Source organism: Strongylocentrotus purpuratus, unplaced genomic scaffold (assembly GCF_000002235.5).
Source record: "Strongylocentrotus purpuratus isolate Spur 01 unplaced genomic scaffold, Spur_5.0 spur5_scaffold_12, whole genome shotgun sequence".
Lineage (NCBI taxonomy): Eukaryota > Metazoa > Echinodermata > Echinoidea > Camarodonta > Strongylocentrotidae > Strongylocentrotus > Strongylocentrotus purpuratus.
Window position 1 is genome coordinate 14,045,512 of NW_022145597.1, and position 288,358 is coordinate 14,333,869.

General features: G+C 39.1%; 6 protein-coding genes across 19 annotated transcripts in view; 2 read left to right on the forward strand and 4 right to left on the reverse strand.

Moving 5' to 3' along the window:
- Window positions 1-608: 608 nt before the first annotated feature.
- LOC582903 (fibronectin type-III domain-containing protein 3A) lies at window positions 609-100,229 on the forward strand. Of its 2 annotated transcripts, none has more exons than XM_030981866.1 (21): window positions 609-872; window positions 14,931-15,622; window positions 21,070-21,567; window positions 27,324-27,587; window positions 43,662-43,893; window positions 65,447-65,503; window positions 72,599-72,791; window positions 76,945-77,069; window positions 78,543-78,705; window positions 79,416-79,502; window positions 79,811-79,949; window positions 80,702-80,767; window positions 81,245-81,363; window positions 81,864-81,969; window positions 85,798-85,976; window positions 88,325-88,513; window positions 88,865-89,199; window positions 89,852-90,064; window positions 90,673-90,839; window positions 91,483-91,610; window positions 92,248-100,229. In XM_030981866.1, exons 2-21 carry the CDS (start codon window positions 15,022-15,024, stop codon window positions 92,566-92,568), a joined length of 4,182 nt encoding a protein of 1,393 aa, XP_030837726.1. In that variant the 5' UTR covers window positions 609-872; window positions 14,931-15,021; the 3' UTR covers window positions 92,569-100,229. The 2 variants fall into 2 exon arrangements, with proteins under 2 accessions (XP_030837726.1, XP_030837725.1); XM_030981865.1 differs by lacking the exon at window positions 609-872 and adding an exon at window positions 11,214-11,552.
- Window positions 100,230-104,995: 4,766 nt separating this feature from the next.
- On the reverse strand, window positions 104,996-109,319 carry LOC754910 (ran-specific GTPase-activating protein). 2 transcript variants are annotated; one of them, XM_030981867.1, is made up of 4 exons: window positions 108,945-109,318; window positions 107,547-107,797; window positions 106,080-106,414; window positions 104,996-105,041 (listed from the first exon to the last, which is right to left on the reverse strand). In XM_030981867.1, exons 1-3 carry the CDS (start codon window positions 109,231-109,233, stop codon window positions 106,085-106,087), a joined length of 870 nt encoding a protein of 289 aa, XP_030837727.1. In that variant the 5' UTR covers window positions 109,234-109,318; the 3' UTR covers window positions 104,996-105,041; window positions 106,080-106,084. The 2 variants fall into 2 exon arrangements, with proteins under 2 accessions (XP_030837727.1, XP_030837728.1); XM_030981868.1 differs by lacking the exon at window positions 104,996-105,041 and having other exon boundaries at window positions 105,823-106,414; window positions 108,945-109,319.
- Window positions 109,320-109,848: 529 nt separating this feature from the next.
- On the reverse strand, window positions 109,849-135,736 carry LOC105441756 (mucin-5AC-like). The gene is made up of 18 exons (XM_030981379.1): window positions 135,482-135,736; window positions 132,696-132,953; window positions 131,745-131,912; window positions 130,340-130,571; window positions 127,486-127,892; window positions 126,334-126,832; window positions 125,803-126,119; window positions 125,014-125,512; window positions 124,484-124,800; window positions 123,651-123,896; window positions 121,947-122,996; window positions 120,649-120,859; window positions 119,540-119,694; window positions 118,597-118,807; window positions 113,011-113,165; window positions 111,637-111,877; window positions 111,002-111,118; window positions 109,849-110,219 (listed from the first exon to the last, which is right to left on the reverse strand). The coding sequence occupies exons 1-18, from the start codon at window positions 135,482-135,484 to the stop codon at window positions 109,849-109,851; spliced, it is 5,457 nt and encodes a 1,818-aa protein (XP_030837239.1). The 5' UTR covers window positions 135,485-135,736.
- A 13,956-nt stretch (window positions 135,737-149,692) lies between these two features.
- On the reverse strand, window positions 149,693-225,215 carry LOC576318 (E3 SUMO-protein ligase RanBP2). 8 transcript variants are annotated; one of them, XM_030981870.1, is made up of 29 exons: window positions 225,109-225,215; window positions 219,328-219,388; window positions 210,576-210,713; window positions 208,790-208,939; window positions 208,237-208,494; window positions 207,247-207,414; window positions 206,539-206,782; window positions 203,813-204,150; window positions 202,445-202,549; window positions 201,148-201,252; window positions 199,852-199,956; window positions 198,556-198,660; window positions 197,260-197,364; window positions 195,965-196,069; window positions 195,195-195,440; window positions 194,106-194,610; window positions 191,723-191,932; window positions 190,414-190,626; window positions 189,449-189,550; window positions 188,636-188,961; window positions 187,110-187,355; window positions 186,268-186,360; window positions 184,381-185,466; window positions 182,989-183,313; window positions 177,336-177,490; window positions 175,765-176,784; window positions 173,837-174,077; window positions 169,722-169,838; window positions 149,693-151,413 (listed from the first exon to the last, which is right to left on the reverse strand). In XM_030981870.1, the coding sequence occupies exons 2-29, from the start codon at window positions 219,355-219,357 to the stop codon at window positions 151,214-151,216; spliced, it is 7,041 nt and encodes a 2,346-aa protein (XP_030837730.1). In that variant the 5' UTR covers window positions 219,358-219,388; window positions 225,109-225,215; the 3' UTR covers window positions 149,693-151,213. The 8 variants fall into 8 exon arrangements, with proteins under 8 accessions (XP_030837730.1, XP_030837729.1, XP_030837731.1 ...); XM_030981869.1 differs by lacking the exon at window positions 225,109-225,215 and adding an exon at window positions 221,358-221,617; XM_030981871.1 differs by lacking the exon at window positions 225,109-225,215 and adding an exon at window positions 221,354-221,617.
- Window positions 225,216-232,042: 6,827 nt separating this feature from the next.
- Window positions 232,043-275,988, reverse strand: LOC593568 (RANBP2-like and GRIP domain-containing protein 5/6). Of its 5 annotated transcripts, none has more exons than XM_030981879.1 (39): window positions 275,786-275,988; window positions 271,482-271,707; window positions 270,583-270,689; window positions 269,989-270,051; window positions 268,857-269,018; window positions 268,005-268,150; window positions 267,162-267,309; window positions 266,270-266,438; window positions 265,281-265,360; window positions 264,145-264,289; window positions 263,376-263,563; window positions 262,642-262,808; window positions 261,451-261,574; window positions 260,835-260,956; window positions 260,009-260,069; window positions 259,254-259,391; window positions 258,243-258,392; window positions 257,284-257,541; window positions 256,546-256,704; window positions 255,824-256,058; window positions 254,533-254,924; window positions 253,702-253,912; window positions 252,817-253,220; window positions 251,713-252,190; window positions 250,487-250,675; window positions 249,976-250,032; window positions 248,840-248,941; window positions 247,320-247,651; window positions 245,378-245,506; window positions 244,903-245,025; window positions 243,764-243,856; window positions 241,964-242,707; window positions 240,251-240,575; window positions 239,796-239,950; window positions 238,814-239,054; window positions 238,239-238,355; window positions 237,209-237,459; window positions 236,347-236,647; window positions 232,043-234,032 (listed from the first exon to the last, which is right to left on the reverse strand). In XM_030981879.1, exons 1-39 carry the CDS (start codon window positions 275,864-275,866, stop codon window positions 233,830-233,832), a joined length of 7,776 nt encoding a protein of 2,591 aa, XP_030837739.1. In that variant the 5' UTR covers window positions 275,867-275,988; the 3' UTR covers window positions 232,043-233,829. The 5 variants fall into 5 exon arrangements, with proteins under 5 accessions (XP_030837739.1, XP_030837738.1, XP_030837737.1 ...); XM_030981878.1 differs by having other exon boundaries at window positions 253,702-253,915; XM_030981877.1 differs by having other exon boundaries at window positions 253,702-253,918.
- A 2,660-nt stretch (window positions 275,989-278,648) lies between these two features.
- Window positions 278,649-288,358, forward strand: part of LOC100891422 (ubiquitin-associated domain-containing protein 2) — a 9,849-nt gene continuing 139 nt past the window's right edge. The window contains exons 1-9 of the mRNA XM_030981882.1: window positions 278,649-278,803; window positions 279,631-279,758; window positions 280,673-280,792; window positions 282,644-282,750; window positions 284,055-284,178; window positions 284,768-285,082; window positions 286,037-286,115; window positions 286,846-287,006; window positions 287,998-288,358. The exon at window positions 287,998-288,358 is cut by the window's right edge and continues 139 nt beyond it. Of these exons, the coding sequence (XP_030837742.1) occupies window positions 278,773-278,803; window positions 279,631-279,758; window positions 280,673-280,792; window positions 282,644-282,750; window positions 284,055-284,178; window positions 284,768-285,082; window positions 286,037-286,115; window positions 286,846-287,006; window positions 287,998-288,105 (1,173 nt within the window). The 5' untranslated portion in view covers window positions 278,649-278,772 and the 3' untranslated portion in view covers window positions 288,106-288,358. The remainder of the gene's footprint in view (window positions 278,804-279,630; window positions 279,759-280,672; window positions 280,793-282,643; window positions 282,751-284,054; window positions 284,179-284,767; window positions 285,083-286,036; window positions 286,116-286,845; window positions 287,007-287,997) is intronic.

Sequence of the window (288,358 nt, forward strand, 5' to 3'; positions counted from 1 at the left end):
AGATAGTTGTGCATCATGTGTGCAAGCTCAAAGTCATTCTAATGTCAGGCTCTGCTAGAAGTTATTTCTAGATGAATGCCCTTGCCAGGATATCCTTGTTTTAGAGAAGGTGCATTTTAGAATATTAGGCCTGCACAAGCTAACTTGAACATAAATGTTGTAGTACTGTATACTGTGTAGAACTTTTAGAGATACCTATTGAAGTAGACATACATCAGAAATTGTCTATGTAGCTGTTCCCTGCATGCAGTAGGGCCTACATGTACATATACACATGTAGGTGTATTTCACCAATGGCAATGCAAGTGTAACACCGTTGTGTAGTGGGACACTTTTTTTGACGATGCTAGGAAATGCTGACCCACTCCTGCAAATGGCATGGTCAGCAGTGTTTTAGGCCATGGGAAAACCTACTTCATGCTGCGCTCAGCTAAGGGATGCCAGGCTGCCTCATAGTCTAGTCACCTGCAGACCCTTTATCGGTTCTCATCGATTTTATCAACATGCAACGCTTCATTGTGAATCATGTTTCAGGGGGAATTAAAAGGAAATTGCAGTTTTAAACAGTGATCTTGCTATGTATCATAGAGGAAGAATAGTTTTAAAATATGAGAGTCTTTCTGTATTACTTGGAGGTCGTTTTCACTCGGATTTGATTTGAGAAAAGTCATAGAAGACTTGAAGTAAGACTGGGTGCTGTTTATGTCCAGTAACAGTATCAAAGTGCTTACAGAATTCACAGAAACTTCTCCGAACAGGTTGTCAAAAGTTTTCACTCCCAGTCTCCCTCCTGAACAGTGGATCTATTGGAACTTTACCACGAAGCTGGGAGGTTATCATGGAATTTTGTGGAGGAATGTAATATGCAATGGGTACAGTATAGAAGTTCATAACCATTGTACATGTATGGCAAAAAACTTGGGGGTTTAGACTTTAGAATGTTCAGCTACGAGATGGTATGTGCATTGCATTGTTCTCATTGTGGATTTCATTGTTGGCATTGTAGATGTCTTGGCCTCTGCTTAAGTGGATTACACACAAATATTTTCTGCTTCCCTGAGAAAGGAATGCATTGTCAAAAAGTATTTATGTTTTGAAAAGAAATTTTCTGATATTTACATTGATTGTCAGCTGATATTGTGTTTGGAGAATTTGATGCCTGTATAAGTTGAGATTCCTGAATTTTACCAATCTGGATTTAGGATACATATTTTTGTTTTGGTGATCAGAATTTAGTATAAATTTCTCATTCTTCTATTGACAAGTACATTTGTACAATGTATATTGTATACATATTGTTGTAGGCTGGTATTGTGCTGAGAATTGGATGCCTGTATTTATTCCTGAATTTACTTGAACTTTCTCATTCTTCCATCAGCAGATCTATTCAGAAAAGACACTTTCACCAGTCTTTCTTTTAAAGTACAGGTAGTTATCTATTAAGGTTGGATATTCCTTCAGTGTGAAAGTGGTTTTGGAACTGGGAACCTGTGGTGAAATAGGAAAAAATATAGGAAAACTGTACAGGAAATTCCAAAATGAGGAAGTCAGGTGGTGTGTGCGCTATCCAACCTGGTACTGGAAGGAAGTTCTCCAACAGTACATTTCCGTAGAGGAACATTTACCTGTGCATATCAGATTTATAAAGTCCAAAAGGTGATATTCAATATAGGCCTCAATAGTACTGAGGGGTTGAATACACTGAAGTCTAACTACCGGTACATGTACTGTACAGTACATGTGTGTAGCACCCTAGATTGAGAAAAAGTGGCCAAATCATGACCTGTTGATCAGGATGGGCTGTCTTTATGCACACAGTTGGCTCACACGTCAGGTCGTAGGTCGGGATGTAATGTAGGCCCTTCATGTAAATCTGTACTGCAGCACAGTGCAGTCCTATTCTCAGTATTAAATAGGGACTTTTAGATTTGCACGAAGACAATGTGGATTGCTACAATCGACGTCCTTTTAATGCACTGCCTTGAATGGACGTCACACGTATCGGTCCACGCAAATCTAAAAGTCCCTAATGTCATTGTCTTACTTTTAAGAATCATGGATATATAAACTAGCGCAAATCCATGATTTAAAGTAGATTGTATTCTGTAGATTTCTGAGACTGTGAAATGAACTATTTTGAACTTTGTACCCTCTAATCTATACAGGGGCCACCATTTACACAGACCCTAAAATATTTCATTCTTACAGTTCATTTACCCATGTGCATTAGTGTGGACCATGCCTAATGTATTCTGGGCAATGCTCCACAGAAAGTTAAAGATATCATGTAAACTGGCTTCAAATGTGTACATTTGATTGAATTGTTATGGATTATGACGAAAAACAAAACATGACATGGAGCTCGAAGGCTGATACTCTTGTTTGTGTTCACAGAACTAACAAATGCCTCAGGCCATTTAAACATGAAATTAATGTTTAACATCCCCGCCCACTTCCTTTTTTTGAGGCCGTTTGCTTTTTTCCCCAATATTTTTGTTTTCCTATTTTTTTTAAAGGAAAAACTTAACTGATAAAATATTTTGTTCTGATTAATAAACAGCACAAAACAAATGCTGGAGGTGGGGGGGGGGGGGTGTGGGGGCATCGTGAAAAATAGCACGACTGGCTGGACGTCAGGGAAAATGTACTGAGCAGCCATTTTGAAGAAGAAAAAAAAAAGCCCTCCCCCTTCCTATTTTTCAAATGCTAAACATGTTTTTTTTTTAATTGTAAATGTCCTAATATGATACACATCAACATTTCATATAAAACATTGGCATGGAATTCAAAATCACAAAGATACACAAAACAAATTGGCTCAAGCGACCTGTAGAATGCACATCAACTTGTAGATGTGTACATTGCCACATACGTGTACATGTACTTGTGCATATTGTACTTGCTCTTCAACACCAATAAATGCTGGGATCGAAGTTTGACATTTCCCATTGTCACCTAGCCTTTGTTTTGAAATGACAGCTGGCAGTGTTTTGTAAACAAACAATGCCTGTCAGTGCTGGGAGTGTCAAACTGGCTGGCAGTGATATCTCCCATCGATGTACATGTACACTGTGGGGGGAATTCCAGGAATTTGATATAGACATGATCTTGAATGGATCATAATGACGTATTTCCTTTGTAGTTTGTACAGCGCACTTGCTTGAGAAAGACAAATAAAGGACATTTATTGAGGTCAAAAGTATCATGTATATTTTGATAGAGGATGCTTGGAAATGCTAGAAGTTGAAGTAGACAGTTTATTTACTTTTAAGTAAATATTTTCACCCGTAGAGATATGTTTCGGTTGAAGGACAAACTCGCCAGTTGTTGAATTCGTGTAAAGCCATAGTCACTACCAATTACATGATTTTCAATTTTACATGTATTTCCGTTGATCATGAACTCATTTATACTGAGTACATGATGTAAGAATTATTTCTGGAGAATAAGTGAAAATAATCTATTGAAGTGCCCCATTGCAATCAGTGTGGCCTCAAACTTCTTTTCTTTATTCATGGATCACCCCAATGTTTACTCTCATTAATGCGACACATACTTCTGTGCCACATACTGATGTGCCACATGCTGATGTACTGTACTTCCACATGGAAAAAACATGACCAGCTAAATTTGTTTTTGTACAAACGTTGTACATGTGCTGTTTGTTATGTCTCTGTTTTAAAGAAGAGGACACATTTTCCACTGCTCAAACGACTGTAAACAATTTGAGGACTCTGGATGATATGCAACAAAGGGACATGTTTTTATCAAGCCAATATCCTCTCTTACATTCAAGGTCGAATATGGGTAGTGCAAAGGATGATGTACATGTATGTATTTACTTACACAAGCCATGATCAAAATTCCTGTGGTTTTCCTGTAAGGTTGACATAAGCCTTGTATTTCACAAAAACCTCATGGTACAGAGAAGCCAAATAAGGTTCACAATTTCTATTATTATGATTTTTGTCCATTTTTTTTTTATAGAGGATTGTTTCTTTTGTGGTATCTCCTTGGGAACTTTGTGGTCTATTCTGGGGTTTACTTGTGGTTTATTTGGTAGTTGGTTTAACAATAGGCTTCCCAGACCATAATTATATGATCTTTCATAATAAGTCTATGTTTGTTTTAAGAAAAGCAGATTCAACAGGTCTTTTTCAGAGCTGGACCTGCGGTGTGTAATGATATTCCTATTTTCTCCGGAGTGAAAACAAAGCTCATCTCATTTATTTGTGAATAAAAACAAAGTAATATATTATATTGCATCATATCCGTCTGTTTCTAACCCAAAAAACAAAATAAAAAAAGAAAGAAAGAAAAGAAAGTGTGGGGCAGCAAGCTTGACCAAACTTTGAAACTGGCAAAATATTTGTAACCTGCATACAACAATTTCTTTACAAAAATAAAATAAACCATACTGAAATTAAAAATAAAACCAAAATGTTTTGTACAATAAAGACAAGGAAACCTACGTTGTATTTGAACATGGATTCGTTTTTGTTAATAATACATGTACACTTGTGGAATTATTCAAATTGTTCAGTATGTGACACATATACTGTACATTGACCACAGGAGCAAAAGAAAAGCTAAAAATTGGTTGGAATTTTGAAGAAAAATAAAGACATATTGGTGTAATATTCAAATATGGTGCACTATTGATTTCCGCTTGTAACAGGTAGACCAACTAAACACACATTACACAAACTACCTGCAATGCTGTATAGACGAGGACTAAAGATCCTGCAGGCCTGCTACATGCATGTAGGCTTACAGTTACAGTGTACAAGTCCTATTGCAGATCATATTATGTGTATAGTTCAGTACAAGGTCTCATCAAGATGTTTCCTTTTCTGTACTGAAACATGTACATGTATATTTATAGTCGTACACATCTCATACATGCAGCAGCAGCAGCTTGTGTTCGTGACTGATCACCTCCCAACATCTGGCGTTGCCAGAGCTCTTCCGAAGATAGGCTGACAAACTTTCCTGTTCAGACAAGCAAATTTCATTGTATATGATGTCGTATAGCTATATGACAAGTACATGTTATCATTTTTTTCTCGACTGAACATCATTTAATGAAACGTTGAATGGAACGTCCCATAATGAAATAGGCATTGTTTTAAAGGTAAAGACCAGTATTGGAAACGCCCTAATTTAAAAAAATGAAATGGAAGCTCTCATTACCAATCATGTGAAAGAATATGTTTTGACTAATACATGATGATAAAAAATTTGCTGGGAAACCGCCTAATAATTCATATATTTGGTAAATTTGTTTCTCTCATGGTCTGTGAGAGATATAGGGTAGTCCCATATACATCTTTCTGTGTAGAGTGCTTGTAACTTTACGAAGAATGGGCCAAATTTCTTATCATTTTGATGATTCCAGAACCTTGCAGATGCTAGATGATCAACCTTTTCTGATCGATTCCACAACGTTTCTTTCACAATGCAATCGCATGACCATAACTGGTCTTTACCTTTAAATGAAACATTGATAAAGAACCAAGGTCAGGTTCTAGTCTGAACGTATCATATACATGTATGAAGAAAAAAAGAAACATATGTGGGCGGGGCTTATCGTGAGTGCTCACTGATAATTGGCCAGCTGTCGTGTCACCTGACCTCTTCAAAATTATACATAATAATTTGTTTTTATTTCTAATTTCAGTATAGTATCATTTAAAACAGAAAGAAACCAGTTCCAGTCTTTCAGCCCCTTTAGCTATCAATATGGTGGTTCTTTAACAATGTTTTTGTAAATATGAGTTATATGTGTATATTTCCTCAGTCTAAACTGGCCAGAAGACGAGGACTATCTCTGTGCCTTCCTCCCCGAGTTTTCTAGCAGACAGCTGTGAGGGTCAGACATTCCAGTTTGACATTGGACCCAGACAGGAAGTAGGGCTACATTTGTGCCTCCCCCCAATCTCCCTAGAGACCCGCCAATGGCCTTATCACTGGGTAGTGTTTCGACCTGCCTAGTCTGCCCTCTCGCAGACCCTGATAATATGCTCTTGAGAGGTCTATCGAAGGCATTGAGAATGTAGTCCTTGCTTGAGGTATAGCCTGGACCAGCAAAAGTTGTTTTTAACCCTATAGAGTTCTTCTCTTCTTGTGTCAGAGCAGGATTGTGATAAACTTTAAAGTTGTTAAAGTTTCCTACTAGGAAACAACCTGACAGTGTTTTTTCACTTGCCTTGCCTCAAAAGATGCAAGAGTAATGTTTTTTTGGTCTTGAAGGAATTCTATACATTTAAAGAAGACATTCATAAATGCATGATACACCCAATAAAACTAAAACAACAACAAGTAGGCTCTATACTTCGTAATTTTCTTCATTTATGATTGCAGCTCTCAGAAATGTGTTAAGCTTGTTCATGTATGTGTGAAATCATGCAATGACTTCACACATACATGACCAAAATAAAGGAAATATTCATATTCATGCATGAATTATCTGCTGAAGGCTAAATACAATTTTGTCTGCAGATTTGTGTTGCAAAATTGCTTTTAAGAATCTATCAATCAAGAAATTCATATCTTGGTTGTCTTGCTGTCAATGGCTTAAATAGTCTGTCAGAGAAACCTTTTCCTGTATCATGCCATTACTTGACAGAAATCATTAATCATCCCATCTTTAAAACATGTGCTCCACATACTTAACATTTCACGTCCATGGAATGTTTGCAGATTTGGTGAGTGTTTCACATTTGCAAAAGTGTGATGCTGCGAAAGAATTAAATCATGATCGACATGACATTCAGTTTTTGCTGTTGGTGTAAATTTCTTGATATGCTAAAGATTTATGCCGAGAAGTATCTGGTTTTACAATACTTCAGAAAGGTCAATCATGCCATATTTAGGGTAGTCCGGAAAACTGGCTTATTTTGATTATAACGATCTCAACCAATGCAATTTCCCCCTGTATTTGCGGCAAACCAAAGATGGCGTGATCCCGAAATATAATGGGCGTATGAATTAGTGGACGACGCCATCTTCGACTTGCAGCAGGTAGGGGAGAGGTTTCAAAATTAAATATAACTGACCAGATTCTGGACTTAAAGATAAAGTTGAGTTCTGGTCATGTGATTGCGATGTGAAAGAAACATTGTGGAATCGAACAGAAAAGGTTGATCATCTGTTTACTGCAAGGTTCTGGAATCATCAAAATGATAAGAAGTTTGGCCTAGTCTTGGTAAAGTTACAAGCTCTGTACACAGAAAGATGTATATGGGACTACACAAACATGTGGCATAAAAAATGTGTCCTGATTTTTATGATGTTACATGCCATATTTAGAATATTAAGGCATTTGATGCTTTTCAGGGAACATTTTTATCTGATGATCTTCCACACTTGCATAATACAATGATAATGCTCACAAATTATATTTTTCACCTCTTCCCAGAACTCAAACCTTCTCTTAATCAATGTTATGCATTCAAAATGGAACGGAAGGGAGGTTTGAAGAGGCAGACTAATGTTATTGCAATTTGAATGTGTCAATCAGTCCATGTCTGGCAGAATTTACTTGCCGTTCTCTAGCAATCCTACACCATAGACCATCAAGACTGATGGATAGACTGAGCTGGCTTTTCTTGCTGTTTGTCTGCGTTCTAGCTGTCAAGGGACTGTATCTTATAGCCCTTTTAGACTAGAGAAAGCATCGTATAGACGGACATTGTAGAAATACTTGTTGTGTGAGACGTGTGCAGTTGTGTACAATCCCTCTTGATACCGCTATGTGTCATTCACTTGACAGGTGCGCTTTGATTCTTTATAGAGTTCTCATTCAAAGAGATGCCCAAACTGCTGTTTTGCTAAATGACATTTTGTGATACATTCTATATTAATGCAAGAAAAATATACTTACGTTTAGGGATAAACTGTAGAGTTTCCATAGGAAACGTCCTATTTCTGCTTTTCTGAATGGGGGAAGGGTAAAGATGAATAACAGGATACACAGATGGGGAGAAGGAAATGGTGAAGTAAAGATAGAGGGAGAGAGACAAAGAGAGAGAGAGGGAGAGAGAGAGAGAGAGAGAGATACAGAAAGAGAGATTGAGAGAAGAAAAGAGAAGAAGAAAGTTAGACAACAACAAGAAGAGAGAGAGAGAGAGAGAGAGACAAAGAGAATAGGAGATACACATATGAAGGAAGAAAGAGACATAACCTTTCAGAAGGTGAAGAATGCAAAATTTGCAAGGGAAGAAAGTGAAAAATAAATGAGCTTGAACAGATAGATTACTTTGTATCAAAACACTTGTCTGGAATGGGAGTATCTGAATACAATTTTAATTCATCTTGGGTGCTATAAGCATGCTATGAGGCACATTTATTAGTAGCATAAAAGCATATACTTCGCATAGGCCTATTTTTTTCGGTGAGAAAGTATCAGAAAGTGAACTGAACTATTAAGTAAGCTATTTTGTCTTATGGTATTCTGATTTTGACCCCGGAAATCCTTCAGAAAAATGAAGAAAGATTGTCAGCAAAGCTATAAATAGCTCTGCCCATCGAAACAGGTGTTTTTATTATTGTTACAGCTTCCGTCTTTCTTTGCTGAAAATGTCCTCCTCAAGATATCTATTAGGGAAATATTATGATTGAATTTTATTTTAAATGCATGTACTTTTAATAGTATCTGAACGTCATCCTTTCCCTTTGTACTTTACCGATCGATCGGAAGTATTTTGTATCAAAATGTACAATTTTAAGACATCTAAAGGAAATAATATCCCAGGATATAAGTCTAAGTGTCCTTTATCTCTGAAGTTTCATCATATTCCTCTGGGTAATTACCTGACACTTTTGTGAATGGAACGTCTTGTTGACTTTCTCGTCATGAATCGAAAGTTTCCAAACTAAATTGCCAGACAGTTTTGTCAGACATTTTTTTCTCTGTGGGCTATTTCTACATGTAGTAGGTCCTGTTTCACGGATGTCTAGTCTCATATTATTCAAATGTTTTAGAGGGATTTTTGTTAATTTCTTTCTTTCTTTCTGATATTTAGACAAGGTGACTCATTATCACCAATAATGATGGTCTTCCATGAGGCCCTGTTAAACATAATGAGGAACGATAATTTAAAAATAATATAATAATAATCATAACAATAATAATGCTGGGTATGATCTAAAAAATACTAAAATTCCAATCAAGAATTTATTTATATGCAGGGCTCTACACTATTGGAAGGGGTTCCGGATTAAACTTTTTACATGTATGTACGAGTCCTAATTAAAAAGTTTAAATTTGTTGGGGTCTGGACTTAAATTTCGGGTGCCCATAAATTTCGGGTGCCCATACATGTATATCCTGGGCCATGTATTATAAAGCGTTCTGATTGATCGTAAGGTTTAATGTTGAGCGTGAGGCTATGACTCATCGTGTATTGATCAAACTTAAGATCAATCATAACTCTTTATAATACAGGGCCCTGGGCGCCTATTAGTGTTGAGCTCCGTTTTATGGGATGTTGTTTTTGTTTTTTTCTTTCCTGGGCGGTGGATGTTCACTCATGTACTGCCACGTCATGAATTGAACCGTTTGGTACTGTACTTGTAGACTTGTAAGTACCGCTACTTGTAAATACTTTTCGTGCACTTTACCATTTGGTTCAGTTCCTGTGATAATTGATTCTGCCTTTTTGTGATTTTGAGGGGAATTACCATTTTGTTATACTTCCTGTTACTCTGTATGTTGTGTGACTTTTTTTATTTGGGTTCAATTATAACTGCTTTTAAAAGTTACCAAATTCAACTGCGAGTGGTCACTTGGATTGCAGCAAAAACAAACAATAATTCAATGATTTGATAATTTGTATTTTGCAAACTTGCCACAGTGTCCATATGACCACACTGGCAGGCGTTTTAGGTTGTCTAACAGGATTTTGATGATCAATGTCTCATTGGCAACCGACTCTTTAAACTTCTCATCAATTACAAGTGCTAAAATTCTATGATGAATTTACTTTCAGCCAGTCAGATGCAATGATTTCAGTAGCTTATAATAGTTATTAAAACTTGTTATTGATAACAAGTTTTATGAAACAAGCCCGGTCCCTGTTTCACGAAACCGTACGATAATAATAATGATAATAATAATACTCAGTTCTTTTATATAGCGCATAACACATTACAGGATAGCATGTCCCTATGCGCTTCAAATAGAAAGGAAAAAATTACAAGAAAAAGTCATACAAATTAGAAAATCCACTTAAAAGCAAAGAAGTACATGTTACAATGAGTATGATATAAGCTAATGAAATCATTGAATATGATTGTGGCATGTGTGTTGATAAAAATGATTTTTAACAAGGTTTTTTAAAACAGAGCCCTGGGATGGCTACATGTATCATCAATACTAAAAAAAAAAAAGTGCTCATGCAGCGAAGAGTTGCATGCACTGCAAATTCATGTGAATGAAGTAGAAGCGATTGATACAGTTCCGTTTCTATTTCTGCAAGACAAGAATCTGCAGAATGTGCAGTATGTGGGAAGGCCATTGGGTTCAGGGACACATTTTCTGCAGGACTGTTGGGAAACCTTGTAACCCCTTGCTCAAAATGGCTGCTGCTGCTCTGTCATTTCATTTCTTGAGGATTGTCTTCATCAGCTGGTAATTGCAAAATATCCCGCTATTTTGACTTTCCCGGTTGCAAATATCCAGCTAATTTGTGTCTTCATCAGCCCGCAGTCGCAATTAGCAGGATATTTGGTCGAGATAATCATCCCAAGATATCTTGGGATAGTTTGCAAAATATCCCACTATTTGGCAAAATATCCAGCTATTTGTCCGGTGCAAAATATTTCGAGCTAATTTCTCAAGGTCAAATCTTATGAATACGCGATTTGTAACTTTGGATTATTTCCTAAATCAGAAATAGTGGGCTATTTGGCAATCTCGAGATGATGAAGACGCGCCTACTGACCCCCATATTTCCACCCCAGACCCCCCCCCCCCCAACCCCCCCAACCCCCCCCCCTCCCCAAAGCGTCTTTGTAATTAATTTCTTTTTTATTCATCATCATTGACTTAGAATTTTGAATAAATGTACGTAGTTTCAGTAGTATACGAAAATCAGGCTTTAAATTTTTTTTTTTTTTAAATTTGTATTTTCCATTAAAAAATGTCCTTATTGTGAAAAAGCATTGCAACCAAATGACCCTTTTAACCGTGTGATGAGATGGGTGTGTGCCCAGCCGAGTCCTAGATTTGTTCACCTGTGTTTACATAGCAGATAATTGGTGAGGCAATCCAGGTGAAGCGAAGTGTGGCGAGGAGAGAATCATTGACCTGATTTTACCTGGTACTCCTCAGTACGGTGACTCAATGGGAACAAAAGTCATTGTTTACTCTCACACGGTGGGAGACCACTGTTACAAGTTGTTGGAGAGAGGGGTGTTCACGCGAAGTTGTGTGCAGTCTGGACGCAATTTACTTTGGGGTCATGCCAGCTACATGTAGTTAGTTGCCTGGCTTGTAGTTTTTAACTTGGAATACTGGATGTATCGGTCCCGCTTGAACCCTGATCATTGTGAGTGGATTATAATTTAAAACTACGACTGTTCCATGTGAACATAACTTGTGAGAGATGAAAAGAGAGAGAGAGAGAGAGAGAGAGAGAGAGAGAGGGAGAGAGAGAGGGAGAGAGATAAAGAATAGAATCGGATCAATTGATGAAATTTGGTGCATCTTCACACCTTGCAGACAAAAAGCCCTAAAGGAATTTTGTGAGTGTTCATGGAGTGCAACACTTGTGGTCCTTTCTTTTTTTTTCTCTCAGGGTACTCTTTTTAAAACTTGCGACCAACCTGATAATCGTAAAGAAATAAAACTCTGGAGCTACAGGAAAGCTTACAGGGATTTTCCAGTTAAACCTTTGCCTACCGGAACCGAATGGTTCCTGTGTCTAGCGTAGGGAATCAGAAATTTTGATGGTCAGTGGGTTAACTTATGGATGGAGCAGCATTGCCATGAGCGCCCCCATTTCTATGTACTGTGGAGAGAAAGGGAATTACTGTGTCTTCACAGCTTCAAAAAGTGGGCTATAATTGGGCGAGAATGGATTGTAAAATTATTGGTTCAGAATTGTCAAAATGTTATCAGTACAGTCAAACCTGTCTACAGCGACCGCCCAAGGGAAACACAAATAGCGGTCTTTGTAGACAGGTTCCTTTAGTACACGTTTCAATGAGAAAACATTTTCACGGGAAACTAAAAATGTGCTCGGTGTAGACAGGTGGTCACTAAAGCAGGTTAGACTGTATTTATGTCTCTAGTGCATTAATAACATTTCAAAAAACCTAAAAAACCAGACTACAACGCGTGAACCAACCTACATCCATGTAGACTTGACATGTGTGCATCTAACTGGACTGAATGAATTATGGACATTTTTATACTTCATCGCTTGAAAATGATGAAAGGAGGGAGTTACAATACAAAAGATTGAGGGAAAATTGTATGCTGTGTGTTCACGAGCTAGCAAAAGCTAAAGGTGGTGGTTGAGAGTCGAGGTTATATATAAACAGTTTGATGTTCCTGGAAGTTCTTACAACGTTAGATGATGTCTACATACATTGTACCTGTTTCTGTATTACAAAGATCAGCACGACTCGGATCTTCTTGTTTAATCAAAGACTAGGCTGTCAAGCTGCAAGCATTCCACATTTCATGGTTTTGTTCTGTAACTTTTAATTGAAAGCCCTTCAAATATACCAGGTGCATGAAAAGATCAGGCAAAAATTTCTGCAAACATTGTTTCTGTTGGTTTTGCATGACCACATCGTGCTTGACGCCAGGAATTTTATAAAGGAAAGTAAGATTTAAAATCTGTAAATTGGCAAAACATTGAAGAGGTAAAAAATCACTGTCTTTTAAAAAAGTTGTTAAACTCTTTAAAATAGCTTTTAAACATGCATATTGTTTCCAGAGACATTACATTTCAATTGAATAATGTTGCAATAAAAGAACAATATAATTATTGCCAATTTGAAGAAAAAAAGTGATCAATTTAGTCCTTAAAAAGTTTTCTGTCCCAAAGTTGTTTAACCACAAGTTCAAGATTATTATTGCCAATTTGTAGGGAAAAAAGGTTGATCAAGAGAACTCTTTAGAAATCCTGTCCTGTAAAATGGAGCTTGCAATGTCTGCCAATCGTTTATCACTCTCTTCCTCCTGGTATTCCCCATGTGTTTAATCAGTTTATATTTGGCCCAACATTTACTTAAAGATGGCCTCACCTATTCCACCGCAAGATCAAAACAGGATCTAAGAATGAAATAAGTAATGAAAAAGTAGCGTAATCTAATAATGATATTAAATAATAGGGGGTTTGAACTTTGAAGGAAGGAGTTCTGAAGAAATCCCTGAGGGATGCATGAGATTCCTGTGTTTTGACATTTCTAACATGGGTTTGCGTTGGAAGAGAAAACATGATTACATGGAGTTAGGCCTTCGACTTTCTGAGAAGTCGGCCAGGTTGACTGTACTAGTCTATATGCATAGCTGCCAACTATTCATACTTTGGAAGACTGATTTCTGTTTTCTGCCTTGAACTGGTGTTAGGAAACCTATATTCCTCTCACTTTCCTCAAGAAAAATAGACATCTAGATATTCCTTGCTTTAATAGGCTTTGATGCACAGCTGCCAACTATACCCGTTTAGAAGGACTGAATTCTATTTTTTGTCTTGAACTGGTGTTAAGAACCTCATAGTCCTCTTATTTTCTTCAAGAAAAATAGACATTTAGATATTCCTTTATAAGGCTTTGGAGATTCCTAATTTTGAGTGTGTACCTGTATATAATTTGTGATGATGATGTACTGCTTGTGATAACGTGATTTGTTGCATTTTGGACCGGTACTTTGGTAAGTGAGATACATGTAGATAAAAAAACAAAACTAGATTGGTTCTTGTTTCATGAAAGTTACAATCATATACCAAGTTTTGATTTCACCATGCCTTCCTGAAGTTCATACTCTTTCTTGTGAAAAAGAGAATTTGAATGCTTCTGTAAATAAATACTGGATATCCTTTCAAAATTTTTGATACAGAAAGTACCTATAACTTCTTTTTCTTTAGACATAATTAATTAAGACATAAAGATTTTAGGCTCTTATTGGAACCAATAGTTGCCTTTAATATTTATCTTGAGGGATATGCTTTGCTTAGGGGTACATGGAACCTTTTCTTACAATGATCCCATTGTTGCTATCGAGTTGTCTGGCATGTGCCTCGATCTGCTGTATTTGGGTGCATGCTGCGAGAAAAGTTTACATAAAGTTTGAATGTGCCGTTCTATTTCGGAAGACAGTTTTTAACCTTTGCCAGCACTCTATATTTCCCTGTAATAATTATGGAACCATCCTGTTTTGCCAGACGATTACATGTGCATGTACGAAGAGTTTAATGTTTGCAGTTACTGGGGTGCAGTTAATAAAAAATGAAACTAAAGAAAAAAAAAAAGCATGCATAGCCCATCTTTGTATGTCCTTGCAAATACAAGATGCATTGAAATCTATAACAAGCTGTCCACCATGAAATCCCTTAGTAGTCATGAAGCCAAGCAAGAAAGACGGCAATTAATTATGAATTTTTTGTGAACTTGATTAATTGTCCTTTTTTCACTCTGATGAGCTCCTTCTGGATATATATCAAGGCTTTTTGTGTACGTCTAAATAGGCCTTGAGATAGATGTTGTCATGCTGATATGCATACCCCTTGACATCTACATGGAAATGTAAATGTACATGTACATTCATTGTTGTGTTTGTTTAAAAACTAGAATGATTTAATGCATTAGCTACATGAGAAGGTGTCACAAGGAGTCCATATTATGACCATATGAAAGTGTTGAATCTGAATGGATTTGATTGACTGTTAATATCTCTCTTGTTTTTTTATGTGCAGAATAAGATACTGAAGCCTGCTACACTAAAAAGCCCTGTGGATGCTGTACTCTTAATATCTGCGAGACGCTTCATTCTCAGCGGGGAACATCATGTCCGTAACTGAACCAATGCTGAACATATACCCGTCCACGAACCACCATGCGCAGATGCACCACGACGGACCGCTGGCCAATGGCGAGACCAGCTCGACGACCAGCAGCGAATCGGACGTCCAGCTTAAGGGCCAGAACGGCTCGCTCTCCCCAATGGACAACGGCCCCGACATGTACACGTCGGACGGCTCCATCGACAGTCAGGGCCAGGTGCAGCAATATGTAAACGGGCCCATCGCCAACTCGTGCCCAGCGAACTACATCCAGGAATACGACGGCAGCATGGACGGGACCAACGCCAACTACGTGCCCATCCCGGGCCAGGAATATGACGGGCATTTGGATTATCCCTCGCCCAACCAGGAGTATGTGAACCAGGAAATCTACCAGGGTCAAAGCCCGGAATATGTGGATTATAACCAGGGGCAGGGGACGACGCCCATGCCGGTGGAAGAGGGTGTGCCCCAGGGACAGGTGCAAGAGGAAGGGGTACAGGGACAAACCCAGGGACAAAAGCAGAAATATGTGTTTTATCTGCAGATCAAACCTGGTGAAGCATTTCCGGTGGAAAATGGGGATCAAGTACAATATATACACGGTAAGTAATAAGCGTTTGGCGTTGGCAGTGTCAATATTATCCAAGAGGAATCGGGTCAGTTCTTTACAAATTGTACATTGTTGTAGTCTTGTAGATGATGTTTATGCTAGCATATATTATTCATAACCAACCAATCACAAGGAATTTGTTGTTTTTGTTGTAAGAGGCAGGAACTACATTTAAATTGTACAACAATGTTTATGTACTACCAAACTTTAAAAAAACACATCTTACATGTATGCGAAGTTGCCAGTCTTCAGCTGTTCCTGAGTTTTGCAATTTTTTTGATAGTACTGAATTGTGTATGGGACCAAGAGCTTCAAGGAACATCCAGAGACGTTTCCCTCAATGTTATCATCGGGATGTCCTGCAGTACCCGAAATTTGACAGAAGATTACCCCTCCGCATCCGATTGGGAATATCTGCTGGATCAGAAGCGCAGAACAGTGCAGAACTGGTGCCGTACGTGATGTTTGTCAACACAGAATGGAATATTTGTACTAATAATGTATGTGCTGTATTTTCAGAAGTCCCCTGCTGAAGTATTGTTATTTTGTAAAGATCTGCATGTACATCTAAAGATAAAGATTAATGTCTGGGTTGAAGAAATTGCTTTCTGCACATCCTTGTAGCGACTTTTGTTGCATTATCAAGAAAAAAAGTTACTTTTTGGTGTCTAAGAACAGTTGATAATGCAACAAAAGCTACAAGGGAATTGCAGAAAGCACTATTCTTAAACACTTCCATTATTACAGGACTACATGAAGGAAACGAGTCAATCTGTACATGTAGTAAATCTTTGTGCACAGTTCAGTGTCGAAACACTGAAACGTGCCTCCGAGATGATGCCGAGATAGAGCAAAGATTGAAAAGGAGGTTGCGTCTGTTCCACAAGTGCAACGTCCTCGGTTGGCCTTGAGAGAGAGACATTATGAGTAACATTGCTCCATGTACAAAGCCCCTTTTATGTCTCTGTGGTGGGGCGGAAAAAGGATCAAAACTAAAACATGTGTAGCAAAGGATCTTTGCTGGAAATCAGGCTTGTCATTTTTTTTTTTTTACTTGTTATCGAAGACGTCGTTTCACTTTGATATTGATTTTACGGTGTTTGCTGTTTGATTTTTCGAAAAAGGTTAAGAAGTGTTGTAACATGCAAACTTGCAAAGCAGTGTCGTTGAAGCTTTCTGTTCATAGAGTGAGTTTGAATGCATGAAGAAATATCTTACATTTAACAACTGAATTGTTCATACATGTACCCCTTGTAAATTTTAATGTTTATTGTGTTTTTCTTAACTCGAGAATGAAAGGTGGAACTGTCGAAATAGGGCCTTTGTTGAATAGTTTTTAGATGTATGCTTTAATATGTCACATTCTCAAGAAACATAAATGGGGACAAATCAATGTTTTCACATACTTTACTTTTCTCTGAAAATTACAAAACTTGGTGAGGGTATGGAATTATATGAATAATTTAGCTAACTACCGGCATATGTATAGTTAATTTCTGTAGATTTTAAGTACAGATTCTTGTATGGAAAGGTTGAGAAATGTGTGTACAGTGTAGGCTACTTTGTGTATAACCTGGATTAGTTCACACAAAATGTCATTAAAGAAAGAAATTTTGATTCTCCATTTTTAATGGTAGATTCACTCATGGTACAATTTTTTTTTATTGAAAAGGAAAAAAAAGGGGGGGGGGAAGGCCTCCAGACTTGACCTACAGGTACATGAATGTCATAACCTGAACTAGAGATTAGGCTATTTGAACATGTAGCCTTAGGAGTTTGACAAACTGTTTTCCTCTTCATTCCTTACTCTCAAGTTTGCCCTCAAGACTTGTTTGTGTAAGGTCAAGAGTTCTTTAAATGTCAGATTGCCTGGTCAGTTGGGAAATGGCCTTTGTAAAAAGAGGGCACACAATTTTGATTTATATTACATCCTGGGGTACTACATGTACAGTAGTACAGCCAACTGCAATAGGGCTACTCAGTACGAACTTGCAGGTTGTACGATACACGATACAGACTTCCAGGTTGTAGCGTTGGGGTCTACCACCTACATTTTTCAAGGAAAGCAGTAACTGCAGGGCTATGAAGCGAAAGGTGTTCTGGGGCACGATTGTGATCTACATGAATTACTGTGACATGAAGAAAGTCTTACCTTGATTTAATTGTCAAAAGTGAAACCTTTTCTTTTCTCAATAGGCCTACAGTATTCTCTAGAATCATCTGAAGAAAATACCCTAGTGATGAATTATGACCTTGTTTTTTCGCAAGGTTTGTTGTGAGTGCCGATTGAAACAAGAAAAGATGAATAGAGAGACTCAAGTAGTGAGAACACTGTTTCAGTGCATGAATGTACTGTAAATGCACCTGAGGTTGATACAGGTTTAAGGTTATGGAAGGTCAGGGGAATTGTCCTTTAGCAAAGTTGGTCACGAGTGTCGTTTAAAAAAAATCAGATGAAAAAACTCCTTAGAGAACACACTTTCAATGCATTAGTGTAAACACACACCTTGGGTTGATACAGGTTAGGTCATGGAAGGTCAGGGGAACTGTCCTTTAGCAAGGTCAAGCGTAGTCCAGTAATGGGAAACACAGCTGAGTATGATGTATGGGCTGTAATGGTTCGTGTGGACAGTGTTGGCTGAATTCCAAGAGCAGTTCAAACTTTTTTATTCCAGCATTATTTTATCTGTACCAGTATGATGGTATAGACCTTATTACGTAGCACATACAGTGTACATGTACTGTACACGTTTGTCCATGGTTGGTCTACATTATGCCATTTTCGTAAAGTAACCAAATTTATGCATTTAATGCCTTTTTGAAGCACCGCAGTACAAATTTCATTCACCTGTTTAAAATATGTATCTAAAAAATTCTCAATAGTGTGAAATGCATACATTAGTTGTTGCTAGGTAGGACAAACATTATGGCTTGCTATACCCAGCAACACATAACATATGCAGTTTGCAATCTAAATATTGAAATACAATTTTTCTTAACGGTTGAATGAAGTAATTAGTATTCAGGCACTTCACAAAGGCTGTATGCATTAAATTCTGTTACATTACAAAAATACTAAAATAGTCAAGTATTGATGATGGAGCTCTCTGATATATTTGTAACCTCATATTGAACCTGTACCAGTATGACTTTATAGACCTTATTACATATGTTTGTTCATGGTTAGCCTATAATTTACACTTGCATATTTATTTAAAATCAACCGATCATCCATCTATCGACACAATGATATAACCACAATGTTGAGCTCTGTGATATATACATGTACAATGTAAACTGACATTAGTATGTTTTATAGTGACATTCCATTCTTGGGTAACACACATTGTAAATCACAACACAATGGTAAATCACAACACAATGGTAAATCACAACACAATGGTAAATCTTCAGGGTAATCCCCCCTTTTGAGTGCAGTATGTGAAGCAAGTGGGTACAGTTAATACCCTGGGATATCTAGTCTTAATACACAGACTGTAATCTGAAAGTCTTGAGGTGAGCCTAGCCTAGCTCTGTCTAGCCTAGCCTAGCTCTGTCACTCTCTAAGCAGATAAAAATACAAAGCCTGTGGTGTATGTAGTAGACCATGCAGTATGTGTAGTCTCACCATTGAGACAAAGTGTAATATGCAATAATGACTGACAAGGGTTCATGCACTGAGACTAGACCAAGACTATGGAATACCTTCCAGGCTAGCCCTATTGTGTGAAGGGCTTTGGTTATTCCTTCCTTTGTGTCTCCCAAACTGTGCTAATTATAGGGTATAAAACCTTTTTGTGAAGACAGAATTTTTTGAAAAGGGTATAATGGGTACAGTGTATTACAATGTACAATGTACACCCTGTATGTACATTGTAGTGTACATGTTGATCAGTGTGTATGAATGTAGATGGTACAGCATACTGAAATATTCAAATTTTATGCATAATTTTAAATAAAGGTTGATCTTGAAAAACTGAAAGCTTGCCTGAGGCTTGTCCAACAAAGCAACAAATACAGTATGCAGACTGGATTCCAAATATTGTTGTTCATTCATCAATACCAGGTGTATGGAATAACTTGCAACTACATGTACTTGCAACTACTGTACATGTACTGTACATGTACTTGAACGTTTAAACACTTTTTCATTTTAAGTTTTACCTTAAGATTATTATTTTTTCTTTTTAAGGCCGCAATCTGAAAGCTTCACTTATGATTGCGGTCTCGTGCACTTTTTCAACTGATAGTTTGGATAATACTTTAAATTCCATAATATGTTATAGAAATATTAAGTGTTGTTATTATATGTACATATATATATATATGTTTATATGTTCTTTGTTTTTTTGTTGTTATAATTGGAAAAATGCAGAAATAAAATAAAATCAAAATCAAATAAAACTACGTACATGTAGGCCCCAGAAAAGAAACATCCATAAACTTGAATATATATAATTAAACAGGTCTATGGTATCATTTGATAAATACCTGAAAGCTTTACAAATTCTGTAAAGACATTTGTGTTGTGCTCTGAAATCCAGAAAATCTTGTGAAATGTACTATGATATGTACATTGCGCAATTCACCTGTATACTGTGTACAGATCAAAGTTCTGTTATCCAACAGTGGGGAAGTTTTCTGTGTATCAGTGCATAATACTATGTCAACAATATACACACGCAATGAATAGAACAAGGTCCATTTATAGATCGAGGCATTGGTGTATATTAGTACCAGTACATGTATTACTAGACAATAATATCTGGCTACGTGTCACATGTGTGAAACGCCATACTGTTTACGTATACTTCAATGCAAGTTGTGTACAGATGATTACCTCTTCACGTATTTGTAATATCAAGCCCCACCTTTGTTTTGATGTTAATTGTGGATACAAAGACCAGGTGTGTATTTTTAAACAAGACAAATGAACATGCAGTATTGAATGTAGATGTAATGTTATTGTTAAATGCTTTTCATGTAATTATAATGGTGTACTCGTCCATATTGGAAGATGGCGAATGTGAATGTGAATGTTAGGCCAAGTACATGTATATATGTACATGTACAGTATGTTACATGATTTGTGTTGTACCTGTATACATAATGTACACTGTGCTATATATGCCTGCCACCTATTCAATTGATAAAAAATCTGCTTATTCTTTTTGCTTTAATATAACTATTTGGAATGTATCTAATTTTTAATGTTTTATGCAATATAAAAACTGATAATTTTAAGTGCACTTACAACAATTTTATATGTTGAGAATCACAATGTATAAAAGTATAATGCTCTGCTGGCTGGCTGAGCAGATTTTATATAAATAGATAGACATGATCCATTTTATGTGTTTTTTCTCTTTCAGTATTTTGTCAATAGAAATTGTTTGTATTTAACTTTGTTAATGATGAATGCTGTTGTCTTTTCTTCAGGTCCAACGCTAGTTCAACTCCTTTCCAATTCCCCCACCCCTCCGCAAATTCACATGGTGAAAACCGGGCACGGATGCGTCCAAACCATGGCCAACAACCTACCCCTCCAGCCTCCGGCGCCAATGCAGTCCATGCCCATGCAGCTACCCGTACCGCAGGACGGCCGCGACGCCATCAACCAGGCACCCGTCTACCCCAATCACAACCAGGCACCGGCCGCGGCGCCGGTACAGCAGCAAATGTACCAGCAGCAGCCACCGATGTTCCAGCAGCCCCCTCCCGGTAACCAGCAGGTGTACCCCCCTCATATGCTGGGGGGTTACCCTAATACGGCGGGTATCCCGCCACAAATGCACACCCATGTACCAACGGTGTTCATGGGTACCGGTGTCCACCCCACCCCAATGCATATTCAGAGGTTTCCTCCCGCTCCATGTACCTCAAACCATCCTCATCCTCAGCATCAAGGTTCGAATGGGGATCTTTCACCTCGCCAAGGTGGGTTCAATGAACTTTGCTCTTCTACCATTGTTTCATAGCTGGTGAAATTTTGCCTCCCCTCCTTTAACCCATACCCAGCGGAACCGGTTGGCCTATGTATTAAGCCTATGGAAATGAGAGGGTTCAGGAATGAAAGGGTTAAATAAGAGAAGGTTTGAGTTCTGGTAAAAGTGACCAATATTTAGTCTGCTTTTTATTTATTTCATATTGGTATGGAAAATTATAAGAATTTGTTTGTGTTCCCTCAAAAGGATTGCTCTCCAAATGCCCCTAGGTTCAAAATATGAACAGAATATCTGGAATGTTTGGAACAAACTTCTATGCCAGATGTCTGTGTAGTCCCATATACATATTTCTATTGCATGTTACTTGCAACAAGACTGGGCCAATATCTTCCAAAACATCGGTGTTGAACAATTTTTGCATACATTGTATGTGCTAACACAATCAACCTTTTCCTGTTGCATTCATTCAGTTTCTTTTGCAATGTAACACATGAACAGAATTCATTCTACTTTATGTCATTCACTTTCTTTCTCAAAGAACCAAGAAAGTATTGATTCAAAGAGTAATATTTCTCTTGAAAGCCCAACAATAGGTGTGGAACAAAAATGCAGATATGGATCCCTTAAAAAATAGGTACAAAGTCGACTTAGAGCAAAGGAAATATTTGTTATGAAGGAAGCTGTATTTTGTCCTGAAACAATGTAATAAAAATAACAAAACACCATGAAACAATGTAAAAATCAGTGACAAATAGTTTTTGTAAAAAAAGAAAGAAATTTATGGGAACTGAAAGAAGCTCATTTGTAAAACTGATCTCAATTCTTAACTAATTATGAGTCAGCCCCCGGGCGATGATTCACCGCGGGTTTTATTTAAGGAAGGAAATGTATATTTCCAAGGTTCTAATTCGAATGACGATATTGTCACGAGATACATCTTTTTGAAGTTAGACTTCCTTCAAAAATATTTGAGCAGACACTTTCATTGTCTCGATACTTCATTTTCATACTTTTTTTTGGTTATAGCGAAAGAGTTTTGATTCCTGAAACAATTTGACAAACATTGATTATTAAGAAGCTATATTTAGCAAAAGTTCATTTTTGTATTTATTGGGAGGGAAGTATGTTAATTTCATGGAAGCAGTTTTTAAGTACCGGTATTCTTTATTCATTGCTAACTTCAAACTTAATAAGAGGAAAAAACTCACCAGCTATGAAACATTGCTCTTATTCATATTTTGCATGCTATCATTCATTCATGTTTATTCCAATTTATTTGTTTGCATTTTGATTTAGTATGCGCTTTAATAAATTTCAAAGTCACTTAAATTATCGTCTCGATGCCGTTTCGACGCGGGAAATTTGAAATTTCAAACATATCCAAAATTTTCTTGGGGCCTTTGCTTTTTTGATCCATTTTCCTTAAAATGCATGGGAAGCGTAGCTATATCGATGCCCCTTAGAATCTAATTCAAATTGTGCATGCCCAGATCAGTGTCAGGTCATTTCTTTGGTTTTCACGTCGAAATGGAAACGTATGGGCTCGACACATTGGTGTGTGACCTCGGCATTAGGGGGTAAAAGAACTTTCCAGTCATATCCTCCATACCTTGTCTTTCTTTCTCTCATGTCCCTCTCTGGTTCTTATATGTATATCCTGTCTGCATCATGTTTCATGTTGTTCATCTCCTGAATGCTACGCAGGAACTCTTTGAGGCTGTTCACACCGGCAGAGATAGCGCGCGCTAGACCGCGCTATCTCTGCGGTGTGGAAGGTTCAACGTCGTTTCGGTCCGCCCAACAGCGAGCCACGGCGAGCCCAAACGGCGTGCCACTGGAGCACCTCTTGGGGGCGGTCCACGAGAGAGAGAGCGCGGTCTAGCGCGCGCTAGAAAAAAGGGGGTGCTACGATAGACCGCGCTATCTCATTGCGGTGTGAACAGCCTCAAAGTTGTCATCAAGCAATGGGCCACTTTCGTATGTAACCAAATTTAATGTGTTCAGCTTTGTGACGCACCTTGAAACAAATTATTTCATTTACCTGTTATAAGTAATTGTATCTCATTATTCAGAATGTGAATTGCATACAGTATTTGTTGCTAGGTAGGACAAACATTATGGTTTGCCCACCAAACAAAACATGCTATATGCAGCTTGCATTCTCAGTTTCTGACTATTGACATACAATTATTCTTAACAGGTGAAGTAAATAATGTTTATTGAGGTACTTCACACAAAGACGTATGCATTAGATTTGGTTACATTACTGATATTTGTCAGAAGGACGTTAAATCATATAATAACACAGAGTTAATGCCCTTCTGGCTCCAAACAGAAGATTGATAGCTTTTGCCACCAAAGGTAGTGCCAAAGGCATTATTGTCAATTAAAATGACTACATGTACATTGTATAGAGGATAATTACCCTCGTAAGATCACAACCTATTCACCCAACCCGATAAACTAGGATTTTGTGATGCCAGTTTTTTAATAAAAATGCAGATAAAACAGTTGAGATTATCCCATGAATTGTGTAATTTTCAAAATTGTACCGTTTATTGAGCCATCTGGTCAGGTGCTACAAGAACACTAGTGACAAATGGAGATTATGTACACCTCTAAAACAAATGTGGTTTAATTGAAAGAAGGTAATAGCAGAGACTACTTCTAGATTCAAATTGTCATCATGTCCATATTGAACTTTTAAAATCAGTAGGCCCTAATCATTTTTTTTATTCAAGGAAATATATATTAAAAGTTGAGAAAAGCAAACAAAACACAAATGTACATGTATGGGACCTGTAACTGGCTTTGTGTGGCATTCAAAGCTCCCTGCCAATTATAGACTGAAAGTAGCCGTAGAAATGTCTGTGTAAAGGTACCTCTATGGTGGAAGTCAGCTTTCCAGTGAATAGACATGACATTTCAGCTTGTCCTACTTATTCTCTCTCTCTTCCCCTCACTCTCCTTCATTCTCTCTCTCTTTCTCTTGCTCACTCTCCTTCATTCTCTCTCTTCCTCTCACTCTCCTTCATTCTCTCTCTCTCTTTCTCTCACTCTCCTTCATTCTCTCTCTCTCTCTCTTTCTCTTGCTCACTCTCCTTCATTCTCTTTGCGCCCACAAATAGGGTCGATGACATTTTCACACCCTATAACTGGCAGGTTTAGCATGCAATATGACTTACCGGGCCGGGGTGGGCAGGAGAAATTCATTTGCGCTCTTGCGGCTCTGTCATTTCCACATTGAGAGCCATGGTGATTGAATCATAAGTCAATGAAATCAATTTCTTTTCTGAAGTCGTTTTAATGTCATGGTCTATCGTTTGTTTTCTTTATTCTCAGTTATAAAGACAACTGTGAGTGCTTTACGTGCCAATGCTCTCTCATTCTTTCTCCCTATCTGTTGATTATCAACAATTTCTCCAGTTCTCTTTTGCTTTTTCTCCTTCTACTTTCGCCCTTCTTTTTCTTCTTCCTTTTGCACGCTCTCTCTCTCTCTTTCTCTCTCTTTTCTTTTCTTTCCTATTTAAAAAAAATCTCCCCCCCCTTTTTCTCTTTCTATCTTTTTCATTTCCTTCTCTTATCCTTGTTTTCTTGGATTTTTTTCCTTGTTCTTATTTTTTTCCTTTTCTCCTTTTACCCTGTTTTCTCCTTCTTCCTTTCTTGTCCTTAATTGTCCTTATTTCACTCCCCTTGTCAATTTTCTCCCCTTCCCTTTTTCTGCCGGACCTCTCGATTTCCCATTTCTCATCTGCACTTTCTCTACCCCTTCACCCTCATTTTCTCCCCCTTCCCTCTTCCCTCCTCTCTTCTCTCCTCTCTCTCTCTCTCTCTCTCTCTCCTCTCTCCTCTCTCCTCTCTCTTCTCTCTTCTCTCTCTTTTCCCTTCTCTCTTCTCTCTTCTCTCTCTTCTCTCTTCTCTCTACTCTCTTCTCTCTCTTCTTTCCTCTCTCCCCTCTCTTCTCTCTCTCTCTCTCTCTTTCTCTTTCTCTTCTCTCCTCTCCTCTCTTCTCTCCTCTCTCTTCTCTCTCTTCACTCTCTTCTCTCTCTTCTCCTCTCTCATCTCTTCTCTCTCCTCTCTCTCCTCTCTCTTATCTCCTCTCTGACCCCTGAGCAAGCCGCTAAGATTATAAGAAAAAGGGTGGGATTGATTTTGGAAGGATTTGCCCTTTAAAACCCAAACTTTCAATTGTGACTCTTGCTTGCTATTATTATACATGACCTTTAAACATAAATCTCCCCCAAATCTGTTTAATATGGATACAGTTGTGCCTTTCACATTTAGTACACAGCATATGACGTAATTACAAATTGTTATATATCACAAATATTTGTTACATATTTTATAGATTGTTTTGGGAGGTTTTGTCTTATTTTGCGTATATTTTTACAAATCCTCTGCAGCCCGGAAGATGGCCATTACTGTCATAGGCAATACATAGCTCTTACGACCTTTTGAAATTATAATTGATTCAAATGATTTGATTCAAATTAATAGAAAAAAGAAAGAAAATCATATTGATTTAAATGATTCAAGTAATCGACGAAAACAAAAATTTGACTCTAGTTGACCTTTAAATATGAAATGGAAGTGAAAAGCTGATATTTGAGTATTTTTTTCTGTATGGGCCATATGGTAATACTCTATTCAATATATGAGCCTCAAATATTACTCCTGAAAAAAAGATTTTGCAAGTTTAGATACGCTCTCAATGCACAATTAAATTTGTGCACTTAAAAGTGACTTTTTAGTAGACTTCTCGATGCAACTGTAGGCGATCACATAAAATATGACCTGAGTCATGGGTTCTTTATTTTCTTTATCCATTAATTAGCCCATAGAATGTGGGGTGAAGTTTTTTGAGGTTGATTTGATACATTCTTGCTGTATACTTATTTTGTTCTTCAAAGGTGATTGTACCCATTAACATAATCACTTTTGTAGCGGTCTTTTCCATGATGGTACTCGGGGGAAATGTATTTAGAATATCACCAAGTCAAATCGTGGCAATGAACTTGCCTTCACCCATCCGTTAGAGCTATGAATAGATAGTCCCTTGACTGTGCCTAGACCTGTCTCCAATGGTCACTTACTCAAAGCATATGAAGCAATCTTTAACGTACAGACAGTCTTGGTAAGGCGATGTCAAAGTGATTTAGTTGCTTCAGCTAATAATCTAGTCACCCCGACAAGACCAACATAAGACCGTGCGAAGTACTCATTAGTCAGCGGGTTAACATTTAGAATGTAATCTAGATACACTTAAAACTAAGTCTTTCTTTATTCATGCACATATTGTGCACCATCTCCATTTCATAATGTGCACCATCTCCATTTCGTAATGTGCACCATCTCCACTTCATAATGTGCACCATCTCCATTTCATAATGTGCACCATCTCCATTTCATAATGTGCACCATCTCTATTTCATAATGCGCACCATCTCCATTTCATAATATGCACCATCTCCATTTCATAATGTGCACCATCTCCATTTCATAATGTGCACCATCTCTGTTTCATAATGCGCACCATCTCCATTTCATAATGTGCACCATCTCCATTTCATAATGTGCACCATCTCCATTTCATAATGTACACCATCTCCCATTTCATTATGTGCACAATCTCCATTTCATAATGTGCACCATCTCCCATTTCCTGGGAGCATTCATTTCATGGGATCAGTACCATGTCATTATTGAATGTTTCTCTAAGTTCATTTTTTCTTCTTCTTTTACAAACAGAAAATCCTCACAGGCCTGTTCTTCCAAGACCTAGGCCCCGAGACGACCGAGCCGACAAGCAACGGGAGAAACTTCAGAAAAAGCTGCGCGAGCGGGAACGGCAAAAAGAAAACACGGGCCACAGCAGCCATTCCAGTAGTCCCCAGTCCTCCCCCAGGGGCATGAACTCACATAGTAGCGGTGTGCTACGGCCTACGGAGAATGGCACCAACTCCAGAGGGAGTAAGAAGAAAAGACAGAACAGCCTCAAAGATGAAAGTGAAGGTAGGCACGGTCACCATTATTGTACTTGAAAAATTCATAATTCCAAATAAATTGTCATCAATTTATAATTGAGAATTTATTCTTAACCGCATATGTGAAAATATGCTTCCCACAAGCAATAACAGGTAATTAAGGAAATTTGTTTTGTAAATGAAAGCATCAAAGCAATATGCTGTCAGCACACTTGTCTAGGCAATTGTTATTCTGATGCTTCATGTAAGGCTAGTAGACATTTGTAGCATCACATATATACATGTACAACGAGCAATAACACAATTCATATCACTCATTGCCTTTACATCTTTTTCTTTAATTTTCCTTTATTTCTGACCTATGATCTTTTCTATTCATTGTGTTACCTAAAAAGGGCAACTTTTTCTAAATACTTGAAACTCAGAATAATATATCAAAGTGTTTTCATACAAAAATTTTCTTGGTAAGGTTGTAACAATTGTTAGATACATTTGAGGCACAAAGCTGCTTAACATTTAAAGACGTCATTACCAACAATATAGCGTTTGCATGATTGTGAGCTATCGCTTCCTGTGCTGTTAATATCTTTAGAAAGATATTGTATAATGCTCAAATTTTCTGACAGCAGCCTTGACTAAAATGTACTTTTATGGTCAAACGGCCTCCCATTTATTATCTTAGAGATGTAGTTGATTGAGGAGTAAAAAGGGATATTAGATTGAAAAAGAGGATAAAAAATGAATCTTGTGTGCTGTCTCCGCCACTAAGGCCATCTCATCCCGAATCAATTCATGCTCCAATTTAAATCAGCTTCTGTATAATATATGAAATGCCATATGAATTTTTCCGTCTCCCCCGCCGTGCGCTCCATATGGTCGCTTCCGGTAGGATGCCATCATAAACACTAACTCAATGCCTAGTGAGTGGTGAATCGAGTCCAGTATGCGCGGCGTGTATGGCTAGATGAATGGGATCTGAGACGACCGTTGTCATTTGCCCATTTGTGTGCATGACTTTATTGTGGCTATCACATAAGTGGGGAGAGATGGATGAATGAATGGGGAGAGAAATTTAATACAGACAAGGCTCTTTAAAATTGGCAAGATTTCATTGATGCTAAAATGTATCTTATTGTCAGTATGAGCCACTAAGCATCATGTTCTTTCCCAGTAATTACCCCCTTTTTCAAGTCATCCTTTCAACCCCTGCTTCCGTCGCTATTATTAGAATCAGATTGGTTTCCTATTATCAGGCCTTTCTTTGCTGTAATTGCGGTTGGATAATAATGAACAGATGCCTCTTGTCGAGTGTCTTACATCATCGATTTCTATTTTTTCACCCCAAAGCCAGGGGTATAATGGTTATTTTTACTCCGAGGGAGCAGTCTCCGCACCTTGACTCCTCCCGCCCGCACGTTTCATCTTCTTCCGCCCCCGTGCTGATTTGATTTGATGTGGGAATATTTACGCATGGACAGCCAGCTTTGTGTGACTGCCGTCGTTCGTTTATACAAGCCTCCCCCTCACCCTCTACCTCCACGGCATCCACCGAGCGATGCACACAACGCTCTCCTTCTTTGCCGTCACTCCCGGTATTAGCGTGTCAACAGTGATGCGGCCAGCTTGTCAATCGGAAAGACGCCTACCCTGCCGTGATGTCATCATTTCGTCACGGCAACGAGTCAATTGTTGCGTTCTAGCCTCAATCACGTCATCATCCTCTTAGCAAAGATGGCAGGGTCAACATCAATCTTTGTCCTGCTAGACGGCAAAATATATGCGTAAGCCTCGTCTCAAAATATACCGTACCCCCTTGGATAATGATACTCCGCCGACATCCGATCGGTTGAGTGCGCAGTGCAGATTTGCATCTGTCGTTATGCACGTATGTGTGTCTCCCTCTTGGTGCGCATGCCTCTCCCCTCTCGTTGCGATGGCTGAACCCACACCTCCCCACCACCTTGGGCAGTTGTATTATTGTCTGGCGGACGGGACTAGAATTAGATGCGGCCGTGTCTCTGACGACGGGGGAAGGCTGCTGAGAAACATCTTGTACTTGGGAGGCTAGAGTTACAAATAGCCGCCAATAGCCGTCCCCATTTATTGGCGAGGTGGTTTTATCACTAATGGGCCGGAAGCGGGATGACAGATTCTAGTGGCATTCAGAATGAGAGAAATTGAATGACCACCATTGTGGTGAATTCTCAATAAACTAGGTTATCTTTATTATATTCTTGAAGAGATTGAAGTCTTTTTTAGTAATTGAAATTGATTAAAAGCAGATGGGACTCCCTTTAGATAAATTTTGAAGTGTTCTGATAAATTCATGATTCAAATTTATAAATGTTTGGTATTCATTTGAGGAATCAATGATTTATGATAACTTGCTTTATATATTCCAAATAGTCTTCTTTGATGCAAACAATATTTTAGCTCCTTCTCATTTTTCATCTGATAAAATATAATCTTTAATTTACAGTAAAAAAAGAGTTGAGGCAACATAAATTTTTGTAAAAGGCTGAAATTGTAGAATATATCATACACTAAACTTTGTTGTGTGAGCTCTCTCCTGTGGCTTACAATGTCCACTTAAATTTCTCTGTTTAATTTCATCATGCAAATGATTGTCCATTTACATTAGGATACCATTAGCTTGTGAAAATATTTGTATACCTTTCATATTACATTTGAAGCTCTTGGTGTCGATTTACCAGATGTTCGTTTCTCACCCCCATTCTTACTGAGAAATATCTATTTTTTGTCATGGCAGTTCAATATGGACTATGTACATATGAAAATCATACTGAAAAATATTGAAAAATATAACAAAATATAATTATGTAATTCCCACCCCCAATAGAATGTTTTTTAAACACCAAACAACATTACAAAATAACAGATATTACAGATTTTCGAAGTATTAAATCTCACTTTGATAGTGAATTGCTAAGGTCCATAGTCCATGGTCCATGGTCTAATGGAGTACATGTACATGGGAAAGAAAAAATAGAGAAGAATTATTATTAGAAATTTGTGCATAGATATTTTTGTTTGCAATGAGAAGAGGATGGGTGTGGGAGGTTTGTGGTCGTGCAGAGATCATTGCTTTGTGGGTAGAAACTTGCTTATTTTGAGAGCCCTGCCTTCCATCAAGAAACACCCAATCTTGGTAAAACCCTTTCAAAAAATATATTTATAAGCTACAATAAACAAACTTAAAATGTGCTGTAAAGGAATACATGTTTTTACAAAATCTATTTTCAGGATTATTTAGGAAAATCACATTTACAAATTGCTACTAAAGTGTCAACAAAATATCTTGGTTTGATTACTGATATAACAAAACTCAGGAAAACTTTCTTAAGAATTTTTTTGCATCTAGATGTATGTTTGCGATGAGAAGAGGATGGGAGTTGGGTGTTCGTAGCCATGCCCAGCTCATTGCTATGCGGACAGAATCTTGCTGATTATGAGAGCACTGCCTTGTAATGAGAAACTAAAAATATTGTTGGTTAATTACTGATATAAGAAAACTCAGGACAATTTTCATAGGTTTTTTTTGCCAACATATATTTTTGCGATGAGCCTAGCTCATTGGTATGTGGGCAGAATCTTGCTTTAAGAAGCACTAGCTGCCTTGTAATGAGATACACCCAATCTTTAATTTCAGTCACATTGAGCCTGTAAAGGTTAAGGATGTCATATTAATCCGTGCTACAGACCTTCCAGGGAGGGGGTAGAGGGGGAGGGGGGAGAGAAGGGGAGAGAGGGGTGGGGGGAGAGGGAGACGGAGGGGGAGAGGGAGACGGAGGGGGAGAGGGAGATGGAGGGGGAGAGGGAGACGGAGGGGGAGAGGAAGATGGAGGGGGAGAGGAAGAGGGAAGGGGGAGGCAGGAGAGGGAGGGGAGGGGATGGATACAGCAAAGGATTTGAATTTCAAGTACAAGGATGGATTATGGGATTTCACCAGAACAAATGTCCAGATTAGCAAGTAACCATTAATCACTGCTTAGCGTATGTGTACTGTGTAGAGAACGTTAGGCATCTTAATGAATAATGAACCGAAATATCAGTGCCCTGATTTCATAGTCAATACGAAGCATGAAATTCTCATCATTTGTATCGTTCATCTGTAAATGCAGTCATCCAAATGACGGATTGATAGAAATTATAATTTTCAATTTTACATATTCTTTTAGAAAATCAAAGTTTCTTAAAAAAAAAAAAAAAAAAAACCTTCTGTTAAAAGATGATAAGTAATGAAAGAGCAAACAGTATTCTGTGAGAGAAGGCAAGCGAGATAGACGGAGAGAGAGACTGATTGATTGAAAGATAACAACATAGAAGGGAAAAGAAAGACAAAAATTGGAAGAGGAGAGGGAGAAAAATCAATTGCTCTGTATTGATTTCTTTTGGTATTACTCTGTTTGTTTTTAAAATTTTATTTGAGAATGAAATAAAGACTGAGGTAGAAAAAAAATTAAACACTGAGGTAGAAAAATAATTAAACAATACAGTTTCATTCATGTAAAGACTTTTTCCATTTCATCTTGCTTTAAATCTCAATTTCCACAAAACAAAAGCATTTGCAAGGCCCCACATTCTGATTGTTTCTTACTGCAGGATTTTCATTCCATTACGCTAGGCATTGCAACAAAGAGATATGGATAAAATGGACTTTAGTAAAATAATGATAATAATGTCTTTGTTGAATCAAGAACTTTTCATTCGAGACCTGAAATTGATTTATTTGTTATGAGAGCACGGACTAGTAATGAGATACACTAAATCTTTGATTTCAGAGTCACATTGAGCCTGTAAAGTTTATAGATTTCAAATTAATCCTTGCTTCTTTTAAAAATCATTTTTCTATCAGCAATTTTAAACCCAAGCTGTTGCTTCAGCCTGTACTTATTATTTGCATTTGTTCAAGATTTTACTGGTCACTGACTTCTTTGGGTTGTATTTGCATTTGCACACCAACCAATTCATGTAAAAGTACATGTATTCTAATAAGTATTTGATTAATTGAGCCTGTAAAGGTTACAGATTTCAAATAAATCCTTGCTTCATTTGAAAATCATTTTCTATCAGCAATTTTAAATCCAAGCTGTTGCTTGTACTTCATTTGCATTTGTTCAAGATTTTACAGGTCACTGACTTTTATACATGTAGGTTGCATTTGCATTAACCAACGCACCAACCTACCAATTAATGTACAAGCATTCCAATAAGTTGGATATCAACAAAGGCATGACAGTTGAGACAAGTAGCACTTTGAATTATAATCCATCTTTTCTTAGAACCTGTAGGTAAATACACAATCATACTTCGATATGTTAATAATTGGTTTGCGAGTCCTTTGGACTGGACAAGCTTGTTAATTGCTTGAAGGGTTTCTGTTAATCAGAAAAATGCTGTCAGCCTGAGGGTGTTTTCTCTTCATGAATTCCCAGGACTATCTGAAACGATAAGATGGTCGTTTCTGTCCCGCCTTCTGGCTTGGTCTGTTTGCCATCATAACCTATGTTCACACGAACCTGTCATAGTTTAATATAACTTTAAGCTTGCGAAACCTCTAAGTTATAGACAATGATCCACTATAACAATGACGAGTGTTCACACTGGACCAAAACACTGAGTATTTAAAGTTAACTACATGCCAGGGAAAGCATTCATTTCAACTACAGGCTTGTGTAACCTCAAATTAAATTGCTTCTGCATGGCACGTACTTTGGACTGAGGACCCCTCTTTACTTGGACTTACATGTAGGACCCCTCTTTACTTGGACTTATTGCACTAACCTTAGGATTAGGGCCCTGTTGCACAAAACTAAGTTAACTTATAGGTTACGTAATCGAGAGTGCATCCGTAGGGTCCCTAACTACAACACAACTTTGAAGCTAACTTTGCGCTAACTTTGCGCTAACCTTAGGATTAGGGCCCTGTTGCACAAAACTAAGTTAACTTATAGGTTACATAATCAAGAGTGCATCCGTAGGGTCCCTAACTGCAACACAACTTTGAAGTTTAAAACCACTACCTAAACTTAAATTCCACGGACTACCGTGTGAACCTCACTGTGGTCTGTGAAGAGGGTCCGAAAGAGGGCCGGGGGCTGTCTCCCTCCTCCCCTGATGAGGAAACTCGCTCCTGAGTCACAGTGACCGAAAATACAACTGACCCGACTCTCAACTCCCACTGCTCTGACTAGTCTCTGTCCCAGACACACCTCGTCGTTGGTGGAACCCAAATGATTGGCAGACAGGGACAAATAGGCAGCTAGCCCTTCGGAAAATTTATAACGGAGGAAGAACAGAATCGAAACATAATGAGGCTGTGACAAAACAATCAACATATTTCTCTAGAGATAGTGCTCTCTTATAAACCTTTAAGAGGTCCTATGCCCCTTAATCGTTATCTAAGCATTTTAGGGAATGAGCATTGTTATGAAACTGTTATGACTGTTGTAAAGACTACTCTGAGACATATCAAGTTTAAATGCATATACATGTATATATTATAGACCTACAGTGCACATGAGATAGCTTTCAGTTTCATTCGGGTTAAAAGCAATGTTATTTTGAAATTAATATATTTCTTTGCAGTGATGACTTAATGTGAGTTCTATTTACTAAGTTGAAAGTTTTGACCTGTGGTTGACCTATCCATGGATTCTTATTTGTGCCTGCATACTAAACTCTTGATTGCATATATATATGTACATGTATATAGTGCTCAAAGAGCAATTTTTCATAACAAAGTCATTTGTATTGCTTTCAGTCATTTCCCTCGGGCCCAAATCTTACATAATCATTGACTTGTCGGATGTGGATGAAGAGAGATAATTAATCCACCTGAGGATATACTAATCATGATAGTTGGTAAATGATCTGTTGATTGCTAGCTGTGAATGATTCAGTATTAAACCCCGTTCTCACTCACTTTGAAAGTGGTCTTAGTTAGACCGCTCCAGAGGAACGGTTCTTGAGGAACGGTTTGCGAGCGTTCACATTCCGAGCAGTTTTTATGGCTCAAACCGCTCCACGAGTCAAAGTGGTCTTGTTGCTATGGCAGCTCAGGTCAGCGGGTCAAATTTTTCGCGCGCGGAATACAAACCGTATGTACCGTACTACATGTTTCGCACTGAAGGTCACTAGCTCACTTCCGTTCAAAGCACGCTTCCGTTCACATTGCACGTTAGAGCGCTCCAAACCGCTCTTAATATGACCCGCTCCTCAAGACCACCTCGGAAGGTGGTCTTCTGGAGCAGTCCAGAAGTCCACTTCCTGGACCACTTTGACCGTTCTCACTCACCTAAGAACCGCTCCTGAGGAACGGGTCTTAGAGCGCTCCAGAGCGCTCCAACGAAGTGAGTGAGAACGGGGTCTTAAAGGTAAAGACCAGTTTTGGAAACGCCCCCCCCCCTCTCAAAAAATGAAATGGAAGCTCTTATTACCAATCATGTGGAAGAGTTTTGACTACATTATGATGATACAAATTTTGCCGGGAAACCGCCTACTAATTGATATATCCTGTAAATGATTATATCTATTTGGACCACATAGATATAGCGCACGTGTCACAAAATCCCATATACATCTTTCTGTGTACAGTGCTTGTAACTTTACCAAGAATGGGCCAAATTTCTTATCATTTTGATGATTCCAGAACCTTGCAGTACACACAAAACTTATATGCTAGATGATTAACCTTTTCTGATCGATTCCACAACTTTTCTTTCTTTAAAGGGAAGTGGGAAATTTGAAAGTTATCTTTGTAGGTATTTTGATGTTAGAAAGCACTGTTGGCCATAAGTTATCAGGATTGTTTTATATTCTGTTCAAAGGCTATGCGTGGGATTTTTTCAAGCCCCATGTGGCCCAGTTCAATGGAATAGTCATTACCCACCCAATATATAGAATATTAATGAACAGTTTAGCGCTTTGCGAAGGGCACCTGTATTCTAATCAACTTGTCACATCTGGAAGTTAATGAGGCTAAAAACGGAATGCCTCGCAGCAAAGTCAAGATATAGTAAGCACGATGGTAGTAACAGAACAAGGTGATTATCACCCCAGTACACCCACAAATGTTCCGCTCTTTTGCACTTAACACCCCAGTTACACCGACAATGAGACTGACGACAGAGAGACATGAGATCGAACTGACCATTGGGTTTACTCCATTTTCCAAGATACGATTTGGTAATACTCTAACATCTGTAAAGCGCTTAGAGATGGTATTTTGTATTAAGCGCTTTATAAATCCAGATTTTATTATCATTATTTGGTGTCTTGTTTGGAGTCAGTATGGGAGTGTGACTATCATATCATTCCTGTCTTCAGATATGGAAAACTGAACATTTTTTCATTTGTAACCCTCCAGGTATACCATAAGTAAAAAATATAGTAGCAATTTGTTGTGGAACAAATGTTGCTAGTAAAATGTAAGCACATTTACCACACGAGAATTCAGAGTCGGCCTTCACCTGCTATTAAAGCAAATGTTTCATGATATGAGAATTTTGATGAGAGAAATGAAACAAGTTCCTTTGCATATCATTTCTGACATTTTATATTGTATCCTGTCTTGTGGCATCCCATACTATCGGCTGACAGTATATGGTCATTTTAGATGTTTCCTAACTGTTCACATACTGTACAACACTTCTCTCTAGGCCTGCTTTCATCAGCTCAAGATTGCCAAGTAGCCCGCTATTTCTGATTTGGGAAATAATCCTGAAGTTACCAATCGCATCTTCATCAGCTCGAGACTTGACCTCAAAACTTGAAACTCAGGCTGGAGATATATTGCTCAGCGTTCGCGCGTAGTGCGAGTCTTCGGGCTGGTGAAGACGCACCGAACAAATAGTGGGATATTTTGCAAACTAGCCCAAGATATCTTGGGATGATTATCTCGACCAAATATCCAGCCAATTGCAACTTTGGGCTAATGAATCATGAAGACGCAAATTAACTGGATAATTTGAGATCGGGGTAGTTCAAATAGCGGGATATTTGGCAATCTCGAACTGATGAGGACAGGCCTTCTGTGAATTTTCGTTGCAATGTGAAAAGGCTCTCTGTGGGATACACTTCATACAGATGCTCTTGTACTAATGAAGAGACTTTTGATGTCATGGCATTGATAAATGATCCACAGTCTTACTAAAGATAGCATGGGCGATACTTCCTCCAGGGCTTCACTGTACTTAAAATAGTTACGGACACCACATAATTCTTCCCCGTTTCTCTGAAAAATCTGCCGAAATGGTAAACAAATTTTGTGATTTCGATGACCGAAGCTTCATGGAGATTATTCCGATCAGATTTCTGAAAGGAAATAGTAAGAGGTGTGTATCTCGATGATTCTCTTTTCGGAGATGCACGCAAATGGGAATATTCTCATTTTGGGAAAACAAGTATTGTCGACACCCACGTGTATGAGTTGCCTTGGCTCAGAACCATTTCAGCCGTTTTAGCCATTGTGTAAAAGATATACCGGTATGTTTATCCCTAAGGCCTTTTGTAAATGCAAATATTTTCAATGATGAAAGGAGTTATTTTGGGAACCAGCCGCTGGGTGCTGATGTTTAATTCACACGTACATGTATGGGCAGTTGAACTTGTTTTTGTTCACCTTTCAAATGTGTTATTAAAACACAAAGAACTCCTACTTTGTAAATATTTATCAATTTTCAGAATTTGTTTTTTCAAACTGTGACACAAGTACATTAGGCCTGTCCTCATCAGCTCGAGATTGCCAAATAACCAGCTATTTTAACTATCCCGATCGCAAATTTTCCAGCTAATCTGTTTCTTCATCAGCCCTCAGTTGCAATTAGCAGGATATTTTAATAGTCGAGATAATCATCCCAAGATATCTTGGGATAGTATGCAAAATACCCCGGTATTTGTCTGGTGCGTCTTCAACAGCCCGAAGACTCGCACAATGCGCGAACGCTGAGCAAAATATCACGAGCGAACTTTTTGATTTCCGAGGTTGAGTCTCGAGCTGATGAGGACAGGCCTATTGATACATGTGAATGCAGTCTTACTTTAAAGAAAGGCACAATTCATGTCAGATGACATCTAAAGGGCTATATTTAGGCAAGAGAGGAAGAAAGAAAAAGAAGGAAAGAGGGAGAGAAAGAAGGAGAGAAAGAAGGAAACAAAGAATAAAGAGAGACAAGAAGGAATGATCTGTACCGAACTTCATTTATAAAAATAGGGAGTGCAATTAAGATATTGAGAGGGAGGGAGGGAGTGTATATTGTAATTAGTATAAGAAAGATAGTTAAAAAGAAGGAGGCAAATTGTGAAAAGAGAGGAGGGTGGGGGGGGGGGGGGGAGAGGGAAATTTACAACAATCCACTCTGAAAATCGAAGTGTGACTTTAAAAGTTGTTGACTTCTCCCAGCCTGAACCCCCCAGGGCTGACCACATCCGTCATTAAAATTCCTTTGATGTTGAACTTGAAAGGGTCAAAGGTCAGACTATTGACATTGACTGTTACTGATGTGACATGTGTTTTTACACATTGAACAGTAGCATTAAGTGTTCCTTTTTTTCTGTCCGTCTTGAGGCCATGAAAATTGTTAAAAGGTCACAAATATTTACGGGAATAGGTTGTTGGGCCCCAAAGCGTTCAATTTTTCATTTCAAGGTTATATTTATTGTGTTTACTACCACCGAATAAAGATTTGGCAGAAGAGAAAAATGTATGAGCCAATATGAGGCAAGCAGAGGAAAAAAGACCTGTTTTCCACCGTTTTCTCATTTAAAATGTGTTTGCCTGAGGTTTACGTGACATGTCACTGTTAAAGGTATTACAAAGTTTTGGTATGGGGTCATGAATTTGGTTCAAATTAACATTGGAAGCATATGCGTTCCTACAATACTCATTGATCGTTGTCCCGGTTGAGATCGAGTCTAAAGTTATGAAATTATAAATAATAAACTCTGTATGTTGTATAGCTCCCTCTCAAGGTCAAGATATTAAATTAGCTATGAAACAATGTTTTTTGACTAAAATCGACCGATTAGCTATTCCCGTTTGGAAATTATATATCACAACTACATATTCTGAGATTTTCATGGTCGCAGCTACCATCGTACGGCCGTAGGCGCTATTTGAAATTTATCAAAATTTACCGGGAGCACCGGTATTCAATTTTTCTCGAAAACAGAAGTGTTTTAGGGGTTAATTTTTTCAGTGATTACATGTATAATACATCCACATGGGCATCCAAATATATCAAAATTGTAAAGATTCACTATCCACCCAATTTTCAAAATTTCCCAAAACTTTGTATTACCTTTAATAGTGCAAAGGTGATTCTGTCTACACAAGTACGATACACCTGTTGTAGCGACCAACTGTCTATAAATAATTTTGTTGGTTCCCTTGAAAATTATATTTCTCGTCTTTTTCGAAATCACTAGTGTACACTGTATGTCCATTCAGGTTCCATTTTGGGTTAGTTTTCAGGCCTCTCTTTTGGCCTACCTATCTCTACTATTCTAGATGCTACAAATATGATTGCACTTCTAGTCACCATTTGCTTCAACAACTTTTCTATTTTTGTTGGCAGTACTTTGATGAATTTTAGGTGTCTCCCTGTTCAACAAACAACGAAAATAAACAATTGATTTCAGGGGTTTACCAAGACCTTTTGGTTGTTGTATGATTTCTTAGAAATATCAAAACAGAGTCACAATATTTACAAATAATTGGAGAGTCATTACAAATCATGAGTAACACAATACATGAAATTAGACAAATTTAGATATTAAACAGAACGTCAATATGAACGAGATGGGCTCAAAGTTGAATATGACATCATTTTATTTAAAAAAATATAAAATAAGCAAAAGAAGCAAATTCTAGAAGTTTTGTATGGAATTCCCCACAGGAACTGTACAAGGATATTAGCAATTAAAAACACATTAGACTTGAAAATATCAAATTTCCTACCAACTTCCTCATTCGTAATTTGATGATGATTAAAATGTGAAACATTCAATGATACTATCATTTTGTTTTTTGATGTTAGGAAATGTCCCCCAGATGCTTCCAGTAACGGATTCATAATTTGCTAATTTCTATGATACTGGATGCATTATGGTCTTCAAAGAACTGTCGAAACGATTTAAACAGTTGATACATTGATTTTTGAAAACAAACATTTTTTAATCTAATCTCGTTTAAAGGTACAAAGAAAATCAAACTTTCGGTGAAATATTCCACACTCAAAACTTGTATGTAAATGTAACATGGTCTTTTTTTTTATCCATTTAGAAAGCACAAAAGTTACAAAAACTTAAACAAATGTTTTTATTGTTGCATGAACTATTAAATGTGTTTTTAAAGAATCAGCTTAATGAAGATACATACATATCGTCGCTGTTTTCACGAAGTGACGGTAGTGAAAAAAAATTGCATTCACTTTGCGTTACGATTTTCTTCACTACCGTCACTTCATGAAAACAAGGACGATATATCCTTAATGAAAATTCACTAGAGAAGAGAGATTTGAAACACAATTATTCCCCTGTTACATGTATGTTTTTCACCAAATGCCAGACGTGATGTTTTTATATCTCAGCCATGATTTTCCCTTGTTGAAAAGAAAACGTTTTATTATTGAATTCAAAAGTTTTTCAAACTAGGATGGTGCATGATACATGTACAAGTCCTCCTCGAATGTCACATCAAGAAAATTGCTCCGCCCATGTCATGCCAACATATTTACATCATGCCAAAATATCTTCAATTATATGATTATCTCTTGCATGTTTTTGTAAGTGATATGGTACATCAACAGACAGGAATAAATCCCATCCTTCAGCATACCTACACATATTCTTTGGAATTAGTTTTCCCTTCAGTTTTCTATGTCTCTGAATCTGCTCTAAAAAAAGAACAGAGAAAGGAAAAAACATGATAATAATATTGCTTGAGTGCCGAAATAACAAAAACATTGCGAAAGTAGGCCTAAGATTTACTGGGTTCAAACTCCAAAACTGCCAACCATTCTTATTTCGGAGGAACGTTTCCCATTTTTTTAGCCATCAAACTAATGTTATGAACCCTATTTGCTCTTTTGTATCTGGTATCTTCTGTGTAGAAGCATATAAAATACACTGGATTCCCATTTTCATCTTCAGAGATCTCAAATTTTTGCTGTAGAAGATCGGCAGGTATGACTTTCCCTTGGGAAGGGGTTTAAAGTGTCAATAACACAGACTACCACCATGAGGTAAACTGTAGTTTACAGTATGTCAAATGATTTTTTCCAAAAAAACAAGTGCGCATTTAAAGCTTCATTTGAATGATATTACTTTACCAGCCGGGAAAAACAAGGAAATTGTCTGGACTGTATTGCAGGAAATTTGAGGATGCCCCTAAAAATAACAGGAGAAGAGCAGGAAAAGAAATATTCACAATTCTACAAACTTTGCACGTCAGGTGTAATTTTTTAGTAATGGATTCATGAAAAGTTTAACTTTAAAATTAGAGAATTTTAAGGTCTGTTTTACGAGTACCGTAGATTTATTCATGATTTTCAGTTACAGGTAACAGGTTAACTTTTAAAATCATATTAAGGATTATTTAATGAACATTTTTTATCGTAATCACACATTAAAACTTGAAGAAATCAAATTTTCAAAATCAGTTCTATTTGTATGAAATTTTTGACATATTTATGTCATGTCATGTACCTGCAACTTCTCCTGTTGACAAAGAAAAAAAAAAAACCCATTTCAACCACATGGTATCTTTACATCAATCGACATGATATTATCACTAACCACAACACCTATCAGAAGTCCTGATGACAATATGATAACCAGTGCCCCGATATTCATCTCCACAGCTGATTCCCTCTCAGTAGAATTAAAGACAGAAGTAGCACCTTTACCCCATTCAGACTATCATAATTCATTGTATACAAGAATATTATAGCTGTACGATATTAGAAATTACCTGTTGTTCTAGTCTTAATGTTCTGTAAAGAAACATCATTCAACGAAACGTGTTATAATGAAACTTTGTACAGCGAAAAGCATGTTTGGGCATCATTTTGAACGAAAACTTGATAAAATATCAGGGTCGTGTTCTAGTCTGAACTTCTTATCGCACAAAATATGTATAATTGGACAATGCTGATTGGGAGCGTGCACTGATGTTTGGCCAGTTGTCATGCCAACTGATCTCTTAAAAACTACTTTCTGTATGCGATGTTGTTATCTAGTGTGTGAACCCGCTTTGTTATATGACGATTCTTTATACCAGTTTCATATGAGTTTCCTCTCATCTGAACAGGCCATATGACGATTCTTTATATGTTTCTTTATACCAGTTTCATATGAGTTTCCTCTCATTTGAACAGGCCATATGACTATTCTTTATATGTTTCTTTATACCAGTTTCATATGAGTTTCCTCTCATCTGAACAGGCCATATGACTATTCTTTATATGTTTCTTTATACCAGTTTCATATGAGTTTCCGCTCATCTGAACAGGCCATATGACGATTCTTTATATGTTTCTTTATACCAGTTTCATATGAGTTTCCTCTCATCTGAACAGGCTATAAGAGTTGTCATGGATAGAAAAAAAGCTTGCTTTCCCAGCCCTAATCTGTTTTTTCCATCTCAAGTACTTAAACACACACATGGCTGTCAAAAGATTACCACAAGATACAACACATCATTAACGTAATTATGACAAGGGTTGTGCTAAAGCAAAATGAGATGGAATGAATATGGCAACCCCTAACTGCATTGACACTTGGACCCCGTTCTCATTGCAAGGGTGGATCGTGGGTCGCGGTATCGTAGCACGAACCCGTCGTTAGCCAAGGAGTTTCACTGGCACTCGATGCGTTTACATGTGCAGTCATTTGGGGTGATCTAAAGGAGGACCTCTTCTGAGAGTTCTTGTTGCCGTGACAAACTAAACACCATAGTACCATTTCCTTGTGGTATTACAAAGCCCCCTTCTTGATTTTTTTACTTTGAAAAATAACCAGGGTGAAATTGTCTCAGGGGTACTACTAAAATTTGTTCGAATTGATCATTCTCATTATAAGAGATAGCTTGATCTAGCATGCCTTGCTCAAGCTATCCCTCATTTAACACCCCTGGCAGGTGCTCCAGAGTTCTCCCGTTTAGGATCACTTTGGTCCTCCCTTGGGTGGACCAAAGTGGTGTTACCCTGTTCCAATCTCAGGGAATAGCACGATCTAGCACACACAGGATCGCGCTATCTTTCGTAATGTGAACGGGATCTATGTCGTTGTCTCTTTACCTTGGTTACTGAAGCTACGTGTATCCATGGACTTCGTGATGTATCTATGATATGACTCTAATTATCTAATTGATGATTTGGCTGGAGGTTATCCCTCTATTTATGAACCTGCAAATGGATGTACATGTATGATTAACTTTGGGAAACTAAACAACACAATGTTTACATGGGTTGTGCCAGTGCAAGGTTAAGACAAGGTCCTTTTTATTAAGTATGCACAATTGTTATGTCCTCTTTGATAAGAGGACTGAATTGATTTGTGTTTTATCGACTCCATCTTCCTTTTTAAATGAATATACATGTTGTATTGATGTATTGAAGTTCATGTTCATTACAAAAGTGATGTTTATGTTGTATGTCAAAGTTATAACTTTGTGAATGCCAGAATTGGTAGCCATTGGAAACGTTTGTTTAAAAAAAGTGTTAAAAACTTTATTGTAAAGAAATAAAGAGCTGCAATGGTGGATTAAATATAGAGATTTAGTTTTGATAGTCACTAGAATTGATGAGTGTCAAATATTATCATCATTATTCATTTCCATCTTTCAATACCTTCCAACGTTTTTAAGTGTATCAATCAGATTTGATTAATTATGTCTTGGGACTAAAACTTTTAACCTCACCATCCAAAAGACGTTTTGATTTTTGTCCATCAGAGTCAGTTTGTAGTCTAAGGCAGAGACAGAAGATAATATTCATGTATATTATTTATGAGTCTAAAAAGATTCAAAAAAATGTTTTTATTCATCAATTTTGTGTCATTTTGATTTGATCTGTTACAGAAAACCCTCAAGTCAAGAGACTCAAGGATCTATTGTCCAGTATCCAGGTGCCAGAGGTGGAGCAGATCACAGCCCGGTCAGCAACGGTCAGGTGGTCAATACCAGAACCCTACCACTCGGGCCAAGGTGACGAAGACCTCTACGAAGACCACGGGATAGATCCTACGGCCATCAGCTACGAACTCAAAGTTCTGGACAAAGCCAAGAATTGTAGTCCTGGAACCATTTACAGGTAAGTCTAGTGACTTGTCGAAGGTCCTGGTCTAGAGAATGTTGTATAGGTTGGAGGAAGTTACCCAACTGAAGGCACCCTGGCTGACTATTTGGAGAGTGTTATGGCAGAAAGAAAAGTTGTCCTTGTAACAGTTTCTAAGACTAGCTGACTGTATAAAGATGTTTGAGGATCTAGAATAGTAGTCTGTAATGGTTTTCAGGTCAGCCACATTGAAGATCAAGAGAAGATGTTGCATCGTTTAGAGACAGTTACCTAATTGAAAAGTATCGGAGACTCTAGCTGACTGTATAAAGATCTTTTAAGGATTACAAAATTTTAGTTCGCAATGGTTTTGAGGCAGATTCATCAAAGGTCAAGGGATGTTGCTTAATTTTGAAGCAATTGCCCAATTAAAGGCATTTCGGCTGACTTTGGAAGAGCTTCATAGAGTCAAAGAGGTTGAGAAACAGTGCGCAGGTTTGCCATGTTGCAGGCCAAGGAAAGATGTTAAGCAAGGTGTGGAGACTCATCTACAGGCACTAAAAAGAGATGCCAGTCTTCAGGCCCCAACAATTTCCCATTTCAGGCTTTTTCAGCTTTATATTGTACAGCACATATGGAGCTTTAACGTGTTCTGGCTTCTTTTCAGGCCCGGTGAGTAAAACTGACTGGCATCCCTGACTAAAGCCACTCTAAGAGGATCTGTTCAAGCTTTTGAAGAGATATCAGGCTTTTCTGCAAAGCTTTTTGACCATTTTATTGTGTGGGGATACTCTGGAGGATGTTGATGCTTGATGCTTGAGCAGCCAAGCCAAATGGGATGGTTGACTGTTAAGTATGCAAGCAGGAAGATCTCTCTTTCATTCCCATCTCTGCTTGTTACGAAGGGAATTAATTAGTAGTTGCTCACAAAATAGAATGACTTTAGTTAAAGATGTAAGATATAGCCAGGTCAGATCAATGATACTTGCAAAGTCCCCTGTTTAGAAACCTCAGTTTTCTATTATACCAATGAGCTTTCATTATATCAACATTCCATGATGCCCTTTTACAGTAGAAGGGATGATTTGGAAAAGAAGTAAAGCAAAGCGGACAAAACTGGCAATGATCCGGAGCAAATAATGTTTAGTGTACCCATCAGATTGGCCTCTTGTCTTTCGTCTGTGCTCCGTGTGTGGGCTTAGGTTGTTATAGTTAGAAAGACAGCGTGAGACGTGTCTTGTGTTATTGATATGTCGTCAAATGTTGGGATTAACTCCGATGTAAGGCTTTGGGGGCGAGCCAAGGGGGCGACCTTGGGGGCCCTTGGCGCATCATCCCATGTGAAAATTGTTGTTACCCGATTGAAGGAATCTATCACGCACCATCATGATTGTGAATCCCATTGCAATCATCAATTTGTTTGTATATATGTAACATTTGTGTTTGAAACCAAGTACTGTCAAACGTGAAACTTTGTAAGAAACTTTAATGAATATTGCAAGTTTTCCAGACTTTCAAAAATACCATGCTATGTTAGGTTTGAATCACAACGCTAAGGTCCGCTACTTCAGTTATTCCACAACCTTGAGTCTTAAGACTCAAGGTGCTGTTGATAAGGTGAATAAAGGGTAGAAGCTGAGGAGGGGGGCAATTAGCGTAGTTGATACTATGACGTCTGTACTCACTGGTGGCAAATTGTTGAGCTAGTCTCTGAAGATGAACCGCTTCTGAAGATAACTTGGTTTAAAGACTGAATCGTTAGTTATCAAAAATCAAAGCTTCAGGTAGACCACAGGATTGATCAAGATCTAGCATCAGTACGTCAGCTTGTCCCCAAATGGTAATAAAATGTATTGACTATACTCCAACAGTTGACATATATTTTAAAATTGGCCATAGGAGTATGACAGTGCACTGTCATTCTTCAATTCAACGTCCAAATGCGGCAGCCGGTGGTGAGCTGTTGGCAGCCACTGGTCAAAAGTGGCGTAATGACCAAGCACTTGTTGCATTGGACGAATTTTTGTTAATGATCTGTGACAGTTTTATTAAATTTGGCAACTGGGTATCTGTTTCTTTGAAACTCCTTTGTTGATTAGAAGGTTGGGTCCAAATTCCGTGATTCATGTTATTCAGAGAATGATGGACGCAAGGGTAAAGTGGCATTACCTTTTCTGTGATTGGTGATTGTCTGGATGTTCCGATTATTAGGAAATATGAGGGACTGTCGAACTGAATTTAAGTAAATTTTTTGAAAATATATTTTTTTGGGGGAGAGGGTAGGGGTGGGGGGAGGAGGTCATAATGTTATATAATGAATATGAACTTGCAAGTAATGATGAGAATACGTGGCAAAGGATAGTGAAAGGAAAATGGGAAAGGAGGATAAGGGTTAAGAGTAGTTAAGAGAGGCAAAGATGAAGGCATATGACCAAGGGAAGTGGGCACGTAAGAGACCAAGGGGAACAAGCAGCTACATATCGAGGGGTCAGTGACACAAAGACGTAACTCCATTTTGGCCATTTTGAGAAAAAGTGGTTTATGTGTCACTGAGCACTTGGGCCTTTTTTTATCCACATTACAAGATAACGATGTATAATTCTAGCTAGGAGTTGGCTTTTAACATTGTTGAAAACCAAATTGAAAGAGAATTAGGAAGATGAAATGCTAGACTTTTTCCAAGAAAAATGTCTGTGAATGTGTTCAGGAAAAAACCCAAAGAGGGGAGGATGTATGAGGATGTGGTAGACTAGATGGAGATTGATTGGCAGATTAAGAGGAAGACAGATGGACAAACATATACAGACAGACAGATGGACGGACGGACAAATGGGTATCATTTGGTTGAGAGAGTAATTGATGGAAAGAGGTAAACAGTTACACAGACAGACAGACTGACTAAAGACAGATACAAGGTAGACTGGCAGACAGACAGACAGACAGACAGAAATCTGGTCCCAGAAGCAGACCTACATGTAGTCAAAAGGAAGAGGTCTAGATGTAGATGCATTGTGGCGTTGTGACAGATGGACAGACAGATAAACAGTTACACAGACAGACAGACAGACTGAGAAATCTGGTTGCAGGAGCAGGCCTGCACGAAGTTACAAGGAAGAGGTCTAGATGCATTGTGGCGTGGAACTGTGAGCCCCCATACCAACCATGACATGATTTGGATGTATGGAATAGTTAGGGTGCTGGAATGTTTTCATGTGTACATAGCCTGCGTGCCAGAATGCCCTCCAACATAATGCAGAGTCTTTCATACCCGTAGTCTCCGTCTCAAGACCCTGAACTTGACTGGCATCATTCAAATAGATGATCAAGAGTCTAGTCTAAGGAGAGAACGTAGTTTAAGCATGTCCCACCAAAAATATGATAAAGAAGAAACAAATTAAAGGGGGAAAAACAATAAGAAGGAAAAATTTGCTATCATTCTACAGAAAGCTATCCAGGGTGATACAATTATTATGAAAACAGCAAATTTGTTTGGAGAATCTTTTATTTTTATAAGTGAAAAGCACCTTGAGCAAAGTCTACATCACCTTCAGCCATGATGAAGAATGCAGAACTTTCAAAGTTTATGAAGTTTTAGCGTGGTCTTGAAGTCAAGACCTGCTTATGGACTTGCTAGGCAATGTGGATGCCAAGTGACCAGCAACTGCTAGTCGATTAGTGGTCCAACAAATATGTTTTATCTTTTTACTTTTAATTATTTATTATTTGTGCATACATTGTGTGCGGGCAAGCCTGAATCTGATGACTAGGGTAATAATATTTATATCTGTAAAGTGCTAAGACACATCGTTGATGTATTAAGCGCTATATAAAAGCGGAATGTAATTATTATTTAGTACAGTGTATCAAGGTGCCACTTCTCTGCACTATTAACTTTACATTCTATCTGTGCGACTTGTACAGCAGCCCGTAACAATATACAGGTGATTCAGAGATCGCTGTCTTCCGAAGGCATAGGAGTTCATGCTATTCTAAGTTTCTAACACACTAACAATTCTATGTACCGGCAAAGGATTGAGTCATTGCTTTGTGCTTTCGTGGGCACTTAGCCAGCTTTGTTAATCCATGTGCCCATTACCTAGAAATAGAAATGTGCTACGAGAAAAGACCATGAAGCAATAGAAGAACTCACCGCAAATCCCTGCATGGATGTTTAGCAAGAAGTAGGTCTTCGAGGTGGCTGTTGAATGATAGGTATTGGTTATCGAAGGGGGTACTAAGGGGGTAGGGATCGACCCCCTATACAGACTTTAAACAAAAATCAATTCATCTGTGTCTATCGATTTGGAACCCCCCCCCCCCACACTTTACAAGGCAGTCTTAAGACCTATGATTGTTATGTTTTCAGTTATGATATTTTTAGATATTCAACCCCCTCAGCCTCCCCCTCCCATTTATGTTTTTCACCCGGCGGCCGTTGCCACCGCGTCTTTATGGTACATTTCTCGGAAAGACGAATCTCATTTATTTTCCAAAGCTTGTTAGTATCGTACACGATGATGGGAATAAACCAGGCAGGGTCTGCTGGATAATGGGTATGAAAATAGATTTATCATCTTCATTCCATCTCTCTTTATTGTCTGTTCTAGATTGGTGATGTATTACATAGACGTCTGTTCTCATTTTCAGTTTAGATTGTCTGGATCCTACTTTGACTGTCTGCTCATGCTACCCTGTTCACACAAGGGACTGTCACTGTGTACAAATTGTCGTTTCAAGAACGTCGTTTAGACATCAATAGTCATCGTTTAGTGGTAGATGAAGTATATGAACATAGTTACACAGTAACAGAGTAGGCCTACATTAGTAGTAAATTATTTTGGGGAGGGCAGCTGATACCATTATTATTTATTGGGATACATGACTGGTGTCTGGTAATATAGGTAATATACATACTGTATATAGGAGGTATTAGCCTGCACTCAAGATAAGCCCCGCCCAGTTATATGGGTTTTTGTACGATAGCTCGTTCATACTGGCATGTTCTTTGATATTTGTTGCGCTTTTCTTCAGAAGGATGCTCAAACCTCTGTTTGAATTCGCTTCATGTTTTGTTATCATTGTTTTGAGTTTAAAAAAAAGACCATAGAATAACATCATCTGGATTTATATAGCGCTTAATTTGAGATTCCGTCTCTAAGCGTTGTACAGATATTAATACCCTGGTCATCGGATTCATTCATGCACAATGTGCACCATCTCCACTCCCTGGGTAGTATTCCTACCATTTAGTCACCTTGAGGGCATATGACAATTCATAACACACAGCTTTCGACATCCTACCAGGTCCCCATTTCTCTCCCGGGTATGGAGTGGCAAATGTAGATTAATGCCTCGTCATATACAATAAATTCTGCTAGTCTGCATGGGGCTAGGTCTGAAACAAAATGGGATGGGGGGGGGGTGGGTAAGATGATTGATTGGTCTTGCATCTTTCAAAAGCAAGTATATCTTGTCATGATGATGTAGTTTCCATTGTGTATATAGATCTGTCTGCTTGTCTTCCTCCGTTGCAGACGTATCCTACTAGGGTTTAATATACTAATGCAATTATGAACATCTAATCATCCATCTGACATGCCCCTCCTATATCTCAATTCATCCTTCCCTCATGCCATCCCTCCTGTTGCATGAGGAAAGCAACAACTTTTTTTTTGCATCGAATTTTAGAAAAATAAACCTTTGTTTATCGTGAATTTTAGGTTAGGTGCACCTACAGTAGTAGCTCTACACCTTTCTTATACTGGCCTACCATTTTGAGCTAGATTTGTGCTTTCCTGTATTGTAAATTAATTTTTGAATTAATTTGTACAAGGATGGTTGTCTTATCTTTTTGAACATCCAGGGCTAAGTCTATGCAATTGCACGCACAGGAAATTAAGGAAGTTGTAATTAAGATAACTTGTTGTACAGCCTAGTATTGCTAGGCCTACCTGTAGCCTATTTAGGCTAGTACATCTGATATTTATTTTCAGTAAAAAGACATCTATATTGCAAAATAATTTTATTCTCAATTTCTTATTTTATCATAAATCATTAGATTTTATACTTTTTTGTCTAAACAATTTTTTCTTAGCCGCTATCTCCCATTTCTCTCTCACCCTCTCCCTCTTCCCACTCTACCACTGTCTCTATAAGAATATTGTTTATCCTTGAAGCGAGATAATCTACCAACTTCATCTCTATCAAGTATACTTCAAATTTTGGGTCTGAATATATAGGCTGCAGCACAGACTCGTGAAGGGAGTTGGATGTCCTTCCAATGATCATTGGAGGTCATCGGGTTAAAGGTCAATAGTTCCGAACTACTTGCTGAGGCAAGCAGGTTTGATACAAATTCTACCGAAAAGAACCAAAATGCCAGAAATCAACAGTTCTGGATGTTTCTTGTTGCATCTTAAGCTGTAGTTGTGTGTGCAATGATAGACGTATAGAAGTGAATAAGACTGAGCCTTCACCAATTGATACATGTACCTTCAATATGAAACTATCTTATCTATTTTGGTAATATTTGTCTTAAATGTCTTGAATATTTCACACTTTATCATAAATTGTAAATATGTTACATGCATGTTCAAATTGTTAAGTTGTTTTTAGTTTCAAATTTTGCATCAATATTTTTCTATCCGTATATCATTGTTCGGTGTCTTTTTCTGACTTTGTTTAATACCCAGATCATATCAATAATTTTGTAGAAAAATTGTCTTGGAAAGCACAACAACAGCAACAACAATAATAACACATACAACAAGCAGGTTGATCGTTGAATAATATATTGTTCAGTAATGTAGGCACTAGGCAGGCAGTATATCTGGATAGAATTTTCCAGAGAGATATATTTCTATGTACATGTAAGCACCTGCAAGTTTTTATTGATGAATAATCAAAGATAAGCGAATCACGGCAAATCTATTTCTAATTTTGTGATAAATAGTCATTAGCGAAATTCATTAGTTAATTTATTGATGACTTTATATCAGACTTGTGATAAATACCGGTAGTCATTAGCAAAATTCATTTGTTAATTTATCGATGACTCATGCAGTCGTTTATTCATGCATCCATTTTGAAAGTGGAAGAGGAAGGACGAGTTGGATTGTAAAATGATATTTGATTTAAAGTGGCACAACACCCACTGCATATGTAGCTGCAGTTTAAATGTTTTTCTGGGTTTCATGTACATGTAGCCATCCTTCGATTTCCTATAGACTACTGTAAGTGAGATTTCATTGCAATGACTTTTGCGAATTGTTTCTTTAAACTGGGCCCCGTCTTACAAAGAGTTGATATCAATCGCAAGTTATTTGCGAAACTATGTACATAAAAGATAGGAGACTGCAAATTTGGGATCGATCCAAATCAATCGCAAGTCTTTGTAAGATGGGGCCCAGAGCTTTTTTTCAATTTTCTAGAGCTACAAAAGTTACATGTACATGTATATCACTCAGTATTTCTGATTTTTTTTCTTCTTCACCGGATGAGTGTGGGCTGTATTATTAATGCCTCTTACAAATACAGATACATTATTCATAGTTCCATTTATCTCATTATTTATTCATGCTCATTCATGATGCATGCAGTAATCAACGGGATTAATTTTGGGATGTACAGCAAACTCTTAAATTTAATGAAAAAAATATTTTAGGATTTAATTATTAAATTACTGATATAGGATGAATGGGACGTTGCACTAGATCTCTTTTTTCATATTGCCACTTTTAATTATTCAAACTCCTTTCGTTTTTATGGCAATGGAAGGTCGATTTTTAAAAATATCACCACCGCTTTGCTTCATATCCTTCCAACTTATCGAGTTGGTTTGAAAAGGGAGAGTATGGGAGTGATTAAAAAAAAAATCTAAATCTAAATTTGATTGAATCTTGGGATGGCATGAAAAAATTAAAAAAGTATCCAAGCATAACATAAATTTACAAATTTAAAGCATAACACAAAGAACAAAGATTGTGTATGTGTCACAGTTTTGAAGTAGTGAATTACAGAGGATGAAATGTACAATATGGCATTTCTTTGAATAGCCAACAAATATTACTTTTTAAAATAAGGGGATAAAGAAGAAAAGTTGAAGTACATGTAAGAGAAAACATTTTCTCCTTCACTTCAAGTGAATGAGCACAGATTCTTCAGATTTGTGTCTCTGTAATTCAACGAGACACATGTTGAGCTGTGCGAGTTCAAGGGTCATATCAGTTCACGACCGAGAAGACCTTCTGATCTACCGAAGACAGTGTAGATAAAAACCCACTGGGGGTTGCACAGGCTGTTCTCATATAAATGTAGGAAATGAATGGTTATGTTATTTGTAGAAAATGTGATTTTCTTTAACTGAGGAGAAATACATGTATTCCCTTCTTACGTTCATGAATTTTTTATAGTCAAGTCATACCAATTCCAACCTTTCCTTTTCTGTTGATGCCCCTCTCCTCTTATCTTAAAATGTAATGCAAAAATGGATGCTTGTCACATTCTTTATAGAATAGACGATTTTTTGTTTGGATAAGATGAGGAGAAAGATATTCTGAACTTCATTTTTGGTCCATAGATATGTTTAATCAAACCAAACCAATCTTCCTTTTCTTTTGTTGCCACAGTTCTTTACTCCATATATCCATAATAAATTTAGTTGTAGAAAATTAAATCTGTTTATCAATTCCAGTGATCCACATATTTAAGAATGTTAAATTCTTTTCTATCGCATAAATGGTAGGTTTACAGGACAGTCTGTAAATTTTCAGTTAATGTCATGGCTTTTAACTTCAAAGTTTTCTTTTAGTTAATGAACATGCAGACGAACTTGTGGTTATGAAACTTTTAAGTTTACTTTAAAGTTATATACCACAAGCAATCTTCAGGTTTGCACGATAACTACCAGCAGCGGGGGATCCTCGAAGTTATGTGCCGTGCGTGTGCGGGCGCAATGAACGTAAAGAGCTTTTCATCACCTTTCGAGGAAGGATTAGAATTTGTTTGAAGGTTGTCCATGCTGATTTTGAATGGTAGTTTGATTCCTACGCTCATTACTGAGGAAGGGGGATGAGGGTTAAAGGTAAAGACCAGTATTGGCAACGCCCCAATTTCAAAAAATGAAATGGAAGCTCTCACCACCAATCATGTGAAAGAATATGTTTTGACTAATACATGATGATACAAAATTTGCCGGGAAACCGCCTACTTATTCATATATTTGGAAAATTTATCTCTCTCATGGTCTGGTGAGAGAGATAGGGTAGTCCCATATACATCTTTCTGTGTATAGTGCTTGTAACTTTACGAAGAATGGGCCAAATTTCTTATCATTTTGATGATTCCAGAACCTTGCAGATGCTAGATGCTAGATGATCAACCTTTTCTGATCGATTCCACAACGTTTCTTTCACAATGCAATCGCATGACCATTACTGGTCTTTACCTTTAATTGCTTGTTCTTGATACAGGTGCTCAGAGCCGTCAGTTTACTAATGTTCTAGCGATGAAAGATATCCATGTACTGTCCATGAACTCTCGCAATCTGTGTTTCCATTTAGCCTTCTATGTTCAGTGCTTGAAGTTCAAGAGGTTCAATATGTAAGTATAGTCTGCTGGATTCGTGAATATGACGTTATCTCAAAAGATAATCCTGAAAGTATGCAAGATGTTTTGGGATGGGCATTTTGTTGTTGTTGTTGTGGGTGTTATCCATCTCCAACAAAGTTGTGTTTTAGACTTTCCTTGCCAAACTGAAAACTTTTGCACGCACGAAACGTTTGAATTTTTGAGGTGGGTCAATTTGTGACCGTTTCATGCCGCTATAAATTGGCACCGCACTGAATTTGGTGGATTCCCAAAAGTTTCTTGCTGTGAAATTGTCGTTGTTGTTTCTTTTCAAGTCATGAAAGTTTCTGGTTTATATACAGTATTTAGTGACCAACTATTGAATGAATTTCTCCTGGTCGGATTTTGAAATTTTGACTTGACAGTTGGGTCAGTCTCAGAGCGGAATGGAAGAAAGTGATATCAAGTTTCTTTTTTTTCTTCATGTGTGGAAATATGTAAGAAGGGAAAATAAAATGCAGAACCATCACATTGAGTGGCTATGGGTTAAGGGCTAGTCAGATTCCATTGATAACCATAAAACATATGCATATATAATATACTGATAATGATATTAATGAAAGGGTTCAGACCTTTTTGCCATGATAAAATCTTTGGTTCTGTCAATCAAACATTATCCCTTCTGCTATTACATTAAAGAAGGTCTCATAAGGCCCGTCTGCTGTGTTTTATTGAAGTAGTTGCTTATTAAGGTTAGATTTTCCTTTTTATTATATACGGTAATTTCACTCCCACATTTGTTTGAAGTCCATTAGCAATATTGGAGAGAAGGGACCTTCAATACAGATAACCCACGCCCTGACTGCAATGAGGTGATTTACGAACATTATTTATAGGTGAGGTTTATTGTTACTTATTATCATAAAGGTAGGACTTGGCCTTTTAACATTGTGCAGTGTGGGATGAAAACAAAGCCGATACATACATGGGACTATTTATAGAACACATGGGAATGAGCCTTGCTCTTGACCCGATGTGATGGGGTTGATTTGTAGCACAGGGAGGTAAAACTATATCCGTGGGACTGTTTACATTTGGTACTCTGATGGGACGATGTTCTTGACCCAGTGTGAATGGGGTCAATGTCTAGCTAATGAACGCCCCTGCTATAACCTGGGACTGTTTACATCTGGTGATCTGGTGGAATGTTTCTCTTGACCTGATGTGATAGGGGTCAGTTTCTACCATAAGGAAGACATGCAATACCTGTGGGACTATCCACATTGGGTAATGAAAACGCTAATCGTGACCTGATGTGAATGGGGTCAATATCTAGCACATGGAAGTCATACTATAACCGTTGGACTATTTACATTTGGGCCTTCCATGGGAATGCATTTCATGACCCCGTGTGAAAGGGGTCAATGAAATCTTGCACATGGAAGTCATGCGATGGCAGTGTGTTTCCCATTGGCAGGGTTTTCTGGGACAGGGACATTCTGTTCTCAATTTTCCCTTTGTGCTTCCGCCATGTGGCGGTCTCACCCTTTCACTTGGAATGTGTCACATTAGCAGAAACCCACCGTTAATGTCATGTTAATGTCATGTTACTGCACGTTTTCGATCCCCGCCCTTGATCCAAGCCCTCCCTCGCTTGCCCCTATCTTCATTCTGTACGTGATTATTATGTGCAGGGGGATGTTAAAGGCTTTGTTTGCTCTCGAGATGAGAGAATACTAATAATAATAATAAATTGTTTCTTTTTGTAGCGCTATATCCAATTTAAAACTGATCAAAGCACTTAACAAAACATAAATTAATGAAAATATAGAGTAAAAAAATAAGAAATAAGATAACAAACTATTAAAAGTTATAAAATAGAATAAAGTAAAACAAGATCGACCTTATTATAATTAAAAAGAAACAAAATAGATGGGGGCTGGGGAGATTTGCTAATTTAATCTGTTACATTTACTACTTTAAATGAAGTGTCCCTTATGTAATAATGGGCCACACTAGGTAAAATATAAGATCAAAGATAAATCATAAGCTTTAATCTATTATGACCTTGCTAAGAACTAGCAATTATTATTATTATCAATCTTACTTGAAATGAGCTGCCACTAAAAAAGAGAGCAAAACTCAGCAACTTCTTTAAAATGTAGGTATTTTTCTTCATCAGTAATCCAACAAGTTTTGAAAATTGCGGTTATAAATACAGAATCATGTACATGGGCTTTAATGTTTTAAGCATTAGCATGTACATGAACCTGAACTCACCGATGAACTTGCCGATGCCCTTCTACGTGATGATTATTGATGTTGAGTGATGTGTCTTTGGAGGGTTCGAGATGGGGTGGTTGTTGGGCGGTACAGGCATAAAAGATGTTTCTGTGGTGCAGCGTTGTGGTTGTTGAGAGGTACTGGCATAAATAGCGTTTCTGTGTTGCGGATTGCGGATGAAACAGGGTACTTCAAAGACTCTAAGACAGGCTTTTCTCGCAAAAGTTCTCATCGTCATTCTCGTCTCTTGGAAGTTCAGTCTGAAGATATGAATGAAAAGAATAAATAAACGAAGAAAGAAATATTGTGGCGCTTTGATGCCTGTTCTGGAGAAGATGATTTGAGTGTGCTTGCCATCCTCATTAACAGAAGATACATGTAGGTGCATTTATGATCCGGTAAGGGTCAAAAGGATGTCAACTTTTTAAAGCCCCACTGCACTACTTGTAGCTACTTGCTCCCTCTATATAGAAAACAATGCCAAAGCAGTGCCTGTTGGTCCCCCATGATCCCCCATGATCCTCTTTTTCTTATGTTAATTGAGAGCAGAGTTGATGAGATAGCCACCTGTCAGTGACCTTGCTGGGTGGTCTAATCCCTCCCGGCCAAACTAGTACAGACAGGCTTTAAAGGTCTATCTTCCATCTTTAGGTCACCATCTTTATCTCACCCAATGACATTTCGATTGAGGGAAAAAAGTGGTCATACTTATCTACAAGCTTGAGGAAGAAATATAAAATACAACCTGTAACACTTGACAAACAAAGGCAACTCCCCTCCCCCTCCCAAAATATATGACGTTGTAATAACATATAACATACATCATGAATGGAGTTGAGTCTCTGTTGGCCTCTCAGCAAAAGATATCATGGATTGTTTGGTATAAAGGGTTGGTATGCACAACAGTGGCCAGTGTCAACAAGAAGTTGTTTTGGCATCCTCCACTGTGCGTGGTAGGGGTGTGCCATTAATGGGTAGGGGTAGAGATGTAGGAATGTTGTGGCAGGGGTAAAGAGTTGAGCCAAGGTTTGTTGTGGCAACCCAGGAAACCTAGCCTTTAGACACAGACTCTAGTTTGACTTTTGAACAGTAACCCATAAAGCCTCGAGTTGAGCCTAACTCTGTCAGCCTCTGGTTGTGCCAGGAGCAGCTGTAGTACAGGTCGTAAGGAGTGCAGTTGACCATACGGTCTGCATAGTCTCATGGTTCAGACACTATGTGGTGTGCCGTGACCGACAAGGGTTTGGGTCTGTAGACTACGAGTACCATGAACCTTTGCTGAGGCAGATGATAACTGCACAGACAGACAGCTGATTGTCTCCAACAGCTGACTGGGGCTAGTCTATCAGATCAGACTCATTGTTGTTAATCATGCCCTTGCATTGACACTGTAGCAAACTGCATCATTTTATGCTACCAAGATATGTCTGGCAAGTCACAGGAGATGTAGTCATCTGTTTCAAGCTCAGTTATGATTACAATATGTTGGATGTGAATGCCATGGCTCAGTGGTCGGGCATTGGTCACAAATGTGAGGTCCCGGATTCAAACAGAAATGCGGTGGTGCCCTTTGATAAGACAGTTATCCTCATTACCAAGTCCCTTGGAGAGGACTTAGAGCTGCATTCTCTTAGTTGTTTACTGATGTAAGCATAAACAAAATAGCAGTCAGGTAAAACAAATCAACATACCTAACATTTGGAGTAACATGTAAGCTTTGGTAGCATTGAGGCCATATTTTCCAGAGCCTCTGTCAGAGGAACATTAGATGCTATCAATTTGACAATCTAAACATTGAGGGTAGTAGTAAAAGAGTTTTATGAGATGTCTAGACTGGTATGGCACAATGTACTCCAGTTACCTATGTGGAGGAACATTGCTCCAGTGTACAACTGCCTTTTATTACTCTATATTTTTTATTTAAAAGGAGGAATTTTATGCAGGACTTAAAAAAGAAAAACAAAAAGGTTGTTTATCCTTTTATTGTTGATCCTTTTATTGTTGATCTTACTATCTGATGATCCACTAATTCCCCACCCCCTCCTCAGGAATGATGTTTTCCACTTTGAGCCCCTGTGAGACCGATTCCCCCTCCAGTATTTCATATTCTGCATTTATCTGTCACTATCTCTTCCATCACTCTCCCTTTTTGAAGTTTCCCTTCGAATTGAATTTCCTTTCTCGCTGTCTCTTTCTCTTTGGCTTTGACTCTGCATTTCTCTCCATCTCAGTCTGTCTCTCTGTCTGTCCCTCTGTCAATCTCTCTGTCTCTTGATCACTATCGCTATCTCCTTTCTCTCGATCTCTTTTTGTTTCTTTCCCTGTCTCCCTTCTCCCTCTGTCTGTCTTCTGTCTGTCTGTCTGTCTCTGTCTGTCTGTCTGTCTGTCACTGTCTGTCTATCCATCTTTCTTTCTCATCTGTCTCTATCTCTACCCTTCAGTATCCCTCAATCTACAGAACATGTATTTCATTCACACACCCTCATGTTATCCAGTTTAGCAGGCGAAGGCCCGGTATTCTCATCCCAACCACCCTCATCCTCATAATGAGATGCCTCTAACCCTGCATTCAGACTTACATAATTCATTGTTTTTCCTACTCTGAACAATCGTATAAAGAAACGTTGTTTAATGAAATATCAAATAACGAAACGCATGTTTGAGCATCAATTCAAACAAAAACTTGACAAAGAATCGGGGTCCCGCTTTAGTCTGAACGTCGCATCTTACGAAAATCGTATATTATATATACAGGGTGGGGCTTATCGTGAGCACGCACTAATGATTGGCTGGCATGACTTCGTCAAATAAGTCGCTTTGTACAATGTTTGTTTTCTGGTCCGAATGCTCCTTTCACTTTATAGGATGAGTCTTTATAATACAACGTTTCTTCATACAAGTTTAGTTTAACTTTCCTACAGTCTGAACGGGCGATTAGTCACAACACCCCATATGGCTGCCAACGAAAGTGATTATTATTCCATCACGACCCTCCGCCTTTTACACCTTACCTGTCTGCTATCCCTTTGGGGTGTGTCTGTGACACCTCCACACCAGATTTCACCCACCCCCCCTCCCCCTCACTCCCTCTTCCCCTTTCCCCTTTATTTTGGATTAATGAGGGGTTAGGCGATCAAATTTGCATGGCCTCCGAGCAGATCATGACAAAAAATGGGGCAATTACATTTTGAGCATACTAATAATTCTGCCCAGCGTGGGGGTAAATGTCATGCAACATACTGCACTAGAAAAATAACCTAAATAATTTTCCCCCAATGCCAGAGGTTGCTAAATTTAGGATTTAATAATGTACTTTTCAATTATCTCGTAATCTAATCGGGCGTCATGCTGTTTTTCTATGGAATAGATGGGATAAACATTAAGTGAATAAAACCGAATCATGAGGTAACTAATTTTAAGATTTAATAACATACTTTTGAATGATCTCATACGTGAGTTTGTTTTGATGCTATTTTTCATGGAGTTAGAAAGGCCAATATTTGGAATAGTATTTCTACCCATGTATTTTGAATTAGCCTTTTCTTTTTTTAGGGAAGGAAGGCTAGGGTAGAATACCGGTAGAATATCAACCTACATGTGTTTGATATATTGATAAAGTAAAAGATATAGAGCTGCATGAACAAGTAGGCATGCCACAAATAAACTTATTGCGAATTGAAATTACATAAAATGTTTCAATGGTCGAACAGATTTCTGTGAAGAAATCTTTGATAGTTGACTGTTGGCGCAAGTGGAGTTGCAGCAACATAACTGCACCACAATTGCAACATGACGTAGTCATTGATAAAGTCTTTTGTGGTACAACATTTGTTTGGAGCCAAAGGGCATTAATTCATATCCTTAAATACAGAGTTAGCGCCCTTTTGGCTTTGAATACATGATATGGGTGATGGTCTACCCAAAGCAACATGAACCCCAACAAATCCTTCAAGTTCCTGCATTTCAGGCTCCCGGTTTGAGCTTGTCCCTTCTATCACTGTATTTTCTGCTAGAGAGACTTTGTCTGAGCTATGCTCTGCACTGCACCATCAATCCCTCGACCGGGGCAAGAATGACCAGGACAATGTGTGAATGCGGTATCATCGCGAGGTTGTGACGCTCGTCACGTCTCAACGTCCCTCTGAGATGTGCATGATATCATCACCGTGTATTAAGCCGAAGCTGTGTGCGGTCCCATTCTGAGGTCATTTTCCAGGAACTCAAATCTCCTGTAGCCCCATTCTCTTGGTTCCTGCTTGCCATACGCTGCTGCAGACGTCTCTACAGAATGCATTGGAAAAGTTCAGAGGAGGTTACGTCAAGGCTATTCTTGTTTGAAGATGGCCTATTTATAACGTTACTTTCATTGTGAATCTATTCTGGGCAGTCAAGTCGTTGAATTATACAGAGATCGTCCGCTCATGGAGTCTCCGTCGGTTCGAGGGGTGCTTCCTATATAAAGAGCTCACATGCAGTTACTTCATTGCAATCCTCATTGATCTATTTCTAGCATATCATCCATTTAGTAAAAGCCATATGGATGTTAGCTCATATACTTTGAGTTGAGATAATGCCCTTGTGGCTTAAAGCAGTGGAAACAATGTCTTTGATTTGAAAGAAACATCATAAAAAATTGGTAGATTGTTTCCCAGACTTTTTCTGGCACTAATGTCCTTTGGCAAGGCATTTTAAGCTACATTTGCCACTCAATACCCAAGAGAGAAATGGGGACCCGGTATGATGACAAACGCATTTGTGTTTTTATGCGCTCACGGTGACCATATGGTAGGAATACTCCCCAGGGAGTGGAGATGGTGCACATTGTGCGTAAATGAATACGATGACTGGGGTAATAATATCTGTAAAAGCGCTTAGAGATGGTATTCTGTATAAAGGGCTATATAAATCCAGATTATATTATTACATTTTTATGTGTGGATGCGTAATTCTTTATTCTTCAAGTTTCATATAAATTTTCTACAGTCTGAACAGGTCGTGCACCCCCCCCCCCCCCCCCTCTCCCTAGACACACAGTGTAACTAGAGCTGCCCCATTCATTAAAGGCTTGGTCCCTCCGGTGTAATGTAGGTCACATATTTCACACCCTTTAACCCAATGAATTTGACCTCCTCTCTTTGGGATGGGTCCTCTTCCCACTGGTAGGCAAATAGAAACTGAACTATGAATGAATGAAAGGTCCCCCTGCTGACAGGGAGGGAACTCCTGCCCCAAATATGCTTTGCAGAAGAGCATGGGAAACATATACACAATTCGTCCTTGTTTTCACGAAGTGACGGTAGTGAGGAAAATCGTAACGCAAAGTGAATGCAATTTTTTTTCACAACCGTCACTTTGTGAAAACAGCGACGAATTGTACAACATTGAATATGGAATCTTGTATTACAGTGGAACCTTGATGGTGAAAATATACAGTTTTTAGAATTGTACAACATTGAATATGGAATCTTGTATTACTTTCTTTTTCATAATGGCAGATACAGCACCAATCCATACCATGGCAAAGCTAAACAAAAAAAAATTAATTCCAATTCATGTAGAATTGTCTGCCTTGTATGCTTGGCATGGATAGCACATTATTTTTTTCTTTTGTTGATCATGAGCAATTTCTGAAAACAAACAACATTAATATGCTTTTCGTGGTATATTTAAATGTGGGTTGTATCAAAACAAGTCATTTATTAACGTAACTTGTAAAGGTTGAAAAACCACACACGTTAATTATGTCAAATAAGATTGATTGAAAAACACTAATGGGCCGTTTCAACAAATATTTAAAATATATATATATATATATATATATATATTTCAAGCTTTATTCAATTAAAAAAGCTATTGTGTCTTCAAGGAATTCATCGTTTATTGATTTCAGTATATTTTGTGGGATAAATTGGGAGAAAACATGAAAAAGATACAAATTTCTGCAAGGCAAATTCTTCAGTAATGTTTGTTTGTCTAAATGATATTAATTGAATTTTGTAAGGGCAAGGATATATTTTTTCAACTTGGCATATTTTGCCCAAGGTAAGAAAGAGGATTTCTCATCGTGGTTAATACCCTCGTGGGAAAAGTACCGCCCACAGGTCTGTAACAAAGCTTCTGTCTCTAAACATTTCTGAAATTGAAATACTGAGATGCATTTCAAGGAGCTTTCATACTTTTGATTTAAATCTGGCCATCATCGAGCTTGGTTTATAACCCTACATGTATAATATCTAAAATTTTAACATGCTTTGGAATAATTGAAGTTCTGAAATGTGGTTCTGAGCAGAGTTGGACTTATTAATTATGGAAAGCCGTTAGCATCTATTAAAATATTTTGTACAAGTTATTTTAAAAGGCATAAAATGTTGATTCAAATCGTTCATATTTTCTATTATCAAGGAGATTTCATGTCCTTGATGTGGAATAAATAACAAATCTAAAATACTTGAATTTTCGCTTTTGAATATATATTTTGTTAAGGCTTCAGATGGCTTTCCATGATTTTTAAGTCGAACTTAGAGATAAGTTCGACTTACAATCTTTGTGAAACACCCCCCTGGAATTTTCTCTATTGATTTATTGTTATTAGTTCTACGTTTCTGTTATGTTTTAACTTACATTTAACTTTCCAATCAATATAAAATCACAAACAATTTTCGATTTAAATAAATCAATGCAATTTAAAGTGTACTGCTGAGTTTAAAATGTAGGCCTACTTCTACATGTAGATATGCATATGGATAGATTTCTGTGTGTCCTGTTTAAGCTCAGCACCACAAAAAAAAAAGAAGAAAAAAAAGAAAGCCCCAAATAAACAAAGACAAATTTGTAAGGTGAAGGACTGCTCTTGAAGCAGAATATTAAAGTGAAGTGTGGACAGCCCCTATTCCTCCTACACAAAATCATTATCACCCCCATGTTTTGAATGTAGCCGTATGGATTATAATCGCCTTGTGTTTGCATAAGGAATTCACCCACGTACCTGAGAGTGTTCGAAACGTTGAAATTTTACCGTAAAAGGTGTCAACTTGTGAAGATATCGAATGAAAACAGAATGACGGGTCCAGCATTCATTAACCTATATTTTAGGCATACCTGTCAGAGATATGCTAATAGAAATTAGAAATTATTTAAGATGGTGGCTTAGGCGTCCCATTGGGTACTGAATCATAGGGTGCCTGCAGTGGACCTGTGGTGTCATGTTCCCCATCTTTCCATTCTCCCCATTTTTTTTCTTTTTCTATATAAATCAAGATCAAATTTAAGTTCTTAAAGATATTTACAGGTAGTGCATAGACAGATATCTCGGATCTCCCTGTTGAATATCTTGCCGAATGAAAACGTTTTGGATGCTAATTCGTAAATGCGGGTTTTTGCAAGGATATTGAATATTTATTAGTTTGTGATATTTCAGCTTGAATCTACTTTCGATCTAAGCCTCCTATGAGGGCAGCACATAAGAAGAGATGAACAATTTTCCTCTTTTCAGTTTTGAGAACATTTAATTAATGTGAACAGTTATCTTCAACGGTTTTTACCTCAGGGGGAAAGTACGTTTGGAAAAATATAAAACTGAAAATGTGAACAGTGCTTTTGAAAGTGCTACTTTTTGTCATGAGGAGAACAATCGTTTTCTGTTTTCGAAATTGAAGACCCATGGGAGTTTTTTCCCCCTCAGAAATATGAGATTCATGTCAGATTGATGAAGGCGTGCGTGATCATGAGATCGGTGTCTGCAACACCTACAATAGGTGAAGATAATTTTCCCATGCGAATAGATTCTTTCAATAAACTTGTGCCATATCATGCTTCCTCTGCAGATGTGCTTAATTTTGAAGTTAACATAATCGGGTTAGGGTTAAGGGTTAGATATAGTGTCTACGTTTGAATTTCTCAGCTTTGTTAGTGATTAAAATTAACAGCAGAGCAGTTATCATACGATGTGTCATGTAACCCCTTATACAAGTGACTGTTCTTTCATGCAATATACTTGAGGGCAAGGCACTTGAAAGTTCACTTTGGAAGGAAGGAATTTGGAAGTGTCAAGTGTCTTGTAATAACTTGTGAAGTTATGAATGAAACTATTGACTTCCAAAGAGAAAAGCCATTTTTGTTGGAATGTATTTCTCAGCTTGACATGTGTGGACACAGCTAGCATAAGTTTTTTTTCTGTAATTTTGATCTGTATAATATTGTGTATGTGGATGAGGGGGGATGGGAGTTGGTATTAAAGCAAGTAACTTTCTTGTGAAAAGTTTACCAACTTATTAGCCTTTCTTGGATCTTAGATTCGATTCCTCCTGAATACTCAAAAAAAGAGTTTTGACTGGATTTTTTTCCCCTCATTTTCTTCTCTGTCCTTCACTTTATTGCTCTCCCATATGTTACATGTATTAGCCCTTTCCAGTTTACTCTCACTGCTACTTTCAATTAGTTTTCCTGGATTCTCAGTTAATCTATTTTTTTTAATTTCTCAGCGATATGTCCCATCTAATTGAGATGTGGACATAGCACTTGACCTGGCTGAGTTCCGACATCCGTACGAATGTTTGCATGACCACCGTGTGATTTCAGAAGGCACTTAATTATGCTGGCGCCATTCTGAATGGGAACAATACTATGTGTTTACATTCTGGAATCTCAAGAAGTATTTACTGTTGTACTCAAATGTTATTAGGATGGAGTAGGTCTAATTAAAAAGGTTGTCTTTTGTAGTTTATTTATAAATTGCCTGTGTAATTATAATATTTATAAAGCCCTGTAGCTATTGTATTCATTGCCTTTTCTCATTGTCATCTTCATCATCGTCGTCGTCGTCATCAACATCTTCATAATCATCATCACCATCATATCATTAACGTCATCATCATTAACATCATCATCGTCATTGTCATTATCAATTCAACACAAAATTGTTGGATCTTTTTCAACCTCAGATTAGCATTCTTTGATAAAAGAACCCAAGAAGGTCTCCCAACAATTGTTTCCAACAAACAGAATCAATAAAGTTTCCATATTTGAAGAGTAGCATTGACTTCATGTATGTACAGATGTCAACTTTCTGGTTTTCATAAGTACATTAATAACAAAATTAATTATCACTTGAACTAGTCTGGTTGGAATCGATCCGACAGAGAAGTTGTTTATTGGAAGCCCAGTGTGTAAGAGAGTCACCACTTATGAAAAACAGCAACCCGATTCCCCCTTTGTATATTAAGAGTAGGGGAAAACCCCAGCGTAGTGTTACACCTGCACATCCCACGCGAGGGTATTGTGATTACATGTACGGTTCGCTTCCCCCCTTCTAGGCAGAGATGATGATGCTGAAAGAATTAATAACAATCATAATGTTACCTATTAAATAGTCATGTACACGGGATGCCCAAGTTCTGCAGTAGGCAGTGGTGTGAACAGTATGATTGTGGTGCTCTCACCATGCTATAGAGGTGGTGCACTTACCCCTAGAAAGGGAGGGGTGATATTGGAACACCCCCTCCCTCACAAGAAATTAAAAATTAAAATTGAATAAAAAATGTCCCTACCTGAATGTTTGTTGTCATGTCACTGCATTCATACTGATGAAGCTTTGAGTCAGGCGTACTTTATTACCTGTATTTGAAGTTCATTTTTTTAATATAGTATATTGATGTGGATTTCTAGTGTATTAAACTAGTATTAAAAATGAATTATACCATCCTACAATAATTTTTCTCTTTTGTCTGTTTATTTTTTACAGTAATAGTCTTCATCAGACACTGACAGACCTGAAGCCTGCTACTGAGTACCAACTAAGGTAAGAATAGTTTGAAATATAATTATCAAACTTGATTAGAACAATGATATACCCCTATCCATCCAACCATACACACCCACCCTGAAAATGAAATTATCTTTGGTGAAATAGAATACTGTAAAAAACAGAAAATTCTGTGATTGGTATTAGAAGAACATTGCTATTTAAGGCAAGAAAGAGAGAAACTTTTGCAAATTTCAAAAATTCATTGTTGCATCGCTAGTGTTTCAGTTATTTTACAGCATGAAGTATTTTGTGACATATATTTGGAGAATCTTAACCATCTGTGAAAGTTGCGCACATTTCATACCAGTGAACATTTCTGATAAGCAAAAGTTTCTTGTTTTTCAGCATTACTAGCCTATAGGTGCGTGCGAACATTACAGAGTGAATACAATATACATTGCATATTGCTGCCAGGGGGGGGGGGGGCAGACCATTATGGATTGTTTATTATCATTGCGTAAAAGTTTTCATGTCTGGGTCGCGGGGGAGATACAGGAAACAATGGTTGAGGGCAGGAAAGACACTTTACAAATATCTTCCTGTTTCTCTCGATATTGTCCTTGATGCCGTTCGACCCGTCAAAGCTGTCCAATCATCCCCCTAGCCCTAGTGCCGAGTAAACTCTTGTCCTTTTTAATTAGTAATTAGCCTGTCAAAGTTTGACTGGATGGCCTATTTGCCCATGTCATGTGATGAAGTATTTATGGAGTATTTTGTGATGTTTTTGAGTATGAAAAGATTTTACGATGAACTCTTTAAAGGTACTATTAAAAATGTTGACACGGTTGTAAAAAATAGTAGAAAAACAATATCATGAAAGTTTTGAGAAAAAAAAGGCAATGCCTAATAAGACAAAGGAATTTTGTTTTCAGTATTAAAGATAAAAAAATAGTAGTGGTAGATTCTATTGTATAAACTTGTTTATAAGTCTAATCTGCCACAAGGTTCATGGTATGATAATAAAAGTTCTGTTTATCCTGTGGTACGAATAATGTTAAAGCAATATAGCCATGAAGAGAAATCAAATTCAAAGACATTTCATACCATTGTTACAACCCATCTTGATAATCTGCCATTTCTTGAAATTGATGGATTCATTTTGTTTGCAGTCATTGTGCTCTTAGATTAAACGGACATGCAAGATTTTGCTTCGGATTCTTGAATAATAATTTTGTTTAAAGCCCTGTTTGAATGTGATGATCCAACACATGCTTCAATGGCGACATTCACCCCAAATGTGATTTTTACTAAGACATGGGTTTGGGTTGCATCTCGTCTCCTGATTTCATTAGGGTTAGGGTTAGGGTTAGGGTTAGGGTTTTATGGCTTTTTAGGTATAGTGTTGAATTGAGGTGAGAGATAATTGACAGAAGCGCAGTTGTTTGCAATTAATCGCAACTTATTTGTGATAGATATCAATCAAAATATGAGCATAAGAGATAGGATTAGAGAACTTGCAGTTGATTTGGATCAATCGCAACTCTTTCTAAGATGGGCCCCAGAGCATACATTCATGTATGATGTGCCTGAATGTATGTGAAAGGGCAAAGAAGAAGCTCTATCTAGCGGCAGAAAGATCCACTGAAATAGAGACTAATGTTGCAAGGAAGCGTGAGATTACTTGTGTTTATATGGTTGTGATTTATGAGGACATTGTGTACCGGAGCTGTCACAAGCGGGTACATATCTGGATGCATAATCGGTAAAAGGATGCGGGTGTATGTTAAAATATATGGGAACATTTAATGTTTCCCTCTATCCAGTCGTGAATTTAATCATCTATCTTACAAAAGAAGAAAATCAAAGTTGGCTTGTTTTAATCACTGGACTAGCGAGCGTTGGTAATTTGATACAGAGATAAGTGAGGGTGTTTTAAACAAATCCTGGTAGGTGATAGTGATTGAATTGAAATTTGAGTCAATATTTCCTTCTTTGAGTTCATAAAGGCACTTGTATATATACTTCGAATCCGGAAAATTTTCTCAAATTTCTGATCAGTGCTTGTAACCCAGTAAGGAAATACCAGGTAGTTTGGTGTGAAGAGAATTTATGGGATAAATCCCTATCAAAGTTTTTTTTTTTTTTTTTTTTTTACAAGTTTGGTTACATTTTACAAGTTCAGGGAGTACAATGGGGATTGGTGATGTGAAAACAAATTGCAAAAGACTTGCACTTTGCTATTGGTATTATGACAAATGAAATGTGGCTGTCTAGTAATTATGTCCATAGATCATTTGAAAAGCAAAACCAAGTCATCATTTTTGTTTATACCAGCATGTAATTTAATGTAAGTGTTAAGAGTGATGTAGTAAACACCATCTGGTGAATGAAATATGAGTTGAGATATCCGTCCTTGTATAGGGTGGAAAAGTTGATTTAAGTTCAAGTACTTTCTCCCATATTTGGAAGAAAAAAGAAAAAAAAAAGGAGATTTGTATGCCGATACCATACCTCTGTTTCATAAAACCTGTTATCAATAAAACACGATAGTCATTGATATAAGCTACTGAAATTGTGGCATTTGATTGGTAGTGAGTGGACTTGTTGAAGAAATGTTTTTGGTAGTTGTGATTAGTAAGAATTCTTTTCAAACAGGGTCCTTGATTGCCTGAAGTTGATAGACCCACTTTAATTTTGTTAAGACCAAAAAATGAAAACATTATTTTTCCAAATTTTAGTTAGTAAATATTCCCATGATACATACAGGACACAGAATGACCGAATACATGTGATTTTTCCTTTTTGCTCAGGTTAATTTTGCACTTTGAAAAGTTTAGAGCTATCTTGAAAATGAGTTTAGAGCTACTAATGATAAAAGCAGTGTGATCTTTTTATGTTATGGTAAAAAATCCTATAAGACTGGCCCAGAGGTTAAGATTAAATTGGTATTTTTAACATTCTGCACTGCTTGGGTGTAATAGAAATGCAGTTGGATGTTAAAGCTACAGGTATCGAAATGTACATCTATAGGATGTAGAGGTTGAGATGAGAAACTTACAATGAGACAGAGGGAGAGATTGGACTCAAGTTTTCAAGGCCCTTTGGGATGAGAGAGGAAACTTTTAATCAATGAGATGTGGTAAATAGTCATCCTGAGAAAATAATCTGCATCACAGTGGAAAAGTTGTTATCGGTGGAAGGAAATGTAGAGGATCTAGTGTATAAGATGACAGACACTTTAAAGCCCCACTGTACTACTTGTAGCTACAGTTCTTGCTCCCTCTATATAGAAAACAATGCCTAAGCGGTGACCGTTGGTCCCCCATGTTCCTCTTTTTCTTATTTTAATTGAGAGCTGAGTTGATGAGATAGCCACCTGTAAGTGACCATGCTGGGTAGTCTAATCCCTCCTGGCTAAACTAGTACAGACTGGCTTTAATACATTGTTGAGATATGATGCAGCAAAACCACGGCGACCCTGCACATAAGGCCCGAAATTTAAAGTCTGGACAACCTCGAGCTGTTACTACTTACTTGTCATATTTCAAATATGAGGGCATTTGAAGAGCTATCCTGTTTTAGGGGATAATTTTTTAAAATTATACTCTTCCACACTATCATAAAAGACTGCAAAAGCTCACAAATTTTGTTCACCTTTCTCAGAAATCAGCCTTCTCTTTAAAGCCTGTCTGCACCAGTTTGGCCAGGAGGGATTAGACCTCCCTGCATGGTCACTGACGGGTGGTTAATTCATCAAACCAACTCTCAATTAACATAAGAAAAAGAGGATCATGGGGGACCAACAGGTACCGCTTAGGCATTGTTGGCTATATAGAGGGCGCAAGTAGTGCAATCCCGCTTTAAATGCTTCTACTCTGATTGTTCATTGAATTCTTGAGAAGTAGCTAGCTCTGCAAGTACATTGATCCTACTAAGTTGGGAAAATGTGATATTGCCTGTGTTTGCAGAGGCCCCATGTAAATCATGTGCCTCCCACGTCAAAGCAAGCAGATTGAGTCAGATTGTCTGGGATAGACGCGGAGAGAGTCGAGGTGCCGGTCTCCAGAATAACGAGAGTCTTCAAGCCTTTGTGCTCATTAATGGCATCTCCCGAGACGATACAAAATCCCAAAATACTTTTGTATTTGTCTAGATCTGGCAATCCAATTTGCCTCCGACTATAAATACAACAGAAGTTAATCATTTGGTGTACTTTAAGCTAAATATATATAACATTTATTGATTCTAAGCTTAATAAGAAGCTATGATCTATTTCTGTCCCTTTTATGTATGTATGCATATCCATCAAAAGGGGGATTTATGTTTTCATACCCAAAAGGTTTATGTGTGGTTAATAGACAGCCCACATAATTATTTTTGAACAAGTGACAGAATCACCATTCCCTTTATGTATTAACACATCAATGGCTGAGTTCTCTCCTTCCCATATGCTTTAGTACAGGCACCACCCATTTCAAGTGGGTAATATGTTAAAGGGATGTTAAAGGGATGTTGAATAGATCTACGATTTCACAATGAATAGATCGATGAAACAAATTGATAAATCAGTTAATTAAATAATCAACAAGAGGAAACTTACTTCTGAGATGTTAATGACATAGAAATTTCTTTATTTGAATTGTACCACATTATTCTTAGATCATGCTTTATAAAGTGCAAACCAGTTAGGTCAATATTCTTTTCTTTTTTGCACAAGAATGTTTTTTCAGCAGGAGGCATCATCTATTTTAAGCCAGAAGGGTATTAAATCTATACCTGGTTAAAGCCCACCAGGCTCCAAACCGACGATATGTAGACCTAGATAAATATATGCTAGAAAAATAGAAAAATTGTGTGGTTTCTAAGCTTGGTATTTATTAAATCGAGGGGTCAGTGACACAAAGACGTTACTCCATTTTGAGAAAAAAATGGTTTATGTGTCACTGAGCACTTGGGCCTTAAGGAGTTAAGTCTATGTTTCACTAGCCATTGACTTCAATGGGGTGTTGGGTGGAGTTAAGTCTTTGTGTTTCCGGACAGCCCACATTTTTCTGAACATTTTGATATCAAATACTCATTTTGGCAATATATGCGGTTATGTCTTTGTGTCACTGAACCCTCAAAATATATTCCTTATAATCTAATAAAATCCTCCCTTTTTACTCATGAAAATCTCATGTGGGAAGTCATCAAAATGGTAATAAGTTCTCTCCCACATTTATGATGTAAGTTGTCTGGTTTTATTTATATAATATAAGTCCACGCAACTTCCGTAAACAACTTAAAATAATAATCTTGTACGCAAATTTATAAAGTTACAATAAAACAGAGGATTTAGCTACTGATATGATGCCCTTCTTTGCATTAATTGATTAATTTTTCTGTTATTTATTTTAGTCAATGATGTTTCTTTTTTGTGGTGAAGCTTAAAGAAAAATAGCAACAAGATTAGGTTTTGGTTATGAAAGCAATGTGTTGTTAGCAGAGAAAAGCAACAAAACAGACTTTGGGAATGAGTGGAAAATCTTAATAATAATACTGACCTATGTACTGAGTTGTTTGGACCTAATACCCTTTTCTAACTGCACTGATTTTCATCAGATGCATCCGGACGCATCCGATGAAACGGCCAGTTAGAAAGCAACAGAGGAGAAAAAGGCGATTAAATAGCTGATGTAAAGAAGAGAAATAGGCGATTAAATTCTCCTGCTCAAGGGCAGGAGAAATTCTCATTCTATCGGTGTGACACCGATGAAACTGCCAGTTAGAAATCGTTCGGGAGAAAAAGGCAATTAAAACAGCGATTAAAATGGTCGAAGGTCGCAGTATATGCACGCTTTATCGTAACCAGCTGTGTTTGTTGACTTATGGTTGAACATTCTGCATGCTAGCTAGATGGAGCGCGGGCTTAATAATTACGCAATAATTCTTCACTTCCGGCAAGGGCTGGCCACAGCGAGTGAATTTCACCGGCAGTTAGAAAACGACAGGGGGAAAACTGCGGTTTTACCTTTGTTTACATAAGGAAAATTCAATCAGTATTTTCATCGGTGTGACTCCGATAGAAGCCAGTTAGAAAGCAGTATAAGATATACATGTAGTGCTCTGATTTGTGCTCCATAAACATTTTCTCCTGGTGTTTTTCTTCAAAGCTTTAGGGTTTGGGTTAGGGTTATGAAAATGTTATAGGGTTGGCTCAGGGTTTGGGTTAGGGTTAGGTGTCTGGTAGAGCCAAGGATTGGAATTGTGACTGTGTTTAGGGTCAAGATATTTGACGATGGAGAAATATTCTGGGAGCATATGCTGTACAACTGTTGGTTTACAACCACACACATCTGAATCATGGGCTATAAAATTATAATTATTATTATTCTACGACATGTGCTCACACTTCTCTGAATTAATTTGATAAGCCTGCTGTAATGCATTGAGAGATTTCCTAGTTTGCAAAGTGACAAACTGTTACATTCACCTGTTACGACTTATGACTGATGGAATTCGAATAGTCAGAAAGAAAACTGGTATACATCTTTTTTCTTTTAAAGGCCCACTGCACTACTTGAAGCTACTTGCGCCCTCTATATAACAAACAATGCCTAATCGGTGACCATTGGTCCCCCATGATCCTCTTTTTCTTATGTTAACTGAGAGCTGAGTTGATGAGATAACCATCTGTCCAGTGACCTTGCAGGGCAGTCTAATCCCTCCTGTAAACTACGGCAGATAAGCTTTAAAGACAGTTTATACCCTGTCTTGCTAACGAGAATTTTGAATGATTTTCTTATTCTCCCTCCCCATCCCTTTTCACTTGACTTGTAGTTTTAGTTCTGAATTGGCCTTTTTTTTGGTTTATAATCAAGTTATCATTCCTTGTCCTTTTGTCTGCTGTTCTCTCACCCATTGAAATTGAAATTTAATTCGACGTATTATTTTTGGTTTTATTATGCTTCAAGACTGTTGTGCAATGTGAATCAATCATCAGGTTTAACTTATATAACTCCTTCTCTTTTTTATCCTCTCTTTTATCCTATCTTTTATCCTCTCTCTTCGTGTTAGAGCAATATTTGACTATTATGTAGCATGGGCTGATTATTAATAATCTCTATAATAAACCTCCTTTCCCTTTTCTCTTCCTCTTGTCTCATACAGTGTGAGTGCAATATTGGACGGCGTACGCGGTGGTCCCTCACGGCCGGTTATCTTCGAGACCCATGGCTGCCCGCCTGATGTGCCCTTGATGCCCCGGCTCACGGGCAGGACCAAGAACTTCCTGGTCCTGTCATGGAAGGCGTCAAACTCCAATGGGTCCAAGATCCACAGTTATCTGCTGCAATGTGATAAGGTATGGCATGCTTTAAAGTACTTTCTTTTCTCTAGTCCTGCTTTAGAAAAAATCTGTCAGGCCCTAAGTATTAAAATGGTCCCATTTGTCTTATAACACTATCTATAGTGGTGTTTATTTTACCTGACTGCAAGGAAAGCATTAATGCTTGTAAGTTAGCAACCAGAGGACCAACGACTTTAGGTCCTCTCCGAGGGACCTGGTAATGAGGATTAATGCCTTACCAAAGGGCACCAGCGCATCGGCTTGGTTTCGAACCTGGGTCACCGGATTACAAGACCACTGCTCTACCAACTGAGCTATCACACCTCCTGTATGTATACCTGTGAAGATACAAGATACACTTTAGCATTATCAACATTTTGTATTCCAAACTAGAGGGGCAAATGATCATTCTCATAAAATGTATTTTGAATAATGAGACATTGCAAGACAATCGCAAGAGATTTTGTTAGCTGAGCTGAGCTTTAGTGTGATTGAATTCTGCATTGTCATAGGGCTCCTTAAGACAACATTAATAGGAGGAAGAGGTTGTATTAGAGGGGAGGAGCAGGACATTGGTGCTTGAAGGTGACACGGTGATGTGCACCAGGTTCATCTTATTGTTTCCTGCCCCGAGTAGATACCAGAGAGGTTCCAGGGATAGGGCATTGTTCTGTCACTGTTCAATGTTTGACGTCCTTGGGAGTGATGTCATTCAGTGTTCCGGATGGCTGTCACGTGTGTATGTGTCACACAGGCAGTGTTCAGGTGTGGACAAACGTATGCTTTAAGGGATGCCCTGTCCTGTCGGTGCCAGTGGGGATGCTTCGTTTACATTTGGATGAATGAATGTTTTAAGGGATGCCCTTCTCTCTTGGCTTGTTATTATCTGTAGAGGCGCCGTATGAACATGAGGCCCAAAGTATCTTTTTGAGATTCTCTGCCATACTATTGCTGATTGTGATATGCCTTTGCTTGAAAAATAAGAATCTATATTCATATTGGGGTCGAAAGTACCTTTTTGGGTTCTCCTTTTCATTGGTTGATTCGTGGTGTTATTTCAGTGAAGCTGCATTCATTCATATGTAGCCGAATGGACCTTCTGGCGAAGTCCTGGCTCCTGCTGCATAATTATGTGGTATTCTTAATAGCCATTGTTCCTATCAGGTGCTGCATTTATATTCAGCTGAAATTAGGTTTCGTTGAATATTTTCACAGTAAGGTAGATGCTTTTACGCGGTTACTGTACGTCTGATCACTACTCACCTTGGGCTGATTGAGTATTGATGTGTTGTGTTTATCAAGATTATTGTAAATTGCATCTGTCAGGTGTTTATGATGGCACATGAGGAATGTTTTGAGAATGAATTTGGGATAATCGGGATTGATGACACATTTCCCTGTGACTATTGATCTGTAGTCAACTTCCGACACTAACAGAGCTCCTAACTCCAAGCCTGCACCTAACACAATACCCAACACTTACCCTGACATTAAACCAAGCCCCAAAACCAGTCACGACCTCAACCACAACCACAAAGGCTAATAGCTATTATCTTTCCCAACATTCAGTTAGGAGCGAATGTAGGCAAATCTCTGTTATAATCGAAGTACTTGTAGCTGAATGCTACTTTTGAAAGGATTCTCTAATAACAATTCACTGTTGACTCCATTTCATTTAGTTTCATTCAATTTCATTCACTTCAAGCCCTTAAACTTAAACTATAAACTCATGAGAAAATGGTTTTGTGAAAGTGAGCCCTAGTGAACTTCCCTCTCAGGATCTGGACATCTGTCAGAGGTTGACCTGAGGTCTCTCAAGGTCAAGGTGGGGTCATGTGAGGTCATGTGAGGTCACCAGCTGAAAGTAGGACACATCCTGGGGAAACTAGCAATGTTGAGATTTGTGAAGTAGTTGAACTACAGCGTCCGTCTGTATGATTGATGGATTGTTTTGGAAAGTTTCATTCATATTTATGGCAGAAGTCCACACCGTTGGTTGCGGGGACAGGCAGGCAGGAAGCCACAAAGGACGATGAATTTATAATCCCTGATTGGGCAAATAGACCGTGTTTGAACGGCTTGAACCAGATGCCGGTGAGCTAACAAGCTTAGGACGCAACGTCCCTCCAGCAGTCGAACCGGCTGTCAAGATGCGAAACTGTCTGGATGGGGGCTAAGCCCGGGTGGGATTAAGAAATGTAGGTCACATATTGAAAGTAAACAGGGATCTGCGTGTCTGCCATCTTCCTCTGTTTCTCCGCATTCCCTCTCTTTCTGTCTGTCTTTCTTCATCTTCTTTCTCTGCTTCCATCTCTGGTTAGATGATTCACCGTCCCATCAAAATTCTTCTGTTGCCTCTAGGCTCTACCCTTTTTTTGTGCTTTTCTTTTTTAAGTATCCTTCCCTCCCTCTCCTTCCTCCCTCTTCCCTCCCTCTTCTCTTCTTTTCTTTTTCCCTCTACTCTTTTGTTTTACCCCTCCCCTTTCTTTTTCCATGTAAAACTTCATTTTTGTTCTTTTATCTCTTCATTCCTTGCTTCGCACACCCTCATTAACGTTCCCTGTCAGCTAGTCTGACCGTATTATACAAGGCTCCAACCCAACCCCTTCTTATGAGGTAAATTCCTTTTTTCGTCTTCCTTTCTTTATCCTTCACACCAGTTCTTGATCCTTCCCCTTCTTATCCCTTGTTCATTTCCATTCTCCACCCCTTCCTTTCTTTCTTCTTTCTCAACCCTTCATGAATTTTACTGAAGCTCCTATTCTGCTGGTCTCTCCCTGTCTATAAAAAAACTCTCATGCCTTGCTCTATCCTCTGCTCCTCTATTCATGCAAATCTGTTGCTTTCTCCTTCACTCCAGTTCTTACACCTTTCCCTTCTATCCTCTAGTTCGTCTCCATTTCTCACTCCTTTCTTTCTTTCTATCTTTTTTCTTTCTCAAGCCTCTGTCATTAACGGTGCTCCCATTCGGCTGGTCTCTCTCCCTGTCTGACCTCTCATACTCTGTTCTATCCTATCCTATCCTATTCATGCAAATACTCCAGTTCTTACAATGTTCCCCTTCTATTCTCTATTTCATCTCCATACCTTATTCCTTCCTTTCTCTCTTTCTATTTTTCTTCTTCTTTCTCAACCCTTCGTCATTACCGGTGCTCCTACTCTGATGGTCTCTCTCTGTCTGAGCCTCTGATAGTCAGCTCTTTCCTTGGCCCCTCTATTAATGCAAATGTGTTGCTTTCTCCTTTTCTTCATTTATCTCACTTTTCCTCTTCTATCCTCTAGTTCATCTCCATTTCTTACTCCTTTCGTTCTTTCTTCTTTCTTTCGTTCTTTCTTCTTTCTCAACCCTCCATCGATATTACCGGTGCTCCTATTTTGCTAATCTCTCCCAGTCTGAACCTCTCAGCTCCAGCTCCAGCCCCTCCTTCAAACTAATGTTTACGTTGCCTCAAGTGTCTGTCAAATTGCTGTACCTTGACATGCCCTCACACCTGACCTCACACCTGACCTCTGACCCGCTTTATCTTAAGAGGTCACAAGTTCACACATGTTTGACCTACTTATCATAGATCTCAAAACAAGAGAGACCATGTTTTAATATTTAAGATTGTACTTTGCTGGGAAAGTTTTGAAAAAGAGAAGACAAACCCTCTTGATAGAAGGTATACAGAACATCAGATTCAGATTATTGTTTTAAAAATGAATAAATGTAGCTCTTTAACCACTCTTTAACCATTTCCATGTTCAAATTAGAAAAAAGGCTCATATAGTCTACAAAGGCATATATCCAATTGTGTGGACCTTATGAATCAGGTTTATGATGGAAAATTATTATCTTGCTTCATGAAAACAGTATCATTTGAGATCTCATTGTTCATTGGTCGTCGTTGACTTAATGATTATTACAACTGATTTTGTTTTCCTCAGCATTAATGATGTTTTGTTTCTTTTTCTTTTATCTTGCTCCCTCTCACTGTCTGCCTGTCTCTCCCCCTCTCTTCTGTCCCTCTCCTCTCCTCTCTCTCTCTCTCTCCCCCTCCATCTCTCTCCCGCTCTCCCTCTCCCCCCTCTCTCTCCCCCTCTCTCTCTCTCTTTCTCTCTCTCTCTCTCCCTCTCCTCTTTCTTTCTCCCTCCTCTCTCTCGTTTCATTTATTTTGCGTTTGCACAGGGTAATGGTTCAAGCGGCTACGTAGCAATATACGAAGGAGCAGACAAACAGTACAAAATCACCAAGCTTCAGCCCTCCACACTGTACAGGTTTAGATTACAAGCCATCAACAGCCATGGATCAAGGTAAGAACTGTGTTCTCATTCCAATCGTACGAAACCCATTTCTAAACGTTTAAGGCCATTAAATTGTTTTTACATGTTTAGCGTCCCAGCCCGCTTCCTTTTTGGGGACCGCCTCCTATTTTTTTTCTTCAATGAATTAAAACATGAAAAACAAACTGCTAAAATTTTCTATTTCTGATTAAAAAAAAAGAAAAAAAATACTGGCGGCCATCTTGAAAAATAGCCAGACTTTCAGGAAAAAACATGTTCCGAGTGGCCATTTTGAAAAAGAAAAAAAAAAAAAGGGCCTCCTCCTTCCTATTTTTCAAAAAGGCAGGACGCTAAACATGTTTTATGTTTTTTGTTGGCCGAAACGTGTTCAGAGATAAAGGAGATTACTTTAGAAGGTGATGCATATTACCACAGAAGTGATAATGACCTTCAAAAGGAACTACGTAATTAAGTTGTGCATGGACTTCTTATGTATGTGTAGTATTTGTATTCATTATTGGGTTTTTACAGATGTGAATCAATCAGATCTGATTATTCCTCATCCATCAATTTTGATTTGATTGCATCCTTAATTACCAAAATTGATGAGAGCGATTAATAGCCGTATTGGTTGTCCATTGTCTCTGTGGTATTATTAATGGGCCCTAATGATGGCGGTACTGTGGATCAATATGATAATGAGAAACAAATAATTTGCTCAATATGAAAATGTCTATCTTATGAATACACTGTCCAGGGACAGGTTTGTATGTGAGTTTCATAAAACATCTTTGTAGAAAATAGTAATTGTGGGACCTAAACACTTTGAGCAACTGTTTGAAACACCGCGATTTCCAACAACTTTCACTTTTGGTTTTGTAAATGGCATTACCCTATGGATACCTAAGAATGGTAGTCCCTGTTCCCCGGTGAGATAAAACGTTCTCATAAAGTGTTTGGAGGGATGACCTGTTTCCAAAGTACAAGTACTTGGCATTCACAGGATTCCTATAAATGGTCTCTGTTTTCCAAACGGACGTATTAATCAATGTTAATGAGAAGATGTGCTTATACTAACATTTTTAGAGTCTGAAGAATGATTTGATCATCCTAAAAAAATTGTATCATTAGAAGGAAAAAAGGTCATATACCTTGATTTGCTTCATTTGAACCTTTTAGAATAATAATAACAAACAAAAAAATTATCTAGGAATTGATTTAATAAAACCAAAACTTAAGCATTAAAAAAAAAAATCACCCTCTCTTTGTGTATGTAAGTTACAACATCCTTTCCCCTCTGACTTTCTATAGGTTCAATGAGGAAGATAATTTTTTACATTGGGCAGCATGCCCCCTGTGCTAAAAATATTAAGCTTTTGAGAGTGAAAAGGTTAACATTTTGTGAAGGAATTGATTTTACAACACGAGTATGTGAGCATTAAACATTCACCCTCTCACTGTCTGTACCTTACAAAACCATTCTCCATCTTTCTTTGTCCGCAGTGGGTTCAGCGAGGAAGCCAAGTTCTATACATCGGGCAGCGTGCCCCCTGTGCCCAGTCCGCCAACCCTAATAGAAGCACTTGCCAGGAGTCTAAAGCTGCAATGGCAGAGGGGCTCTGGAGACATCCATGGGTACTGTTTAGAAATGGATGACGAATCTAAGGTAAGCACCTGAGTGAAATGGCGAGAGATACTTTCTTTGTTTAACTCCCCCCCCCCCCCCCTTCCCCAGAAATGTATGCAGTATAACACATGGGCTCATTTTTCATTTACAATTGGTGGTCTCTTTTTCAAAAGTGTAGGAGTCCAATTGCCTTCAACCCCAACTGTATTTTTCACTGGTTACAGTGCTTTGCTCGCCTTGAATCTCCATGATTAAACAGAAAAAGGGGCATTTGGATGTTTTCGGATGGGGGATGTAGAAGGGGGGAAGGAGTGGGGGACAGAATATCCAGGGGTGTTCTCTAGAAATGGATGATGAATGTAAAATAAGAATATGGTAAAGATTGTCAACTTTTGTGGAAGGGGGAGGGATCCATGGTTCCTTCTTGTTAGAAGAAAGGGGCATCATGTTTTTTTTTTTGGGGGGGGGGGGAGGGGGAGTGGCAAGCAAACATCTTTACTGTCTTTGAAATTGGTGGTGAATCTTGGGTATTTGGTAAAAAAAAATGCCACCTCTTTGTTGAGGTCTGGGGGGGGGGGGGCATCATGTGTTATGCTTTCATTCTTACTAGGGGTTAGGGTGCTTGGAAGATGGGGGAGGGGAGGGTCGGAGAAGGATAACGGGACAGCCATCGCTTTCAATTTTGCTGAGAAGTGGTCCATAGGGTCACACCCTGTTAATATTAATGTTTTCACTCTTTTCTATTCCAGCGCTATGGCTTCCAAGTGGTGTACAGAGGGGAGGAAACGAGTCACTGTTGTAAAAATCTTGCCAGAAATTCAGATTACAAGTTTAGGGTGAGTACCTAATCAGTAGTAGGTTATATCTCCAATTTCAGAGCAAGATAACGTGATAAGGATATAACAGCAACTTGCCTTTTGTGTGTGTCAGTTATTTATTTATTTAGCGCTTATATTATGCTATAATTTGAAGAAATGCATTGATTGTTTAGAATGCTAAGTGCATTCAGAAAGGGTTGTTAGTTCCATCTGTTAACAAAAAATTATTACCAAGACTTGATTTTGTTATTTACAAATATTGTCTCATCCTCTGACCAGTAACATCTAACTCTTGACCAGTAACATAAACTCTTGACCCCTTGCAGTTATGTGCCTTCAATGAAGAGGGAAACAGTCGGTGGAGTAGCATAGTGGCCTTTCGCACGATGCCTGACGCACCGCGAGCGCCTTCCAAGCCAAGCCTCAAGGGAAAACCCCATTCCACCAGCTTCAAGATCATGTGGGGTAAGTTCATGCTAATTTTGAGTTTGTGTGGTAGAATAGCATTTGGATTTTTAGAGAAACCAGTTTAAATTTTTGAAGACCATCAGAGCACACTGATTGAAACATCAAGAACCAGAACCTCTTAGCTGAGTTTGGTTTAGCTTGGTTTTATTTCCCGTTTAAAAAAAACATATATATATATATGAATTCGAAAAATAATGATAATCACTTATAAACTAAATGGATCGATTACTCTTATTTCTTTAAAAGATTTGCATGGGGTAAATCTGAAAACTTTGCCTACTATTCATTTACAAGTAATTTTGAATTACTTATCATGAAAAAAGAGGGGTTGTTTGGATCTGTTAAACAGCATAATTCAAAACAACCTGCTGGAAAAATGCATTTACTGAAAAGCACATCTCACTTTTGATAAATGAAAATGGGCCCCTAAAACAGTGCAAGGACTTATAGCTTTAATTCAATAAATTTTTCTTGGAGTTACTTGTAAATCATTAATTTTCTACCAAAATAATGAGGATAAGACTTACATTATTTTGAATTTCTTTATTGTTTATTGATACAGAGAGGAACAGGTTTACATTCTTGCAAAATCATGGATGATAGTAAGACCATAAACCAAAAAGTTTTAATTTGAAGTACGCTTTTGTATTTATCAGCTCGGTAATAAGAAAGCTTTTTTGTGTGTTTGATTTTGTTTTTGTTTTTATTTTGAATGTGAAATAATTTTGCAATATAATTTTGTACGCCAGATCCACCAAGGGATTGCGGAGGCTCTGAAATAACTTCCTATCAACTAGAAAAAGCTGAAGTTAGAAGTAAGTATTCATCATTTCTGGAATCAAGTAGATGTTATTTGTTTGTTAAAAGGTAAAATGGGATGCATGGACTAACATATCAACAAGAAAAATTCAAAGATAGAAAACTTGATTATTCAATAATGCCTGTCTTTCCCCAAAATACATGGAATAAAACACTGAATTATTGATAGATCGGTATGTTTAGCCGAGCAAATTAAATGCTGATTTTTTTTTATAAGAATGATAAGATGTACTTACTCAGCTAAGTTTCTAGCATCAGAGATAAAGGCATAACTAGAAGAGGACTTTCAAGAGGAACTCTATACCTTGTGATGGATCGTATATTTTAATGACAAAAGAAGTTATAGGAGATTTTAAATTTTTAAATTAAATTAAATTATTTATCGTTGTCACCACCTATATACATGGTAATTTCTTTTCCCTCAAAAGTTGATGACAACCTTCAACGAATGTCTTTTATCTCTTTCTTGTTAGATGGTCCCTTCTCGCCAGCGTACAGGGGTATGGAACGGGAGCATCAGTTTGACAATCTTAAGCCCGGATGTACTTACTACCTTAGAGTCTCGTGTACGAGTAAAGGAGGAGCGAGTCCAGTAAGTGCCCCCTCCCCTTTACCCCCTTATCCCCCCTTCACCCCAACCCCCCCTTATCCCAACCACCCCTTATCCCAACTCCCCTTTATCCCAACCCTCTCTTATCCCAACCCTACCCCTCTTATCCCAACCCTCAATAATTACCAGAAATACCAGTGTACAGGCCACAGCCCAATTTCACATCGTGAGCCCTTCCCATTTTAGGCTTTTTCAGACTTCACTTTGTACGGCACATATTACAATTATAGCTATATGACCTTGTATATTGCGCACCTATCTGTTCCAGGGGATGCTCAAGGCGCCTACAAAGACTTAATAGTACCCTGGCTGAATTGAAATCATTCTTAAATGGGTTTTTACTTTTGAAAGCACTACATTATCAAGCAGTTTTCAATGAAAGCTGACTCAAAATTTGACTGTCATGTCTTTCAGAATTCAACTCAAGCCAATTTGAAGGATATGATTTCATTATTTTTGATTGTCTCTTTTCATGTATGCAGTGTTCGGAGGTGTTCAGTATAACAACGCTACCCATAGTACCAGGCCAAAGTCATACACCCAGAGTACATGGAAAACCCAAGGCTACTTCGGTCAACTTGAGATGGGGTAAGTTCTAATCTCCTTCAAACATGTTTCCACAAAAATCATTAGAAGATATTGCTCTTTTATATCGTCTTCAATTCTTTTGTTATTCAACTGATTCTATATGCTATTGATCGCAACACTATGCCAGCACATTGTCTGTAGCATATGATACAGATAAACCTGTCTACTAAGGCCACCAAAGGGAAACACAAAAAGTGGCCACTGTAGACAGGTGGCCTGTCTAGGCAGGTTCTTACACACATGTTTCCTCTAAGAGGGAAGCAATATAGCTGACCGCTATAGACAGGTGGCCTTTAAGACAGGTTTGACTGTACCTATAATTTGTACATGTGACAAAAGTTTACTGTGACAGTCCGATACTTGTTCCATTTATCTGCAAATGAAGTTGATACATGTCATCACAAAATGTTGATATACACTGACAGCAAGGTGCTCTCTAGATTCCTCCCTTTCATTTTTTAAACCAACCTTCACGACTTTCCAAAAAATGTTTGGCAGCTTTCGAAAATTGTTGTCAACAAAAAAAGGAAACAGGCCCCTTCTAATTAGCTCACTCCCATATCTGCGGATGTGCGTATGCATATGGTTAAAAGGAAGAAACGTCACATTCAGAAACCACGAATGTTTTCAACACATTTTTGATAGATTCATCAGATGGAGGGAAACCAAGTCCTACTTTCATTTTAGATATTGATAGTGTGGGAAAAGAGTTTCTTTCATTGTCCTTGGGTGATGATTGTATCGTACAGTTTCACTTCTATCTTTTTAAAGAGAAGGTTGAGTTCTGGGAGAGGTGAAAAATAATTTGTGAGTGTTATCATTGTTATTATGCAAGTATGGAAGAACATCTGAGAAAAAATGTTCCCTGAAAAGCATGGCTCTTCAAATGCTTTCATATGCTAAATATGACGAGTAACAGCTTCAAAATGAGGCCTGATTTTTATGCCACATGTTTATGTAGTCCCATATATATATCTTTCTGTGTACAGTGCTTGTTACTTTCCCAAGACTGGGCCAAATTTCTTATCATGTTGATGACTCCAGAACCTTGCAGTACACACCAATACTTATATGCTAGATGATCAACCTTTTCTGATCAATTCCACAACGTTTCTTTCACAATGCAATCGCATAACCTGAACCCAACTTTTTATCCTTAAACTTCACTGTATGTTGAACATCAAAAGAAATTTTCAAAATCCCAGTGCAGTATTACATTCATGTTCCGTGCAGCAATTTAACAACTTGTTGTTGTTTAATAGCAGAAGGGGGAAATGGAGACACAAGGATATTGAAAAACAAAAATTACCTTTTCCTGTGCAGTGAGTAAAATAAAAAGGGGTTTGTTAGAAAATGATGGCAATGCATGATTTTGAAATTCATGGAAAGCAAGAGGAGGATTTGATTTGATTCACTTAGGAAACATGTGGGTTGTCCGTTGACATTTCTTTGTGTGAGTCACCGTCAGGCCTGTCATCATCAGCTCGATTTTGCCAAATAACCTGCTATTTGAACTATCCCGATCGCAAATTAGCTAGTTAATTTGCGTCTTCATCAGCCCGCAGTTGCAATTAGCGGGATATTTGGTCGAGAAAATATCTCTAGAAATCTTGGTCTTGTTTCCAAAATATCCGCTATTTGGGAAATAGCGGGCTAATTTGCGCCCGTTCGAGCTAGTTTGTGATGAGCGTATCGGTCTGGTGAAGACGCAATTTCGGGCTTTGGGATAATATCCCGAGTCTGAAAATAGCGGGTTATTCGGCAAACTCGAGCTGATGAAGACAGGCCTGTCGAGATTGTTTTGCTGTTACTTTGGAGAATACCTTTTAACTAACAAAGGGAGACAAACGGATATGGGAGGGGGGTATTCCTCCAGAGAAGGCTTAAAATCTGTCATTGTAGATGGGGTATAGTAGCTTGATTAAAATGGCACCAAATTTGTCTGTTTTGAGGTTTTATTTTTATACATGTATGTTGGATAATAGTAAAGTAAAGAATAAGAAATGGAGGTGCCAAAGTAATTGTCTATGCCTTGAGGCGTTATTGGTGTTGCTATTGGTTATAATGGAAGGAAAGGGAGAAGAAGAAAAAATGGAGAAAAAAGAGAAAGAAACGAGGAAGGGATGATTGATACAGACTCCAATATTCTGCTGATTGTATAGCACTGTTAGAGCCACAAGATTAAAACCAGTTAGTAATTATTAGTAAGTTGCTGGTTTAAAGGCATCGTTTAACAATGTTAAATCAGAGATGCATGGCCTTACGTGTCTGTCATATGGTGGAATATTGAAGCCCTAAAAAAATTGTGCTTCAAAATGATCATGAAGTGCCTCAAAAATCTTTGAGTGACCGGTTTCACCATACTCATTTTCCCCAATAGACTATTGTGTTATAAAAACCGTTAGGAAAACAGAAAATTTAATTTCGATTTCCAATCTTAAATATCTTGATAATCAGACAGGCGGTCGGCTTGTAAAAGTCATGGGGTTCCTGACTGACCTGAAGGTTTATAATGTTTGCAGCATGAGCTAAATCCAGGATTTTGTTGGCAATGAATGCCACAGAGTCACTTTAAGTTGTCATTGGTATATATATATATTGTATAGTGTGGTGTGGGAGGATAGTGGGAGGGGGCGGGCTTACATGAGGAGAAATGATTTGATACTTATTTTGTAAGATTATTATTAAATATTAATGAATAATTAGTGATTTGAAATGGAAAAAGGATTACAAATGAACGGAGGGTTGAAATTGCCAGAAGCTCTAATACCACTATCGATCAGCGGAATGAAGGCAATACAACTTGGGAAACCTGTGCTATTTATAAACCTGACTCATATAATTGTTAATGAGTAAATGATTAATCTACTTCACAATATTTATGATGGATGTTTTATTGCTAAGCCAAATTTAATTTGAGTTTCATGGAAATGGAAAAATGATAGTGAAATTGAAAGCTAGATTTAAAAGATGCATCATTGTGGCATGACTTTGTAAAAAGTGGTGCATTTGATATCAATATATGTTTCATTATAATTCATTGGATTCAAGTTTCATATAACATTTATGATACTTATGTTTCAGTCACATGTTAACAAGTAATTAATATATATTTCTTTTGGTGAGATTCGTCACCTACAACGTTACAATATGATTGAACAAAGTCAAGGCATCTATGAGTTCAAAAACTCTGATTCAGAATTTGAAATTTTTTCTTTTTCAATTTACATGCTAATAGAAATCAGCTAGGAAACCTTTGATGAACTTATTCCTTTTCAGTAATAATCCTTTAAAACAGAAGGGTCGTGTTATGCTTGATATCAGACATCCAAAATTAACTGTATCCTGCCGAGGAATCTGTGGCTTATGAGTTTGGGCTTTTGGTATTTATTGGATAATTTGAAGATCAACAATATTCAAATGGCATAATGAAATACCGGTACCCAAATGTTGATTTTATTTATTTACTTATTTATTTCTTGGGGGTGAGGGCCTCTTCCCCTTTCCCCCCCTCTCATCTTTTAATTGAAGTTAGAATACAGTTGAAGGCATTTGTTGTATAGTTTCAACATTTATTATTCAGATTGCACTGAGCACTTCCTAATTTTGAAGGGGAGGGGTTGTTGGGAGGGGGTTGGGTTTTTGGGAGGGGGTTGGGGGCTTTACAATTTCCCCTTGCATCTTGTGATTGGAGTCAGAATGTGATAGTTGTGGATGATTTTTTTTTAAATAGAAAAAAAAAAAAAAAAAAAAAAAAAAAAAAAGACTAATAAAAAGAAAATGTATGGGTTGGCCGATGGTTAACACTTCATCTTCTCCTCCTTATAGGTATGCCTGACTACAACGGAGGGGCTCCAATCACCGAGTTCTCCGTAGAAATGACAGCAGCTGATAATGTTACTAGCGAAGTCCACCGGGCAACTGCAGACATCACCGAGTGTACAGTGAACAGCCTGCTCCCCGGAAGGACGTACGACTTCAGGCTGAGGTCTTGTAATAAGATAGGGGTAAGTCATGATGGAAGGGAGGGGCAAATGAGCCGGCTTAGGGTCACCCCCTCCCCCCCCCCCCCCCCCAATTAAACGAAAAAGGCAGTCGGTAGTTCATAGATGCCAGTTTTCAGGCCTTGGTCACCTCTAAATAACAGACTTGGACTTCGGGCTTAGGTCTTGTAATAAGATAGGGGTAAGTCATGATGGAAGGGAGGGGCAAATGAGCCGGCTTAGGGTCACCCCCTTCCCCCCCCCCCCCCAATTAAACGAAAAAGGCAGTCGGTAGTTCATAGATGCCAGTTTTCAGGCCTTGGTCACCTCTAAATAACAGACTTGGACTTCGGGCTTAGGTCTTGTAATAAGATGGGGGTAAATCATGACGGAAGGGAGGGGCAAATGGGCGGGTTTTAGGGGAATCCCCCTCCCCTCCCCCCACGCACAAAAAAGAAGGGCCTCTGTAGTTCAGGGATGCCAGTTTTCAGGCCTTTGTCACCTCTCAATAACAGACTTTTTCCAGCATTTATGGGGCTCCAACCAACATGTCATGTTCTCCTTTAAAGTCTGATTGGAAGCAACTGGTATTCCTGAGTAGTTGCAAGCACAAACACCTAGCAGTTGGGAGGGGGTGGGTAGGTGGGTGTTGAGGGGGATCACCCCTAGCATGAATGCATTTTCCTGCTTATTTCCTATTCTTTTTTCTGCTCATGCAATCTGGTTTGTTTTAGGGGCTATGAATCAAAGGTGAGAGCTTAACCACAAAATATAGACAACCATTCTGAAAGGGGGAACCAGGTTTCTTGCTATCGTGCAGCCAGAAAATCATAAATAGATTATCTAGGCTAGTGGCACTATGAAAGAAAAAGAAAATCATGAAAATCAACCCCAAATGCAACAAGAATGATTAATCTGGCAGTTTCCAAGGCACCTAACCAAAGTTGTCCCAGGGGTGCGCATTAGTCTGGTCTATTTCCATTGCATTAAGGGTGAAGATAAGAATGACAGTCTATCAAGCATGTTTTGTGTCAATAGAATGTCGTCTGTGTTTCCTAAAGCTTATCAAAAAATTGCTTTGAAATGCTGTTTGTGTTACCTGAAACTATTTAAAAGTTGCTCTGACATATCGTCCTTGTTTTCACGAAGTGACGGTAGTGAGGAAAATCGTAACGCAAAGTGAATGCAATTTTTTTTCACTACCGTCACTTCGTGAAAACAGCGACGATATGTAGGCTTGGGCGATAATTACTCTAGGTTTTATTTGATCAATGATGTAGGGTTAGAGTTAAGATTGCAATTGGCAAATAGGTTGGGTTTAGGGTTAGGGTGAGGGTTAAGGTTAGGAATTGGTTTAGGATTAGGATTAGGATTAGATGCAGTGTTAAGTGGAGGGTTAATGTAGGATATAGAGCGAATTTCACTGGAGTATGTGTTGTACATTATTTGTATAATTTATATATGTAAATTATTTATATAATTTATATATTTATACATTGATATAATATATTCCTAATTGAGATTTAGCAAATGCAGTGCAGTTAGAACCTTTCCTTTACATGCCTCTATGGACTTTCATCTTGCTCTTTATCTAAGAGACCATAGCATGCATTCTGTTTACCATCATCCAAGTCTGGAGGTCATGTCAATTTCCTGGCTCTTCAAGGGGAATTTCCCCTTAATCCCCAGGGGACTTTCCCCCTTTCACATCAGGGACAAGCCTGCATTTAGACCTTGGATTAAGGCAGGTCTCTGTAACAGGAACAGCTTGATGTGGTTCGGGTTAAAAACAGACGAGCCAGTCATGTGATAGATCGTTGAAACCTGATAAAAATATTATTACAGATGCATACCTCGTCCAAAAGTGGGCCCAAATGATTTACCATGATGTCATTTTGCTGTCTGAGGAGACATAATTAGATTTCCTTCCCCGCAAGCACTGAAGAGCCTTCAACGAACATTAATGTTGGGATATGTGCATGTCTACTGCATCTTGTTTTTTTGAAACATACACTATTGTGTACTTACATATCATTACAGCGTTCTTGTACAAAAAGTCTAGAATATGATCTTTTAAAAATGTAATGAAAATAGCCTTATGCTTGAGATGGAAATGATTAACAAAATCATATTCATGATTAAGGTTTGTCGGAATCCCTTAAATGTAATTTATTTCTCATGAATTATCTCCTGCATTCATATTTTCACTAACTCTTTATTATTTAGGTATTTCAATTTCAGTCTTACTTGAATATTACCATCTAAATGATGAGTTTCCTTTTCAAACTGTCTGTCAAAATTAATGTGTTGGGAGCTAATCATGAGACCAACTCTCATCTTAACTTCTCTTTTTCCTCTCCTCTTCATTTCAGTACGGGCCCTACTCGGAACCTCTTCGGGTCAGCACGGGGGCGGGGCCACCCGACGCCCCCACCGAGCTGACGGCGTCCTGCGTCACCACCTCTGTTGTCCTTCTCAGCTGGCAGAAACCCTGCTTCAACGGAGCGGACATCACGGAATACAGAGTGGAGAAGGCCTCTGAGAATGGCACATTCTCATTAGTAAGTGCATGTACAGTACTACGTTACGGCGTAAATCGCTTTCTGTGAAACCGGGAACTTTTACGTACTTGAAATGTTTGCAAGTTTCTCATTTTTTCGAAATTTTCATCCTGCCACAAAATACAAAAGTTTCATGTTGTCATACATGTAGTTTGTAGCTTTACACTACACAGAAATTTTTAGCAAAACTTTAGATGCTGATACTTATCAGTCCTAAGTCACCTTAATGTTTATCATGTTGATATCAGACATGAGTTGAGTTGCAGCGGAGTCAGTTGCAGGCTCTGGAACTCTTTCTTTTACTGTTACACTAAGAAGTCCAAGCTAACCATTTCCTTGTCACTCCCACAGGCATACAGTGGCTCGGCCACCACCTGCGAAATCCGGGGCCTCCAACCTGCTACCTACTACTACATGAGGGTCCAGGCCCTCAACGCGGCCGGCCACGGGCCCTTCAGCTCGGTGGCCACCTGCCAGACCCTCCCCTCGTCCCCGGAGGCCGTCCCCTCTCTAAGGGTGGTCTCCTCCACCTCGGACTCGCTGCTCATCCAATGGACGGAGCCCAGCGATTGCGGGTCGGAGATCATCGCCTATAACCTGGACATCGGCGAGGGCCAGCCCATCTTCGTGGAGGGCAACGTAACCCAGTACTGTGTAGACCAGTTAGAACCAGATACCAAATATAGGTGGGTGGTTTGTGAGTGGCTAGTCTCTCTAAGTGCCATATCGATTGACTTTGGCGATCATGCTGTTCCACAGCCCTTGGTTCCTATCCTTCTGTATTAGCACCATTCCCAGTTCTTTCACTCCTCTCTCTACCAACAATTCTGCAGATTGTCCATCCAAAGTATCCTCCTTCTTCTCCTTCCCCTCCTTCCCAGGAGTGGCTAGTATGGTATGAAAAATGTTTAAGTTTGGAAACGGGATTGATAGCTGTATTTGTATATCCAATTCATGAGCATTTATGATAAAAATTTGCTAATAAATATTGATATTACACAATCTTAACAATATTAGTCTATCTTTTCTTTGGCTATCACATTACTGACCAAAAGAAGGAAAAATCTAGCATTTGTAGAGCTACATGTACATATCTTGCCATCAATTTTTTCCTTTGAATTTGGAAGTAAAAAACAAATATCAGAAAAAATAAGTATTGGTTCACCTGTTTTCACTTGCCTTTTGTTCCAAAGAACGCACTGAATGAAACGGTTTCAACAAAATGACGGATGTTTTATGTTTATGCCGGCATTAAAAAATATATGCATAATTTTTCCACTCATTCATATGATGATATTGAGTAGTACCTTTGACAAAATATGATCATTCTCTTCTTAGGATACGAGTGCAAGCCCTGAACAGCATCGGTGAGGGTCCCTACAGCGCCGTCCTGAAGGCCATCACCAGAGCCCTACCCCCGATCCCACCCAGGCTAGAGTGCGTCTATTACAGCCATCAGTCGCTCAAGCTCAAATGGGGCGATCAGAACCGGATCGCCGGAGACTCCAAGTCTGTCAACTTCACCTTGGAGATGGAAGACAAGAGGGGAAGGTAAGAGATGGACAGTTTCTCTGAAATATTCTTAAATGTCTCTATAATTTTGTAACAGAATGACGAACTTTTTCTTCTACTAGTGACTAATTTTACATGTATATCCATTTTTGATGGTTACACAACAATTTTCATTAATTCTATCAATCATTTGGCTCGATATTTGAATCCTAATTTCCTGTAAGATATTAGAAAACCATTTTCAATTTTCAGCCATTCCAAGAATTTCTTTGTGAAGTTGCAAAAATTCTATTTACTTGCAGCTGTGATTCGTCGAAAAAACTTTCTTGAATCCTTGCCACTTATGAAGTTTGCAACGCATGCATGAAAGTTTCTGATGTCAAAGTATTGTACATAAGTCCCATGAATACTCTCCATACAAACTCTGCAATTTAGCCTGTGGAGTGCACTACACCCTTTATCAATTCTCTGAAGACGTATCTCTTCACCACTTCATAAATAGTCAGAATCATGAAGCAAGTGCATTGTTCTGTCTTTTTCTTAAAGTGCTAGAGACATGCAATTTGCCTATGTGTTAATGCAATATATAAAAATGTTTAATTGTTATTATTATCATTAAACCATTTACGATTTGCATTCCTTTACAGATTTGTAGTCGTCTACTCTGGTATCAATCTCAATCAGAAGGTCACCAGGTTGAGCGAGAGCACCAGCTACAAGTTTAGGATTCTCGCCAGCAACGAGGCAGGAACGGGACCCTACTCGGAAGACTTCGTCTTTGCCACGACAAAGGCTCCACCCGTGACGCTTAAAGGTAGGTTCAAGAATAGTGCTTAAGAGGTGATCTGGGACCTGTTTTACAAAGCCTTTTTTCAATGACAAATCTGCTGATAGCCAATCAGAAGCAAGGATTTCAGTAGCTTATAACAAAAGCTGTCATTTATCACTGATGACAAATTTTGTGAAACACCCCCCAGACGTTTGCTCTCCAGCATCATTTGCGCTGATGGCATTCAGTTGCTCAAGGCTTTATTTTGTCAAAGATACAGGGCTTGGGTTACCACTTGGTTTCAGTTTAGGCTTAGGGTTAGGTACAGTGTTGGGTCCAGCGCTGAGGTTAAAGGATTTGAATAGTGTAGGAGAAGTGTCGACAGACTGCTGCCCATTCTTACTTATTTTGTTGCATTTCTGACATACAATTTACAACTAAATTATTCCTACCCCTTGTAAATTCAATGTTTTTTTGTTTTTTTTTGTAACTCAAGAATGAAAGATGGACTGATAGAATTAGGGCCTTTGATGAATACATTGAGGTCTTGTAAAAAAAAAAGTAGGTTTGTTTTTCACCCACAGCATTACTAATCGTTTTTTTCTGTTTCCCAGAGTTGTTTTGAGAGCTCTTGTGGGGTACATGCTTCATTTTTCTCACTTTTTCATCTTGTCTTCAAATCTTCCAGCTCCCACGATGGAAGTTGATCAAGATTCTTGCCAGATCTCCTGGGCCGAAGCTATCCTCCATCAGCAGGAGGATCTCATGCACTACCAATGTCAGTACCAGAGGACCAGGGAAGGCGACGCAAGGGTGGTAAGTGTACCCCTCTTAATCTTTGCTTAATCCCCTCTTAATCTTCACTGGAAAAGGTGAGGCTAGGGTAGTAAGTGTACCCCTCTTAACCCTCAATTAATCCTTAGTTAATAATCACTACCCATGTCAATTCCAGAGAACCAGGGAAGGGAAGGGGAGGGAGGGTGGCTAGTGTACCCCTCCTTAATCTTCACTTAATCCCCTCTTAATCTTCACTGGGAAGGTGAGACTAGGGTAGTACATGTAAGTATACCCTTCTTAACCCTCAATTAATCGTCACTTAATCGTCACTAGTTAATAGTTACTAGCAATGTCAATTTCAGAGAACTAGGGAAGGAAAGGGAGGGTGTTGTGTTTAGTGTACTCCTCTTAATCCTCAATTAATCCTCACTTAATCTTCATTAATGCAATAATCACTGCCAATGTCAGTACTAGAGGACCAGGGAAGGGGGAAGGTACATGTACATATAGGGTGAGTGTACCCCTTTTATATCTGAGTCATGTGTTTTACTCCGGTGAGTAAGAAATGATGGGAAAAAATGAAAGAATTGCTTTCCTTGATATGAGGTAATCCTCATGGTTCAGGATAATCATTCTACATCTAATGAAATGATTCTGTGTCTGCTTATATATGTAGATCTACCGTGGTCCGGAGAAGAGCTTCAAGCTAGAGCACCTTGAACTGAACGTGGAGCATCGGGTACGAGTGTGTGCCATCAGGGTACCAGGCGATGGTTCCTCTGAGCTGACAGGGATCTACAGTCCCTGGGCTCCGTTCACCATCACCCCACCGGCAGCCAAGGAGGAGGCACTCATGGCAGATGGGGATGGCGATGGACTGACGGACCTGGACTCAAAGCCGATGGGGGACAGTCAGCTGGCTATGATCATCGTGGCGTGCTTCTGCGTGATAGCCATCCTAATTGCCGTCTTTCTGCAGTGGTATCTAGGCTCGTAACGGACGTGGCAGCTGGAGTGCTGGACCAAGGTGGCGGGCGCCCTCTTTGGCTGACGGAGGGCAGGGAAGTTCCCTCTCCCCCCCCTCTTTTTTTCTTCTTCAAGGCTTCGCTGACTAGAATCTCTGATATTGACCCGTAGGACTCCATCTGGCCAATCTCGCACGGCCTTCACAGAGGATAGTTACCAATTAGCCTCGGAATGCGCATCGAGTCGTATTCGGCCATCCCTTCTTCTGCAATCTTAGAACGTGGGAATCTGAACTAATTGTCAGCTGCTGGTTAGTTTCAGCCCTGTGACAAAAATCAGATCACGCCAAATAGCTCTCTGACTTTGCTGGATTTAGATATTTCTTTTCATACCTTTTGGTTTCAAACTTATCTGCTGTTTCATACACACACCAAACCCTTGCCCATTTGGATCGTTAACGGTCATTCAGGTAGTATGAAGCATAGGCTTCATGCACAAAAAAATTCACGGGTTAAACAATTGCTTCATCACAAAGGACTGACTAACATTATCAGGTCAAACTTTCTCTAGATTCAAAATAGAAATTGAAAGAACTTGGGTTTAAATTAGCATTGATGATGAATTGAACAAATTATATTCCAATGATCACTGCCTAGACAGCATTTACCAAGCATTCATGGACCATTTCAAACATCATTGTTGAGATTCAAAGTCCTTGATTTACTTCCACAACTGTAGCATGTAAGTAGAACGTATTACCTCTTAAAAAACTTGACGTGTATGTTTTAACTGTCTTACATGTAATGATTCGTTTGTGTACTTGTGCACTGCATACACATAGCATCGTAACTTACATTTTTTTGAGTGGCGAATTCCATCGGCATGAAGTGACATCCTTCTTTAATTTTTTTTTGTTGCCTCTTCACTGCCCTCTCTTGAGGAGGTAGGACGATAAGCCATATTAAGGATTACGCAGATGTTGATGTCGGTGTGTTTTACTCGAATGACTAACAGTTGTTTTGTACAACAAAGTAAATACATGTCATGTATTCTCTCTGAGGCAAAAGACATTCAAACTTCTCCAAGAAACACGGAATCAGCTCGGAATGTCGTGCTTTAGGGAAAGGTTGACTGGCTGCATGAAAGTGGGAGGAGTACTAAATGGGCAATGTGACTAATTTTTGTATTCGTACAAACCGGTGTAGGGCTTACATCTTGTTGTTTTCCCGCATCTTACAAATTGAGGCCAGCAAACTTCTGGCAGGTTGCAGTTTATGTCAAGGAAAATCTGACCATAGATCATTTTCCCCAAAAAATCCTTTTTGTTTTGTTTAATAACTGAGGGTTTGAAAAAAACATTGTGCACAATATGTGCAGTATAGATTTTGAAGGAATTCTTGATGCTTTTCGTGACAGAGAGTCTATTGCAGACATATTCCAGAAAAAAAGAAGAAAAGAAAGGTAGAATTCTGAAAAGGGAGCAGTCACCATTCATGTATTGTTTTAGAACGGTCTCAGTATTAGGGAGGGAGGTGTTGATTTGAATTTCTTTTAACAGATTTAAAAAAACAAAGTGTTCGTCATTTATGTGAATTCATGAAATGTATAGACAAAATGAAATTATTTGTGAATTTGCAGGATTCACATGGATTTTGGGGCTCGCTTTATACCTGTTAAACCACTAGTTCAGGAAACTAAAATAGTTGTTTTTAGGGTCCATGCCTAAGATTTGAGAATATAAATAGGATTTGGGATGGATCGAGAGTAAGGTAAAAGGACAGGAACGGAAAGGATTGAGCGGTTCTTATTTTCTGAGGCTGAAGTTATTAAGATTAAGAGATAGATAAAGTTAGAAAGATTAAGAAAGAGAGATAAAGTTATTAAGATTAAGAGAGAGATAAAGTTATTAAGATTAAGAGACAGAGATACAGTTATTAAGAGTTATAAGATTCAGAAAGTAGTAGAGGCAGGAAGGGGATCAAGCCGAGTAATGGGTATCAAGCTCATGTAATTTTGATAGAATGAAACCAAGTTCTGTAGAAAATTCATGTCAGCCTCTTCACAATACTCTGATTTTCTCTCTACGTTTCCTTCTTGTTTAAAACAAAATTCACTCGGGGCATTGCCAAATTATATAGAAATGAACTATGAGCAAGACAGAGAAACCAAAGTGCATATACAATGAATTCTAAGAGTAAAGTTTTATTTTAATACGATATTTGCGTAGAATAACTCAACTGCAAGAAACTCTATTTGTCAGATAATTAGATGTTATATTATAGTATTTCAACTCATTCATTGAATAGATTTATCAGGAACACGTATGTATTTATTTTATGTGTCAGTTAGCTGTTTGTTCAAATGCGTACAGAATTTCTTTTACCGGTAGTTTGGCAAACCAAACAAACAATATACAATTTGAAATGGAATGTCTGAAATTGAATAATACTAAAATGAATTGTTAACGAGTAATTATAAACCGTAGGCCAATAAATTGATGTGAGCAAATCTCTCACAGATTGCAACATGAACTGACAATGTAAATGAAATGGAATAATCTAAATTTGCAATTCTCATTGAATGTTGGAAACATAATTGTGTTACAAGTGCTTTAAAAAAAATGAATAGGCATTAGTTTGTATCGCCTATTCCCATTTATTAAAGGGCTGTATGTGCTCTATGGAGCTATTTAAAGAACTATCATTTTATATCATAGGCTAGTGATTAAGAAAGGGAAGGCATGAACCAATTCCAGCGCAAAAAAGATAAATAGTGCCAGGTTTACATCATGCATCAATGTCTTATATGCAGTTGGTGAGGTTCATACCCTAAACCCGATCTGAAGTTGCTAGCTGACAATATAATCAATTTTGGGAGTTGGGCATTAATGATGTATTAGCTGCAATGGTGTGTGGTGTTTAACAAGCACTACCGTTATTCCAGAGAAGTATCTTCTAGAGGTTAGTTTCTTGTTTTTACAAAGCTGCTGCATGGTTAGATGCTAGACCACATATTTTTGTGTGTTCAAAGATTTGTGTGCAGTAGTGAAATTATGACATGACTAGGCCACAATGATGCTATATGACAAGGACTGTAGAGTTTCATCGGCTAGTATAGTATTGATACAGGTCATTTTATAGGAACACACAGCTGTAATGTTCTCCAATATTCTTGGTAAGGGGTAGGAGCAGATGGGGGGGGGGGGGGGGGGGTGTTACAATTTAGTTTTAACTATACCCTATGATACTGGTCGTGACAGAAGGGAACATGTTGATACTCTTTAATTGCACTAAAATCGAGCAAAAATAACTTAATACTCAGCGAAATTACAATCAATTTAGTATTTACCTCCTTTCTGAATTTTAAGCTTAAAGCTTTGGGAAAGAATGATATTGCAGGATAGGTTTTTCTTACTTAGTAGCAAGAGTTCAATTGCATCTATTAGATTGGAGAATGAATTGGTATTCACTGCAGCAGTTTAATAGAATGTTATCCTGTAGTGGATATTGAACATGCAGTTGCCCTTAGCTGCACCTATGCTGGTCATATAATTTATTGAGAAAGAGGGGGTAAAAATGAAGAATAAAAAAAACAAAGATATAATGGTTTGCCATTCAAGCCACTCTACATGAAAGGATTAAGAAAGAGTTCAAGAGAGAAAGAGAGAGAAAGAGAAAGGGAGTGAGAGAGAGAGAGAGAGAGAGAGAGAGATGAGTGAAGGAGCGAAAAAAGTTATGTCATGTACAAATGAAAAGCTTGCCAGAAAGGCTGTAAAACATGTATAAAATGCTATGTATTTGATGGATGTCGCCTGTTTGTTTGAATACATGTATCGGTTGTAATTTATTAAGTTTGTTCTCCAACTCTCTTTGTTTTGTAGTGAAGTTTTCTTTATCCTCGTTGCTACAGTATGACTTAGATGTAGCGATGTACCTTTGGAAATCTTGGAGATACCGTAAGGCCTGTATAAAGGGAAATGATGAAGCTAACATTTCCGAACTAAAATTGTTTGGGGACATTCGTTTGTCGTCATATAGTGTAAGTAAAAAAAATAGAAAGTACAACATAAAGATCTATTTTTTGAAATGTGGTATATATACATTGTATGAAATTGTATGGCATTTCTCCTATCTGTTTTTGTGCTGTATTATGTACATGTGTATGACTAAGAAAAAAATAATGCTAACAGCATAAGATGATCAAGTGCTCTGTACAATGTTATGCTCGACTGTATATTGCATTAAAAAATGAAGAAAACAAAAAATCAGATTTAAAAGTATTAAACTAACAAAAAAGTATATATATAAATATATATCTATAATATATATACATATCATTGTGTATAGTACTGTTATCTAAATTGAACAAAGTCTACACTATGAATGACGTGCTTTGTTAGCGTAAGTTTATTCAGCATTCAAGTTGGTGTTAGAGATGAATGGAGATGGCTTTGTTTGTTTGATAAACTACATGTACTGAATTCTGCGTGTGTAATCATCATTGACAGGCCACCGGGCTCTATGCTTCTGCTTTCGTCTATCTACACTGGATCTCACTTTCCACTTTGGTTCTACAATCAAGATTTGGTTCTCAAATCAGTATTAGGCTGTTATCAGGTTAAAATGACAAAAAACGATCTGATGTAGTGCGGCATGTGGGCTACCACACTCGTGTTTCACATTATGAGTTGAAGGCGACATCAATTTTGTCGATTAAAGGCCGAAAGAACGTGAATTCAAGAGAAGTGCTCTCTTTACGAGGCTTGAATGACAAAATGATAACTCGGTTTTGTGTGTAAATATATATATCAACAGACTGAGAGAATAATGTGAAGTACACACGAAGAAACATAATGACATCGCTATGATGAAACAGAAAAGAGAACAAGCGATGAAAAACTACAGTAACATTCCGAGCTATTTTTTACCACCAGAACGTAGGGTTTACAGTTTTTGGCATTTATGCATTCACTTAAGGATGGGATTCTGCGAGAACTTGATTTCTTTGGTTGTTTTTCAATGTTAGTTTCAAGTGTAAATCATTCTATTATTGCCATGGCTCAACATTTTTGTTTTCTTTCTTGTGTAGAATATGTAGAGATCTATTTTTATCTGTGTGACATAATCTTAGGACCAATAATATTGTTTCCTTTTTAACTTGTATTTGCATTCATTTATGTATATGTATATTCACAATTCATTGGCGCATTGTACTATTTCAATTTTTGATGTAGAGTTATAATTTGATACTTATATTTTGATTTGAGGCGAAAGGTATGATCTGAAGTATTTTACTGAAACGGTCAGAACTTAATGAATGTGTACAGGCATAACAGTTCATCGTTATTTTTATTGTTATTATCAACTATCATTATTTTCATTATATGAGATATATTTTTCTGAATTATAAGTACAATGTACATGTATCTGCATAAGTATGCTAAGGCCGTTGGTAGAACATACCAGGCCTTTCCCGCCATTTTGTTGTTGAAAATACTCCAAACACATTTTAATGCAGGAAAAAATGTAGACTACTACACCACACTTTCCTTTTCTAAATTTTGTTCATATCCTTGATATTTTTGCATCTCGTTTCATTGTCATTTTGGAGTGAACTTGAAAGATTAATTTTCATTCAAGAATCTAGTCTTCACTGTTACTTATAGGTTTTCAAATTTGCCATGAAAATTTCACATTCCCATATTTTGAGCATTTCTACAGCTTTTTCCACTGCCAGCCCTAGAGATCTTCTTTTGAGTCCACGCAATGATTAAGAACAAACATGAATTGCATGAAAGTCGGAACTTTTAGATTTATTTCAGTATTATCAATAGACTTACCCATCGTAAGGTTTTGAATTTGTCCCAATTCTTTTGATATTTAAACTTGTTCAAAAGTTTTTAATAATGTAAACGTGTAAAGTATTTATTATTTTGGGAGTGTGCCACATCATATTCATTGTTTCATTTATTACAAAGTTCTGAGTCATTATTTATTTCTCTTCTTTTTTCCATTTACAAATTTTTAAAAATAGTTGGAACGCGTAAAAGTTTATTCAGAGTTTCATATTTAAAGGATTTCAGGGTCGTTCTTCTTTAAAAGAATAAAACAAAAAATTGAAATCTATGAAAGGGTTTCCTAGCAACTTGTAGGGACTATTTGACGTAATAATGCTTAGGAACATGGCGTAAAATGACAAATTTTGAAAGAACTTCTACAAAAAGATTGTAAGATAAATAAAGATGGGGGAAATGTGCTATGGAGAAGCATTATTCACTTTCCCAAGGATGAATGCTTAAATCCATGCGCAGATTGTTTCAAGGTCGATAAGGCTTTTTTTGTTAGGATCATAAACCAAGCAATGCATTCACCAGAAGGCATTTACATGTCTTGGCATATCTGTCACTGCCTCGTTATTTAAACTCACGTGGAGAAATCAATGTTCTGATTTTCATACAGGTCTTTTAATTATGAAAGAGCACAACTTTAACATGTATCAGAGTAAGCACAAATTACAAGATAGCAAGTGTTTTTGTGAAATGGAAATAGGTTCACTTGTGTTTGGTTGATGGCACATTGAGTAGAAGTTTTCAGAATTTGTTGTAAATTTTCTTAAATTAATCATTGCTTCCTGGCATTATGTCTCCTGCTTCCTATGAAACGTAATGCAAATCAGATTATATCTTATTTTTTTTGGTAAACTGAGCAGATTATTTGCAGAAAAGGTTATTTTTTTGTATTAGATGATTTTTGCTTTTATAGTTCAAGTATACCTTATGAATTTTCCCCAACTCCTTTTCAAGTAATGTATGTCTTTTTTCTTCTAGAGAATGTGAAGGTTATTTTCACTTGTTTGGAGAGTCTCAATTGTTTAAAATATCAATTTTGTTTTCTTGGTAGAACCGAATTTGTTATTGAATTTTTTGCGATTCATTCTTCAAGTAATTTTATTGAAATGAGTTGTAAGGAAAAAAATGATCAAAATGGATGGAAGGAATCTAAACTAGCAAACCAGAACGAAAGGTTTTTCGCCTCTCCCTTTCTGTAAATTTGAAATCCAACTCAAGCTTGCATTGAGAAAATGCGAAATTATTGAAGTAAAAAAATGGAGTGTATAGCAAGATGGGAACCAGTATGAACGCCTTGAAAACACCTTGTAGAACGAGTCTTATATTGTGCTATTGTTGAGCGTATGAGGAATTTGGATTAAAAAATGCCTTACTGTCCTTGCAGAGTTATCTATTTAATCACAACAAAACAAATATATAAATATATATATATAAATGTTGCTTATTTCGTGGATGTTCTTCTTTGATTTCTCAACTGCGCGATAAAACCTGTATGCCAATCTTTGGTACGTAGAAAAGTCTTAGTCGATTGACTGTATTGTGTATCTTATATATTAGCTGAACAAATAAACAGAAAAATGAAGAAAAAATTAACAGTGCGTGTCTGTGGAACTTGCGAAAAATGTGTTTTGAGCAGATCACAAAAAAGCTAAACTATGAAGAAAAAAAAGTGGTTAAAATGCATTCTTTGTGATTGAAATTGACATGAATAAATGTGCTCATTTCTTTTCCGTGCCAAACCGTAAGAAAAAATGAAAACAAATATACCAATATATCTTACAGTCTATAGTATGATATTGAAAAATAAAACATCGTCTAATGGCGCTTACATAGCCAGAAATGTATGAATGTGTTGTTTTTATTCTTTCAAGAAATCTTGTCAAGTGTTTGATGGTTATGATGATGGTGGTGGTGTTGATGAAGTCTATATCAATGGTAGTAATGGTAATAATTATGACACTGATGATGATGATGATGATGATGGTGATGTACAAGTTGCAATTAAATGATGCAAAAACAGAGGCATTGCTACTTGTTTCACCCAAAAACACTAACTCTTTAACCCTTCTTTAGAAAAATTCCAAAAAATGAGATTGATTATATTGGTATTTTCTACACGATGAGAAGCATGACCTTTAAAGATAAACTTGAGTTCTGGTAAAAAAAGAAAATAAATTGTTACAGAATAAAACGAAACTTACACTGAATGTTCAAGATTACAAATAAATGTCATTTGCCAAACAATTTTGGTAGAAAATGTATAATGGCTGAGTAATGAGCATATAGAAAGATAAGGAAAGTTGTCGGGCCCAGACACCATTTGTGTAGTCATACATCTTTCCGTGTACAGTGCTTGTTACAAAACTAATACCAAGACTTGGCCAAATTTATTACGATTTTGATGACTCCAGAACCTTGCAGTACACACCAATACTTACATGCTACATGATCATTTTTTTTCTGATCCATTCCACACCTTTTCTTTTACAATGCAATCGCATGACCAGAACTCAACTTTATCTTTAAATAATGCAAAAACAGAGGCATTGCTACATGTTTCGCCCAAACTTAATCATCATTTTTGTCTCGCCTGCATAGCAAAAAAGCGAAACATAGGCGCCGCTTTTCCGGTGACAGCGGCGGCGTCAACATCAAAAACTTAAACCAAGGTTAAGTTTTTGAATTTTTGATATAATTTTAGAAGTATAAGTTCTTAGTCAATGAAACTTGGATTATAGGGTTATCAAGTATCCCCAATCATGTGAGTAGAATTTCAGGTCACAAAGTCAAGGTCAAAGGTCATTTCAGGTCAACAGACTTGGACCATGTTGTGGCATCATCATTCAAAACTTAACCTACATGTAAGGTTAAGTTTTTGAATTATTGATATAATTTTGAAAGTTTAAGTTCTTAGTCAATGAAACTTGGACTATAGGGTTATCAAGTATCCACAAACATGTGAGTAGTATTTCAGGTCACTAAGTTAAGGTCAAAGGTTTATTATTTATATTAATGATTTTTATAGATCATCAGATATGGCGTCTTTTATATCATTTGCTGATGATACAAATTTGTTCTTTTCACATACAAATCCAAATACTCTTGTTGAAATTGTAAATTTTGAATTAGAAAAAATTATTCAATGGATCCGAGCTAATAGGCTGTCTTTAAATTTACAAAAGACTAAATATATTCTTTTTAGTAATTCAATAGATTCTTTGCCAACTGATTTAGTTTTTGATGACACTCATTTGGAAAAGGTTACACATTCTAAATTTCTAGGTGTAATAATTGATAATAAGCTTTCATGGAAAGTTCATGTCGATAACATTTCTAAAAAAATTTCGAGAAATATTGGTATATTAAATAGACTTAAAACACAACTCCCATCTTCAGCATTATTAACATTATATTCATCCTTAACATTACCTTATCTGAATTATGGCTTACTCGCATGGGGTAACGCTCATCAGAACATTTTAGACAAACTTTTATTGTTACAGAAGAGAGCAGTTAGAATTATTTCCCAGGCAGATTTTCGTGCACACACTAATCCGTTGTTTTATGATAATAATATTTTGAAAGTAAAAGATTTGTATTTGCTTCAATTAGGTCAATTTATGTATAAAAATACTAATGATTTGCTGCCAAAAAATTTTAAGACTATGTTTTTAAAAAATTGCTCTTTTCATCAACATTCAACTAGACAATCGGAAGAGTACCATTTGCCATTACTTCGAACTTCCTTCGCTAAAAACACTTTTATCTATGATGGCCCAAATTTGTGGAATTCCTTTACTGATTCATTGAAAAATGCCCCTTCATTATATACATTTAAGAAAAGATTAAAAATATTTTTGATCTTAAAATATAAAGTAAATTAGTTTGATTTACCCCCCCCCCCTGACACCCACACACACACACTAATACTTACACATTATACACGATGCATCATTGTCTTGGTCATTTTGAGGAGAATACGCGCATACTTTCCCCTTATTTTCTCTTTAATAATTATATGCGCAGTTATCGATTTATACGGTCTTACTTTTTACTGATAATCTGATTTGTATTGACAATAGTATACGGAATGTAGAATAACTGATTTGTTGTTTTGGAAATGTTACGTCCACGTCTGTGCTGTATATTCGTTTTTTTGTTTTTTTTTGTTATTGAATGTCTTTCTCTGTCTTACATTGTCTCTACTTGTTACTGTTCTGTCTTCGCGGGCTTGTCATTGTCTTTACTTTATTTTTTTTTATTTTTTTATTTTTAAAACAAAGAGCAAACTTTTATATTAATATATTTGTGTTTTTTGTTCTGTATAAGCTAATTTGTGTAATGCTACTTTGTTATTTTGAGGGACCCATAATCTACAAGTATCCACTTTTTAATGGGTCCCTCCATTTCCATAGAAAATATCAAAAATTTTTGTATTATGTTATTCAAATTTTGATTATATGCAGTTTAAGTATTTGTAAATGATATTATTCACATGTTATCTTGTTCAATTTTTTGTTTTGTTTTAATGAAATATTGTTCTGATTTCTGTGGAAATGAAAAATAAACTTGAATTGAATTGAATTGAAAGGTCATTTTAGGTCAACAAACTTAGACTTTTTTGTGGCATCAACATCAAGATTTTGAATTGTTAGCATATTTTCAAAATTGATAGTTCAAATTCCATGAAACTTGTACCCAAGGGTTATCAAGTATCACAAATCATATGACACAAAAGGTCAAAGGTAATTTTAGGTCAGTAGACTTGATTTATGTTTTCACAACTTAATATGAGAATTAACTCATTTTTTAAAAATTAATTTGTTCATATTTCATTCAAGTTATCGATCCTGGTACAATTAATAGTAAATATTCTTCTGATGATTTTTGGTCAATATTTTGCTTCAAAATGCTGATTATATTCAGAGGATTTCAATTTTTGGGGCCTGCTAATGGGCCACCCTGCCAATAAACAATGTTTCAACCTCAATTTTTCATCATATCGAATTGTGTAATGCAGGCGAGATCGCCGAGAGCGTTTCCCTTGTTTAAACTCTATATTACAAAAGGGACACCACAAAGTAGATCTCGAGAGAGAAAGAATGTACAAGCATCAACTCAATATTTTATTATACGCTAAAATGAATCAACAATAAGGCATGTTCTTACTCTAAAAATTACATCTGGATAGGCGTACTAGGCTTTCTTTACAACATGAACACAGGACACGAAATGATTTGACGAGGACATCAAAAAATAAAACAATATGGAAAGCACTATACTATTAAAAAAAAAAGGCTAATCGAAACAAAAACTATCATCATTTCATGTTTCCATGGGAGAAAGATTGTTCATAGCAAAGATCGTCATGGTATTTATTAAACATTTGCCTCTTTTGTAAGTCCTTAAACCTCTTATCCGGAGGAAACACCATCGTCTGTAGCCATTTACTTTCCATGCAACAAAATTACAAATGCATGGGACTTCAGGATAAATAGCCAAGTCATATTGGTACCAGAACTTACTCAGCGACGGGGTGTCCTATTGGATGAAAGAAATTGGGACATACACTGTCAGTATGCAATCCACATGATTTGTATACAAGACGAAAAAGGGACAATAATGGTTGAAATTAAGTTGGAAAATAAAGGATCTTAGATTATCCTTGACTGTTATTAATCATTGAATTCAAAGAATAATATTTGAATTATTTTCATTATCTACATGTATGCTCCTGAAGAGGTAGGAAAGTGACAAAGAAATCAAAGGACTCCAACGTGCCTAAAATCCAATAAACTCAGTATTTTGAGACACACTTATAAACAAAATTCAAATTACTTTCAGTATCGATATCGTCTGTCCAGAGCCAGAAGGGCTTGAACTCCATGCCATGTATATATACCATGTTATGCAAGAAGAAGGTTTAATGATCTTCATCCGGAGGGCGCAACTACACGTTTACATTGTTACTTTCTGATGGAAAGGTCGAGGTTACTTCTGAATATTCTTCACTTACAATCTCTATAATCTCTTTTAATTACCATTTTGATTGTTTCAGAATTCATAAAAAGTGCCTGTATCTCCCATTCACTTTCAATCATAATTTGGAATTTCCTCTAAATACTAAATTTTCATGTCGATTCAACAACACATGCTATACAAAAAAGATTAATCATTCCATGAAACTTTCCACTTGGGGTAGATCCATTAAAAAAAAACCCTTAGGAATGAAATACAATATAGGGTATAGAAAACATAAACATCTATGAATGCATATTGTTTGTTGACTACGCATCTTTCACTAAATGCCTCTAATTCAATCTTCTCTGGCATTATTGGTGGACGATGTCGAGGTCGATGAGGGTGAAGATGTCCGTGGTCCATCCACGTTATCGCTGCTCTGGAGTTTGTCTCATAGCAAGCAAACAAAGACACTCACTGGGTTTCCGATTTGCTTTCATCGTTGTCATTATCATCCTCACCATACTCGTAAACCTCATCCTCGTCTTCCTCCTCCTCCTCCTCCTCCTCACTTTCATCTTCATAATCGCCCTCTTCATCATCATATTCCTCCTCATCTTCTTCTTCCTCTTCCTCTTCTTCTTCTTCTTCTTCTTCTTCTTCTTCTTCATTTTCCTTCTTTAGTTTTAGTTGATCTATATGTAAGGAAAGAAATGAGTGTGGTGGTTATTTTACCTGACTGCTAAGAAAGCATAAATGCTTGTTAGTAAGCAACCAGAGGATCGACTGCTTTAGGTCCTCTCCGAGGGACCTGGTAATGAGGATTAATGCCTTACCAAAGGGCACTAGCCACTGCTTTGGTTTGGAACCCGGGTCACCAAACTGCTCTACCAACCGGGCTATCGCGCCTCCGTTGGCCCAAGGTAAGTTAGAAAGTGTTGATAAATATGTGTACATATATTCAGGCAACAAGACAAACATTCAGGGCTAGGTAAGGTAATGCCATTACTTAATGGACCCATTTCATATCGGGTAGGTCAAAGGGCAAAGGTCAAAACAAGTCGATGTATATTAGAAACCAAAATTTCCACTCTTGTTATTGCAACATTAAAAAAATTCAAAATGAATGATCTTAGAATTCAGTTTCACTTGGCATTGCATGTAAAGAGACAAACAGATCTATAACAAATAAAGATAGAAGACTCCGTCAGAGTATAGGGTCTTTAAAGGCAAAATGCAGCTTGCATATACTTGTATAGAAGGTTGATCAAACCAAATACAAGCAAATGAGGTTTATCTAAGGCAAGTACTGTACAGTGGGCTCTACAACGAATGCTCTGGTGATAATGACTCCGCAATGATACGTTGTTATTTCTGTGTGTTACAAGTGCAGGGGTGATAGTGAGCACTAAAAAAAAAAAAGTAAAAAAAATGGCATCTAACAAATTTGGGAAAATGTACATGTAATTGTAAATTGGAACTTGGAAAAAATAATAATGCAACAATTTGATTTTGGTGAATACCGTAGTGTTATTTTCACATTCTAGTCCATGATATTGACTTACAAAGCGTGGCAGAGAACTTTGACAAGAGTTAGGAACCCAAAATGCAGGTGGGATGCAAGAATATGATAATGCATGGATGAGTGGTACGTGACAATGCGTAAGATGCCATTCTATAAAATACATGAAAATGAGAGTGCACAATCAGTTTCCTCTCAGACTTAGCCTCACGTTAGCTAGTCACCTTTGCTAGAGGGGGTTGCCTTGGCAACACCGTCTTCCGCACGACTGGTAGAAGATGATGATGATGCGGTAGCTCCTCCCTCCTCCGGGGTCCCTGTCTGTCCACCATCATCAGCGGCTTCTTGGAGTCTGATCTTGGTCTGGGCTTCCTCAAACATCTCCTTGAAGGACGCAGCAATGGATGGATCCTTTAACTTGATGGCTAGCTGCTCTGAGGTCGGTTCTCCGTCAGCTGCGTCCATTGCATGCCACACCCAGGCGCGATCCGAGCCAGCCATCGGGTGGAGAGCCATGGAACTTGTGATGTAGTGGTTGGCGCACACCTGTATTGTAGATAATATTTCACAATATTCTGGTTAGCAAAGGTCTAAAACCGCATCCATGGACGCCACACCCAGGCGCAGTCCAAACCAGCCATCGGGTGCAGAGCCATGAAACTGGTGATATAGTGGTTGGCGCACACCTGTAAATAATAGATCACAATATTCTTGTTAGCAAAGGTCTAAACCGCATCCATGGAACGCCACACCCAGGCGCGGTCTGAACAGGACATCGGGTGCAGGGCTGTGGACGTGGTGATGTAGGGGTTGGCGCTACTGGAGTCACCAAAAGAAAGCATGGTATATTTATTTTATATCCTGCAACAAAAAAAAATACAATTTTTTGAAAAATGTTATTGAAATTTTAATAATTAAACTTTTTATTAAAAAGGAATTAAAAATAAAAAACATTTATTAAATTAAGACATGAAAAAATATTACAAATATTTATTTTAAATCTTTAAAAAAAATTCGACTCCCAAATAGTACTTTTTCAGAGCAACCTTAAAATATTTGAAATATTTTTGGTCAGGTGACAAGCTCTCAACCAATCAAAAATCAATAAATTTTTGATTCAGGATATAATTCAAAATATTCTGTAGATCTTTCTATTCGTGTAGATCATAATTTAAAAAAAAATTGTGAGTACTGTTTAATGCCAGAATTAATTAATCACCAAGTGGGGCAATATTAAAGAGAAGTTGAGTTCTGGTGATGGTTTTTGCACAAGTTCTTTTACTGTCAGTGTGGAAAAATATTGTACATCTCTTGAAAAGGATTGGCCTTATGTTTGGAATATTACGAGAAGTAGCAGAAAAGTTTGGACCAAATTTTCATGCCATATGTAGGTGTAGTCTGATGTATGTCCCAATTGCTTCCAGAGAGTGTGTTTGTAAGCTTTAAAGCCCCTCTGCACTAGTTTGGCCAGGAGGGATAAGACACCCCCCCCCCTGCATGGTCACTGACAGGTGGTTATCTCATCAATCAGCTCTCAATAAACATAAGAAAAAGGGAACCATGGGGGACCGATGGTCACCGATTACGCATTGTTTGCTGTATAGAGGGCGCAAGTAGCTATAAGTAGTGCAGTGGGGCTTTAAAATTCTATGAATATCAGGAATATTACAATGAATACCTTATGTATCTGATCTCTTCTCATCACGATACGATAAACATCCGTCTCCTCCTCCTTCATGATCTTCATATCACCGACGCCCCTCTCCTTCCACTGCCGCACCCCTCCATCAAACCGGTAGAGTTTGCCACGCCCAAGGAACACTGCCACCTCCTGCTCCTCCCCTGTGATGATGTCCACGTTGTCTGGGAGCTTGACGATCGGATGGAAGTGGAATTCTCGCTCTTCCTCGGGGTTCACTTCGCCACCGACTTCAAAAGAATATGAATTGTGTTTCCATGAAGAGATTAATTTTGTCTTTACTCTGTGATATATAGTCGTTACAATGTTTGATGTATTCTTTCATAATTATATAAAATCTTGTGCTACAACATTAAAGTTAGAGCCAGGTTTTGAGATACACAGGTCATTGACTATCATAGTAATCACCTCCCTCAGCGAGGGATATTGGTGAAGGCTCTTAACTACTAAAAAGAAGGTTCTCGGTTCAAACCTTGCTTGGTGCTTAATACATTCTTGGGCAAGGTGTTTTACTCATATTTAGAGCTATTGTTGCTGGAGCATGTGATGTGTGAAACTAGGTTCTAGGACAACTACCCTCTGGACAACTACCCCCTACGGCAACCACCCTCTAGGACAACTACCCCCCGGACAACTACCCCCTACCGCAACCACCCTCTAGGACAACTACCCCCATCGACAACCACCCTCTAGGAAAACTACCTCCCGGACAACTTTCCCCTACGGCAACCACCCTCTAGGACAACTACCCCCTGGACAACTACCCCCTACGGCAACCACTTCTCTTTTTCAAAATGGCCGCCATAAAACAGATACCGGTATTTTCCTATATCTGCGCTTCTAAATAACATAGAGATTTGATTTTAAGTGCTAAACATATATTTTCTAGGGCCAGGAATCCAATGAAATACATTTCAATAAGCTAAACCTGACTAAAAAGCCCAAATGGTTGTTTTCCATGATTTCTATGGCCATGCACAGACTGTCGATCCTGAAACAGAAAAGATGAGAATAATCAAAACTGCAGCTAAACTGCGCTATGATCAGAGATGACATAAAGAGTGTCATGACCAGCATCACATGAGCTGTACCCTGACATGCTGTCGGAGGAGGAAAACATCAATTTCCTGCCAGAAAGCCTAAGGTTACTGCTGGGAGGATTGTTTGTCGTCAAGAATGTGCTCATGAAGACGTCCTCAATTGGGCAAGCAGCCCGACCTCAAGTTCTGCGGGCTCCACTGCAGATTGGACTGGTAGATTATGATAATGCATGGAGGAGTGGTATGACAATGCGTGAGATGCCATGCTATAAAATACACAAAAATGAGAGTGCACGATGAGTTTCCTCTCAGACTTAGCCTCACATTAGCTAGTCACCTTTGCTAGAGGGGGTTGCTTTGGCAACACCGTCTCCCGCATGACTGATAGAAGATGATGATGCGGTAGCTCCTCCCTCCTCCTGGCTACCGATCTGTCCACCATCATCAGCGGCTTCTTGGAGTCTGATCTTGGTCTGGGCTCCCTCAAACATCTCCTTGAAGGATGCAGCAATGGTTAGATCCTTGAACTTGATGGCTAGCAGCTCCAAAGTCGGTTCTCCGTCGGCTGCGTCCATGGCATGCCACACCCAGGCACGGTCTGACCCGGCCATCAGGTGCAGAGCCATGGAACTGGTGATGAAGTGGTCGGCGCACACCTGTAAATAATAGTTCACAATATTCTGGTTAGCAAGATTTTAGCCTCTATTTTGCCACTCCGTATCCAGGAGAATAATAGGACCAAGTAGAAGGATGAAAGCCATTGTTTGTACCTTCAGGTGACCTGATCGAAATACTACAATGGGAGTGGAGGTGGTGTAAACTTGATTATGGGTTATTATTAATAGGTGCACAAGAGACATTTAACCCCTTGACTCCTGGATTCTCTCATACTCATGGGGTATAAAGATAAAGTTGAGTTCTGGTCATGCAATTGCATTGTGAAAGAAACGTTGGGGAATTGATCAGAAAAGGTTGATCATACAATGCATACAAGTATTGGTGTGTACTGCAAGGTTCTGGAATAATCAAAATGATAAGAATTTTGGACCAGTTTTGGCACAGTAACAAGCGCCTGTACACAGAAAGAGGTTAAAGGAACTACTCAAACATGTGGCATAAAAATCGATTTTATGATGTTACATGCCATATTTAGAATATTAAGGCATTTGAAGAGCCATGCTTTTCAGGGAACATTTTTTATCTGATGTTCTTCCACACTTGCATTAATACAATGATAACGCTCACAAATCATTTTTCACCTCCTCCCAGAACACAACTTTCTCTCTAATAAAGGGATCACCCGGTTCCCGTACGCAATGAGTAAAAATGCTTTTAAAAATCAGGAATATTACAATGAATACCTTATGTTTCTGATCTCTTCTCATGAGGATTCGATAAACATCCGTCTCCTCCTCCTTCATGATCTTCATATCACCGACGCCCCTCTCCTTCCACTGCCGCACCCCTCCATCAAACCGGTAGAGTTTGCCACGCCCCACGAACATGGCCACCTCCTGCTCCTCCCCTGTGACGATGTACTCGTTGTCTGGGAGCTTGACGATTGGCTGGAAGTGGATGTCTCGCTCTTCCTCGGGGTTCACTTCGCCACCGACTTCAAAAAAATAATGAGATTTTATTAATTTGTATAAATTGTGATTAATAATAATAATAATAATAATATTCCGCTTTTATATAGCACCAATACATCGATACAACAAAGTGTCTAAGCGCTTTGCAGATATATTATTACCCTGGTCATCTGATTCAGGCTTACCTGCACACAATGTATGAACATTCTCCACTCCCTGGGGAGCATTCCGGCAATGAAGAGATCAAATTTATGTTTACTATGTGATATAGTCATTACACTGTTCGATGCATTCTTTCATAATTATATAAACCCTTGTGCTACAACATTGAAGTTAGAGCAGGGTTGTGTGATACACAGGCCATATTATAGTATTCACATGGGGTTCAGCAAGGCATTGGTAAAGACTCTTAACTACTAAAAAAAAAGGTTCTGGGTGTAAACTTTGCTTGGTGCTTAATACATTCTTGGGCAAAGCGTTTTACCCATATTCAGAGTAATTGTTGCTGGAGCATGTGATGTGAGAAACCATTATTGTGGCTATCATTATCATCCTTCGCTCTTGTCACCAGTTATCCACTTTCAGAACTCAACTAAAGACATACCAATTTTAGATTTCAGTTAGAATCATGGACATACATTTTTGGTAGTTTTTCAGTTTCATCAGCGCCTTTGATTAGGCAACTAGATATTGGCGCTTTATAAATTCCTGGATTGGATTGGATTGGATCATTATGATCAAAAGGTTTTAAATTTGTTTGAACCCAGTAAAACAATTCATGTATTTCTGCGGATGACTGACTCACTTGATTGAATGGTTGAGGTTGCAGCGTTGGGTTCCGACGATGCCTTGATAGCTTCAGCTAGAACAGACGAGAGGTTAGGATCACATGACCTGACTACTGGCTCCGCACTTTTAGAGTCTGGTCAGAAGAAAAAAAAGGGAAAATATACAAATAAAAAATTGGTAGATCAGCGGTCTTGTAACTGGAAGGTAGAGGTTTGAAAAAAAGTCAACGTGCTAGGGCTCTTCGGTAAAGAAAGATTTAATATTTTAATTTTTCATAGATGACTTGAAAATGAGTAGAACATTAGTACCTATGCATTGTCACACAGGATTACATCTACTATAAAGTAATCATAAATCAATAAATCAAATCAAATCAAATCATGTGGAATATAATGATTTTATGTTATATCTGATTTAACAAACAACGTATAGCTATAAAACATCTACATGTATCACCAAATTGAGTCAAATGATAGAGGAAGAGCCAAGTTGTTGTTTTATGCAGGAATGATAAAAAGAAACAAAATCATATGTTTGACAAAAATAAAGCACATAGCAGATGTCACTGGGGCCTATGTCTGCTGTCAAGAAACAAATTGTGTTTCTTGAAGACATTTGGTGACTTCATCAAAATAGGAGATAGATATGTACCTGCACCATCAGCCTTCTTTTCCTTTCCTCCATTCTTCTCCAAATCTTCTTTGGCCCTGTCAACAGCCTCCTTGAACTCTTTGGCCGTGTCTGCCGTCTTGAAGCGGACGGCTAGCTGTTCATTCTGGACCGTTCCTTCTGAAGCGTCCATTGCTGACCACACCCATGAACGGTCAGAACCAGAGTTAGGACAAAGCTCTATGTGGGAGGTGATGAAGTGGTTTGCACAGACTTTGAACACCTGATGGAGAGAATACAACAATATTTATCTGTGCACTGGACATTATAGAGTGATTATACAGATTTTCAATACTTTGTGGATAGAATACAACCATATATGTTTTCATGAAATGGACAAAGTGTTTGTGTGTGTGGGGGGGGGGGGTGGGGGGGGGGTATACATTTCCAATACTCTGTGGATAGTAATAATAGTAATAATAGTTGATTTCCCACTTAAATCAGACCATTCTTAGTTGAGATCAGAGAGGGAGGGGGGGGGGGGGTACATAGGCCACCTTCGCCTTCCTCCACCCTATCTGCTGTCTGACTCATTTAAAGAAAAGTGAGAATAATATGTGTGATGTTAAATTAAACCTTTATTGTATTCTTGCCAATTAATCTACAAGATTCTCTACAGAAGTGTATGAGAGTGGTATAAGGCAAGAATAATGTACAGTTTCTCAGCACGACATGGGCATCACCATTTTCTTGATAAAGTGACGTATATTTAAGTCGTTTATCAAGTAAATCTATTGAAATTTATGGATGGTTGCTTCCCATGTGTGTGTGTGGTGATGAAGTATTTCATTCACATGCTATCATCCTTTGTATTACAATTGTCAGAACGCAAATTGCATAAGTAAGTGCATGCGTGATGGTCTCGCCGAAATGAAATAGATATGTCAACTGCTATATTTAGTATTTCAAAATAAATGAATTATAATTGCTCCACTGTTATATATTATGCAGCAAATATAATGTTTATTTTTTCAGCTATGATTTTCCCTCATTGAAAAGTAAAAGTTTTGTTATTGAATTAAAAAATCTTTCTGAACTAAAGCTTGGTGCATGATACATGTACAATTTCGCCTGGTATGTCACACACCAAGAAAATGGCTACGCCCATGTCATGCTAAATGGCATTACATCATGCCAATAATATTTTCATTTATATATTTCTTGTACACTTTGGTAATTAGGAATAGTGTACAGTAAAGGGCAGGAATAAATCTCATTTCCCACAAAAACTACACTTATTCTATGGGGTGAGATTTCCTTTAGGACATGCAGACCACACAAAAATGTGTGTTATAAAAAGTTGAATGGCTAAGGTTACTTATTTTTTGATGAGGTCAATGTTTTTGTTCGACGGACCTGTTCTCTCCTCATAATGATCCTATAGGCAAGATCTTGAGCATTGTAGAGAACCTTGATATCTCCTACACCTCTCTCCTTCCATGCCTTCGCTTCACCATCGTAACGGTACAACTTGGCTCGGTGACTGAACTTCACTTCTTCTCCTTCCTCTCCTACAGATTAAGAATTGTTTTGTTTTAAATATGAAAAGAAAAACATACTTAAATTATAATAATTACAGATGCACTGATATAGCACAGACAATAAACAAGTTCGTGTATAATCTACTTTGCCAAAAAAACATAGTTACATTATTACCCTGGCTTTAGCCAAGCTACAGTGGTATAATTAAGGCACTCGATCTGGCATTAAAGGAATTTCTTCCTATCAGGTACCTTAATTACCTATGCCGAAAGTGACAATGTTAAGTATGTTGACAGGGATATGGGCCAAGTATACACTAAACCATGTGATCCTGGTCCATTGACTTATCCACCACAACACATAATTATCTACTTAATATTGTAAAGTGTATATATAGTCATGGTATTCTTGCCATTGCATGCACTTGCTAAAATGATCATCAATTGCCTAGTAAGTAAGTTTGGTTCTAACTAATAGGTATGTATAGTAAGCAAGTGTAACAACTCAGCATAACAACAGCTCTGAATAATTCAGATACATTCTACACAAAATAAATTCATGAAGATTTCACTATAACTTATACACTTTTGATCCATTCTCTAAATTCTGCCTTCCTGGTTTCATATCCCCCTTTCTCATAGCAAAAAAAAGAGGGAGGTATTTCTCTCGCACTTCGCAAATCCATTACACGCTTGGAGATGTGTCGGAAGGAGAAAACCCCCAAATTAGTTAAATCAGAACTGATTTTATTATTTACCATATAAATCTATGTATCTACCTATTATTGCTTAGTCCTCCAGACAAAGCAGTTATCAAAATAAAAAAGTCACAGTTGTGCATACCCCACCCCAAGACCCTGCTATACCACCTGTCACGTGCGCACCAGGCCCGCATGCAACTTCCTCTCTTAAAGCAGTCCCAGATACAACAAGGATAGGGGACGGAGGGAGGGACATAGGTAGATACATAGATTTATATAGTAAATAATAAAATCAGTTCTGATTTAACTAATTTACCACAATAAATCATATGTATCTAACCATTATTGCTTAGACCAACACAGATGAAAGCGGCGGGCATGTCCCAAACAAAAGGTTAGCAAGGGACCAGGCAAAAAGATGCCGACCCAAAAGACGCTGTAGCAAAACACTCCTCACTTGCAGGAATGTCCTTAAGATAACATGAAACGAAGGTGCTAGGCGAAAACCAGAAAGCTAATGACATGAAGCGCTACCCCACTGAAAAACCCAGGAGGTACCAAAAACCCTGGTATCTGCACGAGGACGCACACCCTCCGAGAGAGCTTCGGGACCCGCAGTTTGAACCGCCTCAACAATCCATCCAGAGATAGATCCCTTCGAGGCAGGTGAGACCTCTCCCGCGTGATAAGAAACAGCTGAACGCTATCAAGGAAAAACCAAAAACCCCATGCAGAGGGGAAAGGAGAAAACCAATCCACCTACCGACTTAAACCCAAACAAGGGCAGACAGCACATGGCGGCAAGCCAACAGCAGCACCAGGCAATCCGGGCCTAAAAGGTCTAATCGATGCCGGAGAAGCAACACCCGAGACTCAAAAATCGAACCCGAAACTGAGTCAGGCGTAACCGGGGCCGGCTCAAATGCCGGCCGAAGGAAAGGAGTAAACCTCTGTTATCACTGTTTTCTCTAGCGAGATGCCTGTAATCGCTGCCGTGAAATGTAAGGTTTTCGGACTCGCTTTGGCTTCTTGTGAAGCGTTGTAAGCGAGTCGGTGCCGGTCTCACCAGCCTTACAGCTGAAGCAGAAGCTTTAGTACGGCCGCGAAGTTCGCTTCGTCCCCCGTTTTTAGGGGTGAGAGCGGTGGAGTTCGTGGCTCTGGTTACATAGCTGGGACGGCTGGGTTTCGGCTGGGACAGGAGCTAAGAAGGCGAAAAAGAAATCTTCGCCAATGTCGGCCTTTTCCGCCACCACTCAGGCAGAGCTTCAGGGCGTTTTCACAAACGGCTACTGTTCCGCCGGGTCCAGTCCGTGTCGGGCTGCGTCCATCCACCATGCGTGGTTTTCAGTTTATTAAGGGCTGTCGCCGTGAATACAAAGACCAGACAAGCCATACTGTCTTGTCCGGAACGGCCAGCTTTGTAGGAGGCGCGGGCCTCGCAGACTAGCTGTGCGTAGTTGTTTTGCAACAATCTGTGCCGTCAGGAAATGACGCTCTAGGAGGTTTTTCTGTTCATTGAAGCCAAAGAGGCTGGCAAACGGTCAGCATCCTCACTCCTGGATTCACACTCGACAGATGCCGCTAGCAGCACATACAAGAAAACCCAAGCAAGGAGTCTTCAAGGAGAGACAAGAACTATGTTCTTACTATGGCAAAAGAGGACATGGAAGGAGTGCCCCAGCCGGCAGGTGCAATGCTCAGCTTATGACCAAAGATGCGGAAAGCGTATTTGGAAAGCGTTTGCCGCAGCAAGGACAAACCACGACATGTAAAACCTACTGCTCCCGTTGACCACAAAGGTGCTGTCTTTGATGCTTTATGTGCCATCCACACTTTGAAGCGGACATGGCCACGGGTGGACTGACCATTCCCCTTGACCACCATACAATCTCTCTGCCACATGGAAGGCCTCAGGAACCGCCACATGAGAGGTGCAGAAGGCTGGTCTGAATACACTAAACGGCTTCTGCTACTTGTCGTAGGCGATCATGTCCGTATCCAGAACCAGACGGGGCTGCATCCCTTGAAATGGGATAAGACTGGTGTTGTAGTGAAAGTCCGGCAATTTGACCAATACATCGTGCGAGTTGATGGCTCCGGGCGTTTCACCCTTCGTAATAGGAAGTTCCTGAGCAAGTAAATTCCTTTACACCTCCAAGCACCAAGGTTGACCATCGATGACGACATTGGTTTGCATCGTAACTCACTTCATCCGCCCGTTCCGCGCTCATATTCTGGGTCCACTGCACGTCCCCTCGGTCACAGCGAGGTCCCTGGACTTCCTCCGCTGACCGCGGCACCGCCCCATCCTTCAACGACCTCCGCTGGCCCCGTCACCGGCCTGTAGCATCCCTCATTGCCTACTGCACATGAGGATCCTCCTGCCCCTCCCCATCAGCATGGTCCATGACACTCCACGTTGTCGCCGTCCATTGTCTGTTGGTGCATCACCCCTTACTCCGGACGATCCATCTCCGGCCAGTAAGCCTGTCGCCGCGGTGCCCGCGATGTAGCCTTCCCAGGTTGATGGCCCCGGCCCTGCTATCCCGCTACCTGTGGCCACCTCTTCTGCCTCTCCCAGACGATCTGCTCGTTGTTCCGGCAGGCCTGCCTGGCACGCTGATTATAATATGTGACGTTTGCCCTTTGGACACCTTCACTCTTGCGTTCCTCGTTTTGCCTTTTGGCCAACTTTAACTCTTGCGTTCCTCGTTTTTGGTGTTACTTCAGTTACTTCATTTGGACCGTTGGTGTCGCGTTTGGTTTTTAATTTTCAGTCTTTGTCACCAAAGCTTCTGTGTTTCAACTTTGTGCCAAAGACTTGGGGGGAGATGGGGAAAATGGATATTGGACTAATCCATGGATTCATGTGTTATCCCTTACTTTGCAGACCGTGGACATTGTGATATCCAGCTAGTCAACCAAATGTCAGCTGGTGTAAGCAAATAGATAGGTACTTATTTACACACTATTGTCCCCACAAAGGAACAGATCAGCCGTGGCAATCCCCTCACAATTAAAGAGACGGGATGTCACGCAAAAAGTCCGCCGTGCACGTGAAAATAGTCCACATGACGCCCAAGAGCGAGCAACAGAAATAAATTCTCCAAACAAGGCAAAAACCTCCAGCTCGTCATCCCTGGAAGAGGAGAGGAAGACAACTCTGTCTAAATTCCTGAGTAGAGGCAGAGTATCAGGTAAAGAACGCTGTAGACAGCGAAGAAGGAACACTACCACCGGAGCTGGGCCAAGAAAAAAATATCAGGAAGATTCTTTCCTAAGAAAACCTCGCGTTGGAAACCAGACCCGGGGCTGAGGACAACTCGCGGCCCAAACCTCCGAGACATGGGAGACAGAGTCCTAGTCACACTGACAACTCAAAGCTGAGGTAAGACCACCACTGAGTCAAATAACTCCTCTCCCGGAAAAGCACCGAGAAAAGCGGGCGCCGTAGACACAAAGCCTAACGGAGAGCCGACTGCATGGGGTGACAATTACGCCACAGGAGCGACATCCAAGAATTCAGAAAAATAATCTGACTCTGAGGAAAAAGAGCCCAGCTCTGAGACAAAACAAGCCGGAGCATGGGTTACGTCAGGCACCGAACCACTAACGTGCCGGGTGACAAATTTGCACCGAAATTTGTGCACCTGCCAAGACAATAGCCCACGACCCGGCCGAAGCTTGGGTGCTCGAACCATTCCGCCTCTTATCACCCGCCGCAACGGGGGATGAAGGAGGCTTCTTGGCCTTGCTAGCTTTCTCAAGATTGGCACTATGGTCAGATTGACCTGGGCCGTCCCGCTTCACTGCTTCTATAGAAACTTGGGCCAAAACCCCTACGGTCAGTGTAACTGGGGCCCGCACGCTGCAATGTTTCGAGAGAAGCTTCAGCGAAACCCTTTGGTCGGTGTGACTGGGGCCTGATCGAGTGAATGCTTCGTGAGAAGCTTCAGTGAGCTTGTGACCCTGGTGTTCCACTGGGGTGAACTTAACGCACAGCGAGCTCAAACAAAAGAGCCGCACCGTTAACACACACTTTAACAACACACGAGGTATGCGCAAAGAATACCCGTAACATTCAAATAAACACACACAGTGCAAAAGCCCCGGTACACAAAAAACTGTGCCCAGGACTGAACTCAAAAAAGGAAGTTCGCTTGGCAAAAGTGAACACTAATTACGGCCAAACTAAAGTGAATGAGGGTGAAAAAACCGAACCAAAACAGGAAATGAACTGGAAATGACAGAAAGAAAGGCACCCCAAAACGCTGCTAGCTAGAGTCAAAAATTCAAAAGTTTGCGCGAGTGACTTATATGTAGTCCTTATCGATTGACTGCGAAAAAAAGAGAGGAAGTTGCATGCGGGTCGCACGTGACAGGTGGTATAGGGGGTGGGGTATGCACAACTGTGACTTTTTTATTTTGATGACTGCTTTGTCTAGAGGACTAAGCAATAATAGGTAGATACATATAAATTATTGTGGTAAATAAAATCTTCCACTCCTGGATAATCTAAATTCCTATGACTAATAATCCAACCCTGCCTCACCCCTTGCTTCAATTACAGTTACAGTTCAAAACAAAGTTGTACCAGCAAGACAAACATCTGAAAACCCAGAAAAGACAAAAAAAATATTACATTGTCCTGAATGGCTCAAAATCAGTTATTTGGAGTTAGTTTGGTGGTGTGCCTGCGGTTTCACTAACCCTGCAAAAATGTGTTTAGATACTTTTTGTTAAAAACATGGTGCACTCACCCGTCCTGACTTCATAATCTTTTGGCATCTGGAAGATGGGCTTAACGTAAACATCTTCCACATGCTCCACCTCCTTATCGAGGTCCATGCAGAAGGTGAAAGACGAACCCTGAGACTTGGCTATGTTGGTGAGGGTCAGAGCAGGTTTGCTGTTTGGTGTAGAGGATGCTGATGAGGCGTCTGCTTTTGATTCGGAATCAGAGATCGAGGACTTTGATTTGACAAGAATAAAAGAGAAGAAAAATGGTACAAAATCAGCATCAAGAAGATTACTAACTTATTAGTCATAAGAGTTTCATCTACATTGAATCTAAAACCATGACCTTTTGACCCAGAGTTATTTGGCAGGAATCAAAGAAAAGAATACTGGCATACAAATGATAGAAAAAAGATTAGTATTCAGACTGAAAGGTCCCTATATTCTACTCCTTCAGTCAAACCAGGCCCTAGCTTTATAGTCATGATTAATAAAATGAAAAAGTAGATCTCAGAAGAATTTCGTTTGTTAACTCATAGCATGCAAAGAGGCTGTATGCACGCTACCGTTATAGTGCTTTGTGCATGCGAGCTAACCATTGATTCACTGCTATGTGCGTGCAAGCACGCATTCGTAATAGCAGTTATTGTTCATGCTTAATGGACTGTGCTGTGTGTTTTGCACGCGCTCATTCATAGAATCATCACGAAAATGGCTGCGCCCATGTCATGCTAAAAGGCATTACATCATGCTAAGAATATCTTCATTTATATATCTCTTTTACACTTTGGTAAGTAATAGTTTCCAATAAAGGGCAGGAATACATCTCATTTCCCACAAAACCTACACTTATTCTATGGGGTGAGGTTTCCTTTAGGATATGCAGACCACACAGAAATGTGTGTTATAAAATGTTGAATGGCTAACATTACTTCTTTTTGATGAAGTCAATGTTTTTGTTCTAACCTGTTCTCTCCTCATGATGATCCTATAGGCACAATCTTGAGAGTTGTAGAGAACCTTGATATCATGCACACCTCTCTCCTTCCATGCCTTTGCATCACTATCGTAACGGTACAGCTTGGCTCGGTGACTGAACTTCACTTCTTCTCCTTCCTCTCCTACAGATTAAGAATTTTTTGTTTTAAATACGAAAAGAAAAACATACTTAAATTATAATAATTATAGATGCACTGATATAGCACAGCCAATGAACAAGTACATGTATAATCTACTTTGCTTAAAAAAACAAAGTTACATTATTACCCTGGCTTTAGCCAAGCTACCGTAGCAATTAAGGCACTCGATCTGGCATTAAAGGAATGTCTTCCTATCAGGTACCTTAATTACCTATGCCAAAAAACAATGTTAAGTATGTTGACAGGGATATGGGTCAAGTAAACACTAAACCATGTGATCCTGGTCCATTGACTTATATCCACCACAACACATAATTATCTACTCAATATTGTAAAGTGTATAGTCATGGTATTCTTGCCATTGCACTTGCTAAAATGATGCAATTGCCTAGTACGTTACTTTAGTTATAACTATATGTAGGGCCTATAGTAAGCAAGTACAACAACTTAGCATAACAAGAGCTCTGAATAATTCAGATACATTCTACACAAAATAAATTCATGAAGATTTCACTATAACTGATACACTTTTGATCCATTCTCTAAATTCTGCCTTCCTGGTTTCATAACCCTCTTCTTCAGAGCAAAAAAAAGGGAGGTATCACTCTCGCACTTCGCAAATCCATTACACGCTTGGAGATGTGTCTGAAGGAGAAAACTCAAAGATAAAATCTTCCACTCTTGGATAATCTAAATTCCTATGACTAATAATCGAACCCCCACCTCACCCATTGCTTCAATTACAGTGAAAGTTCAAAACAAAGTTGTACCAGCAAGACAAACATCTGAAAACCCAGAAAAGACCAAAAAAATATTACATTGTCCTGAATGGCTCAAAATCAGTTATTTGGAGTTGGTTTGGTGGTGTGCCTGTGGTTTCACTAACCCTGCAAAAATGTGTTTAGATACTTTTTGTTAAAAACATGGTGCACTCACCCGTCCTGATGACTTCATAATCTTCTGGCATCTGGAAGATGGGCTTAAAGTTAACATCTTCCACTTGCTCCACCTTCTCATCGAGGTCCATGCAGAAGGTGAAAGATAAACCCTGAGACTTGGCTATGTCGGTGATGGTCAGAGCAGGTTTGCTTGGTGTAGAGGATGCTAATGAGGCGTCTGCTTTGGACTCAGAATCAGAGATCGAGGACTTTGATTTGACAAGAATAAAAGAGAAGAAAAATGGTACAAAATCAGCATCAAGAAGATTACTAACTTATTAGTCAAAAGAGGTTTATCTACATTGAATCTAAAGCCTTTAGAGTGACCAAGAGTTATTTGGCAGGAATCAAAGAAAAAATTACTGGCATACAAATGATAGAAAAAAGATTAGTATTCAGACCGAAAGGTCCCTATATTCTACTCGTTCAGTCAAACCAGGCCCTAGCTTTATAGTCATGATTAATAAAATGAAAAAGTAGATCTCAGAATAATTTCGTTTGTTAACTCATAGCATGCCATGAGGCTGCATGCACGTTACCGTTACAGTGTTTTGTGCATGCGAGCTATATGATTCACTGCCATGTGCGTGCAAGCACGCATTCGTAATAGCAGTTATTGTTCATGCTTATTGGACTGTGCTGTGTGTTTCGCACACGCTATATATTCATAGAACCATCGCGTGAATCAGATTATCTCAGATTATTAGGCCGGGGCTTGGCACAATGGGGATTAATTAGGCCTGTGGCATGATAAGATTTCAAACAAAGTCTATCGTAAGCCTAGCGCAAGTTTAAATTTTAGTTGAATACGAGCTCAAGAATTTTAACATCACTGAAACTGAGCCCAAGGCCCTAAAGTGACTGGGGCAAGTTTGGCAAGAATCAATGAAAAGAAATTCGGAAAATAATTGGTAGATAGCAAATTCAACTCAAATTTCAACAAATTTTTTGAAATACATGTAAATTAGCTGTATAGAATTCAATCTGCAAGAATTCATACCGCTTTAAAAAAACTAAAAAAAACTTGTGGGTTAAGTTATACTTATCTTCTTTCTACCTGTTATAAAAGTGTATTGTCATTGTGTATTTGGCAAATTTGCCTATTAAAAACAAAACAATTAGCCACATGCAGTGTTAAGCATTCATCAGACCAATGACTCATATGTAAATATTCAAGTCTGATATAGTAAAAACAATCTTACAATCTTACAATCTTACAATCTTACTTCATATACTATCATTTGATGATGTACACTTATGGGCACCTGTATGTTATGGTTGTGATAATACACTCACGTTGAGGGCACTCGAGAATGGGTACCCTTCCTTGGTTTCACCTGCATCTGGTTTAGCTGAAGGAAAAATGATGGAGAATCCTGAATCAGCCTTGGATTTGTCCTTGCCACCAAAGGAGAACTGAGGTTTGTGTTTACCAAAGGTGAACCATGGGTTCCCTTCCTTGGTTTCCCCCGCATCTGGTTGACCGAAGGCGAACCCTGCATCAGACTTGGATTTGTCGTTGCTACCAAAGAAGAACGTAGGCACGTATTTACCAAAGGTGAACTTGTCCGTGACCAAGGTACCACCTAGAGCGGTTGCACCGGTAGAAGTTGATGGTGCTGCCTCATTGCTATCGGCTGCACAAAACGTGAAGCCTGTTGAAAGTGCCTTGATGGCACTATCATTCTCCTTAGGCTTATGGGTGTCATCTTTTTTGGCGTCAAAGACTAATCCTGTGAAAGGTGTCGACTGAGATGAGAGGCTGGATCCTGCAGGAACCTTGAATGCTACACTTGAGGATGCAGCACCGTCAGTTGTTGTTAAGTCCAGGGTGGAACTTTTCGAGGCAGAAGAGTTTCCAGACAAGCTAAACCCAGCAGGTACCTTGAAGGCGACACCACTACCAGTGGTACTTCCAGCGGTCGGAGAACTTTCAAAGCCAAGTCCAGTACGTGCACCGCTTGGCTTGGATCCTAAGGTTAACCCCAATGGAGAAGCAAAAGCACCACCGACGGCGCCTGTACTGGTACTAGCGCCGGTAGGTTGTTTGGGATCCGTACCTGGCTTTGGAGCAGTACATGCAGTGCAGGCAGAAGACTTAGCTACATTGTTAGTGTAACAGGCGTCGCAGTCCCATGACTCAGGCTTATCGGCAAACTTTGCTGCAAGTGCAGAACTTGTGCTAGGAGCACCGGCATCGGCACCCTTAGCACCAGAGGTAGGCACTGCCTTGGGTGCAGTACAGACAACGCAGGCAGGAGACTCAGCTGCATTGTTAGAGTAACAGGCATCACAGTCCCATGAACCATATTCATTGGTAAGCTTTGCTTTCAGGCTGGCTGATGACTGTGAAAAAAAGAAAAACAATCAACAACAAACAAATTTAGTGGTAGTAACACCTACATGTACATCATATATATCATGCACATATCCTAGGGGATTGCCAAGTTGCAAAAAAGATCTGCAGCAGATCTGCCACAGATCTGCTGCAGGAGTATGCGGCAGGCACATTTCTTTGCTATCCATTGACAGGTTCTCAGAATATAAATTGTGATCACAAGCTATTTTTGCATACATAATGAGCCCTGTGAACTTTTACCTTTTGACCCCAAGATCTTAAATCAGTTCAATGCCTCTGCAAGATACATACATGACCCAAGTTTGGCGGGAATCCATCAATTGGTTCAAGCACAAAGTGGTGCCTTCAACTGCACCTCTGCGTTGGTTTTTGAAGACAGACCTGGCGTGCTGCCTGCGATAAAGGATTCCATTGTATTTCTTGTCTTTCTAAATATGGCCATGGTCTTCAATGTTCACCCTGCAATGATACTTTTCAAGTGGACATTTATGCTGCTGTGAAAGGAGTGAGATAATCGCTTTATAGTATGTTTTCATATTCATTAGAATGAATGCAATGTTTACTTCTATAAATCAATACTCTGTGATTCAAACTTTATGATTCTGAACAGATTCATAGTTTTTTAGCTATTAAGGTCTTACCTGTATCTTTGGCTGAGCTGCTGCAGGGTGGAGAGTGGCCTTTGAAGATGCTGCAGGCTTGAAGACACCTGCTGTTGAAGGAGCAGATGTGGAGAAGCCATTGAATGGGGATGCATCAGAACGAGTGGTGGCTGGCTTGGCTGAAGAGGGCAGCGGTTTGACAGTGCTTGGTGAGAAGGAGAAACTGCCGAAGGCTGGACTTGGTTTGGAGGTGGCAGAAGCAGGGCATGGAGTAAATCCTGTGAACTTTTGTAGAGAATAGAGGAACGAAAGCATACATCATAATAGGAGGAAGTACAACTCCCATTGCTATTTCAGTCATGAGGATGACATCACACAAATATCTAGAAATTCACAAATTCTTATGCTCTGGCAAAAAAAAAGAAGAGAGTTTTGTGCATATGTAATGACATTTTGTAAAGGAAAAAGTAAGTTTAAACTAGTGGGGCTGGAGCAATCAAAACCTTTTATCAGCAAAATAACTTTAGATGGTAAACAGCAACTTGCTAAAAAATGTCTGGGTACATGGATGCCAGAAAAAAATGGGTTTTGAGAACCGGTCCATAGTAAAATCATGAATTATGACAGATTGGTACCAAGAAATAGAAGGGTTCTATTCTGTTTCTTGTCTTTCAAAATATGGCCTGAGTCTTCACTTTTCACCTGCAATAATACATATCAAGTTGCCATTGATGTTGTTGCAAAACTGTTGAGATAATCACTTTGTTTTCATATTCATTAGAATGAAGGCAATTTTTATTTCTATAAATCAATACTCCACGATTCAAACTTTATGATTCTAACCAGAATCATAGTATTGAGAAAGGTCTTACCCGTATCTTTGGCCGAGCTGCTGCAGAAGTAGGAAGGAGTGAAGCAGGGGAACCCCCTCCATTAACAGCAGTAGCTGCCATTTTAGCCAGCCTCTGTCTGTCAGTAGTTTTCTGTGGCTGGAGACTCACTTTGCTTGGTTCTCCTGCTGCACCTAGGGGTTTGGTTGGTGTCCCTGCAAAGGAGCTCAGGCCCGGTGTGGTCACGGGCAGAGTCACATTCTTGACGCCCCTCTCAGGGGTGCTGACGAAGCCCCTTTTGGGTACCTGGGCGGGGGCTGCAGGGGTAGGTCTGGCTGCGGCAGAGGGGGATGGGGAGCCTGGTAAGAAAATGGCCGGGGGACAACACCATGAGACTTGGATGGCATTCCACTGGCTACAGCCAGGGTTATATGTGTAAAGCGCTATGAGCGTAAGAGCCTGGCGGATACCGGCACTGTATAAATATTATTATTACAATTACATTATTTCTGTACACACATCCTGGGATTCCTTTATAACAAGAAAACAAATTTTGATCAAATTTCACAAACCTTCACCCTCTGACTTTAAGGATACAGACTTGGGTGTGTCTGCTTCTTTGGGCGATGCAGCCTCCTTGGCCAGAGGACTCTGTCCCGGCTTCCTGGAGGACAGTACCGTCTGATCAGCCTGTGGAGAGCCGGCAAACCCTTTCGGAGAGGCAAAGAACCCTGGATACACCAGTGATGCGGACCTTGCTTCTTGGCTAGGGTTAGGTTTGCCGAAGACCACTGGCGATCTTGCTGCTGCAACTGCAGGCTGGAGAGTGGCCTTTGAAGGTCCTACAGGCTTGAAGACACCCGCTGTTGATAAGGTGGACGTTAACGGAGCAGACGTGGTGGTAGACATGCCGAAGGAGAAGCTAGTGAATAAGGATGCAGAGGAGGAAGTGGTGGCTGGCTGGGCTATAGAGGGCGCTGGTTTGACAGTGCTTGGCGAGAAGGAGCAACTGCCGAAGGCTGGACTTGGTTTGGAGGTGGAAGAAGCAGGGCATGGAGTAAATCCTGTGAGCTTTTGTAGAGAATAGAGGAACGAAAGCATACATCATAATAGGAGGAAGTACAACTCCCATTGCTATTTCATTCATTGTTTCTTGTCTTTCAAAATATGGCCTGAGTCTTCACTTTTCACCTGCAATAATACATATCACGTTGACATTGATGTTGTTGCAAAACTGGTGAGATAATCACTTTGTTTTCATATTCATTAGAATGAAGGCAATTTTTATTTCTATAAATCAATACTCCACGACTCAAACTTTATGATTCTAACCAGAATCATAGTTTTGAGAAAGGTCTTACCCGTATCTTTGGCCGAGCTGCTGCAGAAGTAGGAAGGAGTGAAGCAGGGGAACCCCCTCCATTAACAGCAGTAGCTGCCATTTTAGCCAGCCTCTGTCTGTCAGTAGTTTTCTGTGGCTGGAGACTCACTTTGCTTGGTTCTCCTGCTGCACCCAGGGGTTTGGTTGGTGTCCCTGCAAAGGAGCTCAGGCCCGGTGTGGTCACGGGCGGAGTCACATTCTTGACACCCCTCTCAGGGGTGCTGACGATGCCCCTTTTGGGTACCTGGGCGGGGGCTGCAGGGGTAGGTCTGGCTGCGGCAGAGGGGGATGGGGAGCCTGGTGAGAAAATGGCCGGGGAGACAACACCATGAGACTTGGATGGCATTCCACTGGCTACAGCCAGGGTTATATGTGTAAAGCGCTATGAGCGTAAGAGCCTGGCGGATACCGGCACTGTATAAATATTATTATTACAATTACATTATTTCTGTACACACATCCTGGGATTCCTTTATAACAAGAAAACAAATTTTGATCAAATTTCACAAACCTTCACCCTCTGACTTTAAGGATACAGACTTGGGTGTGTCTGCCTCTTTGGGCGATGCAGCCTCCTTGGCCAGAGGACTCTGTCCCGGCTTCCTGGAGGACAGTACCGTCTGATCAGCCTGTGGAGAGCCGGCAAACCCTTTCGGAGAGGCAAAGAACCCTGGATACACCAGTGATGCGGACCTTGCTTCTTGGCTAGGGTTAGGCTTGCCGAAGACCACTGACGATCTTGCTGCTGCAGCTGCAGGCTGGAGAGTGGCCTTTGAAGGTCCTACAGGCTTGAAGACACCCGCTGATGATAAGGTGGACGTTAACGGAGCAGACGTGGTGGTAGACATGCCGAAGGAGAAGCTAGTGAATGAGGATGCAGAGGAGGGAGTGGTGGCTGGCTGGGCTATAGAGGGCGCTGGTTTGACAGTGCTTGGCGAGAATGAGAAGCTGCCGAAGGTTGGACTTGGTTTTGAGGTGGCAGAAGCGGGGCTGGGAGCAAATCCTGTGAACTATTGTTGAGAGTGGAGAAAAGAACGCAGGGAATCAAAATCAATACAGCATAAAGGGGGAAATTACAACTCCCTGCTGCTATTTCAGTCATTAGGAAGATACATACAGATCTAGAAATTGAAAAATTTCTATCCTCTGGCAAATTTTTGCTTGTTTATAGTTTTGCTTCACTGAAAACATATGTCCTATTCCTTGGTAAGAAGTGAAAAAGGCCTGTTTCAAGGCACATGAGTACATGTGTACACATCTGATAAGTTTTGTGCACACGTAATGAATATCAAAGCAATAAGTTAGTAAATAGGAACTTGTCTGGAAAAATTGTCTGGGTACATGGATGCCCCCCCCCCCCCCAAAAAAAAAGGGCTTCGAAAACCGACCCAAAGTGAAATTATGAACCATGACAGACTGGTACCAAGAATAAAGAAATAGAAGGGTTCTATTCTATTTCTTGTATTTAAAAAAATGACCAGGGTCTTCAATGTTCGCACTGTAATGATACTTATCAAGCTGACATTGATGTTGTTGTGAAAGGAGTGAGATAATCATTCTGTTTTCATATATTTATTGGAATGAAAGTAATATTTACTTCTATAAATCTATGATTAAAACTGTATGATTCAGAACAGATTCCTAGTTATGAGCAAGGTCTTACCTGTGTCTTTGGCTGAGGTTGTGCAGAAGTATGAAGTGAAGCAGGGGAAGGGGAACCCCCTCCCGTAGCAGCAGCAACTGCCATTATAGTCAGCCTCTGTCTGTCAGTCATATTCTGATTAGCAATCCCCAGTGGCTGGAGGCTCGCTTTGCTTGGTTCTCCTCCTGTGCCCAGTGGTTTGGTTGGTGTCCCTGCAAAGGGGCTCAGGCCCGGTGAGGCCACCACGGGTGGAGTCACGTTTTCGATGCCCCTTTCAGGGGTGCTGACGAAACCCCTGTTGGGTACCTGGGCGGGGGCTGCAGGGGTAGGTCTGGCTGCAGCCGAGGGGGATGGAGAGCCTGGTGAGAACATGGCCGGGGGGACAACACCATGAGACTTGGATGGCATTCCACTGGTGATTGAACCACCTGATAATAAGAAGAATGGACCCAGGTTCAAGACGTTTCTCAAAAAAATGTGTTTCAGGTCTACATTCTACGAGAATATGTTAGTCCACATGGCATTACATCTTCAAAATTGTATTCCTGAGGTTGACCAAACTTAATCACTGCAAAGGACATCATTAATAAATTTGTCACTTGAAACAGACAAAAAAGTCTTTTAAGTTTCACGTTATTAGCGTAAGCGTAGCATCCTCTCGCAGGGTACAAATGGCCTATATACGTCAGAACAAGTTACCTCCATTGGACTATACTATCATATTACTAGGCAAGGAAATTAACCACATTTATATATAATTAGTGTTTTTGCATATTTATTGAGCTATGACCTTTCACCTTTGACCTACATACTCACAAATCGAACTTAGGCTGTACATGTATTTTTTATACCATGTACCTCCATATTAAATTTCATAGAAATTCGTGAAACATTACTCAAGTTATCGAATGGAAACCAGATTCGCATATTTAATGAGCTATGAACTTTGACCTAGATACTCCGAAATCAAACTTAGGCTGTGTTTTGATACCATGAACCTTCCCCAATAAACAAAATCACATGAAAATCACGTCAATATCAACTTATAACTTATTTTTCACACCTAAATATCGCAGATTCACAGCTTAGATTAGTAATCAGTTTTAGCCACGTGATCATCACCAAGAAAGTTATGGTAACTTTGAAACCATTTAAAAAGGTGTTTTTAGACACCTAATAATGACTAATTTTTCACCCCTAAAAATCACAGATGCCCAGCTTAGATTAATAATCCATTTGAGTCACAAGATCATTACCGCGGAACTTATGGCAACCTTGGCTACCATTTAAAAAGGTGTTTTAAGGCAACTCATAATTACTTATTTTTCACACCTAAATATCACGTATTCACAGCTTAGATTAGTAATCAGCTTGAGCCACGTGATCATCACCAAGAAAGTTATGGTACTTTCAAACCATTCAAAAGAGGTGTGTAAGACACCTCAAAATTACTAATTTAATACAACTAGAGATTCACGGATAGAACAATAAGACGATTAGCCGGTGTAAGTAACATGATTATTACCATCAACCTTGGATAACCTGTGAAACCAATTGATAAGGGTGCTTAAAAGACCAAATAATTACTTATTTATCACCACCATCGGTTAACGGATAAAAAACTTGTTGCTTGGTCAAGTGGTTATTTGGTCATAAACACTTGATTTACAGAGGTAAGTGGAATCACGTTACTCCAGTCGCATGATAAATTGGTTGTTTTTAGGTTAGATGAAAACGTAAACAGGAGTACTTTTTTTGTTTAAATGAAGGCACGTGTTGATAATGTTTAAATCTAGTTAAAAAGGCACCATACTTTAAAATCACTTAAAATACACTCCCAAAAGAGGTTATTTTTTAGTGTTCTGTTTATTAGGTCATATCAAATTTCATTAAAATCCGTCAAACAATACTAAAGTTATGGATCAGAAACCAGATTTGCATATTTAATGAGTTATGACCTTTGACCTACATACTCGGAAATTGAACTTAGGCTGTGTTTTGATACCGTGTACATTCATATCAAATTTCATTAAAATCCGTCAAAGAATACTAAAGTTATCGATTGGAAACCAGATTCAAATATGGTATTTAATGAGCTATCACCTTTGACCTGCGTACTCCAAAATTGAACTTAGCCTGTGTTTTGATAACATGTACCTTCATATCAAATTTCATTTAAATCCGTCAAACATTACTAAAGTTATTGATTGAAAACCAGATATGTATTTTCTCGCATATTTAATGAGCTATGACCTTTGACCTTTGACCTACTTACTCCAAAATCAAACTTAACCTGTGTTTTGATAACATGAACCTTCATAACAAATTTCATTAAAATCCGTCAAACATTACTAAAGTTATCGATCGGAAACCAGATGTGTATTTTTTCGCATATTTAATGAGCTATGACCTTCGACCTTTGAACTTCGTTCTCCGAAATCGAACTCAGTCTGCATCTTTGATATCATGTACCTTCATTTCAAATTTCATTGAAATCTGATCGATCGGAAACCAATTTAGTTGAATATAAAGACCACTCAAGGGTGCACAAGAAAATTGGTCTCTATAAGCAGGTGGTCTTTATGTACAAGTTCCTCTAGTACGTCAGGTTTCTATCAGAAAAGATTGTCAATTACATACAGGTGGGTCACTAAAGCAGGTTTCACTGTATATATATATATACCCATTTTGTGGGCCCACAAAAAAAATCCCACAAAATCCCACAAAAAAATCTCACAAAATCCCACAAAAAATCCAAAATCCCACAAAATCCCACAAAATCTCACAAAATCCCACAAAAATCTCGCTGCAGAATATAACTAGGAGGAATTTTTGCAAACAGAAACAGGGAGAAAAAACACCAGCAGGAACTTACTTTGTCTGGAAGCCAGCGGATGTTGAGGCTGCTGAGGAGGTTGCTGGGGTGCTTGCTGGGGAGCTTGCTGGGGCAGCTGAGGGGATGAAGTGGCTTGGGGGGCTGGCGATGGGGTCCAACCAGTCACACCCTGGTTGGCTGGTGTGGTACGAGCTGGTATGGAAGGGGCTGGTGCAGTGGGGGCCTGGTTGTGAGCTTCGGCTTGTTGAAGTTTGATCTCTTGAAGGTCCTTCTGTGGATTTGAAATCATATGGTATGGTGAAAAGGGGTCGTTTAGCGTGGCACAAGCAGATGTGGCGTGAGTTGGTGCAGCGGAGCCTGGTGCAGAGGGGGCTGTTAAAGAAGGGGCTGGTGCCATGGCCGGGGGCCTGGTGGTGAGCCTTAATTGGCTTGTTGAAGCTTGATCTCTTCAAGGCCTTTCTATGGATTTGAAATCATATGGAAGGGTGGTTTTGTGGTCAAGTGGATAAGTAATATTTCGACTTTAGATAGGTAGGTATAGGTCAAAGTGTAAAACGTACTTCTCTGTTTACTTCCTGTTTACTTTCTGTCCCGTTTGCAGGCCCCCAAAAATGAAAAGGTTAAATTCCAACGGCATTTGAAAGACAACACTAATTTAGAACTTCCATTAAAACGAAAAGGGCTTGAAAATGGCTTTAAGTGGGAAAATAACAACCATTAGTTGTTGAATCGACATAAGTGATTGCTTCTTCTTCTTCTTGATTTTATTTTATTTGGCAATCAGTCTCAGCTAATTATTTTAGCCACACACTATTTTATGAATTATTTACCTAAGCAATAGTCTGATTTTCAGACCCTTTTGCCGAATGATCGTTCCTTTTGTGCTGCACAAAGATTCAATCAGTTTAATTTTGGCCATTACAAGTAGTGGGCTATTGATGCAGACCAATGCTCATGTACCCTTTACAGCTCATTTCGTCGCTGTTTTCACAAAGTGACGGTAGTGAAAAAAAATTGCATTCACTTTGCGTTACGATTTTCCTCACTACCGTCACTTCGTGAAAACAAGGACGATTTTATGTAATTATTACCAAAGAAAAAAAAAGGTCAGTGAGTCACTCAATAGTGTCTGACATTGAAGTCTAGAATGTAAACGGGTTTCCTTGCATTATTTGAATACTAAATTTCCATAATTCCTGCAAAGTTCTACAGAATATTCGGCTGCAAAAGGGATATAGTATCTTTAAGATTGGTGTTGTTTAAGTGCCATTTATTTGTGCGTATGTGCGTTATTGAATAAACTTTTTATCAAATGTTTAGCGATGTGGTGATTCTTGCAGTCAGGAGAAAGGTGACTTCAAAAGCTGGTCCACAAATATTAACAATTACGAGCATTGTTTAATAAACCAGGTATCAAATGCTAAAGCAACATGGTGAAACTTACGGTGAGTTGAAGGACTTGTTCCGTGAGCTCAGCGTAAGATCTCTTGAGTTCAGCGTTTGATTCAATGATCTTATCTTCTCTCTTTATCAATCTTTGATTCTGCTCAAGTAGATGTGAGTGAGACAGTTTCAGGGCTGCCAGATAACAACGGCTCGGGACAGGACACAGCTAGGATGTGGAAGAAGTAAGGAATATTGATTTTTTAAATAAAAATTGGTTCTTTTCCACTGGAATATTTGTAGGGACATGTGATATAGATACAGGTAACATCACAAAGCTTTCTGCTAGAATTACCGGCTTGTATGACATAACATGAACAGAACTGTTACAGAATAATCATAGAATTTTCATCTGTTTTACATTTAAGTCCTGTATTTCAACTCCAGCACCGACTTGCATGTTTGGGGTTAAATGCTCCATCAATACCTTAAATTGCAATCCGTTTAATAAGCCCTCAAAATCACTAACTTTAAGCCTTTGTTTCAATTTATCTTCTTCCAACGTATGCACCTGATAACTCTCCTCAGAATTAGATCAAAACTTCAACACTTATTATCAAAACAAGTGTAGAACAAATATTTTGGTTAAACTCATACTGCCATATGTTTAAACATGGAGATCTTACATAAACATAAGCATACATGTAACATCTATCCTATGTTAAAAATTAGAGGAGACATAGTTAAGATTAACCATAAGAATAAGCTCTGCATGAATAAGAAAGTCTAGTCGTTATCTCACATTAATAGATTGTAAGAATGCATGCACTATTGGGAATTACTTCAGTGCTTTTTTTTAACTGTTCAGCATACTGAGACTAAGATATAGTTCTCTCTTTATGAACTCCCTGTGTGGGGAGTATCCTCACGTGAGATTGTCCCGAGGTGAAACTGAGTGTGCTTTGAGTCATGAAGATATCATGATACATAGAATTCTTGTTTTTCATCTTACTTGTTCAGGGTGCTGAGACTGTGGCAGGGTCCTGTTCTCTCTCTGCATCACATCCGTGAATAGCCATTTGTAGCCATGTAAGGGCCTCTTACGGCGGGAGCTTCTGGTGGTCTCTACAATGAAGGAGCTGTGTCTGATGGAAGAAAGGTTGGAGATGTCTGGATTGTTGTTGGCCTCCAGGGTGGATATCTGCCCCATGATGGAGGCCTGCTCCGCCTCGATTTCCTCCAGGAGAGTCAGGACTATCTCATGGAGCGGCTGGAGATGGAGAAAAGGAGATGAACAAGGATACAAGAATGAGAAGAGAGAAGAAAGGAGTAAAACAGAAGTAAAAACTAGATGGAATTTTGACTGCGCGCAGTCGAAAATGATGCCTCCGCCATAGAGCAATTTAAATAATAGTGAGGTCTCTTGCTTTGCGCAATTTCTCAAGACGCGTGCCAAATTTCGAGGCAATCGGCCCCTCCCCCCCCCCCCCCCCCAGTCAGGGAGGTGCTCAAAATAGCCCAGTTAAGTACGGGTTAAGTAACGGAACATATTTCAAGTGGTTCTTGACATATCATGACAAGTCCTATACATGTAGTCTGAAATTTTCAAGTTGACCTCTATGACCTTTGACATACATGTACTCCAAAATCTAATCTGATCGTTTTCCTATGGTGATATATATACTATCCTTAAGTTTGAAGTTTAAATCTCCAGTGGTTCTTGAGATATTATGATAACAATCTCAATGTATGGAATTTCATAAGTTGACCTCTGTGACCCTTGACCTTTGACCTACGTGCTCCAAAATCTAATCAGATCGTCTTCCTATGGTGATACATACTATCCTTAAGTTTGAAGTTTAAATCTCAAATGGTTCTTGAGATATCATGATAACAATCTCAATGTATGGAATTTCATAAGTTGACCTCTGTGACCCTTGACCTTTGACCTACGTGCTCCAAAATCTAATCAGATTGTTTTCCTATAGTGATACACACTATCACTAAGTTTGAAGTTTAAATCTCCAGTGGTTCTTGAGATATCATGATAACAATCTCAATGTATGGAATTTCATAAGTTGACCTCTGTGACCCTTGACCTTTGACATACGTGCTCCAAAATCTAATCAGATTGTTTTCCTATAGTGATACACACTATCACTAAGTTTGAAGTTTAAATCTCCAGTGGTTCTTGAGATATCATGATAACAATCTCAATGTATGGAATTTCATAAGTTGACCTCTGTGACCCTTGACCTTTGACATACGTGCTCCAAAATCTAATCAGATCGTCTTCCTATGGTGATACATACTATCCTTAAGTTTGAAGTTTAAATCTCAAATGGTTCTTGAGATATCGCGCTAACAAACTCAATACAAGGAATTTCATAAGTTGACCTCTGTGACCTGTGACCTTTGACCTACGTACTCCAAAATCTAATCAGATCGTCTTCCTATGGTGATAAATACTATTCCCGAGTCTTAAGTTTAAATCTTAAATGGTTCTTGAGATATTGTGATAACGGTCAAACGGGACGGACGTACGGACGGACGGACGGACGTACGGATGGACGGACGTACGGACGGACGGACGTACGGACGGACAACCCGAAAACATGATGCCTCCGGCACCACCTTCGGTGGCGGAGGCATAAAAAGGAGTAAAAAAAAAAAGGAGTAAAAAAGGAGTGAAAAAGGAGAAAAGAAGGAGGAATGGTGAATGTGACTTCTGCTCTCTATAAATATATTATTGTTGATGTTGTTGTTTTGGGTGTTTTTGTTGTTGATGTTATTATTATGGTAATGATTAAGATGATGAAGATTATGATTATGCTGATGATAATGATTATCATAATTATTATCATTATAATAATATGAGCATTTTGACACTCACATTCGTTTGTTCCATAGCTATGCTCTCCATTGTAAGGAAGAGAGTGTGTTTGGACTGGTCCAAGAAATCTCCTTGCTTCTCCAGTGTGTCTACTGTGATCTCATCAAGTGGTTTACCCTCTGTCTCCATAGATGCCAACACATGGAGCATCTACATCAAATCCAAAGCAAAGACAAAAATTTGCATTTTGATAAGTTTGAAGAGTTTGAGTTTGAGTTTGAAGTTTATTATTATCCAAACAAAAAGTACATTAATATTACAATCAAATGTGAATGGCTATTAAACGTTGAAAGGATAAATTTTATTGCATTGACGACTTTTGTCAATGTCTTGTTCTGAATTCTTCTTATTCTTCTTCTTCTTCCCCAAAATCCCATTCGTTTTGCATGTAGCGCTTGTGATCCCTATCTAGGTCCCTTCCTTTATCCCGATTCCTTTCAAATTTCACAGTCATAGTCTCTAGCATCCTATCCTATCAAGGTCCAAAAACACTCTTGCGTGACTGTCCAAGTGCCGTTTTGTCTTTTCAGGCCGATTTTGAAGCCTTTCTTTAATTCTGCCTACCGTACCTATCTACACTCTTCTAGATGCTACATACTTCTAATTAATTGATTTGGATAGTCCCGAGAGAAGCTCTTTCTTCTGTTAAGTGAAAACATTGGTGTCAATGCATATGCACATTGTTCTAATGCGATTGCAGTTCTAGTTATTATACTGGTGCCATATTTGTATGATTTCCAAAAATAATTGTTTTGAAATATGAATGGTAAGAAACATGCAAAGGGGATAGGGCCAAACACTCAGTTTTCATCTGTTGACATATGTTTCAATTCCTTTTAAAATACAAACTTGGTCAACATTTTTTAAATTGAATAATGTTAAAAATGATGAAAATGCAAACATACCATTGCTTTCGCAAAGAGAGCGTTTGGTGTTTTTGCCCTGGCCAAGTATGATAGCGCCACAAGGTGTTGACCTTTCTCGAAGAGGGATTGCGCGATCACTACAGCGCCCTCCTCCAGCAACTCAGCAACGTTACTATCCTGCAGAAAAAAAATGGGTAATTATGAAATCATAGTACATCTAGGGAATCACTGGACACCGAATGAAGTTTAGTGGTAAAGGTTTGGAATAGACCTTAGTTATATTGCACCTGGTATTTCAAATCCAAAGAAATTGACATGTACAAATATTCCAACTACACACTGTTTAATTTCTTATTAAAAGTGTTAGAATATTGATTACAAAGCAGGTTTTGTTACTCAAATCATGAAATTCCCATAAGGAGGCGCGATAGCTCAGTCGGTAGAGCAGTGGTTTCGTATTCCTGCAACCCAGGTTCGAAACCAAGTCGATGCGCTAGTATACCCTTTGGTAAGGCATTAATCCTCATCACCAGGTCCCTCGGAGAGGACCTAAAGCAGTCGGTCCTCTGGTTGCTTGCTAACAAGCACTTAGCAAGATATAGCAACCACACACTCTAATACATAAACATGAGAAGACTTTTCTATTGTTCCCAGGTAAATCTATTGTACAGCACTGTACGCTCCACCGATGACCTGGTAAGGCAGTATCAGAGACGCCAAGTTCAAAGATCAGCTATGCATGACACTTTCATGACTCGGTGCACGAGTGCGCAGGCAAGGGTATAACGGATATAGGCCATTGGAGTTGGCCCATATGGGTCCCACTACAAATCTTGGGTGCAAAATCTTATGGAGCCCATAAGGGTATGCCCATGTGGGACCCATATAGAAAGAAACCCATAGATAATGTCCATATGGGATAGCCCATATTTTGCCCAATTATTACTAACAAGGTTTCTCCATATAGGGCCCAGGGTGAGATGGCCCATATGGATTCCATACAAAGTTTGGGTGCAAAATATTATTGGACTGATGTGGGACACATGTCTTACTTACACAAGTGGGGCCCAGGTTACACCCATATAGACCATCTGGGTTGGCTTATATTGCTTGCATACAAATCTTGGGTGCAAAATCTACAAGGATAGTTTTGAGCCAATTTCGCCCAGGCACCGAGTGGCGGCCGCCTGGGCACCGCTTGTTTTGTAGGGCATCGCTCGGTCTCTACTGAAGTTTTAGTGCAGAGTTAAAATTCGGGCGGCGCCTGCTCACTTTCACTCGCCGCCTAAAGTACGCTCGGCGCCTGGGCAGTCGCCGTCCGGGCACCGACCTAACCGTGCGTTCGCCGTCGATCGATTAAGGTAAAAAATCGAAGCCGCTAGGTCAAAGGCTGCTGAGCGTTCGCCGCCCGGTCGCCGCTTGGAGATCAGTCGGTCACTGGGTGGCGAGTTCAAAATCGGTCAGCAACCTTTGACCTAGCGGCTTTGAATTTTGACCTAAATCGCTCCACGACGAACGGTCGATTAGGTCGGTGTCCGGGCAGCGAACGCCCGGGCACCGAGCGTATTTTGGCGGCCCGCCGATCATCGGTCGGCGGTCGGGCAATTTCCTTAAAATTAGCCGGTGGCCGGTGGGAGACGACTCGGGTATCAGTGGGTCATCGGTCGGTCACTGCCGGGACGCCGCCCGGAGAAGGTCTCCGATTTTGCCCAGTTTTGACCTAAAATCAACCGACGACTGAAGGGAAATCGACAGGGCACCGCCCAGGCATCGCTGGGCCTCTACAGCCTGCTCGACTTCTCCAAAAAATCGTTGGGCGATGCCTAAATTCCAGCGGCGACCGAGCAGGCTACTAATCGGTCGGTCGCTGCTCTGATTTGTGACCATAGCTTAACATGAACAAAATCACTGAATCATGACATGAAGCCTCCTCCTGAATAGAATGAACGCCTAAAAAAATATATATATAATTTTTGAAAACTAGCATATACGTGCACCAACTTCAAATTTGACTGAGTGATTGTACTGCAAAGAAGGCAATTGTTGTGCTACAATAAGTCAGAGTAGACAGAGAGAGAGAGAGAGAGAAGAGAAAACTGTGGAAAATAAATGAGCTAGAGCTTACCTCCATTGGCTTGTGCACATTTGAAAACATCGGCTCATTGGGGATGTAGATCTGCTTGATAACTGGTAAGAGACAAAAAAAAAGTCATTTGTAATATAACAGTAGAAAACTCTGACCTCCAACAGTTGGACTGAAGCTGAATTCAAATTTTGAAAAGGATATGTTCCCAATATCAGGATTAAAATAATACAAATCATGGGCCCTGAAACCATCATTAATCAGAATAAATAAAATATTCTTCTTTATAAACTGTCTCACAAATTAGCAATTCCACAACTTATGTGATAAAAATGTATGAATGCTATTCATTAACTCGTGAACTTCTTGTACAGTGTATATTTCATATGAATTTTAAAGGAGTATATGTATTTGAGAACTGGTAATAAAAACACATTAACAAAACAAAACTGGTAATATCATTGCCCTCTCATCTAGAAGATTTACAATTAAAACAAATCTATATCTTTGTCTCAATAAACATTATGATCCAACACATGTGTAATAGTTGTTTGGTTCGTTTCTGATTATTTTATTTGTGGGTTCTAATTAAGTGAAGGATTGTGACTTAACAGATTTATGGCAGGATTTTAACAGGTTAACAGGTTAAACGTTTAATCATCGTATGGGAGTGTAATGTAGAAAACTCGGGGGAGGGGGGGGGGGGCATGCGGCATGCTTTGAATAACATATTCATATATAAAATTACTTTTTCTTTTTAATTAAGTTTCCTATTGTGAATACAAATCTATATCTTTGTCTCCATTAACATTATGATCCAACACATGTGTAATAGTTGTTTAGTTAGTTTCTGATTATTTTATTTGTGGGTTCTAAGTGAAGATTGTGACTTGACAAATTTCTGGCAGGAATTTAACAGGTTAACAGGTTAAACGTTTAATCATCGTATGGGAGTGTAATGTAGAAAACTCGGGGGAGGGGGGGGGGGGAGCATGTGGCATGCTTTGAATAACATATTCATATAAAATTACTTTAAAAAAAAATTAAGTTTCCTATTGTGAATACAGAGTCCAGTCTTTGTGACTTAAAGTTCTGAATATTCATATAACATCATCTTGTAGTCATTTGAAGTCATCAGGATATCAAAATATTGTCAAAAATTTTGAGATTTTTCTGCTTTCTTTTAGAGTAGTTGTCTATTTGGGTTAGATTTCCCTTTAAGCATCATACTTTGCATTTGGGGTATGTATGGTGGTCTTAATATTAATTTGCAAGCGAAACAAGCACGTAAATATTTCAAGATATGTGAGATCGCAGTGCGAGAAAAAATAATCATATAAAAGGGAAAAAAAAAACAAATCCTGATGTTTTTAAGCACAAGCAAATTGTGAAAGATCATAAGATGGAAAAGACTTTTTATAAGTAACATGATTATATTAAAGCAATCAAGCTTTGGAAGAAATTAAAGAAACAAGTAACTCCCAAGAGTCGTTTTAAATATAAGGAGTGCATGCTATGAAGAAAGGTGGGGGGGGGGGGAGTGGCACTTATCAGAGGGGAAAGGGGCCCTTATAGATATAGGAATGGAAAGTGGGAACATGTAAAAAAAAAAAAAAAAAAAAAAAAAAAAAAAAAGTGCGCTTATTAGAAGGGGCACTTCTTACAAAGGAAAAAAGGCACTTGTCAAAGTAAAAGGGGCACCTTTCCCATGTAAAAATTGGTGAACACTTTCACTTTTGGGGTACCCAAAAAAGTGTTGGGGGGGGGGGGGCAGTGTACCCCCTGCACCCCCCCCCCCGAAATATTGGCTGGCGCGATTTTTTTTTTCGGTAAAAAAAAAAAAAAATTGTGCTCAATTCCCCTTACCCCCTCCCCGGAGTGCCGCCTCTGTAATGTCCCTAATGTAAGGACTTTTCTGTTTTTCTGATCATAAAGTACTCACAGACTGGAGACCAGAAACGGCAGCGTCATCTCCCGGGAGCTTCGTGCGGCCGGGCATGCAGCTCAAACCGTTTAACCGCTGACATTTCTTGGTTGAAATCTTCGTCAAATTAGAGCATTCTTTCATGCAGTCACTGATAGTGATACTCATCGCCATTGTAGTTGTTGTTTGGTTTGCTTCTGATTGTTGGTGGGTTCTATAAAGTGACGCGATTGTGACTTTCCCCCGGACTTTCCAAGTTACGAATTTAGGCAGGAATTAATAACGTGTAGTACAATCGACGTTCAATCACGTATCTGAATACAGTGTAATGTCTTGGACTTCGGGGCCGTGGAGGGGGGGGGGGGGGGGGGGGGGTCTAATTGTAGCATGCGATACACATGCCTTGTGAAAGGATTATCTGTACAAAATTTGGAAACTAATTATTGTTGTTAATGTGTTTATGTCTAGCGCTACACAAATCAATTTGCAAATCTATGATTTCCCTTTCGCGCAACTATAACCTGTTTTTGTTTCAGATAAAACTAGGCCTTCATTTTGCTTTTTAATTTTTCCATACATTTATAACCTCTGCCTAAAATTGGCCAGAGATACATTTTCATAAGATCGAAATAGATTAAATAAAAACAAAAAGGTTTTGCGCAAATGTAGTTTGTAAACGGGGATCTGAAAATCCTTCTTTTTTTTGGCAGGGTATGCCATATCGAACTTCATTCTTTGTAATATAGAATCAGGCAACATGAAAATACCCAGATTATAGAGAAATATATCCGACACATATAGGCTGAAAGGTTATTATTGAAAAATGGTATATTTTTATATGACCGAAAAACCAATATTGTGAATTATTATCAAAGCTCTTTTTTAAATGACCAATATGACAGTAATTCATAGTTTACAACGTCAGCAATAATATTTGGATTTGGATCGATGAGTAAATAAATATTGGAATCATCGGCAAACATCATGAATGGCAAAATGGTGGAGGAATTAGTGTGGAAATAATTGATGTTGTAGAAACAAGAGCAGTCAAAGGAGTGATCCTTCCGGATTGTTGTGTGCGTGTTGGGGGTATACCACTGACCTCTAGTGGTAGAGGTCAGTGGTATATACTAATGTCAAAATAATTGTATATTTTCGATTTGAGATTTCCCTTTTTACGTGCCCTTCTTTTTTGAGAAAGTGCTTTTTTGGTGAACCCCGGCCCCCACCATCTTTGGAAGTCACTCCGCCCCTGATCGTGCTTTATTATTATTAATATTATTAGGTCAGTGAGTGTCAAGAGGATAATAAGAATTGAACAATGGAAATTGATTTGCAAATTTAAAACTCATGAGCACAAGCCCAACTAGATAAGCTCCAGTTGCGCCCTCTATAGCAAACGATGCCTAATCTTTTTCTTAAATAATTGAGAGCTGATTTGATGAGGTGCAGGGAGCCGTATAATCCCCCTGGCCAAACCAGTGCAGATAGTCTTTAAAATGGATGAAATGAGGTACCGGCCTATGATCAAGGGCGTCGATCCCGGGGGATGGGGGATAGGGGATATATACACCCCCACACCGGTTCCAGAGATGTATATATATATATGCAGGCGCTTACGCAGGGGGGGGGGGGGGGGGGGGGGTTCACCCCCTCATTTTTGGGGAAAAAATGAATACTCTTCACCCCCCCCCCCCCCACTGAGCGTTTATCGGTTGGCGCGATTTTCAAATTTCGGGGGGGGGGGGCAAAACAAAAATCATAAAATTATTGTTGCTCACTCACCCCCCCCCCCCCCCGCCCCACTGAGCGAAAGATCGATCGGTGCGATTTCCAAATTTTCAAACACCGTCCTTGAAAAAATCCTGAATCCCCCCCCCCCCCCGGTCCCGAACAGAAGAAAAACCTTTTGTGTGCCCATGCCTTGGCCGTACAGAGGATTTTTTATGTTGGGGACCGGGGTAAAATGCAATGAATTATCGATAAATTATTATTGCCTTTTCATTGTTTTTTTATTTGTAGGAGCTGCCCCCTACCCTAGCCCCCGCTGCGTACAGTCATGGTTCAGTGGCAAAGTAATGGCCTCGTAACTGTAAGGCCCCAGGATCAAAGCCGTGTCGATGTGCTATAATTATTAGTGCCCTTTTGTTGGGCATTAATCCTCATTACTGTCATTTATGACTTAAGGGCGTAGGTCCCCTAGTTGATAAGCATATTAGCATACACATGCTTTAGCAGTCACGCAAAACAAATAGTGGCAAAATATTATTCAATAAAATCTGAGAATGTATACTATTATCTAAATCTATTAGGAATAAATCATTGTCAAAATAATTCCATAAATTAGGGTAAACAAAAATATTCCAACTTTATGAGCAACAGTGTATATGGCTAACAAAGGTGGAACTTTTCATCATAATTGGTTCACTAATTGATAATTAAAGAGGACCGAATTCACGGCGAGTTGTAATGTTGTACATATCAGGCGCGGATCCACAGGGGGGGGGGGGGTGGGCGATGGACAACAAAAGTATTTTTAAAAAAACGGGACCCCACCCCTGGCAAAAAAAAAAAAAAAAAAAAAAATTAAGTGCTCTTCTTTTCTCCCCTCCTCCCCCCGCTTATTATTCTCTCATGAAAAATAGTGCTCTTTACCCCCCCCCCCCCCCGTCCCTCCCTCCACTCACGCTTATTCAACGGTCGGCTGATCGGCTGATTCGCTGCTAAATATTTTCTAACGAATCGAGCACCATGCAAAAAAAAAAAAAAAAAAAAAACTCGGACATTGCCGATGTAATAAGCGCTAAATAAGCAGAAATATTATTATTATTATAATGCCAATGTTTTTGAACACTTTACTTTTAAGTTAGTGAATATGGTTTTTCCAAGACAACGAACTATTTAAATGAACGTCAAGAAATTAAACCCTCGGCAATGTGACATTATCAAGAACAATATCGAAATCATTGAAACCTGCATTTTTTCCATTCTAAAAAAATATAATATGATTACATTTCTTTACATTTACAGATAATTTAGATTTGAACCATTCACATACTATGTAAGACCTGTATTTACAGTATTCATAAGAGGCTTCAAGTTTGAATCGCTGTGAAATATGTTTGTGTCGTCTGCATACAGTATATCATTCACATTTCCTATAAATAACAATGGCCCAAGAAGGCTACCCTGTGGAAATCCGCATGTTACTGTCGGTGAACCATTTATGAGCTACACCACGTATTCCATAAAGATGTAGTTTAGGTAATAAGATATCGTGATCAATTGTGTCAAAGGCCTTTGACAGATACTCAAATTGCAAATTCATTTTCTTCAAAGGCGTCTATGACTTTATTAGAAAGACTATAAGATCCATACATGTTGAATAATCCCTACGAAAACCACAACGATGTTTATTGAGAATAGAATGTTTGTCGAGATATTCAATAGTTCTTTTATGAAAAATAATTGCTCGAATAAATTAAAGAAGACTAACATTACAAAAATGGGACGATAGCTGTAAATTCACGCTTGTCACCAGAATTAAAGATTGGTGTTACTTTAGCTTTGTTTAGCTCATCTGGAAAAACTCCTTTTTATATAATGAAAGGTTGAATATATGGCAAAGTAGACCTTCTACAATGTACATAATGACCTGTTTAATGACTCTTAGACTGTATTCGTCCAAACCTGCAGCTTTATAGTTTCTAAAAGTACTAACAATGTTGCAAATTTCGTTTATAATATAATCTCGATATCTTTACCACATTCGTATTCTTTTAACAATGTGAAAAATCGGTATCGATAAATGTGGAGGAAATTCACTCAACAAAAGACCACGAAGGAGTGGCCTTTTACAACTTAAGTGAGAATATTCATTTCCATTATACAATAATCGAAAATATTATAAATAGAGGATCAAGAAAACCTACACACTAAAGTAAGCAGTTTTGGCAGGTACTCAAAAAAAAATCTCAGAATAACATAATGGAGATACTCTTCTCATCTCTATGCCTATATATACTAAACTGATCATATTGAACATTAATTACGTAAAGAAAAAGAATAACCGAGGGTCTTTTTAAAAACAGAATTATCGATACTAATGATTATAATGATGATGATAAGACTATGATGGTGATAATGATGATGATGATGATTATTATAATGGTGATGATGATGATGATGATGATAGTGATAATGATGATGATAATAATGATAGTGCTGACTATGATGGAGATGATGACTATGATGGTGATGACGATGGTGATGAGTGATGATTATTATAATGGTTTTAATGATGATGTTCACAAAGATGATTATGATAATGCTGCTGCTGCTGATGATGATGGTAATGATGATGATAATGATGGTGATAATATGTGGTGATGGTGATGATGGAGATAATGCTGATACTATAGTGATGGTGATGCTGCTTGATGATGATAATGATTGATGGTGTTAATAACATGACGGTGATAAAGATAATAATGATGGCCGTCGGTCCCCTTAATCCTGATTGCTTACTAACAAGCATAAACATGCTTACAGGTAAAACAAAGAACACAATTTAAGAAATACATACTACATAGCTAATGTAACAAGAGTAAGAGGAGAAGAAGATTAAGACGAATACAAATAAAAAATATCAATACATAATCACTCTCTACTTACCAGACTGGATATCTGTTCCTTGTTCAGTGTATTTGATAAACAGTATATGTCGCAGTGGGTCTAGAAAGTGATATTGTTTTTTTGTTTTGGACCATAGTTTGAAGTGATGTAGGTACGTGTGATAGTTGTGATACCCCGCTAAACAGCGTTCTGAGAAAGACACACCACTCAACTCGCTTTGTACGCGAGTCGATGTAGTACTTATTCGATCGGCTGCGTGTGATATTGTGCATTCATTGGGATGGGTGGAAGATCCGGGGGACATCTCCCTGATCTATGCTACTTTGTGCCTTCGGGTTGGAGAAGCAATGAAATAAGAATCAGACGAGCAAAATATAGGTGACAGATTCATGTTCTAAAACCTTTATGTTACGACAGACACACCTCTTTCTATACAAAACATATGCTCAATATCTAAAGCTGTATTGGCATATAGACATTGTTGATGCCTGGGAGGCGTTACACGGTTGTGAATGAAGTAGCCTATCTTTATGTAGAACGTCTTTAACGCGTTTGACAGCTGAAAGTATTCCCATGGTATTCCCCATGAGCTGGTTGTGAAAAGCTGTTCCCATTCTCACCCCTCCTCTCTGTCTCCTACTCTCTCTCCCTTTCTGCCCCTCTCCCGTCTCTCGATCTCCTTGCTTCTACAAAAAGTGCCGTGTTTTGTTTAACAGCAATAAAGCCAACTAATGTAGGTCTTATTAATTAACCAAAAATATGCACCATCAATACAAGGCTATGATTTCTAACGTAAGTCTAAAACACATAAGAAATACTGCATGTTAAATTCACAGCACCCTTTTAAGAAATAAAAAGCTTTGCGTCACTCCGATCCCAACTTCTCTCACAGAAAAATGCACGTTGCATCACTCTGACACGTACTCGGCATGTGTTATGCACACACGTAAGGGCATATTTTTAATTCTAAATTTTCCAAGAGAGCGAAACGAGCGGGCCATAAAATGACATTCTTGATATGGTAAACAAACGGACACAAACACATATCCCCCCCCTCTCTCTCTCTCTCTCATCCTCTTTTCCCGTATGCTTTCTATAGTTTCTTCTCTGCTGTATACTATATCAAGGACACAGATAAAATCACCCCTAAACATTTTTCGATGAACGACAAAAAATAGGTATTACCAGGGAGATGTGATTTCTTACTTACAGCTAACATCTACAGCTGTACCTATGAATACCTTGTCAACTATTTATGTTAGTAGTGATCGCGTGGGATCTACATGTAGCTATTCTGCCTTGAATCAACTTTACCAACTGTTACATAAACATGTCCTTATTGAATATACTGGATTTGAACTTTATGTCAACCCCATGAACGCAGTCTGTTGTTTTAATTTATTAACAGAAATGCTTATCAAGGTGTCTGTAGCATATAATATATATACAATTGTCGAATATATATATTATATTACGCCCCTCCAAAATAACTAGGGCATGAACCGAGAGGTCGATCTATTTTCGTATATATCGAGATAAATGTATATATATTCAGTATATATGATTTCAACCTTGAAACATCTACTATATGCGCCAGGAGTGTCAAGTCTGACGGACATGAGCGCTACACAAGAACCCATTATTATTATTATTATTATTATTATTATTATTATTATTATTATTATGCTATATTATATCTACAGGCAAAACCAAAATGCAATATGGTCAGTACTGCTTGCTAGATAACCAACATAGACCTCTCGTATTTGCAAAATACCACTAATGATAATATCAAGAAACATTGTGTTACGGATGTTACTTCATCAATCCAAAAGTTATCATCACTGTTACAATTACTATTACTATTTCTTTTACTATTACTATTATCATCATCACTGTCATTTTTGCCTTATCAATTTGTGAGAGCGTATATATAAGCCCGAATATGTCATGGAGTGGTCTTTTACGACTTAAATGAGAATATTCATTCCATAATACAATAATCAGTTTTGGCAGGTGGTTTGCATTTTACCCTTTAAAAAAAGGAGTAAATCTCAGAGTACCACATAATGACGGAGGTCATACCTTTTCATCTTTATGCCTTTTATACTGATTCTATTCAAAATTAATTACTCAAGAAAAATGATAATCAAGTGTCTTTTGTTCCACCATTTTCGATACTGATGTTTTAACTTGCTAAAAGAATATTAGTATCCCGGCCCCCCCACTCAGAGGTCGGAATGACCGCATGCGTGTTGCCAAAATGTCCGGTAAAGGGGTACTTTTCGTGCGACAAAGTCCGGCCCGAGAATTGTAAAAAAAGGGGTGTATTTGACTTTACACCCGGAGATTTCTTTAAAAAGGGGGTGTTTTCTTCTTTTTCTCTCATCTCTTTGGACTTCTGAGAAATTATTCCGAATTTAGGGGGGTACATTGAGCATTTTTCCTGATTTAGGGGGGTCTCCAAGGCAGGAAAAGCCCGCGAAAAGCCCGCGAAAGGGGGGTTCAGAAATGTTGGCAGTCCTCAGATAGGGGGTGCTTTCAAAAAGAGGGTACGAGCATATGCGTACCCTAAATAACACTGAGTGGGGGGGGGGGGGGGGGGGCCGGGATTAGTATAGTAAAGATAACAAGATTATATTGCCATTGTAGCAGGGATACTTGCGAACAATAAACATTAAGGTTTGTCGACAAACCGAGGTTTATGTACGTCATATGACGCGTTTTGAAGCGTTTTTTGTACAAACCTGGTTTGTAAAAACGAGTCGAAACGCGTCATATGACGCACGAATTCCTAAGAGCCTAAGAGTCAGTTTATAATTACAGTTAAATACACAATATCGTGATTTTTATTTATCATAATCTGTTACATTGACATAATAATATAATCGTTGAAGAGCATTTTCGAGCAAAATATCTCCTTATACTATCTCGCGTTCTTCTTTCCTTTTCCTTCATCTTTCCCCTCCCTCTCATCTTCATTGACATTCGATTATAATTGGTGGGGGGGGGGGGGCATGTGCAAGCCCCTCCCCCGTTACACCCGTAGCTACACCACCTCCTGTAGATATATAACTGGGAAAATAGCGTCGAGTATTGTGTAAATAACAAAAGTTTCAAGGTTGAAATCACAAACACTGAATATATACATTTTCTCACAGCGTGTGGCCTATTCTAAATCAATACGTACGGAAATGTGTCGACCTCTATACAATCATGCTCTACTTCTGTTGGAGGGACGCCATATATATATATATATATATATATATATATATATTCGACTATTGCATAAATATGGAAATATAATGTAAACTCTTAGATAGGCATTTCTGTTAATAGTTTCAAACAGCAGACTGCGTATATACGGGGTTGACATACAGCTGACATCCAGTTTATTCAGTGAGGACATATTTATGTAACAGTTGGTAAAGTTTTGTCAAGGCACAATAGGGCCTACCCGATCACTATACTTACATTAATAGTTGACAAGAATTTTATCAGTCCAGTAATAACAGGTAGATGTTAGCTGTCAAATCTCCCTGGTAATACCTATTTTTAGGGTGAAATTATCGATAAATACTTTGAAGCTAGTGATCATTGCGTTTAATTCAATTGAAATAATTTTTAATTCGATACCAGTGATTTACAAATGTTGCTGAAATTACATGATCTACCGGGTTCTTTCTCACTTTTGCCAATTATGCACGAGGAGACACTCCCGGTGGGGGGGGGGGGGGGAAGCATTGTGCCCCTACTTTTTCAGGTACCCCCAAGGTGCCCCTTTCTTTTCTAATAACTGTCCTTGTCCTTTCTTTTCATCTCTGGTGAGTACTTCTTTTCAGGTGCGAGAAATTCCCCTTTTCACCTCTTATATTTTTGACCTTTTTAAAACTTCGAATCGTGCCCCTTTTCCTTTTTAGTTAGTGCATTTTTCCCTTCGTAATAAGAACCCCCTTCCTTTTTACTTAAATGTCCCTTTTAACATCTGATAGGTGCCCTTTTCCTTCAAAAAGTTCCCCATTTTCTTCATTCTCACGAGTGCCTTTTCATCTCTGACAATTGCCCTTTTTACTTTGACACGAGCACCTATCTTTTCTAATAACTGTCCATATTCTTTCTGACAAGGCCTACTTTGCCTCCTTTCTCCGTAACATGCACCCCTAATTAAAGGGGACTTATAGTGCCCCTTTTTCTTTAACTTTCTCTAAAGGTCGCTCGCTACGCTCGCTCGTATTTATAGATGTTATAATTATGTTACTTATCAAAGAACTTTTCAGTCTTTCTTCCTTAGATTGTGCTTAATACTCATCAGGGTTAGTTTTTTGTCTTCTTTATAAGATGTAATTTTTCGCACTGCGACCTCACAAATCTTAAAATTTGTGCTCGCTCGCTTCGCTCCCCCAACATTTATATTCAGACCATCACACCCAACTGCAAGGTATGTTGCTTAAGCACTAGGATATAGCACAATCTTATCTGTTGGACAAACAAGGAAAATACAAAACATCGGTGCCTGACTACCTCCATGTATTGGCAATGAGATGCCCGAAAATCCGAAATCGCAGTTTACCACGCTCATTCGCTTCACTCGCTTGCAACATTTTGGGCAATCGCCGAATATCCTGTGTATATATGATATGTATAATCTTTGGGCATCGAGGTGACCGAATGTATGAGTTTTTGTATCCGTGTGTATTCATTACTCTGTGAGGTGCCCGCATATATTATCGTATGCCTTATTTAATGCGCTGAAAAAACTGAGAATTTCATGAAAGGTCGACCATTTTCAAGGAAAGAATCTATCACGAAGTCCACAATTTATGGCTATGTCAATTTGATTAAATTATTTCACAAAACGGCATAAATCTCATGTGATTCTGAACCACTATCATGCACCAGAAATTTCCTGTTCATAAAGAGGACATGCAAGTGTTATACTCAGCAGCTTGTGCATTATTTTTAAAATTTCTATTTACGTAATGTTTCTTTTAATTGTACCTGGACCCCCAGGAAGAACAGTGTCATATATTTTTATAACACTGAACGGGCAATCCAGCCAATCATTTTTAAGCAATCTATATACACATGTAATTTTTTTTTAAAAATTCTATTATGTTTCATTTCGTTTTATGTCATATGTTATTTGTCTTTTTAATATGATTGGAAAATAAATACAATACAATACAATAGTACGGTACCTCACTTTCTTTGAATTTCTTTGGTCATTACTTTGCTAGTATACACTTTCGTCTTTTATATTGTTGTTTGAATTTGTCAATTTTGTTTTCCCTACCTGTTTTATTACCAATACTTTAATCCCCTCTAAACCTTACAAAAGGGACACCACAAAGTAGATTGAGAGAGAGAAAGAAATGTACAAGCATCAACTCAATATTTTATTATACGCTAAAATGAATCAACAATAAGGCGTGTTCTCTTTTTAAAAATTACATCCAAATATCTGATAATGGAAGGCTTACTAGGCTTTCTTTACAACATTAACACAGGACACAAAATTCTTTGACGAGGACATATACACCAAAAATAAAACAATATGGAAAGCACTATACCATAAAAAAAAGGTTAATCGAAACAAAAACTATAATCATTTCATGTTTTCATGGGAGAACGATTGTTCATAGCAAAGATCATCTAGTTTATATTAAACACTGGCCTCTTTTGTAAGTCCTTAAACCTCTTATCGATCTTAGTAGGAAACACCATTATCTGAAGCCATTTACTTTCAATGCAGCATAATTATAAATGTATGGGACTACCGGATAAATAGCTGAGGCATATTTGTACTACAACTTCTCAGTAATAGGATTTCCACTTTGATGATAGGAATTAAGACATACACTGTCAGTATGCAATCCACATGATTTGTATACAAGACGAAAAGGGATAATAATGGTTAAAATTCAAAGCATAAAATAATAATTTTCTTTCTTTTCTATGCTCCTGAAGAGGAAGTAAAGTGACAAAGAAATCAAAGGCCTCTAACGTGCCTAAAATCCAATAGACTCTGCATTTTGAGACAACCTTGTGAACAAAATTCAAATTATCTTCAGTAATGGCATCCTCTGTTCAGAGCCAGAAGGGCTTGAACTCCGTGTCAAAGTGCAGGAGTTACCGCCCCTTTGGCTCCAAACTGATGATATGCAGGAAAGAACTCAACTCTCTTCAACTGCATAACCAACTTTCCACTAATTTAGTATATAATTGTCAATCCACTGTACCTATAAGCATTGTCCTATGTAGTAAAAGTAGTTATTTGTGTTGCAGGCCACACCATACATCGGTTGCCAGTGATCCTTTCTTATAGGAAGGTACATGTATATGTGTATAGTGTTCGTTACATTTCTTCGGCCATGATTCTACACAACATTGTAAACTGCCAACCCACTCCTCAACAAGAAATGACATAACAAAATTTAATGGCACAAGAGTAGTGCTCTTCACATTTCTTTATCCCATAAATTCCCTGAATTGCTAAAGCGCGTGCAGCAAGATTTTTTGTTCTCTGCTACTTGCCACTTGTTTGCACATGTTTCAAGTTTCGTACAGCACTTTTTATATTCAAACAGTTTACCATGTTATGTGAGAAGAAGGCTTAATGATCTTTACCGGTATCTGAAGGGCGCGACTAGACTTTTACATTGTTACTTTACAATCTCTATAGCATCCTTTAATAACCGTTTCAACGGTATGAGAATTCAAACAAAGTACCTGTATCTCCCATTCACTTTCAATCATAACTTGGAACATTACACCAGTGAGCTCCACGTCAGCCATAATTGCTAGAATTTCCTCTAAATACTAAATTTTCATGTCGATTCAACAACACATGCTATACAAAAGAGATTAATCATTCCATGAAACTTTCCACTGGGGGTAGATTCATAATGAAAAACCTCAGGAATGAAATACAAAATAGGGTATAGGAAACATAAACATCTAAGGATGCATATTGTTTGTTGACTACGCATCTTTCACTAAATGCCTCTAATTCTATCTTCTCTGGCATTATTGGTGGACGATGTCGAGGTCGATGAGGGTGATGATGTCCGGGGTCCATCAGAGTTATCGCTGCTGTTGAGTTTTTCTCGTACCAAGCCTACAAAGAAGCTCACTGGGTTTCCGATTTGCTTTCATCGTTGTCATTATCATCCTCACCGTACTCGTAAACCTCATCCTCGTCTTCCTCCTCCTCCTCACTTTCATCTTCATAATCGCCCTCTTCATCATCATATTCCTCCTCATCTTCTTCTTCCTCTTCCTCCTCTTCTTCTTCTTCTTCCTCATTTTCCTTCTTCAGTTCCAGTTGATCTATATGTAAGGAAAGAAATGAGTGTGGTGGTTATTTTACCTGACTGCTAAGAAAGCATAAATGCTTGTAAGTAAGCAACCAGACGGCCGACGGCTTTGGTCATCTCTGAGGGACCTGGTAATGAGGATTAATGCCTTACCAAAGGGCACTAGCCATCGCTTTGGTTTGGAATCCGGGTCACCAGATAACGAGACCACTGCTCTACCAACCGAGCTATCGTGCCTTCGTTGGCCCAAGGTAAGTTAAAAAGTGTTGATAAATATGTGTACATACATTCAGGCAACAAGACAAACATTTGGGGTTAGGTAGGGTCATGCTATTATTTAATGGACCCATTTCATATCAGGTAGATCAAAGGGCAAGGGTCAAAACAAGTCAATGTATATTAGAAACCCAAATTTCCACCCTTGTTATTGCAACATTAAAACAAAAAAAAGAATGAATTATCTTAAAATTCAGTTTCAATAGGCATTGCATGTAATGAGACGTACAGATCTAAAACAAACTAGACTTTAATTCGTCACTTAGACGAATTAGGTGATACGTATGAAAATGGTCTACATAACGAATAATGCATTACACGATATATTATTTTGTAAAATGCTTCTCCCATTCATATGCTTCTCCCATTATGATCTATTCATATGTCAAGATTAAATTGTGTCTCCTTGATCATCATGGATCTAGGGAAGATAGATTGAAACAATATATGACCTTTGACCCTGTGCAGTAACCAGTTACACATTTGACTCTAATTTACATCATGAAGAACACCTTTTGACGATTTTTATCTTATTCAAAGAAATGAAAATGTAATTGATAAATGATTATCATCATGATAATGATGATCATGATGATCATGATCATGATCATGAGCGCGATCATGACATCTTATTGAAAAAATGAGGGTTGATTTAGATAGCATATAGTCTCAGCTACAACATACTCAAAAATCAACAAAATCCAAGCCAAAATAAAGGCGATATTGCTCGCAAAAGACAGGAATGTAGACTCCAGATTTGAGAAAAAGTCATCTCCCATAGGGATTACACGCAAAAAGTAATGGATTAAGTGAAAATAGGGTAATAATAAAGTAAAAAGGGTTATTTATGACATTATTTGCGAATCTACATGTTTAAATAATCAAAGGAGATGGTACAATGAAGGTCAAAAGGAAAAAAAAGTGGAAAAAAAAAGTGTTGGAGACACCCGGACTCGAACCAGGGATCTCGAGGTTGGAAGTCAAGTGCGTTACCGATATACCAAAACATCTCCCATAGCGATTACACGTAAACGGGAAATGGAATTCAGAAATCCTACTTTGCAAGTGAAATTTGAGCATGATCCCGGCATCAAATCGAAAAATAAAGTACACACTTTTGATAGCTCATTGTCTCAGCTACAACATATTCGAAGCTCAGCGAAAACAAAGCTAAAACAATGGAGATTTTGCTCGCGAAAGACAGGAGTGTAGAATCGAGTTTTGAGAAAAAGTCATGTCCCATAGAGAATACACGCAAAATGCGAAAAATTGACATGCCTCCTTTAATCTCAAAAATACACCATGATACTTTTGTTAAAAATAAAAATTGTGAATACTACATTTGTAGAAAATTGTCTTAGCTAGAACATATCAAAATTAAAAAGAAAATTGATCAATATTTTTAGAGATACAATCATTTTTCCAAAAATATGCTGACGTCATAATATGCAAATTAAAATTTTGAGTTTGGAGGCCATTATGATGACGTCATGAGTTAATTGAGGATAAAATGAGACATGAAATCATATTTCCGACTCATAATCTATCATAATATGAAAAAATATTAGGAGTTTCTATCTGTTCTAAAGAGTTACAATGAATTTTATATAGGCATGTTTTTGCCCATGTATTGTGGATAAAGATAACGCAAATCCGCGCGTGCTGTCAACTTTGACGGACGCTCATTGCGTTAATAAAAGGTGAACAAATTATCAAAATGCTTGGAAAAATGTACCAAATATGATGACAGAAAAAAATCGGCGATTCTATGTTGCAAAATCCCAGTACGCGCGAAAACGCGCGCGCATGCGCGTGCGCGTAATTTTTTTATCAAATGCTCCATATGGCCTGAAACGTATGCAAAAAAAAATTGGGATGATTTAGAGCATTTTAATTTTTTGCGCGCGCGCGTAAACGCACTTACGAGCGCGCACGCGCGCATTTACGAACGTTTATTGACCTAAAATTGATCGGACGGATATTGATCTTAATTATCATAAATATGAATGAAAAATTACTATTTGTTATGAAGATAGGATCATTAGTTGATTTTCACAAAATGGCGCCTGGATGACGTCACGATGACTTTGAGTCTTTCAAAATTCACGCAGTTCTAAGTTAGACTAAGATCTATCATCATTAAAAGATTTTTAACAATGGCTTTATTCAGTCTTGAGATATCCTGCGAACAAATTCGAGGAAGAATAATAATAATAAATAACTAGACTTTAATTCGTCACTTAGACGAATTAGGTGATACGTATGATAATGGTTTACATAACGAATAATGCATTACACGATATATTATTTTGCTTCTCCCATTCATATGCTTCTCCCATTATGATCTATTCATATGTCAAGATTAAATTGTGTCTCCTTGATCATCATGGATCTAGGGAAGATAGATTGAAACAATATATGACCTTTGACCCTGTGCAGTAACCAGTTACACATTTGACTCTAATTTACATCATGAAGAACACCTTTTGACGATTTTATCTTATTCAAAGAAATGAAAATTGAATTGATAAATGATTAGCATCATTATGATAATGATGATCGTGATGATCATGATCATGATCATGAGCGCGATCATGACATCTTATTGAAAAAAATGAGGGTTGATTTAGATAGCATATAATCTCAGCTACAACATACTAAAAAATCAACAAAATCCAAGCCGAAATAACGGCGATATTGCTCGCAAAAGACAGGAATGTAGACTCCATATTTGAGAAAAAGTCATTTCCCATAGGGATTACACGCAAAAAGTAATGGATTAAGTGAAAATAGGGTAATAATAAAGTAAAAAGGGTTATTTATGACATTATTTGCGAATCTACGTGTTTAAATAATCAAAGGAGATGGTACAGTGAAGGTCAAAAGGAAAAAAAAGTGGAAAAAAAAGTGTTGGAGACACCCGGACTCGAACCAGGGATCTCGAGGTTGGAAGTCAAGTGCGTTACCGATATACCAAAACATCTCCCATAGCGATTACACGTAAACAGGAAATGGAATTCAGAAATCCTACTTTGCAAGTGAAATATGAGCATGATCCCGGCATCTGATCGAGAAATAAAGGGCACACTTGTGATAGCTCATTGTCTCAGCTACAACATATCCGAAGCTCAGCGAAAACGAAGCTAAAACAACGGAGATTTTGCTCGCGAAAGACAGGAGTGTAGAATCCAGTTTTGAGAAAAAGTCATGTCCCATAGAGAATACACGCAAAATGCGAAAAATTGACATGCCTCCTTTAATCGCAAAAATACACCATGATACTTTTGTCAAAAATAAAAATTGTGAACATTACATTTGTAGAAAATTGTCTCAGCTAGAACATATCAAAATTAAAAAGAAAATTGATCCATATTTACAGAGATACAATCAATTTTCCAAAAATATGCTGACGTCATAATATGCAAATTAAAATTTTGAGTTTGGAGGCCATTATGATGACGTCATGAGTTAATTGAGGATCAAATGAGACATGAAATCATATCTCCGACTCATAATCTATCCAAATATGACAAAATATTAGGAGTTTCTATCTATTCTAAAGAGTTACAATGAATTTTATATAGGCATGTTTTTGCCCATGTATTGTGGATAAAGATAACGCAAATCCGCGCGTGCTGTCAACTTTGACGGACGCTCATTGCGTTAAAAAAAGGTGAACAAATTGTCAAAATGCTTGGAAAAATGTACCGAATATGATGACAGAAAAAAATCGGCGATTCTATGTTGCAAAATGCCAGTACGCGCGAAAACGCGCGCGCATGCGCGTGTGCGTAATTTTTTTATCAAATGCTCCATATGGCCTGAAACGTATGCAAAAAAAATTTGGGATGATTTAGAGCATTTTTAATTTTTGCGCGCGCGTAAACGCGCGGACGAGCGCGCACGCGCGCATTTACGCACGTTTATTGACCTCAACTTGACCGGACGGATATTGATCTTAATCATGATAAATATGAATGAAAAATTATTATTCGTTATAAAGATATGATCATTAGTTGATTTTCACAAAATGGCGCCTGGATGACGTCACGATGACTTTGAGTCTTTGAAAAGTCACGCAGTTCTAAGTTAGACTAAGATCTATCATCATTGAAAGATTCATAACAATGGCTTCGTTCAGTCTTGAGATATCCTGCGAACAAATTCGAGGAAGAATAATAATAAATAAATAAATAATAAAAATCTTTACGAAATCAAAAGGTGATACGTCTACGTACGTATCACCTAATAAAGAAAATCTTGACGAAATCAAAAGGTGATACGTAGACTTCGTTACGTATCACCTAATGATTCCGTCAAAATTTGCAATTTCAACTTTCGATTGAAAATTCCGACATGATCCCAACATCTGATGAAAAAACAAAGTACACCGTTTTTATAGCCCATGGTCTCAGCTATAACATACCCCAATTTGGGAGAAAACAGAGCACACATAAGATAGATAGTGCTCATAGATGAATGCCATGTAGATTCATGATGTGAACGAAATTCACCTTCCATAGACATAACACGCAAATGACGAAAATTCTGACATGTGGCCTTTAATTGAATTTTGTACTATGATGACCTCATTAAAATGAAACTTAGTGAAAAGTGATCTTGTAGAGAATTGCCTTATCTACAACATATCGACATTTCAAAGAGAATCGATGAATATTGAGAGAAATACACTACATTTTCCATAAATACAATGACGTCATAATATGCAATTTTGTATTTTTGACTTCCAAGGCCATTATGATGACGTTAAGATGTACTTAATGGCCAAATGAGATATGAAATCATACCTCCGACTCATACTCTATCTAAATATGAAAAAAAAATTGGCAATCCCTATTCATCCCAATGGACTTTTTATAGGCATGTTTTTGCCCATATATGCAATGTATTACAAAAATCGCGCGTACGGACGGTTATCTTGAACGGACGCTCATTCCGTTTTTAATAGTGATAAAGAGCTAAACATGGTATCAAATTTTCCGGAAAAATATGAGGAATATTCGGTCAAAAGCTTTTGCGGAGAAATTATTTTTCGTTCGGCCGTGACGAACGAAAACGTGCAAAAATGCGTGTTTTGCGTGATTTTTTATGAAATGCTTATAATGGCCTGAAACGTATGCAAAAAAAATTTAAGACGATTTTGAGCAATTTAAAAATTTACGCGCGCATTAACGCGCGCGCCTACGCGTACGCGCATTTTTGCGCGCATTTATTGACCTCAAATTGACCCGACGGATATTGATCTTATTCATGATAAATATGAATGAAAAATAACTTTCCGTTATGAAGATATGATCACTAGTTGATTTTCACAAAATGGCGCCTGGATGACGTCACGATAACTTTGAGTCTTTGAAAAGTCACGCAGTTCTAAGTTAGACTAAGATCTATCATCATTGAAAGATTCATGACAATGGCTTTATTCAGTCTTGAGATATCCTGCGAACAGATTCGAGGAAGAATAAAAAGAAATAATAATAAAGAAAATCTTGACGAAATCAAAAGGTGATACGTAGACTTCGTTACGTATCACCTAATGATTCCGTCAAAATTTGCAATTTCAACTTTCGATTGAAAATTCCGACATGATCCCAACATCTGATGAAAAAACAAAGTACACCGTTTTTATAGCCCATGGTCTCAGCTATAACATACCCCAATTTGGGAGAAAACAGAGCACACATAAGATAGATAGTGCTCATAGATGAATGCCATGTAGATTCATGATGTGAACGAAATTCACCTTCCATAGACATAACACGCAAATGACGAAAATTCTGACATGTGGCCTTTAATTGAATTTTGTACTATGATGACCTCATTAAAATGAAACTTAGTGAAAAGTGATCTTGTAGAGAATTGCCTTATCTACAACATATCGACATTTCAAAGAGAATCGATGAATATTGAGAGAAATACACTACATTTTCCATAAATACAATGACGTCATAATATGCAATTTTGTATTTTTGACTTCCAAGGCCATTATGATGACGTTAAGATGTACTTAATGGCCAAATGAGATATGAAATCATACCTCCGACTCATACTCTATCTAAATATGAAAAAAAAATTGGCAATCCCTATTCATCCCAATGGACTTTTTATAGGCATGTTTTTGCCCATATATGCAATGTATTACAAAAATCGCGCGTACGGACGGTTATCTTGAACGGACGCTCATTCCGTTTTTAATAGTGATAAAGAGCTAAACATGGTATCAAATTTTCCGGAAAAATATGAGGAATATTCGGTCAAAAGCTTTTGCGGAGAAATTATTTTTCGTTCGGCCGTGACGAACGAAAACGTGCAAAAATGCGTGTTTTGCGTGATTTTTTATGAAATGCTTATAATGGCCTGAAACGTATGCAAAAAAAATTTAAGACGATTTTGAGCAATTTAAAATTTTACGCGCGCATTAACGCGCGCGCCTACGCGTACGCGCATTTTTGCGCGCATTTATTGACCTCAAATTGACCCGACGGATATTGATCTTAATCTTGATAAATATGAATGTAAAATTACTTTCCGTTATGAAGATATGATCATAAGTTGATTTTTACAAAATGGCGCCTGGATGACGTCACGATGACTTTGAGTCTTTGAAAAGTCACGCAGTTCTAAGTTAGACTAAGATCTATTATCATTGAAAGATTCATAACAATGGCTTCATTCAGTCTTGAGATATCCTGCGAACAAATTCGAGGAAGAATAATAATAAATAAACTAGACTTTAATTCGTCACTTTGACGAATTAGGTGATACGTGTGTAACATAATGAAGAACGCATTTTCACGATTTCATCTTTCTTTATTAAATACTACTTCCATTATGGTATATCCATTAGTCAAGTTTCAACTGTGTAGAACAGAGGGAGACAGAGCAATATAATAAGAAGAAGGCAAGGCAAGACAAAGAGAGAGAGAGAGAGAGAGAGAGGGAGAGGATAAAAGTGTAGAGAGGGAAAGAGAGATAGAGAGTGAGAGAGAGATGCAGAGACAGACCAAGTAAAGGAGAGGGGCAGAACATGAGGGGAGAAGGGAAACACAGCAAGAGAGAGGAGAGAGAGAGAGATGCAATTGAGAACAATGCCTTCCATATTTCTAGCATAAATAAGCTCTTTTGAATACTGGTCATGAAAGTGTTGCCGATAATCAAAAAACGATTATGTTCATGAATACGATGATGACGATATTAAAATGATGACCATGATTGAAAGTGGCACAGCGCCCCCTTCATGTTTTCGATTGAGGATCGTTATATATGATAACTGTTAACTATTACCAGGGAGAGTGCCCTGCTATTACTAAACATTGCAGAGATATACTTATACCAATCATTGAAGTGATATTTCGACGCACTAAATACGCAACAATGACGTCAATAGAGCTGATTATGACTAATAAGGACTATATCTTAATTAAGTTTCATGCTGCTTATTGACCGTTCCGTATTGGAAAGAAAGATCTACAGTTTGAATAACGTTTTAACGCACTAAGGATGTGAATGCTTCCGTGTGCCATCTGTCAAGTCTTGAGATAACATGCAAATAAAGTTTTTAAGCCCTTTTTTTATCAATTAAACATGAACACAGTGATTTATTTAGTCCTGATTCAATATAAAATATGAGTAAGATATTTATATTTTACCCATCCATAAACCAACATCTATAAGATGTTAATTCTAGAAATGATTGTTAGTATGCATGGCAGTGAATGGCTAAACGATTGAAATTGCCTCAAATTTCCTTTGATTTGATTTGTATACATGTAATACACTAATAAATGAGACACTGGGATGATGCAGAGAGAAAGGGGGAGACTATACAGAAATAGAGAGGCAGATCGAGACAAAACAAGAGATAAAGAGGAAGGCAGCAAGGCATCTCACCCATCTCCTTTTTTCTCAATTCTCTTTTCCCTCTTTCTTCTTCTACTTTTACTTCTTCTAATAATTCCCCTTTTTTTACAGTTTGGATAAAACATAACCTTTTTCTTGTAGTAGCTATTACCTAGAGGAAAATATAAATGTGTACAATTTGTCATATAAGTATTCGCATAATAACTTCGCCTCTATCATTTGTAATTTGTATGATGTGTAATGCTTGAATATTGATATCGATACCTTAGGATAGTGTTACTATACCCTCTGTCTATCCTCTTACCATCTTACCATCAACTTTTCTTTTCTTTCTTTGCTTTACATCATCATGTTCTTCTTCACTTTGTGTATCTCCTTTTTATATCAAATGATTTCGGAAGATCAAAAATGAAATACAAATTTCGAAGTTGAATATTGTTTTTAACAATTTACTCATTCAGGTTCAATTCTTTAATTTCGATGTTATTTAATATGAATGTTTGAATATATTGTATTTTAAATTTGTAAAACATTTCCTAATTCATCCGTTTATGCCGCAATGCATTGTTGTTCTTTTATTTTTATTCTCAATCAAACCATCATCAATTAAACTCAATACTAGGACACTGCTAACGTTAAAATTTCACAAATAGGACATACGTGACATCATAATTACTGCAAAGTTCTACGGAATTTGCAAATTCGACTTTCAATTGAAAATTGTGACATGATACCATCATCTGATCAAAAAACTAAAAGCACCGTTTTTATAGCCCATGGTCTCAGCTATAACATACCCCAATTTGGGAGAAAACAGAGCACACATAAGATAGATAGTGCTCATAGATGAATGCCATGTAGATTCATGATGTGAACGAAATTCACCTTCCATAGACATAACACGCAAATGACGAAAATTCTGACATGTGGCCTTTAACTGAATTTTGTACTATGATGACCTCATTAAAATGAAACTTAGTGAAAAGTGATCTTGTAGAGAATTGCCTTATCTACAACATATCGACATTTCAAAGAGAATCGATGAATATTGAGAGAAATACACTACATTTTCCATAAATACAATGACGTCATAATATGCAATTTTGTATTTTTGACTTCCAAGGCCATTATGATGACGTAAAGATGTACTTAATGGCCAAATGAGATATGAAATCATACCTCCGACTCATACTCTATCTAAATATGAAAAAAAAATTGGCAATCCCTATTCATCCCAATGGACTTTTCATAGGCATGTTTTTGCCCATATATGCAATGTATTACAAAAATCGCGCGTACGGACGGTTATCTTGAACGGACGCTCATTCCGTTTTTAATAGTGATAAAGAGCTAAACATGGTATCAAATTTTCCGGAAAAATATGAGGAATATTCGGTCAAAAGCTTTTGCGGAGAAATTATTTTTCGTTCGGCCGTGACGAACGAAAACGTGCAAAAATGCGTGTTTTGCGTGATTTTTTATGAAATGCTTATAATGGCCTGAAACGTATGCAAAAAAAATTTAAGACGATTTTGAGCAATTTAAAATTTTACGCGCGCATTAACGCGCGCGCCTACGCGTACGCGCATTTTTGCGCGCATTTATTGACCTCAAATTGACCCGACGGATATTGATCTTAATCATGATAAATATGAATGAAAAATTACTTTCCGTTATGAAGATATGATCATAAGTTGATTTTCACAAAATGGCGCCTGGATGACGTCACGATGATTTTGAGTCTTTGAAAAGTCACACAGTTCTAAGTTAGACTAAGATCTATCATCATTGAAAGATTCATAACAATGGCTTTATTCAGTCTTGAGATATCCTGCGAACAAATTCGAGGAAGAATAATAATAAATAAATAATAAAAATCTTGACGAAATCAAAAGGTGATACGTTGACTTCGTTACGTATCACCTAATGATTCCTTCAAAATTTGCAATTTCAACTTTCGATCGAAAATTTTAACATGATCCCAACATCTGATTAAAAAACAAAGTCACCCTTTTTTATAGCCCATGGTCTCAGCTATAACATACCCCAATTTGGGAGAAAACAGAGCACACATAAGATAGATAGTGCTCATAGATGAATGCCATGTAGATTCATGATGTGAACGAAATTCACCTTCCATAGACATAACACGCAAATGACGAAAATTCTGACATGTGGCCTTTAACTGAATTTTGTACTATGATGACCTCATTAAAATGAAACTTAGTGAAAAGTGATCTTGTAGAGAATTGCCTTATCTACAACATATCGACATTTCAAAGAGAATCGATGAATATTGAGAGAAATACACTACATTTTCCATAAATACAATGACGTCATAATATGCAATTTTGTATTTTTGACTTCCAAGGCCATTATGATGACGTAAAGATGTACTTAATGGCCAAATGAGATATGAAATCATACCTCCGACTCATACTCTATCTAAATATGAAAAAAAAATTGGCAATCCCTATTCATCCCAATGGACTTTTCATAGGCATGTTTTTGCCCATATATGCAATGTATTACAAAAATCGCGCGTACGGACGGTTATCTTGAACGGACGCTCATTCCGTTTTTAATAGTGATAAAGAGCTAAACATGGTATCAAATTTTCCGGAAAAATATGAGGAATATTCGGTCAAAAGCTTTTGCGGAGAAATTATTTTTCGTTCGGCCGTGACGAACGAAAACGTGCAAAAATGCGTGTTTTGCGTGATTTTTTATGAAATGCTTATAATGGCCTGAAACGTATGCAAAAAAAATTTAAGACGATTTTGAGCAATTTAAAATTTTACGCGCGCATTAACGCGCGCGCCTACGCGTACGCGCATTTTTGCGCGCATTTATTGACCTCAAATTGACCCGACGGATATTGATCTTAATCATGATAAATATGAATGAAAAATTACTTTCCGTTATGAAGATATGATCATAAGTTGATTTTCACAAAATGGCGCCTGGATGACGTCACGATGATTTTGAGTCTTTGAAAAGTCACACAGTTCTAAGTTAGACTAAGATCTATCATCATTGAAAGATTCATAACAATGGCTTTATTCAGTCTTGAGATATCCTGCGAACAAATTCGAGGAAGAATAATAATAAATAAATAATAAAAATCTTGACGAAATCAAAAGGTGATACGTTGACTTCGTTACGTATCACCTAATAACAATCTTGACGAAATCAAAAGGTGATACGTTGACTTCGTTACGTATCACCTAATAATAATAAATAACAATCTTGACGAAATCAATAGGTGATACGTAGACTTCGTTACGTATCACCTAATAAAGATGAATGACTCCCTTAGTTGTCTTCTAGCCATGCGAACCTGTACTTTCAAACCCTAACCCTATAATCTTTGATGAAATAAAGCCAGGAGTTAAACTGACCACGACACACATGTACATGCAAACGTGTCAAGGCAGCAAGGAAGATTGGAAACGGGATATTTTGATTAATTTTGTACTGGCCATCCGTATTCCAGTCGGCCCGTGTTGTGTTATGTGTGTTATAGGTAAGAGCCCTGCCCTCTCTCGTTGTCTCCCTTCTTTCCCTGTCCCTTTCACTCCTTCTATGTTATGTTTAATTGCAATGACGAACCTTCGTCATTGCCTTGTTTTCGTTCACATTCTGCCCCATTAATATTCTCCTCCTTATAATTATATTCCTCGTCAGAAAATCGCATTCGTTTTACACATGGTGCTTGTGATTCCTAGTTAGGTGCTTTCCTCATGTCCTTTTCATTTCAAATTTCATAGGCATAGTCTCTAGCATCTCATCAAGGTCACCTACTTTTTCGATTTTCGAAATCACTCATGCATAACCGTCCAGGCGCCATTTTGTCCGTTTCTGGTCCATTTTAAGGCCTTTCTATCTTCCTTCCTATCTCCACTATCCTAGATCCTACAAACTTCTAACAAATTTCTCTAGATAGTCTAAGAGATGTTCTTTAATCTGTTACGTATAACCTGCCCTTCAAAATGCCATCTTCATACTCAAAATTCAAATCTGAAACCGACTCCGTCAACAATCTCTCAAATTCTTGAGAAATGGACCCCTAAATAATCTAAAACTGCCATAACTTTCTCATATAATGTCCGTTTTGTATTAAAATCTCACAGTATGTTTGTCTCATAACTGCTGATAGCCATGCCCAATTTCACGCTCCAACGGCTTTGCAAAACATAAATAGCGCCCTCTAAAGTTCTGGAAATTGGCTTTCTCTCTGTGGCCGTATCTCCATTATGGCTTGGCAGACCCGTACCTTTTTTTGGATTTAGATACCTGAGGATATGCCCTTTCCAGCCATATACAAAATTATATACCCTATCACTGACCAACTTTGCGAAAATTGCCCTCCAAATTCGCCATTTTCAAGAAAATTCCGAAATAACTTCAACTTGCTCTAAAATGGCGATCTTTATACCTACGTCGTTGAAACTTGGCAGACACATGTATCCATATACGTGACAACTGTCTGCCAAGTTTAGTAAATTTTAATAACGTCAGCGCAAAGTTATCGCCAAAAATGATGAATTTGCTATGCATTACATAATAGCGCCTTTAATGCGTGCAGTACATTGCGTGCAGATGACAATGGTGTCAAACTGACCGCAATGAAGTGCCCTTTCGAATGATACCAAGTATGGTATATGTTTACACAGAAAATTGTGAGTAAATCGCATATGAACAAGGGTCACTATACGAATTCCGCCCGATTATAACACTTATCGGCCATGACGTCATTTTTTCAGACTACTTTTCGCCCCCTAAACATCCTTTTTTTTCCTTGAAAATTTGCAATGACATTCCGAGATGCAATACGCAGGGCACCTCTTGGCCGGATTTTTAAAATTGGTCAAGGGGGCCATTTAAGACGCCATTTTGTCCTTTAAATCTATTTTACATCACATGTTTCGATAGGATTATCATACAAAAAAAGAGAGTAGTTTACAATAACGACCATGAAATTCTCTTTCCAATGATACCATATACGGCCCATAAAGAGACTTAAAGAGAGAGAGAAAACACAATTTAACTCCGGTCATAATACAGATCCTGTACGTTTTCCGCCCATGCATTACACGCATTGTCTATGGGGGCAAATCGGGTTCACGCTTTTGACCCCTAGAACGATCTTGATTGCAATGACGAACATGCAACTAATCCCATTTGTTTTTGCACGTAGTGCTTGCGAGCCCTTTCTAGGTTCTTTCCCCTATCCCAATTTCTTTCAAACATCGTAGGCATAGTCACTACCATCCCATCAAGGTCATATTGAGGCCTTTCTTTCGCCCTACCTGTCTCCAATATTACAGAAGCTAAAGACTTCGTACAAATTGCTCTGGATAGTCCGAGAGAAGCTCTTTCGTTCGACATGTAGAAACACGGCGTCATTGCACGCACATCGTTGTGACACGATTGCATTTCTAGTTGCAATGACGAACCTTCGTCATTGCCTTGTTTTCGTTCACATTCTGCCCCATTAATATTCTTGTTTTCCTTATCGTCCAAAAATCCCATTCGTTTTGCACGTAGTGCTTGTGATTCCTAGTAAGGTACTTTCCTCAAGTCCTTTTCCTTTCAAATTTCGTAGGCATCATCTCTAGCATCTCATCAAGGTCACCTACTTTTTCGATTTTCGAAATCAGTTATGCATGACCGTCCAGGCGCCATTTTGTCCGTTTCTGGTCCATTTTAAGGCCTTTCTATCTTCCTTCCTATCTCCACTATCCTAGATCCTACAAACTTCTAACAAATTCCTCTAGATAGTCTAAGAGGTGTTCTTTCATCTGCGACGTATAACCTGACCTTCAAAATGCCATCTTCGTACTTAAAATTCAAATCTGAAACCGACTCCGTCAAAAATCTCTCAAATTCTTGAGAAATTGACCCCTAAATAATCTAAAACTGCCATAACTTTCTCATATAAATTCCGTTTTGTATTTAAATCTCACAGTATCTTAATCTCATAAATGCACATAGCCTTGCCAAATTTCACGCTCCAATGGTTTTGCAAAACATAAATAGCGCCCTCTAAAGTTCTGGAAATTGGCTTTCTCTCTGTGGCCGTATCTCCATTATGGCTTGGCAGACCCGTACCCTTTTTTGGATTTAGATACTTGAGGATATGCCCTTTCCAGCCATATACAAAATTATATACCCTATCACTGACCAAATTTGCGAAAATTGCCCTCCAAATTCGCCATTTTCAAGAAAATTCCGAAATAACTTCAACTTGCTCTAAAATGGCGATCTTTATACCTACGTCGTTGAAACTTGGCAGACACATGTATCCATATACGTGACAACTGTCTGCTAAATTCGGGAAATTTTACTAACGTCAGCGCAAAGTTATCGCCAAAAATGATGAATTTGCTATGCATTACGTAATAGCGCCTTTAATGCGTGCAGTACATTGCGTGCAGATGACAATGGTGTCAAACTGACCGCAATGAAGTGCCCTTTCGAATGATACCAAGTATGGTATATGTTTACACAGAAAATTGTGAGTAAATCGCATTTGAACAAGGGTCACTATACGAATTCCGCCCGATTATAACACTTATCGGCCATGACGTCATTTTTTTCAGACTACTTTTCGCCCCCTAAACATCCTTTTTTTTCCTTGAAAATTTGCAATGACATTCCGAGATGCAATACGCAGGGCACCTCGTGGCCGGATTTTTGAAATTGGTCAAGGGGGCCATTTAAGACGCCATTTTGTCCTTTAAATCTATTTTACATCACATGTTTCGATAGGATTATCATAGAAAAAAAGAGAGTAGTTTACAATAACGACCATGAAATTCTCTTTCCAATGATACCATATACGGCCCATAAAGAGACATAAAGAGAGAGAGAAAAAACAATTTAACTCCGGTCATAATACAGATCCTCTACGTTTTCCGCCCATGCATTACACGCATTGTCTATGGGGCAAATCGGGTTCACGCTTTTGACCCCTAGAACGATCTTGATTGCAATGACGAACATGCAACTAATCCCATTTGTTTTTGCACGCAGTGCTTGCGAGCCCTTTCTAGGTTCTTTCCCCTATCCCAATTTCTTTCAAACATCGTAGGCATAGTCACTACCATCCCATCAAGGTCACTATTGAGGCCTTTCTTTCGCCCTACCTGTCTCCAATATTACAGAAGCTAAAGACTTCGTACAAATTGCTCTGGATAGTCCGAGAGAAGCTATTTCGTTCGACACGTAGAAACACGGCGTCGTTGCACGCACATCGTTGTGACACGATTGCATTTCTAGTATTCTCCTCCTTATAATTATATTCCTCGTCAGAAAATCGCATTCGTTTTACACATGGTGCTTGTGATTCCTAGTTAGGTGCTTTCCTCATGTCCTTTTCATTTCAAATTTCATAGGCATAGTCTCTAGCATCTCATCAAGGTCACCTACTTTTTCGATTTTCGAAATCACTCATGCATAACCGTCCAGGCGCCATTTTGTCCGTTTCTGGTCCATTTTAAGGCCTTTCTATCTTCCTTCCTATCTCCACTATCCTAGATCCTACAAACTTCTAACAAATTTCTCTAGATAGTCTAAGAGATGTTCTTTAATCTGCTACGTATAACCTGCCCTTCAAAATGCCATCTTCATACTCAAAATTCAAATCTGAAACCGACTCCGTCAACAATCTCTCAAATTCTTGAGAAATGGACCCCTAAATAATCTAAAACTGCCATAACTTTCTCATATAATGTCCGTTTTGTATTAAAATCTCACAGTATGTTTGTCTCATAATTGCTGATAGCCATGCCCAATTTCACGCTCCAATGGCTTTGCAAAACATAAATAGCGCCCTCTAAAGTTCTGGAAATTGGCTTTCTCTCTGTGGCCGTATCTCCATTATGGCTTGGCAGACCCGTACCTTTTTTTGGATTTAGATACCTGAGGATATGCCCTTTCCAGCCATATACAAAATTATATACCCTATCACTGACCAACTTTGCGAAAATTGCCCTCCAAATTCGCCATTTTCAAGAAAATTCCGAAATAACTTCAACTTGCTCTAAAATGGCGATCTTTATACCTACGTCGTTGAAACTTGGTAGACACATGTATCCATATATGTGACAACTGTCTGCCAAGTTTAGTAAATTTTAATAACGTCAGCGCAAAGTTATCGCCAAAAATGATGAATTTGCTATGCATTACATAATAGCGCCTTTAATGCGTGCAGTACATTGCGTGCAGATGACAATGGTGTCAAACTGACCGCAATGAAGTGCCCTTTCGAATGATACCAAGTATGGTATATGTTTACACAGAAAATTGTGAGTAAATCGCATTTGAACAAGGGTCACTATACGAATTCCGCCCGATTATAACACTTATCGGCCATGACGTCATTTTTTCAGACTACTTTTCGCCCCCTAAACATCCTTTTTTTTCCTTGAAAATTTGCAATGACATTCCGAGATGCAATACGCAGGGCACCTCTTGGCCGGATTTTTAAAATTGGTCAAGGGGGCCATTTAAGACGCCATTTTGTCCTTTAAATCTATTTTACATCACATGTTTCGATAGGATTATCATACAAAAAAAGAGAGTAGTTTACAATAACGACCATGAAATTCTCTTTCCAATGATACCATATACGGCCCATAAAGAGACATAAAGAGAGAGAGAAAAAACAATTTAACTCCGGTCATAATACAGATCCTGTACGTTTTCCGCCCATGCATTACACGCATTGTCTATGGGGGCAAATCGGGTTCACGCTTTTGACCCCTAGAACGATCTTGATTGCAATGACGAACATGCAACTAATCCCATTTGTTTTTGCACGTAGTGCTTGCGAGCCCTTTCTAGGTTCTTTCCCCTATCCCAATTTCTTTCAAACATCGTAGGCATAGTCACTACCATCCCATCAAGGTCATATTGAGGCCTTTCTTTCGCCCTACCTGTCTCCAATATTACAGAAGCTAAAGACTTCGTACAAATTGCTCTGGATAGTCCGAGAGAAGCTCTTTCGTTCGACACGTAGAAACACGGCGTCATTGCACGCACATCGTTGTGACACGATTGCATTTCTAGTTGGTTTATGTATTTGTGCATTCATTTATTATTGATATACTATTTTTGCAACTATAAGTTATAGGGGGCTGCAATCTACAAGCCTAGCTTTTCAGCAGTCCCCTCCATGACCAACCTGTTTTATATGCCTATTGTACACTGTGGACCAATTACAAATATGTTGTTAAGTGTCATTGTTTTACTATGTACAATGCAATCCCATGTACTTTATTTATTTTGTTGGAAATGGAAATACACGAAATAAACTACCCCCTACGGCAACCACCCTCTAGGACAACTACCCCCCGGACAACTACCCCCTACGGCAACCACCCTCTAGGACAACTACTTCCCTGACAACTACCCCCTACGGCAACCACCCTCTAGGACAACTACCCCCCGGACAACTACCCCCTACGGCAACCACCCTGTAGGACAACTACCCCCTACGGCAACCACCCCTACGGCAACCACCCTCTAGGACAACTACCCCCTACAGCGACCACCCTTTAGGACAACTACCCCCTACGGCTCCACCCTCTACGACAACTACCCCTGGACAACTACTCTCTAGGACAACTACCTCCCGGGCAACTACCCCCTACGAAAACCACCCTCTAGGACAACTACCCCCTACAGCAACCACCCTCTAGGACAACTACCCCCCGGACAACTACCCCCTATGGCACCCACCCTCTAAGACAACTCCCCCCTGGACAACTACCCCCTACGGCAACCACCATCTAGGACAACTACTTCCCTGACAACTACCCCCTACGGCAACCACCCTCTAGGACAACTACCCCCCGGACAACTACCACCTACGGCAACCACCCTCTAGGAGAACTACCCCCTACGGTAACCACCCTCTAGGACAACTACCCCCTACGGCAACCATCCTCTGGGACAACTACCCCCGGACAGCCACCCTCTATGGCAACCACCCTCTAGGACAACTACCCCCTGCGACAACCACCCTGTAGGACAACTACCCCCCGGACATTTATCCTAGGGGGTAGCTGCTGTAGTTATCTAAGATCAAAGTGTTTTTTCTTTTTTCTTTGAACCCAGAAAAACATTTCATGTTTTTTTTCTGGATGAATGACTCACTTGATTGAATGGTTGAGGTTGCAGCATTTGGTTCTGATGATGCCTTGATGGCTTCAGCTAGAGCAGATGACAGGTTAGGATTACATGATCTGACTACCGGCCCGCCACTTTTAGAGTCTGGTCAGGAAATAAAAGTGAAAATATACAAATCAAAGAGTGGTAGAGCAGTGGTCTTGTAACTTGAAAGTCCCAGGTTTGAAAACAAGTCAATGTGCTCTAGCGCCCTTAGGTAAAGAAAGATTTAATATTTTAATATTTCATAGATGACTTGAAAATGAAAAGAATAACACAAGATCACTTAGTCCAGGCATTTCGGGGAAAAAACGGGGTCAACCTCCCACTAATTGCAACCGAAAGTCTGCCAACTGTTTTATACCCAGAAATATGTCCTTAGTATAACATATCGAAAGTCTTAAGGAATCCTGGTGGGGAAAACTTCCATGGCGGCCATTTTTCAAAATGGCCGCCATGTATAACTACCAGGGCTCAAATTAATTTTTTGGTCCACGGGGGCTCTTTTAGTACTGATGGGGGCTCTTTTTTAATACAAATTTCAACCCATGATACTCCTAAAATCTTTGCTATTTCATCATTATCGGCATTATTTCCCTTTTACAACTTTACAAGTTATAACATGCAGCTAATGATCAGATCTCCCTCTGTACGAAATTTCTTGTACAAGCCCGTATACAGTCGCCTCCTCGGCAACTGGTTTCCTTTTACTACATAAAGCTTTCGGTTGATTTACTGTCAAGGTTTATTATTTGATGGTCTTTTGGAATCACCAGATTTCAGAGGATTCACGATTTTCACAACGTTTCGGTCCTTGCGCGATCGCCTCTATATCTAGCTCCAGCAGATATGGGGCGGCAGCGTGCACACCAGTATACTATACCGGCGCAGCTAGTATAGCCACTGCTGAGGGCCGCAGTGTACTGCTAGCTTCCGTTGTTCGTACTCGGCCCCCCCCCCCCACTCAGTCCCTTAATCCGGAAAAATGCTCAATGTACTCCCCTAAATTCGGAATAATTTCTCAGGAGTCCAAAGAGATGAGAGAAAAAGTCAAATACACCCCCTTTTTTTTACATTTCTCGGGCCAGACTTTGTCGCACGAAAAGTACCCCTTTACCAGACATGTTGGTAACACGCATGGTATCCCTACGTTCTCGGAGTGGGGGGGGGGGGGCCGAATGTTTGTATCTGTAAAACTCTTCATAGAGATGTGGAGATGGGAGATATAGTGCAATCTTGCGGCGAAAGAGCGTTCATTTGTTTACAATATGGCGGCCTCTAGACAGCGACAAATTTGAGCGAGAAATACTGCACGCTAACCTAATTTCCACAATTCAATTTCATTGGTTTAAGGTTTGAAAGTTGAACTCAATATTGTGTGAAAGTTATAAATGAAAAGATTATCTTTATTATATAATTCCACTGGGGCGGTTTTTAATTTTGCAATCGCCCCAGTGAGCAATCTGACGGAGGCGATTATGAAGCTCACGGGGGCGAATCGCCCACCGCCCCCGTGTATTTTGAGCCTTGATAACTACTGTTGTGCAATTCTGGAGATTACTTTTTAACAGCACCTCATTTCACCATGTGTAAGGTGTCATATGAAAGACAGTTAAATTGCCTACAAGATTATACCTCACTCAATAGGTTTCGGGTTGATTTGCTTACCAATTTTAAGCCAAAAATGCTATATTTCTCCATATCCATTTGATTATTATGCTAACCAACTTGAAACTTGCCAAAAAACTGTTCAGCATATTGGTTGATATCATATCCAGATTTCAAGTCTATTACTCTTCTAACTAAAAAGTTATAGCACTCTAAAGTTGACACTTTGTTATGAGCCAAAATGGCATATTTGGTTGCTAAGGGCTACCTTCTCTTTAGCAACGGTAACATATTGGCGTGAGAAATAGAATATATCACGAGAAATTGCTATCACCAAGCAGATGACTACTTTTATAGGAAGTATGATGTCAAATGATGCATTTTCATCATATTTTAATGATAAATATCGCTTAGTTCCTGTGCTATGGTAATAATATACCTAGCAACTGATATTTAACGTTTTTCAGAGTCAAATAAGGATATGGGTCAAATAATACGTAAAATCAGACCTGTTCCAAGTGACATAATTTGCCGGCTTATAGTGCATGGTGTAGTTCAGAACCTTTCCCTACCCCTTCTCCCTCCACTGAAATGCCCCCCTCCTATCAAAAGTAATTTTGGGGTGGGGCAGTATGTTGTCAAGGACACGATGTTTCCGAAATGATGCAGGCTATCTCTCAAGTAAAAATGAGTTCTGGATCCAGGTGATAGTCATGAATTTCAGTCTGAATCATGAGGACAATGGATGTACATGTAGGGGTTCAGAATGTGCACCCTTTTCCCCTTCTGTGACCCTCCCCTTTTCAAAATGGCCGCCATAAAACAGATATTTTCCCATATCTCCGCTTCTAAATAACATAGAGATTTGATTTTAAGAGCTAAACATATATTTTCTAGGGCCAGGAATCCAATGAAATACATTTCAATAAGCTAAACCTGACTAAAAAGCCCAAATGGTGGTTCTCCAAGATTTCTATGGCCATGCAAAGACTGCCGATCCTGAAAAAGAGAAGATGAGAATAATCAAAATTGCAGCTAAACTGATCAGAGATGACATAAAGAGTGTCATGACATCACATGAGCTGTTCCCTGACATGCTGTCGAAGGAGGAAAACATCAATTTTCTGCCAGAAAGCCTAAGGTTACTGCTGGGAGGATTGTTTGCCGGCAAGACTGTGCTCAAGAAGACGGCCTCATTTGGGCAGACAGTTATGCAAGCAGCCCGACCTCAAGTTCTGCAGGCTCCGCTGCAGATTGTACTGGGATCCAAATGCACCATCAAGCTTCTTGATTGATTCCCTCCACAAGCTTGGTTTCAGCTGCTCCTATCAGGAAGTTCAAACTTTTGAACGGAATGCTGTGATGTCTCATGGAACAGACATACCTGATTTCAGTTTGGAGTTTGTCCAGTATGATGCAGACAATGTAGACCACAACATCCGTACCCTGGATGGTAACAATACATTCCATGGCATGGGGATGATTGCTGCCATAACCCCAGCCACAAAGACCAGCAGACCTACCATCAGGGCGCAGGTCACCTCCAGCAATATCTCCACGGTGGGACAAATTCCTACCCATTACCACAAAGAAGAGAGCTGCGGTACGACAACACTGGCATACCAGAAGGTGGTCAACATGAAGGCAAAGGACCCAACAGCAGACCTTGATCTCCTGTGGAAGACATCTGTCATGTTCACCTCACAAAGACCGGCATGGTCTGAACTGATGCAGCTAGTGCATCATGGTGACCACCCTGGGAAATCATCAGTAATGTTTCTCCCAATGATCGACATGCATCCTAGCGATGTCACTTGCATCTATTCCACACTGAAGTTCGTGTGTGAGCATGCTCGTCGCTATGGTGTTATGCCCGTCATCAACTTGATCTGACACTTTCTTGAGAGAAAAAGATTTATTTTATTTTACTGGCATGTCCAGACGGTCACATGTCAATCAGGTTCTAAGACTCCTGCTCTGGCGAAAACGGCTCTACTGTCTATTTATAATGATAGATCACATTTATAACGCGTCTAATACTTTGTTTTTAGGCGCAGTATATATTATACCCCAGTCATCGGATTCAGGCTTACCCGCACACAATGTATGCATATTCTCCACTTCCTGGGGAGCATTCCGGCTTTCACTAACTGAATCCCTGACTTTACTCCAGAGCCCAACACTTTACCCGACCCTAAAACCAATGTTAAACCCAAATGCTAACCCAAATATCCTAGTCACATCCCTGAACCAACTCCAAAGGGAAATAAATCTGACCATTCCTTGGCCATGCCCTCAAGGAAATGTACTTTTTGCTTGGTCTGTTGTCGGACTCAGGTCAGGCTCATCAGTGAGACTCGGGTTTAACCCTATACGTTTGGCAAAAATAGAGCACAGAGTAAATATCACAGGGGCATATGTCGGCTGTCAAGAACACACAGTGCATTTTTTGATGACATTTGGTGACTTCATCAAAATTGGAGATAGATATGTACCTGCGCCATCAGTCTTCTTTTCCTTTCCTCCACCCTTCTCTAAATCTTCTTTGGCCTTGTCGACAGCCTCCTTGAACTCTTTGGCCATGTCTGCCGTCTTGAAGCGGACGGCTAGTTGTTCGTTCTGGACCGTTCCTTCTGAAGCGTCCATTGCTGACCACACCCATGACCGGTCAGAACCAGAGTTTGGACAAAGCTCTATGTGGGAGGTGATGAAGTGGTTTGCACAGACTTTGAACACCTGATGGAGAAAATACAACAATATTTATCTGTGCACTGGACATTATGGAGTGATTATACAGATTTTCAATACTTTGTGGTTAGAATACAACCATACATGTTTTCATGAAATGGACAAAGTGTGTGTGTGTGTGGGGGGGGGGGGGGGGTGGGGGGGTATACATTTCCAATACTCTGTGGACAGGAGACTTAATTCATACTTGGTTGGTTGGTCCTCCAAAATACTCATCTGAGTTTTAACTGATGGTGCAGCAACATGAGTGATAAATTGCTATACTCAATTACTTTTAAGAAAATTGAGTTACATATATATGAACCTCTCCCACTAGTCTACAAACTGTAAACATATCTCTGTAAAATGCAGAGGCAAATTTTGCCATCCTTTATACAGAAATGCATCTAATTTGCATAAAGTATATTCACAGTAATAATAGTTGATTTCCCACTTAAATCAGACCTTTCTTAGTTGAGATCAGAGAGGGGGGGGGGGGGGGTACATAGGCCACCTCCGCCTTCCTCCACCCTATCTGCTGTCTGACTCATTTAAAGAAAAGTGGGAATAATATGTGTGATGTTAAATTAAACCTTTATTGTATTCTTGCCAATTAATCTACAAGGTTCCCTACAGAAGTGTATGAGAGAGGTATAAAGCAAGAATAATGTACAGTTTCTCAGCACGGCATGGGCATCACCATTTTCTTGATAACGTGATGTACTATGTTTAAGTCGTTTATCAAGTAAATCCATTGAAATTTATGGATGGTTGCTTCCCATGTGTGTGTGTGGTGATGAAGTATTTCATTCACATGCTATCATCTTTTGTATTACAATTGTCAGAACGCAAATTGCATAAATAAGTAAGTGCATGCGTGAAGGTCTCGCTGAAAATGAAATAGATATGTCAACTGCTATATTTTAGTATTTTAAAATAAATGAATAACAATTGCTCCCCTGTTATATATTTTGCAGCAAATATAATTTTTATTTTTTCAGCTATGATTTTCCCTCATTGACAAGTAAAGGTTTTGTTATTGAATTAAAAAATCTTTCTGAACTAAAGCTTGGTGCATGATACATGTACAATTTCCTTCCATGCCTTTGCATCACCATCGTAACGGTACAACTTGGCTCGGTGACTGAACTTCACTTCTTCTCCTTCCTCTCCTACAGATTAAGATTTGTTTGTTTTAAATACGAAAAGAAAAACATACTTAAATTATAATAATTATAGATGCACTGATATAGCACAGCCAATAAACATGTACATGTATAATCTACTTTGCTTAAAAAACATAGTTACATTATTACCCTGGCTTTAGCCAAGCTACCGTGGTATAATTGAGGAGTTACGTATTTTTGTCACTGAACCCTCAAATTCAGCATCAGGAAGATGACAAACTTACACTGAATCTGAGCCCATGGCCTGAAGTGTCAATCAGAGGAATTTGGCAAGAATCAAAGAAAAGAACACTGGCATGAAATTGGTAGAAAGAAGATTAGTAGCTCAACTCAAAGGTCCCCATTCTACTCATTTAGTTAAACCCGGCCCTGGTTTCAAAATTATGTTTATCGTTAATTTGTTAAACCTGATTTCAAACAAAGCTTAAGCCCAGCGCCAAGTTAAAATTTGCGTATAATACAGGCTTAAGAGTTTTAACTGCATGTTATAGTTGAGATAATAAACTCACCTTGAGGGCACTTGAGAATAGGTACCCTTCTTTGGTTTCACCAGCGTCTGGTGCATCTGGTTTACCGAAGGCGAACCCTGCATCAGACTTGGATTTGTCCTTGCTACCAAAGGAGAACTGTGGCATGTGTGTACCAAAGGTGAACTTGTGTGTGACCAAGGTACCGCCTGGAGTGGTTGCACCGGCAGAAGTTGACGGTGCCGCCTCATTGCTATCGGCGGCACAAAACGTGAAGCCTGTTGAAGGTGTCTTAGTGGCATCGCCAGTCTCTTTCAGCTTCTGGGTGTCGTCCTTCTTTTCTCCAAAGACGGATCCGGTTGAAGGTGTCGACTTAGATGAGAGGCTGAACCCTGCAGGAACCTTGAAAGCTACACTTGACGGTGCAGCACCATCAGTGGTTGAAGGTGTCGGCTGAGAAGAGAGGCTGAATCCTGCAGGAACCTTGAATGCTACACTTGACGGTGCAGCACCATCAGTGGTTGTTGAGTCAGGGGTGGCACCTTTCGGGGCAGAAGAATTTCCAGACAAGCTGAACCCAGCAGGTACCTTGAAGGCGACACCACTACCAGCGGTACTTCCGGCGGTTGGAGGACTTCCAAAACCGAATCTGGTACTTGCACCACTCAGCTTAGCACCGAAGGTTAAACCCGATGGAGAAGCAAAGGCACCACCGACGGCACCTGTACTGGCACCAGCGCCGGTAGATGGTTTGGGATCTGTACCTGGCTTTGGTGCTGTACATGCAGCGCATGCAGAAGACTCCACTTTATTGTTAGTGTAACAGGCGTCACAGTCCCATGACCCAGGCTTATTGGCAAACTTTGCTGCAAGTGTAGAACTTGCCTTAGGAGCACCGGCAGTGGCACCCTTAGCACCAGAGGAAGGCACCGCCTTGGCGCCTGGTTTGGGTGCAGTACATGCAACACAGGCAGGAGACTCAGCTGCATTGTTAGAGTAACAGGCATCGCAGTCCCATGAACCAGGTTTATTAGCAAGCCTTGCTGCAAGACTGGCTGATGACTGTGAAAAAAAAAGAACTTAGTGGCAATAACACCTGCATGTACATCTTATATATCGTGCACATATCCATCCTAAGGGATGCTCAATGCCTTTTATAAGTAGAACCCTTGCTTTAGCCAAGTTGCAAGAGGGCACTAAAAGCATTCCAGTAGGGGGGGGGAAGGAATTTTTTTGTTATTGAATTAAAAAATCTTTCTGAACTAAAGCTTGGTGCATGATACATGAACAATTTCGCCTGCTATGTCACCCACCAAGAAAATGGCTGCGCCCATGTCATGCTAAATGGCATTACATCATGCCAAGAATATTTATTATTTATATATTTCTATATTCAAGAATATATATTATTTATATAATCCTTGTGCACTTTGGTAATTAGGAATAGTGTACAGCAAAGGGCAGGAATACATCTCATTTCCCACAAAACCTACACTTATTCTATGGGATGGGGTTTCCTTTAGGACATACAGACCACACAAAAATGTGTGTTATAAAAAGTTGAATGGCTAAGGTTACTTATTTTTTGATGAGGTCAATGTTTTTGTTCTAACCTGTTCTCTCCTCATAATGATCCTATACGCAAGGTCTTGAGCGTTGTAGAGGACCTTGATGTCTCCTATACCTCTCTCCTTCCATGCCTTTGCATCACCATCGTAACGGTACAACTTGGCTCGGTGACTGAACTTCACTTCTTCTCCTTCCTCTCCTACAGATTAAGATTTGTTTGTTTTAAATACAAAAAGAAAAACATACTTAAATTATAATAATTATAGATGCACTGATATAGCACAGCCAATAAACATGTACATGTATAATCTACTTTGCTTAAAAAACATAGTTACATTATTACCCTGGCTTTAGCCAAGCTACCGTGGTATAATTGAGGCACTCGATCTGGCATTAAAGGAATTTCTTCCTATCAGGTACCTTAATTATCTATGCCGAAAGTGACAATGTTAAGTACATTGACAGGGATACGGGCCAAGTATACACTAAACCATGTGATCCTGGTCCATTGACTTATATCCACCACAACACATAATTATCTACTCAATATTGTAAAGTGTATGGTATAGTCATGGTATTCTTGCCATTGCGGCACTTTCTAAAATGAAGCAATTGTCTAGTACATAACTTTGGTTTTAACTAATAGGTATGTATAAAGCAAGTACAACAACTCAGCATAACAACAGCTCTGAATAATTTAGATACATTCTACACAAAATAAATTCATGAAGATTTCACTTTAACTTATACACTTTTGATCCATTCTCTAAATTCTGCCTTCCTGGTTTCATATCCCCCTTCTTCAGAGCAAAAAAAAAAAGGGAGGTATCACTCTCGCACTTTGCAAATCCATTACACGCTTGGAGATGTGTCAGAAGGAGAAAACCCCAAAATTAGTTAAATCAGAATTGATTTTATTATTTACTATATAAATCTATGTATCTACCTATCATTGCATAGTCCTCCAGACAAAGCAGTCATCAAAATAAAACAAGTCACAGTTGTGCATACCCCACCCTAAGACCCCACTATACCACCAGTCACGTGCGCACCACTCCCGCATGCAACTTCCTCTCTTAAAGCAGTCCCAGATACAACAAGGAGAGGGGACGGAGGGAGGGACATAGGTAGATACATAGATTTATGTAGTAAATAATAAAATCAGTTCTGATTTAACTAATAATTAACCACAATAAATCATATGTATCTACCTATTATTGCTTAGACCAACACAGATGAAGCGGGGGGCATGTCCCAAACAACAAGTTAGCGGGGTCCCAAAAACAGGTTAGTGGGGGACCAGGCAAAAAGATGCCGACCCACACACAAGGACACACACCATCAGGACCCCCAGTTTGAACCGCCTCAACAATCCATCCAGAGATAGATCCCTTCGAGGCAGGTGAGACGGGCTCCCGCGTGATATGAAACAGCTGAACGCTATCAAGGAAAAACCCTAAAACCCAAGAGGGGCAAGGAGAAAACCCATCCACCTACCGACTCCTCTTACGGAGGAGTAGCGAGGGTAGTGGACAGTGGGAGTCCTGCCACCAACAACGGGCAAAGACCCCGAAAAAGACTAACCACAGCACAGAGCTTCTCAGAAGCCGAGCTTAGCAAGACAGATCCCGAAACAAACCGGGACCCGGAAACACCAGAAAAGTGCTATCAAGTCCAGTCAAGATACCCCAGGGGCAGGGGCAAAGCCCCCTGGGTGGCCGATGGACTTCTCAGCCGAAGCCACAATTGGAGACTCGACATCGTTGAAACGTCGGGCGATGAAGCCTGCTCAAAAGCCTTATTAAAGCTGGAATGTTCAGCTACAGGCCCAGCATGGTCATCACTACCAAGCTACACCGCACCTTAGGCTGCAAAGCTTTGTGCTAGAAGCCACTGTGTGACCGGGGGCAACTCAACTTAGAACCCGAGACATATACGAAGAAAACCGCGGAACGGAGTCCAAGTCAGACTGATGGACTGGGGGGACCAACCCCCCAAAATGGGGCAAGGTGCCGATAGTAGCTGCTCCCGGAGGAGCACTAAAAACAGCTGGAGGCTTAACCCCAAACAAGGGCAGACGGCACATGGCGACAAGCCAACAGCAGCACCAGGCAATCCGGGCCTAAAAGGTCTAACCGATGCCGGAGAAGCAACACCCCAAGACTCAAGAATCGAACCCGAAACTGAGTTAGGTGTGACCGGGGCCGGCTCAAATGCCGGCTGAAGCAGGGGCAAGGAAAGGAGTAAACATACGCCTGAAAAACCGTGGCGCCCGTCAGGTTTACTGACAACTTCAGTAACCCAAAATTTAACTCCTCCCAAAAAGGTGACAACTCTCACCCCACAGCAGACACACTCGCGAACTCGGAGAATACATCTAAAAGCAAGTACGGTGTGACTGGGCCTGGCTCAAAGCAAGTCGGCGCACGGGCAGAGATAGGCGCCAAGCCACCGCCCGAACAGGGTGATAAATTTGATGCCAAACTTTGGCGCCTGCCGGAACAACTGGTAATCCCAGTTGCCTCCTCAGCCTCCTTGCTAGTGAAAACGGGGCAGTACCGCCTCACCGCTTCACCAAAAGACATAGCGAGCGCGGAGCCTTGGTGCTCCAAAGTGGTGAATGGAAACACCTCGCTTGAGAAACCGGGTCACTCCCGAACCTAATGTCGGTTGCGAAACCAGGGTCAATTCCCCATCTGACGGCACGGATTGTTGCAAAACAACTACGCAGTCTGTGAGGCCCGACCTCCTACCAAGCTGGCCGTTCCGATCAAGACAGCACGGCTTGTAACAGTCTTTGTATCCACGGCGACATCCCTTAATAAATTCAAAACCACTCATGGTGGATGGACACAGCGGAACAGTACCTGTTTTTAAAAACACCCCGAAGCTCCGTCTGAGCGGTAGCAGATAAGGCTGACATTGGCGAAGATTTCTCCTTCGCCTTCTTAGCTCTAGCTGTCCCAGCCAAAACTTGGGAATATGAACCCTTCCGTTTCTTACCCGTAAAAAACGGGGGACGAAACAAACTTCACGGCCCTGCTAGAGCCTTAGCTCTAACCTACGGGCTATGCAACTAGGGCCGCGAACTCCATTGCTTCTTACCCCTAAAAACGGGGGACGAAGCGAACTTCGCGGCCGTGCTAGAGCTTCAGCTATACGGCCGGTGAGACCGGAAATGACTCGCTTACAACGCTTCACAGGAAGCCAAAGCGAGCCAAAAATCCTTACCTTACACGGCAGCGATAACTGGTATCTCGCCTGAGAAAACAGGGCCCCTCCCGACACAGTCGGTCATGAAAAACCGGGATATCTTTGCACTTAAGGGCCAAGCTTAAAGATAAACTTGAGTTCTGGTAAAAAAAAGAAAATTAATTCTCACAGAATCAAACGAAACTTACACTGAATGTTCAAGATTAGAAATAAATGACATGTGCCGAACAATTTTGGAAGAAAATGTATACTGAATGAGTAATGAGCATAGAAAGACAAGGAAATCAAGGTAGTACTAGCCCCGACACCATGTGTGTTGTCCCATATATAGCTTTCTGTGTACAGTACTTGTTACTTTAATTACCAAGACTCGGTCAAATTTATTATGATTTTGATGACTCCAGAACCTTGCAGTGCACACCAATACTTACATGCTACATGATCAACTGTTTCTGATCCTTTCCACACCTTTTCTTTCACAATGCAATCGCATTACCAGTACTTAAGTTTATCTTTAACTCCAGACCCAGCCGAAGAAGGGTGGACGAGCTTTTCTGCTTCTTACCCCCAGATACGGGGGACGAAGCGAGCTACACGGCCGTACTATAGAGCTTAAACTTCAGCTATAACGGGCGGTGTGAACAGGGCAACAAGTCTACCGTTTCTCACCCCTAGATACAGGCAGCGAAGCGAGCTACACAGCCTTAATAGACCCTAAACCTAACTTTATGGCCAGTGTGAATAGGGCCTCGAGCCCCTCCGCTTCACACCCGTAGAAATGGGAGGCCAAACAAGCTTCACGGCCTTACTAGAGCTTCAGCTTTAGCTTTACGGGCGGTGAACATGATACGAAAACAACTTAAAGCTTTATTATTTTGCTCCCGAAAATATGAAAATCGCGCTGACCCAAAAGGCGCTCAGTGGGGGGGGGGGGGGGGGGGGGGGTAAGCAGACAATTTTTTTTAATTTTTAGTCCCCAAAAAATCATAACGACTCAGCCAGCCTCTGAATAAGCAGATTTTGTTTCGTTGGGGGAGAGGGGGGTAAGGTCAACTTTTTTAAGGTCAGCCATTGGCATAATTTTTTTTTTTTTTTTTTTTTTGTCACACTGACAACTCAAAGCTACGGTAAGACCACCCCTGAGTCAAACGACTCCTCTCCTGGAGAAGCACCAAGTAAAGCGGGCGCTGTAGAGACAAAGCCTAAGGGAGAGCCGAATGCATGGGGTGACAATCTTAATGCCACAGGAGCAACACCCAAGAATTCGGAAAAATAATCAGAATCTGAGGACAAAGAGCCCGGCTCTGAGACAACAATAGCCCCCGACCCAGCCGAAGCTTGGGTGCTCGAACCCTTCCGCCTCTTACCCTTCCATCCTCAACGGGGGACGAAGGGGGCTTCTTGGCCTTGCTAGCTTTCTAAAGCTTGGCTCTACGGTCAGATTGACCTGGGCTGCCTCGCTTCACTGCTTCTATAGAAACGTGAGCGAAAACCCCTATGAAGGAGGTTTCTCTGCTTTGCTAGCTTTCGTAAGCTTGGCACTACGGTCAGATTGACCTGGGCCGTCCCGCTTCACTGCTTCTATAGAAACTTGAGAGAAAACCCCTACGATCAGTGTAACCGGGGCCCTCACACTGCGATGCCTTGAGAGAAGCTTCAGTGAAACCCCTTGCTCGGTGTGACTGGGGCCTGCTCGCGTGAATGCTTCGTGAGAAGCCTCAGCGAGTTTGTGACCCTGGTGTTCCGCTGGGGTGAACTTAACGCACAGCGAGCTCAAACAGAAGAGCCGCACCGTTAGCACACACTTCAACAACACACGAGGTATGCACAAAGAATTCCCGTAATATTCAAGTAAACACACACAGTGTAAAAGCCCAGTACACAAAAAACTGTGCCCGGGACTAAACTAAAAAAAAGAAGTTCGCTTGGCAAAAGTGAACACTAATTACTGCCAAACTAAAGTGACTGAGGGTTAAAACCCGAACCAAAAATGCTGCTATGAGTCAAAAACTCCAAATTTTGCGCGAGTGACTTATCTGTACTCCTTATCGATTGACTGCGAAAAAGAGAGAGGAAGTTGCATGCGGGCGTGGTGCGTGGGGTATAGCGGGGTCTTGGGGTGGGGTATGCACAACTGTGACTTTTTTTTTATTTCAATGACTGCTTTGTCTGGAGGACTGAAAGCAATAATATGTAGATACATATGATTTATTGTGGTAAATAAAATCTTTCGCTCCTGGATAATCTAAATTCCTATGACTAATAATCCAGCACCCCCCCTCACCCCTTGCTTCAATTACAGTGACAGTTCAAAACAAAGTTGTACCAGCAAGACAAACATCTGAAAACCAACAAGAGACAAAAAAAATATTACATGGTTCTGAATGGCCCAAAATCAGTTATTTGGAGTTGGTTTGGTGGTGTGCCTGCGGTTTTACTCACCCTGCAAAAATGTACTTTTTGTTAAAAACATGGTGCACTCACCCGTCCTGACTTCATAATCTTCTGGCATCTGGAAGATGGGCTTAAAGTAAACATCTTCCACTTGCTCCACGTCGTCGACGGAGCCTCCAGACAGTGTCCTACCTCCCCTGGAGAAGGAGGTCTTCGGAGACCTTCCCACGCCTGGAGACTTGGCTCCTCCGGGGGACTTGATGGGGCTCTTGGCAGTCACCGCATTGAGGTCTATACGGAACGTGAAGGACGAACCCTGAGACTCGGCTATGTCGGTGAGGGTCAGAGCGGGTTTGCTTGGTGTAGAGGATGCTGATGAGGCGTCTGCTTTGGATTCGGAATCAGAGATCGAGGACTTTGATTTGACAAGAATAGAAGAGAAGAAATATGGTACAAAATCAGCATCAAGAAGATTATTAACTTAAGTCAAAAGAATTTCATCTACATTGAATCTGAGCCCATGGCCTTTAGAGTGACCCAGAGGTATTTGGCAGGAATCAAAGAAAAAATTACTGGCATACAAATGATAGAAAGAAGATTAGTATTCAGACTTAAAGGTCCCTATATTCTACTCATTCAGTCAAACCAGGCCCTAGCTTTAAAGTCATGATTAATAAAAGGAAAAAGTAGATCTCAGAATAATTTCCTTTGTTAACTCATAGCATGCCATGAGGCTGCATGCACGCTACCGTTATAGTGCTTTGTGCATGCCAGCTAACCATTGAATCACTGCCATGTGCCTGCAAGCACGCATTCATAATAGCAGTTATTGGACTGTGCTGTGTGTTTCGCACGCGCTATTCATACAACCATCGCGTTAATCAGATTATCTCCAAAACAACCTGGCACGGGGGGATTTGGTGCTTGGCACAATTGGGATTAGCCCTGTGGCATGATAAGATTTCAAACAAAGCCTACCGTAAGCCTAGCGCAAGTTTAAATTTTAGTTGAATACAAGCTCAAGAATTTTAACATCACTGAGTCTGAGCCTTAGGGGAGCCCAAGCGGAAAGTTTAGCAAGAATCAATGTAAAGAAATTTGGTAAATAATTGGTAGATAGCAAATTCAACTTACATTTCAACAAATTTTTTGAAATACATGTAAATTAGAATTATAGAATTAAATCTGCAAGAATTCATACGGCTTTTTCTTAATAAAAAAAACAAAACCTTTGAGTTAAGTTACTTATCTTCTTTTTAAATATTATAAAAGTGTATTTTCATTGTGTATTTGGCAAATTTGCATATTAAAACAAAACAATTAGCCACATGCAGTGTTAAGCATTAATCGAACCAATGACTCATATGTAAATATTCAAGTCTGATAGAGTCAATAAAATCTTACAATCTTACTTCATATACTGTCATTTGATATTGTACACTTATGGGCACCTGCATGTTATGGTTGTGATAATACACTCACGTTGAGGGCACTCGAGAATGGGTACCCTTCCTTTGTTTCACCTGCTTCTGGTTCAGCTAAAGGAAAAATGATGGGGAACCCTGAATCAGCCTTGGATTTGTCCTTGCCACCAAAGGAGAACTGAGGTATGTGTTTACCAAAGGTGAACCTGTCAGTGAATGAGTACCCTTTCTTGGTTTCACCCGCATCTGGTGCATCTGGTTGACCGAAGGCGAACCCTGCATTAGACTTGGATTTGTCCTTGCTACCAAAGGAGAACTTAGGCATGTGTTTGCCAAAGGTGAACTTGTCTGTGACCAGGGTACCACCTGGAGTGGTTGCACCGGTAGAAGTTGATGGTGCTGCCTCATTGCTATCTGCTGCACAAAATGTGAAGCCGGTTGAAGGTGTCTTTGTGGCACCGTCGTTCTCCTTAGGCTTCTGGGTGTCGTCCTTCTTTTCTCTAAAGACGGATCCGGTTGAAGGTGTCGACTGAGATGAGAGGCTGAATCCTGCAGGAACCTTGAATGCTACACTTGACGGTGCAGCACCATCAGTGGTTTTTGAGTCCGGGGTGGCACCTTTCGAGGTGGAAGAACTTCTAGACAAGCTGAACCCAGCAGGTATCTTGAAGGCGACACAACTACCAGCGGTGCTTCCGGCGGTTGGAGGACTTCCAAAACAAAATCCAGTACTTGCACCGCTTGGTTTGGATCCGAAATTTAACCTCGATGGAGAAGCAAAGGCACCTCCGACAGCACCTGTACTCGCGCTAGCGCCGGTAGATGGTTTGGGATCTGTACCTAGCTTCAGTGTAGTACATGCAACGCAGGCAATAGACTCCACTTTATTGTTAGTGAAACAGGCGTCACAGTCCCATGACCCAGGCTTATTGGCAAACTTTGCTGCTACTGTAGAACCTGTCTTAAGAGGACCAGCACCCGCAGTGGCACCCTTAGCACCAGAGGAAGGCACTGCCTTGGCACCTGGCTTGGGTGCAGTACAGGCAACGCAAGCAGGAGACTCAGCTGCATTGTTAGAATAACAGTCATCGCAGTCCCATGAACCAGGTTTATTGGCAAGCTTTGCTTTCTGACTGGCGGATGACTGTGAAAAAATGAGAAAAACAATCAATGAAAAAAAGATTTAGTGGTAGTAACACCTACATGTACATCATATGGATCCGGGCTAACTCGGACTCAGCCTGGCCCGCAAATACGGAGCAGAGTTGTCCCAGCTTACCCTAACTTTAATTCTGACCCTAATGCTAAACCCTACCCTAACCTTAAAAACTAACCGTAACCCTAAAAAATTTCATTCAAAAATCAATCATGCCGGACAACTCGGCCCCTTATTCGCAACGGGCCAATGTGTCCCCGGGTCCGAGTTAGCACGACTTCCATCATATCAATCGGCACATATCCATCCTAGGGATGCTCAAGGCAATTTCTAAGTAGAACCCTGGCTCTAGCAAAGTTGCAAAAGGGGCGCTAAAGGCATTCCAGGAATCACTTTCCACCACTCTCAGCTGTTTTTATCGATACGATAAGTCAAATTGAAGCCTCTTTTCCTGTCTCTCCAATATGTTGATTTTTGTGCATGTTCAGCATCAGTTTGAACTAATATATGGTCAATTGTAACAGCACATCCAGTGAACACAGTGCTGAATGTTAAGCTACGCAAACATCATGACTCAATTAGGGCTCCCCATTAAACTGGGGGCACATAAAAAATCCAAATGAAGGCCCTGTCATCTCTATTTAAAAAAAAAAAACATCATCAAAGTTTCAGGGGTCATTCTGATTTTTGTTGACCATCATGTGCTCTAAACACTAGTAAAGTAAAGCTCTTACTAACATACTCATTCCAAAATACATCCTAATTTTGAGCTCTTTGAGAGAAACTTACCCCTTTCCCCATTGAGAGTTTATTGTTTCCCATTAGAAGGCTTGTAAGCTGTGGGTTAGCTTCCGAGGCTCTTAGGGACTTGCTCTCTGTGGTCTGTTTGAAAAAAGAAGGAAAGATTAATCATAAATATGGAGGCACTGTACAACGAAACTAAACTCAAACTCAACCGTCCTTTTGTATTGCCTCATATCCTTCATTAACACCAGAATGTTCACTGCGCCAGCGTTGGTTTGAGGTAGTTTATGAAATTGTATGTAAATAGGGTTTACGACGATGTGCATGTTCAATCACGGATATACAACCTCTTTATGTGTAATATTTTAGTCCTTGCATTTGTAGATTAATGAAATCTGATTGGTCAGTATAACAACAAAGAATAACTGAAATTTTTGATATGCCAATTTGAGACAAATAAAGCAAATTCACAAAAATTTCCTTGTCTTTGGTAGGTTAACCATACTTTTATTTTCTTGACCGTAACGTAGAGTCCACATCGTCTCTTGCTTATTTGTACATACATGACAGACTACTTTTTCTTTTCTCCTCTTCCTCTTTCCCTTCTTCCTTGACCCCTAGTGGTTTCTCAGCCTCTACTAAAGTTTCTTTCAGTGCTTCGGCCAAAATCAACCAAAAAAATATCTTACAATCTCGTTTCTACATGAATTGTACATACTTTGATACTGAAAACCATCTCTTTCTCCTTCTTCTTCTAAAACTTCTCCTTTACTTCCTTGACCACTATTAGTTCCTTGGTCTCACAGAAAGCTTCCTTAAAAGTGTTTTGATCAAATTTCAACCAAACACTATTGTACAGTCTACATCTCTTTCATGAATGTACATACCTTACTGAAGACCTCCTCTTCTTCTTCCTCCTCCTCCTTTTCTTCCTTGACCCCTAGTAGTTCCTGAGCCTCAAGGAAACATTCTTTGAAGCGCTTGGCATCTTCGACATGCTTGAACTTGACGGCCAGCTGCTCAGTCTTGGCCTCCTCCTCTGAGAAGTCCACAGCGAACCAGATCCATGCAGTCTCCGAAGCCATCATCGGCTTGAGGACCATGTCTGCTGTGATCCAGTGGTTGGCACAAAGCTGCAAGGTCAAAGATCAAAGGTCACATTGTTCATCAAATGAAATTGACTGACGGTTTAAAATGTAATTGCATTTCCACACATGAAACTTGTTTATCTACAGACAGGAAGGCACTTTAGGAAGGAAACAGGTCAATCTAAAGAGAAGCTATCATCAGATTCAGGTACACATCAGATATGATCCAGTGGCTTGTGCATAGCCTCAAACAACAGAGATTAAAGGTCACATTGCTCACTAAATGAAATTTACTGATGGTTTTAACCGTGACTGCATTTCCACATGTCAAAGGTCAACTTGTTTATCTATAAAGAGGAAGGCACTTTAGGAAGGAAACAGGTCAATCTAAAGAGAAGCTATCATCAGATTCAGGTACACATCAGATATGATCCAGTGGCTTGTGCATAGCCTCAAACAACAGAGATCAAAGGTCACACTGTTCATCAAATGAACTTAAAAGACTATTTGAAATGTAACTGGATGTTCACATGTGAAAGGTTATATCGTCTATTTAAAGGGAAGCTGACACTGTAAGAAGTCAATTTTTAATGATGATATCATCAGATTCAGGTACACGTCGAATGTGATCCACTGGTTAGCAAACAGCTGAAAGGTCAAAGGTCAGAGGTTATCGAATCAATGGTGTTGTATATACAGAGTAGGTCAAACATGTAAGGTCAAACCAATTGTAGAACTAGTAGGGACCAACACAGAGGTAAGTTAAATTTTTAGTGATGCTATCATCAGATTCAGGTACACATCGAATGTGATCCACTGGTTAAAATAAAGCTGAAAGGTCAAAGGTCAGAGGTAAAACCATTCTTAGAATTATTGAGGACCAACACAGAGATCTGACATCAATGGTCCAATTCATTGTGAAAGACATCATTCATTCTCACTGTAATGATTGGGTCAAATCAAAGGTTGTTATATGGCTATGAATTTTATAAAAGATACAATGACTGCTACTAGTGAAAATACACACAGTCCTGGGGGTGTTTCACAAAGACTAAGATTGACTTTAAGTTGGACTTAACTACGGCAGGCCATTCATGCCACTGGTTGCTCTCGGTCTCTCAACTATGATCCTTAGATAATATTTTTACCTTCAATAATAAATTATTAAAAAATGTACATTCTGTAGATTTGTACATCCCTTGAAAGACCATTGCCAGTAAATGGTGAGAGAAAATTGTGGCACTAATGGCCTGCCATAGTCAAGTCCAACTTAAAGTCGATCTTAGTTTTTGTGAAACCCAAAAGCACATCTACTATGAACAAACCTTTAAGATCTGATCCCTCCTCATGAGAATGCGAGCATTGCCAGTCTTGGGGTTCCTCAAGACCTTGATGTCCCCGACGCCGCGCTCCTTCCACGCCTTGTTGTCGCGATCATAGCGATAGAGCTTGGCCCGGTGGCGGAACATCTCGTCTTCATCCTCCTCCCCGCTGCTGATGCTGCCTATGTCGGGGAGGGACACGATGGGCTCGTAGTGGGGATTGTACTCCCCGCCGCCGCCATACGAGTCGTCGTTGCCGCCGTGGGAAACACCACTGCCTCCGAAGACAGGGGCCCCGGCGTGGGCAAAGGCGAATGGTTTGTCAGATGCTGGATTCAGACGGGGTAGGAGAAAAGAAGTATAAAGAATTCTACAGGTAAAGATACAGACCTGGGTGTTTTACATGTAACATTCAGCATGGCGGGGCAAGAGAGTGTCCACAAAGAAGAATTGTTTGTATGTTACTGGATATGAAATAGAGAGGTAACGATAATTCCATGAGTAAAGGCCCTAGTTTTTAATGTAATACCTAATATGGAGAGGGTGGGACCATTACGTGATAGACTTTTGAAGAGTTATAAGGAAATCAATTACCAATTAAAAGGCATAGTAAAAGCTAATGATGTAATCTCCTGATGAAGTATTGTGAATTGACTATTATTCATAAAAGCTTCTTTGTTCCATAACCAAGGTAATAACAAATTGGTATGTCTTATCGATGCTTTTCATTCACTATTACAAAATTAATTATTGCTCATTTTTTGTTCAAGAGGGGTGGGGGAGAGGGAGAGGCTTTAAAACACATTTCGTTCCTACCCTTTTTGCCAAAAGGCTGTTCAAATCCGTCTCTTTGGTGGGCTGCTAAAGTTGCAAATGACATTGCTCCTTCTATGTCACCACCTCCAAACATGCTTCCCCCTGTACAACGGAAGGTAAAATATCATTTAACAATCAATCCACCTTTACAATGGAAGATAAAATATCATTAACAATTAATCCACTTATAGTATTTAAAATAAAAAATCAATAAATCTTTACCACTCAAGTCTCCTGATACGCCACAGTATACCACGGTGGTTATTTATATAAAGGTGTCATTGTAATATGCCTCACATTTCTGTATCTTATAGCACAGAACTCTGTGAATATGCGAAAAGCCCACATCACACTGTATGATCTGGCACAGATCTGATTATGGAAGAATTCGCCACAGCATTTTCTATGAACATCTTAAGATGCATAGTAGTGAGCTGTCATGGGAAATTTGTCTCCATTTGGGTGTTTACCCAACAACAGGTATTGCCAATCACCAGGATTAGGCTTTAGTTTTATGACCAACAGGCCTTATGTAATGCTCTGCATTTTCCACTAATTGACACATATGGAAAAGTCATTATCTTACATTTCCCTCATATCACCCAAAGACTCTCCTTAGGCCTGTCTTCATCAGCTCGAGTTAGCCAAATAGCCCGCTATTTCTGATTCTGGAAATTAGCCTGATCACAAAATAACAGGCTATTTGGCAGGTGAAGACGCAAATAGCGGGAAATCTTCCCAAGATATCTTAGGCTAGTTTGCAAAATAGCCCGGTCCCGCTTCACCAGCCCGAAGACTTGTACTATGCGTCAATACTGAGCTTGAGTTTCGAGCTGATGAAGACGTGATTTGTAACTTCAGGCTAATTTCCTTAATTAGAAATAGCGGGCTATTTGGCCAACTTGAGCTGATGAAGACAGGATTCTAGAGACTGGGGTATTTTCTCGATGGGACCAAGAGTTTACTGAGTGCAAGACTGACTGCCGGTGCTGATGCCCTTCCATCTCCACCTTTCTGGAAAAGCGAATCTAAATCGAGGTCCTCAATACATCCAATACATCCCTTGCAGGGAGGGGCATTCTCGTAAAGATAGAAACCACCAGGGAGCTTGAGTTTCTCAGCTCTAGCACGCTGCCCAGGAGTTGGCTGGGTCATGGAGACGAAGATTACATCATTGTCTAGTTGGAAGAGCAGTATGATTACAAAGCATGAGGAATATTAGTACTTACAGCACAATCGATCAGTTGTTTCAAATATTTTAGATTTTTCTGACATTCACATGAAATAAAGAACTTTTTCTGAGTACTACAAGATAACTGCTCCTAATACAATGGAAGTTTTAAAAAGAGTATCTAATAAATATGATCTAATAATAAAGATGTTTCAGAGATTCAATTCCATCCTGTGGTAAAGGAGGAGGTTCTTAGAAACTAGGTTCTCAGGAACTTCAACCTTCGTCAATGACCATAAGGTTGTTTTGGTCTTGTGGACACTCACCAGACTGTGGATCAAAGTGACACTAATTTGGGAAGACATTAGTCTGTTTGCCACTCTCAACCCAGGTGAGGTAAATAGGCACTTTGTAAAAAAGAAACGTCCTTGAATGCTTTGATTGGATACGCTTATATCTCCACAATCACAGTCAACGTGCAATCAAGGACACGCCTTCTGCAACATTTACACTGATCTGCAGCGTTCCTCAAGGTTCCGTAATCGGCCCGCTTCTCTTTCTTCTCAACACCAGCCCACTGTCTAAGGTCATTAATTCTCACCAGGGGATTCAGCATGCGATGTACGCTGACGACACTCAGATTTATATAACTTTTAAGCACAACAGGAAGGATGATGTAACTCAGAAACTTAGCAGTTGCCTTGAAGACATTAGGTTCTTGTTCTCCATGTTTGTTGCTCTTATTTGCATGAAACAAGATGACTAGGGTACAGTACAACCATTTTAGATTGCAAAATGTATGGTGACAGTTTTGCAAAGATGATAATAGCAATATTCTGAACAGAGCAGTGTATTTCTCAACAGATTCCATACACCGGTGCAGGATCTTATTTCCTGTTTAAGGTAGGACTGCACTACTTGTAGCTACTTGCGCCCCCTATTTAGCAAGCGGTACCCGTTGGTCCCCCATGGTCCCCTTTTTCTTATGTTAATTGAGTGCTGATTTGATGAGATAACCACTTGCCAGTGACCATCCAGGGAGGACTAATCCCTCCTGGCCAAACTAGTGCAGATAGGCTTTAAAGAAACTCCTACATCCTCACCTTTGGGTCTGACTGCCGGTGCTGATGCCTTTCCATCTCCACCTTTCTGGAAAAGCGAATCTAAATCGAGGTCCTCGATACATCCAATACATCCCTTGCAGGGAGGGGCATTCTCGTAAAGATAGAAACCACCAGGGAGCTTGAGTTTCTCAGCTCTAGCACGCTGCCCAGGAGTTGGCTGGGTCATGGAGACGAAGATTACATCATTGTCTAGTGGGAAGAGCAGTATGATTACAAAGCATGAGGAATATTAGTACTTACAGCACAATCGATCAGTTGTTTCAAATATTTGATTTTTCTGACATTCACATGAAATAAAGAACATTTTCTGAGTACTACAAGATAACTGCTCCTAATACAATGGAAGTTTTAAAAAGAGTATCTAATAAATATGATCTAATAATAAAGATGTTTCAGAGATTCAATTCCATCCTGTGGTAAAGGAGGAGGTTCTTAGAAACTAGGTTCTTAGAAACTTCAACCTTCATCAATGACCATCACGTTGTTTTGGTCTTGTGGACACTCACCAGACTGTGGATCAAAGTGACACTAATTTGGGAAGACATTAGTCTGTTTGCCACTCTCAACCCAGGTGAGGTAAATAGGCACTTTGTAAAAAAGAAACATCCTTGAATGCTTTGATTGGACACGCTCATATCTCCACAATCACAGTCAACGTGCAATCAACGACACGCCTTGATCTGCGGCGTTCCTCGAGGTTCCGTAATCCACTGTCTAAGATCATTAATTCTCACCAGGGGATTCAGCATGCGATGTACGCTGACGACACTCAGATTTATATAACTTTTAAGCATAACGGGAAGGATGATGTAACTCAGAAACTTAGCAGTTGCCTTGAAGACATTAGGTTCTTGTCTTTTAACAATATACTTTGCCTTAATGAAAGAAAAATCTGAAATGATCCACATTACTTCCAAATTCAGAAACACTGATTCCTTCCCCGACTTGTTTACTGGAGAAGGTTCACTAAAGGGTATTGAATGCGTATGAGACCTTGGTGTTTTAATCGACAGAAATTTTACATTTCAGCAGCATATTAAAATGCCTGTAAATCTGCATCTTTTGGAATCTTTAAGATTGGGAAAATTAGGAAACTACTTGACTGACCCACAACTGCAAAATTAACCCATGCCTTTGTATCCTCCCACCTATTTTCTGACCTTCCTTATTCATACCTACTTCCACTTCAAAGAATTCAGAATACTGCTGCAAGGCTTGTTACTCTCTCAAGAAAATTTGAGCACATAGCCCCAATATTGCGTTCCCTCCATTGGCTTCCCATACATCATCGTATAACATTTAAAGTTCTTCTTCTAACATACAAAATTCTCCATGGCCAAGCCCCTAAATATCTTTCAGATTTGATTAGCTTACGTTCTTCTAGTTCTTTAAGACCTCTTCGATCATCATCAACCTTGCAGTTAACGCTTGGACCTCATACCGTTACAAAATATGGCGATCAAGCTTTTTCAGTCAATGCCCTTATCCTTTGGAATAAATTACCAGCATATATTCATAATACTCATTCTCTTGACCAGCTAAAGACCTTGCTGAAAACGCACCTTTTTAATTCATGAATGATATTCTGCAGTTGTGAGTCGGTAAAAGGAGGTGCACACCAGCTATTCCTTGTTTGTTAGATCTTATGTTTGATCTTATGTCTGACCTTATGTTTGATCTCATTTTTATTCTTATTTTTATTATTATGTATGCATGATTTATTGAATAAAGAGCAGATTTATATTTTTTGTTGGTGTTTTTATAAGTTTTGGTTGTTAATTTTTAGTCAGACAATAGTGCGCTTAGAAACACCCGTATTTAGCGCCTAATAAATGTTGTGTATTATTATCATTATTTGAGCATCTCAGGGTAGTCTTGCTACAGACGGGATAAAAGTAGCATATTTTTTGTGTCTTAAGCATCTCTTGGGATGGATATGCGAGTAATACAATGAGGAGATACATTGTATCATTAAAATTACATAATTTCTGTACACTCATCCTGCACTGAAATAGCATTATATACAAGATCTTTACAGCACTCTACTTGTAATAGCACTGACTGATAAGCTGATCTAATATGTACCATTTTGCTTTTCAACTCAGTACTTATTATTGAAGGTCTGAATTGTTTCAAATCATTGATGGATATTACAGACAAGTAGATACCTGGCAGGAATTAATTACTTTAAATGCTGCAGCGCTGTAATGGCAGCTAGGCTTAAGCCAGGGTAATAATTAATGCGCCTCGGAATAGAATTTCTAGATAGACGGCGCTATAGAAATGCCTATAATTATTATTATTATTATTATCCTGGGATTCTTTTATAACAAGAAAACAAATTTTTATCAATTTCACAAACCTTCACCCTCTGACTTGAAGGATACAGACTTGGGTGTGTCTGCTACTTTGGGCGATGCAGCCGCCTTGACCAGAGGACTCTGTCCCAGCTTCCTTGACGGTGGTACCGTCTGATCACCCTGAGGAGGAGTTCCGGCAAATCCCTTCGGAGAGGAAAAGAACCCTGGATACACCGGTGACGCAGACCTTGCCGCCTCTTGGCTAGGGTTAGGCTTGCCAAAGACCACTGGTGATCCCCCTGCTGCAGCTGCAGGCTGGAGAGTGGCCTTTGAAGGCCCGGCAGGCTTGAAGACACCCGCTGTTGATAAGGTGGATGTTGACGGAGCAGACATGGTGGTGGACATGCCGAAGGAGAAGCCAGTGAATGGGTATGCAGAGGAGGAAGTGGTTGCTGGCTGGGCTATATAGGGCGCTGGTTTGACAGTGCTTGGCGAGAAGGAGAAGCTGCCGAAGGCTGGACTTGGTTTTGAGGCGGCGGAAGCGGGGATGGGAGTAAATCCGGTGAACTGTGGTTGAAAGTGGAGAAGTGAACGCAGGGAATCCAAATCAATACAACATAATGGGAGGAAGCATTACAGACATTACAAAGACACACAAAGATCTAGAAATTGAACAATTTCTATCCCCATGTCAATTTCCTTGGTAAGAAGTGAAAAAGGCCTGTTTCAAGCACATGAGCACCTATGTACACATCCGATAAGTTCTGTGCACACGTAATGAAATCAAAACAATTGAAAGCAAAGTAATACAAATTGTTTGGAAACATGGATGCCAGAAAAAAAAATTGGCTTTGAGAACCGGCCTACAGTGAAATCATGAATTATGACAGACTGGTCCCAAGAAATAGAAGGGTTCTATTCTATTTCTTGTCTTTCAAAATATGGCCAGGGTCTTCAATGTTCACCCTGCAATGATACTTTTCAAGTTGACATTTATGCTGCTGTGAAAGGAGTGAGATAATCGCTATATAGTACGTTTTCATATTCATTAGAATGAACGCAATGTTTACTTCTATAAATCAATACTCTATTTTGAGACAAACTTTATGATTCTGAGCAAATTTCCTAGTTTTTAGCAATTAAGGTCTTACCTGTATCTTTGGCTGAGCTGCTGCAGGCTGGAGAGTGGCCTTTGAAGGTGCTGCAGGCTTGAAGACACCCGCTGTTGAAGGAGCAGATGTGGAGAAGCCATTGAATGGGGATGCAGCAGAACAAGTGGTGGCTGGCTTGGCTGAAGAGGGCAGCGGTTTGACAGTGCTTGGCGAGAAGGAGAAACTGCCGAAGGCTGGACTTGGTTTGGAGGTGGCAGAAGCAGGGCATGGAGTAAATCCTGTGAACTTTTGATGAGAATATAGGAACGAAAGCATACAACATAATGAGAAGAGGTACAATTCATGCTGCTATTTCAGTAATTAGGATGACATCACACAAAGACCTGGAAATTGACAAAAATTAAGAGTTTTGTGCACATTTGATGAAATTTTGAAAAGAAAAAAGCAAATTTAAACTAGTGGGGCTGGAGCAATCAAAACCTTTTATCAGCAAAATAACTTTAGATGGTAAACAGGCACTTGCTAAAAAAATGTCTGGGTACATGGATGCCAGACTTATGACAGACTGCTACCAAGAAATAGAAGGGTTCTATTCTATTTCTTGTCTTTCAAAATATGGCCTGAGTCTTCACTTTTCACCTGCAATAATACCTATCAAGTTGACATTGATGTTGTTGCAAAAAAGGTGAGATAATCACTTTGTTTTCATATTCATTAGAATGAAAGCAATTTTTATTTCTATAAGTCAATACTCCGCGATTCAAACTTCATGATACAGAACAGATTCCTAGTTTTGAGCAAGGTCTTACCTGTGTCTTTGGCTGAGGTGGTGCAGAAGTAGAGAATGAGAAGCTGCCGAAGGCTGGACTTGGTTTTGAGGTGGCAGAAGCGGGGCTGGGAGCAAATCCTGTGAACTATTGTTGAGAGTGGAGAAAAGAACGCAGGGAATCAAAATCAATACAGCATAAAGGGGGAAATTACAACTCCCTGCTGCTATTACAGTCATTAGGAAGATACACACAGATCTAGAAATTGAAAAATTTCTATTCTCTGGCAATTTTTTGCTTGTTTATAGTTTTGCTTCACTGAAAACATATCGTCGGTGGGGTGACAAAACCTTGTATCTCAAAAATCATGAATTTTCAGGAGAGCGAAAAAACTTTCCTGTCTCAACAAATTTAGTGCTGTGACACCCTACTTTCTTTTTAAAACTGGAATAATTATACAATTTTTAATGTCATTGTTGAAATACAGTAAAATAATTGTTTTTATATTTGAAAGTGAGTTACGAGGTTTTTGCGTTTATCTACATTGAGATACGAGTTTTTAGTTTTTATTCAAATTGAGATACGAGTTCTTACTTTCAACTCTGAATGAGTTACGAGGATTTGGTTGAATAAGTTACGACGATTTGAATACACTAACTTCGGTACTGTTAGGCCGTGTGTGAGTTACGAGGAAAAGGAATTATGCATCTTATGTTACGAGGTTTTGTCAGTGCAGCTTCAAGGGGGTTAAAGTTACGAGGTTTAGTTTGAGGGTGTTTATGTGGAATTTGTGAAAGAACCGAGAAAAAGGTGTTCCATGGATTTATCAGGTGGTGTCATAGGCCATTAGGTACAAAATTATGCAAAAAAATCAAAATCTCAAAAAAATTGAGATACGAGGTTTTGTCACCCCACCGACGATATGTCCCATTCCTTGGTAAGAAGTGAAAAAGGTCTGTTTCAAGGCACATGATTACCTGTATACACATCTGATAAGTTCTGTGCACACGTAATGAATATCAAAGTAATAAGTTGGTAAATAGGAACTTGTCTGGAAAAATTGTCTGGGTACATGGATGCCAAAAAAAAAAAGGGCTTTGAAAACCGACCCAAAGTGAAATTATGAACCATGACAGACTGGTACCAAGAATAAAGAAATAGAAGGGTTCTATTCTATTTCTTGTATTTAAAAAAATGGCCAGGGTTGTTGTGAAAGGAGTGAGATAATCATTCTGTTTTCATATATTTATTGGAATGAAAGCAATGTTTACTTCTATAAATCTATGATTAAAACTGTATGATTCAGAACAGATTCCTAGTTTTGAGCAAGGTCTTACCTGTGTCTTTGGCTGAGGTGGTGCAGAAGTAGAGAATGAGAAGCCGCCGACGCCTGGACTTGGTTTTGAGGTGGCAGAAGCGGGGCTGGGAGCAAATCCTGTGAACTATTGTTGAGAGTGGAGAAAAGAACGCAGGGAATCAAAATCAATACAGCATAAAGGGGGAAATTACAACTCCCTGCTGCTATTACAGTCATTAGGAAGATACACACAGATCTAGAAATTGAAAAATTTCTATTCTCTGGCAAATTTGTGCTTGTTTATAGTTTTGCTTCACTGAAAACATATCGTCGGTGGGGTGACAAAACCTTGTATCTCAAAAATCATGAATTTTCAGGAGAGCGAAAAAACTTTCCTGTCTCAACAATTTTAGTGCTGTGACACCCTACTTTCTTTTTAAAACTGGAATAATTATACAATTTTTAATGTCATTGTTGAAATACAGTAAAATAATTGTTTTTATATTTTAAAGTGAGCTACGAGGTTTTTGCGTTTATCTGCATTGAGATACGAGTTTTTAGTTTTTATTCAAATTGAGATACGAGTTCTTACTTTCAACTCTGAATGAGTTACGAGGATTTGGTTGAATAAGTTACGACGATTTGAATACACTAACTTCGGTACTGTTAGGCCGTGTGTGAGTTACGAGGAAAAGGAATTACGCATCTTATGTTACGAGGTTTTGTCAGTGCAGCTTCAAGGGGGTTAAAGTTACGAGGTTTAGTTTGAGGGTGTTTATGTGGAATTTGTGAAAGAACCGAGAAAAAGGTGTTCCATGGATTTATCAGGTGGTGTCATAGGCCATTAGGTACAAAATTATGCAAAAAAATCAAAATCTCAAAAAAATTGAGATACAAGGTTTTGTCACCCCACCGACGATATGTCCCATTCCTTGGTAAGAAGTGAAAAAGGTCTGTTGAAAGGCACATGATTACCTGTATACACATCTGATAAGTTCTGTGCACACGTAATGAATATCAAAGTGATAAGTTGGTAAATAGGAACTTGTCTGGAAAAATTGTCTGGGTACATGGATGCCAAAAAAAAAAAAGGGCTTTGAAAACCGACCCAAAGTGAAATTATGAACCATGACAGACTGGTACCAAGAATAAAGAAATAGAAGGGTTCTATTCTATTTCTTGTATTTAAAAAAATGGCCAGGGTTGTTGTGAAAGGAGTGAGATAGTCATTCTGTTTTCATATATTTATTGGAATGAAAGCAATGTTTACTTCTATAAATCTATGATTAAAACTGTATGAATCAGAACAGATTCCTAGTTTTGAGCAAGGTCTTACCTGTGTCTTTGGCTGAGGTGGTGCAGAAGTAGAGAATGAGAAGCCGCCGACGGCTGGACTTGGTTTTGAGGTGGCAGAAGCGGGGCTGGGAGCAAATCCTGTGAACTATTGTTGAGAGTGGAGAAAAGAACGCAGGGAATCAAAATCAATACAGCATAAAGGGGGAAATTACAACTCCCTGCTGCTATTACAGTCATTAGGAAGATACACACAGATCTAGAAATTGAAAAATTTCTATTCTCTGGCAAATTTGTGCTTGTTTATAGTTTTGCTTCACTGAAAACATATCGTCGGTGGGGTGACAAAACCTTGTATCTCAAAAATCATGAATTTTCAGGAGAGCGAAAAAACTTTCCTGTCTCAACAATTTTAGTGCTGTGACACCCTACTTTCTTTTTAAAACTGGAATAATTATACAATTTTTAATGTCATTGTTGAAATACAGTAAAATAATTGTTTTTATATTTGAAAGTGAGCTACGAGGTTTTTGCGTTTATCTGCATTGAGATACGAGTTTTTAGTTTTTATTCAAATTGAGATACGAGTTCTTACTTTCAACTCTGAATGAGTTACGAGGATTTGGTTGAATAAGTTACGACGATTTGAATACACTAACTTCGGTACTGTTAGGCCGTGTGTGAGTTACGAGGAAAAGGAATTACGCATCTTATGTTACGAGGTTTTGTCAGTGCAGCTTCAAGGGGGTTAAAGTTACGAGGTTTAGTTTGAGGGTGTTTATGTGGAATTTGTGAAAGAACCGAGAAAAAGGTGTTCCATGGATTTATCAGGTGGTGTCATAGGCCATTAGGTACAAAATTATGCAAAAAAATCAAAATCTCAAAAAAATTGAGATACGAGGTTTTGTCACCCCACCGACGATATGTCCCATTCCTTGGTAAGAAGTGAAAAAGGTCTGTTTCAAGGCACATGATTACCTGTATACACATCTGATAAGTTCTGTGCACACGTAATGAATATCAAAGTGATAAGTTGGTAAATAGGAACTTGTCTGGAAAAATTGTCTGGGTACATGGATGCCAAAAAAAAAAAAGGGCTTTGAAAACCGACCCAAAGTGAAATTATGAACCATGACAGACTGGTACCAAGAATAAAGAAATAGAAGGGTTCTATTCTATTTCTTGTATTTAAAAAAATGGCCAGGGTTGTTGTGAAAGGAGTGAGATAGTCATTCTGTTTTCATATATTTATTGGAATGAAAGCAATGTTTACTTCTATAAATCTATGATTAAAACTGTATGATTCAGAACAGATTCCTAGTTTTGAGCAAGGTCTTACCTGTGTCTTTGGCTGAGGTGGTGCAGAAGTAGAGAATGAGAAGCCGCCGACGGCTGGACTTGGTTTTGAGGTGGCAGAAGCGGGGCTGGGAGCAAATCCTGTGAACTATTGTTGAGAGTGGAGAAAAGAACGCAGGGAATCAAAATCAATACAGCATAAAGGGGGAAATTACAACTCCCTGCTGCTATTACAGTCATTAGGAAGATACACACAGATCTAGAAATTGAAAAATTTCTATTCTCTGGCAAATTTGTGCTTGTTTATAGTTTTGCTTCACTGAAAACATATCGTCGGTGGGGTGACAAAACCTTGTATCTCAAAAATCATGAATTTTCAGGAGAGCGAAAAAACTTTCCTGTCTCAACAATTTTAGTGCTGTGACACCCTACTTTCTTTTTAAAACTGGAATAATTATACAATTTTTAATGTCATTGTTGAAATACAGTAAAATAATTGTTTTTATATTTGAAAGTGAGCTACGAGGTTTTTGCGTTTATCTGCATTGAGATACGAGTTTTTAGTTTTTATTCAAATTGAGATACGAGTTCTTACTTTCAACTCTGAATGAGTTACGAGGATTTGGTTGAATAAGTTACGATGATTTGAATACACTAACTTCGGTACTGTTAGGCCGTGTGTGAGTTACGAGGAAAAGGAATTACGCATCTTATGTTACGAGGTTTTGTCAGTGCAGCTTCAAGGGGGTTAAAGTTACGAGGTTTAGTTTGAGGGTGTTTATGTGGAATTTGTGAAAGAACCGAGAAAAAGGTGTTCCATGGATTTATCAGGTGGTGTCATAGGCCATTAGGTACAAAATTATGCAAAAAAATCAAAATCTCAAAAAAATTGAGATACAAGGTTTTGTCACCCCACCGACGATATGTCCCATTCCTTGGTAAGAAGTGAAAAAGGTCTGTTTCAAGGCACATGATTACCTGTATACACATCTGATAAGTTCTGTGCACACGTAATGAATATCAAAGTGATAAGTTGGTAAATAGGAACTTGTCTGGAAAAATTGTCTGGGTACATGGTTGCCAAAAAAAAAAAAGGGCTTTGAAAACCGACCCAAAGTGAAATTATGAACCATGACAGACTGGTACCAAGAATAAAGAAATAGAAGGGTTCTATTCTATTTCTTGTATTTAAAAAAATGGCCAGGGTTGTTGTGAAAGGAGTGAGATAGTCATTCTGTTTTCATATATTTATTGGAATGAAAGCAATGTTTACTTCTATAAATCTATGATTAAAACTGTATGATTCAGAACAGATTCCTAGTTTTGAGCAAGGTCTTACCTGTGTCTTTGGCTGAGGTGGTGCAGAAGTAGAGAATGAGAAGCCGCCGACGGCTGGACTTGGTTTTGAGGTGGCAGAAGCGGGGCTGGGAGCAAATCCTGTGAACTATTGTTGAGAGTGGAGAAAAGAACGCAGGGAATCAAAATCAATACAGCATAAAGGGGGAAATTACAACTCCCTGCTGCTATTACAGTCATTAGGAAGATACACACAGATCTAGAAATTGAAAAATTTCTATTCTCTGGCAAATTTGTGCTTGTTTATAGTTTTGCTTCACTGAAAACATATCGTCGGTGGGGTGACAAAACCTTGTATCTCAAAAATCATGAATTTTCAGGAGAGCGAAAAAACTTTCCTGTCTCAACAATTTTAGTGCTGTGACACCCTACTTTCTTTTTAAAACTGGAATAATTATACAATTTTTAATGTCATTGTTGAAATACAGTAAAATAATTGTTTTTATATTTGAAAGTGAGCTCCGAGGTTTTTGCGTTTATCTGCATTGAGATACGAGTTTTTAGTTTTTATTCAAATTGAGATACGAGTTCTTACTTTCAACTCTGAATGAGTTACGAGGATTTGGTTGAATAAGTTACGACGATTTGAATACACTAACTTCGGTACTGTTAGGCCGTGTGTGAGTTACGAGGAAAAGGAATTACGCATCTTATGTTACGAGGTTTTGTCAGTGCAGCTTCAAGGGGGTTAAAGTTACGAGGTTTAGTTTGAGGGTGTTTATGTGGAATTTGTGAAAGAACCGAGAAAAAGGTGTTCCATGGATTTATCAGGTGGTGTCATAGGCCATTAGGTACAAAATTATGCAAAAAAATCAAAATCTCAAAAAAAATTGAGATACGAGGTTTTGTCACCCCACCGACGATATGTCCCATTCCTTGGTAAGAAGTGAAAAAGGTCTGTTTCAAGGCACATGATTACCTGTATACACATCTGATAAGTTCTGTGCACACGTAATGAATATCAAAGTGATAAGTTGGTAAATAGGAACTTGTCTGGAAAAATTGTCTGGGTACATGGATGCCAAAAAAAAAAAAGGGCTTTGAAAACCGACCCAAAGTGAAATTATGAACCATGACAGACTGGTACCAAGAATAAAGAAATAGAAGGGTTCTATTCTATTTCTTGTATTTAAAAAAATGGCCAGGCTTGTTGTGAAAGGAGTGAGATAGTCATTCTGTTTTCATATATTTATTGGAATGAAAGCAATGTTTACTTCTATAAATCTATGATTAAAACTGTATGATTCAGAACAGATTCCTAGTTTTGAGCAAGGTCTTACCTGTGTCTTTGGCTGAGGTGGTGCAGAAGTAGAGAATGAGAAGCCGCCGACGCCTGGACTTGGTTTTGAGGTGGCAGAAGCGGGGCTGGGAGCAAATCCTGTGAACTATTGTTGAGAGTGGAGAAAAGAACGCAGGGAATCAAAATCAATACAGCATAAAGGGGGAAATTACAACTCCCTGCTGCTATTTGTAAAGCGCTTAGAGACATTTGTATTAAGCGCTATATAAAAAATTAAATATTATTATTTATTATTATTATTACAGTCATTAGGAAGATACACACAGATCTAGAAATTGAAAAATTTCTATTCTCTGGCAAATTTTTGCTTGTTTATAGTTTTGCTTCACTGAAAACATATCGTCGGTGGGGTGACAAAACCTTGTATCTCAAAAATCATGAATTTTCAGGAGAGCGAAAAAACTTTCCTGTCTCAACAATTTTAGTGCTGTGACACCCTACTTTCTTTTTAAAACTGGAATAATTATACAATTTTTAATGTCATTGTTGAAATACAGTAAAATAATTGTTTTTATATTTGAAAGTGAGCTACGAGGTTTTTGCGTTTATCTGCATTGAGATACGAGTTTTTAGTTTTTATTCAAATTGAGATACGAGTTCTTACTTTCAACTCTGAATGAGTTACGAGGATTTGGTTGAATAAGTTACGACGATTTGAATACACTAACTTCGGTACTGTTAGGCCGTGTGTGAGTTACGAGGAAAAGGAATTACGCATCTTATGTTACGAGGTTTTGTCAGTGCAGCTTCAAGGGGGTTAAAGTTACGAGGTTTAGTTTGAGGGTGTTTATGTGGAATTTGTGAAAGAACCGAGAAAAAGGTGTTCCATGGATTTATCAGGTGGTGTCATAGGCCATTAGGTACAAAATTATGCAAAAAAATCAAAATCTCAAAAAAATTGAGATACGAGGTTTTGTCACCCCACCGACGATATGTCCCATTCCTTGGTAAGAAGTGAAAAAGGTCTGTTTCAAGGCACATGATTACCTGTATACACATCTGATAAGTTCTGTGCACACGTAATGAATATCAAAGTAATAAGTTGGTAAATAGGAACTTGTCTGGAAAAATTGTTTGGTTACATGGATGCCAAAAAAAAAAAAGGGCTTTGAAAACCGACCCAAAGTGAAATTATGAACCATGACAGACTGGTACCAAGAATAAAGAAATAGAAGGGTTCTATTCTATTTCTTGTATTTAAAAAAATGGCCAGGGTTGTTGTGAAAGGAGTGAGATAATCATTCTGTTTTCATATATTTATTGGAATGAAAGCAATGTTTACTTCTATAAATCTATGATTAAAACTGTATGATTCAGAACAGATTCCTTGTTTTGAGCAAGGTCTTACCTGTGTCTTTGGCTGAGGTGGTGCAGAAGTATGAAGTGACGCAGGGGAAGGGGAACCCCCTCCCGTAGCAGCAGCAACTGCCATCATAGTCAGCCTCTGTCTGTCAGTCATATTCTGATTGGCAATCCCCAGTGGCTGGAGGCTCGCTTTGCTTGGTTCTCCTCCTGTGCCCAGTGGTTTGGTTGGTGTCCCTGCAAAGGGGCTCAGTCCCGGTGTGGCCACCACGGGTGGAGTCACGTTTTCGATGCCCCTCTCAGGGGTGCTGACGAAACCCCTGTTGGGTACCTGGGCGGGGGCTGCAGGGGTAGGTCTGGCTGCAGCCGAGGGGGATGGAGAACCTGGTGAGAACATGGCCGGAGGGACAACACCATGAGACTTAAATGGCATTCCACTGGTGATTGAACCACCTCATAATAAGAAGAATGGACCCAGGTTCAAGACGTTTCTCAAAAACATGTGTTTCAGGTCTAAATTCTACGAGAATATGTTAGTCCACATGGCATTACAGCTTCAAAATTGTATTCCTGAGGTTAGAATACCAAACTTGGATCACTGCAAAGGACATCATTAATAAATTTTTCACTTGAAAGAGACAAAAAAGTCTTTTAAGTTTCACATCATATATTGTAGAATTTAAATACACATCCTAACGCAACTATCCTGGTTTTTGTATTACTACTGCAACCATTTAAAAAAGAAAAGCAAAGTTGATTAGGGGTTTCCATTTTGTCATAAGGAAAAACAAGTCAACGCTAAGCGTAGCATCCCCTCGCAGGGGACAAATGGCCTATATACGTCAGAAGAAGTTACCTCCATTGGACTATACTATCATATTACTAGGCAAGGAAATTAACCACATTTATATATAATTAGTGTTTTTGCATATTTATTGAGCTATGACCTTTCACCTTTGACCTACATACTCACAAATCGAACTTAGGCTGTACATGTATTTTTTATACCATGTACCTCCATATTAAATTTCATAGAAATTCGTGAAACATTACTCAAGTTATCGAATGGAAACCAGATTCGCATATTTAATGAGCTATGAACTTTGACCTAGATACTCCGAAATCAAACTTAGGCTGTGTTTTGATACCATGAACCTTCCCCAATAAACAAAATCACATGAAAATCACGTCAATATCAACTTATAACTTATTTTTCACACCTAAATATCGCAGATTCACAGCTTAGATTAGTAATCAGTTTTAGCCATGTGATCATCACCACGAAAGTTATGGTAACTTTGAAACCATTTAAAAAGGTGTTTTTAGACACCTAATAATGACTAATTTTTCACACCTAAAAATCACAGATGCCCAGCTTAGATTAATAATCCGTTTGAGTCACAAGATCATTACCGCAGAACTTATGGCAACCTTGGCTACCATTTAAAAAGGTGTTTTAAGACAACTAATAATTACTAATTTTTCACACCTAAATACCACGGATTCACAACTTAGATTAGTCATTAGCTTGAGCCACGTGATCATCACCAAGAAAGTGATGGTACTTTCAAACCATTCAAAAGAGGTGTGTAAGACACCTCAAAATTACTAATTTAATACAACTAGAGATTCACGGATAGAACAATAAGATGATTAGCCGGTGTAAGTAACGTGATTATTACCATCAACCTTGGATAACCTGTGAAACCAATCGATAAAGGTGCTTAAAAGACCAAATAATTACTTATTTATCACCACCATCGGTTAACGGATAAAAAACTTGTTGCTTGGTCAAGTGGTTATTTGGTCATAAACACTTGATTTACAGAGGTAAGTGGAATCACGTTACTCCGGTCGCATGATAAATTGGTTGTTATTAGGTTAGATGAAAACGTAAACAGGAGTACCTTTTTTGTTTAAATGAAGGCACGTGTTGATGATGTTTAAATCTAGTTAAAAAGGCACCATACTTTAAAATCACTTAAAATACACTCCCAAAAGAGGTTATTTTTTAGTGTTCTGTTTATTAGGTCATATCAAATTTCATTAAAATCCGTCAAACATTACTAAAGTTATCGATCGGAAACCAGATATGTATTTTTTCGCATATTTAATGAGCTATGACCTTTGACCTTTGACCTACATACTCCAAAATCGAACTTAACCTGTGTTTTGATAACATGAACCTTCACAACAAATTTCATTAAAATCCGTCAAACATTACTAAAGTTATCGATCTGAAACCAGATGTGTATTTTTTCACATATTTAATGAGCTATGACCTTCGACCTTTGACCTAAGTACTCCAAAATCGAACTCAGCCTGCATTTTGATATCATGTACCTTCATTTCAAATTTCATTAAAATCTGATCGATCAGAAACCAATTTAGTTGAATATAAAGACCACTCAAGGGTGCACAAAAAAATTGGTCTCTATAAGCAGGTGGTCTTTATGTACAAGTCCCTCTAGTACAGGTTTCTATCAGAAAAGATTGTCAATGGAAACAAAAAAATTTGGTCTTCAACTCTTTATAGACAGGTAGTCTTTACATACAGGTGGGTTACTAAAGCAGGTTTCACTGTATATATACCCATTTTGTGGGCCCACAAAAAAATCCTACAAAATCCCACAAAAAATCTCACAAAAAATCCAAAATCCCACAAAATCCCACAAAATCTCACAAAATCCCACAAAAATCTCGCTGCAGAATATATCTAGGAGGAATTTTTGCAAACAGAAACAGGGAGAAAATACACCAGCAGGAACTTACTTTGTCTGGAAGCCAGCGGGTGCTGAGGCTGCTGAGGGGGTTGCTGGGGTGCTTGCTGGGGAGCTTGCTGGGGCAGCTGAGGGGATGAAGTGGCTTGGGGGGCTGGCGATGGTGTCCCAGGCACACTATGGCTGGCTGGTTTGGCACGAGCTGGTATGGAAGGGGCTGGTGCAGTGGGGGTCGATGCAGTGGGGGCCTGGTTGTGAGCTTCGGCTTTTTGAAGCTTGATCTCTTGAAGGTCTTTCTGTAGATTTGAAATCATATGGTATGGTGAAAAGGGGTCGTTTAGCGTGGCACAAGCAGATGTAGCGTGAGCTGGTGCAGCGGAGCCTGGTGCAGAGGGGGCTGTTAAAGAAGGGGCTGGTGCAACGGGGGCCTGGTTGAGAGCCCTAATCGGCTTGTTGAAGCTTGATCTCTTGAAGGCCTTTCTATGGATTTGAAATCATATGGTAGTGTGGTTTTGTGGTCGAGTGGATAAGTAATCTGACTGTAGATCACAGTTAGGTATAGGTCAAAGTGTAAAAAGCACTTTTCTGTTTACTTTCTGTTTACTTTCTGTCCCATTTGCAAGCCAAAAAAAAATTCGATGTGGTGATTGTTACAGTCAGGAGAAAGGTGACTTCAAAAGCTGGTCCAAAAATATTAACAATTACGAGCATTGTTTAATAAACTAGGTATCAAATGCTAAAGCAACATAGTGAAACTTACGGTGAGTTGAAGGACTTGTTCCGTGAGCTCAGCGTAAGATTTCTTGAGTTCAGCGTTTGATTCAATGATCTTATCTTCTCTCTTTATCAGTCTTTGATTCTGCTCAAGGAGATGTGAGTGAGACAGTTTCAGGGCTGCCAGATAACAACGGCTCGGGACAGGACACAGCTAGGATGTGGAAGGAGTAAGAAATATTGATTTTTTAAAAATAAAAATTGGTTCTTTTCCACTGGAATATTTGTAGGGCAGGTGATATAGATACAGGTAACATCACAAAGCTTTCTGCTAGAATTACCGGCTTGTATGACATAACATGAACAGAACTGTTACAGAATAATCATAGAATTTTCATCTGTTTTACATTTAAGTCCTGTATTTCAACTCCAGCACCGACATGCATGTTTGGGGTGAAATGCCCCATCAACACCTTAAATTGCAATCCGTTTAATAAGCCCTCAAAATCATTAACTTTAAGCCTTTGTTTCAATTTATCTTCTTTTAACTGCTATCAATCACTCATCTTATGTAGACGTATGCACCTGATAACTCTCCTCACAATTAGATCAAACCTTCAACACTTATTATCAAAACAAGTGTAGGACAAATGTTTTGGTTAAACTCATACATATGTATACACATAAGTATACATGTAACATCTTTCCTATGTTAAAAATTATTGGAGACATAGTTAAGACTAACCATAACAATAAGCTCTGCATGAATAAGAAAGTCTAGTCGTTATCTCACATTAATAGATTGTAAGAATGTATACACTATTGGGAATTACTTCAGTGCTTTTTTATAGAATGAAATTAGTGAACTTTGACTTAAATTTAACTGTTCAGCATACTGAGACTAAGATATAGTTCTCTCTTTATGAACTCCCTGAATGGCGAGTATCGTCACGTGAGATTGTCCCCGAGGTGAAACTGAGTGTGCTTTGAGTCATGAAGATATCATGATACATAGAATTCTTGTCTTTCATCTTACTTGTTCAGGGTGCTGAGACTGTGACAGGGTCCTGTTCTCTATCTGCATCACATCCCTGAATAGCCATTTGTAGCCATTTAAGGGCCTGTTACGGCGGGAGCTACTGGTGCTCTCTACAATGATGGAGCTGTGTCTGATGGAAGAAAGGTTGGAGATGTCTGGGTTGTTGTTGGCCTCTAGGGCAGATATCTGCTCCAGGATAGAGGCTTGCTCCGCCTCGATCTCCTCCAGGAGAGTCTGGATTATCTCATGGAGCGGCTGGAGATGGAGAAAAGGAGATAAACAAGGATACAAGAATGAGAAGAGAGAAGAAAGGAGTAAAAAAAAAGGAGTAAAAAAGGAGTAAAAAAAGAAGTAAAAAAGGAGTAAAAAAGGAGAAAAGAAGGAGGAATGAAGAAGGTGACTTCTGCTCTCTATAAATATATTATTGTTGTTTTTGATGTTTTTGTTGTTGATGTTATTATTATGATAACAATTAAGATAATGATTATGATGATGAAAATGATTATCATAATTATCATCATTATAATAATTTAAGCATTTTGACACTCACATTCGTTTGTTCCCTAGCTATGCTCTCCATTGTAAGGAAGAGAGTGTGTTTGGACTGGTCCAAGAAATCTCCTTGCTTCTTCAGTGTGTCTACTGTGATCTCATCAAGTGGCTTACCCTCTGTCTCCATAGATGCCAACACATGGAGCATCTACATCAAATCCAAAGCAAAGACAAAAATTTGCATTTTGATAAGTTTGAAGAGTTTGAGTTTGAGTTTGAAGTTTTATTATTATCCAAACAAAAAGTACATCAATATAACAATCAAATGTGAATGGCTAACATTGAAAGGATAAATGTTATTGCATTGACGACTTTTGTCAATGTCTTGTTCTTGTTCTGAATTCTTCTTACTCTTCTTCTTCTTCCCCCAAATCCCATTCGTTTTGCATGTAGCGCTTGTGATCCCTATCTAGGTCCCTTCCGTTATACATCAATATAACAATCAAATGTGAATGGCTAACATTGAAAGGATAAATGGGACCAGAAAATAGCATTTAATGCTAATCGTGTCTGGTACCACTAACATACAAAAGTTTCACAGCAATTAATGAGAATGTAATGAAAAAATATGAATAAGATGCCCTAATGATGATTAACACGTGCGCAGGACCGTACGCAACTCCTTGGTACATGTAATTGATTGAAGATGCAGGTGGGCAATTCCACGGTAACGGAAGGACACTCAGACAAGATTTTTGAACTTCAGGTTCATACTAAAAGAAATGTTTTATTAGTATGTATTAAACTATGGGGAACAAAATGTGTTTCAGTCAAGTGGAAAGCTTCATCAACTTCACAAAGTTTGGATAAACACTAATTAACTGGAAAAACCATGTCCATTTTTATGTCCTTCCGTTACCGAGATAATTAATATGCACATTCTTAAACTACTTAACTATAATGACAATTTTTTTGGGGAGAATTAAAGGCACTTATATAGGTATTATATCTGTACTGTTTCACATCTTATACTAATAAAACAGTTCTTTTAGTATGAACCTGAAGTTCAAAAATCTTGTCTGAGTGTCCTTCCGTTACCGTGGAATTGCCCAGGTATAAGGGAATTAAGATATTTGTGACACACGCATGTGCTTTGTCATCTAGTAGGTCAAATTCATGGAGCAAGAATTATATGGTACTCAATATTTTTGCTCCATTTTTTTTCAATACACTGTTATTGCATTGACGACTTTTGTCAATATCTTGTTCTTGTTCTGAATTCTACTCATTCTTCTTCTTCTTCCCCAAAATCCCATTCGTTTTGCATGTAGCGCTTGTGATCCCTATCTAGGTCCCTTCCTTTATCCTGATTCCTTTCAAATTTCATAGTCATAGTCTCTAGCATCCTATCCTATGAAGGTCCGAAAACACTCTTGCGTGACCGTCCAAGTGCCGTTTTGTCTTTTTAAGCGATTTTGAAGCCTTTCTTTCTGTCTACCTATATCTACACTTTTCTAGATGCTACAGACTTCTAATGAATTGATTTGGATAGTCCCGAGAGAAGCTCTTTCTTCTGTTAAGTAAAAACATCGGTGTCAATGCATGCACATTGTTCAAATGCGATTGCAGTTCTAGTTATTATACTGGTGCCATTTTCTTGAAATACGAATGGTAAGAAACATGGAAAGGGGAAGGTACATGTATAGGGCCAAACACTCAGTTTTCATCGGTTGACATATGTTTCAATTCCTTTTAAAATACAAACTTGGTTCATATACAATATGACCAACCAAAAACATTATTTAAATTGAATAATATTAAAAATGATGAGAATGCAAACATACCATTGCTTTCGCGAAGAGAGCGTTTGGTGTTTTTGCTCTGGCCAAGTATGATAGCGCCACAAGGTGTTGACCTTTCTCGAAGAGGGATTGTGCGATCACTACAGCGCCCTCCTCCAGCAACTCAGCAACGTTGCTATCCTGCAGAAAAAAAGGGTAATTATGAAATCATAGTACATCTAGGGACTCACTGGACACCGAATGAAGTTTAGTGGTAAAGGTTTGGAATACTCCTTTTGTTATATTGCATTTGGTACTCTCTTAATTTCTAGGACTTAAATTTTAAATCCATTTTTGAGACTTAAAATATTTCAAGTCTTTAAGACTTAATAAATTGGGATATTTGACTAAAAGTTTTATCGAAACCAGCTTCTAGATATAAATCTTGGAGAGACTTAAACTTCTCGCCAATCAGATGTGCATATTTCCAGTTGCACCAGTTGATGACTGACTGTTGGCATATTTCCAGTTGAACCAGCCGACACCAATTAATTTGCATATTGAATATGGGGTGCGTGCAGATCTATGTTTTTTTAACAATTTATCTGAATTTACAGCATATTTCTTAATTACTGATGATTTAGGTATATGCAATTCATTTCGAAAATACTACAAATATAAATTACCAGTTATTAGGACATTTCGCTACTTCGTATGAATTACATTTAATTAAACATGAATAAGGGAAACATTAACTATGAACTAAAATAATTTCAATAAAATACAAGTATATGAAAAAAATTTGATTAATTAAATTATGTACAAGTCTACTTATTACCGATGCCTTTACATTGAAAATACAGACGTACCAGTATTGAAGTGTTGTTGCCGTTCAACTGGTTGGAAGTTTTACCAAATGGTTCTAATGGCTCAGCTAGACCAGTAAATCTAAAAGACTTGAAATATAAAAACAATTGACTTAAACTTTAAATCTTTCAGAGACTTAAAATTTTAAGTCTTAGCTTAGACTTATTTTTTAAATGAATCCAAGAAAGGTTTAAAGGGGCACGTTCCCGCCAGTGTAGTTATCGCTGCTCTAGTCATCGCCATCTTGGTTCTGAAGATCGACTTCTAATTTGCATACAGCTGTCAATCAAAGTATGCACGGCCTGCCGCCTGCCTTCGCCAAGCCAGCTGATCGTTGCCGATTGTGACGTCATGAAAGTGGGTGGAAACAGCAGCCGAATCTTAGAGCCGAACTGCGATTGGTATTACTTCGGCACATGTATGCGATAATCGGCATTGTGCGGGCATTCGGAACATGCCATCTGCGTAAGAGCCGTATTCTGTTGGTGTCAATAGGCAGCTAGCACCGTCCGCCAACGGGTACGTATTTTGAACGCCCTCTGGAATACGGGGAACATGCCCCTTTAAAGTAAATATTAAAAGACTTGACATATAAATCCAATTGACTTAAATTTTAAACCTTTTCAGGGACTTAAAATTTTAAGTCTTAGCTTAGACTTATTTTAAATCCAAGTGTTTTGTCACTGATTACAGTCGCCCTTGGATTTAAAAAATAAATTCTTTGGACTTAAAAATAAATCCTAGAAATTAAGAGAGTAGTTCATATCCAAAGAAATTGACATGTACAGATATTCCAACTACACACTGTTTGATTTCTTATCAAAAGTGTTAGAATATTGATTGCAAAGCAGGTTTTGTTACTCAAATCATGTAATAATGTAATTCCCATAAGGAGGCGCGATAGCTCAGTCGGTAGAGCAATGGTCTCGTATTCCGGCAACCCAGGTTCGAAACCAAGTCGATGCGCTAGTATACCCTTTGGTAAGGCATTAATTATCATTACCAGGTCCCTCGGAGAGAACCTAAGCAGTCGGTCCTCTGGTTGCTTACTAACAAGCAGTCAGGTAAGATATAGCAACCACACACTCTAATATATAAACATGAGAAGACTTTTCTATTGTTTTCCAGGTAGATCTATTGTACTGCACTGATACGCTCCACCGATGACCTGGTAAGGCAGTATCAGATACGCCAAGTTCAAAGATCAGCTATGCGTGACACTTTCATGACTCGGTGCACGAGTGCGCGGGCAAGGGTATAACGTACGTATAGCGTTTTTTTCGAAATGGCGCGCGCGTCGTGCGTGAGAGCGTTTTCAGACCCTCGAAATAAGTGACGTAAAAGCATAATGCATGACACTTGGTAGCTCTGCAGTATATATATCCAGCCAGCTTGAGAATTTGGCAACTTCCCCAGGGAGTATCATATATGTACTTGATCCAGCCAGTTGTCCATGTGCCCAGGAGGTGCCCAATTCACCTACAATTCACCTCTTCTTTGTATCTGTGCCACTCCCAAATACCAACTTGAGTCTGCAACAACTCTCATGGTCATGATATTGTATGCAGCATCGACAACAGAGCCAGAAACTATCATCATGACATGTCAGCCATAACTTACCACCACTCTCACCAGTACAGCTTGTCAGTACAGAATCAGACATCAGAACACTGGCTATCAGCCACTGTTTGCGAGCAATTTGAGCCTAGATCATAAATCGTTGAGATGCCTAAAGAAAGTGTGGTAAGCAGAAACAGACGCCACCTTGCTGATGTTCAGCCTGGGCATGTACATTGTGACGAGGAAATAATGCAGACAGCATCACCTGATCCTCCTTCACGTGAAGAGATGATGATCCCATCTACTATATATCGACCATCCTCCAGCCTCAACCCGCTGTGGTGACCCACCTCTTGAAGTGACCCACCAGTAGACCAACCGCAGTGGTTGTCTTATCAAGAAGCCTGATAAGCTTAAATTAGATTAAAGAAATGTAAATCTACTATCTATCTATCTATCAGGCTATAGTTCATCCAGACGTACGTTGGACAAAGCCCTCCTCATAACATTTCAATTCTCTTCTGTCTCTAGCTGTCCTAGTCCAAGCGGCCGTTCCCATGTATGATGTTAGGTCATCTCTCCATCTTCTCTTCTGCCTTCCTCTTCTTCTCTTTCCCATCCTTGGTTGCCATTCTGTTAAACGATTTGTCCATCTATTGTCCTGAAGTCTTGCTACATGCCCAGCCCATCTCCACTTTGATTCCCTGACTTTCTCCAAGATGTCTTTAACCTTTGTTTTCTGGCGTAATCTACTGCTATTTAGTTAAAATCTGGTTTAATTGTGGTTATGTGCATTGACACTACCCATGATCTGCCCAACTCCTTTGAAAGCAAAGTTGGACATTATGGACTCAGTTTATTTTGCTGTAAAGGGGATGTGATATATTGGACCTTTCACATGTAATACTTGTGGTATTATGTTAGTATCGATATCGGGATGAAAGGTATCGCAAAAGGAACCAGAATAAACGACTCACATATCAATACTACTATCCGTTTCCAGCGTTCTTATGTGCGTCTAAACTAAGGTTATCAAAACACTACATGGTGTCAGAATAATGGATAATCTTTGATATTTCCTGAGAGAAGGACATTGATCTACAGATAGCTGTAAAAGGGAGTTTTGACGTCGAAATTCACGACAGTTCCCGAGAAAACTGTAAGGTCAGTCCCATCTATACATTTCTGTGTTTGCATAGTCAGTTTAAGCAGTTTTGAACGCTCTACCGTACGTGCTAGGAAGTGTTAATTTTGCACAATGGCGACAGGAAATACAAAGCCAACCTATCAGATCGCCCCACCAGAGCCATTTGACTTCACTACACCTCAAGATTGGCCAAAGTGGATTCGTAGATTTGAACGTTTTAGACAAGCTTCACAACTTCCAAGTCTGATGAGCAGTCTCAGGTGAATACATTGATCTACACAATGGGAGATCAGACGGATGACATTTTGACGTCATTCTCGCTCACCGAGGAGCAGCTAAAAGAGTTTGAAGCTGTGAGGACAAAGTTTGATGACCACTTCGTAAGGAAACACAATGTTATCTTTGAACGGGCCAAGTTCAACCAACGGAAACAAAAGCCAGGTGAGTCTGTGGACAGTTTCATCACTGATTTACATTGCCTCAGTAAGCATTGCAAGTATGGTATTCTCAATGAGGAAATGATCCGGGATAGGATTGTGGTAGGACTTCTTGATCGAAAGCTCTCAGAGAAACTACAACTGGATGAGGGTTTGACATTGCAAAAGGCTGTCGAACACGCTAGGCAGTCAGAAACTATCAAGAAGCAGCAGTCAGAATTGTTTCACGAGGATCATGCCAATCTCGATGCTCTAAAGTCCTATTCAAAGAGAGGCAACAATGAGTACCAGAAAAGGCAAACGCAGAATCGTAATTCCAAGCAGAGTACGAGTGTGAAACCGTGTGGTTGCTGTGGGAATTCACCTGGACACAAGAGGGAGGACTGCCCTGCGAAAGATGCAAAATGCTTTAAGTGCGACAAAATAGGACATTATTCCGCTCAATGCAGGCTTATGCATGTGTCTGAAGTAACCAAAGAGCATGAAGACTGTGCCTTCCTGGGAGCAGTCAACAAGACGAAAGATTCCAGTCCGTGGAAAATCACTGTATACATGAATGGAGTGCCGGTGAACATGAAAGTAGATTCAGGAGCAGACATCAAAGTGATTCGAGAAGAGACATTCAGTGAATTGTTCAACATTCCTCTTCCTCTCCAGGAAAATTCACACTGGATGTGTGCGGTGTGTTTCAGGCAAGAGTCAGTACACACAAACGCACCTGCAGTGAAGACATTTATGTTGTGAAAGACTTGGAAGACAATCTCCTGAGCAGATCTGCAAGTGAGTCCCTGTGCCTCATTAAAAGAGTATATGACATACATGCATTTCAGGGAGAGTATCCAAAGATGTTCGAAGGGCTTGGAGTGATGGAAGAGTCCTACACCATCGAGCTCGAAAAGGATGCAAACCCGTTTGCCATCTACAGCCCGAGGAGAGTTCCGCTTCCACTCATGGGCAAAGTCAAGGACGAGATTGTCAGGATGGAGCAGATGGGAGTAATCTCCAAAATCAGTGAGCCAACTGAGTGGTGTGCTGGCATGGTAGTTGTACCAAAACCGAATGGTAAAGTCCGTATCTGCGTGGATCTGACACAGCTAAACAAAAGCGTGAAGAGGGAAGTTCACCCACTGCCACCAGTCGATGACACACTAGCACAACTCGCAGGATCGAAAGTCTTTTTGAAGCTAGATGCCAATTCAGGATTTTGGCAGATTCCTCTATCGCCTAAATCAGCCAAACTGACAACATTTTTGACGCCATTTGGGAGGTATCACTTCAACCGCCTGCCGTTTGGTATATCGTCAGCACCTGAACACTTCCAACGAAGAATGTCCCAGATCCTCAAAGGACTAGAAGGAGTTGTTTGTCTGATGGATGATCCTTATTCATGGACCTACAGCTGCTGTCCATGATGGGAGACTTCATGCAGTCATGAAACGCATTGAGGCAGTAGGGGTGACACTCAACGTCGAAAAATGTGAACTGTCCCGACAAAGTATGAAATTCCTAGGACACATCATTGACGAGAGCGGTGTACGAGCCGACCCGGAGAAAGTCAAAGCCATCTCAGAAATGGAGCCACCGAGGAATATCAGTGAGGTTCACAGAATTCTTGGCATGGTGAACCAGCTAGGAAAATTAATTCCTGATCTTGCAGACAAGACACAACCACTGCGTGAGCTGCTTGGCAAGAAAAATGCTTGGCACTGGGACCAGAACCAACAAAAAGCATTGGACGACCTCAAGCTAGCACTCATTAACAGTCCAGTGCTAGCACACTATGATGTGAAAGCTGCAAAGAAGGTGTCTGCAGATGCGTCATCCTATGGACTAGGAGCAGTTCTCTTGCAGAAAGCAGCATCCGAGGACCAGAATGCCATCTGGCAACCTGTAGCATATGCCTCATGCACAATGACCACTACAGAGCAAAGGTATGCTCAAATAGAAAAGGAGAGTCTTGCAGCAACTTGGGCATGTGAAAAGTTCTCGCACTATCTGATGGGGACCGAATTTGTCATTGAGACAGATCACAAACCACTCGTCCCACTCCTTGGAAGCAAGGACATCGCAGATCTGCCTGCAAGGATCCAAAGATTCCGAATGCGGTTAATGAAATTCAGCTACAGCATAGTCCATGTTCCGGGGAAAGATCTGTTCACAGCCGATACACTGTCACGTGCACCTGTAACGGGTCTAACCAACAGCGACGAATTTCTACAGCAGGACACAAAAGCCTTTGTAGACATGGTCATGAGCGACATTCCAGCAACAGAGAAAAGGCTTCAAGAAATCAAGCTGGAACAACAGGCAGACCATGACTGTATTGCCTTGAAAAGGTACTGCCAAGAGGGCTGGACAAACAAATTGGGATTACTTTTGGGATTATTTGCAAATAGAATAAAAATAGAATCCACTCGAAATCAAAGGACTTTGGAACATTTGAACTCAAGAAACTGAACTCTGTTTTATAATACATCATCGTAAAAAGGGAGATGTGGTATTATGTTAGTATCGATATCGGGATGAAAGGTATCGCAAAAGGAACCAGAATAAACGACTCACATATCAATACTACTATCCGTTTCCAGCGTTCTTATGTGCGTCTAAACTAAGGTTATCAAAACACTACAATACTAACTCCAGGAAGCTCCAACACCGGTGTTGATGTGATACCTGATCAAGTACAACCATGCTGTGCTGGATTCAAACCTAAGTTCATGTGTTATTTGTATTAAGTAATACAGACAAACAACACTTCATTACAAGACATATCTAGGAACCCATAGAAAATACCCATACATACATGTATGTGATAGCCAATATTTTGCCCATATGGGGCCCAGGTTAAAACCCATATAGGCCATCAGAGTTGGCCCATATGGGTCCCATACAAATCTTGGGTGCAAAATCTTATGGAGCCCATGTCCATGTGGGACCCATATAGAAAGATACCCACAGATAATGTCCATATGGGATAGCCCATATTTTGCCCATTTATTACTAACAATTTCCCCATATAGGGCCCAGGTTGAGATGGGCCATATGGATTCCATACAAAGTTTAAGTGCAAAATCTTATTGGACTGATGTGGGACACATGCCTTACTTACCCAAGTGGGACCCAGGCAGGCGCGTACACAGGGGGGGGGGGGGGGGGGGGTTGGGTGGTTAAATCCCCCCTTTGGTATTTTGGTAAACCCCCCCCCCCAAAAAAAAAAAAAAAAAAAAAAAAAACTCCCCTAAACCCCCCCCCCCCAAAATAAACTCCCAAAACAAAAAAAAGAACTCCCAAAACTACCAAATCCCCCCTTTGGTATTTTTATGTGTGTAAACCCTCCCCCCCCCAAAAAAAAAGCTCCCCTAAACCCCCCCCCCCAAAAAAAAACAAACAAAAAAAACAAATTCCCCTAAACCCTCCCCCCCCCCCCCTTTGGATTTTTTTTTTTTAATTAAAAAACAAAACAAACTATTCCCATGGCTGATAAAAAAAAGGTGACCTTACCCCCCCCCCCCCCCCCCCCCCCCCGCTTATTCAGCAGTCAGCTGAGTCTTTGCAATTTTTTTGGGACCAAAAAAAAAAAAAGTGTCCTCTTCCCCCCTGCTTATTCAGCGGTCGGCTGAGTCGTTGCGAAATTTTCGGCCCGATTCCAGGTAAAACCCTTACAGACCATCTGTGTTGGCTTATATTGGTTGCATACAAATATTGGGTGCAAAATCTTTAATGGGCCCAATATAGATCTGTTGGTACCTGAAGGGTTTGAACTCATTTCATTATACTCAACAATTAACATCCTTCTGCCTCCCCCAACCAAAAAACAAACAAAACAAAACAGATGGACCTTAAAGGTAATGCAAAGGTAACGCTGTAGATGTATTAAAAGCACTAGAAAATTAAACCTCCAAAACACTTCTGCTTTCAAGAAATTGAATAGTAAAAATGTACTGGTATAAATAGCGCTTAAGGTCATTCCATTGTAGTTCTAAATCATTCGCAAACGTGAATAGTAAATCGGTCGATTGTATTCAAGAAACATTGTTTTAAAGCTAAAGTAATTTCAGTCTTGAGAGGGAGCTACATGTATACAACATAAAGAGTTTATTATATACAATTTCATCCCTTTAGACTCAATTTCAACCGCTACAATGGTCATTGAATATTGTAAAATCGCATACCGTATATGCTTCCAATATGTTCATTTGAACCAAATTCATGACCCTACACCATAACTTTGTATTACCTTCAAATATTAAAGCTGATAATAGATCAGGGTAGTATTTGTAAAAGATGTTATCTTTTGTTAGTAAACAATGTCAAAACAAATCAAAATTAGGACGATTTGTTGGTTAATGTCTATGGCAAGCTGGTTGTGTTCGTGAAGAGTTAAAAGACAAATCATTTACCTAACATAAAATAAAAATATCACATCTTAATTTTTAAAAATACTGCCCTAGAGCAACCCATATAACTAAAATTATGCATAAACCATCAAATGTATATGTAACATGAGAAATATGAAAATAAAAAAAATGAAAACTATCATACCCTCTTGCTAATAACGAGTATTCGATACATGAACAAACTCACTAAATCATGACATGAAGCCTCCTCCTCCTGAATAGAATGAACGCCTAAAAAATATATATATATAATTTTTAAGAACTAGCATGTACGTGCACCAACTTCAAATTTGACAGAGTGATTCTACTGCAAAGATGGCAATTGTTTTGCTACAATAAGTCACAGTAGACAGAGAGAGAGAGAAAAAAAAAGGAAAACTGAGGTAAAGAAATGAGTTAGAGCTTACCTCCATTGGCTTGTGCACATGTGTAAACATCGGCTCATTGGGATGTACGTCTGCTTGATAACTGGTAAGAGACAAAAAAATCATGTGTAATATAACAGTAGAAAACTCTGACCTCCAACAGTTTGACTGAAGCTGAATTAAAATTTTGAAAAGGATATGTTCCCAATATCAGGATAAAAATAATACAAATCATGGGCCCTGAAACCATCATAAATCAGAATAAATAATATATTCTTCTTTATATACTGTCTCACAAATTAGCAATTCCACAACTTGTGTGATAAAAATGTATGAATGTTATTTATTAACTTGTGAACGTCTTGTACAGTGTATATTTCATATGAATTTTAAAGGAGTATATGTATTTGAGAACTGGTAATAAAAACACATTAACAAAAAAAAAACTGGTAATATCATTGCCCTCTCATCCTCGCACATTCATAATTGTCCATGAATGATTTCATCAAACTAATGAGACCAAAATATTGGTGCCCCAAAAAGCATGGGTCAAAACATAAAAGATAAGATATGTTACTCCACCAACTATAATGATAATTCCAAAGTTACATCTCTCCCTTTCATCATCACTAAATTGCAAAATCTTTTGTTGTACGACATGCTGCAGCTTCAAAGTGACAGGTCCATTCCCCCAAGATCCAAATTAGGGCATCATGCATCTGTCACTAGAAGAGTTACAACCGTTGAAATAAATCTATATCTTTGTTTCAATAAAGATCATGATCTAACACATTTGTAATGGTTGTTTGGTCTGTTTCTGATTATTTGTGGGTTCTAAGTGAAGGATTGTGACTTGACAGATTTCTGGCAGGAATTTAACAGGTTATAATCAACGTTTAATCATCGTATCGGAGTGTTATGTAGAAAACTCGGGAAGGGGGGGGGGGGGACATGTGGCATGCTTTGAATAACATATTCATATATACAAATACTATTTCTTTTGAATCAAGTTTCCTTTTAATGAATACAGAGTCCAGTCCTGTGACTTAAAGTTCTGAATATTCATAACATCATCTTGAAGTCAACTGTGGTTTCTTCCAGTTTCCTGTCAGGAATCAGGATCTCAAAATATTGAGTAGTTGTCTATTTGGGATTTTGGGTGAGATTTTCCTTTAAGCATCATACTTGCATTTGGGTAGTACGTATAATGGTCTGAATATTAATTTGCGAGCGAAACAAGCACAAATTTTCAGATATGTGAGGTCACAGTGCGAAAGAAAAAACATATATAAATAAAATAAACAAATCCTGATGTTTTTTAAGCACAAGCTAGTTGTGAAAGATCATAAGATGGAAAAGATTTGTTTTAAGTAACATGATTATATTAATGGTAATACAAAGTTTTGGTATGGGGTCATGAATTTGGTTCAAATGAACATATTGGAAGTCTAAAGTTATGAAATTGTAAATAATAAACTCTATATGTTGTTTAGCCTCCTCTCAAGGTCAAAATATTAATTAAGCTATAAAAGTAACAATGCTTCTTGACTAAAATCGACCGATAAGCTATTTCTGTTTGAAAAATACATATTCTGAGAGTTACTATCCACCCAATTTTCAAAATTTCCCCAAAACTCTGTATAACCTTTAAAGCAATCAAGCTTTGGGAGGAATTAAAGCAACAAGTAACTCCCAAGAGTTGTTTTAAATATAAGGAGTGTATGCTATGAAGAAAGGAAGGGGGCACTTATCAGAGGGGAAAGGGGCCCTTATAGTAATGTAAGAGAAGAAAAAAAATTAGTGCTCATTACCCCCCCCCCCCCCCCCCCCCTCCCCCCCCCTCCCCCCCCCCCCCCCCCCCCCCCCCCCCCCCCCCCCCCTGAGCAGAATATCGGCCAGCACGATTTTCAAATTTCAGCACACTAAATTTCAAATTTGGGCCTCCCCCTAAGAAATCCTTGATCCGCGTCTCCCCCCCCCCCCCCCCCCCCCCCCCCTTCCCTGGAACGCCGCCTCTGTAAAATTACAAGGACTCCTGTTCATACTGATGTGGGAATCATGCACGTACTCACAAACTGGACACCAGAAACGGCAGCGTCATCTCCCGGGAGCTTCTTGCGGGCATGTATAGCTCAAACCGTTTAACCGCTGACACTTCTTGGTTGAAATCTTCGTCAAATCACAACATTCTTTCATGCAGTCACTGATACTCGTCGCCATCGTAGTTGTTGTTTGGTTTGCTTCTGATTGTTGGTGGGTTCTATAAATTGACGCGATTGTGACTTTCCCCCGGACTTTCCAAGTGACGAATTTAGGCAGGAATTAATAACGTGTAAATATGCAATCGACAATCTATCACGTATCTGAGTACAGTGTAATGTCTCAGTGTAATGTCTTGGACCTCGGGGCCGTGGAGGGGGACGGGGGGGGGGGGGGGGGGGGGGTCTAATTGTAGCATATGCGATACACATGACTTGTGAAAGGATTATCTGTAAATTTGGAAACCATTTCCAATTGTAGTTAATGTGTTTATGTCTAGCGCTACAGAAATCAATTTGCAAATCTATGATTTTCCTTTCGCGCAACAATAATACAATAATAATCCGTGTTTGTTTCAGCATACAACTATATAGGCCTACATTTTGCTTCTTAATTTTCCATACAGTCATAACCTATGCCCCAAATTTGGCTGAGATACATTTTCATAAGATCGAAATAGATTCAATAAAAACATAAAGTCTTGAGCAAATGTAGTTCGTAAACGGGGGATGTGAAAATCATTCTTTTTTTATGGCAGCTGGTATGCCATATCGGAACTTAATTCTTTGTGAATTAAGAAAGAAGCAATACGGAATCGATCAGGCCATTCACTTTTTGTCATTGATACATGAAAATACCCAGATTACAGTATAAAGAAATATATCAGACACATGTAGGCTAAAAGATTATTGTTGAAAAATGATATATTAGTGTATATGACCGAAAACCAATATTGTGAATTATTATCAAAGCTCTTTTTTGAATGACCAATATGACAGTAATTTATAGTTTACAACGTCAGCAATAATATTAGGATTTGGATCGATGAGTAAATAGAATATTGGAATCAACGGCATAAATCGAATGGCAAAATGGTGGAGGAAGTGTGGAAATAATTGATGTGTAGTAGAAACAAGAGCAGTCAAAGGAATAATCCTTATGGATCCTTGTGTGCGTGTTGGGGGTATATACCAATGTCAAAATAATTGTATATTTTCGATTTGAGATTTCCCTTTTCAGGTGCCCTTTTTCAGAAATTGCTTTTTATGGTATCCGCCGTCGCGATTTTCACATTTGCGGGGGGGAAAACAAAAAATAGTTCTCTCACAACCTCCTCCCACCCCCCCCCCCCCCCCCCCCTCACTGAGCGAAATATCGGTCAGCGCGATTTTCATTTTTGCGGGGGCAAAAATAACTAGTTCTCTTCTTTACTCCCCTCCTCCCCCCTCGCTTATTCGCCGGCTGATTCGCCGCCAAGTATTTTCTCATAAAAAAGTGCTCTTTACCCCCCCCCCCTTCCTCCCCTCTCGCTTATTCACGAGGAAACTCGGTCATTGTCGTTGTATTAAGCGCTATATAAGCAGAAATATTATTATTATTATAATGCAAATGTTTTTGAACACTTTACTTTCAACTTCGCGAATATGGTATTTCCATGAACGACAAGAAATTAGACCCTCGGCAAAATGACATTATCAAGAACAATATCGAAATCATTTAAATCTGCGTTTTTTTTTCTTCAATTAAAGCTTATCTGCCGTAGTTTACAGGAGGGATTAGACCCGCCCCCCCCCCCCCACTCAGAGGTTGGAATGACCGCATGCGTGTTGCCAAAATGTCCGGTAAAGGGGTACTTTTCGTGCGACAAAGTCCGGCCCGAGATTTGTAAAAAAAGGGGTGTATTTGACTTTTCACCCGGAGATTTCTTTAAAAAGGGGGTGTTTTTCTTTTTTCTCTCAGCTCTTTGGAATCCTGAGAAATTATTCCGAATTTAGGGGGGTACATTGAGCATTTTTCCTGATTTAGGGGGGGTCTCCAAGGCAGGAAAAGCCCGCAAAAAGCCCGCGAAAGGGGGGTTCGGAAATGTTGGCAGTCCTCAGATAGGGGGTGCTTTCAAAAAGAGGGTACGAGCATATGCGTACCCTAAATAACACTGAGTGGGGGGGGGGGGGGGCCGGGGGATTAGACTGCCCTGCAAGGTCACTGGACAGGTGGTTATCTCATCAACTCTGCTCTCAGTTAACATATAAGAAAAAGAGGATTATGGGGGACCAATGGTCACCGATTAGGCATTGTTTCTTATATAGAGGGCGCAAGTAGCTACAAGTAGTGCAGTGGGCCTTTAAAAAAGTATATATATAATTACATTTCTTTACATTTACAGATAATTTATAAAATTTGAACCTGCAATTTGAATTTGCAAGACCTGCATTTATACGGTATTCTTAAAAGACTTCAAGTTTGAATCGCTGTGAAATATGTTGTGTCGTCTGCATACATTATAAATCATTCATATATCATATAAAAGTCGGTTAACCATTTATGAGCTACACCACGTATTCCATAAAGGTCAAGTTTAGGTCAGGCCTTCTAAACTGGCGGCGCGCGTGCCACTCGTGACGCTTGCGGTCACTTGGGGTGGCGCGCGGCTGTTACCCGAAAAAAAAAGGAACAAAAGAAGAAGAACAAAAACAAAACAATTATAACAATTTTTATTTTAAAATTAAAACCCCAGCAAAATCAAGAAATCGCAGTCGAAGTTAAGCCCAAAATGTCTGCTTAACAAAAAGGGGAATTTAACGGATTTTACCATTTACTCGGGCTATATCTGCTTGAAGTTTGGGATGTATGATGTTGTGCAGATGTTTATCTATCATTGCCGGTCTCAGGAAACACCGTGTATCTATTTTTAGATTGGTCCGCGCGCGGGTTTCTGGGATACATCGAGCAAAACAATACTGCATTGCGACATTTTAAGTGGAAAAACTGGTCGGCGAAAGGGATGTCGCAATAACTATGTTAATTTTGGCATTTCCCGTGTTTTTTGCACCACAATAACTACATACAAATTTACTTCCAGTGTAATTGTACTCAGGCATGCATTGTACTAACTTTTTCACATCAATATGAAATTATGATTGATATATTTTGGAATAAAAAAGGTGTTCAAAGTGCCACATCTGGGCCTTTAAAAAAGCCCTAAAATCCACCACCTATGGTGGCCCCCTGGAACCCACCCGTTGTCGACTCGGTCGCTACGCTCCCTCGCAGCACAGTCATCAAACATACAGGTAATTGGCACTTCAACTTCAATTACATTTTGTTTTGGCACTTCTAACCAACTAGTTATGAGAAGTAAGATATCGTGATTAATTATTGTGTCAAAGGCCTTTGACAGATCTATAAAAACTCAAATTGCAAATTCATTTGCTTCAAAGGCGTCTATGACTTTATTAAAAAAGACTGGTAAGGTATAAGATCCATACATGTTGAATAATTCCTACGGAAACTACATTGATGTTTATTGAGAATACAATGTTTGTCGAGATATTCAACAGTTCTTTCATGAAAAATAATCGCTCGAATAATCTAAAGAAGACTGACATTACAAAAATGGGCCTATAGTTTGTAAAACTATATGGCAAAGTGGTCTACAATGTACATAATGACCTGTTTAATGATTCTTAGTCGGACTGTATGCGTCCAAACCTACAGCTTTATTAATTGTTTCTAAAAGTACTTCATGTTGCAAATTTTGTTTATACACAATCACTCTCTACTTACCAGACTGGATATCCGTTCCTTGGTCAGTGCATTTGATAACCAGTATAGATTCTATGTCGCAGTTAGTCTAGACTCTATAGAGTGATATATATATATATATATTTGTTTACTATAGTTGTAAACTTGTAAGCGATGTACGTGTGATAGTTGTGGTTCCCCGCTAAACAGCGTTCTGTGAAAGACACACCACTCAACTCGCTTTGTACGCGAGTCGATGTAGTACTTATTTGATCACCTGCCTGTGCTATTATGCATTCGTTAAGATGGGTGGGAGATCCAGGGGGGATCTCCCTGGTCTATAATTTATGCTCCTGTGTACGTTCGGGTTGGAGAAGTGATGAAATAAGGATCAGACGAGCAAAATATAGGTGACAGCTTTATGTTCCAAAACCTTTATGTTACGACAGCCACACCTCTTTATATACAAAACATATGCTCAATATCTAAAGCTGTATTGGCATAGACATTGTTGATGCCTGGGAGGCGTTACACTGTTGTGAATGAAGTAGCCTATCTTTCTTTAGAAAGTCTCTAACGCGTTTGGCAGCTGCAAGTATTCCCATGGTATTCCCCATGGTATTTGGGTATTCCCCGGCCATGAGCTGGTTGCGGAAAGCTGTTCCCACTCTCTAACCCCTCGATCCTCTCTATCTCCTTCTCTCTCTCCCCCTTTCTGCCCCCTCTACCCCTCTCCCTCTCTCGATCTCCTTGATTCCACAGGGAGTGTGTTTTGTTTAAAGGCCAACTGCACTACTTGTAGCTACTTGCGCCCTCTATATAACAAACAATGCCTAATCGGTGACCATTGGTCCCCCATGATCCTCTTTTCTTAAGTTAACTGAGAGCTGAGTTAATGAGATAACCACCTGTCCAGCGACCTTGCAGGGCGGTCTAATCCCTCCTGTAAACTATGGCAGATACGCTTTAACAGCAACAAAGCGGACTAGGGCTAGTCTGCCTTGAGAGAAGTCTAGCCAAGCTACTTCCTGGTTGTGAAGGAGCAGCTACAGTACATGGCCTACGGTAGTCTTATAGTGCAGACTCACTTTTACGACTGACCAGGGTTTGTGCTTGCAGACTAGACTAGGGCTACCAGGGCTATCAGTTGTAATATATATTAATTCATAACATAAGTCTAAAACATTTATGAAATATTGCATGCTAACTTCTTCAAATTAATATTTGAAAACAATGAACTGTTTGGATAATCAACCTTCAGGCCACACTTTAGTCTCCAATCCCAACTTCATGACAGTAAAATGCACTTTGCATCACTCTGGCACTCGGCATTTGTCATATGTACACACGCAGGCGCGTACGCAGGATTTTTTCAAGAGGGGGGGGGGGGGGGGGGGGTTAACATTTATAAATCGGGCCAAAAATTTTGCAACGACTCAGCCAGCCGTTGAATAATCAGGGGGGGGGGGGGGGGGAGGGGGGGGGGGGGTAAGAGGTCACTTTTTTTTTTTTTTTTTAGGTCAGCCATGGGAATATATATATATATATATATATATATATATATATATATTATATATATATATATATATATATATATATATATTTTTTTTTTTAATAAATAAATAAAAAAAATAAAAAAATCCAAAGGGGGGGGGGGGGGGGTTACACAAAAAAAATACCAAAGGGGGGGGGGGGGTTTAACCCCCAAACACCCCCCCCCCCCTGTGTACGCGCCTGTACACACGTAAGGGCATATTTGATTTTCCGAAAGGGCGAAACGTGCGAGCCATAAAGATGACATTTTTAATATGGTAAAACAAATTACGTTGTAATCAACACAATGTAGTAGATTATACGCGGTCACCTCACAGAGAAAAATACATGAATACAGAACTCATATATTCGGTCACCTCGATACAGGAATATGAGGATATTCGGCCGTGTCATGGCCAAGAATTATCCTGTTGCTAAATATTGCAAGCGAGTAAAGCGAATTAGTGTGGTAAGATGTAATTTTGGTAGAAAAGATATAAGATATATCTGGGTACTCCGCTGTCAAATTAAAGGATATTCGGGCATCTCCTTGCCAACAAATATGTATCCATGCACATGGCTGCCTGAAATCATTCTGTTTCTGCAGTTTGAGAGCGAGCGAAAGCTATTTCCTCGTGAATTACAAACTGTCGAGGTTTCTAATCTTCGTTTTTCATGAACTCGACGTTATTGCATCAATAGTTTTCTTTTTCTTTTGGTTATAACCACATTTTTCTTGCCGCACCCCTAGAGATGTCATGCGGCACCACAGGGGTCATACGGCGGCGCCCTGGTTGAAAAACGCTGTAATATATGGTCAAAATTTGATGGGGCAGATTGACCAGGCCCGAAGGGAATATACTCCTTGCCCGTTTAGAGTGGGAAAATGTTGCTTTTTAAAGTGAAACGGACACAAACACATATTCTCCCCCTCTCTCTCTCACTCTCTCTCTTTCTCTCCCTCTTTTCCCGTATGGTTTTTATAGTTTTTTGCTATGTCTACATCAAGGACACAGATCAGATCACCCCAATACATTTTTCGATGAACGACAAAGAATATGTATTACCAGGGAGCTGTGATTTCTTACTTACAGCTAACATCTACAGCTGTACTTATGAATACCTTGTCAACTATTTATGTTAGAAGTGATCGCGTGGGATCTACACGTAGCTATTCTGCCTTGGATCAACTTTGCCAACTGTTACATAAACATGTCCTCATTGAATATACTGGATTTGAACTTCATGTCAACCCAATGAACGCAGTCTGTTGTTTGAAACTATTAACAGAAATGCTTATCAATGTGTCTGCAGCATCTTTCAAGATATATGCAATAGTCGAATATAATCATATTACGCCCCTCCAACATAACTAGGGCATGAACAGAGGTCGATCTATTTTCGTACATATTGAGATAAATGTATATATTCAGTATATGATTGTGATTTCAACCTTGAAACATCTACTATGCGCCAGGAGTGTCAAGTCTGACAGACATGAGCGCTATACAAGAACCCATTATTATTATTATTATTATGCACACAATGCCCGACTTCAATTTTCTCAGCTATATTATATCTACAGGCAAAACCTAAATGCAATATGGGCAGTACTGCTGGCTAAATAACCAATATAGACCTCTAGTATTCGCAAACCCCAAACTTGACTACCAATAATGATAATATCAAGAAACATTGTGTTACGGCTGTTACTTCATCAATCCAGAAGTTATCATCACTGTTACAATTACTACTACCATTTCTTTTACTATTAATATTATCATTACTATCACTATCATCATTACTATCATTTTTCCTTAACTATTACTTTGTGAGAGCGTACATATAAGCCCCAATATGCAACAGAGTGGTCTTTTATGACTTAAATGAGAATATTCATTCCATAATACAATAATTAGTTTTGACAGGTGGTTTGCATGTTTCCGTTAAAAAAAATAAATCTCATAGAACTATATACGACGGAGGTCATATCTTTTCATCTTTATGCCTTTTATACTGATCCTATTTAAAATTATTTACTCAAAGAAAATAATAATCGATTTTCTTTTGTTCCACCATCTTCGAAACTGATGCTTTAACTTGCTAAAAGAATATTAGTTTGGTGGAGATTACAAGATTATATTGCCATTGTAGCGGGGATATTTACGAACAATAAGCATTAAAAGTCAGTTTCTGATTACAGTTTTAGTACACAATATTCATCATGATCGTGATTTTTCTTTATCATAATCAGTTACATTGACATAAAATATAATCGTTGAAGAGCATTTTCGGGCAAAATATCTCCTTATACTATTTCACGTTTTCCCTTTTCCTTCATCTTTCCCTCACTTTCGTTTTGTTGCCATTCGATTTGGGGCACATGCCCCCCCCCCCCTCGACTCCGGGGTCGGAATGACCGCATGCGTGTTACCAAAATGTCCGGTAACGGGGTACTTTTCAGATTCCATGACATTTGCTCCGGCGACAATTGCTCCGCTGTAAATTTCATACACTAATCGAATGGCTAACTTCAACCCTGGATTCAACACTATACCCTACCCTAAACCTAACCCTAAACCTAACATAAAACCCTATTGAAACCCTAACCCTAACCCTACATCTTAGACGAAATAAAGCCCGGAGCAATTGTCGCAGGAGCAAATGTCGTGTCACCACTTTTCACGCACCAAAGTCCGGCTCGTAGAACACAAAATTGACTTTACACACCGGACTTAGGGGGTGTTTTCAAAAGGAGGGAACACGCATATGCGTACCCTAAATAACACTGAGTGGGGGGGGGGGGCAAATGCACCCCAGTGGCGGATCCAGGGGGCGGGCTGGATCCGCCCCTGTGCACCCCGTAGCTACGCCACCGCCTATAGATATATTGATGGGGAAATAGCGTTGAGTATTGTGTATATAAATAACAAAAGTTTCAAGGTTGAAAATCACAGACACTGAATATATACATTTTCTTACAGCGTGGGGCATATTCTAAATCAATACGTACGGAAATGTGTCGAGCTCTACATGCTCTACTTCTGATGGAGGGACGCCACATATTTATATACATATTCGACCATTGCATGCATAATGGAAATATACTGCAAGCTCTTAGAAAGGCATTTCTGTGAATAGTTTCAAACAACAGACTGAGTGTATGGGGTTGATTTGACATACAGTTTAAATCCAGTTTATTCAGTGAGGTCATGTTTATGTAACAGTCGGTAAAGTTTTGTCAAGGCACAGTAGGACCTACCCGATCAGTACTTCCATTAATAGTTGACATGAGGGGGGGGGGGGGGGGGGGGGGGGGGGGGTAAGAGGACACATTTTTTTTTTCGTTGACGATCAGCCATGCACAACGAAGACGAAAGACCTGATGCATGGCCATTTGTGCATGGCTGATCTTCAACGAAACGGAGTTAAGTCTTTGTCAACTCTGTTCGTTGCAACGGCAGGCAGCCAGTGAAAACGAACTCGTTTGATGAAATGATGGAAATGCAAGCATTACTTTATACAAACAGAACCTTGTTATTCCTGGCTCATTTTTCCGGATTGAGGTGTCATATGAAAGGGCAGAAATTGAACTTTCTAGAAATGTGATTTTCTCCTTGAAATTCAGATACCGCCCGCCAAATGACTTTTTGGTTTCCTCTCTTGCTTTTAATCACTCATGCGTAATATGCATCATATGAGTTACATCAAATGAAAGAGGAGGATCTAAGCTTTCCAAATATGTGTCATTTAGTAATTATAATTGTGATTAAGTTATGATAAAATATCGATAGTCCTCTGTTTCGTTTTTTCTGGGACGCGCGCTGTATAACAACGTTTACAAATAGTGTATGTTCTTTTTATGTTTCTTTATTTTTTTATGCTTATGACTAGGAAAAGGGCAACGTCAAAAACAAGAACTACGGCATATACAACAGCGAGCTTTCGATTTTCGCACCGAACGCCTTATTTAGAGCGCTTACTTTGAGCACCTTGCAGGGTGGGAAATGTGCGCTTTATAAATATCCAATATTATTATTATTATTATTATTATTATTATTATTATGAACAAATGTCATTTTGTGGCTCGCTCGTTTCGCTCACTCGGTAAATTTAGAATCAAATATGCCCGTACGTGTGAACATTGAAAATACCGAGTGCCAGAGTAATGCAAAGTGAATCTTCTTCTCATTCTTCTTCTTCTGTTGGTGGTGGTGGTGATGATGATGGTGATGGGGTGATAATGATGATGATGGTGGTGGTGATAATGATGTTGCCGATGATGATGGTGATGGTGATAATGATGGTGGTGATGATTGTGATGATGATAATAGTGTTGATGGTATAATGGTTGAGGTCTTTGCATGTATGTTTTGAACATATGGTGCAAAGAGATTTGTATGACAACGTTAACAGCTTCATCGAAAAGATCCTTGTATGTTAGACTAACATATATAAAAATCTCTTCTACTGCACGTTAAACAATTTAGAATTTATTTCACGAGTTTCTCTTGAAAAATAATTCTATTACCAAACTCAAATTGAGTTGTATCAATCACCTAAAAATAATTTGTGTACAGCTAGAATGTATAAAATCTACCTGCAAAAAAACTTACATGGTTTTCTATGGGCTTACGGAAACGGAGTATATGAAGAAAAAAAGAACAATATAAAACAACGCATGCAGAACCAAAGTCTTAGTTGGGTTCCATGTCGGACATTTTTTTATGCGAGCATGTACGGGTGCGTTTAGTATTCTACTCACAAGTCAATTTATGTTAATTTATTAGAGTGTATACAATTTATAACTGCAAAGTTTCTTCATAAGTAATATTTGAAGCTCACATAGTTGGCATTATAATATTATGACATGGGCCTACTAAACAAACCATTAATAAACAAAATGATTGGTACACTTTAAAGCTTATCATGAATCATTAGTGGAATTGCTTTTTGAGAGAAACTATTTCGTCATTCTGAATAGTTCATTGGTTGCCTGGACCAACAAATTTCAAACAAAATAACATATGTCACAAGGGACATTTGCACAAGCTATGCCCAAGGTCTTGGACCCTCTGGGATTGATACCCCCAAAACTGAGAATTTCATGTAAGGTCAACCATTTTCAAAGAAAGAATCTTTCACGAAGTCCACAAATTATGGCTATGTCAATTTGGATTAAATTAATTCACATAACGGCATGAATCTTATGTGATTCTGAACCACTTTCATGCACCAGGAATTTCCTGTTCATATAGTACGGTACCTCACTTTCTTTGAATTTCTTCGGTCATTACTTTGCTAGTATACACTTTCGTCTTTTATATTGTTGTTTGAATTTGTCAATTTTGTTTTCCCTACCTGTTTTATTACCAATACTTTAATCCCCTCTAAACCTTACAAAAGGGACACCACAAAGTAGATTGAGAGAGAGAAAGAAACGTACAAGCATCAACTCAATATTTTATTATACGCTAAAATGAATCAACAATAAGGCGTGTTCTTACTTTAAAAATTACATCCAAATATTTGATAATGGAAGGCTTACTAGGCTTTCTTTACAACATTAACACAGGACACAAAATTCTTTGACGAGGACATATACACCAAAAAATAAAACAATATGGAAAGCACTATACCATAAAAAAAAGGTTAATCGAAACAAAAACTATAATCATTTCATGTTTTCATGGGAGAACGATTGTACATAGCAAAAAAGATCATCATCTGGTTTATATTAAACACTTGCCTCTTTTGTAAGTCCTTAAACCTCTGATACATTTTAGTAGGAAACACCATCGTCGAAAACGTTTACTCTCCATGCGACATAATAATAAGTGCATGGGACTACAGGATAAATAGCCTAGGCATAGTGGTAGCATTACTTAATAATTTGATGAAAGAAATAGAGAGAAATACACTGTCAGTATGCAATCCACATGATTTTCATACAAGACGACAAAGAGAGAGTAATGGTTGAAATTAAGTTGGAAAATAAAGGATCTTAGATTATCTTGACTGTTATTAATCATTGAATTCATAACATATATTTGAATTATTTTCATTATCTACATGTATGCTCCTGAAAAGGTAGGAAAGTGACAAAGGAAAGCCTCCAACTTGCCTAAAATCTCATCAACTCAGTATTTTGAGACACACTTATTAACAAAATTCAAATTATCTTCAGTAATGGCATCCTCTGTTCAGAGCCAGAAGGGCTTGAACTCCGTGTCAAAGTGTAGGAGTTACCGCCCCTCTGGCTCCAAACTGATGATACGCAGGAAAGAACTCAACTCTCTTCAACTGCATACCCAACTTTCCACTAATTTAGTATATAATTGTCAATCCACTGTACCTATAAGCATTGTCTTATGTAGTAAAAGTAGTTATTTGTGTTGCAGGCCACACCATACATCGGTTGCCAGTGATCATTTCTTATAGGAATGTGTAAAGCGTTTGTTTAATTTCTTCAGCCATGATTCTACACAACATTGTGAACTGCCAACCCACTCCTCAACAAGAAATGACATGGCAAAATTTAATGGCACAAGAGTAGTGCTCTTCACATTTCTTTATCCCATAAATTCCCTGAATTGCTAAAGCGCGTGCAGCAAGATTTTTTGTTCACTGCTACCTGCCACTTGTTTGCACAAGTTTCAAGTTTCGTACAGCACTTTTTATATTCAAACAGTTTACAATGTTTTGTGAGAAGAAGGCTTAATGATCTTCATCTGAAGGGCGCAACTAGACTTTTACATTGTTACTTGACAATCTCTATAGCATCCTTTAATAACCGTTTCAACGGTATGAGAATTTAAACAAAGTACCTGTATCTCCCATTCACTTTCAATCATAACTTGGAACATTACACCAGTGAGCTCCATGTCAGCCATAATTGCTAGAATTTCCTCTAAATACTAAATTTTCATGTCAATTCAACAACAAATGCTATAAAAAAAAGGTTAATCATTCCATGAAATTTTCCACTTGGGGTAGATCCATTAAAAAAAACCCCCTTAGGAATGAAATACAAAATAGGGTATAGAAAACATAAACATCTATGGATGCATATTGTTTGTTGACTACGCATCTTTCACTAAATGCCTCTAATTCTATCTTCTCTGGCATTATTGGTGGACGATGTCGATGTCGATGAGGGTGATGATGTCCGTGGTCCATCAGAGTTATCGCTGCTGTTGAGTTTGTCTCCAAGCAAGCAAACAAAGAAGCTCACTGGGTTTCCGATTTGCTTTCATCGTTGTCATTATCATCCTCACCGTACTCGTAAACCTCATCCTCGTCTTCCTCCTCCTCCTCACTTTCATCTTCATAATCGCCCTCTTCATCATCATATTCCTCCTCATCTTCTTCTTCCTCTTCTTCTTCTTCTTCTTCTTCTTCTTCCTCATTTTCCTTCTTCAGTTCCAGTTGATCTATATGTAAGGAAAGAAATGAGTGTGGTGGTTATTTTACCCGACTGCTAAGAAAGCATAAATGCTTGTTAGTAAGCAACCAGACAGCAGACTGCTTTAGGTCCTCGCCGAGGGACCTGGTAATGAGGATTAATGCCTTAGCAGAGGGCTCTAGCCATCGCTTTGGTTTCGAACCCGGGTCACCGGATAACGAGACCACTGCTCTACCAACCGAGCTATCGCGCCTTCGTTGGCCCAAGGTAAGTTAAAAAGTGTTGATAAATATGTGTACATACATTCAGGCAACAAGACAAACATTTGGGGCTAGGTAGGGTCATGCTATTATTTAATGGACCAATTTCATATCAGGTAGATTGCATACATTGCAGATTGAGCAAACCAAAAAGAAGCACATGAGGTTTATCTATAAAGTCAAGTACTTTACAGTGGGCTCTATGGCAAAGGTCAAAACAAGTCAAAGTAAATATTAGAAACCAAATTTCCACTCTTGTTTATTGCAACATTAAAGAAGAAAAAATGGATTATCTTAAAATTCAGTTTCACTTGGCATTGCATGTATGAGAAGAACAGATCTAAAACAAATAAAGATGTACATGTAAGACACTGTCGGAGGATATAGGGTTTTTAAAAGGCAAAATGCAGCTTGAGCAAACCCAAAAGAAGCACATGAGGTTTATCTAAGTCAAGTACTTTACAGTGGGCTCTATGACAAACGCTCTGGTGATAATGACTCTAAGGTCAATTTCCTACACGATCAAATTCCTTACTTCAACAATGAAACCATTACTGTTCATTACCCTAACCCTAAACCTAGCTTAAATTCTCAATTCAACCTTAGCCCTTAAAGAGCGGATTTGTGGTACTACCATGTGGATAGTCCTTAAAGGCATCGTTTAAGAATGTTAAATCTGAGATGCATGGCCCTATGTGTTATCAGTGTCTGTGATATAGTGTGATATTGAAGCCCTAAAAAAAATTGTGATTCAAAATAATCAAGAAGTGCCTCAAAAAAGTAAAAATCTTTGAGGGACCAGTTTTACCATACTCGTTTTCCCCAAAAGACTGTAGTGTTATGAAAACCGTTTGGCAAACGGTTTTCAAAATGTGTAATTCCAATTATAAATATCTTGATAATCAGACAGGCGATCGGCTTGTAAAAGTCATGGGGTTCCTGAATGACCTAAAGGTTTATAATAATCATTGCAGCATGAGCTAAATCCAGGATTTTGTTTCAGAATCTGAGACAAAGTTACCAGATCCCTTTTAAAGGACTGTTTGTATAATATCATGCTGATTGAGAAGTCCTAAAAAAGGACTGAGAATCAATAAAGACTCAATGTTTTGGACAGGTTAACTGTCCGCTGTCAGGAGTGAAATGAAGGACACTGGTGGAAGTTGTGGATTTCATGTACTGCAAATTTACTCCCTAAGTTGTTATCTGGCCATGCAGACCTGTTCTTTCAAACCCTAACCCTATATCTTAGATCATGTGATTCTAACTTCTTGGGCATCTCATAGAAACATTAATTATAGAATGAATAGAAGTTTCTATGGGTTTTCTGCAAACTTGCCACTCGTTTATAAATAGCTGTCCAAGTGCCACAGGTGGCCAGTGAAAATTTAAATGTAATTGTAAATTGGAACTTGGAAAATAATAATGCAGCAGTTTGATTTTGGTGAATAGTGTTATTTTCACATTCTAATCCATTATATGACTTACAAAGCGTGACAGAGACCTAAGAAATCATATCTAAGAAAGCGACTGGAAAAATTTCAAGTTTGGTTCCTGAGAAGGATGCTGGACAGAGAAAGTTTCTAATAATGAGGTATTTGCCATGGCAGGAATAAGACAAAAGCTTCTGAATAATATGAGAGGTTGACAGTTGAGCTTCTTGAGTCATGTTATTCGAAAGAAAGATTTGGAAAATCTTGCACTGACTGGAAGAATAGAGGGAGGAGGAGTAGGGGTAGAAGGAGGTTTCTGTGGATGATTAAGAGTGGGATTTCTGAAAGTGGAATTGATCTTGGGGAGAATGAATCACTTCATAGAATTTGGGACAGAGAGTTGAGGCTTTCCATGGTCGGCTCAGGATATGGTACGTAAAGAAGAAGAAGTGCATGCTACTGACTTACAAAGCGTGACAGAGAATATGACGAGAGTTAGAAACCCAAAATGCAGGTGGGATGCAAGAACATGATAATGCGTGGATAAGAGGTATGAAGATGCGTGAGATGCCATGCTATAAAATACATGAAAATGAGAGTGCACGATGACTCATTTCCTCTCAGACTTAGCCTCACGTTAGCTAGTCACCTTTGTTGCCGTCTCCCGCATGACTGGTAGACGATGATGATGCTGTAGCTCCTCCCTCCTCCTGGCTCCCAGTCTGTCCATCATCATCACCAGCGGCTTCTTGGAGTCCGATCTTGGTCTGGGCTTCCTCAAACATCTCCTTGAAGGATGCAGCAATGGATGGATCTTTGAACTTGATGGCTAACTGCTCCGAGGTCGGTTCTCCATCGGCTGCGTCCATGGCATGCCACACCCAGGCGCGGTCTGACCCGGCCATCGGGTGCAGAGCCATGGAACTAGTGATGTAGTGGTTGGCACACACCTGTAAATAATAGTTCAAAATATTCTGGTTAGCAAAGGTCCAAGACCGCATCCATGGAATGCCACACCCAGGGGTGGTCTGAACCGGCCATCGGGTGGAGAGCAATGGAACTGGTGATGTAGTGGTTGGCGCACACCTGTAAATAATGGTTCAAAATATTCTGGTTAACTTGATGACGGGTTATTATTGATAGGTGCACAAGAGACATTTAACCCCTTGACTCCTGGATTCTCCCATACCCATTGGCTTTAATACAGGGATCACCCGGTTCCTGTATGCAATGAGTTAAAGCGTATCTGTACTAGTTTGGCCAGGAGGGATTAGACCTCCCTGCATGGTCACTGGCAGGTGGTTATCTCATCAAATCCGGTCACCGCTCAGGCATTGTTTGCTATATAGGGGGCACAAGTAGCTAGTAGTAGTGTAGTGGGGCTTTACAATTCTATACAAATTAGGGCCCCGTCTTACAAAGAGTTGATATCAATCGTAGCTTATTTGCGATTGATTTGGATCAATCGTAAGTCTTTGTAAGACAGGGCCCAGGAATATTACAATGAATACCTTGTGTATCTGATCTCTTCTCATGACGATACGATAAACATCCGTCTCCTCCTCCTTCATGATCTTCATATCACCGACGCCCCTCTCCTTCCACTGCCGCACCCCTCCATCAAACCGGTAGAGCTTGCCACGCCCAACGAACGCGGCCACCTCGTGCTCCTCCCCTGTGACGATGTCCACGTTGTCTGGGAGTTTGACGATCGGCTGGAAGTGGATGTCTCGCTCTTCCTCTGGGTTCACTTCGCCACCGACTTCAACAAAATAATGAGATTTTATTAATTTGTATAAATTGTGATTAATAATAATAATAATAATATTCCGCTTTTATATAGCACCCAATACATCGATACAACAAAGTGTCTAAGCGCTTTACAGATATATTATTACCCTGGTCATCTGATTCAGGCTTACCACACTATGTATGAACATTCTCCACTCCCCAGGGAGCATTCCGGCAATGAAGAGATCAAATTTATGTTTACTATGTGATATAGTCATTACACTGTTCGATGCATTCTTTCATAATTATATAAACCCTTGTGCTACAACATTGAAGTTAGAGCAGGTTTGTGTGATACACAGGCCATATTATAGTAATCACAAGGGGTTCAGCGAGGCATATTGGTAAAGACTCTTAACTACTAAAAAAAAAGTTTCTGGGTGTAAACTTTGCTTGGTGCGTAATACATTCTTGGGCAAAGCGTTTTACCCATATTCAGAGTAATTGTTGCTGGAGCATGTGATGTGAGAAACCATTATTGTGGCTATCATTATCATCCTTCGCTCTTGTCACCAGTTATCCACTTTCATAACTCAACTAAAGACATACCAATTTCAGATTTCAGTTAGAATCATGGACATACATTTTTGGTAGTTTTTCAGTCTCATCAGCGCCTTTAATTAGGCAACTAGATATTGGCGCTTTATAAATTCCTGGATTGGATTGGATTGGATCATTATGATCAAAAGGTTTTAAATTTGTTTGAACCCAGTAAAACAATTCATGTATTTCTGCGGATGACTGACTCACTTGATTGAATGGTTGAGGTTGCAGCGTTGGGTTCCGACGATGCCTTGATAGCTTCAGCTAGAACAGACGAGAGGTTAGGATCACATGACCTGACTACCGGCTCGGCACTTTTAGAGTCTGGTCAGGAAATAAAAGTAGTAGTGGTGGTTATTTTACCTAACTGCAAAGAAAGCATAAATACTTGTAAGCATTAAATTAACTAGACGACCGATGGCTTTAGGTCCTCTCTGATGGACCTGGTAATGGGGATTAATGCCTTACCAAAGGGCACCAACGCATCACCGGATTACGAGACCACTGCTCTACCAACTGAGCTATCGCGCCTCCTGATATACAAATCAAAAAGTGGTAGAGCAGTGGTCTTGTAACTGGTTAGGTCTCAGGTTAGAAGACAAGTCAATGTGCAAAGTGCTCTTTGGAAAAGAAAGATTACATATTTTAATATTTTTTGGATGACTTGAAAATGAAAAGAACACACAAAAGAAGCACAGGGGCATATGTCGGCTGTCAAGAAAACACAGCGTGTTTCTTAATGACATTTGGTGTCTTCATCAAAATTGGAGATAGATATGTACCTGCGCCATCAGTCTTTGTTTCCTTTCCTCCACCCTTCTCTAAATCTTCTTTGGCCTTGTCGACAGCCTCCTTGAACTCTTTGGCCGTGTCTGCCGTCTTGAAGCGGACGGCCAGCTGTTCGTTCTGGACCGTTCCTTCCGAAGCGTCCATTGCTGACCACACCCATGAACGGTCAGAGCCAGAGTTAGGGCAAAGCTCTATGTGGGAGGTGATGAAGTGGTTTGCACACACTTTGAACACCTAAGGGATAAAACAAAAATTGGTTTTAATTTGGAACAGTGACAGATTTGAATGTTTATAGGGAGACGGAAGTCAGTATTGATGCAGTAGGTTATAATTGGCTGATACAAGACTTGGTGGATATTACATTAAAGATACTCTGTCCCTTTTGCAGCCAACATCAAATTCTGTAGAACTTTGCAGGAATTATGAATATGTCATGTATGTCCTATCTGTGAAATTTAAACTTTAGCAATGTCCTAGTATTCAAATTATGCAAGGAAACCTCTGTCCTTTCTAGACTTCCCTGTCAGACACGATTGAGTGACTGACTGAAATTTTTTTAATTTTTTTTATTTAAAATGGTTTATTTCTTTAAAAAACATTCGCGGCCCGAGAGCCGAATTGCAGTTTCTTTCACAAGGTATACATCAGTGACAAAGTAAAATTACATGTAAAACATTATGCATGGTAGTAAAATTGGAATTCTTTTGTTTTTGGTTTCCAATGACATCTTTTTTTCTTTGGTAATAACAAACATAAAATGAGCTGTAACAGGTACATGAGCATTTGTCTACATCAATAACCCACTACTTGTAAAGGCTAAAATTAAACTGATTGAATCTTTGTGCAGCACAAAACATACCACCATTCGGTACAGTTCTAAATCAGTATTGAATTTCAAATGACGTTGAAAATTAACCTTTTCATTTTTTGGCCTGCAAATGGGACATAGAACCTTAAAAAAAGTTGTTGTCGTACCTGTTCTCTCCTCATAACGATCCTATAGGCATGATCTTGAGCGTTGTAGAGAACCTTGATGTCTCCCACACCTCTCTCCTTCCATGCCTTTGCTTCACCATCGTAACGGTATAACTTGGCTCGGTGACTGAACTTTACTTCTTCTCCTTCCTCTCCTACAAAAAATACAACCACCCCAAAATGGAGGAAAACAAAATTACTAACAGAATAATGATGATACAGTCGAACACTAAAAGTTGTCATTGAAGACAGGTTCCTTTTAGTAAATTATTATCATTATCATTATTTGGGGTCACTTTGGAGTCACTATGGTGGTGAGACTCGAGGTATGAATAATAATAGGCATTTCTATAGCACTGTCTATCTAGAATTTCTATTCCGAGGCACATTTATTATTACCCCAGCTTTAGAATTGCAAGTCAAGCACTTAACATGAGAACACAGAGAGCACTTACCCGTCTTGACTTCGTAATCATCCGGCATCTGGAAGATGGGCTCAAAGTAGATATCTTCCACCTGCTCCACCTCGTCGACGGAGCCTCCAGACAGCGTCCTACCTCCCCTGGAGAAGGAGGTCTTCGGAGACCTTCCCACGCCCGGAGACTTGGCTCCTCCAGGGGACTTGATGGGGCTCTTGGCAGTCACCGCGTTGAGGTCCATACGGAAGGTGAAGGACGAACCCTGAGACTTGGCTATGTCGGTGAAGGACAGAGCAGGTTTGCTGGGTGTAGAGGATGAGGCAGATGATGAGGCGTCTGCATCAGCATCAGAGCTCAAAGACTTTGATTCAGCGAGAAGAAAAGAAAAGAAAAATTGTATGAATTCAGCGGAATGTTAAAAATAAACCCTGAGACTTGGCGATGTCGGTGAAGGACAGAGCAGGTTTGCTTGGCGTAGAGGATGCAGATGATGAGGAGGCGTCCGCCGCTTTGGATTCAGCATCAGAGCTCAAGGACTTTGATTTAGCAAGAAGAAAAGAAATGAAAAATGATATAAATTCAGCATCAAGAAGGTGAAAGACGAACCCTGAGACTTGGCGACGTCGGTGAAGGACAGAGCGGGTTTGCTTGGTGTAGAAGATGCCGATGATGAGCCATCCGCTGCTTTGGATTCAGTATCAGAGCTCTAGGACTTTGATTCAGCAAGAACAAGAAAAGAAAAATGGTATAAATTCAGCGGAAGGTGAAGGATAAACCCTGAGACTTGGCTTTGTCGGTGGAGAACAGAGCGGGTTTGCTCGGTGTAGAGGAGGATGCTGATGATGAGGAGGCGTTCGCAGCTTTGGATTCAGCATCAGAGCTCAAGGACTTTGATTCAGCAAGAAGAAAAGAAAAGAAAAATAGTATAAATTCAGCGGAAGGTGAAAGATAAACCCTGAGACTTGGCTATGTCGGTGAAAGACAGAGTGGGTTTGCTCGGTGTGGAGGCGTCCGCTGCTTTGGATTCAGCATCCGAGCTCAAGGACTTTGATTCAGCAAGAAAGAAAAGAAAAGAAAAATGGTATAAATTCAGCATCAAGAAGATGACAAAGTTATCCTGGATCTGAGCCCATGGTCTTCAGTGTGAACCAAGGAATTTGGAAAGAATCAAAGAAAAGAGCACTGGCATAAAATTGGAAGAAAGAAGATTAGTAACTCAACTCAAAGGTCCCTATTCTACTCATTTAGTTAAACCTAGCCCTGGATTGAAAATCATGTTTAACGTTACTTTGTTAAACCTGATTTCAAACAAAGCTTACAGGCTCAAGAGTTTTAACTTTGCTAAATCTAAGCCCATGGCCCTCAGAGTGAACCAGGTATACATGTTTGACAAGAATCAATGAAAAGAAATTTGGTAGATAATGGGTGGATAGAAAATTCAACTCAACTAAACAAAACATTTTTGAACTACATGTAAAATCCAATCTGCAAGAATTCATACTTTTTTTAAACTTTTGAGTTTAGTGACTGATCTTCTTTCTATCTATTGTAAAAGTGCATTGTCATTATGTATTTGGCATATTTGCATATTTAAAAGAATAATTAGCTACGATGTTCAGCGTCCATCGAACCAATGTCTAAAATGTAAATATTCAAGTTTGATAAACAATCTTATCATTATCACTTTATACCATGATGTGATAATGTACAATGGGCACCGGCATGTTATAGTTGTGATAGTACACTCACCTTCAGGGCACTTGAGAATGGGTACCCTTCCTTGGTTTCACCCGCGTCTGGTGCATCTGGTTTACCGAAGGCGAACCCTGCATCAGGCTTGGATTTATCCTTGCTACCAAAGGAGAACTGAGGCATGTGTTTACCAAAGGTGAACTTGTCTGTGACCAAGGTACCGCCTGGAGTGGTTGCACCGGCAGAAGTTGATGGTGCCGCCTCGTTGTTATCGGCGGCACAAAACGCAAAGCCTGTTGAAGGTGTCTTAGTGGCACCGTCATTCTCTTTTGGCTTCTGGGTGTCGTCCTTCTTTTCTCCAAAGACGGATCCGGTTGAAGGTGCCGACTTAGATGAGAGGCTGAACCCTGCAGGAACCTTGAATGCTACACTTGACGGTGCAGCACCATCAGTCGTTGTTGAGTCAGGGGTGGCACCTTTCGAGGCGGAAGAACTTCCAGACAAGCTGAACCCAGCAGGTGTCTTGAAGGCGACGCCACTACCAGTGGTACTTCCGGTGGTTGGAGGACTTCCAAAGCCAAATCCAGTACTTGCACCGCTTGGCTTAGCACCAAAGGTTAAACCCGCTGGAGAAGCAAAGGCACCACCGACAGCGCCGGTAGATGGTTTGGGATCTGTACCTGGCTTTGGTGCGGTACATGCTACGCAGGCAGAAGACTCAGCTGCATTGTTACAGTAACAGGCATCGCAGTCCCATGAACCAGGTTTATTGGCAAACTTTGCTGCAAGACTGGCTGATGACTGTGAAAAAAAGAGAGAGAAAAAAAAATTAGTGGTAGTAACACCTACATGTACATCATATGGATCCGGGCTAACTCGGACTCGGCCTAGCCACAAATACGGAGCCGAGTTGTCCCAGCTTACCCTAACTTTAACCCTGACCCTAATGCTAAATCCTACTCTAACCTTAAAAACTATCCCTAACCCAAAAAAATTTCATTAAAAAATCAATCATGCAGGACAACTCGGCCCCGTATTCGCAACGGGACGAGGTGTCCCCGGGTCCGAGTTAGCACGACTTTCATCATATAATTCGGCACATATCCATCCTAGAGATGCTCAAGGCACTTTCTTAGTAGAAACAAGACCTAAGCCAATTTGCAAAAAGGGCACTGAAAGCATTACAGAAATCACTTCCCACCACTCTCAGCTGATTTTATCGATACAATTAGTAGAATTTCAGCCTCTTTTCCTGCCTCTCCAATATGTTGAGTTTTGTGCATGTTCAGCATTAAGGTGAACTGATATATGGTCAATTGATACAGCACATCCAGTGAACGCAGTGCTGAATGTTAAGCTATGCAAACATCGTGACTCAAGGGCTCCCCATTAAACTGGGGTCATATTAAAGGGGCTGTAGCATGATGAGACTAGGTGTCTTTCCGTGGCCTGACTCGGTCCGATCGGGTATAATACGACTACGAACAACGCGACCGCAGTATTCACGTGCGTGCAACATACATGAAACCGAAGCGTGAGGAGAACTTCTGTCTGTTTCGCAAATGCTAGCGCGCGCTGACTGTTAATCAAGTCCATTCATTTACGTGCAGTTGTCCAAAAGAAGTCATAGAGGCCATTATTTGCCATGCTACACCCCCTTTTAAAAATATCATCCAATGATGAAGGCACCGTCATTTCTCTATTGACAAAAAAAAAAAAATCATCAAAGTTTTAGGGATCAATATGAATTTTGTTGACGATCATCTGCTCTTAACACTAGTAGAGTATTTAAATGCTCTCACTAACATACTCTTTCAAAAATAAATTCTAATTTTGAGCTCTTTGAGAGATACTTACCCCTTTCCCCATTGAGAGTTGATTGTTTCCCATAAGAAGGCTTGTAAGCTGTGGGTTAGCTTCCGATGCTCTAAGGGACCTGCTCTCGGTGGTCTGTTTGAAAAAAGAAAGAAAGAATTAATCATAAATATGGAGGCACTATACAACTAACTAAACTCAACCATCCTTTTGTATTGCCTCGTATCCTTCATTAACACCAGAACATTCACAGTGCCAGCGTTGGTTTAAGGTAGTTTATGAAATTGTGTGTTATATTTTAGTCCTTGCATTTGTAGATTTATAAAGTCTGAAGACTGATTGGTCAGTATAACAACAAAGGATAAACTGAAATTTCAGAGTTGCCAATTTGAGACAAATTAAGCAAATTCACAAAAAATTCCATGTCTTTGTTAGGTCAACCATAATTTTATTTTCTTGGCCGTAACGTATAGTCCACATCATCTCTAGCTTGTTCGTACATAAAAGACAATTTTTTCTTTTCTCCTCTTCCTCCTTCCCTTCTTCCTTTACCCCTAGTGGTCTCTCAGCCACTACGAAAGTTACTTTGAGTGTTTTCGTCAAATATCAACCAAAAAATATTGTTCAATCTTGTTTATACACGTACATACCTTTGATACTGACAGCCATGTCTCTTTCGTCTTTCTCTTCCTTCTTCTAAATCTTCCTTGACCACTACTAGCTACTTGGTCTCACGGAAATGTTCCTCAAAATGCTTTGATCAAATATCAACCAAACACCAGTGTACAGTCTACATCTCTTTCATGCATGTACATACCTTACTGACGACCTCCTCTTCTTCTTCCTCCTCCTCCTCCTCTTCTTCCATGACCCCTAGTAGTTCCTGAGCCTCAAGGAAACATTCTTTGAAGCACTTGGCATCCTCGACGTGCTTGAACTTGATCAAATTTCAACCAAACACTATTGTACAGTCTACATCTCTTTCATGCATGTACATACCTTACTGACGACCTCCTCTTCTTCTTCCTCCTCCTCCTCCTCTTCTTCCATGACCCCTAGTAGTTCCTGAGCCTCAAGGAAACATTCTTTGAAGCACTTGGCATCCTCGACGTGCTTGAACTTGATCAAATTTCAACCAAACACTATTGTACAGTCTACATCTCTTTCATGCATGTACATACCTTACTGACGACCTCCTCTTCTTCTTCCTCCTCCTCCTCCTCCTTTTCTTCCTTGACCCCTAGTAGTTCCTGAGCCTCAAGGAAACACTCCTTGAAGCGCTTGGCATCCTCGACGTGCTTGAACTTGATCAAATTTCAACCAAACACTATTGTACAGTCTACATCTCTTTCATGCATGTACATACCTTACTGACGACCTCCTCTTCTTCTTCCTCCTCCTTTTCTTCCTTGACCCCTAGTAGTTCCTGAGCCTCAAGGAAACATTCTTTGAAGCACTTGGCATCCTCGACGTGCTTGAACTTGATCAAATTTCAACCAAACACTATTGTACAGTCTACATCTCTTTCATGCATGTACATACCTTACTGACGACCTCCTCTTCTTCTTCCTCCTCCTTTTCTTCCTTGACCCCTAGTAGTTCCTGAGCCTCAAGGAAACACTCCTTGAAGCGCTTGGCATCCTCGACATGCTTGAACTTGACAGCCAGCTGCTCGGTCTTGGCCTCCTCCTCTGAGAAGTCCACGGCGAACCAGATCCACGCAGTCTCCGAAGCCATCATCGGCTTGAGGACCATGTCTGCTGTGATCCAGTGGTTGGCACAAAGCTGCAAGGTCAAAGATCAAAGGTCACATTGTTAATCTATAAGACAGGAAGGCACTTTAGGAAGGCAACAGGTCAATTTAAAGAGAAGCTATCACCGGCTTCAGGACCATGTCTGCTGTGATCCAGTGGTTGGCACACAGCTGCAAGGTCAAGGATCAAAGGTCACACCGTTCATCAAATCAAATTTACAGACGGTTTAAAATGTAACTGCATTTCCACATGTCAAAGGTCAACTTGTTTAATTAAAGAGAGGAAGGCACTAAGTCAAATTACAGAGAAGCTATCATCAGATTCAGGTACATATCTGATGTGACCCAGTAGTTTACGCAAAGCCTTAAAGAACAGAGATCAAAGGTCACATTGTTCATTAAATGAAATTTACGGACACTTTTATATAAATGACTGCATTTCTACATGTCAAAGGTCAACTTATTTATCTATAGAGAGAAAGGCACTTTAGGAAACAAGGTAACAGGTCGAGTTAGAGAAAAGAAAGCCATCATCCGATTTAGGTACAAGTCAGATGTGATCAAAATGGCTCGCACACAACTTCAAAGAACAGAGATCAAAGGTCACACTGTTCATCAAATGAACTTAACAGACTATTTGAAATAAGGCTGTGCACAACAGTGTAATGAGGTACCCGAGTACACTCCCAGGCTAACAAGCGAATACACAAATATTTGAACGCCATGTTTAAAAAAAAAAAAATTTTTGTTGTTGAATTTTTTTGATTTTTTTGATTTTGTTATTGTTTTTGATTTTTGATTTTTTTTTGCCACCACCATACCACTGGAGCAGTATCCCAAGTCCATCGCCAAAAACGCATGCAATTTTACTTCGAGTTGCAGTTGAAGGCGCCGATTTAATAATAATAATAACAGTAAACAATAGTGTTTTAAAAACCAAAGATGGCAGAATAATCCATTTTCCTCCAAGTCCAAACAGAAATCTGGAAATTTGGTCCCAGTTTCTGAGTGGTGAGTTTGACAGTGCTTGAGTTGGGAAACATTTTTAACCGACGACACCATGCAAGCCGCCGCTGCTCTCTCTGGCATGGGTAACTGCCGGCCTGGGATTTTTTTTTTTTTTTTTGCGGCCGAATATTAGAGTAAGAGAAATCGTACTCGAGCATTCGACTACTCGTCGCAGCCCTAATTTGAAATGTAACTAAATATTCACATGTGAAAGGTTATATCATCTATCTAAAAGGAAGGCGACACTGTAAGAAGTAAATTTTTAGTGATGCTATCATTAGATTCAGGTACACGTCGGATGTGAATCACTGGCTAACATACAGCTGAAAGGTCAAAGGTCAAACCATTGGTAGAACTAGTGGAGACCAACACAGAGGTCTGACATCAATGATCCAATTCATTGTGAAAAGACATTATTCATTCGCACTGTAATGATTTGGTCGTAATGGCTATGAATTTCATAAAAGATACAATGACTGCCATCAGCGAAAATACACAATTCATCTTCAAAGAGATAGAAGTCCTGGGGGGTGTTCTCAAAGACTAAGATCGACTTTAAGTTGGACTCAACAATGGCAGGCCATTCATACCACTGGTTGCTCTCACTATTGGTCTCTCAATTATGATCTTTAGATAACATTTTTTCCTTCAATAATGAATTATAAAATAATGTAAAATCTGTAGATTTGTGACCATGATTTGTACGTCCCTTGAAAGACCAATGCCAGAAGATGGCGAGAGAAAATTATGGCATTAATGCCCTGCCATAGTTAAGTCCAACTTAAAGTCAATCTAAGTGTTTGTTAAACACCCCCAGCACATCTACTATGAACAAACCTTTAAGATCTGATCCCTCCTCATGAGAATGCGAGCATTGCCAGTCTTGGGGTTCCTCAAGACCTTGATGTCTCCGACGCCGCGCTCCTTCCACGCCTTGTTGTCGCGATCATATCGATAGAGCTTGGCCCTATGGCGGAACATCTCCGCTTCATCCTCCTCCCCGGTGCTGATACTGCCGATGTCAGGGAGCGACACGATGGGCTCGTAGTGGGGGTCGTACTCCTCACCGCCACCGTTTGAGTCATCGTTGTCATCGTTGCCATGGGAAACACCGCCACCTCCGAAGACGGGGGCCCCGGTGTGGGCAAAGGCGAATGGTTTGTCAGATGCTGGATTTGGACGGTGAAGGAGAAAAGAAGTATAAAGAATTCTACAGGTAAAGAAACAGACCCTGGAAAATGTTTCACAAGGACTAAGGTAGACTTAAAGATAAACTTGAGTTCTGGTAAAAAAAGAAAATGAATTCTCACAGAATCTAACAAAACTTACACTGAATGTTCAAGATTACAAATAAATGTCATGTGCCAAACAATTTTGGAAGAAAATGTATACTGGCTGAGTAATGAGCATAGAAAGATAAGGAAATCAGGGTAGTAATAGCCCCGACACCATGTGTGTTGTCCCATATACATCTATCTGTGTAAGTGATTGTTACTTTACCAAGACTCTGCCAAATTTATGATGATTTTGATGACTCTAGAACCTTGCATTACACACCATTACTTACATGCTATATGATCAACTTTTCTGATCCATTCCACACCTTTTCTTTCACAATGCAATCGCATTACCAGTACTCAAGTTTATCTTTAAAGTTGGACTTAAATATGGAAGGCCATTCATGCTACTGGTTGCTCTGACCATTATGACCTTTGGATAATATATTTTCCTTTAATAATGAACTATGACAAAAATGAAAAAATAATGTTGATTTGTAACTATGATTTGGACGTCCCTTGAGAGACCAATGCCAGTAAATGGTGAGAGAAAACAGTGGCATGAACAGCCTGCCATAGTTAAGTCTAACTTAAAGTCGATCTTAGTCTTCGCGAAACACTCCCCTGGATTTTCACATGTAACATTCAGCAGGGAGGGGCAAGAGCATTCACAAAGGAGAGTTGTTTGTATAATGCTGGATACCAAATAGAGAGGTAACAAGAATTCCATGAGTAAAGACCCTAGTTTTGAATGTAATATATAATATGGAGAGGATGGGACCATTATGTGAAAGAGTTTTGAAGAGTTATGGACAAAAGGATAATTAAGGAAATCAATTACCAATGAAAAGGCATAGTAATAGTTAATGATGTAATCTCTTGATGAAGTATTGTGAACTGACTATTCTTCATATCAGCTTCTTTGTTCAATAACCAATGTATTAACAAACCGGTATGTCCTATAGATGTTTTTCATTCACTATTACGAAATTAATCATCTTATATTTTAATGTAAGCTCATTTTTTTGTTTAAGAGGGGCGGGGGAGAAGGAGAGGCTTTAAAACACATTTCGTTCCTACCTTTTTTGCCGAAAGGCTGTTCAAATCCGTCTGTTTGGTGGGCTGCTAAAGTCGCAAATGACATTCCTCCTTCTACGTCACCACCTCCAAACATGCTTCCCCCTTTACAATGGAAGGTAAAATATCATTAACAATCAAACCACTTATAGTGTTTAAAGAGAAGGTTGAGTTCCGGTAAGATGTGAACCGATTATTTGTGAGTATTATCATTGTTATTATGCAAGTGTGAAAGAACATAAGATAAAGAATGTTCCCTGAAAAGCATGGCTCTTCAAATGCCCTAATTTTCTAAATATGGGATGTAACATTATAAAAATTGGGACAGATTTTTCGGCCACATGTTAGTGTAGTCCCATATATATATCTTTCTGTGTAGTGCTTGTTACTTACCAAGACTGGGCCAAATTTCTTAACATTGTAATGATTTCAGAACCTTGCACGACACATGAATACTTATATGCTAGATGACTTTACTTTACTCTTTATTATATTTTTTCTCAATTTCATTCTCCTTGTACGTCTCTAAAAGCTCATACTATACTACTCCGATTTCGCCTCCTTTCACACCAGACCTGCCAACCTCTCGAGTTCAAAAACTGTATTCTTTAATCCCAAAAGTTGTATTTTACTGACAAAAGTTGTATTCTTAAAAATAAACACAGACTGTTACGCGAATCAATGCCTCTTACAGTTCGTACATACAGGAAGAATTCTTTTTATGGATCAAAATTTGAATATGCATGATTTTGTCACGACTGTTGTGTTCAATGAGCCAATGAACATCCCCAAATTGCCAATGTGCGATGCTTGTAGGATACTTTACTGGACAGAATGGGCATTTTGCCATTGTAAATGGCTAACACACACACAAAAGTTAAATTAAAAAATTGTATTTTATTCAGGAAAATCGTACTATCGTATTTGCTTCTAAAAATCATACGAAATACGACTAAAACGTATTGGTTGGCAGGTCTGTCACACCCATTTAATTCAGACCCACTATATTATGTTACTCAGTACGGGAGCCTATTCACATACAAGCTATGCTTTTTATTTAGGCTCCCTACATTTTTCATTGTAGTACCTTGCCTGTAAAAAAAAAAAAAAATTTGAATTCTTCAAATTTGAAACATTACCTGGTGAACTTATAGGCAAGCTTCCTCCAGTTGCTCCAAATGCGGATGAAGTTGATTCTACAAAATTAAGAAAACAAAAGAGTTTCAATTTTAATTCTAATCGATTCATGCATTACATGTATCTCCATGTTTCTTGCTCCATTTGCATGAAACAAGATGACTAGGGTACAGTACAACAATTTTAGATTGCAAAATGTTTGGTGAAGTTTTTGCCAAGATGATAATGGCAATATTCTGAACAGAGCAGTGTCTTTCTCAACACATTCCATACACCGTTGCAGGATCTTATCTCCTGTTTAACAAGGGACTGCACTGCTTGTAGCTACTTGCGCCCTCTATATAGCCAACTATGCCTAAGCGGTACCCGTTGGTCCCCCATGGTCCCCTTTTTCTTATGTTAATTGAGAGCTGATTAGATGACATAACCCCCTGCCAGCGACCATGCAGGGAGGTCTAATCCCTCCTGGCCAAACTAGTGCAGATAGGCTTGAAGAAACTCCTACACCCTCACCTTTCGGTCTGACTGCCGGTCCTTTCTGAAAAAGCGAATCTAAATCAAGGTCTTCGATACATCCAATGCACCCCTTGCAGGGAGGGGCATTCTCGTAGAGATAGAAACCACCAGGGAGCTTGAGTTTCTCAGCTCTAGCACGCTGCCCAGGAGTTGGCTGGGTCATGGAGACGAAGATTACATCATCGTCTAGTGAAGAGAAGTATGATTACAAAGCATGAGGAATAATAATAAAAATAATAATATCAGATATTTATAACGTGAATATATCCACCATATAAGATGCTTAAGGTGCTCCAATACTCTGCTAGGCTGCCGATTTCGGCACACACAGCATTCAAGGAATTCCTTCCTACCAGTACCCATTTAACACCTGGGTGGAGAGTGGCAAATGTAGATTAATGTCTTGCCAAAGGACATTAGTGGCGCGGCGGGACTCGAACCGCGGACCCTATGATCCACAGTTCAACGACTTATCCACTAGACCACAACACCTCAATTAATTGTCTCAAAAATTTTAGATTGTTCCGACTTTCACATGAAACAAAGAATTTTATTGAGTACTACAAGATAACTGCTCCTAATACAATCCTAATACAATGGAAGTAGTAAACAGAGTAATTAATGAAAAGTAGATGTTTCAGAGATTCAACTCCATCCTCTGGTAAAGGAGGAGGTTCTTAGAAACAGAGGTGTTTTGGTCTTGTGGACAATCACCAGACTGTGGATCGAAGTGACACAAATTTGGCAAGACATTACTCTGTTTGCCACTCTCAACCCAGGTGAGGTAAATAAAGCTCTCTCTTTCCAAATTTAAATTTTTTTTTCCGGTGTATCCATGGTACACCATGGGGGTGTTTCACAAAGATCCTAAGTTGAACTCATCTCTAAGTTGGACTGAACAGTTATGGAAAGCCGTTAGCATCATTGAAAATATGTTGTAAAGGTTATTTCAAAACGCATAAAATGTTGATTCAAATGATTCATATTTGCTATCATCAAGGAGATTTCATGTTCTTGATGTGGAATTTATGTAAAGTCTAAACTACTTCAATTTTTTCTTTTGGATATATTTAATATATTTAAGGCTACAAATTGCTCTTCATAATCTTTAAGTCCAACTTCGGGTTAAGTTTGACTTAGGATCTTTGTGAAACACCCCCCTGTACACACATCCTGGGATTCTTTTATAACAAGAAAAATAATTTTGTTCAAATTTCACAAACCTTCACCCTCTGATTTGAAGGATACGGACTTGGGTGTGTCTGCTACTTTGGGCGATGCAGCCTCCTTGGCCAGAGGACTCTGTCCCGGCTTCCTTGAGGATGGTACCGTCTGGTCCGCCTTCGGAGAGGAAAAGAACCCTGGATACACCGGTGACGCGGACCTTGCCGTCTCTTGGCTAGGGTTAGGCTTGCCGAAGACCACTGGTGATCCTCCTGCTGCTGCTGCAGGCTGGAGAGTGGCCTTTGAAGGTCCTGCAGGCTTGAAGACACCCGCTGTTGATAAGGTGGATGTTGACGGAGCAGACGTGGTGGACATGCCGAAGGAGAAGCCAGTGAACGGGGATGCAGAGGAGGAAGTGGTGGCTGGCTGGGCTATAGAGGGTGCTGGTTTGACAGTGCTTGGTGAGAAGGAGAAGCTGCCGAAGGCTGGACTTGGTTTCGAGGCGGCAGAAGCAGGGCTGGGAGTAAATCCTGTGAACTATTGTTGAGAATGGAGAAATGCATGCAGGGAATCCGAATCAATACAGCATAATGGTAGGAATTACCGTGTCGCTACTACAGTCATTAGGAAAACACACAAAGATCAATTTTTCTATCCTCTGGCCCTCCCCAAAGATTATGAGTTTTGCTCCACTGAAAACATATGTCATATTCCTTGGTAAAAAGTGAAATAGGCTCCTTTGAAGCACATGAGTACATGTGTACACATCCGATAAGTTCTGTGCACACGTAATGAAATCAAAGCAATATGTAAGCAAAGTAATGAGTTGGTAAATAGGAACTCGTCTGAAAAAATTGTCTGATCACAAGGAGGCCAAAAAAAAGGGGCTTCGAAAACCGCCCAAAGTGAAATCATGAACCATGACAGACTGGTACCAAGAATAAAGAAATAGAAGGGTTCTATTTCTTGTCTTTCAAAAAATGGCCAGGGTCTTCAATGTTCGCCCAGCATTGATACTAATCAAGTTGACATTTAAGTTGTTGTGAAAGGAGTGAGATAATCGTTATGTTTTCATGAAAGCAATGTTTACTTCTTTAAATCAATGCTCCACGATTAAAAATTTATGATTCTGAACAATCTCATAGTTTTGAGCAAGGTCTTACCTGTGTCTTTGGCTGAGGTGGTGCAGAAGTATGAAGTGAAGCAGGGGAAGGGGAACCCCCTCCCGTAGCAGCAGCAGCTGCCATCATAGTCAGCCTCTGTCTGTCGGGCATATTCTGATTAGCCATCCCCAGGGGCTGGAGACTCGCTTTGCTTGGTTCCGCTGTGCCCAGGGGTTTGGTTGGTGTCCCTGCAAAGTGGCTCAGGCCCGGTGTGGCCACCACGGGCGGAGTCACGTTTTCGATGCCCCTCTCAGGGGTGCTGATGAAGCCCCTGTTGGGCACCTGGGCGGGGGCTGCAGGGGTAGGTCTGGCTGCAGCCGAGGGGGATGGGGAGCCTGGTGAGAACATGGCTGGGGGAACTACACCATGAGACTTGGATGGCATTCCACTGGTAATTGAACCACCTGATAATAAGAATAAGTTCAAGACTTTGTCAAACTAAATGGATCTTTGAGTGCGTGCAGTCGAAAATGATGCCTCCGCCATAGAGCAATTTTTTATAAACCAAAACAGAAGCAATTTCTTAATTTCAAGTTTGATTGTAATCCATTAACACGTTCTCAGAATATCATGATTACAAGCTATTTGTCATATACATGAATGACCCTTTGATCTCTGACCTCGTGACCCTACAATCTAATCAGTTAATTGGCATGCAAGATACATACATGTCCTGAGTTTGATAGTAATCTATCCGTTGGTTCTAATGATGCATTCATAAGCTATTTTTGCCTACATAATTAGTCCCATGACCTTTGACCTCATGACCCCCAATCTAACCAGTTCATTTCCTCTGCAAGATACATACAAGTCTTGAGCTTGATGGTTATCTGAAATCTTGAACACACACATCAAGACAGCGAGGCAGAAGAAGCATACTCTTACCTTTGAACATGACAGGCTTGTCAGCCGAGGTCGGGGTCCCACTGGCCCTCCCTAGCATGCCCTTCTCTTCCATATCTGGGCCTGGCTTCTGAGGGGAAGCCCCCTGGATGCTATGAGGGGAAGTCCCCTGGATGCACGCTGCTCCTGCTCCTCCAGACACTATGAGACGCTGGTTGTAGGCTGCAGTTGCAGACGTTTCTTGCTGCTGCTGCTGCTGCAGGGAAAGGATATTAAAGTGACTCAGTAACATTGTCTCAGGTTCTGACTACAGTCTATTGGGAAAATTAGTATGGTCAAACCGATCACTCACAGATTGTTTTCTTTTTTGAAGCACTTCATGATCATTTGGAAGAGCAAATTTTTGTAGGGCTTCAATATTACACCATATCACAGACACTGATAACGCGTAGGGCCATGCATCTCAGATTTAACATTGTTACACGATGCCTTTAAGACCGATATTTTTTAAATCCTTGAAAAATCTACATGTCTGCCTAGTCAACATTTTTCCCCATGTTGATTTCTTTCTTTAGATCTTTACTTTATATTAGTAGAAAATAATCTTCATCATAACACTTACAAATCATGGATTACAAAACAAACAAACAAACAAATAAACAACAAATATAACTCTTTGAGATGAAAAGCATGAGGGTCATGCTTTTAATCTCAAAGAGTTATATTTGTTATACTTAGTCTAAGTGATTTCAGGTAACAAAATGATTTGGGTTTTGTGTGTCTACCATTTCTAGTCCATGTATAGTGCAGAATTTAAATTTTATTCAGTGACTGGGGTAATAATAATACCGCAAGCGCTAATTCATTATTTACCTTTAGGCTCTGTAAAGCGGCAAGCTGTTCGGGGGTGCCTTTCTCCTCTGGAGAAGCACCAATGGAGGAATACATCCCGTAGAGGCTCTCCAACGGTCCACGCCCATTGCTCCTGGGCGTCGACGCCATCATACCAGGAGACATGGTACCACGGTCGTAAGTCGGCATTGCGTAACCTTGCTGCTGGGTGTAGTAGGCGGCGTTGTGCATCGGCGAGGGCATGCCGTAAGCTGAGGGGTACCAGGCCTGTTGCGGGGTACCTGCTGCGCCCATGGGGGAGGGCGGGACCATGTGGGGCGGGTAGTATGCCCCCCCTTCCATGGGGAGGTAGGCAGGGTGTGGCTGGTAGAGGGTGCGGTTTGGAGTCTGCTGCTGCATGCTTGGACTTGCAGCTGAAGTAGGGACAGAAAACGAGACACATCCTTATTGAATGAAAGGAACCAGGTGATAAGGGTACGACTAACAGAAGTGAACCTCATACTTGTGACATGCAGTAACTCATATCATTTTCCCTAGCACAATACAGGCTCGTTTGCATATGCTGCGGTAAATTGTGGAGGAATTTTGGGTGTGTCCTAAAGGAATGGCAAGTTGGAACGAAAAAATAACTGTGTGCAACAATGGTCATACAAGTACTCACATATCTGTGTGTTAGAAGATACAAAAATTTGAAGTGCAGTATGCTTAATAAATATGCTTTAATTTTTTTTTTTACCACAGCATTCATAAACACACCTAAAGGTGACAATGAACACTCCCATTCCTGCTCTCCAAATGACAAAATCAATGAACTGACAACAGGACTTTTAATCAGGAAACTTCAACTTCAAAGAAACCTGTATATAAAGACCACTCAAGGGTGACAAAAAGTGGTCTCTTTGGGCAGGTGGTCTTTATGTACAGGTTCCTTTAGTACAGGTTTTTATCAGAAAAGGTCTTCAAGGGAAACAAAAAAATCAGGTAGTCCTTACATACAGGTAGTCACTAAAGCAGGTTTCACTGTTAATACCCATTTTGTGGGGAATATCATTTTATCATTTACCATGGGTGTTAAATGGGTACCGGTAGGAAGAAATTCCTTGAATGCTGCGAGCGCAAAAATCGGCTGCCTAGCAGAGCCGGGGTAATAGTTGGAACGCCTCGAGCACCATGCATGGTGGATATGTGCGCTATATAAATATCCAATATTATTATCATTATTATTAAACAGAAGCTCAACTGCAGAATACCTAGGAGGAATCTTTGTAAACACTGAGAAACAGAGAGATAATACACCAGCGGGAATGCTTACTTTGTCTGGAAGCCAGCGGGTGCTGAGGCTGCTGAGGCTGAGGTTGTTGGGGAGGAGGTTGCTGGGGTGCTTGCTGGGGCAGCTGAGGGGAGGAAGTGGCTTGAGGAGCTGTTGATGGGGTCCCAGTCACACCCTGGTTGGCTGGTGTGGCAGGGGCCGGTGCAGCAGGGGCCGGTGGAGCGGGGGCCTGGTTGAGAGCTTTGGCTTGTTGAAGCTTGATCTCTTGAAGGTCTTTCTGTGGATTTAAAATGATACGGTAAGAGGGTAGGGTAGCGTGGATAACTAAGTGACCTGACTGTAGATCACAAAATGTAGTCTAAAAATATAAACCATTTCTTAGGAGCGCATTGAATAAACAATGGATAAAATGTTTTAACAAGGTGGTTCTCACGGTATTTGAGATATGGCCTCAAAATCTTCTCCAAAAATAGAAACCATTTCTTGTGAGCGTTATTAAATAAACTACGAATCAATGTTTCATCAAGGTGGTGATTCTTATGTAAAAGATCGTCTGTCCTACAGTGGGGAGGAGGGATTAGACCACCCAGCTAGGTCACTGACAGGTGACTATCTCATCAACTCAGCTCTCAATTAACATAAGAAAAAAGGGGACTATGGGGGACCCAACAGGCACCGATTAGGCATTGTTTGCTATATAGAGGGTGCAAGTACATGTAGCTACTAGTACTGCAGTAGGGCTTTTAAAAAAAAAAAAATCTTACAGTGAGTTGAAGGACTTGTTTCATGAGTTCAGCATTCGATTCCATGAGTTTATCTTCTCTCTTCATCAGTCTTTGATTTTGATCGAGGATGTGCGAATGAGACAGGTTGAGGGCTCTAACCTCTGCTGCCAGGCGACGTGGGCTAGGGTCAGGGCTCAGCTAGGGTGTGGAAAGGAGGAAGGAATATTAATAACAAAATAAATAAATGAAATAAAAACATAAACACATTTGGGTCTTTTACAATTGGAATATTGGTAGGTACATGTAATACGGATACAGGTAACATCACAAAGCTTTCTGCTAAAATAACTGGCTCGTATAATTAACATAAAATGAACAGAACTCTTTCAGAAAAATCATTGAAAAATATTTTTTCCTTCTTTATTTAGTCCACTTTAACCAAAATATTTTAATCAATTCAGGTGCAGACAACATCATATACAATGAAACCTGCTTTAGCAATCATCTGTCTATAAAGACCACATTTTTTATTTCCTTTGACAATCTTTTCTCATAGAAACATGTACTAAAGGAACCTGTACATAAAGACCATCTGCCTATACAGACCATTTTTCTTGCCACACTTTGAGTGGTCTCTATACACAGGTTTCACTGTATTTTTCTGCTGGAATTATTGGATTGCATAACATAAAATGAACCATACTGTTTAAGAAAGAATCATAACCTTTTTATCACTTTTAAAGTTGTATATTTTACCCTCAAGTACTGATGTCTTACCGGTTCAGAGTACTGAGACTGCGACAGGGTCCTGTTGTCTCTCTGCATCGATTCCCTGAATGGCGTTTCGTAGTCACGCGAGGGCGTCCTGCCCCTGGAGGAGCCGCGGGTGCTCTCGTGAAGGAAGGAGTGTCTGATAGAGGAGAGGTTGGAGATGTCTGGATTGTTGTTCGCCTCCAGGGCGGATATCTGCTCCAGGATGGAGGCCTGCTCCGCCTCGATCTCCTCCAGGAGAGTCTGGACTTCCTCGTGAAGCGGCTGGAGAAGGAGAAAAGAAGGAGACAGGGAAAAAAAAAATATTAAAAAATTTTTGGAGGTTATTTTTCAGCTCGCTTGCATGAAAATAACACTCTTTAATTTGTTTTGCATTGAACTCTATGCAAATTTTGGGGGGCTCTTTTATGACTTTCGGGGGGCCTTTTGGGCGTTTCGGGGGCTACTTCGCCCCTGTGTATTTTTTCCCTGGGCTGGAGATGGAGAAAAGAAGGAGAAGAACAAGAAGACAAGGATAAGAAAAGAGAAGAGAAGGATTAAAGGAAAAGAAGTAAGAGAAAAAGAGAAAAGAATGAGAAAAGGAACAGAAACTTAAGAGAAAAGTAGGAGAAAAGAAGGAGTAAAGGAGAATGGGAGAAAAGAAAGAAAAAAGGAGAAGAACAAGAAGACAAGGATAAGGAAAGAGAAGAGAAGGATTAAAGGAAAAGAAGTAAGAGAAAAAGAGAAAAGAAAGAGAAAAGGAAAAGAAAAGTAAGAGAAACGAAGGAGAAAAAAGGAGGAGGAAAGGAGAAGGTAACTCCCGCTCTGTATAATGTATTATTATTGATGTTGCTGTTGTGCATGTTTTTATGGTTGCTTTTGTTATTGTTATGATGATGAATAAGATGATTATGACGATGATGATGATGTTGATGATGATGAAGATGATTATTATTATCACAAAATTAAAGCATTTTTACACTCACATTTCTTGGTTCCATTTCGATGCTGTCCATCGAAAGATAGAGTGTGTGTTTGGACTGGTCTAGGAGATCTCCTTGCTTCTTCAGCGTGTCCACTGTGATCTTATCAAGGGGTTTCCCCTCTGTCTCCATAGACGCCAACACATGGAGCATCTACATCAAATCCAAAACCATATTTTGTCCTAATGAAGCATTTACATACATGTACACGGGACTGTATTTAACTCCTTGGAACATGTAACTGATTAATAAAATCGCAGCTATAAGAGGGGAGACAGTTGTGACATTGCGCATGTGCTAGGTCAAAGGACAAATTCATGGAGCACTGCATTGCTCCATCCCATAGAGATCGTATGAGGGAGTGAGGGAGGGACTATCAGGAACAACCCACATGAATGCACATGTCACAACTATGTCTCATCAAACAGGTATGGATTAAAGAATTGTTCTATGTGCTTGTACAAATAGATTTGCTCACATCAACACACATAAGGCACCTATCATGTACTTTGAAAGCTCATGAGCACATACAGAAAATGTAATGGAATGATTTCTGTGAACTTTGCTTTATTTACAAATGAAGCATCTCTCTCTCTCTCTCTCTCTCTTATCTCTGTGATTCCCCCATATGTCTGCGCTTTGCAACAAGGAATGGAAATTACATCTGTTATGGATTTATCGAAACAAAATAGATAAAACTGCCATATAACTTCAAACATGACCATGTCATTTAAACAAAAAATATGTAAGTAACTAGTCTAACAACCGTGTGATAAAAAGAAGGCAATAATCACAATATATGAAGTGAATAAAGTACAAAACAAAAACAAAATAGCATTAAAGATTTACAGATATAACAACTGATAAAGTACTTTTGGTTGCTGTTGATCAGTTTTTGTTTACTTTATGTATTTATTGCTTTTCAAATAAAAACTTGCTTTGTATACAATATGATAATTTTTTTCTTCATTTATATTGAATGTGAAAAATGATGATAAAGAGGATAAAACATACCATTGCTTTTGAGAAGAGAGCCTTGGGTGTTTTTGCTTTGGCTAGGTTGGATAGCGCCACCTGGTGTTGACCTTTCTCAAACAGGGAATCTGCGATCACTACAGCACCCTCATCCAGCAACTTAGCCACCAGGCCATCCTGCAGGAAAAAAAGGGTAATTATGAAAGCTAGTATATGTAGGGACTCATTATTAGATACAATGAAGTGTCTGGTGGTAAAGGTTTCAACTTCACTTTTAAAATGATTTTGCATACCATATGTAAATCAAATGACTTGCACAAAATTCCAAGTACCGGTACATACTGTTGATTTATGAAGTTATTACCATCCTGATTATTTATTTTTTTATTTCTGATATTTATACAGGGTGGCACATTTCACCAATCATGGTAGTCTTCCGAGAGGTCCTGTTTGGTAACAATGCTATTCAATAACAATCATCAATAAAAACAGATAACAGAAACAAAACAAAATAGAGAAATAAATACACACATACATATATATATATATATATATATATATATATATATCTGTATACAAGTATTGTATACATATAAATTTGTATCCTAATTAAAAGCGGATTTTTCAAGAAATACTGTTGGACATTTTCAATATCTTCTTGGACTTGGTAGTGAGGAATAATACGTTACCCAAGGCACTGAGCCATCACGAGAGAGAGAAATAGAAAGATAAAGAGCGAGAGAGAGGAAGTGAGAGAGATAGAGAGAGAGCGGGAGAAAAGAGCCGGGGCTTACCTCGAATGGCTTGTGCACATGTGAAAACATTGGCTTCTTGGGGTGTGAAACTGCTCGATTACTGGTATGAGAAGGACAACAAAAAAAGAGAAGAGATCTGTCATATAATGGTAGAAATCTTCCACGGTTGGATTGAAGCTGAATAAAAAAATATTCTACTCTAGGATGTGTGTATTAAAAGAAATGTGCCAATTTTAGGATCGAAATACATCAAATCTTAGGCCCTGAATCCATCATTAAATAGAATAAATGAGATATTTTTATTAAATTCTAATCATTGATTTATGAACTTCTGGTACAGCGTATATTTTAGATGACTTTTAATAACAAAATAAAGACACATTCAATACAACACATTTTTTTTTCTCAAACTGACTCCCCCCCCCCCCCCCCCAACTCATCAACTTACATTGTCTAGGCTTTCAACATATACTGTAAACGTTGGTATTTTTGTGAGATTCATTTTTCGCACTGAGCGACCCCAAAACATATTCGTGTTGCAAGCAATTTAGCCCGTTCAAAACACGCATAAGAAGTCATGCTTATATATTTGCAGGTTTTAATATTCGCAGAGACCGATTTTATCACGAAATCCGCAAAAGTGGGAGCACCGCGAATATTACCACATTTAGAGTACTAGTAACAGAATTGATAATGGAAAGGAAAAATATTTTTTCAACCTGGCCAAGAAAAAGAAGCTCTTTGATATTCCATATGCAAAGACGGCAAATTTTTAAAAAAAAAAGAAAAAAAAAAGAAAAAAAAAAGACATGTTTGTTTGCATTTTTAATTATTATATTTTTGTTGCTGATCATCTTGGTAATACCTGGCCATCATCTTGAGGTGATCCAAGGCAGCTTCCCAGTAGAGAACACTCATAGCTTGGTATGCCTCACGACGATCACGGCGGTCGTTAGGGTCACGAGAATCTTTCCTCAGCTCTTCCACCTTGCAAAGGAAAAATACCAAGAAGACGCCATTTACATAGTGATTCTCTAAAGTTGAATACTACCTCCATGACAAAGGCGACATCACTCAAATAACAACAAGAAATATGTTAGTACCCCTCATCATTATTGTCATCATCAAACTTTGATTTTGCAAAAGAACTGTGTAAGATAACCATTTCAGGACGGGCTATATTTTTAGGGCTAAATTGGTCTCATAATCTTCTTCACATTGGCTACAATCATATTTTTCTTTCATTGTTAAAATAAACATGGGCAAGAATGTTTTCAAAAAGTTTTAAAAATTGCCAGTTTTGTTAGAAAAGCAGATATGATGCAGCAAAACCTTGGCATATTTTTGTTGTGATGAAGGAAAGTGCAATATGCTTCAAATTTTGTGCGCACAATCATTTACACATACAAAGAAAAACACAGCTTATTATCGTTTGTAATGGCGTTTACCGCGTCACGTCTAAACGAGCCATTCTAACTCACCCTGGCATAGAATGTTCTTCCTAGCTCCACGAGTAGCTGAGTCTCCATTCCGTGATTCTTCTGGCATCTCAGTACCTCAAGACCCTTCTTGGCCGTCAAACGAAACTTGCCCAGGTCCACCGGCCTGTCAAACATAAAGCATATTAAAAAGTTAATAATAATAATAATAATACAGTGTTTGTTATGCGCCATCAATCTAGTAAACTATTCTGAGGCGCAGAGGGATAGAATTAGAATGAGTTACATAGAGAAATGAGAACGGCAAAAAATATACAGTCGATAGCAGGAAAACTGGCCACTATCTACAGGTGGTCTTTCTAGACAGGTTCTACAACACACAAAAGGCGATGAAAACCCTTCTTGGTTGTCAAACGGAACTTGCCTAGGTCTACCGGCCTATAAAAATACAACCCATATTCCACAATGAATATACAGTCAAACCTGTCTGTAGTGGGGAACCTGACCACTATCGACAGGTGGCCTTTCTAGACAGGTTCTACAACACATATTTCTGTCTAGAGGGAGACAATACAGGTGACTACTGTACATAAGTGGTCTTTATAGAGAGGTGGATGCTAAGACAGGTTTGACTGTATTTACACAGAAAAATAACTTTTCAAATCAGTGAGAGTATGCTCCACCTAGTACAGTATAAATGATTGGGTATCAATGCATCTGATTACATAATAATAATAATAATAATAATCCGTTTTTCTATATAGCGCTCAATACACCGATCCAACGATGTGCCTAAGCCCTTTACAGATATATTATGACCCCGGTCATCGGATTCAGGCTTACCCGCACACAACGTGTGCACATTAATAATAATAATAATAACAGTCATCCAGATTTATGTAGCACTTAATACGAAATACCGTCTTTAAGCACTACACAGATATTATTACCCCGGTCAATGGATTCATACACAATGTGCACCATCTCCACTCTCTAGGGAGTATTTCTATCACATGGTGACCGTGAGGGCATATGGCAATTACTAACACAAATTACTTTCGTCATCCTACCAGGTCCTCATCATTTATCTCCTGGGTATAGAGTGGCAAATGTAGATTAATGCCTTGCCAAAGGACTTTAGTGCCGTGCCGGGGATCGAACCCACGACCTTTGCACTTCAAGCCAAGACACTTCTACATCAAAGTGAACACACCTTTTTGTTTTCAGACTTACTTTGCCTTTCCGCTGTAGAGTTGATAGACGGACATGTACCAGTCGAGCTGCTCCTCGGAGTAACAGTTGACCAATAGGGCGACAGGAATATTCAAACCGGCCAATCCCTGCTGATGCAGGTTGCGTAGCTGGGCTCGGGCGATGAAGATGCTGGCATACAGGAATGCCTGGACAAGACAAAGGTGAGAGGTGTATATATTTATTCCGTTTTTATTTAAAGCCCTTCTGTACTAGTTTGGCAAGGAGGGATTAGACCACACAGCGTGGTCACTGACAGGTGGTTATCTCATACACTCAGCTCTCAATTAACATAGGAAAAAGAAGATCATGGGGGACCAACGGGCATTGCTTAGGCTTTGTTTACTATATAGAGGGAGCAAGTAGCTACAAGTACATGTAGTGCAGTGGGGCTTTAAACAGTCAGTAATCAAAGTACTGTTTTCAAGGAGGCCCTGTAAACAAATGCAACATTACAATATGAAGATAACAACTACTTGGACAATATAAACAATATGAACATCATCAAAGACGTCAATACATAGTAATATTTAACAGAAAATAAGTAAAGAATAAGAGTGAATAATGAACAAGTTTTCACCACTTTTGACAGTAAGAGAAAGGAGATCCGTCAGTGGACGGTTCAGTGAAATGTGTCACTTATCCATTTATTTCGTCTGATTGAAATGAAAACCTCTCGATATGACAATTGACAAAAAATCCTTCATTGTGCTTACCTCTAGATCCAGTATGCACAGGTTATCGACGGAGGTGTTATCAAGGTTCCTTGCGCTGATCACCAGACGGTCAAAGGTCACCTCTACGAACGACCCCAGGTCGGGTAGGATGTCGTCCTGGCGAACGTTCCACTGGAGTCCAAGCCACACCAGACGCTGGAGGTTGGTGGTTCCTCCCTCGATGGAAGCTTGAGTTATAAGAACAAAAAATAAGAAAAAATACAAGTTTGTAGTGAAATTGAGAGTTGATGAAATTTTCTTAAATTAATTGTATTGGGCGAGATGCTACAAATTATCATTTTGCGTTACAATTTTGGATTTTAAAATGGATTAATTTACTTTTTATTTATTAATTTTTTCTTGGGGGTGGGGAGGTTTTGAAACTTGAAAGAAGCATTTACTTCATCTGATTTGTAATATTTTCAACATTTCCTTAGGAAATGCAGGCCTGTATGCGAAAGTGTCACTTTTCATTCATTTGGAATATATGAGGAATAGTACCGATAAATAAATATCCAACTAACCAACAAAACGTTCATCTGAACATACCTTTGTCATATTTGAAGACAGTGTTAACCATATCTTGAATCTGAACTGTAGATGCTGTTATGAACATCCTAATCTCCCAACCAACCAACCAAATGTTCATCTGAACATACCTTTGTCATATTTGAAGACAGTTTTAACCATATCTTGAATCTGAACTGTAGATGCTGTTATGAACATACTAATCTCCCAACCAACCAACCAAACGTTCATCTGAACATACCTTTGTCATATTTGAGGACAGTGTTAACCATGTCTGGGATCTGAACTGCAGTTGTTTGTAGGAACACCTCATCCATCATGAGAAAGGATTGCCTTGGATCAGGATTCTGGATTCCATAGAGTTGCTCAAACAGCCTCTGCCGACCCTGAGGTGGAAAGAACATTGACAACACTCGATAAGATAAGGTCTATACAAAAGAAGTGCTTATAGGCACTGCACTAGTTTGGCCGGGAGGGATTAGACCTCCCTGCGTGGTCACTGACAGGTGGTTATCTCATCAAATCAGCTTTCAATTAACATAAGAAAAAGGGGACCATGGGGACCCAACGGGTACCGCTTAGGCATTGTTTGCTATATAGAGGGAGCAAGTAGCCACAAGTTGTGAAGTCCCCCTTTAAGTTAGCTAAATACTTGTTCATTCAATGTTTCTTATCCATATTTCTGTGACTAAAATTTCATACTACACTATGTACTTGACACTATGTACTTGGCGTGATTACCGCGTGATTTCTGTATACAGGACTAAATTGTTCTTGATATGAACACCCCTCAACATTTGTTTCATTCAGTGCTCCTAGTAGTCAAAGTTGGGGCACAATCATGTACTATCTAGGTATCCTATGTTAGCTTGTTTGTGTGTTTTACCTGACTGCTAAGAATCATGCAACCAGGGGACCGAAGGCTTTAAGTCCTCTCCGAGGGACTTGGTAATGAGGATTGATGCCTTACCAAAGAGCACTAGCTCATCGTAAATTGTCATTTACAAGGCACAATTATCTAGTCCCTCAAAAAGAACTTCAAAAAGGACTTTATAAAGCAGTAGGATAATGCAAATTAGTCAAGTGGTATGGTTAGCTCTTTGCCTACAAAACAATTCAGAAGAACTTCAGGTTTGAAATTGAGTAGCGTCTTTGGGATGGTGACGTTAAAGGTTGGTCCCCAGACATACATAATCATATCGGATTGATACACGTCAGTAAAAACCCCATTACACACAGAACATCCACCAGAGCTTACTTGCAACTGCAATCAGTGCAATGTTGTATAAAATGGACCTAATTCAGCTAGTAATATAAAAAATCATTTAATGATATCCTTCTTGCAAATCAACCGTGGTCCTATAGGACACCATTTACCTGTTTGGTGCAGAATCTAGTTCGACATGCTTCCAGCCAATCCTCGTCGTGCTTCTTCACCAGTCCATTCAGCATGTGACCTGTGGAGATGGTGCACATATATCAACAATAATAGGAATAACAAAAATGACAACAACAACAGCAATGTATAAAGCACCACATCCAAACCGAATTCATTCGTTTGTTTCCAGTCTTTTAGGCTCATGATATATACCCACAAAATTTCAGTACTGGAGAAAGCATTATTTTTGAATTTTCAGTTGAGCATGACGAAAACAGGCCCACATTTATACAAAAGTCACTAAACATGCCTACATTATAAATTTATTGATTGAATACATACATACACTACAGTTCAATCAGCATATTACAAAGTTGCACAAGTCGAATTGACCTAATTATGCAAAAAAATTGTGTTATCTACACTTCCTAAGTCGTATTTTACATAAGTCAACCATTTTTCTGCGGTTCCAAGAGATTAACCTTATGTAGAGCTAACTGTATATACTTTTCACAGAAATATAAAACATATTTTTACAGACCTTTGGTACTTTGGCTATCAAATATCACAGAACAAAAATACCAATCTTTTTGCTTTGCAATACTACTTGCAACATTAATAGAAAACCAACATTTTTTAAAACTGGAAATATCACGTTTAATCCAATGAATTTAAGCTTCTTTATCTCTTAGGAGTATGGTGACCCGACATTCAGTCTGGCAAGATTTGCTCCAGGAGTTATTTTGTTAAAAATGTAGGGTTGGGGTCAGGGTTGCAGTTGGGTTTAAAGTTCGGTCAGCAGTAAGGGTTAAGTTTACGTGTTTGATCCAAGTTTGAAGGTAGGAATTCAGCTGATGGAAGAGATTGACAGCAGAGCAATTTTCCCTGGAGCAAGTGAAGTAACACCAGGAATCTGTGAGAATCTTTAGTATTGAAGGAGGCAGATTTTCTTGAAGAAGAAGAAGTAAAACCAGCATGCACTACTTACAGACTTCACTCAACCTCTCTGCCCCGAGTCGTTTCAGTCTACGGGAGAGTCCATCCATGCGTTCAGTCTTCAAGGGCAGCTCCGTGACGGGACTGAAGGGCGCCACCTGGAGGCTCACCAAGTAGCAGGCTGCGGCCATCTCTACCACGTCAGATAGTGATACGGAACCCTAAAAGTAGAAAAAAATATATCAATCTCATGCATTGAGAGAGCAACTTTAAGAAGTAGTTCAAGTCTATTTCATCCTGGGCCCCGTCTTAAAAGAGTTGATATCAATCGCAACTATGTACATAAGAGATAGGAGACTGCAAACTTGGGATTGATTGGAGGACTTGTGATTGATTTGGATCAATCGCAACTCTTTGTAAGTCGGTGACCTGAACTGCACTTTGTCATGCCTACACTGCAAACTTTAATGTGAAAGCACAAATTGGGATTTCTTATCCTACAAACTATCCCTACAAGGAAAAAGACCCCCCCCCCCCCAAAAAAAAAAAAAAAAAAAAAAAAAAAAAAATTATTGAAAAAAAGATACGGAAAATCACTATTGCATAAAACAGTTGAAAATAAAGCCAAGTCAAGTTTGGTTAAGAAAGATTTTGGATATCCCTCTAAACTCTCCCTCTGTAAGCAGAGTAATATAGAATGGAAAGTCCACCCTGAAAATAGGAGACCACCCCTCCCCCCTCTGATAATTGGGTAATATAATTTCCATTCTACAATTTTCTTGCAATGAAAAGGAGTACAAGTTTTAAAATTAAATGCATGTAAAACTGTACTTTCAAATACAAAAATAACTGAAGATACCCAATATCAATTGCAATCAGTACCCATACTCTAACCCCCCCCCCCACCCCCACTCCACCTGTAAAGATAAGAGACAAATACTAACCACAACTGCCATCTTTAGATAGAGAGTGGCGAGATGGAAGAAGAGTTGACCTTTGACCTCCTGTACCACGGCATCCCCTTGAGGGCGCTGCAGGGCATTCCCGACGGTCGGCATGAAGTCACCGGTCTGAAGCAGCATTTTGTCCAATCTAAGAATATGAAATAATTATAATATTATAAAGAAGAATAATGGTGCATTCCTGACAGTCGGCATGAAGTCACCGGTCTGAAGCAGCATTTTGTCCAATCTGATAATATGAAATAACTATAATATTATAAAGAAGAATAATGGTGCATTCCTGACAGTCGGCATGAAGTCACCGGTCTGAAGCAGCATTTTGTCCAATCTGATAATATGAAATAACTATAATATTATAAAGAAGAATAATGGTGCATTCCCAACAGTCGCCATGAAGTCACCGGTCTGAAGCAGCATTTTGTCCAATCTGATAATATGAAACGGTAATAATAACAAGAAGAATAATAATGGTGGTTTCTTAAAGAGATTTCTTATAAAGTCCGTGCTCATGCATGGTGCTACACATAGATTAGAATACAATGACATAAAACAATCTTTGAAACATGTTATAAATTGCAATACAATGAATCCAACAAAGGATAAAATGTGAGGGGCTGACATCACATTTAGAGACCGCGTTGCTAATTTGAATCACAGATTTGAAGTATTTCATGAAAAGGAATGGATTTAAAAATCAATAACCTTCTTATTTATTGTCCGATTTTTCTCCAACCTTCACTGTTTTGTTCTTCACATTTTTCTCCTTGTATTAAAACAAACTTATTATTAGGATGGACTTCCCCTTTAATTGATTTCTTGACTTACGCTTGAATCTGAGAGAGGTTGTGACTGGGTGGAGCCGAGCTATTGGCTAGCCCCAGGCTGATCAGGGTATTGACCGCAAGCAGCAGACGGCTGTAGACCTGGACCATGACACTGTCGGGCTGACCGCTCTTCTTGTTAATCATGGTCTAGGATAGAAGAGAACGGCGATATGATAGGAAGGATCCGGGCTTACTCGGGCTCAGAGGAAAACTCGGCCCTGCTGCAAATACGGGCTGAGTTGTCCTAGCATACCCTAACTTTAACCCAAATGCTAAACCCTACCCTAACCCTAAGCCTAAACCCTTACCCTAACCCTAAAAAAATTCATATAAAGTTTAATCAATCCTGCCATGACAACTCGGCCCCATATTCGCAATGTTATCCCCTTCAGGCCGAAGCCCACCACTGCAACAATCTTCTAGTGCATATGTTGCATGCACACTGTACTTGTGACAATAGTTGACTACGGCAGTCAAGTGTCTGTTCTATTAGTGAACCAATGCAGGCCAAGAGTTGAAACTTGACAAAATATTTTGTCAAATAGCTACAATAGTCCACCGTTTGTTCCATTCATATACAGAGACAGAGAAAGAGTGAAACTGTCAAAAAATATTGTCAAACATCAAATTGTAATTCAATGCCAAACTTCCTGTTTGAATTAAATTTTGTTATAATTCTCTGTTTGCGTAGACGGAAATAATGATGGAATTTGGTGCAGTCGTCAGATATACTGAAATTTTAGATGTGGTCGATAAATTCTGGGACAAATTGATTTGACTTGCCCCCCCCCCCCCCACCCCGCTGTCAAAAAAAGAAAAAAAATGGCATAACAATGATGGCCATAGCAATAACCTTGTAGAAGACTGCTGCCTTCTGCCACCATCTTGCCTCTGAGTCAAAGCAACGGCCATCACCGATGGTAGAACAGTGCTGGTAGCCCTCTCTCATCTGATTGGTTTCCAAGAGGATATCGATCAGCTTGATGTTCAGGTAGATGTCATTTTGGTTGGAGTGCTGGAAACAGGAGGCAACAAAAATTTGTATTTTTTGTAATTCATAACGGGAAAAAAATGATTAAAATATCATACATTTCACTAATGTCATTTCATTTATTATATATCTAATACTTGAAATTATCATCATCTGCGTTATCATCATAAAATTAATATCATTATCATCATCATCATTACCATCATCACCATCATCATCATCATCATAAATTAATATTATCATTATCATTATTACTATCATCTTTATCCATTACATGTTTTATTCCATATTTGAATACTAAAAACTATACCAAATTTCATATATTATCTTACAAACATCTCTGTTCAGCAATCACCAACAGAAAATAATGTAATATCACTGAGACAAAATAAGTAAGAGCAGAGTACAAAAAAAAAACCAACAGTTCATTGTTAGGGATACTCTGCTATTGATGGAATCTTGCTGAGTGCTATTTCATATTAATTTGCATTTTGTAACAAGCTCTTTAGTACCTCCCTTCGAGATAAAATACCGAATAAAACTTCTCAGGTATCTCCTTTCTACCAATCTATCTTTATGAAAACACAAAAGATTGAACAACTGATTGTTAAAAATTAACTGCTTCTCAGTTTTAATCTTAACTCCTCTCAATTGGAATGCAGTATCATTCATATCTCACTATGTCACTCATGCGACTCTTTTTGATTGGTTGGTTTATTTCTTTTACCTGACTTCTAAGAAAGCATGTGTAAGCTTGTAAGTAAGCAACCAGGGAACTGAAGTTTTCTCTGAGGGACCTAGTATTGAGAATTCCTTACCAAAGGGCAATAGTGCATCAATTGGTTTTGAACCCAGGACCTCTTGGTTACGAGTCCACTGCTCTACCACTGAGCCATCACTCATGCAGTCATAACTCACTGTACATGATGATTGAAACAAATTCTGTTTTGGATTTTTAGAGAAAATTTAAAGAAATTGATTTAACTTTACTCACCAGTTTGTCTCTGAGATATTTTTCATATTCTCGAAGATTCTTGCTCGAACGTAGAATGTGTTCCTGGGAGAAAAATACAAGCAACAGAATATTTCTGAAATGGTGCCATCCTATCACATTTATCAGTACCGGGGTATGTGATAATAATAAAACACAGCACTTTTCATTTGCTCTTCAACAAGCATTCTGAAGTGGTGAGGGACAATTTTTTTAAAGGAAGAATATCCATGAACGAATCAGAGAACATGAAGTTGATTCTCAAGACATGATAGTTCAGATGTATAATGAGAAGAAAAGATAAGACTTGAATTTATTGGAGTGTCCTCAAATATTTTCCTGAGAAGACAACATATTCATCGGATGAGCATTCCATGGATTGGATAGGTATTAACAAGCATATTTGGGTCAAAAAAAGGTAGTACAGTACCGTACTTGTTTTGGTTAGCTTTCCATTCAATGATAATTATAAGTATTTAAATCATTGAGGTATAAAGATATATTTGCTACAGTTGAGTAGGAATTCGGTTCATCTCTAGGATCGCTAAAATATGATAACATTTTGTTGAAAATGACAGACTGCATCACTCAGCTTACCCTGATTTTGTAGATGGTGCGATGATTTGGAAAATACTTTTCAGCTCTCTCCACCCAGTAGCGATGTTTCTCTGCTTCAAATTGCACTTCACAGTAGAGCTCAGCAACTGATTAGATTGAATCGTAACAGACACAAATATTATTGCAAGGGAGATAAGATATGATCAATAAGAGAAGATACTGTTAAACTAAATATTGAAGGTGGGCTTATTTTAATACATTTTTTAATGTGTTTTATTGAAAAAATCAAATACAATCACAATATTTACAAGAAATTATAAGAAGATTACAAAAAAGCAGTACAACGTAGTTCAAAACCTCCCGAAAAGTAAATTTACACGAAGATGCAGGCAATTAAATGCACATGTACGGTACCTATAAAACATTATAAAACAAACTTCCATTTTTTAAAGTGCAAGGGCAATTTGTTTTTTTCTTTTGCAATATGATATTCAAGATCTTTATTATAGTCAATGTACATGTAAGTTCTAAAACCTTGAAAATTTGCATAAATAAATGTAGTATTTAAACATGAGAAATAAATAAGTCATTATGAGTTGTAGTCTTGTAGAGGCTGGCAAAACTGGAAGAATTTGTTTAGAATATCAAAACAGACAAAGGTATAGCTTTCAAAAAACAACCCCTGAGCTTTTAAAAGTGCCCTTCCCCCCTGCCCCAACCTACTCTGACTTTATTGAGCACTGTACCCAGGGAAAAAATATTTTAAAAATGTGGGAGGCTACATTTCAAGCTTGCTTGCATGAAAATAACACTCTTTAATTTGTTTTGCATTAAACTCTGCAAATTTTTTGGGGCTCTTTTATGACTTTGGGGGGTTCTTTTTGGCATTTCAGGGGAGATTTCGCCAGAGCCCCTGTGTATTTTTTCCTTGACTGTACCTTTGAGCACCAGTTCCTTCTGGTAATCATTGAGCTCCAGCGATCGACGGTAGCACTGGATGGCCTTAGCAGGGTTCTTCAAGGACTCGTAGACATAGCCCAGTAGCTTCCAACCCCTGGGATCGGCAACCTTGAGAGCCGTGTAGCTTTCAGCATAGGGAAGAGCCGACTTGTACTCATGAACCTCACAATAGAGGGAGGCAATGTGATAGCCCTTCAGCTGGACCTGCAATAATAATAGTAATAATAATAATAAAAACGGTGCTTATAAAGCGCTTACCACCTACCTAAGTCTCTAAGTGCTAAAAGAGGAGAAAGAGTTTGCCCTTAAGAAAAATCATTCACTTTAATATGACTATCCAGGCAACTGGGCCTGTATTCAATTCAATGATTTTGACTTTGGGACTTGAAAAACACAATGTTTCATGTCTTGCGTTTGCGAATTGTCTTGTTTGCTAATCAACTTGACCGAAAAACAAAAATGACCGCAAAAACTAGATCCCTACGATTAGATTTGTTTTTCCTAAAAACAAAGACATCTACATTTTCTCACATGTTTCACCCACTGGAAATTGCTGCACAATACAAGTGCATATCGACAGTAGGTTGGGGGGGGGGGGGGGGGGCGAGCACGTGTGCATGAAGTTAGCGACTGCAATGAGGATGGCGTGCACGTGGCAACTATCTTCCGTTTCAGATTCTCATTACAGCCGGTCGTCGCTAACTTCAAGCACTCACGGGCGTCCACCGTCAGTAGGGTATACCCTTGTATTGTGCAGCAGTTCGCAGTGAAACCTGTCATTTAAAGGAAAAATACTCCAAAAAGTTAAGAAAATTGACACTAAGCTGCCAAAGATGATGAAATCATCATGATTATTTGAACAATTGTTGAAGATTTAGTTGATTTTGGGTATGTTATAGAATATAGATCTAGTAGTAGATCTAGCCTAGAGTAATGGAGTAATCTTACGCGTGTCTGTAAGAAATATGGGTACCATAAAATGAGCTTTATTTCAAGTATTTTTCAGATTTAGAGCCCGATTTCGTGCTAGTCGCAAGCTCAAAAGTATCTCATCACATGTATTAAATCAATGCAGCCGCACACCGCAAAGCACACACGATATCTCTGTCTAATTCAAATTCCAATATCCGATCACCGCAGTACTAGTTTTCGGCCTGGCAAGCTCCGGCGTAAGATATCTGCTCCGCCTGCTAGTGCTATATAGATCAGCGCGGAAACGGTGAAAATTGAAATGAATATTGTCATGGCAATTCGTGATTTTTTTCTGGGATTTTTGTTTTGTGTAAATAATAATAATATTTGCTTCATGATTTGAACAAAAAGTGATAATAGAATAAAGGAGCCCGTTTTCGGCCACTTAGACAAAATCCTATTTTTTGGACTCTTTACTTCCTATTTATTATCATTTCTTGTTCAAATCATGAAGCAAATATTATTATTATTTAAACAAAAAAAGAATCCCAGAAAAAAATCACGAATTGCCATGACAATATTCATTTCAATTTTCACTGTTTTGGAGCCAGTTATCGGCCGAGCGTTTCAGTTTACGGCCGCATGTACAAAGTCAATAGGAAGCGCTCGCGCGCGCCGTGCGTTTCGCGCTGATGTACAGCACAAGCGGGCGGAGCAGGTATCCCACGCCGGAGCTCCCGGGTGCTGGCCTGGCCGAAGACAGGCACAGCGGTGATCGGAAGTTGGAATCTGAATTAGACAGACATATCGTGTGTGCGTGGCAGGGTCCGGCTGCATTGATTTAATACATGCGATGAGATACTTTTGAGCTTGCGACTAACACAAAATCGGGCTCTAAATCTGAAAAATACTTGAAATAAAGCTGATTTTATGGTACCCATATTTCTTACATACACGCGTAAGAAACTCGATTTTTCAGATTTGGGTAGCGGGACCGCCGATTACATCGCTAAAATGTGATATTTTAGGATATATTTTCCATTGCAAATGTGGTTCTTCAGTGACTCTGGCATGGTATGGTATGTGTGGGATATGTGTTGTGCTATTATGCAATGTATTTTAAAGGGATTTTACCAAGCATCCAATGGATCGGCTGAAAACTGGAGCTGTCCGATTACCGGCTCCTAAATAGGAAGTAACTAAAGGGCCCAAAAAATAGGATCTTGTCTTAAGTGGCCGAAAACCGGCTCCTTTACTCTAGTAGTAGGGTATTGGGAGTTACAGTTTGGGCACACTTCTGAACTAGATTCTAGCACTCTTTTTTTTTCTTATTAAGTTTGTTAATTTTTTTCAAGTTTTATCGACTTTTAAATTTTAAAACTTAACTAGGCACATTCATGGGGCACTAGAGGGCGCTTTGCGCGCGTACGAAAATCTGAATGGCCTTGCTGCGGTGGGTCGGCAATAATCAGCCCAAAACTTGGATATGGGAGGGTGGAAGGATATATCTTTTTTATAATGTTATCTGGTCTTACCCTTAACCATCCTATGTTTAATCTATGTAGAAATAACATGCGAGTACGATAAGAGAAACATCGGGCCCATTACTGATGCAACTTTTAAAATATTAGCCTAGAAATGACCACCAAACGGAAAAAATTGACATTTTTTCCCAACAAATCTTCATAAAATCTGATTTATAAACAAGTCACATCTAGGTACACTAATACAAATACGATTTTCTGAAAATTCAGGTATTATTTTTTAAGTTTCTTTTCAGTATATTTCTGCGCATTGCAGCGCCAATGTTCTTCACTACTTCAAAATCACCCTTGATTTTTTTTTTTTGCAACGAATTTGTTACGAGGTCCGCGAGTGTTCCCCGTTCCTTGCGTGTTGAAAGTTTGGTAATACATAGTTTACATATTGCCCTCGCGTACACAGATAACGCGTGGCGCGCGCGCCACGCGTTCCTGATCGGCCCGACCTAGCGCCACGCGTTCTTGAAAAAAAAAAAAAAAAAAAAAAAATCATTTTTTTTTTTTTTTTTTTTTTTTTTTAAATCAGAAAATTCCGGATTTTCTGGTCCTAGAAATCCCCCAAAACAGAATATTCTGAATTATTCGTAAGGGTTGGCAGGTATGGTATTAAAAATTCATCAAATTACTTGTAATACTTGTAAAAAATAAATTTAAATTAAAAAAAAAAAAAAAAAAAAAAAAAAAAAAAAAATCACATTTTTACTTTTTTTTTTTGTTTTTTTTTGGGGGGGCCAAATTTTCCCTCGGGTCGCGCCACGCGTTTTTAATTTCTTGGCGAGAGGCCTGACTCGGTAGAACTCTTATAACTATACAAAAGCTTGTTTATTTCTTCATTTGACATTTTGTTTTCGACCATTTTTTCGTGCGCGAGTCTGACTCGCGCACGAAAAAATGGTCGAAAACAAAATGTCAAATGAAGAAATAAACAAGCTTTTGTATAGTTATAAGAGTTCTACCGAGGTTTCTTTGTCGATTTAATTTATTATATAGTCTCAATTAGAATTCAGAATTATCTCACTGAAAAGTTAAGAAACCGACGATGTAGTTATTTTCATTTTGCCAGCAGCCGATCTAGCGTTGTTTGGGCAAAAAGCTAGGCCGCTGCCTTCCCACCACGAACCTTTCCGAGTCCCGCTAAAATGGCGCTCTGCGGAGCTCCGAAGCTGCGTTGGTATCGCTGCAAACTCTCAGCCGGCTAGCTCCCCACGACGGACCATTCGCGGTATGGCGAGAGTGTGTGTGTGAGGTATGATTTTGGATTCGAGAACGCACGTAATGCAACCGTGCGCGTCATTTTCAGCTGTCGAATGTTTACAACCAATTTTACATGTACGATTTTTAGTACAGATACTTGGTCAGTTTTCTTCTTATATCTTTGGTTTTACAACATTTAAAAATATAATTTCTTCAAATTTGCTCCTGACTCGGTTCAGACTAATTGTCTGATGTGTTTTCAAGTCAATTTGTTGAATATATTTTTTTGCATGAATTTGCCTAACTTAACAAAGTCCAAGACAAAGTCTCAAGTTCAACTTCTTTAAAAATAGTTTAACTTTAAGACACAATTTTTTTTAAAACTGTAGGTCTACCCTGATAAATTAGTGACACACTAACATATTCGGAAGAGCTGTAGTATAACAATCATGTGTCAATACTATTGAATGTCCATTCCAGATTCATTGCTATTAATTATGTAGTGTAGGACTAGGCCTACATGGAATGACATAATAGTACGGGACTACGTAGTTTCAACGTTCACTCATTGACTCAGTCACAATAGATAATCACGTTGCGCAATTGCGAGCAAATTGCATGGCGGATACACGTACCTCTTGCGGATTTTTGGCTCTTTTCTTCACGGATTCGGCAAATTCGTCTGCCTCGTGCTTGCTGCGATATGTTCGAGACATATCTGCTGGTTTGAAACCACAATGAAATAAGAGAAACTTGACAAATACGACATTTGACAAGAAACTGAACGGCGGATATGACCTTTTCAAACGGTGGCGCACTTCTAATTTGAATATAATGGTGTCTTCAAATTGTAAATAATAATATGCAATACAATTTTTGTTTAAGTGCTCCGTCCCTTCGTCAATCCTATTTACTTCATCTTAATTTCCCCTCGCTCTCACCCTTCCTTTTTTGCCATTCGATCGGGGGGGGGGGGGGGGGGGGGGGGAGGGAGGAGCACCTGCACTCCATGCCCCCCCCCCCCGCAGCCACGCCACTGTATGTAAACATATCGCTGGGAAAATAGCATTTGGTCTTGTTTTGATACAAGCATTTCAAGGTTAAAATCACAGACATTGTCATGTAGGCCTATATATATTTTTTTCTCACAGCGTAGTCTAAATCAATACGTATGAATGTGTGTCAAAATCTATAGATGCCCAAGTTCAGTTGGAGGGGTGTCATGATTCTAGTTGATCATTGCTTATATATTGAAATATGATGCAAACTCCAGGATAAGATGAATTTCTGTATACAGTTTCAAACTGAGTATAATTATAAGTGGTCGACATAAAGTTGAATTGCATATTGAAATGACTTTATTTATTTCACATGCTCGAATGCATACAGAAAACGAACAACATTACAAAATGGAGGATATCACATCTATAAATTATATTATAATCATTGCAATAACTTGCATTACTGCATTATTGACAATTGAATAAATTTGACAGTTTGAACATTATTGAAAGGAAAACAATTTCTACGTGACATGTGAAAATGAGGGGCTCATTGAAAAGCGTTGCTTGCAATGGTAAGCCCCTTTTAATACTTAGGTAGGCCTACGTCTTAATATAAGTTGGTAAAAGTAATTATTTATTATGTCAACAAAGTATGAAACCGGGTGTGTTTTAAGTGTTGAACAAGAAAAATGACGAAGACATGGTACAAGGGCAAACGAAAATGTGCAAATAAATATAGAAACACAGTTAAAATCCATCAATCCAGAAAGAATTATTACTATTGCTATTGCTATTACTATAATTAATATTACACAAAAAAAACGAGATTATATAGCTACTTTAAGAGGGAAATTTACGAACAATAAACATCAATTAAGATTCAGTTTCTGTTGACGGTACAGGTTTAATACTCAATTTGAAATCAAATCGTGATTATTCTTTATCGTAATCTGTTTTAAGAGATGAATTCATATGATAGTATAATATCTGAAGAGCATTTTCAATCAAACTATCTTCCTACATTATATCACGTTCTTTTACTTTAGTTTCTTCATCTTTCCCCTCGCTCTCACCTTTTGTTTTTAATTAAATGCGCATTTTTATAGAGCTCCATTCATTCTTCAGTAACCGGAATATATATATATTTAGGCCTATGATTTAATCATTTTAGTTCCTCTTTTCCCTCTCTCTCGCTTCGCGGGGGTGGGGGCAGCGCACGTGAACCCACTGCCACCGCCACTGCCTGTAGATATATAGCTGGGGAAAATAGCATTTGGTATTGTTTTGGTACAAAAATATCAAGGTTGAAATCACAGTCACTGAATCAATAATTATACATGTATACATTACAAGCGCGTAGCCAGGATTTTATTTTAGGGGGAGGCGGCAGTGAGCACGCGAAGCGCGCTCCCTACTGGGGGGGGGGGGGGGGGGGGGGGGGGGGGTGTGAAAGCATTGACGTTTCATTAAAGTATTAAAGAAAGAAGACGATTCGTTCTACCGTTCTCGACTCTCAATCCTTGTTTGAATCAAGTTCCCCTTTCTCCGCGAGTAGCGCGGAAGCTCTGACGTTTCATTAAAAGAAGACGATTCGTTGTACCACTCTTGACTCTTAATGGCTTGTCTGAATCCAGTCAAGCGCGGAAGCTTTGACGTTTCATAAATGAATAGAGAAACAAGACGATTTGTTGTACCGTTCTCGACTCTTAATCCTTATCTGAATTCAGTTCCCCCTCCCGCGCGAAGCGCGGAAGCTTTGGTGTTTCATTAAAATAATAGAGAAACAAGACGATTCGTTGTACCGTTCTTAACTCTTAATAATTTGTTATTCCTACGTCCTCATTCTTTCTTCTTTCTCTTCTTTTTTTGGCCGGCGTTTTTTTTTTTTTTTTTTTTTTTTTTGGGGGGGGGGGGGGGGACCGCCCCACCGCCCCCTGGCTACGCGCCTGCCCTGATACATTAGTGGAGATAGGAGTAAAAGATAGAAGACATACAGGAAAGTAGACACAGAGAGAATTTGTATTTGTGTCAGTTTCACTTCAAAATGCAACATTTTCTTACTCAACAGGGGCAAGGATTAACCCCACTCCTGGTCTGGGCAATCTGCCCCCTCAAATTTTGACCATCTATAGTGCAGCAAATCGGCAGCAATATTCAATTGCGATTGCAAAGCATTAGGGTAAGAAAATCCTCAAGAGGCATTTCTAGGCCCAGTGCATTTTCACCTTGGTTTGCATGGGCCTCTAGCCATGCACAATTTTAATAAAATCAAGAAATTTGCTGTTGACATTTTATGTAAATGAAAATATCACACACTAAACAATATAGACCACTTGCTCATCATTTTCGAAAACTTCCGATGAGAAACTATAGGAAATAACTTGACATGTATGATGTTCTGCAAGCATCGAGCCGAATCTCAAAATCAAATTCATCTAGTAATACGTAACTGGGAAATTCCCTATCTACAAAAAAGCGCATGCGCAGTCTGTGATCTAATGACGTCGATAATCACTCATGCATATAAAACTGTGTGATACAACTGCGGCGACACTGCACTGATCTTGCACAATTACCAACTTTCATGTACTTATTACATTTAAAAAACAGTGTGAAAGATGTCACAGCCATACAGTCCATCAGGATTTTGTGAGTGAAACTATTTCTTACTTTTTAGTACAAACAGGAAAATGCTCAGTTGCACACATGACATGAGTCGGCCCCACACGTTGTAAACCATGTAGGCCTAGGGCAGAGTGAGGAGACTCCTATTTATTAAAGTCACACATAGCTGCATTACTATCCTGGCTGTGTATTAAAAACTGTTCAGACAACCTCTATTGATTCTCAAATATTTCAAACCTTACTGTACAAAACTCAACTGAGTTCACTCAAAATCGGTGTAGTGTAGGGTGTCTGATAATAGCGTGGCCGATCATGTAAAATTGGTCAATGTTTTTATAATTATGTTAAGATTCAAACCTTTATTGCTAGCGATCCTAAATGTGATACTCAATAAATGAGGTGTCATATGAAAGAGCAGGTTTATCTCCATATTTCCAAAGAAAACGGAGGTGGAGATCAAGTAGCGCATGCAGCTAAGCAAAGTGCGTACGTGTACACTTGCATATCGCGCAATGCACTTTTAAATAGCATTAAAATACAAAAAATTCAACTCAGCGATGCTGGACAAATTTTTGATTGGAAATCTACCGTTGCTCGTACTAGTCATAGTAGTATGCCTGGTCTGGGGTAATAATATGAATGCATGATCATGCTAGCATGTCATTTGTTCTTGAAAAATAAATCTGCTTTGGTTTTGGATGTGCTCTAGCCTTAGTCTTAGAATACATGCTGCTTCGCAAAAGCGTATCCAAAGAATATTCTGTATCAAAGAGAGATATTTACCATGTGCCATTATTGAAAAGCTTGCTAAATAATCAGCTAATATGAATTCTGATTTTCTTTAAACACAGATAAGACTCCTGTCAGCAAAGCTCTCCTGATCCTTGGAAGCGTAATCTCCGGCTCTCTGGTTTTACTAGGTCCGAAATACCAGAACTACTTTGTCTACTCCAATGATTATCTGCTAGCTGGCAGCGAGGTACATGTATGTTGCAGTTTATTCTGCAGTATTCTTAAAATCCTATGAGAATCCTCTTCAATTTTAGAATATCATCTGATACATAATACAATCTGAGCTACCCCTCGGCAAAATATTTCCTGACCGGCTGACCCCATGACCCCATCATAAAATGGAACAGCCCTATGTTTGTGTGAATCGTGTAATTGGTTTTTTGAGATTGCATCATGCAGGTATGATTTTTTTCTGGGTCAACTTAGAGCCAGAGGGGCATTAACTCCTTTTTAAAATATATATGGGAACACCCTTCTGGCTGCAAACAGAAGGTTTGCATGTCAAAGTCACATGCCGTGGCCATCATCTCGCCTAGATGTAAATGAATTCAGTGAAATATATATATATATTCTATTCATGTATATTAATTTTATGTAATGACATTGATTCTATTGTCTTACTTATCTATTATTATCTATGAACTTGTCACATATACTTTGTTATCTTTTGGTTTGTTTGTTTGTTTTGCCTGACTGCTAAAAAAGCATGTGCTACTTGTAACTAAATAAGCAACCAGGTGACTGATGGCTTTAACTTACCGGTAAAGCCTTAATTCCTATACGAGGGACTGGGTATTGAGAATTGATGCCTTACCAAAAGGCACTAGTGTGTCAAATTAGTTTTGAACCCTTTACCTTCCGGATACAAGACCACTGCTCTACCACTGAGCCAGCGTGCCTGGAATGGATTGTAATGACAGTATAGTGATTTATGCACATATGCTCATATAGTTGTTCTTACAAACAAACTTGGATACAAGTCTTGAGGTCTTGCATTTTATTCCAATATATTAATACACGTCTAATTATGTTATGACTTGCTTACACCAGAGAAGAGCAATTCTTACAGCCAGTTTTTAACAGGCTTCTTCTCTCTTTTAGTTATGGCGCCTGGTGACCTGCAAGTTGGCCTTTCTTGAGATTCATTCGCTGCTCCTTGGAGCATCACTGTTCTACCACTTCAGAGTATTGGAGAGGCGGTATGGATCAGCAAAATTTGTTGTAAGTATCAGTGTTTCTGTGTAGCCAGATCTTAGGCTGCGAGACAGATTTACAGTAAAAATATCATTAAATAAATAAATAAATAACTTGGAACACCCAGATATTGACCGTGCTTGCATTATATCAGTTGCAAACATTCAGATATCTGGGTTGAGAGTAAAAGGTTAAAGGTCGACCATGATCCCTGGACTTGGTTCAAAGGTCACTGACCTATTGCAATAGCCAAGGTACCAAAATGGATTGTCCACATAAAATATGATGTTAATGAATTGAAATATGATGAAAAGATACTACTAAACTATATATGTACTCATTTTAATGATAATATTTAAAGCTTTCGTTTATGTCTTGTCAATAGATGTAGAAAGTACATTATCATTTTTTCTGGTTATACATGTAGGCACGATTTTATGATAAGTTTTACGTTATAAAATTAACATTCTAAATCACTATTTTTGTGTTTTTGGAGAAGAAAATAAAAAGACATAGAGATCATACATCAATGAAAGATTGTATTTATAATCATCCATGAGTAGTATGCAGCTTCTTTTAGCAACTCTTTCCAAATGTGCACACTTCATTATTACAGAAAAAAAATGATAATAACAAATAAATATAGACTGCATACGAAGAAAGGATTTTGTGAAAAGTTATGGTGAAGAAAGAAAGCAGTAAGGTTGGTCTAAACGAGGAGGTTGCTCCAGACAAGAAGAAGTGGAGGGAGGGAGTGTCATCATGGCGCGAATTTCAGTAACCCCTCATAAGAGGGAAAATGTAAACTTTACTTAAAGTAGATATTCATTGATTTTAAATCCAGCTTTATTTTCATTTTTGCAAAGTTGAAACTTTGATTCGACAAGGTTATCAAAATTCAATGCTTGGAAATATTCGAAGTAATGATTATTATAAATTACAAAACGCTTAAATACAGCCCCGGCATAGCACCTGAATAGCTCTCCGAACGCTGCTGAGATGTGTGAGATCACAGCAGGGACATGATTTGCACAAGCAGACGATGTCCCATGACATCTCACACATTTTCAGTGCCTGTGTTTTCATCTTCTCTTGAGTTCTTTCTCTTACTTCACTACCGTCAGGCTAAATGTATAATCTATTGCCTCACTCTAAACCCCGCGCATGGTTTTATTTTGATGACAAATGCAGCGATACAAAAATAAAGGAATCTGTCGCTTGTAAACAAAATAAGACGCCATTGTATATTCAGCTGCACACACCGGGGTATGTTCGGCGTTTCAAGAGGGAACACATGCCGTCCTTAATATCAATCCGGGGGCTTTTCAATTTGAAAGTCTGGTTTCTTTGATTGTTAATTAACCCCTATCCTGAGTATTTACAAGCAAACTATTTTAGTTATCAGAATCGGGTCATGTCCCCTTTTGATCGGTTTGACATGCCATTACATTTATATACACTAAACTCATTATAATTTGAGAAATAATAGCTTTGCAATTATGTTCATTCTTTATGGGATGTCGTCTGCTTGGGCAGTATTGGTCCCTGTTATGACGTCATTAAAACATCGTTATTTTTCTGGCGAATCTCTCGTATATCCCAGCTGCTATGGAGGTGGTTGTATTTTTATTTTATAAATCACCCGATATGTAGCTGACCTCAAACTTGTACGATGGCCATCTGTTAGCCAACAAGTTTCTAGTGATACATTAGTTGACATGTTTGTGATTTTCTTTGAATTTCACCTTTAATGATGATGAAATGATAACAAAAGGAGCTAACAGGTAATAAAGCTGTAGTTGTAAATAGTAAATAGTAAATAATTGTCGTTAATTGTTGTAATGATTATTCAAAATTTTGATTTCTTTCTCATATCAGTCATTTCTTGTAGCTAATGGTCTGTTTTGTATCGGAGCTGAAGTGGCCGCCATATTCGCATTAGAGGCGCTAGAGTACAGGGTATTGCCTCATACGTTGTGTGGACCGTAAGTCATGTGGTCATATCCTTTAAGACATCCATAGGATGTATTAATAAAGATATAAACAACCAATACATAATGTTTTTATGAATATTACAAAATGATAAAGAGAAGTATAACAGAATATTGTATTTAAGAACGAGAACAGTTGTATATATATATATGCAGGCATTAGAATGCACATGAAATGAATAGATAAGTAAATAAATTGGCTGACAGTTGAATTTCTTGTCTGCTCCTTCAACATTTCTGTTAAAATGGATAATTCATGATGATAGTTAATATTGAAATCTTTCTTGAATGTACCTATGAGGCGAAATGCATCACCTACTTTGATTTCAGCAGCAATTTCTCATTGGTTTGATATTTCTTTCCTTTTCTTTCTATGACCTTTATCCTGAACATCATTCTTTGAAACTGATAATTGCAACCAGGTTTCAAGTATACTTTCAGTGTGATATGCAGATTGACATTGCTGTTTTTTAAAATTTTTGTTAATAATAGTAAATTAAAAAAACAGTTGCCTTCATTGAAATATTGATGAAGCTTTCTTATTTTTCATGAAATGGAGCCCTCTGTTAAGCTGAAATTTGCCATGGTGACAATTTCTCTGGGCTACATTGCGTCAAATGTATAGGGTTAGGGTTAGGCTTGCAATTGGGTCTTTGGTTAGGGTTAGGGTCAAGTATAAGTCTTGGGTACAGGGTTTGTTATGAATTCAGTTCATGGAAAGAAATGACCAGTTGTTTGTAGGGGCATGTGTCTTTCAACCATCACCACATTTTGTAAATAAGCTATACATTTTTGGGTTTTTTTCTGACAATGCCATACTATACTTTTCAATAGACTACAAGGGTCGTAGAAAATAAAATTGTATGCCTGTAAAATATATAATTTTCCAGGCATATTAAAGGGATTGGGTATGTTTGCCTCAGGTTCATAGCTCATGCTGCAATCATAATATAAACATTCAGGTCAGTCAGGAATCCCATGATTTTTACAAACCGATCGCCTGTCTGATTATCAAGATATTTATGATTGGAATTCCCAACGGGTTTTATAACACTACAGTCTATGGGGGAAAATGAGTACGGTAAAACCGGTCACTCAAAGATTTTTACTTTTTCATGGCACTTCATGATCATTTTGAAGCACAATTTTTTAAGGGCTTCAATATCAAACCATATCACAGACACTGATAACACGTAGGGCCATGCATCACAGATTTGTAAAACTGGAAACATTGTTAATCAGTGCCTTTGATAAAGAGGATTTAATATTTTATTCCTTGTGCTTATTTCATCTCTCAGGCAAAGCATTGTACTTTCAATGTTTGTACCGTTCTTTATGGACATTCCCAACGTTTCATCGCAGAGTCACTTTCTGGCCGATGTTGTCGCAGGGAAGTGGGTATCATACATCTTGGGTATCTATGTAAGTTGTCTTGTGTAGATTTGGGGGGGGGGGGGGGTGTTTCAGAAAGGCTAAGATTGACTTTAAGTTGGACTTAACTATGGCAGGCAGTTCATGCCACTGTTTGCATTGAAATTTGTATTGAACAGGTTATGATATGAACAGCAATGAAATATATGATAAAATTGGGGGTTAGTGTGATTTTTTTTTTTACACTGATGAAAATTTGATAAAGAATATATTGATTAAAAAGTTGTTATTTTTGCCAAATTTGATGAAATGATATGAACGTTTGAGGAAATTTTTGATAAAAGATATGTAATTTGTCAAGTTGCGATTGATGCTTGAGGAAAATCTGATAAAGGATTTATAAAGTTATAAGTTGTGATTTGATCAAATGCCAATGGCATTTCTCTGAAAATGCAAAGATCTGTTGGGTTCTGTGTATGACTTTGTATTGAACAAACAGGTTATGGTATAGAAAGCAATGAAATATTTGATAACATCAGGGGTCAGTGTGATTTGTTTCCCATGCTAATGGAGAGTTTACATGTCTTCATGTATTTCGGCATGCAGATGAATGTATGTTATTATGATTGTATTTTTACAGTTGACAACCCTCACACACACAACACCTCTTGCCATCGCCTATGGGATCACGGCAGGCATCCTCTATCGTCTAAACTTCCTGTACGTCAAAACATGGGTGACGATTCCACAGACGTTGTCGTCTCTCTGTCACGGGGCGTTCGGTTGGCTGCTGTCCTCTCGTCCGCCAAGCGAGGGCGCTGTGCCCATGGGTGCAACGCTGGAGATCCAGAGGCAGCAGAGGACGGAGTTGATGGAACAGAGGATGCTGCTCGCTCAGGCTCAGAGGTTCAGGAGTATTCAGAGACAAAATGCTATTAGGAGACCGATAAGACAAGTACGTCAGTTGTATCATAAGTAGTAGATGATGATGATGATGATGGTGGTGGTGGTGGTGGTGGTGGTGGTGGTGGTGGTGGTGGTGGTGGTGGTGGTGGTGGTGGTGGTGGTGGTGGTGGTGGTGGTGGTGATGATGATGATGATGATGATGGTGATGGTGATGGTGATGATGATGATGATGGTGGTGGTGGTGGTGGTGGTGGTGGTGGTGGTGGTGGTGGTGGTGGTGGTGATGGTGATGGTGATGGTGATGATGGTGGTGGTGGTGGTGGTGGTGGTGGTGGTGATGATGATGATGGTGATGGTGATGATGGTGGTGGTGGTGGTGGTGGTGGTGGTGGTGGTGGTGGTGGTGGTGAAGGTGGTGGTGGTGGTGGTGGTGGTGATGATGATGATAATGGATGATGATGATGATGATGATGATGATGATGATGATGATGCAGAGCATTTGTATGGCGCCAAATACCTGTTTAAAAATACATTCCAAGGTGCGAGCTCCTCCAATAAAGTTTGCATTTAAATGTCTGAAGGCAGATATGGGTCTTGAGCGAAGCTTTGAAGTGGTCCAGGTTGTCAATTTTGCGAAGAAATGATGGGAGGGAGTTCCACCACTCTCCATGCCTGCCATTCGTCTAAAATCAATGGCCCAAGTTCTTTATTGTTGATTAATACATCTATATTGTAAAATATATTCAACACTCAAACAAAGAATGAATGTAAAAGAACCCAGGACAAAAGTTTACAGATTAGAGTACAAGTTCCTCAGGCAGGTTAACATTCAGCATGAGTGATCTGACTTTCAATTAAAGAAAAAAAAAGATAACATGAGACATAATGGGATTTAGAGGGTGTGTGCCATTTGCACCCAGTGATGGATACTCCTGCTTGACAATTACACGTAGTCATAAAAATCTTCATTATCATTATCTGTCTCGTGATATTTAATCCACAGACTTTTCCTTTGAGGAGACAGGAAGGGAGTAGTGGCCCTCGTCAGCAGAACAGTGTGAGGAACGGTGAGCCTAACGGAGGTGCGATTCTTCATGTTAGAATTGTGTATCGATCTGATTGTGATGGAGGGAGGGAGAGGGAGGGGAGGGAAGGAAGGGAGGGAGGGAGGGAGGGAGGGAGGGAGGGAGGGAGGAAAGAAAGGGAAGGGAGCGAGGGAGGGAGGGAGGGAGGGAGGGAGGGAGGGGAGGGAGGGAGGGAGGGAGGGAGGGAGGGAGAGGGAGGGAGAGAGAGAGAGAGAGAGAGAGAGAGAGAAAGGGAGTGAGTGAGGAAGGAAGGGAGAGAAAGCAAGTCAGTGATAGTGAGGATTATAAGAGAGAGAGAGACACACACACACACACACACACACACACACACACACAGGTAGAGAGAGAGAGAGGCTGACATAATATGTGAGGAAGAGGTAATGAGACTGAAAGAGGGATACAGAAGTTAGGAGAGAAGTAAAGTGAGGGTGACAGAGAAAAAAAACAGATTAAGAGGAAGAGAGAGAGAAACAGAAACAGAGAGGGAGACAGAGAGAGGGAGAGAGAGAGAGAGAGAGAGAGAGATGTAGGCAGAATTAAAAATAAGATTGGACATTTTGAAAAGTGGGTAGAGAATGAACAAAAGAGAAACAGAAGAGAAAGGGAGGGAGAGAGAGGGAGAAACCGAAGAGAGAAAAATCAAGGAAAGTAGCTCGGCAGAGTATAGGTAACCATGGATCTACGGGTGTTTAAAAAAGGTTTTTCTTCTCTCCATAATATCGCATAGGTATAAACTTCCCACCAGCAAACGGCTCGACCCCGCCCGTCACCAGTCCCCCTTCCCCGTCACCGCCACCACCACCACCACCACCGCCGGTGTCCCAAGATGCCTCTGATCAGCCCAGTACCAGCAGGGCTCATGGCGGATCTGATACAGAAGAAGACAAGGTAAATTCCTTCATAAGACTTTAAAGCCCCACTGCACTACTTATAGCTACTTGCGCCCTCTATATAGCAAACAATACCTAATCGGTGGCTGTTGGTCCCCCATGATCCTCTTTTTCTTATGTTAGTTGAGAGCTGATTTGATGAGATAACCACCTGTCAGTGACCTTGCAGGGTGGCCTAATCCCTCCTGTACACTAGTACAGATGGGCTTTAATAGATCTTCCAATGACCAGGGCCCTGTTTCATCAAACATGTTATCATTAACAATTTACACTAACTGTTATAAGCTACTGAAATCATGGCATTTGATTGGCTGAGAGCAAATTTGTCATAGAAATTTAGCACTTGTTATTGAAAACAAGTTTTATGAAACAGGGCCCCGAACTCTATAGATATTGTTTAAGCTAATATTGAGTTCTGATTAAGAAATTTCTTTGAGTGTAACTGGCGTGAACTAAATGTTAAATCATTTATCAAATGGCAGATGGGTATGTCATTGATAAACCATAAACAAAACTTTGCTCTAATTGCATACCTGGTACACTTAAAAGTCTCCTCTTAAAGATATTCCACCTTCCGTGCATCATCGATTGTTAGGCGTTTTAATCAGTGGCCTGAAATGTAATTTGACATACTTTTCTTACCCCTTGATATATTGATTTAAAAAAGAAACATACAATAAAGTTCTGCTTAATGTCTATTGAAATGGGAAACGTATCCAAACATCTAATTCTGTCGTGGTATAGTTGTTCGTTCACTTGACTCTCAATCCAAGGGTTGAGGGTTCAAATGCCAGCCCGGCACTTATGCCTTTAGGTAAGACTCTAATCCACATTTGCCACTTTCCAACCAAGTGTAAATGGGTACCTGGAAATTGCTTGGGTTATGATGATTACAGGCCTCTCAGCATTGGTGCTGATGAGGCTTCCCTTGGTAAACAAAATTATTAGGATTATCATTATTATTATTATTGTTATTGTTCCATCCTCAGATCGAGCAGCTCGTTGATATGGGATTCAACCGCGGGGCCGTGATGCAAGCTCTGACCATGTCAAACAATGACGTAACCATGGCGACATCAGTACTGCTCCAGGAGTGAACGAATCAGGAGCATTTGTCGTGCAATATGAGAGACAGATTGAGTACTACGTGTCAATTTCTATGTGGCTCATTGTTGAGTTCTGTTATGTTCTAATTCACTGAAATGTAAATTATCTCCATTGACTTTGAACCATTGCATACACATAATTTGGGCCCTGTCTTAGAAAGAGTTGCCATTATTGAATTCAAATCAATTAAAACTTGATCACCCTAACTTTGCCATAACAGATCAGTAAAGTTGATGAGAAGAT

Coding starts and splice junctions, on each gene's coding strand:
- LOC754910 (XM_030981867.1), bottom strand. CDS start 109,233: ATGGCTCTGCACCTGATGGCCGGGTCAGACCGTGCCTGGGTGTGGCAT. Junction 107,798..108,944: donor AGCAACCCCCTCTAGCAAAG/GTGACTAGCTAA, acceptor ATTCTTTTGAAG/TCGGTGGCGAAGTGAACCCC. Junction 106,415..107,546: donor GAAGAGATCAGATACATAAG/GTATTCATTGTA, acceptor TCTACAATACAG/GTGTGCGCCAACCACTACAT.
- LOC576318 (XM_030981869.1), bottom strand. CDS start 221,410: ATGCCCGCAAGAAGCTCCCGGGAGATGACGCTGCCGTTTCTGGTGTCC. Junction 206,783..207,246: donor AACAAGTCCTTCAACTCACC/GTAAGTTTCACT, acceptor TCAAATCTACAG/AAAGACCTTCAAGAGATCAA. Junction 186,361..187,109: donor AAGAGGAGGTCTTCAGTAAG/GTATGTACATTC, acceptor TTTTTCAAACAG/ACCACAGAGAGCAAGTCCCT.
- LOC593568 (XM_030981877.1), bottom strand. CDS start 275,866: ATGTCTCGAACATATCGCAGCAAGCACGAGGCAGACGAATTTGCCGAA. Junction 254,925..255,823: donor CCCGCTGGCTTCCAGACAAA/GTAAGCATTCCC, acceptor TCCCTACTTCAG/CTGCAAGTCCAAGCATGCAG. Junction 239,055..239,795: donor TCGTTATGAGGAGAGAACAG/GTACGACAACAA, acceptor TTTATCCCTTAG/GTGTTCAAAGTGTGTGCAAA.
- LOC582903 (XM_030981866.1), top strand. CDS start 15,022: ATGTCCGTAACTGAACCAATGCTGAACATATACCCGTCCACGAACCAC. Junction 78,706..79,415: donor AAATGGATGACGAATCTAAG/GTAAGCACCTGA, acceptor TTTCTATTCCAG/CGCTATGGCTTCCAAGTGGT. Junction 81,970..85,797: donor TTCGGTCAACTTGAGATGGG/GTAAGTTCTAAT, acceptor TCCTCCTTATAG/GTATGCCTGACTACAACGGA.
- LOC105441756 (XM_030981379.1), bottom strand. Junction 130,572..131,744: donor AACAAGTCCTTCAACTCACC/GTAAGTTTCACC, acceptor TCAAATCCACAG/AAGGACCTTCAAGAGATCAA. Junction 126,833..127,485: donor AACCTCAGCCAAAGACACAG/GTAAGACCTTGC, acceptor TCTCAACAATAG/TTCACAGGATTTGCTCCCAG.